The sequence below is a fragment of the Condylostylus longicornis genome, unplaced genomic scaffold (assembly GCF_029603195.1).
Source record: "Condylostylus longicornis isolate FDR11 unplaced genomic scaffold, ASM2960319v2 ptg000080l, whole genome shotgun sequence".
Lineage (NCBI taxonomy): Eukaryota > Metazoa > Arthropoda > Insecta > Diptera > Dolichopodidae > Condylostylus > Condylostylus longicornis.
Genome location: NW_026578048.1, coordinates 291,205 through 579,562, shown reverse-complemented (window position 1 = coordinate 579,562; position 288,358 = coordinate 291,205). Strand labels below are relative to the sequence as shown.

At 24.2% G+C, this 288,358-nt stretch overlaps 4 protein-coding genes and 1 long non-coding RNA gene across 5 annotated transcripts; 3 read left to right on the top strand and 2 right to left on the bottom strand.

The window, feature by feature from the left end:
* The first annotated feature begins 29,413 nt into the window (after positions 1-29,413).
* On the top strand, positions 29,414-41,247 carry LOC129612956 (kinesin-related protein 4-like). The gene is made up of 5 exons (XM_055526818.1): positions 29,414-29,552; positions 29,730-30,141; positions 30,223-30,316; positions 30,380-30,849; positions 41,223-41,247. Exons 1-5 carry the CDS (start codon positions 29,414-29,416, stop codon positions 41,245-41,247), a joined length of 1,140 nt encoding a protein of 379 aa, XP_055382793.1.
* Positions 41,248-82,107: 40,860 nt separating this feature from the next.
* LOC129612954 (protein doublesex-like) lies at positions 82,108-97,222 on the top strand. The gene is made up of 3 exons (XM_055526817.1): positions 82,108-82,171; positions 94,947-95,090; positions 96,789-97,222. The coding sequence occupies exons 1-3, from the start codon at positions 82,108-82,110 to the stop codon at positions 96,878-96,880; spliced, it is 300 nt and encodes a 99-aa protein (XP_055382792.1). The 3' UTR covers positions 96,881-97,222.
* A 67,281-nt stretch (positions 97,223-164,503) lies between these two features.
* LOC129613063 (protein UXT homolog) lies at positions 164,504-166,014 on the bottom strand. The gene is made up of 2 exons (XM_055526980.1): positions 165,493-166,014; positions 164,504-165,429 (listed from the first exon to the last, which is right to left on the bottom strand). The coding sequence occupies exons 1-2, from the start codon at positions 165,858-165,860 to the stop codon at positions 165,372-165,374; spliced, it is 426 nt and encodes a 141-aa protein (XP_055382955.1). The 5' UTR covers positions 165,861-166,014; the 3' UTR covers positions 164,504-165,371.
* Positions 166,015-167,650: 1,636 nt separating this feature from the next.
* Positions 167,651-288,078, bottom strand: LOC129613007 (histone-lysine N-methyltransferase trithorax). Its single transcript, XM_055526883.1, has 10 exons — positions 287,935-288,078; positions 191,195-196,721; positions 181,377-181,637; positions 180,991-181,170; positions 174,730-180,923; positions 172,593-174,647; positions 171,306-172,501; positions 170,987-171,120; positions 170,751-170,926; positions 167,651-170,371 (listed from the first exon to the last, which is right to left on the bottom strand). Exons 1-10 carry the CDS (start codon positions 288,055-288,057, stop codon positions 170,198-170,200), a joined length of 16,020 nt encoding a protein of 5,339 aa, XP_055382858.1. The 5' UTR covers positions 288,058-288,078; the 3' UTR covers positions 167,651-170,197.
* Positions 237,374-254,674, top strand: LOC129613008 (uncharacterized). The gene is made up of 6 exons (XR_008697286.1): positions 237,374-237,432; positions 237,507-237,914; positions 238,590-238,774; positions 245,245-245,343; positions 245,402-245,618; positions 254,253-254,674. It is a non-coding gene; the product is annotated as an uncharacterized LOC129613008 (long non-coding RNA).
* Positions 288,079-288,358: the final 280 nt, after the last annotated feature.

The following is a 288,358-nucleotide window of genomic DNA, read 5'->3' as shown; positions in this document are numbered from 1 at the left end:
AGCAATGAATACCGAGACGGCATATAGTTACGACTCTTTGCTTGTTGAGTTTAAGCGAAATAACGAATCGATTGCCACAAAATAATAAGGACGATAAATTGTGCCTCATACACTAGGAAAGTCTTACATTATTTGCTCAAATTTTGTTTCAAGTTTAATAATAGTGCTATTTACTGCCTTAAATACTCCAGGCTAAATTTTGGATTGAAATTGAATCTGTGAAAATCTGATGTGCAGTCGAATTTTGAGGGAAAAAATAGAGAAGTTTTATATTATCCTCATATTTCTTGTCAGAGTTTTAAAATCAATATGGCGTAAATTAAATTTTTTACAAAAATTTGAATAAATATTTACAACATTGCTATCAAAAGCTTATACAAAATGAATTTGATAGGTACCTGTCAGATTTTTTGTAATTTGGATCTTACTCTAATAAAATTTGTTTGTGTTGAATAAGTTCTCAAAATAGTTATCATACAGTACAACTCCAAAAATGATTTATTTTCATTTTAGTAACTGTGAAAGTACAAATTTTGTAAGCAAGTTAGATTTTGACATAAGAATTTCAGTAGAATTTTATTATACTTGTATATAAATTTTTATAGTAACTGCCATATAAAATAACATTTATACAAGATAATTTAATCATAGTTATATTTAATCATAGCAAAGTATATAAAGATCAAAATCCTCAAATATCATTAGAATAGAATTCTGCTTCATTATTGTGAAGAAAAATCAAAACAGAATTCTGAAAAAAGTTACTATATAAACACTATTAGATCTACTGGTTTGGTCCAGTTCCGTTTGGTTTTCGCATAGGTGGCACGATCAACTCTATTTCGTCATATTTTAACTTTAATTACTATAATACACAAACATACGTAACATATTAATTATTATATAAATGCAAATGAAAATAAAATTTCTAATTTTATTATCACTTTTAATTATTACTCAAAAACTAATATACTTATATATATATAATGAATAAATTTGTATAATAATAACAAGTTATAACATAATATAATTAATTACAATAATCATACGTTTAAGATTTTAGCATATACTTATAGTAAAGAGGATTGTTGAATGAAAATTATAAATTGTAACAAGCAAGTTTTTTTTTGAATCGTAGTTCTTAATGAATTTAATTTTAAATTCATTTAATTAATAAGATTTATGTACTTATAAGAAAATTAATAATTCGCAAAATACAAAAAATTTTTATTACAATACAAAATTATTGATTTATTTCATGTATTAATTAAATTTTACATCACAGTGGCTTGAATATTAGCAATACACATATTTATTAAAATTCTGAAGTATACAAATTAAAAGGGAAACTATTGTACTTTGTAATACAATGTATGTAATTCAGTTAGTAAATGGATTAAAAATGAAATGTCAAATTAATACAGTGGGCTACCGAAATTTTCAAATGAATAACTTTTCAACGATTTAAATATTAGTTCTAACGCAAGTTTTTCTTTTGCGCCATCACATTTGAGGAGTCGACATCTATGATTTAAAACATTTAGTCCGAAAATGATCTATAACTGCTTTGAAATCATTGAAGCTACAGAAATTTGTTATTCGGAGCCTTTTAGATCTAAATAATAGTATTATACAGGATGTTTTACATAAGGTGGCAAATAATTTCGGGGATGATTCTTTGGCCAGCAAAAAATTGTATGGGTGGGGAGGAAGTGTTCTCGCTTTCGTGCTACAGCCTGTTAAAAAAAAGGTACCAGATAATTACCTGTTTGGAAAACAGGCAATTTTTCAAAGAAATTTATTTTTTATGCACTATCCATCGAAGTCTCTTCTGAAGAAGAGATAACAAATTATCTACAGGCTCCTTTCAGAGCTCCACCAATCCTTAAATCAAATCGATATTTTCTTTTCATCAAACCAATAAAGGTCTTTTCCTCCGCATTTGACTAGAGCACACGCAGAGCACCTATTAAATGCCCTCTCTCACCCTGACGTCAGTGCAATTCTGACAATCCTAGCAAACATTTGATGCGGAAGTGGTACAGTATTTTGTAATTTTTCCTAATCGGCAGTGTAAAATGAAGTCTGAAGGGTATATGTATAACACAGAAAACTAGTATAAAAGCGCATATATAAATAATATATGCGTACATATATTATATAAGACCCATAAATTCGGAAATCTTTGACAAATTTAAAACTCTTAATTAAATATTTTAATTTTATAATAAAAATTTTTTTAATAATTTATTTAATTTTTGTTTTTTATTTTTCTATAATATTAATATATATGTATGTATATATACGGGTGTATATACAGAATATTTAATGAAAAGTGAGCTTTAGAATTAAAATTTAATTGTTTAAAATAAAGTTTTAATAGATATTTACATAAAACTAAAAATATAGTTAAAGAAAAGTTATGAATAAAATTATATTTATATATATATATATATATATATGTATACATATGTACATAATAAATATAGTTTAGATAAGTAATATATTTGAATGAAAGTGTAAATATTTAAACAATTTTATTGATACACAGAAATTGAAGAAGGTGGGAGACGAGGAAAACAGAATTGTTTATTGTTATATAAAATTTTCTTTATTTTTTATATTTTTATTAAACTTCAACAATTATTTCTTAAAGTATAGTTTATATTTTCAATTTATAAGATTTTATAATTAAAATAAATATAATTAAATGAATTTTAATATAGAAAATTATTAATATTAAATATTTTTTTTTTTTATATTGTTTATTTACAGGTAAGTTCAAGGATATTCAAAATAAACAATAGAAAATTTTTCAATTAGCTCCTGTTCATATTGACAAGTAAATATTTATAATAATTTTATTTTTTTACAATCAAATTAATGAAAAATTTAAAATCAATGTTGGTATGGTTTTTTCCCTTTTTTGAAATTTTCTACTCAAATAATTTTAATAAGTTAATTTGAAAATTATTATAACAATTATTATTCTTTAATACTAAATTTTCAAGTATAGAATAAAAATATTCCAATTATTTTTAAATTGAAAAACTTTTAGGAAAAATTACTTAATAATTTGTACATACATTCAGAAGTATCATTTTTAAACTGAAATCATAATTTAATTTAACATTCTATAGATTTATAAAATAAGAAAACTTGTATAATTAAGTATGTTTATTATTAAATACTATTGTATAATATGATTTTAATTATATAATTTTATGATACAAATTTAATAATATTAAACAAGCTAAAATTAAAATTTTCATAAAACTTCTGCAGTTTATTAGAAATTCAATTTTATTGTGATAATGACACTATAATATTACAATATTTAAAGAATTAGAAACAATATTTAAAGAAACATTTAAAGAAACTGATAAAAAGACTAGCATGGTCCACATTAATATTATTATGTAAAAATGTTGATTAACCCCACCCATACTTTTTATTAGAAATTTTTATTCAAAATTTTGAAAAAATTTCTACAAAAACTGCAAACTCATACCTCTACTCCTCAGCTAATTGATTAAAGCAATTAATAAAGTTGGATCAAACCAATGGTTTGTAATGCACTATTTTTCGCTTCAACAAGTGAAAATGAGGTACAATCACAACGGTAATTAATATCGGTAACAAATATGTTATGCCTCAGCAAAACAATCCAACCACTACTGTTCTGTAAATAGTAAAAAAATGGCTTCTTAATGTTTTTGAGGAATTCTAACTTTTAGAGAGGGGAAAAGGGTAAAAATTTCTTCTACGGAAATAAGTCTCTAGTAAAGAACTATGTACATATAAAATTTCAACTTTCTATCGTAAAGTGTGTAGAAGTTTTTTGTATATATTTCTATGGACGGATCGACGGATAGAGTAAAACTAATAGGCAATTTTTTTTTAAATATTTTTTTTAGAAAAATACTTTTTTTCTTTTGCCAAATGTAGTTTTCGTCACTGTATGTCTTCCATCATTTATATACTTAGGCTTTTTACAATGGTGATTTTTTTTCAATAGTGATTTTTTGGCAGATTCTTAGAACCGGCATGGTTAAAGTTTAAATTTTTATTTTTCTTTGTTTTTATTTCAGATCGTACATAATATCGTGGCGCATTATATAAATATGCCAATTTTTTTACCACAGTTTGTTTCGGACTGCCTAAAAATATGCCATTTTTGTTAACAAAAATTTTCAAACTTCCAATCATTTAAATGAATATGATACATATCATTTAAATAAATTGTATGTATGTATGTATAAATACATACATACATACAATTTATTCCACTTTTTTAACTGAAGCAATAATAATTACATAACTACTTAATTACATTCTACATTCAATTTTAAAAAATGAATAGAATTAATTTTTTAAATTTTACAAATGTTTACTAGCTTTAATTAATTTAAAAGTTACCTTAAACATTATTCAACAATTTAAATTATTTATTCCAACAAAAAATCTTAATTTAAAAGTCAATAAACGTTTTAGAATATAAAAGTAAATTTTTATTTACTTACGCTTGCAATTTCATAATGAAAATTTTTCTCGCTTATTTCGATGAAAATTTTATATATGGGTTCTAGAATCTAAAAAAACTTATATTCACCCTAATTATTTTTCTTAATAATTAATTTAAAAAAAAACAGATAGCGTACAGGTTTTACCCCATTATACACTGAGACAAATTTTGCCTAATTAAATTAGATATTTTTTATAAACAGAATAGATATACAAACTATATCTGAAATCACAATAACAACACTTTATAGCTAATTTTCAAATAATAGTTTTTCATACCCCTTTCTTAATTTTGATTTTGAATATAATTCAAAACACTTTTGGAAATATAATATTTTCAAATTAGTTAAACTTTTGAGCCATTTATGAAAATAAATTATCTGTTTGGAATAAAAGAAATTTCTGAATGGGCTACAATAATTTCGTTTATATTTTGTAGCCAAATTCAAAATATTTTTCATTGAATTAAGAAATATTTATAGCGCATTTTAAAATTACAACAATTTTATTTATTTTATCCATATCTTATCGTGCTTTACTATAAAAAGTATCAAAATATGTTTATATCGTATATAAAAATAAAAATTATTTCTTCTATGAGTAAAAATATTACGAATTATCAAATATTTTATTAAGAAAGTAGAAATATACTCTTCGAAATGATTTATGGCCAATTTAAATATGCGTTTTGTTTTTTTCAGTGTATAATTACTAAAAAATCGCATTTCTTATAATTATTGTAATAATCATTTTACAAAATTTTCTTATATATAGTTACATAATAATTAATATGCCATTTAAGTTTCGAAATTTTAATACCATTCTATATTATATAATATAATTTTATTACTTTAAATACAAAATTACTATGTATACATTAAATAATTATAAATAGTATAAATTCTATATTTACCCAATATTCATTAAAATTTAGGTCAATTATTTTGTAATTAAGAAATTTTTACTTGTTCTTAATATAAAATGCATGCTTTTAAGTATATACGTACCCGTTTTTACATACATATATGTACATACGTGTATTTAAAGTAAATTTTGCATTTCAATATACCAAAAATAAAATTTCCCTCATTTATTTTCTATTTCCATATACCTAACATTTAAAAATACCTAGAAAAACTTTTCCTATTTATTAAAAATATTTTCTACCGTTTTACATTTTTTTTTTTTTTTTTTAATATTTTTCTTAAATTTTAAAGTCGTCTCTTCAAAAAAAAAAAAGTATACCTTGTTAAAAAATTTGTTCATGTTTGCTTTTAATAAAATTTTTCTGTTTTTATTAAGTTCACTGTATAAGTTCATATATACCATAACATAACGTTTATGTATTCATACATCCATCCATACATACATCTATATGCCTTATAAAAAATTCATAATATTAAAAATATACAATATTGTATACACATGTGTATGTTTGTAAAATAAATGTAATAATGTTAAAAGGAATAAATATGACGACCTTGACTGCAATAATTTGTATTGTATAATAGAAAATAAATAAAAACGATAAAAAAAATAATGAACACAAAAGAAAAGCGCTAATTTAAAAAAAAAAAACAGAAATCAAAAACAAATAAGGAGACGAATGACAAAAGAACAAGTAAAAACGTTTCAGTCGGTATGAACCGATTGAATTATACCCTGCACCTTTCATTGTTGTATAGCAATTACCCAAACCTGTGAAACCATTCTATAGAAACTTCACGGATATGTCTGACCTATAACTGAACACACAACTACCAAGTTTCATGAATCTGACTTTATTTTTTTTCCAAATATTTAAAATTAGCTTTTGGAGTTGTATGGCAGGTACATAAACCTGCCAAGCAATTCCACTAAAACTTCGCTAGTATATCTGATCTGTAATTGGACACACAACTGCCAAGTTTCATGAATCTAACTTTATTACTTTTCCAAATATTTAAAATAAGCTTTTGGACTTGTATGGGAGCCACTCGAACCTGTCAAGCAATTTCACCAAAACTTCAGAAATGTCTTTGACCTATAATTGGACACACAACTGCCAAGTTTTATGAATCTGGCTTTATTATTTTTCCAAATATTTAAAATTAGCTTTTGGAGTTGTATGGCAGGTACCCGAACCTGCCAAGCAATTCCACTAAAACTTCGCAAATATATCTGATCTATAATTGGACACACAACTGCCAAGTTTCATGAATTTGACTTTATTATTTTTCCAAATATTTAAACTTAGCTTTTGGACTTGTATGTAAGCTACTCGAACCTGTCAAGCAATTCCACTGAAACTTCACAGGTATATCTGATCTATAATTGGACACACAACTGCCAAGTTTCATGAATCTAACTTCGTTATTTTTCCAAATATTTAAAGTAAGCTTTTGGACTTGTATGGGAGCTACTCGAACCTGTCAAGCAATTCCACAAAAACTTGAGAAATATCTTTGACCTATAATTGGACACACGACTGCCAAGTTTCATGAATCTGACTTTATTATTTTGCCGATTATAAAAAATTTGCTTTTGGAGTTGTATGGCAGCCACCCGAACCGGTGCAGCTATCTCATTAGAATTTTTAGAGCATATGTAGAATATAATTGGACACATGTATACAAAATTTTACATTTGTACCTTTATTAGTTTTTGAAATAATTAAAATAAACTCTTTAAGTTGTATGGCAGCTACCCGAACCCGTTGTCCGAATTGGTCCAATAACAATAGGGTTCGTCCTTGGCACAAAAGAAGCAACTTGTGAAAGTTTGGTGTCGATTGCATTATTCGTTTTTGAGTTATCGTGCGATCGGACGGACGGACGGACGGACGGACGGACGGACGGACGGACGGACGGACGGACGGACGGACGGACGGACATGTCTAAATCAACGCAGAATTTTACGCTGAGCAAGAATATATATATATGTCCATACCGCAGGTGACTCCTTCAAGTAGTTACAAACTCCATACCAAAGTTAATATACCCTTCACGAAGTGCAGGGTATAAAAACGAAAAAGAGAGGTGAATAAATGGCAAAAAAAAAAAACAAGAAAAATGGAAAGTTCTACAATATTATATTGACTAAAAGGAAGTCTAAACTTATAAGTTCATCTATATTACATGCGTGAGAAAAGAAATAACAATAAAAAGGAAAAAAATATAGAGAAAAAAAAAGTCAACTATTTCATACCACGCGGTGTTTTGTATAACAATTCTACATATGCACATCCACACATAATTATACTTATATATGCAATATGTAAGTGTACGTGCATATTGTAGTGATACTTGAAGGAACCCAAATAAATACTGCTTACACTATAATATATATACTCAAATATACTTAAGTAGAACGTATGTATATATGTAGGAAGGGCAATCAAACACAAAATAAACGTACTTATGTGCATATACATATATATATATATATATACATATATATAGTGTATAAAAATAAAAACTCTTTTGAATCCTTTTCGACACCTTGTATTTTTTTAATTTTTTTATATGAAAAACTATTATAGAAAAGCGGCATATCAAAGCGGTTTTTATTTTTTTTATGTTTTATGCATATTCATAATATGTTTGTATGTCTATGCATATATTTTCCTCTCATTTTTACATTTTCATACTATTACACATGTCAAATCTATATGCATATACAGAATATTATTGTCACATAACAAAAATTTAAGTTTCAAAAGTTTTAGTTGAAAAATTTGGAAAGAAAGTCTTAGTTTTGGAATTTTAAATAAGAATTAATTTAGGAAATTTCAAATTTTTCAGAATCAAGTCAGAATCAAAAATTCAATGCCGAAATATCATTTTTGAGATTAATATTGTTTTTGTATAAAACCCAAAGTAAAGTTATATGCGAAGTCGAAGTCAGAATTTCTATAGCAGAGTCAAATTTGAATCGAAGTGGCGTTTCAAAGTAAAAACTTGACTTCAAAGTTTCGGAACTTCAAGATTTTTACACTATTTTAATCAGTTTTAGAGATAGAATCCAATAATTGGAATATTGAATGTAGGGAATGAGAGATTCCGTTGTTGTCTTGAAAAATTTTAACAAAAACATTAAATGGGATTAAAAGCCACAAAATTTTATAGCCGTATATTCGGCAATTCTGATTCAAATCATGATTTAAAATCTACAAATTTATATTTACATTGAATTATCGAGCCGGTTTCGTTAAAGATTAAAAATTATAGGACTGTTTTCGTATTACACTCATATCAATTTTTTGTTGTTTGATGTTGCGACAGTGTTGCGAAATAATGCATATATATGTAGACTTATTCATATACATGTATGTTTTAACATATACATATGTGCGTTCTTTATTTCCTTTTGTGTTCTTAACACTTTTGTGGTGTCAACATGGATTTTTTTTCTCATCTTATGCTTCATATTTTTTTTCTTCATATAAACACGTTAATATGAAAAGGTTCCCTCCGAGTTTAACAAAATAAATAAAAATATTTTGTTGGTTTAGTAAAAAAACAAAATTTGTCATGCCATTTAGATTGTTAAAAAATTTCTTCAATCAAATTCTTCATAATCGAACTATACCAAGAAAAGAAGTATAGAAAAGTTTAATAATCTTTCAAATTAAAAAATATTGAAAATAAAAAAATTATCATTTTTAATATGAATACATAAACAAACAGTTTGTTCCAAAACGAAACCATACAGTTGACCAAACAAAACAGTGAAATATTCCCCAGCCCCCACTCATTTCATTTTTTCTTATTTTAAATGACAGATATGAGATATTTTTTAACAAAAAAAACGAGATTCTCAAAGAAGAGATGATCTCATAAGTACTTTATTTATTTTTTTAAATTTAAGTAAGATAAAAAAATTATGCGATAACTTTGATAACAGACTCTATAGAACATTTATTTAAAATGCATATACATACATATATGCACTTCAGTTCACGCGTTCTTGTTTTCCATTTTATCATGTTATACAGACATTCATACATACGAGACTTATAGCTTTTAAATAATATAGGTCAAGTTTGAACAAACAAACGCACTCCAATACACTGGGTCTAGGGTGTCATCATATCTATTAAATTTTTTTTTTTATTTTTAGTTTTTGTTATTCTTGTTTTTCCCTTTAATTTTTTTTTTTTGTTATTGTTTCAATGCACATAACAATTCACAAGATTTCTCCGCTGAATATCTCCCATTCTATAAACTACCCACCTATAGTTTTGATTTAAATTATGGATGAGAAATAAAAAAAAAAAAAAAAACAAAATAAAACAAAAAAAGTATAACATACCTATATAAAAAGATAAAAGTGTAGGGGGTTAAAATGTAAAGAGAATTCAATAAAGATGCAGAAAAACAGAAAAACAAAATAATAAAATAAAAATGACAATTGGAGATAATAAAAATAAATGCATTCTCTCACGCTTTTTTTTTTCTTTGTTACTGTTGTTGTTTCTTTTCTTTTTCATTACCATCATGTCATGTGACATGAATTACACGTATAATATATAAAAATCTATGAAAATTTAAATAAAAAATTGAAAATAAAAGCAGATAAGAGAGAAAAAGGTTACAAAAAATATTGAAGAGAGGCAACGACAGCAAAAAAAAAAACAGAAATAAATAAAGAGATTCAATATAGAGAGAAAGTAAAAATAAGGATGAAAAGAAAAAAAATTAAAATATAAAAAAGAAGACTAACATTCAAATCTCAAAAACAAAAACAAAAATATTTGTAGATGGGGAAGGGAAGCTTTCTATTTTTCTCGCTAAACTTAATATGCGCGACAAGTGTTGTGTAGGAGACACATAAAATGTGTGATGGTATCGAACCAGTGGAGTATAAAAAAATGAAATGAGAATGAGAAAAAAATGCAGAATATGGCAACGAAGCGACAATCATTTTTATTATGGTGGATTGATGACAAGGCAAATGTAATTTTATAAAAAAAAAAAAAAACAGGGAAAAAATAAAAACAGAGAGAAAAAAAAATCGAAAAAGTAGAAATAGTGTAATAGGAGACTTTCCTCTTCTCCTTTTTTCCACCTCTCTTTTTTGTATTTTTTGTTCCCAATTCAAAAGTTTATCATTGCATTGTGGCTTTTATTTTTACATGAGTTTTTTTTTCTAATTTTTTTTTCTTTTTTTTTACATTTTACATGTATTTTTTAATAATCAAAGAAAAAGGAAGGAGACGATGATAAAATATAAAAGAAACGCAATAACAACAACAAAACAACGATAATAACTAGGAAAAAAGACAAGAAAAAAAAATGTGTGTGCTTCGCTTTATTTTTGTTTTTTTGCATTTCTTTCATCTTTTGTTTACGTTTTTGCTTGAATTTTTCTTTTTATTGTTTTTGTTTTTGTGCTCTCATTTACATTAAAAATGTAACGCCAAAGGGGTGGAATTTAAAATTAAAGGGGTGCTTCAAAGTTCATTTAAATTAAACATTTTTTATTATAAAATTTTTTTCTACTCTAGGACTTTCTTGTTTTTTTTTTTTTACTTATTTTACACCAGTGATTTTTTGTTTGGTAAACGTTTGTGTGGTTTTTTGTTTTTGTTGTTAATTTTTATTGAAAAGAAATAATAATCGTAAAATTTTTATTTCAAAAAAAAAAATATAATTTGTTTTCTTAAATTTTCAAATCTATTCATTATATACACTTGATATAAAAAAGAAAATAGCTTTAAGCTAAGAACTAATTTGTGTTCATTTACTAAAGAATTTATGATCAAAGTCGACTCAAATACAATATTCTATTATAATTGTGGTTGTATACGCATATAAAATGTACATAAGATTTAAAATTTTAAAACATAATTGAAATATTTATTTTTAGTAATAAAAAATTTTATATAAGTTCAAGGTAATTTGCTTTGAATTGAATTTGCTTTATTATATTTGATCGGTTAAATATAAAATACTGATTTAGAAAAATTTTTGTAAAATTTTTATTAAAAAACGATATTTTGATATGGTCAACATATAACTGATCGCAAAATGTATTGTTCTTTTCATACTTCTTTCAGTTGTTCAGGATTCTACTTAAGTAGCTAAGCTTTTAGTGCTCATACCTAAAAAAATGTGAATTCGGATCTTAATAAAACTTTAGTTTATGATATTCTAATTTCCTGGAAAATGCGCTACTTATTTCCGACAGGCAACTGAACTCAAGTTGTAATTTTCAACAAATTCTGTCAATTAGTTGCGTAGATATGTAAGAAAATGTTAATTTGGCCCCCAGTTAGATTTCCGCGTCCTGATATTCCCAAAAACTTTACAGTTTTACAAATTTCTGTTAAGTTTTTGGAATCTGAAGTCTTCTAAAAATTAGGTGGTTTCTTATATTGTCTGACTTACGTTATGTATAAAATTTTGAAATAAAAAAGTTGATCAAAATGTCTCATCCTTGATAAAAATTCAAATGCACATTTTTGTGAAAATCGGTTCAGCAAACGTAGGATACTTATCTGCACAGGCAGACACATAAAGAGATATACAGACAGATAGGAAGACGGACAGACATCTTTCTGAAAAGAGTCTAATTATGCTTTCCTAACGTAGAGAAACACATTTCCAACGAAAACTTGATATGTGAACTTTGGTGCCATATTATTGTATGCAATACGGTCGGTAATAATGAAAAGTATTTATTAGTAAATTATGAAATGGTATATTTGGTAAATGTCAAACCGTAGAGATTTTGTAAAATAATAATTATGTCTATTATGAGAATTCCATGATTCGGGATATTATTGCAACTTTGAAAAACAATTAATGTGTAAACTAAACGTTTATTTATAATCCATCATATTGCGATTTTATTTCGATTTCAATTGAAATTTTTAAAAAAGTAGTTCAAAATTAGATTTTCCATTGTATCATCTGGAACTAAAATCATATAGTTTTTGGTACAAGCCAACAAATATCCGCAACTTGTATGATTTTCAAAAATTATTTCTCGCATTCTATCTGTGATAGCTTTTTGAAATTCAAAAATAATTTTTTAACGCAAATTGCTGCATATTAAAACGTAAAAATATATGAATTATATTTTCAAAAATATTTACTAAATTTTTCACGGAAAGGTCACCTTCTGCATAGTAAACTTAAATCTTTATAAATAGTTGCATAAGAAGTATGACTAATTGGAAATTTTTTATTTTTTTTTATCCCATAGCTGTAGATTATTCAAATTATAACATCAGGTATTAAAAGAATAATAAAATTGTACACATTTTTAAATATTTGATCTAAATTTTTAAAAAAATTTCCTCAAAAATTCACATATAAAATTAAAAATTCAAGTATGTTTATTATTATAAGATTGAAATTGTTTAAACAGCTTGTTTTAGTGTATACATACACAATATACACAAAAGATTTTTTAATTCTAAAATCATTATGGTTTGGTTTCTAGAATTTTAACTTTAAATACCTTTGAATGTGTTAAAAAATTTTTAATACTAATATTTATTTATTCATATTTAGTTATTTATAATCAAAACATATAATAAATCGTGTATATTTGCAAATAATTTTTTATTTATCAAATATGTTTTCTCGGTTATTTAAATTAAAAATTAAAAAATTCAATCTTATAAATTTTTTATTCACCGCTGTTATGAGTTTTGATTTTGTTTTTTAAGCCAAAATGTGAACTTATTTAAAATCATTCAATTAAATTATTAATTTTGTTGAAATTGGAAAATTGTAACCATTTTATAAAGCAAAGTACATGTATACATCGACTTATAAATATTTTCGGCAATATTTTTGGCAATAAATAATTAAATTATTAATGTTAACCTAGAAGTATGCAATTTTTTGTATCTTCTGTCATTACATATTTTGCCTCTGTTTATTCGTTTTAAAATATAAAGTTTTTCTTATTTTATATAGAAGCCTTTTGCTCTAGGGTTCCAATAAAAAAAAAAACCCTTTTTATTGTCTTCCTTGCCTTCAAATCCTCTATATTTTCCTCTTCTTATTTGCCTCACTCTATTGAATCATAATGAAATTAAAAATATTTTAATAATTATCATTTTTCCTCATCCTTAATGTGGTTAAATATATCTAAAATTATTCCTTCCCACAATGATTTTATAAACAAATTTAAATTCACATAAACTTTACTTTTTATATAAAAAAAAAGAAAAAGCAGAAACGATAAGCGTTGGTTCATTTTTATACCTTATCGTAAATCTTTTGCCTTAAACATATATGCACTAAAAAGAAGCACATAATGATCAAGCATACAATCTCGATAATATTATCCGAGTTAAATCTGAATACAAAAAAGATGTTCATTCTTCATCAACCGGAAACGTAAAAGAGAAATATCGCAAAATCTTAAGGAGAACAAATAAAAGAACAGAAAAAACGAGAACTAAGTGACAGCTTGCTTTTGAATTTTTATTTAGACACACACAATCAAAAAATGATTTTTATTTTTGGTAGAAAAAATGTTACTTGGTATCGATACGAATTCAACGTTTGAACTTTTCTTTAAAAATTATTGAGCTAACGTAAATAAAATCAGAAAAAAGTTGTTTCATTCTGTCCGTCTGTACGATTATTTGTTTACAAAATTTGAATCCCTATAAATTAGATCTGAAACCCTTTAAGGCAGTTCTGTAATTTTGTATTCGTTTTTCTAATAATCTAATTTCTCTAAAATTATAGTTCCACCCTCTAAATGTTACAGCCCTTCAAAATATTGAAAATACCAATTTGTGATTAAAAATTGTATCGAAATCAAAATAAATTTTTAAATTCTGCAAACCCAGAGAAGTGTATCCTGGCTTCTGCTACCGCGGTGCAAAATAGTCAAACATTAGAAGAACAAAATGGCCGTTAAAGTCAACTGTCATCTCAAACGTGTTTTATGAAAAAAAACGAAAAATAATCTCAAATATTTATAGTTTTCCTCCTCAGATGGCTAGTATTAGAAGTCTGTCAAGAAGAAGAATCGATTCATGTATAATCAACTAAAATAGTCTAAAAACATGTAAATTTGAAATAGTTTCAATAATTTGAATGAACTGCTTAAAATTTGTCAAGAATAACACAAAGATTATGCATGTGGGAAGATATAAACCCTATTTTAAGTTTTATCTTCTGTTCGAGCTTATGAGATGGAAGTAGATTCTAATAATATTTTTTTCGAAATATATTTTTTATTAATTGCAATAAACATATGTGCATAATTAAATTCAATATTGTAATTAATTTCAATAAACAATTAAAAATTTTGGAGTTCCAATAACACACGTGCCTAATTTATATATATGAAATTTATATAAGTGTAATTATGTGTGTACTATATTAATGCAAATCAAAATTTTTTTTTAATATTTTTAGTTTTTAATTAAATTAAATAATTCCAAAACACTTCATTTTAACTCAATTTAAACTTTATAAAAAAAAAAACTCTTGACGTAAAATTCATATTGTATTTCACATTTGTTTTGCATTTATTTATAGTTGAAGTAATTGAATTGTTAGAGCGAAAATAAAAATACTCGCCTTTTTTTTTAAAAAAAAAACTGTAAATAAAATAGAATTTGAAATCTATCCTAATCATATCAATTCATCAATGTTGAATGTTGAATATCAAATCGAATCGAAAAAGGATTAAAAGTGAATAAAAAAATAATTTTGTTTTTCAACACAAATGTGTACGTATGTATGTATGTATAATTGTGTATGTAGAACGGACATAATAGATTGAATTCAAAACTCAGAATTGAACGGATTCCAAAGTGAAATAAACATATGGTATGTTGTAAAAGAGAGAAAGAGAACGTAGCAAGAAATTCTTTTTATTTTTTATTGAAATTTTTTTAACTTTTATTTTTATTTTCTTATTTCTGAAATTTATGCACCATTGAAGAAAAATAGTCAATACAAAAAAAAAAAAATATCTAAAATTAAAAATCATCTCATGTCTCATATTTGGTCACACTTGATTATAAATTGTTTACCATACTAATCCATTTCTATTTTGTTACTCTTAGATTTTTTTTCTAAAAGCATTTTAAAAAAATTTAAAAAAATTGTGTAACAATAAACAAAATTTGTTTCACATTTTTTTTTAATTTTCTTTTTTTTAATATTGTGCTCGACACAGTAAAAACTGTGCAGACTCTGTTAAATTGAAGGCCATACTTTAAATCCGAGATTTGAATTTTATTGTGTGCTAGCTAATATTTTAATTATATTAAATATCAAAAAACCTTTCGGATTTCGGGTGACCTTAATGCCTTCTCAGTGATTACGAACGAGCTCTGATTTTTTCTTGAACCTACTAAAATGTATATGTATTCTACTTTCACAAGATTACCAATAATAAATTTTGATCTTTCGCAACAAAATTATAGATCTTGCTGAGACCCTCCTAACAATTCTTCTTATGATCATATTTGTCAGCTTTCAATTGTAGTATAACATTGCTTAAAAAGGCAAGAAAAATTTGCTACAACATTAAAACCGACTGATTTGTCAATTCTTTCTTTTAAACCATCACGACTTTTGCCAACAATTTTTCAAAATTTCATAGTTATTGAATGAGTTATTTGCTAAAGAGGAGCGCTCAGGCAAAATATTGGACCCATTTTTATCATTTATTGCAGAGTAGCCAGTATAATAGAGCGTAAAAGTGCTCAAAAAATTGATTTGCAAGCTAACTTTGAATGGAAACCATATACCTGTAATTTTCCATCACATAGTTGCACATATAACTAAAATGGTGACAAAAAAACGAATATCATTATGCTCCCTAGCTTTTATCGATAATTTATCCTGGAAGGGAATCGGCGTCTACTAGTCTTTCTATTAACTTTTGCAATAATGTTGTGCGAGACTTGAATATTTTATAATATTAATACTGAAATTAAAATTTTCTTATGCGCTAAAATAATGGGAGTCTATTTATCATGATTTTACCGTAAAGTATAAAACATACTGTCATATTTTATTGAAATATAAGGACACTAGTACGTTCTATAAATTTAGCGAAGCATTAATTATTTGTTGGTTTTTGGTGTGAAATAATAAAAATAATAGAAAAGAAAAATAAAAACAAATCAAGAGGAAAATTATGTGAAGCAGAATTGGAGAGGAGGAATAAAAGTCAGTTGGTCAATAATATTTTCATAAAAAATCATAAAAATTAAATTAAAACTAAAGATTTTTTAAATTGTGGTCTTAGATGTTTATTAAAGTTGATCTTAAATGTTTCGTTAGATTTTCTTAATGTTGACAGACGATTTAATGTTGCTTAGAAAAATTCTTGCTTAGAATTTCCTCTTACTTGCTTAGAGAATTTAAGAAGCAATAATCAAACAAGTTGCCATACTGTAGCTAATTTTTGATATTTGTGATCAGTATATTCTAGATAAATCATCATGGATTTCCGTGATAATCTACACTGTTAAACTATTCAATTTTAGAAATATATTGGTTTTATAAATGGACACAAGACTGCTACATTACATGAATCTAATTTTTAAAATTTTTTTTGTCTTACTGTAAAAATTTAGCAGCGTGTTGCTTTATTTATTTTTGAGTTATCGTGCGTTTGGACGGACGGACGGTGTTTATGCTATGCAAGAACAAATATAAATGTTCATGCCGCAGACAACTCTTTCAAGTGATAACAAATTACATAAAAAAATTAAAATACCCTTCATAAAGGTGCAGGGTATATAAAAATCAAACAAAATCCGATTTTAACTGCAATAATATTCAGCAACGAAATTAACTGATCTCCATAACCCCCTTGTAAATATTGTCTTTAAATTAATTATGGTGTGAAAATTCTGGTTACGCATTTTAATTTAATCTCTCTATTATAGTTATTCTGAATATATATATTTCATTAAATTCATGGGTATTCAATTAATTCTATTTTTAATAATCAAGAAACTAATAGAGTTTTACTTGAAAATTTTTATTTTAAAGAAACTGTCATCATATTCAATGTGGTTAAAAATAATAATGTGTACTCATTTGAAAATTTATACTTCAACGCAAATATCAGATTTAATTAGTTTCTTAATTTTATACACACATTACATATTTAAGGTCTACAAATTGCTAATATTATAGTACAAAGCACATTATTACTAATAGAAATTTTGGTTTTATTTGAAAATCAATACAATGTTGTATTACTATGGGCCTATGTTGTAATAATATTTTTTATTTTTCTCTTATTTTTTAATATGCTTGATCACTTCGAACATGGTTAAATTATATTGAGTGTATACAATGTTTTAATTTATTAAGTATAATATTAAAATAAAATGGGAAAATTTGTGATTTGTTTAATTTTTATATTAAAATTAATGGTTCAGAACAAATTGTTTTTTATGTATAACGGGTAAAGTAGTTACGATTTTATGTACTCACTTATTTTAGAATATAATATAAAGAAGCCTATTAAGCATATTATGTGGTACGAGTAAATGGTCAAATAAGAAAAGAATGAAGCTGCCCAAAAGTTTCATAGCTCGTATTTTTTATGAATACTTTATTGGTATACTAAAAATTGATAGTATGGAAAGATCTTTCCCAATATGGCAAAAAATTGGAATAGTACAATGTTGAATTTTTCATATTAAAGTCTGTAATTCATGAAAGTTCGGTTCAATTTGAGCAATTCCCAGGTCAAATCGTAAATTAATTTTATACAGCGTTCTTCATAACACTCCACCAATTGAATTTTTTGGAAAAACATTCTATGATTTCAATAATTTGCTAAAGGTTAAAGGAAAATTTGCTTTCTAACTTTTTAAACCCAATTTATATTATAAGCTTCATTTTTGTTAAACTCTTAATTTGATCTTTACTTGGGAGCCTACAAACTTGATCCTCCCGAAATTACTTATCATAATTTCAGCAATTTTAGCTTGTTCCAACAGAAAAATTACTAAAATTTTAAAATAATTAATTTAACACTAATTGTGAAAAGTTGTGACTCGAATTTCTAAATCAAGACAACCTTATATTGTTCATATAAAAACTAATATTTGTTATATACATAGTGCGAGAGTAACTCGTCAATGTTCAGCAATTAAACATATGCCCAGCTAATACATGTGGCTTTACTCTATTATGCTAAAAATAATCTTAATATTAATGAATCATATGACTATAACGGCAGGATTTCATACTCTAAACAATCTGAAAGGAAGATTTTTCTCATGATCCAATTTTGAGATCAGATCGAATCAGATTGTTTCCCGTTATTTTTTATTTGGCTGCATGCTTTCAGTCGGAGTCTATTTCAATAATATCATTATACATTTTGTGTATACAATTATTAAATATTTTCTTTTAAGCAATTGTTTTGCTTATTTTAGTGAATAGTTTTCAATCATGTCAATACTTTTAAAACAATCCTTCATTTATTTACAAAATATATTATTATAAAATTAGCTCTTACAGAAAATTACAACTCATCACAGAATAAAGCAAAGATTTTTTGTTATTAAAAGTTATCTGTGGCGAAAAGGGAAAACTGCTTAAATAGTCGTAGTTTAAAATGAAGATATTAGACACAGTATTTGCATTCAAAATGCATAATTCAGAAAATTGTAATTCAACTCGAACAATTCTGAAATTTTAAACATTCATACAAATATTATACATATATATGCCTCAAAACATTTAATCACGAAATTTATTTTTGATTAACCAATATTTTTATATCATCATCTTGTATATTATGCACTGAATATGTAGATGCTATAAATTACATGTTTGTTCTTTACTCTCCTTTTCAACGAGTATAACAGAATTTATATGTGATTTAATGTGTTCAAATGATTCTAACGTCGATTTTATAAAATCAAAATAATCATTATAGGTATTTACATAGGTACTCGAAATTGTAGTTATTCTAAAATTTAAAATTATATAGTAAAAGTTCAGTTTCCAGACAATAAATATTAATGGTGTTATAAGACCATGAAAAACTAATTTTATTTAAGAAAATATAATTTATGGCAAGGACGAATTATTTGAAGAGAAAATTCCATTTTATGTTTCACATGTAAATATCATGTATAAACTAGTTTCTTGTCTTTTATATTGCAACTATGTAGAATGTGTAGGCTTGTAACTATATAATTTTATAATTATACAAATATACGTGATTGTATATACGACTATCACATAAATACGTGGATGAATATTGTGCTTCAGGGAATAGCAAAATTTATTGATCAACATATAAGAATACAAAACTACTTTTTTATTTTAATGAATGGCGGCAAAATATTGAAGTTGAAATATTTGCAATTCATAAATTTCATATACATTGGTACTCATATATATATATTGATTTTGAAATTCTATACTAAAGTTTATATTAAAATGAGTTTGTTAAAAATTAATGGTAACTCAATAAATTTCAATATTTCATTTATTTTTAATAGACACTGGAAAATAATACGTAATAATTCATAATTAATACTAATGAATTTAGAAAAGTGGTACTGCAAGTAGGCTCAATAGGTTTTAAGACCTACTGATTGAAAATCGGTTTAATGAGAAAATTTCTACAAAATTCATCGAGCTACTTACTTTTTGACGGTTAAACATTTGTTAATTGAGATAAGCCCTTTGTATTTGTTAATTAAAAATTCTTGTAATTAAAAATCATTTTAGTACTTTATTGATTATCAATAGTGATGCGGCAACACTGTTTAGAATATTCTATTTTTTACCCTTTTATTTATACAATAAAAATATTTCACATCTTTTAAATTTTAAGTACTTGTCTATATGTTTTACAAATGACATTTGATTTGACAGTTGTATTGTTGCGTGAATGTTGTTGACCGATAGGGTGAAAGAAGAATATTTACATCCCCATTTAAAATTATATAAATTTCTAAATTACAGAAATGTGTACGTAATTACATAATTCGCATTGCATTGACACTTTTTTTTTTTAAAGAAGTAAAGTTGCCGTTATTACGCATATTCAAACCAGTAAGTAAAAATGCAATAGAAAATTTGCCATATTGTGCGTGCATTTATTTCATTATTTTGTTTGACATTTGATTTGACAGTTCTTTTGTACAACGAAAAGGGTTTATAAGTTTTGCAGTTAATTTTTTTGTAATTATTTATTCCATCTTGTAAAAGAAATGTTTGGAAAAATGTGATACATTAGTGCATACACTTTATAATTGAAAATTATGTTTATGCGTTAAAATAACAAAAACAAAAAAAAAGGATATTAAATTATTACTAAATGAAGTTTTTATTTCAATTTTTAATCGTTCTCAGTATTAATCAAATTTTTAAAATGATATCTTTCATTCTCTTCTTTCTCTTTTTTGTAGCGGGTGGCATCTCCTGTATCGCGCTAATTAAAAACCCCCTCGAGACCAACCCTCCTGACGAATTCGAGTAACTTTGAATAGTCCGGCAGCTCCGTCGGAGTTAGCCCGTAGTTTCCCAGTATTTCCATTCTCCTGCGGGTAAGAGCGCACATTCTTGTAGAAGAAGAAGTGTAGCGGAGCCTCCTCGTCCTCCCCGCACAATCTGCAACACCTTTATTTTCTAAGCTCAGCCTCCTAAGGAGACCCCCAAGCCTACAATGCCTCTTCAAGATACCAGAGAGAATTCTCATCTGATTCTTATCCAACCCTATAATTTCCCTAAAGCGCCCCTGGCCCTAATCTCCCAGTATCCTCCAGAAGTCAAAGGCCTCTCCAGCGCTCCGAACGCCGTCTCTCCATTTCCTTTTTTAATTCTTCTCGAACCATATATGGTTCGATTCCGCAGAAGGGTTTCGTCCGGCCCAAGAACTTTTCTGTTTTTGTAATATTTCATATACTTTTCTAAATGACATTTAATTCGTTATTACCATGCAAAAACGATTGAAATGCATTTTTTTATTATGTTTTATTTTATTAATTTTTAAATATCAAAGAAAGCTTCAAATCTTATGCACTTTAAGTAAATTTATAAAATGAGTATAAGAATTCTGTGAAAACTCAATTTTTTTTTTTATATCAAATAAGAAATAATCATTTTGACGGACTGTCATTTATTAAACCAAAAAATGTCAATTTTCATTAAAATCTGGGTAAGAGAAAAAGTATTTATCTACATTACATACACATTTATGTATGTATTGCCATAAACACTTAAAGAACACCATATAAATAACAGTATATCATTGTTTCATAAATAATTCTTTGGTTTTATCATAAAAACCCAATCAAAACAAATACAATGTTTAATAAGATACATTTGGTGTCGCATGCGTCATGTTGTTATTTAAAAAATTTTAGAATTAATTCCAAAACTAAAGTACGTAAAAAGTTCTTAATATGGTTTGATCAACACAGGGTGATTTGCATTTTTTCTTTATTACTAATCATTATGTATATATCAAGTACGTAACGTTTCCTTTTCTGTTAGGGAAAAGAATTAATATTAATACATATATTAATTCACTTCCCTATATCCCAGCTGATAGCATTGATATTTTAAAAACAATGTCTTATCCAATTGTAGGTATCTTTTGAGAAATACGGCTTATTTAATCATCAGTTAATGAACAAAAATTTTAGTCCAAAATTTTTGTGATTCTATCTGTAATCTTGTAGTCTCTTTATAAACTTTTCAATATACTAAAATGGTACGGAAATTTTTACATAGGTATGTGTAACTGGTACCCAAATATTTCTTTGTACCTGTGCATATGTCCATACGTGGATATGTGAAGAATTTGTCAGTTAAGAACCCCGTAACACCAACGATGATCGATTATTCATAATATGTACATACATATATATTTATTCACAAAAAATATTTACATACCCAAAATTAGCATATTTTTTCTATATTTTAACCATAATACTTATGTACATAGTATACATATACACAGTAGCACAGTATAAATATATAGTTCTATACATTTAAAATAAAATAAATAAACTTCTGCAATATCAAAACAACATTATACGTATATTATTCACCCCCTCCCTCTACATACTATGTCCAACATTTTAATTGTCCAACAAAGTCAAAAGAAAATAAAAACCGAAATCGTAATAATAAAAAGACGAAGTTTAAAAATAATTGCACCGAAGCAGCAACAATACCAAAAACTTTACTGCAACAAAAAACAAGAATAAATATCAAAGATAAAAATTGAAAGCGTACATACATATGTGACCACCATCGCCGCCGCTGCCACCACCAATCCATGCACAATCTTATTGTTTTCTTATACAAAAGGAATTCCACAAAAAAAACCTAACATTATTCCATTCAAACATCAGGAGAAACATTTAAAATAAACAAAAAAAAAAAAAACAAAAAAATTAGAAAAATAAAAAATACAAAGGGAATTAAAAATTATGCTCAGTCTAGATCTCGAATCCAATTAAGATCAAATCAGTGTCAATGTACAGTTATTTTATAACAAGATTCAAGAAAAACACAAATAAAGAAGAGAGGTAAGAATGCTCTCTTTTTTTTTTTTTTGGTTTCCTTTTCTCTTCTTTCCATGTTCTTTTTATATTTGTTACGTAAGAATTCGCCCATTCTATTTTGGTAACTTTTGTTATATGGACACAGTACCTATGTATACATAAAGTGTATGTGCAGTTGTATCAATAAACCAGTACAAGAAACAATTTTATATAGGTTAAACATTTATCTCAGACTTTTTTTTTTTAATAAAAATTTTAAATGCCTTGCACGCTTGTTATCTTTTCTGCTTTTTTTCACAATTTTTAGATATTAATATTATAATTCTTATAATTACATATGCATGTTATATGCATATGTATGTTTGTATTTGAAAAACAGGTTTCAAAAGGAATTGGTTCCAAACAAAAACAAAAAGGGAGAAAGTTTTTGAAATTAAGAAATGTTGCTAATTTTGATTTTTCCAGTAACTTCAAGCTTAAGCGACGTGTTAATTTAATGATGCAGAATTTTTCGGATTCGTTTACTCTAGAATTAGAACCTTGGAATTTTTTCTATAGAATTTTGCCCAGCTGCTCAAGCTTTAATTTAAGTCCTCAAACATTAAAAAATTTTTTATGTAACAGAAGATGTAGCACATAAACCATTTCTATGTCAAGATTTTAAAGAGTCTTAAAGGCAAGGATTTTAAGCGTTGCAATTATCAATTGTTATTAGTTTTTGGTGAAGAGTCACTCGAAAAAATAGTTGACATTTTAAAAAGCCGTTATTTTGATAAAAAATCTGAATTTTAATATTTTTGTTGAAGTGTAACAAATAATAATAAAATTGAAACAAAATTTTATACAAACTTTTATTTTGAAAAACAAAAATTGATTTAAAAAAATTTGAAATTTTTGAAAAGAAAAGCTAGAATTTTGTATTACGAAAAACAAAAAAAAATCTAGTAATCAAAAAATATTTTTTTTCAAACTTTTCTTGGTAAAAAAAATTTATAGGTTTTTTATTTTCGCCAGTTTTTATAAGAAATGGTACCTATATGGTTTAAAATTTTTAAACGCATTTTTCTCAGATTGGATGCAATTTAAAAATTTGAAAAAAATATTTTCGAAATCTAGACACCATTTGGCATCTGAAATTATTAATATTAACCAGCTGGAGCGAATTTGTAAAGACGTGCCATACAAATTTTGACATTTATTTAAATAGAAAAAATTTTTTTTTTAGTAATAAAATTTAAATCAAAATGGAGTTTGTAAATAAAATTGTACTAACGTTATGAAGCTAATAAATAATTAATAAATCCATGATTTAATGGAATTAATAAATTTTAAACAAATTTCTACAAAAACTAAATTGGCATACGGTTGATGCAACTAAAGAGAAATTTAAAACAAAAATTCTTAAGAAAATGTTATCTACTACTAAAAGTACTACTCGAACACTAGTTTTTGATCACAAAATAAACTTCCTTTCTAATGCTATATTCCAATTGTTACGGTTTTGTATATGAAGAGGCATTTCTATGTATATACATATTATATATTTTTCGAATTTCATACTATATAAATTATGAGCAAACATATGTACAGGCAACAAAAAAGAACATGATATTATAATTATGTGTATACTGCAATAATTTTTAACTTTCATGTATTTTTGCAGCAATAAATTAAAATTTTTATTAATACACTAGTATAACAGTTCATATTATATATTTTTAACTAATTGGTATACATGAAAGTGTATATATAATAATAATAAAATATAATTAATTATAACGAAATTATTTTGTGAAGCTATAATAATTTATATAGATTAAACTTTAATGACTTTTCTTCACTTTTAATAATTTGGCCACCTACCGTCCATAGCTCATTATTTGGTTGGTTTCTTTTATTCATTATCGTGCTATTTATATATTAAATTAACATAACATAATACTATGAACACATGTATATATGGTCTGCATATGTATATGTATGTTCTTTTAACCTCTTAACATTGATTGTAGAATGATAAATAAAAATATGAAAATAGTAATTGCACACCGATTTTTATATATGGAAAATTTAGTTGCATGGTTATTATAGGTAAACATTGGAGATTACTAACAAATTTTTAATGTTTTATATTATTTTCGTCATAAATCGTAGCATTAATGTGCATAATATCCCAATAAAATGCCTCATATAATAGTTAACAAATTTTCATTATTTTCTGTACTCAAATCGTATAATGAAATATAGAATCTAAAAATAAAATAGGCAGTTTACAAACAGCTGTTTGTTACAAAACAAACATTTTTATAAAGCAAAAAAAATTGAATGTGTAGTAGCATGTCCAAATGATAAACAGGAAATGGCAGTTGTCAATAGATAGCGTCGCAAACAAAAGGAAAAGCATGTAGCTAAATGCAAAATAAACTGCAGTCTAAATAATTCAAAAGAAAAAAAATAACTATTTTTCCTAAGTACGTATATAAAAGAATAATAACAACATTCAAACAATTCTGTTTGAACTACATACATATATGAATAAAATTCTTATACAACATATTAATTCTTTGACATATAAATCATACATATTGACTGTCAACAAATTTAATTGTATTGACACTTTGAATAAAAAGTTTGAAATAGTTTTGTCAACTTTCATTTATGGAATTGTTTATTTAGCAAAATTAATAAATTGATTTTTTTTAATTTTTATTTATTTCTTGTGCTAAAGGCTATAAAATTTTAAAAAAATTTCAAGATATTTATATTAAACTTGAAATATGTTCTTATACATATCATATTCATATACATACACATATAATGAAAATGGCTTATAAAAATATTACTAATAAAAACTATTCTTGCATTCCTATACTTTTAATCACAGAAATGAAAAAATAATTAATATTCAATATACAAAAATTTTAGGTTATTTAATTTAAATGTTAACACTAGAATTGAATACAAGACTATTTCTTGCATATATTTGGATTGTATTGAAATAAAAAAACTGTTATACATAATTAAAATTTGTTATGCTCGAGTAGTTTGTTTCATACCGAGCATTAGATTTCCAAACTAAAATAAAAGGGCCCGTCTATATCAAGATTAATGTATAGAAATAAAACTTGAATGACTTTTGGGAGGCAAATTTTCAAAAATTATATAAAATTTTACCGTTAGTAATATTGACCGTCAAATTTTGATATAATAGAAAATTATTTCTCATAATAGCTTAATATAAAATGTAATTATATTTATATACATAAGTAGACATGATCTAACAGTGCTTCGGGAACAGAAAGACTTCTTTAAGATTATCTATAACTTAAGTACCGTACATTAACTACTATACTTGGCTGCTGAACTAACAGTAATATTTTTTTATTTCTTAATATTTTTATTTTAATAATTTTATTTCTAAATTTTAGTCTTTTGCTTAAAAAATAGAAAAAATTGATAAGAGCCATTTTCTAGCAATAACTTATTCAAATAGCTTATAACCATTTTAAATGTAATTTAAGTCTAGATAATATCTCCGAAACTTTCTAGGAATTCAATTCCTTTGATTGTAATTTGTTTTTCTCCTCTCCATAAATTTTATATTTTCATTTATAATTTTTTTTTTAATCCAATTCAAATCATTTTTTTTTATAAATAAAAATAATAACTATCGCTATAATGGTTCAATGTAGTATTGACGGGAGAATACCGGTTATAGATTTTTTAAAATTGCTTTAACATTATTATAAAATAAATTGAATAAAAACTCTGTTCTACCATAATTCATACATTAAATTTCTACTATTTTATTAAAATCACTATAAAATTACGTGCTATAAACATGAACATGAAATTATTATGTTGGTAATCGTTGTAGGAAGCAATTGCCTTTAAAATTGGGAATTTTTTTTTTTTTTTGAAACTTAATTTGTACCATTTATTTTAAAGTTAATATTGTTATAAAAATTTAAGTGTATACAATAATGCTTTTCAAATAAGTAAATTTCAATATAACACACATTTTAACAGGGCACAGAAAGTAGAATACGCTATGAATTGAAACTTGGAAACTTCATAAAAAACTCATGAAATTCACATCTTTAGTCTAATTTTTTTTCCCAGAGCTATGTTTTGAGGTCTTAATTTAGAAAGTCATATAGTTTAAGGCACTTCTGAGTGTTATGTCTAAAGCTTTACCCTGAATTCGTCCAATAAACGAATTCTTCTGGAAGTACTTGTATATAAAATATTTGTAATTGAAAGTTATGAATAAAATAATAAAAACTGCTTCGGTCAAACCGAAACAATTTTTGCAAAAAAATTTGCGCGTTAATGCAAGCAAAGCCAAACAGAAATTGATTAGGCAACCTGATCCCAGTACATTAAAATATTGAATGTGTTCAATAATTGTTTAAAATTCTTGATTTATTTTCTCTATTTTCTAAAAATTTCTTCTTTCAAAGAGCACCACTCTTCAAAGCTGTGAGATTTGTGTTATATCAGAATTCGGCAAAGTGCGTCCCATAGGTAGCATGCGAAACATATTATAAAATGTCATTTTTTCTTGTAAGTAGGTAATGTAAGAAATTCAAGTGACCCATACTAATACTCTCATAGTACATATTTGCCCATAACTCACAAAAGTTTGTCAACGGTTGCGTTATATCAAATGTGCAACACTTTTTTGTGATGCCATAGCTCTTTAAAATTATAAAGTACTTCACGCTTACGACAATATTTTCAAAATATTAAACAAAAAATTTACAATAATATTTTTAAATTAAAAATAATTAAGTTAATTTATTAAATTAACCAAAAATGATTTTCAAAATTACTAACAAATTGAAAATTTTATTGTAATAAAAAATAAAATTTAATGTTTCACATATTGCAAGCGGTCATATAGATGTGGCATGAATAATGTTTAATATTATTGTAATGCAATAACAATGTATTTGTAATGAGTCGAACGAAAAATTCAGATTGATATCGCCTTCGCTTTTTAAATAAAACTCTTAAATAACAATCAAATGCTTTATAAAAAAGAAAAATAATATTAATTTTCATAACAAACCAATAAATTTATGGAGAGATTGCGGAATTTTTAAAGAAAACTTTTAAAATTTTAATAATCAAATGAAGAAATCAATAAAACAAAATATGTTAAAGTTCATACAGCCTCCATCAATACTTTAAATATCCGAAATTAGACGAATATCAATATTACTTAAGAGATCATTTCACATCTCCCGCTTTAATAGTTAAAACATTTATCATAAGGGACACTGTTATATATTTTAAATTCTGTGACAATAAATTTTCAGAGATATTATGAAATTTAAATTACCTTCATAACAGCACATAATTATTTTGAGAAAACCCTATTTCAAATATGATCTTTAAGCTTCTAAAAATTAGACATAGTTTAAGACAAAATTTTCGGCATATTGTACGTTTACATAGGCCTGCTTTCAAGATTGCGCTAAAGTAATTGATATGCAATTTATATTTTAAGCTATAGTTGTTGAATTCAATACAGTATTAATGGAATTTAAAAGTCGTAGACTGAATCTATGTAGATCATAATCAACCGCATGACATATTTCATTATATTTCGCCCTTTTTATTGATTTTCCAGACTATATTCGCCTTAAATATTAAAATGGGAAAGTTGTATTAAAGGCCATTTTACTGTTAACCCTTGTATTAATCTCAGCAAAAATAATACCGTGTATACAACTTTTATTATGAAAGCCACACAATATAATCAAAGAAGAAAATCGAAAAATTCGAGCATATACTTCTCGAGCAATTATAATTGACTGTTTCTAATTAAATGATCGAAAAAACCTTTAACCCTAATATAATATAAGTCCAATTTTTTTGGTTATTAATTTTAAAATGTTACGTCCCCGCATTTTCTATGCATTTAATGAACATGAAATTGGTAACAAATGAAAAAATAAAAGAATTCCTAGTTGTTTAATTTATCAAAATAATAAAAACAATATATAAGATTCAAATTTTATTACCATACAATGTTGTCGTACAACATAAATTTAAAAAAAAAATGGTAGAAAAAGTTACAATAATTTAGAAGAAAGGAGCAAATAAATTTTCCCGCTTTTCACTTCTAAAAATTTTAGCGTTCGAACTGTTCGCAAGAGTGTAATTCTTTTATTATAATTATTAAAAAAAAAATTTAGAGTCTCGATTTGAAAGAATTTAGAGTTTCTAAACTTTTGTTTTTGAAGTACATAATATAATCTTGTAGTATACGGGATGACTTAGTAAGCTTTGCTTTATTATTTCAATTAAAATTGAAAAATTCAAAAAGTAAAAAATTAAAATAAAAAATAATCTATGTAGAAGAATTTCCGATTCCTAATTTAATAAAATTTTTTCCTTTGAAAAATGGAAAGAAATATTGAGCGTCTTGTTCTACAAGAACTACACGAAAACGTAACAGTTGGTGTTGCAGCAACAGTGAATAATACTGTGAATACAATAGCAGAAAAATTTTCAAGCCACAATACTCCGAATCAGGTGCAAAGCACTCCTTTAATTAAAAAACAAACTGACATCGAAATTTTTAAAAATATCAATGTGAATGTTGATAAACAATCTAACGTACAAAATGCTGAGCCTTTTATTGGAATATTTACGCCGTTACCAAATGAGCAATTCAAATTTAATGATTTGTCAAAACAAAATAATATTTTCAAAAAAGTGGACAAACTGAACATTACTTCCGATATAACCTCGGCCTTCAAACCACCTAATATTGCTGAACCAGAAAAACAGTTATCTAATTCATTAAATGAAAAAAATTCCATGGACGATGTTAGAGCTACGAAGACAATTGAAAATGTACCGGAAATCATTCAAACGAATTGTTCTAATAATATAATCGAAGCCTGTGATATAAAAAAAGAATCTAATGTTGACATTGAAATTACGAGAAATTTAGAAATTTTTTCACAATCTGCTTTAGAGAATGATTTAAAAAAGCGTATTTCCAAAGTCCAAGATCAACAATTTCTTTGTGTTACTTCTGATTTAAATTTAGAATTAAAAGCAAGTAATGATTCAAAATCAGATAGCATGCAGATTAGTAATTTGAGTTCAACAAAATGGAATAAGTTGAAGGATGAAAATAATAATTCAGATATTTTTGAATATGTTAATGAAAATTGCAATAATGACTTTAAAACCATGGATAGACAACAAAAGTGTGCGATACTTAATGATGATCCTATTGGAAAAAAGCTTGTTAATGAAATGAGTATTGATGTTTTATCAAACAGTATTGAAAATGTTAATCAGTCAAATAGAAATATAAAAAATAATATAAATTCAAATGAAATTAATAATCTAAAGATGAAGAACTTTGAAGATGAAATGAAAAACATAGTGTTGAAAAGAGAGGAGATGGAAAAAAAACTAAAAGATAAAACGGAACATGAAGAAGTTTTACTTACACGCATAACTGATAAAGATACGACAATTGCTAAAATGTGTTTGGCAATTGAGGCTTATGAACAAGCAATTGTTGAATTAATAGCTCAAAAAGAGGAAATTACACCGAATTATGAAGAGCAAATAAAAGATATTAAAGCTGAAAGAGATTTGAATAAACAACATTTAGAATCATTGGAAATAACTTTTTCAGATTTGCATTTAAAATACGAAAGAAGTAAACAGCTGTTAGTCAAGTTGAAAGCAAACGAAGAAGAATTACAGGCTGAAAATAAAAGAAATTTAGAAATTTTAGGATTACAAGAACAACGATACGAAAAAGTTAAAAATCATGCCATTCAGCAACTAGAAATTTCCAACAGCAAAATGGAGTATTTAATTAAAAATCATCAAATTGAAATTACAAAACTTAAAGTGTTACTAAAGAAAATCGAAATAGAAAAATCATCTTTTAATGAGCAATTGGAACAAATATCCAAAGAAAATAAAAATCTTCTGGAAATATGTGAAGAATTAATTTAAATTCATATTTTAATTAATATAATAAAATTAATTATAAAGAAAATTTTCCATATTTTGTTATAAATAAAAAATTCAGAATTGAGTTTGAGTAGATTTGAAGTTTTCCAATCAATACGGGAAAGCAAAAATTGCATTTTTATTGCAAAAATGTACATTCGAAATGAAAAGAAACAAATTTTTATAAGTTTAACTCCAGTTGCAAACCAATAAATGAAATCACTGCAAATTGACAGATGACAAAAGTCAAATTTGACATAATTTGATGACTGACTACTCGAATTTTACATTTGTATTGACATATTTAATTAAAATTTACAATACGCCGCGCCGCATATCATTTAATATCGTGACCGCTCGAGAATATTGTACATTAGTCATAATTTCTTTGCGTTTCCTTGTACGTCACAAATTTATTAAACTTGACCATCACTGAATATTTTAGTGTTCTTGTTTTTATTCTATTCAACAAAATTTTAAATTAATTTATGAAATTTATGCTAGATCTACAAATTATACAGAAAATTTTATTTATAAATTCAAAAATAAAGGAAAAGAGTAACAAATGACAAATGTGTTTACATAAGATTTGATTTTTTTTAAATATTTTATGAAAGCACTGTATAATTTATACCGCGACGTTAATTATTCATATAAATACGAATGAGTACTCAAAAAAATGTCAACGAACTCAATATTTGTTTTAGTTCGAGATGAAGTCATAAGTACAAGCCTAATTTTAAGTCGAACTGTAGGTTTTGTGTTCAATCAATATTGATTATTTATTATAGTTTAAAGAAATTTGTTTAAAAATAACTTAAGTCCTTATGAAGCACTTTCATTGTAAACATAATAAAATATTGAGAATAATTAACTTTCCAAGAGAAACTCGAAAACCAGAAGAATTAAAACTCGCCATAAAAAGTTAAAACATTCTAAAATGTTTTAAATGGGACCGTAATAAAATGATAGTGAATTTTGGTTTAAAAATCTCTTCAAGTATAACATATTTGTTTCGAAGATGTACCACGGGTTTAATAGGTAATCTTGATTTGCATTGAAATTTTAAGAATGAAAATACAAACATACTTTGTTTATCTCTTATTTATTTCCTTTGCTGTAAAGTTACGTAATTAAATATGCAGACAGGGATGAGAATACCAAAATCTTCGGTATATTATTTAAAAGGTACGAAACTTTGTAAAATTACAATTTTTACAAAGTGAACATTTAATTGTATCTTTGGAGTTTTTAAAATAATGAAATTTCTTAATAGCTTAAAAATTATTTGTTGTTGTAATCCTAAAGCTTACTGTATTCTTTCCGAAATAACATAGAATTATTTTTTTAGAAAATTATTAGCATATCAAGTTTAAAACAAACCATCGCTTACGAGGCTGAAGTGAAAATATTACAATTATTGCGTTGCTAATGTGGCCCAAATATTTGCACTTCAAGAGAATACAATGTAACATATGATATCCACAAACATGCACATATTTAAAATCAGGTGGTACTCTCAATTCCACATTCTATTAAATTAATATTTTTTTAAATAATTTTCGAGAATGAGAATTCATTGAACGCGTATATTCTAGCTTCTGTACATCCTTTAAAATTTTATATTTTGACAATCTATATATGCAAATTTGCCATAACAAAGATTCGTAATATTTACTAATCTTTTTATTCAGATTTTTTTTAAATCGTCAAGAATTTAATATAATTGCTTCATTTCATATACATATGTAAATGAATTTTTGGGGCAGGTGCAAAATTTCATAAAAGATTTTTCAATATTTTTTGTTATTCTTAATAATATTATCATTACTTTTCAAAAAGGATGTTAAAAACCATAAAATTCAAAATTAAATTATACAAAATAAAGAAAAAATAAGAAACAGAAGCTAAAAAATCTTTCAAAATCGCTAACAATTCTCATGAGATTAAAAATTTCATCTTCCTGAATAAATGCGTGCATTTTATACTTTTTGTATATGAATACAATAATGTAATAAATATAGATTTAGTAGAATTTTCAAAATTAACACAAAAAGATGAAGGTTTTTTACTTTATAACAAAGTAATAAAATAATTTCTAATCTCTTATAGTTCTTCAGTTATAAATTTAATAATTTAATTGAGAATTAGCAACATAATACAGAAGTTTGTTAGTTGATTTGTTGGCCGTAACGCGACCAAGTTTATTTTTAACTGTTCTAGTTATCGTAAACAAAATAATCAAAAAGCCTTGGTTATCATTATGGGGCTTTCATTTATTTATTCTAAATTCTTGTTTATTTTCTTAAAATAAAGTCCATAATCACAATTAATGGTTCATTGTTTCCCACAATAATGGCAAATAATAAAGGTTATCATTTTGCGCTGTGAATTTTACAATTATGTATGTATACCAAACAATATTAGGTAAATGTATAATGTGGTTTTTATGAATGAATAGCAATAATCTGCTTATACTTTCTACAAAAGTAAAATATACGTTAATAAAATAAAGACTTTACTTTTTCGTAATGTCTTCGTTTTTCTTCTAGAAAAATCCCATATATATTTTAAGAAACATATGAGCAGGATAAATGCTCTGAATCTAAAATTACAATAATCCGGTATGACTTGGCGATGGACTCTTTAACTTGGAGATAGGCCCTCTACTTTTGAAAATGAATCCTTTAACATGACATGTGGGACTTTTAATAGTTAGTGTGGAAAAAAATTTTTTAACAAATTTCAAATTGGAAAATTTACATAATTATGTTTTAATAAATATGTATGTACATTTAATTAATTTTGCAATTTAATTAAAAAATTTACAAATGGTTAGTAAAAATAACACAATGTTCTAAAAATTTTTTTTAATATACGGTTGAATTGTTAATGACCACTGCTTTACCCGAATTATTTTCTATTAAAATTTTATTTTCGCTTTCAGTATAACAATTTCCATTGTATATAAAGAACACAAGTTCATTATTGTGTAAATAATTGCTTGTGTTAGTGTTTTTCTAATCGTTTATTTTTCGGTTTTTTTTTTTTGCAAAAAAGAATTTTCGACATAAAGTATGCAATAGTGCAGAGTATCGTTGTAAAAATTCTTGTATACCTATTTTGAAAAAAAAAAAACTCAAAATACAGAATATAACAAAAAAAAAAACACATTAATGCAGGTGTCAATGACAGGACCAGCAGTGGAAAATCAGTTTTTCTTTTTGTTTCGATTTTGTGGTTATTATTATTGTTTGTTTTTCTGTATACCTATATAAACTGTTCCATGTCTTCTTAAATAATATTCTGCTCAACATGCTGTGTTGGATCTTGCATCTATAATACACCAAATTGTAAAATTTTTCAATTTTTAATTTAGTTACGAATTAATTATTTGAAATGGTAAAACTTTCATATAAAAGTTATTAAGTAAGTACAAATGTGTACATGAATTATAAAGAGAACAAAAAAAAAAACTTGGTTTTACCACGTATTGAAAAAAAATAGCAAAATTTTCTCGTTTTTCTATTTTGTTTATCTGTCATTTCTCTCTCTCGCTCTCTCTCTTTTAATATCTTGTAATTTCTTGTATTTTCGATTCTTTAAACAAAAAAAAATATAATGCTAAAAAAAGAGAATAGAAACGCATTAATGCACATGAACCTCATTGCAATGCAATGATAATTATTGGCAAAAAAAAAAATAGCAAATGTACGAACCCATGTTGTTGGGATGCTGTTTTTATTTTCCGATTGTTGGTTTTTTACTTACCTACTCTTGTTTATTATTGAATTTTTGTATACATACTAAATATTTCTAGCACATTAATGTCCACAGTGAGTTTTTTCTCCTTATTGTTTTTTTATGTTATTTTATGGTGAAAAGAGAAACAAACATACAATACTTATACCTAAAAAAGAAAAAATAAACATAAAATTTGTAATTTTTGTTAAATTATGTATGTAAGTACATACATACATACATATTTACAATTTGACATGTAAATAATAAGTTCATACGTGTAGTTTAGAGTAAAAACTAAAAAGAAAATTTTTATTTTTGAATGGACATGTGTGGGTGGTCGTTTGATAGGTTGGTGCGCTGTTCGTTTTCGATATTTTACAAATTACAATCTTGTCACGAATCTTTCCTTTTTTTTTTTATATTATTCTTTATTGTGATTTTCGTTTTCTAAATATATATTACTCTCCTTTTTAGTGATTTTTCTCGTTTTGCTCCCTTGGCAGATAATGTGTAAAAGAATACAAGACTTAAAAGGCGAAAAGAAAAATTTTAATAATTAATTTAAGTGAAAATTTTCGAAATTTTAAAATCTTAAGAAAAATTTGAGCTGTTTCTGATACATTCCTGATTTCTGCCATTTGTGGCACAATAATTCCGTAATTGTTCTCTATTTCCACTATTAACAAGTTTAAACTGCCTAAAAATATTTATTATGATTTTTCGGCAAATTCCTACACTCAATCGGAAAGAGAAGCGGGAAAAAATCTTCTTACTGATTATTTACAAAATAGCCCACTTAGCACAACTGAGTATTTGGAGTTATTAACTGGAGATGGCTTTGTAGAATATAGGTCATTATACCGTATTAACAATTATACAGTTTTCAACTACATCTCTCCAACTATTTTAAATTTTTTAAAATTCAAAAATTATTTTTTAAATTTTCTGACCAACATAGGATAAATATTTAAAACACGACCTTGAGTTATACGAGTATCATAATTTTCGAGATTTGAGGCAGGGATGAAATTAATTTCGAACATTTTTACGTTCTCCTCTAAGGTTCAAACAATTAAAATTCTTATTATTCAATTTAAAATGTACATACATATGTATATATGTATAAGTATGTAATTTACTTTTATTTACATTTTACAAATATTTTTACGTGCTCGTATTTTATATTTTGCAACAAAAAATTTGCAACTAATAAAGTTCAATGTTTTATTTATAATATTTAGAAAAGAATAATTTAATTTTTTTTTCATTTTTTTATTGAATTTGTAGCAATATATCTGACATTCATTTTATTTCCATATTATTAATAAATAATAATATTTCTGTTTAGCCTGCTAATACGTTTAAAATAGTTTAATAAATATTCAATAAATAATATCAAGGATTAAACATTCATTTTTATTTTCTTTTGTTTAGTTTTTTTATTAAATTTCAATTAATATAGCTCGGGTGTATAGTTTCCGGTCATATGTGTAATAAATTTTAAATAATACATAAAAATATTATATAAGATTCATAATATTTTAAAATTATTGGATAATTTGATTAAATGAACAAGTTGGATTGAATTGAGTTAAGCCGAGCAAATATATTCCGTACATATTGAGTCTTTGTTATTCTGCTAGAGCTAAAGCGTTTGTGCTGCCAAATGGCGATTCTAAATGCAATAAGTACACAAATTATTCAACAGTTTAATCTGAAAAACTAATATATTTAGACATAGTGAAACTATTAAATACAACACATTCATTGAACATTTCAAAATTTGAGAGTTTAACAATTTAATTTAAAAAAAAAAGTATTAACCCTATTCAAGTTCTATAAAAAAAAATACCAAATTACAATTTACACCTCCTATATTTATTATTTAATTAGATCCAAGCGGAACTGTTATTAATTTAATGAAATTAGTTAAAAAAAAAATAATTGAATATTTTAAATTAATTCTTATAACGCAGGTTTTCTTCTTTTAAATCAACAGTTTTACTAAAACAATTACCTTACACCTAATTATTTCTATAACCAAAAAACCAATATTATTTGGGTAATTTCACACAATTACGTTTACTTCAGTTGTAAAATTTTCTTAATTTGCATTTTCCAACTTCACAGCAAATTTTTAATATCACACTTCATTCACTCTGTGTAGGTAAATTTTAATAAAAGAAAAAAAAAAACATTTTAAAAAAATTTACATACAAATTATTTTATAAACAAATTAATGATTTTTTTTTTCAAAAGAAAAAAGTAAATTGCAATTTTTTTTAATATAAAAAAGAAATAACAAGAAGCGCATGTTAAAATAACATAAATTTTCTTATATTTATTTAATTTTCATCTGTTTCGCCTGAAATGGAATAAAGAGAACACAAATTATTTAAAATTACTCAAATTATACCGAGGGAGCAATTCAAAATCCCCTTGTTTATTAATTAATTTAAATTTATTAAAAAAAAAAATCATAAAAAACTAAATTTTATGAATTAAGTTTTTTGTTTTTAGATTTTTTTGTTCTCAAACATCTTATAATAAGTTTACTTATTTTTTCTGAATATCTAGCCTCTGAGAGTTTTTTCTTTTCTCTTAAAGATCATTGCGAATAAATAAAACAGATAACAACACTGCTGCTCACTTTAATTCACAATCAAATAATGTAAAAAATGTGAGATTATCATGAATTATAAAATTAATAAATTAATTATTATTATTAGTGTTTGTATATGAAATATGTTGTAGATATATGTACAATTATATTTGTATTAAATAGAATATATGTGTATTAAAAATTTATTAAAAAAATTAAGAATTTAATAAATGTAAAATATTAATTAGTACTATATATATGTATATATTTGCATATTTTTCTTTATAACAACAACATGACTAAACAAATTATGAATCTTTTCGCATATTTTACATTAAATTTACAAAAGTAACAGGTTTATAGAAAAATTTACATATACATACGTACATTTATAGCACAAAGGAACTCCGAATTAATTCCGAAATATTCGGAATTACATAAATTGATATTTGGAATTCCAGTATAATTCCGAAATTTTTGCGGGGAAAAAATTAAATTAAAAAATAAATTCCGAAATTTTCGGAATTAAATAAATTGATTTTCGTAATTCCAGTATAATTCCGAAATGATTGCAAGAAAATATCTGAAGGAAAAATAATTATTTAAAATATTTCAAATTAAATAAAATTCAATTTTTATTTGAGAATTTTACTAAAACGACACAAATTCAATGAGAAAAATGAATTGTTGTATAATAAATAAAAATATTTTTTTTATTTCCGATTTTAAAAAAAAGCTTCTTAAAATACATAAATAATTCAATGTCGGTATTTATAAGCTTGACTTGATTTTTGTCCAGTACGCTCCAGAGACCGACAAAAATTTTATCTGCCCAAACACTATATGGTTGGAGAAATATAAAACAGATTCTTGTATATATTTTACAAAACTTTTAATCCTTTTATTTTTAATATTATTATAATTATATATAATTACCATATAATTACCACATTATATATAATTATAATGAAGACTAGATTTAATTCAGCACAAAAAAAATTTTGTTATGAAAACGAAAAAATCTACACACAACCGACTGCAATGTATATTCCGTATTTTCAGTGAAAGCGTTACAGAACATTATGAAAATGCATTTTGAACACTTACTTTCAATTTTAAGGAAGTTAGCAAACATATCTAGAAAAGTGTAAATTTGACTCTTAGTAGAATTCCGCTTTGTGCCACCCGAATCCCCAAAAAAGTTCACCGTATACAATGCGATTGGTAAAAAGAATTATAAGGAAAGGCATAAATTAACTTTTTCTCGCATGGCATGTAGTGCATGAATTTTTCGAATAAATCGTTGCAGCACTAATAATTTTTTTTTAATTATGTACGTTTGCTGGAATTTAGTATGATTTATTTGAAAAGAGAAAACGTATGTAATATAAATCCGAATAAATCGGAATTTGACTTATTTCGACTCCAGAAATTCGTATTTTATAAAAACGAATGAACTTCAGAATTCCAAAATCCTGATTATAGGAGCAATGCGTATAAGTGTTCCAACCTGATTATTTGACATCTAGCCAAATGTTTTTCTTTAAATGAAAGGGAAGAGAAATTAAATTTATCCCATTATTTTAATTCTTAAATATTAAAATATCAAGTAAGTTATATTAATATACGTTTTAATTAATCCTTATTTAGGGGTTCTATAAATTCAAATAAAAGCATAATAAGAAATGAAATACAATTGCTATCAAAAATATCTTTTATAACCTAGCAAAGCTAAGAAATTCAGCTAGTTTTTAGTCCGTGAATAAGGGCATGTTTTCCTATTTTTATTTTTTATTTTATTATTATGGTAAACATAATTACATTCATTAAAAACAAATTCACAGTAATGAAAATAAAAATTTTTTTTCTTTATTTTTCAAAGTGCACTAAATACGAAAAAAAAAGCAAAACATATAAAAACACAAAAATCTAAAATTAAATTTTCCTCAATATTGCAGAAAAATCGTGTTGCAAAATTTGAATAAAATAACCAAAACAAAAAATAAAGAATGAAAAAACATAAAAATATTTCTTTTTTTTTTTAATTTTTGTTTTTCAAATTTTACTTCCTTAAAAAAACATTTTTTTGTATGAATTACGGTAAAAATTCCGAAAAATAAACAGCTGACTCGTCAGGCATTTTATTTTTATTTTTCTGGCAATTTATTCAAAAGCCTATCAGTATGTTATTAAAGACAGAAAAACTTCAAATTATTTATACATTTACCGTAAAAAACAATAGGACTTTTTGATTTATTAACATACTGTCAACACTGAGTGTCTTTTTATTTACCAACACCATAGCGTCAACACTGAGTGATAAACTTTAGCAATGTAATATTTTACATACATTAATTCTCCTTCGAATACAAGTTTATTAGTCAGGCAGTATACAATACTATTTTATATAATATAATTTACCTGTATTTAATTTATATTAAATACCTAGTGATGACAATCAAATTTTTGTATAATAAAGAAACTTAAAAAATTTTGCATAATTTCATGATCTCAAATACTAGATAAATTTGCTATATTATACTAAAAGTATATATAAATTAATACTATATAAACATAAAATTGAAAATAAACTAACCGAATACAAAAATTTGGATAAATGCCATAATTCGAACAGCCAATGTTCGAGTAATGCAATTTCGCCAGACAAACAAACAAAAATTATTTTTTAACTTTTTATTATTTTTGTTGCATTTTGTACTAATGTTGCAAAAGCACACAAAAAAAAAATTCTTGTTCTAAAAATAATATTTTTTTTTATTTTTATTAATTATTTTTTTTATTTTATGCTTTTTTTTTTGCAATAATATTTTATTTCTAAAGGAACGATCAAATAGATTAAGATACCCGTGCATTTAACTGATTTGTTTCACAAATTTTGCCAAAAATTTAATTGAATTTCTAAAAGATTACTAAGAGAAATTTAGATTTTATACAATAGAATATTAATAATTGCTTTTCTTAATATATTTATAATAGTTCCGATATCTTGTAATTTCTTATATTTGACCTGCAATGACATTTCATCATATTATTTGAAAAATTCTCTAAATAAATAATCTGTATTCAATTAATCCCGATAATTTAAAATATTTTAGTTCACAAATATTTGCTGAAATACAATAATTATACAAAAATCACTGAAATTTTAGATTACCTATGTGGTCTGAATGAAATTCATTATTTAATGCCTGTCAAATTATTCATTTGTCACCTAGAATTATTTTCTATTTATTCTAGGTTTTTGCTAATTTGGTAGTATAATAACTTTTAAATTAAGTCAAAAACACAATTCGAATACCCAATTATTTAGATATAGTTTAGAATTTTTTCAAAATTAATGCAGAGTAATGCACAGTATTAAATAAATAATAGTTATTTATCATGTATGACATGTTAAATTTTTAAGTATATACATATATACATTATATATACTTAAAATAATACAGAAAGTTTTACAAGTATGAATGTATAAAAATGTAGTGTATATTATACATAAATTTTTTGTTCTTCATAAAAGCCCATAATGGTGAACACTTGAAAAATAATAATTTTATCAAAATCTAAAAATTACACTCAAGAATTGTCGCCATTTTGTATATAAAAATAAACTAAAATAATTAATAAAATTGATATTAATCGATGATCAACATTGGCTGTAACTTAAGAATTTTATCTATACATATTTGTAAACAGTATAATCATTGAAATTCTGATAAGATAAAATTTGTGTACATATTTTTTTTTACGTGTATTACAATATCTCTGTGTAATACTATTACTATATTTACCGTATAACAAAAAAAAAAGAAATTGTAACAATTATAATATGATTTGTATATATATACTTATTTGGGATAGGTTAGGTTTGGAAGAGTATGACTAGTGACGAACAATCAGTCCGGCATAGGCTAATTACTAAGTCAATTAAACATTTGTATTAATTTTTTCTGTAATCTTTACGAAAGCTAAGTAAATTGAATATAAAGTCCTAAACATGTCAGTATTGATTATTCCAACTTTTATACCACTGTAATATTACCACGGTTATACCAGAATATTAAAATAAGATATGACAGTTCCAAATTGCCAATATTCAAAACACTCACGGCACTCGAAATCTACCAATGACAATAAAACTCAATAGTGATAATGAGCTTGTTGATTGACACAAAAAAGAAAACACAACATTTATTTAAATAAAATTTCTCCAATAGAATTTGCAAAAAGTATAGGATCGCCCTTATCATGTGTTAATTAATATAATGTGTCTTAATTTTTACCGGCACCAACTGCAACCACTTAAAATTTAAAACAAAAATTGAAATAAAATAACAAAAAACCAAATGTAAAAGAAAACTGAATGTTAGACGGTTTTAGGATGACAGATTTGAAATTAATGAAAAATTGTAGGAAATTTCACAATTTGGTATACTTTAAAATAATCTGTTATATATGTACATTATATAGTACAGATTGCCTATATATTTATGGATCATTTGAAACTTTGTTTTTTAAAAATGTGTATAACAAAAAGAATTCAATATTTTTTAAGAAGAGCAATGATCTACAATACATTAATTATTAAAGTGGCTATAACATTTCACCTTTTACATATAATGCAGACCAACCATGTTGTATGACATTTTATGTAATAGACTTTTATATACATATGTATGTGTGCACATATAAACGCATGTAAAAGTATACGAATTCATCCAAAAAGAAAAATCAAAATTTGAGTTGACAACATAAACAATGTAAAATTATTAATAGAAAAAGAAAGTTGCGAAAAAATTTCATGCTAATTAATTGGATTAAATGAAATTCATTTCTATTAATAAAAAAAAACCCTTTTATAGTTTGTCTTTTTGATATCTTACATAAAAAAAGAAAAAAAATAATTTAAGAGCCAAATAAAATAGTACCGCTTCGTATGCAAAAAACTTATATAAAATTTAATTCTAATTAAAGTTTATTCGTTTGCTGGGGGAATGGAACTACTTTTCAATCGAAATCAATAACATAACAAAAATGTTTTATTATTAGGATAATAACGTTCGATAATAATGAAAAGGATCACGGGCCATCGTGTAATTTATCGAATCAAAAACAATATTTAAATTTACCAACGCTCCTGCTCTTTTTTCTTTATTCAACCATATTGCATTCGCTCAGCATAATAGCGAGCGTTCGCTCTCAAAATAATTTTTAACTACCGAAATGGGAAATAACTAAAACTATCCAGTTTTGCATTTGATTTTTATTTTTGAAACTATTAGAATTAATTATTAATTTTATAATTAATTACTTAAAAATTTAAAACATTTTATATTTGAGCCGGATTATAATGAGATTTTTCAATTTAACTAATGTTAATTCAAAAATGAGAATATATAGGTAGAGTTGACTATGTCAACTTTACGATATCCACACAAATTAGTGACATTAATAATTGTATTATAAAATTTAAGAGCTTTAATAAAATATTTATGCTTTTGCGAAGTTTCGATATTATAACTTCAGTTGTAACGTATCGTTCGGATAGCTATCCGAATCACTGCCTCAATCACATCTAATTTCAATAGGGTTACAGCATTTATAATTATAGATCATTTGGCAAATTTTGGTGGGCTTAGACCGGAGAGACTAATGAACAGACACGGTTAAATCAACTCAGCATTCGACGCTGATCAAAAACTTACACTTGAATCTTTATCTCAGATCATTATTTCATAGCGTTAAAAACGGTAAAGCAAATTTATAAAACCTTTCGAACATACGTCCGTAAGGGCAACTTTATCGATAAAGTTCAATTATTTTTTTATTTATTAATTTTAAAAACAATATAATTAAAATGTAAATCAGTTCACCTTTACCGTTTAATAATAAATTAATCTATAATATACTTATAAATACTTGTTATATTTAAGTGGATTGTATAAAAATATATTATTTCTTATATAATATTCTATATACATTCTGATATTTTACGGTCATAATAGTTTAATCGAAATTTGAATTTTTCCATTCCTATATATACATGCATAGGTATAAGATAATGTTTTGTGTCCTCCCAGTTTTAACGGTGATAAGACGTCGAAATCTCAATAAAATATTTGAAATACTATAAGTATTATATTAATTTTTAATCTTAACTTCAAATATTGTTTTTCTTCAAAACAAAAATCTGTTATACAACAAAAATTACACAACAAAATATATAAAATGTAAAATTATTGAAATTTTATTATTACAAAATCATTTTGAAGAACCTTTAAGGTTAAATCCAAAATTATGATAACCTTTGTAATTTTATATAAAGTATAAAAATATAAAATATAAATTTTAATAATATAAATTACAAAATATTTTTTAATTTATTTAATTAAGGGCAGCTATTCTTTGTAATTTAATTTAATTTTTTGTTTTTTTTTTTAATTATTTCACTTAGGAATAGTTTACATTTCGTTCAAGTTTAGAATATTGTCAATATAATTAAATTAATTATTATACCTTTTATTTTTCGTGACACTAAGGTTCAAAGTTATTTTAAAATTTAATATTTTATAATTAATTTGTAGTTTCAGTTCTGTAATTATTTAATTTAACCTATACCAACTTAAAAAAGTTTTACATATCAGACGATTTCTTAGTGTACAAGCATTTAGTATAGCAAAAGACACATCACTTACAAACGTGACTAACTAAATCGTAATCATTTATAGATGGAAAAGGAAGAGAAAGGGAAAGGGGAGGAAAAAATAATATTACTAAGTAAATTAACCACAAACCAAACGTATATACAACTACTGTTCGGCGAGTTAATAGAAAGCGTTACATAAGTTAATAATAAATTAAACAAAATCAATGCTACCGTATAGTCTAGCCTTAAGTACCCTCTTACATATGTTCGTACAAAAATCAGACGACTCCATAGTTCGTACTATGACGAAGAACATTATCAACCGATCTTAAGCTACTGAGATTCTTACTGTAAGAAATTTGACCCACTAAAACCGGGGTAACCACGTTACTCATCATAAGTTGATTAATGAAAACTATATCGGAAACTGCCGATATAGACAACGAAGTGATCTTAAGTTCAAAGGCTGAAGCCTACTTTCATAAGGGAGCAATCGAAACGGATCCGACCAACCACGAAGAGCAAAACGAAAGAAACGCCTTTTTACAGTTTTAATAGGATCAATATCAACATTACGAAGAGGTGACCAAACCTGAAAAGCGTACGGCCCTCACGAAAGCAACATAAAAATTTTTCGTCGCAAAAGAATCATAAAATTCCTTACACCATCTCATGACCAAACATTTTTAAAAAATATTCAACATAAACAGAGTAGAAAGGCTCTTTTAACAAAATCAAATTTTTACGTCGAGCCATTTCCATTCTATAACAAACATACTATTCATACATACACAATTATTCCTTTAATACATTCTAAACTTTTCAATTTCGCTTTTTTAAATATTGTATACAAAATTATTCAAAAGTAATAATCACTTATGATAATTAAGATCAAAAACTTTATAATACGGTCCTTTGATTTAAATTTTCAAAAATATTTCACACATTATTTTGACTATAACAACAACATATAAAATGAGTTTAAGTATTACATAATAGTTATTTTAGCCTTAGGCTATCAAAATATATTTTACATTATCTTATTCATGTATGTTATCACTGCTATAATATCCTTGAAAAAAGGACAAGAAACAAAAAAAGAATATTAGCCTTTCTCTTTGTTAGTAAATATGTATATGGATGAAAATATGATTGATAAAAGACACATAATTTGTTAAATAGCACATTTCAATTCCGAATTGCTTATTAGGATTCCGAACTTCAGAGTTGTATAACAATTGAAACACTCCTGTTATACTTGTAGTATTTTATATTTCATATACTTAGCAGAAATTTGAAAATAATTTCAAAACAGAATTGCACTAGCATGAAGGTTAAAATTCAATTGCTGTACTTTCATTGGATTCAAGTTTCAAGAGATTAATGAGAAGACTGTTACTGTTACACTCTCTCTTTTTAAACCGGAAATTCGTAGAAGGTATGTATTCGCTGCTAAAAAAAATATTTGAATATTGTTTAACTACATTCTAGCTCTGTTGAATATTACCCAAAATAAAAGTATTTCATTCCGAATAAAAGAAAGTTTTCTTTTCATACACCTTAAAAATTGGAAATGTTAAAATTGTAAATTATAAGTGGATTCTTTTATAAAACAGTAAAACCTGTAGAATTTTTAAAAATGAACAGCTGGGCTAACAGAATTAAACTATTAAGTATGTTTTTATCGGAAACAGCTATACTAAAAAGAAATTAATATTCTGGAATTGAATGGATGTAACTATAACTACAAAGAAATTTTGATTTGGACATGTACAAGGTGTGTTATAGAAAATTAACCAATGAAGATTTTTAAATTTTTGAACAGATAATGAACATTTGAACTTAATTTGAACATTTAATTTCTTAAAACTTCTGAAACAATAAAATGTTCATAACAATCTACCGAAACCAATTATAACAATCTATCGGGGCTAACCAGGATACGCTTCCTCTTTCACATATTCAAATGTGGTTACCGAGCATTGGGGCCGTAATAAATCAAAAACTCATATGTTTTATAGTTGTACGTCACAATAAAAATTCAACTTATCGACCTTCAACGCCTCTCCAACTTGATTATTTTTAAATTTACCACATCAATACCTTCAATCAGACATTGAATAACTTGTAGTTAGGGTGGTAATATAGGAGTGAGATATTTATGATGAATAATATTTACATTTTAAGGATGTTTAAAACATAAAGTTGTCCAAAATTTTTCGCCCTTAAAACTATTTTCAGTTTTATAAAGTTATAGATTAATTATTTACCATGCGTATATACATAAGGACACAAACAGAATTGTTTTATTTTAACATACAATTATAAACATAAGTATAAAGACATTTAAAATTTTGTATTTTATGGGTAAGAGAAACTTGAAAAAGTTGTTTGCATATCAATTGATTTTTAATATAACAAAAAGGTCATTTTAATCACATTAAAATTTGAATGAATTTTAAAAGAACATTTTATTTTACAATATAATTTTAATATTTCAATATTTTGAGAATTTAAATATAAATAAACCTGAATATTAATAATATTGATATAAAGTATATTGCGAGTTATTTTCGTATATCCCACTTATTTTATTTAAGTAGAATTCAATCAAGAATGTATAGGAGATTCCATCTCATCATCATATAACAAGTAATTGACTATCTCATTTATAATCATAATGATTTATCACCTTTTATTGATATTGATTGAACTCTTCATAAAATATAACAATTTTAATAGTTGTATACATTCAATAATAATTGAGTTTTTTTTATTGACAATCATTTATTGATAATAAATATTTCAATATAACAATCTGACGTACATATTATTATATTTCTAGATTAACATGGTCACCTGTAAACATTTTATAAACATTCGTTTAATATTGTATATGAGTTATTATGAAAATATTTTTTTAATTTGCAAAAAATTTTAAAACAAAATAATTTGACCTTTATATATTTTTGAATCACATATACACATATGTACTTACATATTTTAAAAATAATGATAATTTTAAATGATTATTCAAAAATTATTTGTTATACACATGCAAAAAAGTTATTTGAATATTTCTAAAATAATATCTGATATTTTCAATACATTTTCTTTAACATTTAATTCTTTGTCAATCAGAAAATAACCTAGATATTTTTATATATATAAAATTATAACAGTATAGTTTAGATTTAAGGAAAAGAAGTAGTGGAAAGCAAGGAAATTCAAGCTTGTTTGGCTTTTAAAGATTATGAGTATAAATGGAATTTAACAAATTATAAAGGATACGGATTAGGAAAATTAGGTGTTCGAATTTAGTGCGTCAACAGAGTTATTAGTCGAATTATAAAACTATTATAATTGATATCACCATCAAACTGAGAATAATTTGCATATAATCTTAAGCAAATAGTTGCATATCCATAGGAATAAAAATCAATTTATAAACCATTCTGGTGTCGAAAATAAATTACAAGACATCCTAAAAGAAAGAAATAAGAGCAAAAGCATCCCCTATTAGCGCTTGTTTTGCTTTCAGCAGTATAGAAATTTCACCACTAATTTCAATATCAACCGCTTGCGGCTGCACAATATCTGTTATGTTATGTATTGTAGCATTTTTCAATTTATGTATGTTAAAATTCTTATGACAATTATTGCTCAGTGTCTCGCATTATTCAAGTTAATTTTACTGTAAATGAATGTTTTTGAAAAATCTCATGCTCAAATAATATCCCAAAACTGTAATAAAAAATTATTCTTTAGAAAATTAACATGCCAATATTAAAATAAATTTATTATGATTTAGAAGACCTTTATACTTATAAAACACAATCTAGATTTTTAGAAATTTTGCGAATATTTATTTTCTCTTACATTTTTTTTTAAATATTATAATTAAAAACAAAAATTTTAAAATAATTTTAGATTGGGAATTTTTGTTTTCTAAATCATAATATTTATGCATATAGTATGGGTTTCATGTTATACTTATAACTATAATTAAAATTTATGATAAAACTTTATAAATATAAAATTAAAAATATTTTTAAATAATTATAATTCATGATTATTATGAGCATGATTACAATATTTTATGCTTTTATACGTATTCGAAAAGATTCCATACAACATAATTAACTTAAATTTAAACGCATTATAACAGATTTTTTAATCTCATTGTGCTTTTGAAAGAAATCTTTGATATTTTTTCTATATGTGAGAAACTATATGATTTTAATTAATTTAAAAATTTAATCATAAATGAGATTTGTGTTTTCTTCATTTAATTAAATTTTTTTTATTTTTTTTTCTCCATAGTTGTATTGTAATTAAATATTTAATTGCATGTTTTATTTTCTATAATCAAAATCGAGAGCTCATCGCACATAACGTACATAATTAGCATGTAATTAATATTGTTATAATAAATTATTGAGGGCTTTTTCAAATTCTTTCTCGAAGTGTCATAAAATATTTAATATATGTAATAAAATTTTGTGTTTATTACAGGTTTAGTAACGCTACTCCTAATATTAATTAAGTATAACTGTCATTTATGTCTTGCATTCAATACCTGCCTTATTTTCAATTCCGAAACTACATACATTTTATATGTAAGAAATTTTTTATGTTATTTAGTAATAAGAAGTATCAGTAAAATACCAAAATTTTTATCCCAAAACAGTGTAATTTTACATGCAATAATGTTAATGAACTGGCGCCCGAGCAGTAGAATTAGCAATATACTCTCGCTTTTCAACTATGATTTAATACGTAAGAAATTTTTAATTTTATTTAGTAATAGAAGTATCAGTAAAAGGGCAAAATTTTTATCTCAAAACTGTGAAATTTTGCATGTAACAATGTTAGTGAACTGGCGCCCGACCAGTAGCAGTATCAATATACTCTCACTTTTCAAATTAATTCAAAGATATTTCAAAATATTGTAGCAAATTATCTAATAACTCTTCTTAAAAATTAGATAACTTATTATTAAATTTAATTATATAGAAGAAAATTTTATACGTACCTTAATTTTTCACAAGAAATTTATATTTGACGATTACTTTGAACAATTTCAGAATCATTTAATGTTTCAGCACTCTCAAACAATTTCAAATATCATATTATCTCGATTTTCTCTCAAATTGCTTTAAGCAATCTGCTCTTATACCACAGAAATTTGTTAAAATTAACGTTTATATTGGTTGTGCTTATAAATATTGAAAAGACTTTAATTATTAGTTTTCTTCTGCAACATATTTACGATTTGTTAAGCGACTTTCATAACAATAATAATAATATTCCAAAATTTAATAAAAAAGAAAAAAATATATATTTTTTATTATGAGTACACGTACACCCACACGCAACTGAATCTTTAATAAATATTTTATTATTTTTGCAAACCTTTTGTTATCCTACAACGTAACAATCTATGATTACTTATACAATACAACTTCTATTCATTTTAATTTGATAATTTTATTCCGCCTTCTAACACCCAAGAATACCAGTTATGTGTTAGATTTATAAAAAGTATGCATTTATAAGGGATTTTTCTTTTTGTTTTCAAATACACAATTAAAAAAATATTTTATGTAGCGTGAATTCAATATATTACTCGTACTATTTTATTTCATTAAATTTATTCAATTTGCATAAGTAATCATTCTGCACTTCACATATTTCTGGAATGCAAAAAAAAAAGTGGCATTTTTTTAATGGCTCATAATAATTAAATAATTAAATTAAGTATAAATAAGCAGTATTTATTTATTCCGAAACTATTCATTAATTTCTCGCTCAAGGAAAATATTTGAGTTTGATGGAGAAAAAAAAACAGAAATCATTAAATATATGAGCTTTTCCATAGTAGTGGAATCACACAAATAATAAGAATCAAAAATATAAAATCTTTAAAATTTGTTGAAAAATTATTTTAGTAATGTAAGTAATGTAAGCGAATTTTAGTTTATTTAAATTTTTTAATCAATTCCGGCATGAAACGTTTTATTTAAATGATAAATTTGCGTGTATTTTCAATAAAATGTTTTCATCTACAGGCATTTTTGCATTTGAAATTTAAAATTCAACTGATGATCATGTCGATACATTTTGATCTTTATGTGTTTTCCTTTATACTTATATAGAAAATTTAAATTTTCCCTAACTTTATGCTTCTTTACAATATGCCCTAAAAACTAAATAATATACAAATAATAGCGTATAAAACGTAAACAATGCGATTTACAAAAGTGTAATAAAACCTTAAGACAAAAAAAAAAGAGTAAAACAAGGTTTATGTTCAATTGGGAATTTGAAATAAGCAAATTTTTAAAAAAGTAAGCCAGGAGCTAAAACATGTGTGTAGTTTCAATCCCAGTTACTTAAGTCTTATTAATCCCATTCAAAACTTCGGTATTGTCTCAAGTTGCGAAAGATTTCATAACACTACCATCAAAAAAAATAATGTGGTTCCCAAGCCCTTGTTTTACATTTACAAGAGCAGGAGCCGCATCATTTCATCCTCCTTCTACCAAGGCGAAGACTTACTGACGAATTACACTATTTATCTTACTTATAATTTTAAGATGGACTATTTAAAGACAATGTTCAGTAAGGTTCCGTACTATTAGACACGGTCCCCAACTCTAAGGAATCGAATGGGACCGAATCCAAATCCTTCTCTTCGAATTCAAAATTCTAAAATTATAAAATATGTCGAGACTAATTGAAGATCATAAAGTATTTTTAAAATATTTCATTTTTAATGGACTAAGACATTATATTATCACACGCGTTACGAGTATACAAAAATTTAATCATCACTTTCCATTCACATAAGAAAAACCTAATTGAATTTGGCCACCGTAGTCGAAATATACTTACATAAAAAACTTAATATAATAATTTTTATTATAAAATCTACTTAATAATAATAATTATATACGAATACAATAATAATTATAGACGAAAATTTAATATTTTGATAATTTCAATAATTCATAATTTCAATCTTTATTATAATAATAATTATTATAATATTATATTATATAATATAAAATTATTTAAATGAGAATAGCCAGCCTATATTATCTGCCCATATATTTATACAAAATCGCGAAAAGATAATTATTTTAAGAACAGGTGAATAATTTTGGTTAAATATCAAACATTCAAAAATTTGCATTGTTTAGGATAAAATATTGTAAGGCAACATTATCTAAACTAAATGGACTGTACATACGAATGCATATTATATATGAGCACTTTATATATGAGAGTCTATATAAAATTATAGTTAATTAAATTAAGGTTATGTTTAGTATAATATGAAAATTAAAATAATTAAAATAACATTAATGATAATTATTATAATTTTAATAAAATATAATTTATTTTAAAATTTCGATCATTAGCTTCTGAAACCGAATTCTTAACCCATTATGATATTATATAATAATTTTCTATATAATATTTAAAATATTTTATAAATTATTTTAAACACATTTTTTTTTGGTTATTTATTGTATTGAAAGGGAACTTTTCGAATCAACGCAATTGAACGAAGTACAAGGCAACTGAAGTACATACGTTTGTTGCTCTTTCTGTTCGGTTGAATCTTTTTTTTAAGGAAATTCCAATTTGAAAAATGCAAAGAATAGCGATCGGCAAGGAGTATTTTAGTGAGAGCAACAGAATTTTTATTTCAAGTCTACGTTCCTTTACTTTCAAATTTTCTTTTCAAAAGTTTTGATAATCTCATTTATTGAATTCATTTCAACAAAAGGACAAACACGATTAAAACTATTTGTAATGACAAATGACTAAATAATATGACACTACATATAATGTGTCACAAATACAATTGAGTTCTTTAATTACACTACTAGTTCGTAAGGTTTAAAACGATTCAATATTCTGACCATGTCAGTGATGTCAAGGAGCTGAATTGCTTCCACATTAACATGTTGATGTAGAATTCTTTGTGCAAATTTCCTAATTTATCTTTTAACAAATTTCCTATTTTATCCTTGATGCAACTCTAAAGTTATATACCATAGATCCATACAGGTTTTAGGACTTATTAAGATAATAAATTTCTTTCTAAAAGCCAGTACATTTTCTTGTAATGAATTGAAACTTTAGAAACCCTTAACTCGCATAAATATAAAAAATTTTTTCATTCCGAAAAATTTGTTTTAATAAATTTTTTTTTCATTTAAAATCCGGTTTTAAATCCTTAAATTTACATAAATTTTACATAAATATTTTTTGACGAAAATCCATAAAATTTGATGAATTCGTGGTGAAATTTCCAAAAAGTTTTATTTTTTTTATGAAATCGTTAAAATACTTAAAAAACCACCAAATGAAGCCAATATCACAATATGCATATAGTTTATAAATATTTGACTGATATTTATTTATTTTGGTTATGACCATTTTCATATTTTCATTATTGCCAAAAATCAAGAAAAGTATAAGAATAAAAAAAAAGATGAATTCACTTCCTTACGGTTTTTTTTTTCTTCTAAAAATAAGCTTCCGGAATATTGTACCAGTCATTCTTACTTATTGTATTAATATGTATGTACTTATGTATATATCTTATGCTTGTATGTATTTGTGTTATACACGGATATATTTGATATTTCTAGAATTTCCCTTATATTTCCTTGATTTTTCACATGAAATTTTTAGTATTTTTAAGTCATTTTCTAACATTTATATGGTCGCACATATTAAAATTATTTTCGGAAAAAGAAAACAAAAAAAGAATAAGTACAGTAAGTAGTCCTTTTCAGTAAACGTTATCTATACAAAAAATAAGTAAATTGAGTGCAAAAGTGAAGATACATAAATTATCGTAAACTAAAATTTGTACTTTAAGGCGAATTCACATATTAGATACAAACGAAGTGCTTACGACCATTATCCGAATAGTTTAGGAATGCTAAATAAACTACGAATCTGATACAAGCGGTTTACAACTTGTTACGAATGTTATATGAAAATTTGACGAACATTCGGCGAACGTTATACGTATGTAGTATGAACGTTATTGATTTTTATGCACTTGTAATTTATTAAAGCTTTATTTCGATATTCGAGACGGTGCGATAAATCACCGACTTTATATTAATTATTTAGAATAATCTGCCTACATATTAATATTACATTGAATAATAATTACATTATATGAGACGGAAATTTTTACCCGTAACGCTAAAATGACAATATCCTGGCACAAGATTTGACTACTCCACATTATGAAACACTGTATTTAAATAATTTGGTGTAACCCACAATTGAATGGGTCAACTATACACACAGTTTTTCTCTTACTATACACGTAATTGTAGTATGTACTTAGTTAGGTGTATGTGCACAAAAATTTACCAAAAAAACAGAAGTAAAAAATTCGTAACATTTCATGTGGTATTTTACGACTTTTTTTTTTGGAGAATAATATAAAATTATTGTTTTTGTTTTTCATTTCTTCTCCCTTATATTCTTTTTAGTTTTATTCTTAAAAATTGCTTTCAAAGGATTCTTCTAAAGTCGTAAAATTTACGTCTGCTGTCCAAAACTTTCTACAACTTTCTACAATTGCAATATTATATAAAACTAATGCAGATATCTTTTATATATAATATAGTATACTGATGCAGAATAGTTGAATTCCTTGAATATGCTTCACTAAAATTTGTATAAAATTATAAAAATAATATAAAAAAAAAAACGATAACAAAAACAAAAAGACTCATTTTTAATACTTACTGTTTCCAACTTACACAATAAATATGATATGACTGTACATATATGTAAACATGCTATCTTATATGCATACTCTTATATAAAAATTTATAAAAGTATATTAATAAGATTCGAAGGATTGAAGTTTATCTTGTGAAAACGGTCATAAAAAGGTTTTTTCTTTCATCATTCTTTGTTTTCTTTTAAAAAGGAAATTTTACATAAGCGGTAATGAAAATGCATGCATTTTTCATATATTAATATAAGTATATACAAATATATTATTTTATATATGTAGGTATATATATACATATTTAATATTCATATCTTTTTATTGCTGAAAAATAGAGAAAAATTGATGTACAGTCAAAAGAAGAGTTATTATCCTGAAAAGAAATTATATTGATAATATACATACTTATACATATATGCAATATACATCTGTATGTATTTAAAGTTTCAACTAATACTATTGAATATTAACAAATACATTTAAATGAAAATCTATTTGCATGGTAACCAAACTACAAAAATTTTAAATTTATTTACAGCGAGCCACTATTAATTAAAAGGATTTTTATACTTCGAATAGAATTCAAGAATAATTCCAAATATTTTTAGTGTAAATATTCTTTTTTTTTGGGGGGGCAAATGAAAATAAGGAAGTCTAAAGTATCGACACATTCAAATCCTTATTTACATAGCGATAAATATTCTTATTTATGTTTTATTTATTTTAGCGAAAATTAAATTTATTTGTCTTTATTTTACTTTAAAATCTAAGATATTAGTGAATGCTAATTCAATTTGAATTCAATTAACTCTAAAAATCGCCCCGAAAGCCGTAAAATTTGAATAATTAACCCGAAAATTAACTCATTAATGAGCTCGTTTTACTTAACGTACTTTTCGATTAAAAGACTTGCATTTTTCGAATTGAACATATAATGCGGATAAGTGATAGAAATTGGGGGATAAAAATATGAATTATAAATTTATAGTTATGCAAGGTATATAAATGCCAAATTTGCTAAATTAAATAAATTTGGGTCAAACCAATACTTTTAAATGTAGCACTTTTCTCATCAACAAGTAAAAATACTAAATTTGCTTAATTACTCTACCATTACTAAAATTATTTATTTATTCATTTATTTTTACTACATTAAAATAATATTATCAACAACCTCGGATGCCAGGGCTAATAAAATTACTTTCATTCATATACGAATATATTTCTAAAATTGCATAACTTTAGGATTACAATTGTGTACATTCTTTGAAATAAAACAAAAAAAAATTTGATGTGATCAGCACATGACAGTGAAGCGTGCTAAAAATCAAAATTGAGATAATAAGAAATTTAAAATATGCCATAAAAAGGGCGACAAAAACTAAAGTACAGAAAAAGAGCTTTGATAGTTGAATGAATTCGCTGATAGAAATCATTTAATTTTTTTGTAGAAAAATATAATTATACAAAATAAAAAATTAACATCCATATTTTTAAAATATAAGAAATTTTTAATTGATTAATGAATTTTTTTATTAAAATTCGTTAGTTAATCAAAAGGATTTGGCCTCTAATTTAATTCTGTGATAAATTTTCTATGTGTCTAAATTTTTTATGAAACTAATTCGTTAAACGTAGAGAGTAGAGTCAAAATAAACTTATTAATATTAAATTCCAAAAAATTTTTGAAATTTATTGTCATTGCAAATAAATATTGAAATTAAAACCATCTGTTAGAAAACTGGTATACACATAATTCTTCACAACTACAAGACTTCTTACAATTACAATACTTCTTCACTTGGATGAATATGCTTCAGAATAAATCGGAATATTATAATTATTGACTTCCAAAACGCAGTAATACGATATTAATGTATATAGACGACAAAATTTGACTCTTACAATCTGAACTGTATATAATTTATTACACTGTACTATTGATAATGAGACCGCCATGATTAGTTATAGCAAATCAATGTTTATGTGAAATACTGCTATGCGTATTAATGTTTATATATAAATAAAATTTATTAATTTTCGTATAAAATTAAAAATAAATTAATTGTGAATAATATAAAAGCAAATACGAACAAATTATTTTGAAATATTTTACAAATCAAATTTTCACATTTTCAAATACACTCCTCTCACTTGAGTATTCTGCATATGTATGTGCATATTAAAAACATAAAAATCCATACATATATATAAATATTAGCAACATATAATTATTAAAATATCATAAAAAACAGCAGTATTTTGCGTGCGATCATAATAATTTTAATGAAAAAAAAAGTAGACTTAGATAATTCCTATAAAAGTACATGAATTTTTCTTGGCACGCAATCTTCTAAAAACTATGACAACAACTAAAAATACTAACAACATTTTTTTTTTCAAAATTTATTTATCAAAAAAAAAATGAAATGATTGTAGAAAGTTGATGTAAGAAAACTATTATACCATCATGCAGTATAATAAAATAATATGCAAAATAAAGGCAACAATGTTGCAGTTAACACACTTTTATCATACGCACACATTTATATAAATTCTAAGCATATTTTGCTTTTATAGGTTATAAAATTTTAATAAGCTTTAATAAATAATATTTTTTTGTTTTTGTGTTTAAATCAAGTATAATATACACAGTGATATACAACATAATTAACATATTAGTAAAATAATTAAAAAAGAAAAAAAATATTCATCATTATTAAATAATTTAAACATATTGTTAAACATAAATGCATTAATTATAACGATAATTTTATTATAATTTACAGACCGAATGAAAAATTTATGTAACCTTTAGAAAAATATTTTATATACTCGTATAATATAGTGATAAGATGATGAATTGGTTCAACTACTTCATTATAAGTGTAGCAATATAAAAAAATAATTAATATTATGAAAATTAGATTGTGCGTTTTTTGAGATTTCTTTAACACATAATTGAATAATTGCAATTTTGTTTTGGTTCTTTTGAATATATAGTAAAGTTTAAGTCCAAATGAGGGGCTCAAACGTAAAGTATGCTAACCCTCACTCTCAAAATTTTTACTTTTTGTGTAAAAAATGTAGAGAATATTATGTAAAAATAATGACATCTTCATCAAAATAAACGAAAATTAAAACTGTTATACGCTTTTCTTTTAAAAAAAATATTAACATCATAATCGTGTATATTGCTTGTTTCACTTACTTTTTATTCACTTTCAAATCAGAATTTTGGGTTTTTTTAATTGATATTTTATTTTTCCAATAATATTACTCATTTTTTCAATTTTTGCATTTTTTCTCAAATTGTTGACTGAATGTCACACTTTCGAAAACAAAGTAAAAAAAATTTGTATGCATTTAAAAAAAAAAAACGAGACAATACTGAGTTATTCTTCTTAGTCGAAAATTACATTATACAAGCAGATGATAGTTTTACACAATTTCTTATCATTTGCCAAGTAAAACAGCGACATAGATTATTAGGCCCTGAGTCTTATCTATCTCGTTACAAAAATTTATGTGGGTTAAGCCGTTTTACTTCTTAGAACCTCATATCTTATAAGAACATTAAAACACAAAAGAGGAAAACAGCGACATAGACGATCAGGCCCTAAATCTCATTTATCTCGGTACAAAAATTTATGTGGATTAAGCCGTTTTACTTCCTAGAACCTCATATCTTATAAGAACATTAAATTAAATTAAATTAGCAGTGTCTCGGTATATATATAGAATTCGAATTGGACTAAATTATTACTCGTTAAATGTATGATTTAATCTTAAATCTAATTACTTTTGACAAAACAAAATCCATGTTCTTTTCTATGTGCACGTTAAAATTGGTACTTATTTTTCTTTTGTCTGTCCGACAAAATATGCACATTACGTAATACGACCATGTTGTTCGGCTTATGCCATTGCCTAAAAGTTGGTCAACACTAATTCATATATAAAAAAAAAAAAAAAAAACATTTTTTGATCTTGTTTTCTCTCTTTCATATTTTTGTTTATATACATACTTCCTTTTTTACTTTTATATAAGAAATTAAAGTTAAAAGATAACAACAAACATTCATTCATCACATTTTACTTTCATCGTCTGTGGAGTAAATCTTTTATCCTTTTTAATCGAGGAATTGTGATAATATTATTTAAAAAAAAAAATGCACAAAAAAAAAATGTATTTTTATTCAAAAACGTTTTTCTCTCATATTTTTTTTTTTAATTTTTTTTAATATAAAAAAAATAATAAACATACACCATCTATGCTTATATAATATAAAGTGTATCAATGACTTCAAATTACAAATGTAAATGAAAAATGCACAAAAATATTATGAAAAGAATGAAAACAGAAAATTCAAAAACTCAAGTTACAATACACTAAAATTTTAATAGTTTCAGAAATAAACAAAAAAAAAATAATAAAGATAAAAAATAATAAATAAAGATAAGAATAGAGAGAGAAAATAATATTAGAGAAATGTAAAAATTTTCGGAAAAATATAAAGTAATCAAAATTGTGTAGGTATACTCCATATATCATTCCTTTCATTTAGAATTACTGTTCCTATTGTGAAAACAGCATATACTTTAACTCTACACACATATATAATATTATACATTGCATTATATATGAAAATTTATAATTATTTTTTTGTACGAATGCGATGTTACTGCAGCCCAACGAAATCGTAACAAAAAAAATCGTTTTCTTTTCTTAAAACTAAGCCAAATTTTATAGGAAAGCAGAATGTAAACGATTTGAAAATTAATAGCATATAAAAGAGTACATCAAATAGGACACGTACAAAAATTACGAACATCCACGAAGGATAACCGAACTAAAAATTCTACTTAAAAACTTGAAAACACAACAAGAGCAATTTTCCGCAACAAATAAAATACACATATTTAAATGGGACTATCCAGAATACGCCGGCGAGTTCCACCACCGGTGATGCTATATACCCATAAATTTTTATTTTACCGTTAGCGTTTTAGTTTTTTTAAATTATCTGTTTCATGTATGGGCGGTATTATATACAAAATACTGTTCAGTTGGTTTCCCTGTTCTTGCTCTTGTTCTGGGTTAACAAGGGATATCGCCCGCTACTACCGCTCACCGCTTTGGTTCTGTTATCAAAGTAAAGTTGACATTAATTATCAAAAACATTACAATATTAACTGAAATTTACTGCAGTAGAATAATTTTAACATAAGAATACTATATATGCAGTATACTATATACTGCATGTATAAATAATATTAAAATAATTTTGTTTTTTTTTAAAGTTCTGAATTCTATTATAATAAAAGCATTCAGGCGCTTATTGTATATTATAGTAATAATAGAATAGAAGAATATGTTAATATTATAGACGTGTGTAGATTCAGAAGAAGGCGATGACGACGACGATGACTATTTTAGAATAATTCAAGATTTATTTCTTCTTATGCATATATATATATATACGCATATATGTACGTACTTATATTTATGTATGAATGTGGGTTCATACATCAAAAGTATATGCACTCAACCATTTAACTAGTCAGCCAACCAGTCAGTCAGTAATTCATTCAATCAATAGTGTTTTATTTTAGTTTTTTTTGTTTGTACTTTTTTTTGTGAGAAATAATTCAAAATTTTTACGACTTTTTTACGAATATATCGTAAAAAAATAAATTTTTCTCATTACGTTTGTTTTTTTTTTTTTTTTGGAAATTTTTAAGATCTTTTCTAGTATTTTTATTTTTTGTTTTAATATGGCAAAACTTAAGTATAATAAATTATTTTTTTCTTCTCTATATAGATTACCGTGAACATACAATACAAACATTGCAATACAGCATTGATGTATGTATTTATGTATGTTGAATAATGTTATACAACTTATTTGATATTTAGTGCAGTAGTGTAGTTTTTCATGAACACGGAAATGGAAATATAAAATTTTTTGAAATTTAATTTTTCTTACTTACATTAAAAAAAAAAAAAGTATTTTGGGTCTTAAAATTTTCAAAACTAAGTTTTTTTAATTTAAAAATTCTCTTATACCCTTCCCGCACTCTCTAATAAAAATGAACTTCTAATATAAAAGGATTGTTAGGAAAAGGTAATCAAAATAAACTATTAATTTCTTTTTAGGATTTTTTAATTCCATTCAGAGAAGAAAATTTATGACCTACATTTATTTAAAATTTTTTGCGTTACAAGGCATCAGTTGCAGTTAAGATGAAAAACTATATTTTGCGGGTCTTAATTATGCAGTTTTAAGTATTGCCGAAATTTTAAATCGACTGCACTATCCTAGTAAATTTTAAAATCTTTTAAGTAAATGTATTGAGTGCAACCGTCTATAATATATGAAAATAATTTTATTTCATATAAAATTTAAGGAAAATGAGTTGCAAAATATCCTTTAAATTCTTTTCAAGAAATTCTTGTTGATTTCAAGCATAATTTTAGAAAACAACTAATACATGAATTGTTTAACTCCTTAATATATATGATATAGTTCAGGCAATGCATTTACCTATAACAGAACTTCTTCCTCATTAATAAAGTTTCCTGTCTTTTTATTTTTATTAATAATGCCAATCGCCACCAAACATAATGTTCATCATCAATATATAGATGTTATATTTCTATTATTCTTATACATAATTTTAATGAAATTCCAATACAAAATCGCCCTCACGTCAGAAATTCGTTTTACTTAACTCGAAGTTACAAGTTTTTTTTGTAATCCTTTCAACATAAATTCTTCCCTAAGAGCGTAATAGGGTAATTGATTACTTTCAAATAATTCATAATAAGACCTTTAATATGTGTCCCTTTAAAAAAAAAAAAACAAAAAAACAGAAATAGAAACGAACAAAAAATAAACAATCTAGACAGGATTAAAAAGGATATTTTTTTTGTAACAAAAATGATATTGAAATAATGCTCTTGTTAAACACCGACTTCCTTTTCTTCTCTCTGTCTCTCTCTCTCTCTGTCTGTCTTAATTTATCAAATTTATACCACAATAATTTACACAACATTAAATTCTCTTCAAATGTGAACTTCAATTAGGTTTGTGTCGACTTTGTTGTGACGGTATTTTTGATCTGATTTCATTGATTTTTTTTTCTTGTTTGCGATTTCTTCCCTTTTAGCCAATTTAAAGGTTAATTCATTTAGAAAAGATTAACGAATTAAGATAAACAACAACAACAAATGAATATAATTTTTTTAATAAAGGGGAACTGAACAGATGGATAACCTTCAATAAGAAAAAAAAATATAAAAACAAGTTCTAAATTTTCCTTCTCTTCTTAAAAGAACTAAAAAGAGGTCATTCCGAAGACAACAAAAAAAAATTTTTTTTAGTTTTTTGCTTTATTTTTATAATAAAATAGGAAAGGGTCTAAATTGATCATTTCACATATACAATGAATATAAGAGTGTATACGAGTATGATTTCCCTAGTCCATATTCAGGTACAATGCGTTCATACTTATGCAATTTTAAATTACAGATAAATTTTTCGTGTTCATATATAATGAGAAGGTAAAAATTGAAGTTGCAGATTTGTAAAAACAGGGTGATTCGACTCATTATTAATAGAATTTATTGTGTTCCGCGACAGCCACGGCACTAAGAAGACCCTTCGACGCGGTCATTCTTCAACAATTCCGACGTCTTCTTCTCAATTTTTTAATGCGCTCTTCTGTTCCTTCTTCAAAAAAGATGTGCTTGCTCCTACTACAAAAACACGCCACAAAAGTAACCTGGTTTTTCCTGGCAAACTCATTTTTGCCTTTTGAGACAATCCCATACTACTTCGGAGCAAAACTGAAGTTGTCATTTGCACACTGTAAATTAATTATAACCTACACTCTATTAAACCCTATATGCTCATATGATTCCATATGTTGCTCCATATGTGTTAATGTAGATATAACAAGAAAATTATTTAAACTATAATAAATCCCCACTAAATGTAATCATAAATTTTATGTATAAATCGGAAAATTCGACTAAAACATTTTACCTTTTCGTTTTTTGTTACAAAATGTATGCATATTCTGCACCTCTTTATTACCTCATGCATGCAGAATATTGATGAGATTTAGAATCCCCTTTCACACATTTTAATTGTATTTGCAACAGTTTTAGCGAAGGTAGACACTGCCCTGTCTTTTATGCATGCAAAACCTGAAAAAGGATAAACATTCATTTATGCGTTAATTTTTTAATATGCATATTTTATTTTATTATAATGGTTAATTTACGTATCTATAGTCAACAATATAAAAGATAAGATCAAGAAAACTGAAATTTAAATTAAAGAAGGTCAACTAGTATTATCGAGGAAATTACATGTTTAAATATGAAACAAACGAATGTAATTTTAATCTTTAAATTATGCAAAATAATTTATGCTTTTAATTGTTCACATTAAGATCACAAATATATTATTAACAGATGTTTTAATAATTAGAGCTTTTAAATAAATTCACATAACCAAAAATGATTATAAACTGACCTAGTCAACTTTGGGATATCCGTTCATGTGGATAATTTATTTCTTCCAACTTACTTCTAAAATATGAAATAAAATAAGAAAACATAATATTATACTTTTGAGTTAATTTTATAAAAGTTAGGTTAAAATTTTGTAATGCTTAATTTGTATAACAATTAATTTTATTTAAAAATTACTCTTAATTAATTGAATACGATGTGCATTCTTTGGCTGATTGAACCCACCCAAACATTTAAACCTTCTTTCTGAAGTGGTCTACATATACTACCTTTTATTATGTTTCATGCAACCATGCCGACAAAGAAAATAATTATACATTCGGCTTATAAATGCATAAGCATGGTGTGTCACTGGCATCACCAGAGAGGCAAACGAGATTTAACTTTACACATAATTCATTTCAAAATACACGCCCATTACACATAATGGCAACACTTATTTAAGCCATTATTTATTTATTACTGAAAGCTGAAACTAATTTAACTCATTTTGTCGAAATACTCTTTTATTTCCCCAAACATTATTATGAAAAATTTACTTTCGTACACCATGGTGTGTTGCTACTTCCGTACTTTTGAAGATTTTAAGGACAATATAGCAAAATTTATTTTAGTTTTCAAATCACTTTGATCCTTTCAAATATAATTAAATTTTGAAATAAAATAATTTTATTTAACTTTTAATGCAAGTCCAACTTTGGGTCTCTTTCAAAAATACCAACGAAGGCATGTTCTAAAAATTTTAATATCTTATACGTTTGACTTAATGTATAACAAATAAATGAAATATACACAATTAGTATATTATGCACTTGCGTTTCCTTTTGTATATACAATATTGTTATATTACTAAATTTTGCTTAAGGAAACAATTTCAAGACAAAAATTATGAAAAAATTATACAAATGAAATAAAAATATCATTCATAAAACAAAAATCAAGTTTTTCTTCAGTTTTCTGGTAATCAAATAAAAATAGCGTTCATCATAACAATCAACATTATGCCATATAAAAGTATAAAAGTCATAAAAATTTCATTGTTTACGACATTTTTTCATTGTTGTCGCATTCATATAATTTTCGCTCTACCCCGTCTCATAATATTTTTATACTCATACCTGTTTATCTGAATCAGGAATGTACAACATACACAGGATTACAGGTTTGACTAAAAATAAAGCTTTTAGACAGATTCGAGTACCTATAGGAATACATACATACAATTACACATAATTGCCGAGAAAAAACATGCAATCCTCACGCTTGGAATACTGGAATAGGAAAAAACATGTTTCTGCAAATTCACCGAGAATTTTTTAAGGGTTTGTTGGCTAAATTCAATAATGTTTTGTAAAGTTTTCGCAGTCCTCAAAAACCAAACCTACGTGGACTAAATCGGCTCGTTGATTGTATCTTATGCATACCTGGATTCTAGATTTTTATTTTATTCAATGATCACAACAGACAGAGTTTTTAACTCAATTACATCCCAAATAATATGCGAGGTTACCAAAATATCAAAAATGTTTATTTTTTAATGTTTTCTGGTTTTTATTACATTTATCATTTTTATTTGTTGTAGATACGTCAGAATAGTTTGTTCCTTTTTTATATAAAAAAAAGGAATACGTATTATGATGCACTTTAAGAAATAAACTACTTCACTTAAATCAACGGAAAAACAAAGCTTCTGTCGCACATACATAGCATTACCAAATTCACTTAATTTCTTAAGAAAGTACTTTCTAAATATAGCTACATATTCACATATTATTTTCACATATACAAAATTAGGTACAAACTTTATGCTCATCAATTATAATTATTTCGAATCACTTCCACATTTAAAAATTTCCAAATTTTAGGCTGACATTTATACGACAAAATGACTGAAAAGAAATTTGACATAATTTGCTGCTAATAAATTTTCTTATGTGTGTAATATAAAAGCAAACGATTTTGACATTTTTGACAGCCATAATCTTTAAAATGTCAATAGCTTGTAAAATTTTTCAATAGCTAAATTAGAATTCCCGCTTTTATTTCAAAAATTTTCCGTCAAGCTACTTGTAACATGAAAGATTGGGGTTACCATTTTAGAAATTTCCCTTATGGTTTTAAATTTCTCTGTAAACATTATTATTTGGAACCTAAGGTCTCATATTTAAAATTTAATATTTAAATATTATTTACTTATATATTTTATAATAAATATTTATTTATAATTTTTTTTATATTATTGGCCTAAAGAAATTAAATAAATTAAATTTTTTTATATATTATTATTACATTCATTATGACATCATTCTTTAATATTATTGTTTTACTGTCAGAATATTAATGAAATTTAGGTGCAACAATAATTTTTTGTTTCAGTTTGCTTGCTAATTTAAAAAATAACTGATATAATACTCGTAAATTAATATGATTTACCTATTATGTAAATTATTAATCATTCTTTAATTTTTGCAAAATATATAATGTGAAAAATATGCATGCATCATAAATGAATTCAGTGGAAAGCACAATTGAACCTAGATAAGCAGGACCAGAAATTGAGGGGTAAATAAAGAAAATCTCTTCCAGTTATCTTATGAATTGCTTGAGTTCTCCAAGAAAAAACCTATGTTTTCTTCCTTTGTAATTTACGAGTATAACTATTGTGATAAAAGTTAATCTTTTATTTTGATTGTTTATCAACCCTTTTCCCTAAAAAATGAACCTGTAAGAACGTTTGAGACACCAGGAGGCACAACACTATGACAATCAAAAACAAATCCCGCTTTCTTAGATTGCTTTTAAGTTGCTTTAACATTCGGATACAGTTTTCGAACTTAATATTGCTCGAGCTTAAAATTGCTTTTAAAAGGGACGACATTGCTTAATGTTTCCGATTATATGAAGGTTATAACTCCTTTGTGATTTGTATTAATTTTATACATTTTTATTCATTGAAGGGAAAAATTTTTAATGGTGATTTGTTTAAAATTCTCTTAAGGTTGGTATCGAAATTGAAATGGGTGAAAAATTCTCTGCAAGAACAACAAATATTTCGAAATCTTTAAAAGTTCTTCTTAACTGAGTTCAACTGTATTCGTTTGATTTTGTTATTGCATCAAATTTGATCATAAATTTTTTTTTTCGTTCTTTCATTAAAACGATCCTTTTTTTATTGTATGCATACAAGTATGCCGTAAATTTCTTAACATTTCAGTTTTCTTTTTTTTTCATTTTATTTACCAGTTATACTTAAATTTCAACTGTCATTATCGTTATATCATTTAAGTCATCTTCTTTGACAGCCGCGAGAAACAAACTTTAGAAGAATTAATTATAAAATTTTTGCTATTTTGAGATGCGTTTTATGCATGTTTAAAAGAAATTAAAAATATTTTGCCAATGAATTCATTAAAATTAAGAAGCTATAAAAAATATAAACGAATGAGTGTTGTTTATGTGCACGTAAATAAAAAAAAAAAAAAACAGGAAAATTTGAGAAGAAAGGAAAAGCAAAGTTTTTTATTTTGTTTTTGTTTTTACGTGAGTCTTTTAATTAGAACCACGTATTTTTTTTTGCATTATTTTTTTCTTATTTTAAATTCGTTTTAATTAAAAATTTTAATGATCTTTTAGAGAGCTTGCATAAACCTGCGTATCTTATAAATACCAAAACTGATTTAAAGTTTCCTGACAAATTTATAGAAACTTGAAATTTTTTAAAATAATTAGGTAATCATACCTAAAAAGAGAACAAGTTGAGTTGTCATTTTGAAGATAACTTCATAGAAATTGGCGAAGGCTCACTAAGCTGGATCATCCAGAGTTGAGGAGGGAGGTGGTGGCTTGCTTACAGCTGAAAAGTTTTGGGGCAGCTTTTTGACCCCTGCGTTAGTCTCGCGGCTTGAGGTAGCTAAAATACTGCAATTTGTCATGAACCTACGTATAATCTAACATAACCGGAAAAAAAGTTCACAAACGATTGTATGAACGAGCGGACCCCGGCCGAAAAATAATTTAATAACATCTTGTTTTTTAGACTTTTTCAAATAGCACCCTCGCTCTTTAAAATTTAATTCAGCCATATTGAATAATTTGTAAGATATGCTGAAATTGTAATTGAAGCTATGTAGAAGCTCCCATAATAATTCAAACAACGAGAGCTATATTAATCTACACCTTTGCAATTTTTTGCAGGCATAAGTAGATCTATTTGGGACTAGAAACCAAACAAGAACTTATTGTATACCAACACATTTATATCTAAAACTCTATCTTTTTCAGCAGTTAAAAAGCACAATTTTATAATACCATACCAACATAATCCACTCCAACAAGATTAAAACAGAAACAAAATAGACATAAAGAAATTCAAGTTTTTTTTTCAAGTTAAGAAATTCAAAAAATTAAGATCTAATAAAGTAGGAATTTTCTTATATAATTGTAATGTAGAATCTACAGCACACAATTAATGTTTGAAAAACAATTAAAATTATTATTATTATTTCAATATTAGATGATTTCGCTAGATTAAATTAAATTATTTGTTATTTTTATTTTACTGCCACTGGCAAACATGAATATTAAACACGCACGGGTTCACCCAGAAATTAAAACATTTACACCATATACATTAAATATATATGTATATACATTAAAAATATTTCAATTATACTAATCGGCAATTATACTCTTATAATATTTCTAATATTAATTTTATTTAATTTATATTCAATATTTTTGCCTTAATGTTTACCGTAAAATAAATTTTAATTTAATTCATCTAATTATTATATTTTTTGCTCACATTCATATGCAATTTTTAATCAGTGGCGGATTTACAAATTAAGTGAACAATTAAAAACCTAAGAGTTTGAAAAATTAGTTTTATTTTGGATATAAAAATTAATAACATAACAATTAATGTCAAATAGTTTAATTACTACTTATTAAGGTCCTAACACTTCATTTAATTAAATACTTTTCATACCGAAAAAAAGAATCAATGAAATAAATACCCAATTTTCGTTTTATTACAAATAAACGCAAAATTTGGTCCTTTCTTTAACAATTTTCCTTTTTCATTTAGTAATTCACCTGGTTCTATAATCAAGTAGTTTGTAAGAGTTTCAAAAATTTAACAAATTTTATTTAGAATTCATACTGCACATTCTATATTTTCGATCATTCCTCAGATTTTACAAACCCAAGGCGTTTTAAACACTAAATCCGTCTCTTTTTACATGTATTTAATAACATTATAAAACCATATATACATATAGGTGTACCTTTATAATTAAATGCATGTACATGCTTCTACTTTTTATTTCGTGATATCAAAAACGAAATCTTCTAGCAAAATATTTGAAGCACTGTGTTGGAATAATAATCAAAATTAGCAACAAAAAAAAAATTAAAGAGAAAAAAAAACACTCGTAAAATTTAAGTGATTACATACTGAAATTACGGAAGAATTATTTTTATAATTCGACGCTTCTTTTAAAAAGCTGTCAAAATGAAAACGATTGGTAAATCCTGACTGCTAAGTTAAATACTCTAATATAATACAAGCAAACGGAAAAGAATGAATTTAATTGACATTTTACAGATCTTAAGATAACATTCTACAATTTGATTTTATACATTAAATTTCATATTTTTTTCTCTTTACTCGAACTTATTCCTGGCTTTGTCGTAATGTTGTCCTTTTTGTTTCCTAAATATAAAAATGGAATTATATAAGTTGAAATGAGCAAGAGAATAAAATAACGTAAAAATTCTTGTTCCTAACGTTAGCATTTCCTTCTTTTTTTTTTCTATTTTTATTTTGAAATTCTTCGACATACAATACGTGCAAATTGAAATTTTAAATTTTACTATTTTTGTTTTTCCTGAAAATCATCGAAAGAAACGAGCGAACAGTTATAATAACTAAAACATAAAATCAAAAATATTACAAAATTATGTGTATGTGTGTATACGTAAAATATAAAATTTTGTGATGTTGAGAAGTGATGAAGTGGATCATGCACGATTTTTGGATGCAATAATATATAAAATCGCTACAAAATCCAAGCATTTTGTAAAATGGAAAAAAAAGAAGGAAAAAAAAAGCAGGAAAAAAGAGTAATGGTCACGTACACCTTCAACAACTTTTCATTTAAAAAACAATAAATAAATAAATTTCTTAAATTTGATTTTGGCTATTAAAGGGTTTCATGCTTATTCTTTAATATTTTTACTTCTTCCTGCTGACTGCTCTTATTTTTCTTTTCTAAAAATTGTAAAATGCCAATAAGAAAGATATTTATTGAAATTGACGTTCATTTCCGCTTCTAATATAAAAAAAATTTTAGGTAAGTGTGAATTTAAATTTCTTCTCTTTTTCGAAAATAAAATCAATATTTTAATTAAAATCTAAGACTTCCGTAAATTTATTGACTTAGATTTATATAATTTTCATTGATTTACACTAATTAATGATTCACTGCAGGCAGATGAACGTACTGAGCTTAAATCACACAATATAAAAGAAGGAATTTTTATTGACATTCTAAGATGCTTCAGTTTCTATAAATTGGTCTCACTCGCAGCAGTTTTCTAGAATTTTTCAGGTTTTCACAATATTCATTATTTCTTTCGTTCTCAATTATATATTTAAATCGGAAAGCTTCGATTATTCTGGGTTTTATATGGAAATCTAACATGTTACAAAATTGATTTTAGTTTAATTTCAAAAAGTTATAAGTATTTCAGCTTCTATGATATTATTTTTTTTTATTGCTGAAGAGAAACACGGGCAAAAGAACTAGTCCCTTCCAGGCACTGCAACCAGTTATGACTTATTGTATTGCATATTGCAATATGATACATATTGCATACTTTTAGGGGAAATGTTTCAATAATTTAATTTTACATTAATTATAAATTAAATTAGTATTTAAATTAAATTGAAAGCTTTCGTGATATTATTCGATGAGATGACAATAAATATTTCTACTTCTTTTTAAGATCTCTATAATTTTACAATAAAAGATTTCGATGATTTTCTGAGACAATTTCTAAAAATTTTTCTTTTTCTTCTAAAAAGTCTTCTAAAAACTTTGGATGTTTTACAAGCATACTCTTGGAAGAATAACAATAAGTAGGATCATTATCTCTCTCTTGTCTGCATATCCATGAGGTGGATGTAAGCGAATCACATGTTTGTAGTTAATTGTTGCTGTTACTATTGCTGTTGTTACTATTACTTTGGATGCTTAAGTAATTTGCGAAACAATTTCTTTAAACTCTTCTCGATTTTCCACAGTGCGCATCAAATCGCCAATGTTTCGGATACCAGTCCAGTTCCGTATGTTGCGTAACCAGGACATTTGCTTCCGGCCAACGCTTCTTCTGCCTTCAATTTTGCCTTGAATAATAAGTTGAAGAAGCTGATATTTTTCTCCGCGCATAAAATGTCCGAAATACGAAGTTTTTCTTTGCTTTACGGTCCTTAGTAGTTCCCTTTTTGTTTGTGCTCTTTGAAGGACTTCATAATTTGAAACGTGTTCTGTCCATGATATTCGGAGCATTTTCCTGTATGTCCACATTTCAAAGGCTTCCAATTTGTTCATTAACGGAACCCCTAAGGTCCAACATTCCATACCGTAGAGTAGAACTGACCAAACATAGCATTTCAGAAACCGCAGTCTCAAATTTATGTTTATATCTCTGCTAGTAAAGATTTTATTGTATTTGCAGAAAGAGTTACGTGCCATTTCTATTCTACACCTAATTTCTTTTTCAGAGCTCCATTCTTCTGTAAGCCAGCAACCAAGGTATTTAAAACTGTTGACTCGTTCTATCGGTGCATTGTTTATTAGTATTTTGGCATTTAGAAATGGGGTTTTATCTCTACTTACAATCATAAATTTTGTTTTTGTTACATTTATGTGAAGACCGTATTCTTTGCTATGTTGGTTTACTTGATCAACTAAGAATTGAAGATCATTCATATTGTCGGCAATTAGGGTTGTGTCGTCTGCATATCGAATGTTGTTGATGTATTTGCCATTAACTTTTATCCCTTTTGGCATTGTTTCGATTGCTTCTTGAAAAATCGCTTCGGCATAGATGTTAAATAGAAGCGGTGATAGTATGCAACCCTGTCGAACTCCTTTTTTTATTTCCACTACTTTTGTGATGCCATCTTTTGTTCTAACATGCGCATTTTGATGCCAGTATAAATTTTGTATGCAGCGCATGTCTTTCTCATCAATGAACATATCAGCTAATATTTCCATCATTTTGTTGTGATTGACATTGTCAAACGCCTTTTCATAATCGATGAAACATAAAAATACATCTTTCCTAACATCGCGACAATTTTGTACCAAAACTTGAATACTAAATAGTGCTTCTCGCGTTCCTGTTCCATCTTTGAATCCAAACTGGGTCATACCCATATTTTTTTCACATTTCTTATAGATTCGATTATGCAGTATTTTCAAAAATATTTTTAAGGCGTGACTCATCAGGCTTATTAAACGACGTTCATTGCATGTTTTGGCATTGTTCTTTTTTGGTAACGGTATGAAGGTGGATTTTAGCCAATCTGTCGGAAATTGTCCACTATCGTAAATATGGTTAAATAATTTTTCCAAAATCACCAATTTATCCTCATTTATAAGTTTTAATATTTCAACCGGCAAATCATCTGGTCCAGCAGCTTTGTTATCTTTAGATAATTGGATAGCTTTACGAATCTCATCTCGTGTTATAGACGGTCCCGTAAGTTGCCCACCTCCATGGTTGTTATCAGAAATACCAAATCTATTGTTATCTGAGAATATTTCTTCGATATATTTTGCCCAGAAATCTTTTCTTTCTTCAGCGTCAACAATTATTTGGTTTCTATGATTTACCAAAATAGATGGATTTGATTTACGATATTGTCCTGAGATTTCCTTTATTTTTCTGTGAAGGCTGAAATCATTGTGTGTACGTTGTATTTCTTCGATTTGTTCGCATTCATTCTTTAGCCAATCTGCTTTTGCCCTCCGACATTCCTTTCTAATTTCTTTCTGTAATCGACGATATTCTGAAATATTTTTATTTTTGTGTTTCCTTCTTTCATCCATTAGTGATAAAATTGCTGCCGTCATCCATCTTTGTTTTGGAATAAATTTCTTTGTTCCAAGAATGTTCTTAGATGTGTCATGTAGCATTGTTTTTACATTATTCCAATATCTGTCGATATTTTCAATATTATCGTTTACAATTAGATTCAGTCGGTTGTTAATTTCTGTAGAAATTCTAGCTTTGATTTCATCATTTTTCAATTTGTCTACATCCAATTTAGGCTGACGACCATTTCTTATTACCCTTGCTAATTTGATTTTAATATTAGCCTGTAATAAGTTGTGATCCGATGGAACGTCAGCCCCTGGATACGTTGAAACCTTCATTACAGAAGTAGCAAATCTTTTGTTTATTAGGATAAAATCGATCTGATTTCGCGCAATATTTCCAGCATTATCTAGCGGCGATTTCCAGGTATAAAGTCTTCTAGGCGGTAAACAAAACCACGTGTTTGTCACTTTAAACTTATATTCTTGACAGAATTCTACAAGACGGTTACCTCTATTATTTCTTGTTCCTAAGCCAAATGGACCAACTATATCATTGACTCTTCCGGTACCAATCTTGGCGTTGAAGTCTCCCATTATGATAGTCATTTCATGAGGTTTTGTTAGCTTTAGTAGACTTTCCATTTCACAGTAAAACCTTTCAATCTCATCATCATCTTTTTCTGCTGTCGGTGCGTATATTTGGATTATATTTACTTCTACAGGTTTGGCGTTAATTTTTAAAAGCATTGCTCTGTCTGAGAGTGGTATAAAGTTTGTTACAAACTTAGCAAGATGTTCTGTGACTATTATACCTACACCATTCCGATGACTAGTAGAATTATTGCCAGAGTAGTAAAATTTTGTGCCCTGTGCTGAACATTCACCATTGTTTGGCCACCATGTTTCGCAAATTCCCATAATATCTATTTTTAATCTTTGCATTTCGTGAATTGTGTTCGCAAATTTACCTTGTTCATACAAACTATTTACGTTCCAGGTACTGATTTTTAATCTATTTTTTGTTTTTCCTCCGGGTATTTGTAACACCCCCCTACCGGAGACTGGGGGTGTCCGAGGCTGTGCTGTTGTTTGCATGTGATCTTTTCTAGGAAATAATACTTCAGTGGTTTTCCATTGCCTTCTGAAGGGTTTTACAGTTTTCCTTCTATATTGATGCTGCCGCCCCTCTGGGGTCAGACGCAGACCAGAGAGCCGCCTATTTTAGGACAGACGCTTCTGGATTTTATTTCGCACTTATAATTTTAGCCTAGAATCCAACGGTCGTTGAACTCCAGTTACCAGCAGCCACCACGAGGAGGTAATATAAGTACTTGACTAGGAATTCAATAGTTACAACTCTGGGTTAGCAACCGGTCAGAGTCTACCCTATTGATCCTGGTCCAGACCGCCAGGATCATTATAATTAATAAGAATGTATAGTTTAAGAATTTTTAATTCAACAATCTGAACATTTTTATTGTATTTTGAATTATATTAAAATTTTTAACTATGCATATATATAAACAGCTATGTAGTATATATAAACATATAAGTACGCTATTATATACATACACTTTAAAATAAGTTTTAAATTTTAAAAAGCTCTACAGAACCGTTTATAACGTTTTTCAAACACAAATAGAATTAATTATTTAGCAAATTGTATAAGTAAATATTTATTAAATACTTACGAAATTAAGCATTCGCATTGAGACATTGCTAAGTGTTAAATCAATAAAACAAATTAAACCGATAATTTAATACTACTGTGTTAATTTTCTTTTTTTGTCATCCATATAGCCTAATTATAAATATATAGTAACACATATATATAAATAATATCAGTAAAACAAACTTATATTTAGGTTATCACTTAAACCTTTCACGATAACTAAAATTCTAGTCAAATATCGGGCATATTTAACGATAAATTTAATCACAAATTGTCTAAGTCGATTTATTGCTCTTTGTTTTATAGTTGTCATATAAATTTTGTTAATTTGTCCTGATATTCATCACGAGCCTCGTTTTTTTGTATCATGCATGTCATTTTTTACCAGGTAATAAACAAAATTTAGTCACACATTAATCATTTTCTTTTGAAATATAAGAAGTTTAATCGGATATATTAAAATTTAACTAAGAGAGTGAGATTAAGAATGAAACTATGTATATACCTACATTTATAAATACACATAAATTCCAGATGGAACATTCCATTCTATGAAATTATAAGTTGAAATAGACATCTTTCGAGACAGAATCTTCTCTTTTAACCTCCTCCATTCTTATTTGATCTCCACTCAAGTTATGTTCTAAAACTTGTGATAAGACTAAAATTAAACGCAATTATTGAGTTACATACTTATGTATATATACCAATTAATACATATTTGAAAATAGTGAAATTAGGTAGCTTTTCATGTATTGAAAGAGATGCCTGCTCATTATAGAAAAATTAATTAATAAATTTGAAATATTTTTGTATATTCTCAGTTTTAGCTATCATTTCAATATTATTAATAAATTTAATTACCGTGGTTTTCCTATTTTCTTAGGAAATACTCTAAATTTCATTACTTTGTGCTCAGCTCCATACAAAAAAATTTCACATTTTATGTCTACCATTTTAGTATTAACGAAGTAATTCATAAAATTTATATTATACTACTGTTTAATATAATAAATAATATTAAATGTTATACATTATTTTTTTTTTAAATAAAAATGTGGTTAACTAAAACAAAATGGCACCGATCCAACCACATTAAGTTCAAAATATAATAAATGTAATTAAAAACGGAAGGCGTTCTCATTACAATACAAATAAATACATACATACATGTGCATAAGTAGATACTATACATAATTAAAAAAAAAATTAGAAAGAAAAACATGGAAGTTTTTTTTTTGAATAATGATGGCACCATTGTACTTGTTTAATTTATTACTTATACCGCATTGTATTCAATAAGGTAGGTACAGTACTGTGACGAAATTTCACATGTCAAACTTTCAATGACAATTAATTTCTCTATGATAGAGAAACATGAGACCCGTCAGTCTTTTAGTCTGTACTCGTGCATGCCGATTTCAATTTAACCGATTATGACGAAAATTTATAACTGAGTTTATACTTTGGAAATGAAATGATTGTATTAAAGTCTGATAAGACAACTCAAGCCCTGTTATATGGGCTGATCTTACATTTTTGATTATTTGGTAGTATTATAGGGTTCGATTTCTTTTGCTAGTCCTCCATTTTTCTAATCTAGAACTAAAAGGAATTATTCAACGGGATATCCCTAAATCTCATATCTGAGTAAAATATAATTTACAAGCACACGTCCTAGATCCTACAAGACTACTAAATTAACAAGAGTAACACGTATCAGACTATGTTCATAAAATATATACTGCGGCAATCACATGAAAAGTTTTTAATCATAAATAATTGTATGAATTTTACTAATTTTAAAATTTATATAAAAGTATAAATATAGGTGTATATGTAATTATATATGTAATTATATAAAATATACATATACTATAAAATTAATAGACAATAAAATATGGTTCAAAAAAACAATACCCAAAATGAATTCACTTGCACTTTTATTCGAGAAAAATCGAACCCCAACATTAAATGAATTTCATTCAAATACATTGAATGAATTTCATTCATACTCACCCTATTGCGTGCCTGTCATAAATTAAAGTGTTCAATTTCCTTTAACAATTAAATATTGTAGAGGAAATAAAGGTCTGAATTTAACAATTGTTATTATTGTATTACAAATTTTACAATTATAAGTATGTAGTTTCAAAAATTAGACACAGGCAGGTATGTATAATATGTATATGTATAATAAAATTAACTACTATATGAAGTAAAGTAGATAACATTATCATATCTCTTTAAATAAGTATATGTATTTATTATATACAATATACTATAGTATGCACTACAGAATATGTAAAATTAAGACGATGATAATAAAATAATTAATTGCAAAACATTAAACTTTCATAACAGTCAATATATACTACCATATACATAGAATTTTTGTGTAAATAGTTATACATTATTTACAGTGTTTATACCTTATGTATCTTGTCTATATTGCTTACAATAATGTAAATAAAATATATTTATTAACAATAATAATTGTATTTATTATGTGGTTGTATAATTGAGGTGCTTATAGTGTCTACTTTAATTATACGGGAAATTTTGATTACTATTTATTATTACTTTGGGTCTTATTAAACAAAATTGTATTGTATTATTTTTAATACAATTAAAATAAAATAAATATAGATAAATTTAAAAGTGTTATTAGCATGTTACGAAAGCTCTTCTTTATACAATTATTGCATAGTCTTATTAAAAACTCAAATTCAATTCAGTTATAAGAGTTGTTATAAAAGCGATTCAAACCAAGTTTTGAGTTGATGTCACACCATTCAGTCTATATTTTTTGAATGTCTACAATTGAATGATAGAATTTTGTTAAAACTACCGATGAAAAGTCAATTGTTTGTATTACGAATAATATTATTAAACGACTATTTTATCTGTCTAAAATGAAGAGACCTGTTATTGTGATTATGAAAAATTATGAAATTGTGAAAGAGCAAAAAATGTTTTCATTAAAGTTTTCATAATACTAAATTAACTCTTTTCAGAGGAATAGATTCGACTATAGTCATTATATTTATTCACTAATCGACGATTCAATTTACTATAAGAATAATATTAAAATTAATTCCAACGGTATGCTCTAAAGTTATAGACGAAGATTAATTTGGGGAATTTTTATAAATTTGTCAAGAAAACCGGGTGGCTTAAATTGGTCACCTGTATTCGTGTCAATGACGGCCTGGTGATCACGAGGTAGTGGTAATAAAACCGGACATTTGTGTTATTTGGCGGTAAAACTGCTGCACAACCAAAGTTATAAAACACTTTGACAAGTGTAATTAAATTAAAGTAAGAGTGCATACGATAAGCTGAACCTATATACAAAATGATTCATTAAAAATTAATTTGTCGTATCGAAAATTTTTGGTTTAAACTAGGTTCTTACTCTTATACAAAATTTTTAAGAATATTGCACAAAAATTCTAGTTTTTTTCTTAAATTTTTTTCCTAAATAATTTTCATTCTAAGCAACACACAAATATCAAAGAAAATGTTTTTCAAAGAGATTAGTTTGCAATTCAAAAAGGACTCAAAAATAAAACATTACGAAAATAATTTTAAGAAAAAATTTCTTAAATTCCTAAAATTACTTTACTTTTTTCAACTTTTTCGAGCAAATTAAGCTTGTCAAGGTTAAAACTATGCCCTCTTTTTCTATATACAATGGCCAAATATCTCTGTTTTCCATTCGATACTCAGCATAAGCCCATTCAGAACGTTTAGACAATAGAAAAACAAAATTTTCTGAAAATAAATTTAAATCTTTGAACTTAATTTTACGAGAAACTATTTGATGAAACTACTAATTTTGGCTTACAAAATGTTCCCTTTTTATTACTTAATATTTTCTTAAGCCCTTTTTAATACAAGCAATTAATCAAACAGTTAGGACATATAAGCATAATTATATTACAAAAGTAGTTATATAAGTAATATAACATTACTTATACAATACATCCACTTAATTACATATATTTGAACGCTTCACACATTATATACAATTATTTTTTATATTATATTGAATTCTTATTTATTTAATAAAATCCTTAAAATTAAATAAAAATATTATTATATATATAAAAATATATATTTTAATATAATGTGATAATAATAAAAAAAAAATTAGTGCCCGCCTCAACAAATTCAGTAAAATATCCTTTTTACTTTTAAAAATTATTTCATTTAATGTAGATACTTATATAAGCATGTATTTGTGTATGAGGCCAAAAAAAAAAAGAAAATGTAAATGAAATTCAAGATAACAATCAAAAAGCAAAAAAAGACCAGAAACAGATAGCGAAATCTCTTTTCTCTATTCGCTAAAATAATTTTTACATAATGTAATTATTATAAGAAAAAAATCAAAATAAAAGGGAATAACCTATTAAAAAGAATTCTGGGGGCATATATAGACGCAATAACAGTGAAAACACCAAATAATCCTAAATATACATATACACACTTTCTATATATGTACTGTATATATACATGATTCATATAGACACGAAATATTATGTAAAACCCGCATAAAAAAATTCTTATGAAAAAAATGATAAAATGTAAAAGAGTAAGGGGCATATAGAATGCAAATGGAGTGTTAAGTTGAAAATTTTTTTTTCTATACACAATAAGATCGCATTGAAAATTAAAAATTATTTAAAACTTTAGGAAAAAAAAGCAGTTAGCTGAGGGTATAATACAAAAGATCAATGTAAAAGAAAAAATTTTTCAAATGAAATGAGGATTGCATTGCGCATTGCATTCTTTTATATAAAATCCGAGGGAAAAAAACAAAAATTCCTTATATATTTTAAATTTTATTACATCCTTAATGCTTATATCCTTAATTTTTTATATTGTAATTTGACAGAACGATTCTTTTACTAGACTAAACTAAACTTATATACAAAAAAAGAAACGCATGATACTTTTTATTCCTTTTTTTCAAGTTTTTAATTTCCTTTATGAATTTTTTTCTTATTTTGCTTGTTTCTTTTTTTTAAAGTAATTCTATTCCTGTTTCTACATAAAATACAAAAGCATTCATTGTACACTTATTTATAATTTTTGATATTTTCCTTCATAATATTTAAAAAAAAAAAAACAACAAAAAAGACTCTAGTACATAAAAATATTTTAAATGTACATAAAAGAATCCTTTTAAATGCATTCCTTTACACATTTGTATTATTTTGCATGTACATACAAACATAACAATATTATCCTTTTATAAATTTTTTGTTTCTTCCCCTATTTCGTAAATATATAACACGTTCTATGTATATATTGAAAAAACACAAACAAAATAGATAAAAGTAAAATAAAATATTTTTCACATTAAACCAAAATTTTATTGAAAATAGAAAGGACTTTTTTCTATTTTGAAAAATATAAGGAAATTTTATTATCCTTTCAAAATTATTTTCTCTGTGTTAAAGAGAAAAAAAAATTACTTATTTTCTCATTTTTATAATATAAATATTGTCCTTTATCTGTTATCTGTTATTATAAAATAATTTTTATAATAAAATAACATATTTTTCGAAAATATCTGTTATCTGTTATAATAACAGATTAGAACAGTATGTACTGTATATTTGTTGATATATTTCAATTGGATTGCATTGTATTAAATATTTTTTTTTTGTAAATTATTGTACTCCTTTTGCCGTGATATAAATTTCGATCTAAGGCAAAATAAGCCTACTGCTATAATTCTGTCTAATTTTGCAAGAAATAAACAAAATATAGTATATTTCATAAGATTACTTAGAGTAAGCGGAATAGAAATTGCAATATGATACTAAATATTGACTGATTACTATCAGTAAAAAGAGCTGTAGAGGGATCCATATAACTCCTGATCGTTCTTAATAATTAGTCACATGTCACATGGTATGCAATTATTCGTTAAGGCACATAACATTTATATTTTTGAATGCGTAAGTCATAAATCTTCATAAAATGATTTGCGTCAGAATTTTAAGTCAAAAATATAATATTTTTTTTAAATAAAGAGCTGTTATGTAAACATGTTAAGTGTTTTGCTCTATAAATCGCTTGCTACTTAAACAATTTTGATTATTTTCAGTCGCTTTACTAGAATGAACGCACCCTAATATTATATTTGTATATTTATAAATATAAATATGAATATATTAATATTGCATTTCCTTTTAATATTGAAAATATTTTATTTATATCGTTCAAAATGTTAAAAAAATGTTATTGTTTTTCCACGTGTCTTTTGAATATTCGCAAATTGAGAATAGTGTTAACTGATTTTCTGTAATTTATTTTTATAATTTCTATTATTTTATACTTATATCCAATGCATACACACACATACTGTGTATTTCCATTAAATAGGTACATAATGTACATACATATATACATATATGTATGTATTATATAACAGATTATTAAATTTTATGTTTTGTTTTCATATATGTGTGGCGCGAACTCAGTTTAATTTTTTTTTTTTTTGGTTTTCTTTTGTTTTTTTCTTTCATACCATAAAACTTCCAATATATTTTGTTTATATTTTTTTTTCTTTCATTTTACACTTTTTTTTTTTGTTTTTATTATTTTTTACTGTTGTGCTGGTTGTGTGTATTCAATAGTTTTCCAGTCGGTTAAGATTATGAAAAACAAACTGTAAAAATTCCAATAGATTTTTGTTATTTTTTTTTTCTTATTATTTTTGATAACTTAGTTAAATTTTGCATGTATGTACACTGAAAAAAAATATGACTGCCGTTGCTATAATTTATGTACAATTTTTACCATATACATAGGATATTTTGGGATAGTGGAATTGTATAGCTGTATTTGCTATATTTTTATAGCAAATAATTTCCATACAAAATAGCCACATTTACTAAAAATATAGTATATTTTCCTATATTAAATGTTCATATATCTAATACACCTTAGCATTATTTACTATGTATAACAGTATTATGTGCTATAAGAAATAGTAAATAATGCTATAAATATTGCAATATTAAATATAAATATATTGTAAAATATCATATAAATTTAGCAAACAATGTCATGTACGATATGCAAAACTCACATCAAATATAGCAGTTTTCGTTATTAACAATTGTAGTAATTGCTATGAATATTGTAAATTGTACAAAGGGAAATGTGCATTGGTTATATGTGTACAAGGGTAAAATATGAAAAATATTACCATCTTTACTATAATAAATAGTACAAGTTCTTAAAAAAATATGAATACTTACCATAAATATAGCAGATATTGTCATACAAAATAACGAAAGTTTTAATAAACATAGCGCTTGTTGTTACACGTAACTGCAATGATTACTATAAATATAGCAAATTTTGTTATACCTCATGTATTTTATTAATTTGCATTATAGTATAAAATGCTAAAAGTATTGAAAATTGTGCTATGAGAAATAGTAAACAGTACTATGAATGTTGTCATATTTAGTATAAATAAATTGCAGAATATCATATGCATTTCGGAAACACTACTATATAAAATATGAAAAAATTGCATCAAACGTACCATTTTTCATTATTAACAATTGTAGCGGTTGCTATATATATTGTAAATTATGCAATGAAAAACGTGTATTGGTAACATGTGTAGAACAGTAGCACGTGAAAAATATTGTAATCTTTGCAATAACTATGCGAGTTCTTAATAAACTATGAATCCTTACCATAAATATAGCAGATATTATCATGTTAAATTAATGGAAATTTTAAACATAGTACGGGTAATTGAAAGAATTATTATATACATGATAAATTTCGATATACCCAATATTATATTACAATTATCTTCATTATAGTTTAAAAGTGCTAAAATTATTAAAAAATTTGTTATAAAATAAACTCTGGTAATTTTATTAATACATAAGAATTTATTTTACATTTAATTTTAGATTTATTTTACATTATAAAATCATTTACATTTTTTCACAATGTAGGTAACGTATTTCTTAAATTGAATATATTTATATTTATTATTTTTTTTTCAGATTTTATACATTGTGCATATTGTTTTTTAAGATAGATGCACAGTTTATTTAAGATAGTTTAAATGTTTTTTAACATAGTTCACATACATATTAAATATTTTGTAATAAACAGTATAGTTTACATTATCATTTTACATATAACAAAAAAATTTTGAAGGATTTGTTTCATTTACATAATTAAATTTTTATTATTTTTGATATACATATATTACGAAAGATATATGCAAAAGCAAAACTATATTCACAAAATTTTCAAAAATTGATACTAAGTTTGTTAACGACTAATTGAAACATAAAAAAACTATTGTAACACATACTTTTCCGACTTCATTTTATATAAATATGTATATTAAATATTCATCGATTCTCAATAAAGCAAATTTATCGGTATATTCAACCAATAAAAATCAATCAATAAAAATAGCTTCATTTTTATGAAAATATGAAACGTGTTTTAAAAATGTTTTGACATTTTTAAATTCTTTTGCCGAACATTTAAAGCACTCCATTATTTAAAAATTGTTTCAAATAAATAATATTTTAGTCGGATGTAAGTTCAAATTAATATTCTTGTTAATATTATTAAAAAGTTTGATGAAAAATTTTTTTTGGTAAAGCTTAAATAATACTGATATATTTTGAATTAGTTTAACTAGTAATAAGTTTAAATACAAATAATTGAACAATATGCTAAACAACCAATCAAATTTTGTATCAAAAAATTATTTGTAAATCATACTGCCAAGAGGAAAAAAAATAGTTGTTGACTTACGCAGCCAAGTTAAACATCAATGAATTAAGTCTGATGCATGTTTTATCATATTTCGTGGATATTTCGTACACAAACTTCTGCAAAAACATCCAAATAATTTCACAGTCCTGCTGATATTCTACATTTACTGCATGTATTATTTTGAAACAAACGTCAATGGCGGCTAATGGCCTATCCAATATATAAAACACGTCATTCACAAATACGTAAGAACACTGAATATCATCTAGGTAAATAAAAAGATATTTGTATTAAAATATTTTTCTTAAAATATTGCTACAATATTTTTTTGGGAAAAATAAAAATAATGTTTTCACAAAACTTAATAATTTCGAAAAAAATAATATTGTGAATTTATTCAGTAATAATATGTTCTAATAATAATATTAATTGTTTAAATAAAAGATATTTAAAATCATAAATTTATTAATTAATACAAGAGATAAAGACTAAAACTTTCATATTAACAAAACAATTGTTTTTGCTTCTAATATCTTTTGAATTAATTAAACAAACCTCTTCTTATTACTTTTAGCTTTTTATAAAAATATTTTTCTTCAAAAATTTTCCAATGTTAAAATAGAAAAAAACAAGTACCTCATAAATGAAAAAAATAAAAAAACAAACTCACCTTTATTTATTTTTTAAATATTTAAAATAAGCTGTTGGAGTTTTACGGCAGGTACCCGAACCTGTCAAGCCATTTCATAAAAACTTCTAAAATATATGTGACTTATAATTGGACACATAAATGCTAAATTTTACGAACCTAACTTTATTATTTTTTTAAATATTTAAAATAAGCTGTTGGAGTTGTACGGCAGGTACCCGAACCTGTCAAGCCATTTCATAAAAACTTCTAGAATATATGTGACCTATAATTGGACACATAAATGCTAAATCTTACGAACCTAACTTTACTATTTTTTTAAATATTTAAAATAAGCTGTTGGAGTTGTACGGCAGGTACCCGAACCTGTCAAGCCATTTCATAAAAACTTCTAAAATATATGTGACTTATAATTGGACACATAAATGCTAAATTTTACGAACCTAACTTTATTATTTTTTTAAATATTTAAAATAAGCTGTTGGAATTGTACGGCAGGTACCCGAACCTGTCAAGCCATTTCATAAAAACTTCTAGAATATATGCGACCTATAACTAAACAACGAAAAATTTGGCGCTTAGCAAAATTATGTATGTAGAAATGTTTAAACATATGTATGTCTATACCAAAAGTAATATACCCTTCACAAGGTTCAATAAATATTTTTTTAAAGTTTTTTAAAAAATCAAAAACAAAATAGTAATCTAAAAATGTTTGCTACTATACAAATAATAAATTAATGAAGACAATTTTTTTCACTTACCTCTAAATTACCAAATTTTTGAAACGCGCTCCAGAAAAGTTGTCATAGTCCACTCTTTTGAAGAAAATTTTTCAATTCTTCGTAGTGTAGACACTTAAAAGATTGAACTGTGTACTCCTCCGCTAAAATATAATATTTAAATTTTAAAATTTTGTATTAAATCAAAAAAATTTTAGCTATTAAATACGTATTTATGGCTGCATCACGGTTACCAAACCTCAGGTAATTTTAATTTATATGAGTTTATGTTCAAAAATTGTAAATTGTGACGTAATCAAAAAAAAAAATTTAAAGTTTTCAGAAATAAAAATTTCTTTTCAAAAACATCTTTGTTGAAGGTTTTTAGCATTATGTCAATGCAACAAAATTCATAATAATAATACAAATTTTAACAAATTTTTTAATTAAACAAAAAGCGGGTAATTTTAATCTCATTTCAAATAAATCTTTATATTATATTTGGTAAACCTGGCGTCCATATACAATAAGCATAAGCATAGTACACGTTATAACATGCAGTACACTTACATATACACATATCGTCGGCTTAATTCTAATAGCAAACAACTCATATTTGTCATAAATTTTTTCATAACTTCCTGTAACTTATTCTTCTAGGTAAATATATCAATGAAAGGTAAATAAACGTTATATTCTAATTAAAATTCTTTTTAAACATTAAATTAACTAAAAACATTCACAAGCAACCATATAAAATATTGTCACAAAATAGTTTTTTTTTTGTCTCCTGTAAAGTAGAGAAAATTGAGTTATTTGCTATTAGAATTAAGCCGACGATATGTGGGTATATACTATTAACATAATAATATGCAAAATATTAAGTATTATTTCAAAAAAAAAAATTAGATTGCCACTCTTAACTAAATTCTTAAAAGTAAAAGGAATTTTTTACTTACTCAAAAAAAAAAATCCAGTAAATAAGGAAAGCCCCAACGGTTCAAAACTTCCTTCAAAAAATTCTTTTGTGTCCATTGCACGGATGTATGTATGTATGTATACATATAATAATATAGTTTGTATGAAATAATATAATATTATGTATAATATATAATATATATATATATATATATATATATGTATATAATATAATGTAAGATAATATATAGAATAATATAATATATAATACGTACAAGTATTATAATGGCAAATAACATGTACTTATGTATGTAATCTTTAGTTTTTTTTATTTTGAACTAATATTATTAATTTAATGATTAATAATGTAAAGTATTATTATTTAGTAATATTATTTTTTTAATTTTAAAGCACTATTTCTTTCCTAATTCTGAAAATAATTCAAACAAAAAAACTTCACACTTTACGAAAAAAACTTGTTAACACGAGATGCGCGCACTTTTCACAACCAATAAAATATAACTGACAAAAATGCGAGCAAAGCGTACATATACTGACAAAAAACAAAAACTCAGAGGTAACTGTTTTTTTTGGACGTTTTGTTGTTGGACTGATCAGAACATATTTGGTTGATATTTGATGTTGCAAATAGTATTGCCATATGGATGATAATGGAATGAGTTTCAGTTTTATATGGAATAGAGAATTTAGTTGATTATAATTTTTTAAAATTTATTTTTTATTTAAATAAATAATTTTTTTTTTTAATTTTTTAAAACCATTACACTTTTTCCAAAATTTTTGCATATTTTTATTTTTATTAAAATGTTAAGCAAAAATAGTCAAAAATATGACATTTGTCGATAGTTTTATGTTTACATTCTTTTTTAATAAAAAAATATTACTAAAAATAGTATTTTCCATTTCTAAACTCCTTTAAATATTAGTTATAAAATTGAGACCATAAAAAATAATAATGCTTTATACAAATAATTTTTAATCCTAAGGTAAGAACGACATATATTAAAAAATGTTGGCAATATCTTCATAGAGCAAAAAGTGACAAAAGAAATAAAAACAAAAAATTATAAAAATATTTGTCTTCCGTTAGAACTCCACCAATAATTAACAAAGTTTTCTTCCTCTTTCTCACAACTTAGTTTTTGGAAAGGGAAAGAAAACAATAAAGAAAATAATAAACTCACAACATTATTTAACTTTTTTTAACCCTTTGTTCTTAAAAAAAAAATTAACCCTTTACTCCATAAAAAGAAAAAATAATAATGTACAATACATTATAAAAAAATTGTTGAGCATAACATTTTATAACATATTAAATAGATATTATGAATGATGCTAAATTATTTAAATACTTTTCAATTAAAGGAACAGAGTGTGCATATTATTATGTACATATGTATATTATATCCTAAACAAATTAATTAATGTCTTTTTTTTTACGGATTGATTGCGGAAGTAGTTTCGATAAATTTTAAATTTTAATTATAATTTACTCTTCACTTTTATAATTAATATCGTTTTCCATTTAATGTTTTGCATTAACATGTACATACATAGGTACATAAATCGATATTTGTAAATTTTGAAAGGTTGTTTGGAGGTATTCAATTGATTCACTTACGAATCAGCGGGGTCCAAACATAGAAACAGCCTCAGTTTCTTTAAATAAGATCGTTTCTTTTATAAAATTGTTTAATCAATTAAATAAATTGTTAGATAATGATTAATACATTATAGAAATGTAATAAAGAAAAAAGAAATGTCAAACTATACATACATATCACCTACATATATTTTAAAAATTTGCACATTTATTATTTAGTATGTAAGAACGATTATTTTCAACTGTGTTAAAAGTGCTGTAAGTACAAAAGAATTTCTGAACCTGTTGAGATATTCATGCCACAGTTTTGTATACTTACTTTACGTTACTTATACTAAAACATATTTTCTAAATAACCCAGAGTTTGTTTATGCGAATAAGTATTTGATACATTGTCAAAAAGGAGGGAATTGTGAAATCGGCTGGAAATTATACTTTAGAAAATTGATTGAGATTTTTAATTTTAGTAAAGGTTTCATACGCATTTGAATTTTCTTTTTAGAATTTGACATTTCTTAAAACTATAATATAAGAATAAGAAATTTTCATTCTTTCTTGTTGAAATAACATTATTATGTTAATGTACAGCAAAACGCAAAATATATGTATACATACATACTCAATATTTGTATGCATATTGAGTTATACATACACATCTATTCTACAATCGAGTATGAACCTGTTGTAAACAGGGTTGACAATATGATATATGCAGGTTTACTAATTTTACCTAAAACATTTATTGTTTTGAAAATTCGAAAAATTTTATAAATTCAAAAATAATTTCAGTAAATTAATATTTTTACCTCTATGCAAAAAGGTAAATGCTTATTTCAGTTTTTTAATTAATTTCTTCAGTTTTTCTGTTGCCTGCCATACAACACACCTAAAAGCCAAAATATGCCCTTAAAAATAAAATATATCTTCGGTAGTGCCATTTTTAATGGCATATTTTTACTTTTATGTATGTACATATGTACATATGTTGTGAAAAGAAAGGGTATAATTAGTTTATTTAATTTATATTTACATACATACAAGAGCAAAAATTAAAATTTTAATTTTTTTTTCAAATTTTCTCCATGTCACTCTCTTTAAAAATTTAGGATACTTTTTTTTTTCTGTGCCATCCCTATTATAAACACAAGTATTGTAAATTGAATATGATATGGTTTGACCTGTCGTCAATTTAACATTCGTACCTACGTACTGGCAAATATGCAAATACAAAAATGCTCATACATATAAGGCTTTGCAGTGTTATATAAACACATACATACTTATGTACATATTTCAACATAAAATTGGCAAATACATAAATAAACTTGGTCGTTTATTCATTTTAACATGCTTTTACTTTAGCTAGCTGTAAAATAATTTTTACTCTATAACAAATTTTTTAAACAAGCCAAAATAAAAAATTTTTAATAATTAAAGTGTGATATGTTATAAAAATATAATTATGTATGTATGTATATACATACATATGTTTGTACATATTAAAAAATAGAAGGAGAAATGTTTAGCTTAAAAACCTTTTTATTCTTGTTATGAAAACAGTCTTAAAATTAGCTCTTTCGAAAAATTAAAAAAACATTATGAAAAAATCAGATTTCGCTTTCTTTTTTATGTATGTATGTATGTACAATATTTTTGTGTTACTTTGACGAATATTTATTTGAGCAATTTTAATAAGCAAATTTGTATCAATATGTGCATAAGATTGACATTTTTAGCAAAGTATGTCTATTTTAATAAGTAATTCGACTCTGCGTTTACATCACACTGATGCAATCATTCACCACTATTTGTATACCAAAAATTCCCTTAGCTAAAAGAGTTAAGCCTATTGTATACCTTCTTATTTCCATTTTTATACACATAGGAATTCTTGGGAGAGGAAAGGGTAGGCAGTAGAGGTCTACCGTTTTTTCGTATGTACGTTTAAGTATAAAATCGCATTATTTCTATATCATTACCTTATACTGTGTATCTGCTATACCAGGTACATGCATGTGTACATGAAGGCTTAAACGTATATCAAATGCTTTCGCATAAAAGCAGTAGATATACATACGTTTAAATGAAAAGTAACATACTTAAAATGAAAAGTAACATACTATGCTATTATGAAAAATAAATTCTGTTGTTATCAACATAAAAATAACAAAATTTTTATCTACTTAATTTACTTTTATTTCACTCGTTTGATTGGAATATTTTGTTTCTTTCTTACCTACACAAATCTTATTTTCATCTATTTCTAAATAAAAATTGAATATTTTGAGAATTTGGAAGTAACTTGCAAACGAAAACTAACGGCATTGGACGAATTGAATTACTTATGAATAGATATACTTTGATTTTTGGAAGCAAAGTAACTACATACATATATTTATGCCAATACTGATATATGTACGTAATTATAAAAAATGAACACTTGTCCATCCATATAGCCAACTCTGTATTTTGAAATTGGTTCACTAATCGCTACAAATTTCTTATGTATGCTAATACATATGCATGTATGTTGTATGTATGTGGCTATTTTTTGGTCTATTTTTTTTTTCTCTAAATTCTTAGTAAATAACAAGAAATAAGTTAAAAAAGAGAAAAAAACATTCCTGACGGTCATGATTCACAAACAGTAAAATATTTTTGTTATTGTTTTAATATGAAACAATTTTTGTATATCTATTTTTTGTAAGAATATTTATGCTTAATAGTAGGTCTCTGAAATTGAAATATTTGAACTACATACATACATACATATGTACATTTAATTTTAAACGTCTTTGATTTTCAAGAAATATTTAACACTCTGTTAAATAAAATACTCTTATTTTTTTATAATAACTTATTGTGTTTTATAGGGAAACTTTCTTCAGATATTTTATGTAATTTATGGTAATATTTTTTATAATGACATACAATACAATATATGTCATTTATAATATAAAATACATAGTTGAATTACCTTTAGCGTCTTGAACTTTAATCGAACTTTTCTTTCCAAAAAATTGTTGTGTATACTATTATATAACATTATTGTTTCTCTTATGTTACATAAAATATATTGCTATATTTTACAGCGCTACCTATAAAAAAATTAGTCTTTTTTCAGCTATATTTTATTGTAATATTTCTGATAGTAACATAGCCAAATTAGCTATCCATATAACAATTTCTACCATATGCAAATTGTACTACAATATTGTATGAGTTACTATAAAAATATTGTATAAACTACTTTGTAACATTATTTTTGTTCATATAATACATAAAGGATATTGTTATATTTTATAGCATTATCTGTAAAAAAATATTGTGTTTGTTCAGCTATATTTTATTGTGATATTCCTGATAATAACATAGCTAAATTAGCTATACATATAACAACTTTTACCATATGTAAATTTTGCTATGTATGTTGTATGGGATGCTATAAAATAGTAGGATTTCATATGGTATATGAAAATTTTTACCACATTTTATATGAAAATTTACTATAAACACCATACCATAAAATATGACAAAATTTGCTATGCATTTTTTTTTCAGTGTATGTATGTATATAATTATGTTCGGTTAATATGGTTAGATACTGTTGCATGTATAAAAATTTTTATGTTTAAAAGAAAAAAATGTTAAAAGGCAAGTTAAAAATTTTTCATAAGTTCAAAAGATAGAAGAGAAAGAGAAAGGGAGGGATAAAATATTTTTGTTTTTTTTTTTTTCTTCTTTTGCTTTTTGTTAACAAAGACTCGAACAACCAATGATTTTGAAGCTCCACCTCTATAATTATTGTTATTATTATTCATTTTGTTTTTATTTCTTTTTTTTTTGTAAAAAATTTTTTACAGTTTTTTAAAGTCGGATTATTTTTTTTACTGTTTTCATATTTGTTTTTATTGAAATGTGAGTAAAGAGTTTTTTTTTTTTTGAAGAGTATTGAAAGAGTATTGCATGCAATAAACGAGAAATTTAAAGAAAAATGGAAATGAAAAAAAAAAAAACATAACTGAACTGGTTTTAGTTTTCCCAAGTGTTTTTTTTTATTAAGTTTGTATATAAAATGTGTGTGTATCTACATAGATATGCATGTATGCATATTATGCCTTTATTATTATGCCTTCAATAATATTTTTAAATATTGTTTTCCTTTGAGTATAGCAAATGTTATTGTTTGTGTTATTATTGCTCAATTTCAAACAATTTGCTATTTATGATGCAAAAACAGTACGAGTTGAAGGAAAACCAAATAATTTTATTAGAATTTTTCATAATTTTGTTTGGTGTCTGTTTTACAATAGAAGCCTTTTTATTGGTACATTACAATTGATGTTATTATGTAGTAGCTAAATGTAAAATTTTATAATTTTAAATTTCTTCATTATTTTTCTGAATTTCTCTGAACATTTTTGAATAAATTATTGATGCTTTCTACTGTTATATCGCTACTGTTATACAACGCTTTTTTGTTTTTGTATTTCTGAATTTCTACAAACATTTTTGAATAAATTATTGATGCTTTCTACTGTTATATCGCTTCTGTTATACAACGCTTTTTTGTTTTTGTATTTCCTTCTATTTTTTGTCAAATTTTCCTATAACAATGCAATATTTTGCTTCTGATAATGCGTTTTTGGCTGAAATTTTATTACAGTGTTTTTGTAATTTGAGGGTGTTTGAAATTTTATTACAGTGTTTTTGTAATTTTATAATATAGCCAGTGCTGTAGTGGAGGGTATACGGGGGTATACGCCGTATACCCTATGCTTTTAAAAATTAGATAGCGCATACCTAGTGGTTTTACTTAAAAATAGCGTATACCCTATGATTTTGTTCAAATTTCTTATTAAAAATTTATTATTTTCTTTCTTTGTAATAGTAAAAAAAAAATGATAATAAAAATTGTACTGAAAAATTGCAAAAAATTTTCAAATTAATAATTCACACAAAATATTTCATTAATTTAGTAAAAATTTCTTGGGAAAAATATATCAACTATATTCAAATTAATAATCAAACAAGCCTCCTTTAACGAAAAACGGAAAACGAATATAACCGAACCTTTAATTTTTGAAAGTAGTAATTTTGTTTAAAACCACAATGAAATGAAAACTTTAAACTTTCCTAATATTTAAAAGTTATTATGTTTGCTTAATAGAAAATATGTTAAAAAATTAAAGTTTAAATAAAAATAAAGTTATATTTTCTGATGTTAAAATCATTTACAAAAAAAAGTAAAAACGACTTCTTCAAGATAGATATTCTCTTATTACCAATGCTGTATTTATCCAGCAGTGATATAAACTAATACATAAACAATTTGGTTTTCGATTTAAAACGATTTTCTTCTAATTCTATACAATTGAAAATATATTTGAATTTTATCAAATACTCTTCTTTAACTAAAGTTGCTATGGTAACCATGCTAAACTACGTTATTGTGGACGTTAATTTTGCATATTCTTTAGTTTATTTGAAGTTAGCAAAAGCTGTTGACAAAATAACATTGATTTTCAAAAAAATATAATTTTGAAAACTGCTTTAAGTAAGTTTATTGATACTGGCTTAAAAGCTTATTTAAATTGTTTTTAATTGTTGATGAAAAGTTGGTGTTTGTGGTGTTTGTAAAAGTTGTATGTAATATTTTACGTCTTTTTTTCAAATAATAATATAATTAAAAATAACATTTATTACCAAAAATTTATATTCTCAAACGTATACCCTATGCTAATTTTACGACTACAGCACTGAATATAGCATAATATAATATAAAATTAATTTAGTCACTCAAAATATGACGAAAAACTCATTTAAATGTCTAATGACTTCTTTCACCTTACTCTTATACTGGGATTGCCTCATGTGTTGAGTACTCATTCTTATATTATGCATATAGCAAAAATTGTGTTATTCTCAAAGGTTTGTTGAGTGCTACAATAAAAAATTAATTGACAGTCGGTTAGTTTTTGGGTAATATACGAATTAGCACCCGAAAATTATAAGATATTTAATTTTATTTTCATTAAGCTAGTATAATAATTAGCTTTTTAACAAAACAAGGCATATATTGCTTACCTTAATTTTAATTTTTCAAATTTCTACTGCTGAATTTAATATATTATGTAATATAATTTTAATTAACAATATTTAAATTGAATTTAATAACTAATTTAATTGATCTTTAAATTTTAGTTTCACTCGATTTTTGCAATTACGTAATCATCAGTTAAAGCACGAACACCTTACTATCAAGACACAAGAAAACAGCAATAAAAAAAACAATACTCTACTACTGATATCACAATTAATAAAAAATTAATCAAAATACTAATAACAATAAATAATATTTAGATAATTTACTCCTACATTTATACAAACACATATACAATCACAAATGTATAATACAATTTACCTTAATGTAGGTCGCTTACCATATTTTGTTATATAACGATCAAATGATAACCATTTGGTTTAAATTTACTATACATTCTTATTTGACAACCATAAGTTAAGTAACACATGATAATAATTTATAACAATAACAATAATAATAATGGAACTTATTCTTAATACAAAAAAAAAACAGCAAAATATAAGTCATGAACATATGACACAATGGAAACCTTAAAAGGTACATTATACCCCCTTTTTTTTAAGTTTTTCTTACATACTTATACGAGTATTAATGGATTTCAGCGCCATTAAGAAAATGATTTATAAAGACTATAAATACGTACGTATTCGTACGTAATTTGTGCGTGCATATATACAATGGCGCATGTTAATATATAAATGTATTTGTGAATATTATTATATGCTCATCATAATATATAATATTATAAATCTCAACTTAGACTATACGTAAGGGTGAACTGAGGAAAATTTCATATAATAGAGGAGTTGTTTTACTTATTTTACTTAGTGTTTTTTTTTCTTATGTAGCTTTATATTGGCTTCTTTTTATTTGTTTTATTACTTATGGAAGACATTTTGAATTATATTTTACAAAAATAATTTTTTGTTGTTGTTGTTTTCGCTTTGGATGGGTTTCGAGTTTTTGTTGTTTTGGTTATAATATAACAAATGAATTGTAATATTATTAATTGTACAAATGACTACTTATGTAATAATAGAGTGATTAAGAATAAATGGTTTGATATCGGAAGTATTATTAAGCATCAGTCTATATGAAGTATAAGTCAGCACTATGGAATAACAAACCACTGAATCGGTTTGATCAGAAACTTTTAATGAACAACATAAAAACATTAAAAATCAAATTCCAAACACAATCTGTCACAACCCTAGAAATTCTGAAATTGAAATTGTGCAAATATTTATTAAATACGCAAACATAACTGACATTAATACTGCAATGCGATTAATACTGGACAAATTCATGATCCTCATTAAACTCATTATTTAAAATTCTCTTTCTAGTTCCGATTTCAATAGATCCAATTCAAAGACCCGAATAGCTTCCATTCTATTTTATATAAATTTGCGACTTCATTAAATTAAATTTTCTAAAATACAATTTTGTTTCGAATATATAAAAATGCATACTTACATGTATATACCTATTTGATTTGTTTGAAAAACTTCACAATAGCTATATAGGAGACCGTTCACTTACCGCCTTTTTCTTGTATTTGTTTTTTTTCGATAAAAACTCTCTTAAAATCAGAAATTAGAAAAATTCAAGTCACGAAAGTTCTATTCCTGACTTCAATTTATATGATATATACGTTGGCTCTTCAATTTCCATATAACAGTTTTCTACTTGAGTCTTGACAGCATTCAAATAACAAGATCCATTTCGAACCGCAGCTCCAAATTTTAAAAATGAAATACTTGCTTGAATGTATACCACAATGCTCCAATAGCAGTTAGAACTCAAATATTTTAATTGAAAATGCTGATCTCAGTTAGGCTTCGAAAATTTTTGATTAAAAATTTGTCTCATTCTGAGAACAAAATATTACTCCTAAATAAGTTAATAAGGATGACGATGATAAATGAAACGTGATGGTGAAAGCCCATAAAATAATATAAAAGAAGAAATACGCTGCTAGTAACTTTTAATATACAAATTTTTAATACAGTTTCATTTAGTTGCTGTTTATTGCCTTTTCATTTTGTTTGTTCTACCCGTCGGTTTAAGTTATCCCGCTTACAGCTTTACATCGTTTCACTTGAGTGATTAATTAATATGGCATACAAAAATTTAATGACTTGTCTGAAAAGATATTAAAAAAAAATTATTAATTATTTTTGCAGCATCTTATTATAAAATGTATGTTTGTATGTGGCTACATAAAAGTTCTCCCAAAAATATTGTTATATTACTTTATTTTATTAATACTTTAATAAAATTATAATTAATATTTTTTATTTTAAACCTTAATTTAATTAATAATAAACCCAATACTACGGTAACTTCATAATTAAAATAAAATTATAATTAGCCAAGAAATTAAATAGCCAAGAAAAATGATCATATGTATTAAATTTATAAAAGTTATAACACTTTTAATGGAGTAGTTACTTATGTATATGTAATTTGAAAGAAAAAATGGCTTAAAGCTGACACATGTCATATTAATTAATTTGATGTCAGAATTTATTGTTAATACATTAATATATTTATCACCTGCAATGAAAACACTTATCCCGTTCAACAATAATAATTCATATACGGAAATATTAATCCGTGCACATTCAAATTTCATATTTGATTTTATGGTTGGTTTTATATTCCTTATAGGTGGCGTTAAAATAAAACTTTCAAAATATTTTATGCACATTACACCACCTATAATATGTTTGTATATTGTTATTGTACTTACAATAATGTTATACTTTACTTCAAATTTTAAAATATTATTGACTTAAGAATTCAAAGAAACTCTTTAAATATTCAGAATTAGAATTTCATAAAAGTGTCAATCAAAATTGAAATTTTGAAATGTTGAAATATAAAACTATTGTAATTGAATGCAATCTGTTATAATTTCATTTTCATTTATAAAAATTATTATTTTCTAATATTTTAATTCGATTAATTTATAAAAACGAGAAACTAAATTTTAATATTTTTGTTTTTTTTTTATTTTCAGCTCCAAATGCAGAAATTCTATTAGAATATTGTCATAAACTATTAGAAAAATTTCATTACCCATGGGAAATGATGCCACTTATGTATGTGATACTAAAATATGCTGGAGCTGATATCGATGAAGCAACACGACGAATCGATGAAGGTTATTATAAAAATAAAATTTTATTCATTTTTATTAAATATTAAAAAAAAAAAAAAATTAAAATTGCACATAAGAGCAATTTATTATACAGAATTAATTTATTCAGTATAAGAGCGAATTATTTCCACTTCAAAATGGGTTAATTTAAGATTAAGCTTTAAAATTATTTGAAAAATTTTTAAAATTTATTGAAAAAATAATATCGTTTTAATTAATACAATAACTATAGGCGATTATGAATGAAATTGAAAGCGTCATTAATTTTGTTTAGTTTATATGCGGTGAGGTTTTTGCGAATATCACACTGATTCATATACATGTATGTATATGTGCTTAAAATAAAGACAATTTGACAGTGTTCGGTCTTAAAACAATTTTATTGGAATATACATACAGAGATATCATGCATTATATCATCGCTCATGGGAGGAGCATAGAACTGGTGCATGATATTGTATAATGAATGATATGAATAAGTTTCTTATGTCATTGATTTTGCTGGATAGGTGACGAACCTACCGTAAAATGTATTTCATATTGATAAATTATAGATAGTCTGTAATATCAGATATTATTATTCGTGTCAGAGGTACACTTACGAAATTGTATTAGCCTTATATGTGCATTTAATAAATTCGTATGAAGTAATCCGTAACAAAAGAGAAAATTATATGCTCTTCAAGTAAACGTGCTTTAGTAAAAAAAAAATTACACTGACTTACCCAATGTAATTGACTGTTTTTTTAAACTAGTATCATTCCGTATTTTGAATTAGGAGTAATGCTTGTAGAGGACATAAACTAAATTATAAAATCTAATGAAAAAAAATCAAGTCTGACTTTATTTTTTGACTTCAAAAATATTACTAGTAAATAAATAAATTTTTCGATTTTTTCTTTATATAGTTTAAACTTTAAACTATGAGTTTTCAAATTTTGCTTTATATTTAGTACCATTTTCAGATTATGGGAGATGCCATTCTGAAAAAAATATTTATTTTCAGAACATGTTGTTCAATAACATGTTGTTTACTACATATATAATATGAAATTATGGAAGAAAATATAAAAAGACTCCCGCTGCTCTACTGGTATAAGTCACTGGTTCGATTCCAGTTAGAGAAAAAAAAACTTTTTCAATTTTTTTGCCTTAACACGTTCTTTTGATTAAGTTATCCATCTGTTCTGCAGTTGTATGAAGGAGTTCCCATGAATATCTCATATAAACAATATTTGGTAATCATGTAAATAATAATGTATGAACCAATATGAAGAACGATTTGCCAGTATGTTCTTCATGCTCTCTAGCTCTCTAGCTCAGTTAATGCAGCGTCCGCCTAGAGAGCGTTAGGTCATTGATTCGAGTCAAGTTCGAGGAAAAAAATTATTTATTTGTTCTGCCTTGACTCGTTCTTTTGATTATAGGTCATCTATTTGTCATCTATTGTATTAATAAAATTAAATTTTGAACTTAACTTATTAGTATTTGTTTAAAAATCTTAATTAATCTCAATTAATTTTTAATAAAAACATTAAAATAAAATTTATATATTAATAATTTTAATTATATAATTTATAAAAATTATTATGTTCATGTAAAATTTTTTTTATTAAATTAATTTATATTATGTGTATACATTATAATATATAAACAAATTATTAAATTACATTATTTCTTTATATTTAAATAAAAATTTAGGACAAATTGTTGTTAACGAATATTCACGTCAACATAATCTCAATATTTTTGATGGCGCTGCATTACGTGATGCAACACGTCAATGTGGATGATAATTTTTTTAATAAAACACAAAAAAAAAAGAAAAACAAATTTCAATTACAATTAATTTTTTTGCTTATTTTAATCTTTAATTTTTTTTTTAAATTTAATTATCCTTATTATAAATTTAATAATAAAATACACAAAAAATGGAAAAAAAGTGAACTTTACCAGAAAAATGCTATGAAATAACACAAAATTTAAATTTAAAATTATTTTAAATAAATAATAATAGTAATATATAAAAAAAATATATTAAATTTATAATCATAATTAATAAGAGTTAATGATTATCAACTTAAATAAAAAAAAAAACACAAAAAGTTAATCATAAAAAAAAAAAAATTGAGAAATTATATATTTTTATATTATATAGAAGCGCCTGTAAATCTTCTTTGAATATTAATTAAAAAAAAATAATAAACAACAAAATAAATATTATATATATATATAAAAATATCAAATATTAATAATATTTACAATAATTTATTAATTAGAAGTTGTCGATCTACAAAAATAAAACAAAAATATTTATATATATATATACATTATATATATATATGTATATACATTTATACTCACTTGTTTAATAAGGATCACATATATTTTAAAATTTAAGGAACAATATAACATTTATATATATGTAAACACACACATATATATATATATAAAGATATTAAATTAAATTTAATTTAATTATTTTTTTTTTTTTTTGTTATTAAATTAGTTATAGTGCTTTAAGAGTTTTTAATTTTTTCTTTGTGGGAAAAAAAAACAATGTTTTTAAATTAATTAAAATATTTTACTTATAAAATAAAAAATATAATTAAAATAATATTTTTTATATTATATAATATTTAAATTTTTAAATTTAAAATTAAATTATCATCGATGATATAATATTATTATAATGTTTTTGGGAATAAAACACACATAGCATAACATAGATAATATGGCATACTTATAACATAACATGTAATATCCATGTTTGTTATATATTTTGTGTATACGCAACATGTAAATTTTCAGGCATGTATGCGTTTCTTAATGTATAATTTATAAATACATTTATATATAATTTCTTTATATATCTTTCATTTTATTATATAAATATATAAATATATACCTATACAACTTCTAATTTCGTTTTTGGCTATATATAAAAATATATATATTTTTTAATACATGCATATGTATATATATACAGATTATAAAATATAAATACAAAATTATATATATATATTATATCGTATATAACGTATATTAAAAATTTAAAATCAACAATCAACTACCTTACTTTTTTAATCACCGATGTCAACATTTGGTTCAACTTCAATCAACACTTTCAACAATCAACTGAACAATTTTTGGAACAACAATCAACTTTTGGAGGATCATTCTTAAAAAGAAGGACAAAAATTATGTTTCGGAAGTCTTGGAAAAAAACCAAAAAAAAAAGAAAAGAAAATCTTCAAGCAACATTTTATTATAATTATTATAATAATATTTCAACAATCAACAATCAACAATCTTATATACAATGATGTATCTACAATCAACACTATGTGATGAGGGATAAGATGTTATTGAATGTATTCGCTTATTCATCAAGCAAATTTTCATATTAAAACAACAATCAACTTATAAAAAAAAGTTATTTTATACTATTTATATAGAAAACTTTTTTCAACAATCAACAATCAACAATTTTATAATGAAATAATTGTTGTAATTTTCAAATATTATTTTTATTATTTTTAAATATTCAATTTAAAACAAATTAATTTTCTTATATTAACTAAAAAAAAAATATTAAAAATTTAATTTTCCCTTATGCCAAATTGTAAATTATTTAAGACACCATTCAACCAATTTTAAAAATTTCTAATTCCTTATCGTTATTGAAAATTGTATGTAAAGGTAAGTTTCTTGTTTTCAAATTTTTTACTAAATTGATTACTTTATAATCTATTAAAGTTTATTTATTCTAAAAAAATTTATAAATCGACGGCAAGACTATACCATTCCGAAAATGTGTTTGGTTTGTCGTGTTCTTTTGATTTGGTATTCCAATCAAGAAAGTATTTATACAGAAGTTCTAAGATATGCGCTAATCTAGTTCTAAAACAGTGCCATATATTTCTTTATTTAAAGGCATGCTTGGGGTCAACATTATTGATTTGTATTGGCAAAATTTTAGAAACTGAATTTAGAAAACTTTTGAATTCCGCCCTTTTTTTAATTCCGCTCTTAAAAATATAACTGCAATTTTGATTCGAATTAGTTCTTATTTATAATTAACCATAACATGGCAATATCTGAAGCAAAAATGAAGTAGAAACATTTTAGCTATCTTAATATTAAATTAAATGTCACATTTATTTCAAAATTGACATATTACTTCTACATAGTACGTAGTATATTATTCTTACCCAACCAATATAACAGTATATAATGCCATATCAACATAATAGTTAAACAAATAGTTAAACAAGTGATGTTAAATTGGTGATATTTATGTACTTATGGAGAAGTCGAAGTTTAAAACAAAATTAAATTATTTCTTAAAAATATTACTCGTATTTTACTATTATCGTGACATTTTTACAATTTTACAAGAAATCTCAATTTGTATTTTCAATTTGTACGAAAATTATTTTCTATTAAAAACAATTAGAAATATTTAGGTGTCATTAGTTTTTACATTTATTTTAACTAATATACACAAAACTTCACTACCTCTTTGCTATGTGCAGCCGATGGTGATTTTTAAATTTATCGTTTATTAATTAACTCGGTCCTTTTAGCACTTTTCCAACAATATTACGGAAAAAAGCAGCTATTAGTCTCACATTGTCCATCCGTGTGTCTAATACTCTTTAAGATTTAAAGTTAAAATTTTATACCACAAATAGATATTTGTAAGAAATCTATTTTTTACAAAAATTTTTTACGTAATTGGTCCTACCTACAGTTGTGGCCTTTTATTATGTGTCGAAACTATAAACAATTTTAAAATTCTACAAATGAACAAAAATAAGTGCTAAATTCCCCTACCGCGAAACAGAAAAATCGAATTTTACAGCACCAAAATGATCGTTGAAATTAACTAACACCTTAGACCGTTCTTTTTTAAGCATGATTTTTGTTTAAAACGCAAGTTGTTGAAGATTAATTGTTATCAGAAAGTTAATCACTAAATATTTTTTTCGGAACAAAATTTTTTCTTCTGCCTTCTCTTACAAGTTATGACCCAATAAACAACCGAATTTGATCAATATGTTAACGCTTTCCTTAATTTTTATTACCTACTCCAAAAAGTATGCAATAATTTTTCATTACATAAAATCATTTTTGTAACATAGTAAACTATTTACTGTATTTTCAGTTAATCAAAGGAAAAGTGCTATTTTATAACCCATTGGTTTGATTCAATTCTACTATTTTCAGTAACACCTTGAATTCATATCGAAATCTCAAAATAAAAACAAACAAAGGCATAAATTACCGAGTAATTCGTTTAAGTAAAATAAGCGCGGAGCAAAATAAAAAATCTTGATTTATACCATCTAGAATTTAATTATCATATGTAAAACATTTCATGCAAAGAGAAAAAAAATAATAATAAAAAAAATTACTGATTATCTCTAGAAAAATAAACCAAATAAAAAAAAAGAGAACAAGATAAAAAAATTATTTTGCATACAAAAATATTTATTCATTTTTCCGCTTTTTCTATCTCTTTTTAACATTTTTTTGCAATTCGATTTCTATTCAGTTTTATAATAAAGAATGAAAAGCAAGTACAAAATATTCCTTTCTTTTTTTTTTATTTCATACTATAATAACAGCGTTGTTTATATATATACGTATATACGTACGTGTTCTGTTTTAATAATTCACTTTTCACATCTATATTGCTTACTCCCCTTTTACTATATAATTATTGATTATTTAGTGTATTGTCAATGCATAAATTTCAAAATGTGCAGTTTTTTTTTAATTCAATGTCCTTGAAATTATCAACGGGTCAATTGTGAATTATTATTTTAATTTATTCGATTATCACAATTTTTTATTCACGCAAACACTAAATTAGGAAAGTATATAAAATTATAGAATTTCCTTTTCTAACACAACATATGAACCTTTTTTATTATAAATTTAAATCAGATAATAATAATTGTTAACGTAGCAAGTTTCGATTGAACAAATTAAAATACCAAAATTATTTTATAAAAAAAAAAAATATTGCATACTTTTCGGGGAAAATAAAAAAAAATAGAATCTTTAAAGATGATGGTAGCCGAATTCGATGGTAACCTAGTCAATTAAGAAAAATAATTATATTCTTTTATGATAAGACACGATCCAGAAATTCGAAAAGTCTACATTTTGGAGAAAAAACCCGAAAATCGAAATGTTGCTTAATTTGATTGGTAGAATGGGGGGGGGGGGGGGGGGGGGGGGGGTTAATTGGAAGAAAAAATTATCCCACGGAAATGAACCAATTATCAAATTTTGAAAACCGTTAAAACTCTAGTCATATACAGTTTTATAACAACAGGCCTTTTACTATTGCGTTTTGTCTGGTAATTCTGTTTCCCAATAAAAAATGTTCACTAACCAGAGAAAGTTGGCTATTTTATTGCAATTTGGAATATTATATTTGCCAGGCACATCTAAAACAGTAAAAACTTTTTTATTGCTAACACATCACTCAATATTTTTCCGAAGTCTGCCATATTATACTCTATTATTTTATTCTACTCTATAATCTATTCGAAATTTTATCGTTTAAAATAATACTGCTATTTATATTTGTTAACAATGTTAATAGTAAGTGCTGGCATAAATGTATTAGATCTACAACTGACAATTATTATTGCTCTTGAAATTGTGTTGTAGTTTTTTATATTTTGAAAACATGTATTTGAAAAACCTTATAATACCAATGAATTTGAAGTTGATAAGGCTATACTATCATAGTGTTAAATATTATAGCATTAAGTATTTTTAATACTTTAATATGTTCAGCAACGCGAACAATGTTTTCCAACTACAATTTTATACTCGGAAATTTTGTATGACCTTGCAACTCTTATGTATTATTATTCCCCGCATAATGATTTACAAAAATTTTAATAATTTGGTACAAGAAAGTTTGTCAATTCAAATATTGTTGTGTATTTGACGGAAAATTTAATGCATTTATAATTGTTTCACCTAAAATATATTTTAAACCGAAATGAAGAAATTTCATTTTTATTATTGCCCATTTAATCATCCATATATACGGATACTCATAACACTTATCTAATCAAACTAATTTTCAAATTGAAAAGTACCAATTGGCATGCACAATATTAATATACTGTCCATGCAATGAAACATTGTTTCAATATCACAATAAGTACATACTTGCTTAATATAAATTTGTTTGCATACTTGTGGTTTTTATCGTCCGGTCTAGAGAATTCATAATTTCTTCATTTTAATCAAAAAATATAATATTCTTATCAGAACCTCGTCAACATTTATTTAAACAACAAAAAAAAACAAATTGTGGTTTGATAATATCCAAAACCAATTAAAATCGTCTTATTGATATTACAAATGGTTATAAATGCTAGTCTTTGTCTTCATTTCCCAACCCATTTAATTGTTTCTTAAATGGTTTGCTGCTGTCTGTCATTTTTGATTGTTATACATTAAAAATTTACATAATATTATTTTCTTGGTATTTTAAATTAATTAAAAATTAAAGAAAATAAACCATAAGAAATTTATTTAATTTTTTAATATCGCCTTTTAAATTCATATTTTAAATTTTATTTCATAGCACATTTTTACTTATTGTTTTATAATTTAATACGTGACGCGTGTTAATCGTGTTTTCGTTCTAAAATTTTTACAAGAAAAAAAGAATAAGAGAACAAAAATTTGATGTACTAAAATTCACCTTCCAAAAACATTTTCTGTACTTGAATTTTTTTTTTTCAATTTTTTTTTTTACTATGATTTTACTTAGTAAATGCTCACATCCATAACGTCTTTATTATTTCCAGAGACTTTGCATATTTTAATCTTTCAAATATACCATATAGGTATACATTTGTATAACAATTACAATTGAATTACACGATGCACCAACCTACATGCATACGAATATTATATGCCGGTATAAATATTTTTATATAATGAATCCATTCCCATTCCGAAAACGCAATCTTTTTATCATATATGATTCCTATTATGTTTTCTGTTAACCTTTTACGTTCTCTTTCTCTTATTTCAGTTTTCTTCCAACTCTTTTCTAGCTTTCTATTGTTACAATTGCATACTTATACTCTATATTGTTTTTGCGATTTTTACTTTCCCGACTGAGTGTTTAACTATCATTGTGGGTCAACAAACAAGAACTGCCAGTGTTAGTTAAGTGCAATGAAACTTTCTCAAATTTTGTTTTTATGTAAAAATTATGTATACATGTTCTTTTAATTCGGTTTAATATTGAGTCAATCAAAGGGTACCTAAAGCAAAAAAAAATTTATAAAATATATTTGACAAAATGAAAATAATTATACCTTTGGTAAAATTGCGATTCATGTCCTCACTTCGTTATTCGTTCGTAATTCGACGAAGATTTTCGTTTCATTCATTTTAAATATTAATATTATTCTAAAAAATTTTTTATTCATTTAATTGAAAGTGGCTCAACTGACATGACAACCCACCCTTTTTTTTGAGGCTCTAAAATTATTTTTAAAAATATTAATTAAATATATTCCTGCTCTCGTTACTTTACTTAAATGCCCAGTTTTGCCCACTACTTCTTAATTAATTAGTATTAAAAATCCTAAATTTCTCTTATATGGAGATTCTCTGGTTGGAATCTCCTCTCAGGTGTTTGTTTAAGCTCAATGAGATGAAAAAAAACAAGAAAAATACTCTTGTGCTACTTACTAAGCTCTTACAAAGGTGCGTATCACTACAGATTTGTGAAAAACTATTTTACATAAATGTTATAGATTATATGTAATATGAAAAATTGTAGAACTTTCCTAAAACTCTAAAATACTATGCAGCTCCATTTTTCTTAAAGAAATATTTTTGATTTAACAGGAATAGGTATAACAGGAATAGGTTTACTGTTATATCATATGTATAACAGGAATAGGTTTATCCTGTTATACATATGGTATGTGACAAGTGCCAATTTCAAAGAAAAAATAATATTGCAAAAAAATTTTATAAATCAGGAAAGTTACGACACGTCTGCAATATTTTGTTTTTACTTGTGTACTCATACATAGTTTTTAAATTTCAATGAAAAATTCACATAAGCGACAATAGTTTTCGACTCATTTCTTCAATTGCAATTCTTTAAATCGGTTTTCTTTATTTTGTTTTGATTTCATTCAATTACTTCTATGTTTGCACTGATATTTTTTTTTTCGCTACTCATTCCAAAGATTTCTATAGTATCTTAAACGTGTTGCTCCTATATGCTGTTTTAAGAAACAGAAAAATATTTAATATTATATTGGTAGACGATCATGTATGTACATATGTACATGAATATTAAATGCATTTGGATCACAATGTATGCATTTCCCGGACTGTTGCTTTAAAAAAAAAAAAAAAAGAAAATTATTTTTTCAATTCAGAAAATCTCTTTATTGCCAATCAATACTAAATTGTATTGACTTTTGGAGTTGAATTCCTTTTTTGTTCATTATCAAAGTTCTTTAAAAGTAATGAATTGATAGTTTTTAGAATATTTTCAATTCTTATTATGGTTTAATAAAAAACAAAAAATACAAAAACATTTATACACATATGTATATGAATAAACATTGGTGAGGCGTTTTATAAATTCAATTGGGATTCTAATGAAGTGTTACAAATTTGCAAAAACCTATTCTTATATGAAATGAGTTGGAAAATATTTAAGAAAAAATAAGACTAATTATTTGGAAATATTTAAACAAATTTTTGAGTTTTTGTAGAAATTTTTGTTCAGGACTCGATGATACTATCGAAGGAAGGTGATAGAATTGACCCAACCAACCAAAAATAACAGAGAACTCATATAAAGACTACAGAATTTTTATACATGAGCCAGTGACACAACATCCTCGGTATTATGATGCAGAACATTGAAAAACTCGACTGCTCTTAAGTTACTAGTATTCTTCCTGTAAGAAATTCGACCCAATAAAATCGAATTGAGATGGACCTTAAAATCGAGCCTAAAATCCAATGTAAAAATTAAATCACAAACTTAATTAACCCTAACCAGAATTGCTCATAAGAATAAACCCTAGTGGCGAAGTTCAATACGCGACATTTTCCTTTGTTAAGGTCCAAAACATTCCTAGTACACCACAAGCCGAACCAATCAGGATCAAATTTCTTTATAATTTTTGTACTGAGATTTAAGCATTTCTCTACTGATTTATTATGTCATTTTACTTTATTAACAAATATTTGTTGCTAAAACCAGGATTAATCAGTTCAGTAATATCAGTAATATTCAATAAAAATTCACTGAATTGACATTCCACTGATTATATAAACTGTTTTGATCTTTTGTTTTACTTTTAATTTTGAATTATAATTTTGATTTTATTTTATTATATTAATAATTGAAATTTTATTGCTAATTCAAATTTAGTATTAGCTTCAAACCATATGCAATTTAAATATTTTATTGAATTAGAGGCCAAATCAGAGGGTAAATCGTGAAATAGAATTTATCAAAAAAAAAATTTATCATAACCTCAAAATATATTGACCTCTTTTTCCGTCATATCGTATATAACATATAAAACGATATGGACTGGTATGACAATCGTTGCTTATTTATTATTTACAAAACTACATTCAATTGAAAGTTTAACTCAACAATTTTTTAAGGATTTTAACATTTTAGGAAACTTATTTATTTTTTATCAGAAATTATTAAAATAGAGAGAGACGTTTTTATTTGACCGTTATTATTAAAAATCAATTAATTCTCTTTTTAATATAAAACGTCACTTAAGACAGCTGTCAATAAATTTAATGCAAATTTTTTTTTTTTAATATTTCCTATATAATAAATTTTTTGAGCATGTCCAAAAACTTCAAACTTCTCTCATTCAACCATTAAAATTAAACTGATCAATAATATTGATAGCAATTTTAGAAAATTTATTTTAATGTTTGTGTGTTACTTTTTATTATAAATTGAAGATTCGTAAACTCTATGAGAAGAAAAAATCAATAATATTAAAAAGTAAAAAATTAGAAAAAAATTATTTATTAATTAAAATTTTTTTTTTTATAATTTTTCTAACATTTTAAAATTCACTGTTATTATTTTATAGCCATAAATAACTATTTGGAAAAAATTATTGTTGGTTCTTTTTCTTCTCTTATTTTTTTCCTTCTCTTCTAGTTAGTGATCGTTTAACCCTTTATGCAATTTGATATTAGGAAACTTTACGTTTTTCTCATTTTTTTTTGTCTCTTTTAGTTTTTATTTTCTATTTTTCTTGGCAATTTCTTGCTTTTGTATATAGACTTACATAAGATATTTTGGTGACTAAAGTCAACTCACGTCTACTGACATTACTTCACTCCGCTATATACCTTTATGTTTTAATTTTTTGTTTTGTTTTCTTCCTTTATCGCTATACTTCTAGCTATTTTGTTTTTGTTTTGAAAATAAAACATAAACAAATAATACATTGTTGCCAGTTGTTTCCGGAAGATCGTTATTCATTTTTTATTTTTTCATTTTTTTTATTTTGTACAATAATTTTCTGTTTTATTCTCCTGTCCTGAATGAAACCAGTCAAAAAGATAAATGGATAGGTAATTGAAACTGATCGCTATGAAAAAAAAATACAGATAGGTAGTTTATATTAAATTAAATTGTTTTTATATCACTTTTTTTATTTTTTGATTGGATTGTCTTGTATAACACTTATGAGTAGATTAATCACAAAATTTAAAAATTTATTAATAAATTTTATAGAGTAATATTTTTATTAAAAAACATACATACATAAATTTTATAATCTTACATATTCTGTTAGACGTGTGTGAAATAAACACATTTGCTGTAAAACCTATAAGGTTTCATGGCAGATTTTTTATCAAACTTTTAAATAGAGTGTATGTTAATCTTACATTCTAAATGGCATGTCATTAATCAAGCGAAATTACCACGGCGATTTTTTTTTGCCGGCGGTTAAAAGCCTAAATTCCTATTTTACTGCTATATATTTTTTGACATTATTTGTTTCTATCTGTGTTTGACAACATATACAAAATGCTGAAAAATTTATTTCGCCGTTCCGCTGTTATTCTAAAATCTAGTTAAACTACGGAAATTGTCGGCAGTTAGCGTTAACCGCTCTGGATATATTTTTACAATTAATGATATGAGTTGCAAATGCTGTCAGTGTGAAATGCCTGGCTTCACTGAAAATGCCTAAAATTAGATCGCGTGCGTCTATCACAAATACACAATTGAGGGTATTAAGGGACTGACAGAATAAAAGTGATTATTATCAACTACTGATGTTCTAAAAAATACTTTAAGTTTTTATTTCAATATTTATTAAAATAAAAATATTTCAATATATTATAAAATTTTATTTCAATACGAATACATATTTTTGCGGGTGCAATTTTTAATTTCATAATGAAATTTCAATAACGAATGTGCAAGAAAAAGAAAATAGAAAAATAATTCTAAATAATATTGACAGGTCCCAGTTAGGATCACAGTTATATTTTTCCAATTTTTTTTTTCTGTTACATTTTCAATTTAAAATTTGCACATAATTTTTTTCAATTCCCTTGTGTATTTATGGTATATTTTTTAGCTGTAAGCGAATTTTGGAACGAACACAAAAAATAAATAGGTTTTTGTTCACCAATAAGCCTAGCATTGTATACAATACTATAGCAGAAAAAGTTTTGAATAGAAATCATCACACTTGTAAACTATATAGTGAATTTAGTGAATTTACTTTCAAGTAAAAAATTCAATATGCATTCCTTACCTATGGATAGCTACACTTTAGCTACCGCTTAGAGAACTGACTTATCTTTTCCTTCTTGATTTGTCATTTATTAATAGAATCATCGGCCGGAATGTTAATCTCCGTTAAGTAAATAGATTTAATTAAATTTAAATTATAAAAACTATACGCAAAAGCTATTAACGTTATTATATAGCTTTGTGCATTTAAAATTAAAGATGGCAGACAAAATCTTACTAACATGACTGGACTAATATTTTGTCATGTTGCGTCAAAATAATTTCAAATTTTAAAGTTGATACACGCAACAGTGCGCGCCTCTGTTAGACTCCAAATATTAAAGAGAAACTAAAAACGCCTTAAGATATTTTAAGTGTTATGCGCCTTAATAGTCATTTAAATTTTAGAATTAAAATAATTATAGTAACATAAAATAATAAAGCATAGTAATTACAGTAATAATTGTAATAATTGCTTACAAGCCTTGATATAAATATGAAATACACATAAGCACGCATCTACACATACATACACCAATAATCTTCCATTTCACACTATTGTCCAATATATTTATTTTTTTTCCAATTTCTTCTTCTTAGGAGCTCATGAAATTGTGATCAAACATTAAGGGCCATTAAATTTTTATATTTTTCTTTATATTTTATTTTTATAGAGATCGATCACCAGGTGCAAGAAAATTTACTGATTACAAAAAAAAAAACAAATAAAATTAAATTTATTCATAAACACACAAATAACATAAAATTTCATTTATGACACATAGCAACACATCAAATAATTTATATATACTAATACACTTACACACGTACAAATTATATGCACTAAGCTTAAGAAAAAAAAAACAAATATAAATAAATTCGAATTGGCAACTCTTATCACCATCAATATATACTCTTATTAACATTATTACAATCATCATCATTATAATGCATTGTTATCAACAAAACTTTAACGATTGTATGAATTTAAAGTAAAATAAGTTTAAATGAGATAGTACTATATACACACACATATATTAAATAAGTTAAAGAAACGAACAGAAATATGTATAATTTTATCGCTTACTGTTTATTTATAAAAACAGTACTATACAAAATGTTGAATAAAACTTTATAGTGAAAACGGAACTGAAACAAGTGAGTGAACATAAAAATTTAAAATATAACAAAATCTCATAAAATATGTGTTATACATAATATAGTTTAAATTTAAGACAATATACAATTTCCTTGATTGGAACTTTTATACTGTTACCAAATTAAAGTTTTATAAAAAGCACATTTTATATAGTTATACATTAAGCGAATATACTGGTGCTTGTCAAATGTGCACTTATTAAAACCGAACTGAAAAAAATTAAGAAGGCTCATTTCGTGTTGAACTTTGGTATTCTTATACCAGAATTTATGAGGAACAATATACATAATATTTACATTTTTCAAGTAATTAATAACCATTTTCCAGGAACATTTGTTTGATATAAGCCTGACTTGTTGACAATATTGATTGGCACATGCAAGAAAATTCCAGAAAATTCTCAACTTTCATCAAATTTACTTAATCTACTTTACATTTTTTTGTACTATTAAGCCAACCTATGATTACTTTAAGGGCATTATAAAAATTGGCCCATATTGTGACAAAGAAACTAAGACATGGCTATCTAACTCATAGTATAGGTAGAAAATATAGTAGGCAGAAAATATTTAAGAAGAAAATATGCTTTTTATACCGCTTTATCTATGTGGCTTCCTACTAAATAAGTTATAACGAACAAAATATTTGATGTATGAACGTTCATGTTGTCTCCTTAAAAATATTTTACAACTATACTTTTGCAAAAGGATATAAACAGTTTTTCACTTTAGTTTTATTTATTTTAAACATCTTTTTTTCGAATAATTTTAAGAACATCAGGTCTACTCACTCATACAAATCAAATGTATGGTTGTTTTGGAGCTTCCTGAATTGTTAAATTTAAAACAGTGAAACATGATATTGTAGAATTTTTCATTATGCATCCAAAATCTATGTATATTTCTTTACTATTTGTCTAGTAAATTTCTTTTATAAGATAAAATATTATATGATAGAACAAAAACAAAGACAACTTGAACAAATGGCTGTTAAATAAGACCGTAAAAATCTTAATGCCTCAATTTATACTTAAAATTTTATGATCTCTTTTAAAAAAGATACACACGTAGTTATTATTTATAAAAGGAATCAGTTGATGCATGCCATTTTAACAGATTCATTTATGACGATAACAACAACTTAGCGATAGTCCTGAAAAAAAAAAAAAACTAAAAATACTGGATGAGAACAGATAAAGTTTTACTATCCTTTACCGTTTTTCTTTTATTTTCCTTATGAAATTTTTATGTTTTTCCTACTCGTTTTTCTAGATTTATTTTTAAGGATCTGTTTATTTATTTTCTCAATCTTATGAGGAAATTTCTGATGAACATAAAAAATAAAAACATTAGCAATATTTCTTAAGTCTACAGACGTGTACCATTCAGTATATATTCAATATTTACACACATACGTATACATATAATTGCCTATCAAATATTTATATGTTGAAATTCATTTAAATTATTGTAATGTTTTCAAAATATTCAATAAAATTTGAGTGCTTAAAAATAAACATTTTGAACTAATGAAAGAATTTTAATCGGTCCTAAATAAAATGGCATTAATAGTACTTCCGCCTGCCATTTCCTACTATATACTTAATATTAGTTTATTTTCAAATTTCTTGAACAATAATTGCAAGAGCAAATATACACCTTTTATAAATAAAATTTTGGGGTTCTTGTCAAATAAGTCAGTTCTTTATTTATTTTTTCTATAGTGTCTCACTATTTATTTTCTTTAGTAGTAGTAGTAGTAGGAGAGGGGCGCCCTCCCTGGGTATCTCTAATAGTAAATTGATCCAGTATTTCGAATATTTTATTGCAATTAATTTTCAAAATTTCATTATAAAATTTGTATTCATAAAATGAAAATCCGATTAGCACAATTTCCAATTGTTTACAATTGTTTAACGACAATGAAAAGCATTTCAAATCATGTAAGCTTCAAAAATAGTTTCACCGTATCTCAAAATAGATTGAAGTTATTTAAAAATTTTCATGTATGCATCTTATAAATTCTTACTTTTGACGTTATTTTTCGACCGAATCATTACATTTATAGTTTAATGCAAACCCCTAATATACGCCAGTAAGTTTTTAAAATGCATTTTTTTGAATTTTTCTTAAACATAACAAACATCTTCTCTAAAGCATTCCAAGAACTTTTGTTGGTATTGTAATATAGAATGTACATACATGCATGTGCTTAATAAAAATAAATTAATTTAAATTGTTCGCTATAGCATGTACACGAATTTTAAATATAAACCGCATATCTTTAAGAAAATTAGATTTTAGTACAATTATAACATAAAAGTACAATTGATACAAAACCATTTATATATGTATGTGTATATTGAAATCCCATTAGAGTAATAAATTTTATGTGAGAATAAAACAAGATTCTTTAGACTCCTAAAATAATTTTTACATTAATATTAAAGGAAGAAGAAATTAATTTTATTCTTCCTCAAATCATAGTACATGCATTTAAATGGACTTTAGCATTTCTCTAGAGAAAAAAAAATTCTTTTACTCTCCTACTATTGGAATTGCTCTAAATTACGATTTTTTTTTAAATACTAAACCCTTTTTCTTATTTAATAAATTTCTATAAATTATTTAATACATCGTAAGCCCAATATAATATTATTTTATATAAAAAGCCCCCCACCGAGTTTTAGATTATCAATATAGGGAGAATGAAATTTGAAAATACACACCTTACATATTAGGAAATTTTATAGATTCTTTGATTTTGTATTTGTAATTTTTAATGTTATTTTTTTATTTCTTTTATTTTTAATTAATTTTATGTAATTTTTAAGAATTTATATGTGAGTTAGTTAATTGCAACCTTGCAATGATTAAATTATATTTAATACACAACTATAAACTCACCACAGGCAGATGTTTATTATGCTTTTAACTCACTACTTCTAGTACTTTAATTATACAATGTAATTTAGTAAAGCATTTTAAATTTTTTGAGGAAAAATGTTCATTCTATTCCGTTACCCGTAAAAACCAGGTAAATAATATCATTTGAATTTTCTTGTTTTTATACTTTTGGACCTTTTATGACTTTTGTTTTAATACAGTTGTCAATCAGCTCAGTTTGGTTTTGCATTATTTAAAAATATCTAAGAAATATCTATATATAAGTGGAAGCAGCGTTCGATGAACGATTTCTTTCACGATTTGATCTGTTAATTAACTATCGAAATCCTACGTTTTGGTGATCAAATTATTTTCTTTACGAATCTGTTGAATTTCTTGCTCTTATATAAAATTTTCGTAGCTACTATTGCAGCATGAAAATTGGAATTTTGGCATGTGCGAAAAATATCATTTATACATAGCACCTTGTATAGAAGCCTGAAATGGTATAGTTTATTTTATCGGAGGAACGCTAAGGTAAAAATTTCTGGTTCTAGAAATGTGCTATTTTACAAACCATGGGTTTAATCCGAATTAATTTTTTTAAGGAAAATGTAAAAGTAAATTTTTTATGCAGATATATTGATTTTCATTTTGTATTTAGCAAAAATTATAAATTCAAATGAGTTCGAAATAATAAGGCTATTAAAACTTATTTAAAATTTATAGAGTCGCCATTTTTGTTAGTGGTTTAATGAAAATAATTTTATATAAAGATTATATTAAGTAAAATATCTGTAGATAAGCTTGTATTTACAAATTATTTATCGACCGTATTGAATAAAATACGAGAGGTAATGTGATGGCACCAAATTTTGCATATTGAGTTTTTTGTGGAAATGCACTTCTCTATGGTAGGGAAGTGTAAAATATACTATTCTTTCAGTCTGTCTGTCTGTCGGTATGTGTGTACACGTGCCTATCTCAAGTTCAGCTGAACCAATTTTCATGAAATTTTATATAAGAGTTTATTTTGACTATGTCACGATAATCAACTTTTGGGATAAGTCAACCCCGTGAACTAGATTTTTTCATACACATTTTTTACAATCTCTACTAAACTAATCAATGGAAATTCGATACTTAAATTCTGATTGATATCGAAACTATCTGACAGCCTTTTCAGTCAGCCATCATTGGGATGGTACAAAGCGAAACTCTACCAAGTCCTAAGTCCAGTCCCAGTCCAGTTTTCTAGGCATATTCACTATAATCTTACTAGTGTCCTCAAAATTAAAAAGAAGTGTTTAAACGAAATTTCGCTATACAATACACATTGATGTCGGTTATTTGCTGACCAAACCAAATTTTTTTTTATAAATTTGTCTTGCAGTCATCAGTCTTTTAAGTAACAACTTATAATTATTATGGTACTTACTAATAAAATTTAATGAAAAATAGTGAAACATTTCTATAATTATTTTGATTTATAATGCTTTTTATACTACTCTATACGTTAAAATGTAATTTTTAAGAATTCATTTGTGCAATATGCATTGAAAAGCTTACAAAAAATAAATGCAATTAAACGTCTTAAATAACTCCATTTGGTCAATTACCTTAAAAATATAAAAAAAATTTTTTATTCATTTTGATCAAATTTGGTATTTAATCACGTTTTTTTCAAATACCATTTTATTTAAAAAAATTTTTAAGCTCACTTTGCACGAAATTATTACATTCAATACTAAATCGATTAAAATTCATGAATAAATTTACAATAAATTAAAAGTTAATTTTTTAATACCTTATACCTACATGAAATCGTTTGAAAAATTTATTTCTTAAGAAAAGCAATGGTAGATGGAGCTTATGATGTAAAACTCATGATATCTGTACAAATAAACAATTTTTAAAATTGGCACTTCTCTTACTCAATTTTGTTTTATGAAATTTAAGTAAAAAGACTTAAATATCAACTGTAATATACATACATATACATATATATTTTTATCGTTGGCAAAATTTTTGAAAGTATAGCTTTTGGAACTGCAATTTCAATTAGCTTCAGCTTAAAATAAACTATGAGTAAAACCATAGCTCTATAGGCGTTTTTTGAGACCGCTCATTCAGGGCCATAAAAATACCATCAAGCGAATTTAGTTTTTATATTAAAACTAAACTTACTTACGGTATTTTTTATATAGAAGCTGTATACATTAGTGCTATAAAATTATTCAGGATTTGTTTTTTGTACTTTAAAATTATTAAAGAGGAAATCAAGGTTTTATCTTTAATAATTTTATAAAGTGTCTACTATCCATTTTCTAGAACATGTTCATTTCATGGAGCTTACATCCATTTATTATGTACATTATCAAATAATTTTAGTCAGGAAAAAAGTATATATACATTTATTTTAATCGGTAATTAAAAAAGCTTATTAATAAATAACATCTGCACAATTAGCACTTTAATTTTATTGCGACAAAACGCAAGAACGTAATGATGAAAATTTAGTTAAATTATTTGCGTTTTATGAATACAATTGAACCCCGATAAAACTTATACAAACTAATTTCCCTATACCCACTGAATTTTCAAACAATTTTACTGTCTGTTAATGGAATCAGACCCTGCCGCACAAAAATTTTATTTCATAGTGGTTTTTTAAGAGAATCTCTTTTTTCAAAGGGAAAATTTCAATTCTCCTTCTAATTTCTATTCTATTTTAATTAGTAGAACAAAAAATTTGATCCTTTGGTCCTCCTTATATCCAGGTTTTACTGTATATTACGTTTATTACGTTGTTTGTCAGCCTTTAAATGCAATTTTAACAATGAACTTAAAAATATTTTTTTATTTCAATAAAATAAATTAATTATTTTCATATTTAAAATATTACATCAGCACATCAATTCACAATAAAAAAAAAAAACGAAAATAAGTCGTAAAATTTTAATGGAAAAATTGTGCAATTTTAATTTTTACAACTTTATATTTTCAAAACATTATTTTGAATTAGAGAAATGCTGCGTTAATACAAAGAAAACTGAATAAAGAATGCAGAAATAAAACAATGTTCGTCCAACAAAAACGTTTCATACTTGTCGTACGAGTATGTCGTAGCAAATTTCTAATTTAAGCATTTCCTAGGTATAATAATTGCAATATTTTTATTTTCTATGTGCAAATTCGTATTGACCGACGTAAAAATTATTTAATTTTTGTTTTTATTTAAATTCAACTTAATAAGCTTTTCAGTTATTCCAACAATAATATTTTCTACACTGACATAACATGTAACTAAAAATTATAGTAATTAAGTAAGCAGCATTTAAACGCAACACTTATGATTTTATAAGCTAATATTATCAATTTTGTAAAAAGGAAGTACATTAGTCATACTTCTGTTTGCTGCAATATTGAAACAAACACATTGCAATATACATCACGTTTCCGTCCACAATCAATTCAATAGAACGCCGTTTAATTTAAAATTGATAAAAAATTTCTTTTTGAAAATTAAAAAAATTTCCGCTTTTGTGTTTTTATTTTTAAACATTCTAAGGTTGTTCTTCTATAAATTGCTCAAAGCAATTTATTTATAAATTTTCATAAATTATTGTTTTAAATTAAAACTCTTAAGATTGCGACATTATAGCTATAGATACGAGTATTAAAGATCACAATTTTTATTGCAAAATTTTAGATTTTCTCTAAAGTATTTAAAATTTAAGAAATTTAAGAACAACACTTTGAATTATGCAATTTTTCTAACATTTGAGAAATGTTTAAAATTACGCCTTGCATTATGCAATTTTTGTGTCTTATCTATAGATACATAATGTATGGAAAAGTTGCAATATTTTATAACTTTATTTTCTTTTTAATTTCTATTTTATTTCTATAATTTTTTGCTAAACTTATCGTGTTGTGCAAATTTTGCTGCCACCAAATGCATGTTTTTCTAATTAGAAATTTATTGTATTTGAACAAGAGGAAATTTCCATTGCATTTTCGAAAAATTTTTAGTAATAGCAAATTCTAATATAGGTATATATATAGCTATATGTATATTATGTTACATATAATAATTTCAAATTAATTAAAAACCTTTAAAGTTTTAATTATTTATTTTAATCATGTGAAATTTTTCACAATATTTCAACACAACTTTCGTTTCCATGTTTTCCCATTATTATTTCTAAGAGTAAAACTGAATTTTTATGTAATTTTAACTAATTTATGGAATTAAAATTTTTATTAACAAAATTTTAAATAACTAAAAATTTCGAAAACACAATAGTTACGATTAAAATGAAAATATTATTCCACTAACAGCAGCAACACTAAAAACAGCATTAACTCAAATTAATTTACTCAAATAAATTAAATAATTTTTTTTTTATTTCACCGTAACCATTTTGATCTTATTTTAAGAAAATTTAAGAAGCAACACATTAAAATTTCTTATAACAAGAAATTAATAAATTCTTTAAGTTTTACACACAGGCTGATAAAAACTGAAACACTTCTTATACACCTACATAAAATATTTAATCAAAACCACAAGCTTAAACAACATTTTTAAAAGTGCTTGAGTATAACAATACGATTACGCTATTTTTTTTTATATTGATGTTAAACATATCTGTAAAAAAAAAAAATGTGTTTAATTTTATCAAAATGATTCAATTTAAAACCACTCTCTCCTTCTCCTCATTTAAGATTTAAACACTTAAATATTCAAACTAATTCAACTATTATACTATATAACTATTATACTACTTGTATGTGTTATGCAGGAGCAAAACATGGTAGTTAAACAAAAATTTTTGAATAACTGACCCAAAATTACTACGTATAGATTTTTCAATAATGTTCTCTAGCAAATACTCAATATATTCTGTAGAACAAAAAAGGCGATAGAACATTTTTTAATTCTGATAAAATTCTTGATAACAAGAGCAGTCTTTCGGCAAAATTAAATTGCTATGAGCGAAAAAAAAGCATGAAAACACACAAGAAAAAAAGTTCAATTTAGAATTGCTCTTTACCTTTAACTACGTTTACATGAATTTTTTAATTAACCTTCATAAGAACATTTTTCTCAAAGAAAAACAAAAATAAAAGAGAAAAAAATTGAAGACACCAAAAACAACTACCGGAAAAATTTGTTTTTATCTTAATTTTAAGATTCTAAAAATAAAATTGTTTAATGTTTTACGAGAAACATAGAAAAAAGAGCCATAGAACAAAATAATAAAAATAAAAAATGTAAATACAAATATTTTTATATGTAAACAGCAAAAAAATCTCATAAAAAAAAAAGTTGATTTAATCAAGAATTTGGATCTTAAATACTTGCACAAAATGAAGCGATGAGATACGAAGATTTTACAAATTCTAATATTTATATGGACGGTAAATGAAAGCGCTTTCTTTAAGAAAAAATTTGAAATCGAGATATCAAAAATTATATGAAATTTAATGAAATAAATTTTCTTAAAAAATTGTTCAATGACATTATTCTCTTGCTATCATGATCTATATATTAAACTTACATACATAAATACATTTTGGGTTCCGTCCCTAGCTGCAATACTACCACCTAGTTTAAATTAAGATGATTGAAATACCCTATTGTTACAAGTTACAATATCCGAAGTAAATGCATAGTTAAAGTTAAATATTTTTATAGAGAAAACCTTACAGATGTGTTTAAATTCCTTCATACCTAAAATAAATTCAACTATTCTTATGGTTCCTTAGCCACCATAATATAGCGGGAAAAAAACGAGCGGATGAACTGGCTAGATGTGGCTCAGCCAGGGACATTTCCGGGCGGAACGGACTTTTTGCTCTCATCAACATAAAGAAAATAAATAGACATTAGTTAAAAAATAAATAGACATTGGGCTGGCGCACGACCAACCGTGAATGAATAAAACTGCACATAAGATGTAAGATGTGGCCAAAACACGACCTTAAGAAATCGGCTAAATCTACATCGGCAATTTTAATGGAACACTGGCATTGGTTAAGTATGTCACTAGACTGGTATTGCATAACACCACGTGTCGCAGCTGCCGGGAAATGAACCAGTAGAAGACAATTTTTCACAGTCTCTGTAAATTTCCGGCTCTAGTTGAGGCCAGACTGAATAAAACGGCATATTTGTGCTAATTGAACTGCTCTTTTTCACAAAATGTTATACTTTGTAATTTTAAGTTATCAGTTTTAAATTTTACTCCTTGAAATTTATCCTAATTAACATATTACAACAAAAAAAATCATTACAAATCTTTTATAAAATAAAACTTGTACTTCACATTAATCGATTTACCAAAAATACATAATATCATGTACAATATTAGAAGATTTAATCCTTTATATTACAAGCAATTTAACAAAACTATAAGAGCGTCTAATTTTTCAAATCTATTTGTACATATGTATGTACATACATAATATAGGTAAATGAACTTTTTAAAAAAAATACAAGTTTATCAAGGCATATTATGTCGTAAATGTCAACTTACATTTTTATTATATTTTTTTGCTTTTTATATGCACTATGTTTACATATTACTTTTTAAATGAATATCAAACAACACCTAACATTGTACTTGGGCTGGTCATAAAAACACCATAAATTATATTATGTATATATAGAATAACCAAACGACTGAATGAGTAATATTGGCACACGTTGACAAAGCGAATTGACTTCTTTTATTTTAATTCATTTTTTTTTAACGAAAAGAGAAAGAAAATAAGAAAAAACCTACTATTCAATCTCGTTAACTCTTATACATATATGAAATTTATTGGAGATTATAATTAGTTTAAAAAAAATTTTGTTGTCAACATACAATAATAGTAAAGCCGACAACAAGATTTTAACATACAGCGGAACATGTTAAGTTTAACAAAAGCATTTGAACTTAATACTGAACTTTTGTACGAAAAAATATGACAAGATAGTATAAAAGAATGAAAATATTTGAAAACCGACCAAAATAAAACTATAAAAAACTAAGTCTTGTGAGTCAGAGTATTTTAATTTTTGACATCTTTATTTCAATGCAGACATTTGAAAATTGTCATCAAAGCAGTGGGCGGAATATGTATATTGTGTACTTGTACAGTACATGAAAAAGAAGCATTATAACTACATATTTAAGGGCCCTGACAAACATGCACTTTTTAGTTGTTTGCTTACAAATTAAGTGTGCGCACAATTAAGCAACTAGACTATTTGAAATTATAAATCGAAATTGCAATAACTTTATAAAAAATTACAAACCGTTTGATTGATGAATTGCATACGATAATAAAATTGCATGTGGCGCTTTTGAATATAAAGCTATATATGGAATACAAACAAGCAATCAAACAATTTCAAAAAGTAAAAATTGCATACCAGCATGAGCCCTAATTCTAATTGAATTCTTCCAAATCTATTATAATCTTTCAAACCCTAATTCTAATTATAATTTAATAAATCTAAGCATAATTATAACATTTTATTAAATGCCCTTAATAAATTTATTTTTCAAAAACATAAACAAAATGTTAGAAATCAAATGCATTCTTACTAAATTTCAATTGTTCATATTCTTTAACAAAATCTATTGGGACTCGAAGATACCCAAACACACCCAACATGTAAATCAAGGAAAGTAAATTACGAGTAATTAAGACTCTTCAACAATGTCTTTCATAAAGATCCATAAACCTTTCTAAAATTAAGTAAAATAAAATTTAAGGTTTTTATAAATTTTTCTATAAGCGAGATGACAAACCCTTTTGGGTTCGAATACTGAATGAAGAACTACATTATATGCATATTTTAACTTAATTATGACAATTTTTTAAATATTTTATATGAAACTTAAATAATATTCCAGTGATATCAAACTTAAACATTTATTTAAATATACGAAATCAGAGTTGAATTTGCAGTTCTTAATATTATAAAACCGAAAAATGTTATTATACAAATTTACATGAATTATGTTATACAGCACCATCTGTTGTTTAAATTATGTATGTAAAAGCAAATATCGTGAATCACAAAAAATTCGTGAATTATAAAAGCAAAAAATTTTTATTTTTTTAATAAAATTCTGTAATTAACTAAATCCAACACTGTTTTTTATTAATAATGAGTTGTTTTTAACGAAAACTAATATATTCGCATTCTCATGAACAGAGAGTGTAGAAATTTCAAAATTTTTCACAAACATTAATATAGTCTTTAAATTTTATAAATTGCCTACTTATAGGGAATCACTATAGGAATTCATCTTTCTTAAAATCATCATACTTTTATCATGAAATCTATAATTACTATAAATGCGCTTAATTTAAAGCGATTTATTCGTTGAATTCCACAATCACGCGAGAAACTTCCATATAAACTAAAATTCCGGAATAAAGTAGCTATGTTAAACTTCTATCCCATAGTGCCTTTAGCTACATCGAATAGCAATATCGAATTTTAACATTTTCCCGTCCTTAAAAATAGTTTCAAATTTACCAATTCTGGGCGAAAATGCTGCAATTTAAAAAAAATAAGCCTTTCTAAACACTATTTCGAACTCAATCTCGAATATTTTTTTAATAGGTTGAATAAAGAATTGAGGAAATAATATGTTTTTTTTTCATTCATAGAGTTATTCAATTGAATTTATATCTGAGTTATTAAAAATAATTATTAAGCTCTTAGTACATTTTTTAATTTTCTCAAAACATTTTTGCAATTTTATGTCGATTATAGCAATAGAATATCGTAAACCTAATGTATCGACATATCCACATGCACCTATGTACATTTATATATATTTGTGTTTTATTTTACCCGAATACACCACACCAATTATCGCAATACACTGCTATATGCGTACATATTGAATTTTATTACCCAATTTTATTACTATAATCGTAAAAATTTTCTAGGTTTTCCACTTTAATAATATAATTTTGCATTTTACTATATATTTTTTTTTTTTTGAATATTTGCTTTGTTGAATTGTAAAATTGCATTATGCAACAAACTTCTTTATGTTCATATTTTTAATGTAAATCTACTTATTATTAATATAACATAGAAGTATACAATTCACATTTTATGCACTTATTTAAATGTATCGTATATATCGAGTTTATATCACATGTTAGTCCATCAGGATGAAAATTGTCGTAAAATTTCATATTTGAATTTTTTTTAGAAACAAAATTAAAAATTGCAAAACAAAAAATAGAATTAAATTAATTTAATAAATGTAATAAAAATTTATAAGTTTAGAATGAAAGAACGTAAATTATAATTGTTTGATAAAATTTTTAAAATAATTATTTAAGAGTGAAACGTGAAACATGCAACTCTTATAACAATCCACATCATTAATCAAAATATCAGGTTTAAAAATAAATATAAAATCGAATTTGTTACAAAAAAAATTCGGACAATTTTCGAAATAATTATTCGAACAATTTTCGAAATCAAAAATAACAAGAGTTTCGAATTATTTTGGAATTCTAAATGAATAAAAAAATTTACAAATTCAATGGCATTCAATGTACAATAAATTTTGCTTTTATATTTAAAATGACAAATTTTGTAAGAATTTTATTGACTTTCCCGGAAAAAGTTTCATTTACCATATACATAGTTTGCATTTTCGATATACATATAAGATAAGAAAGCGTAAGAAAATGGCTATTTTTGTCCAAATTCCCCGTTATTTATGTTAAGCAAGGTCGTTTTTTAAAAAACTGCTCAAAAGTGCAATACAATGTTGAAATTTTCGAACTTCATACAACAATTCTCTTCCAAGAACATTCACTATTTGTAAGTTAAAATGTCAACTTTTTCTCGTAAAAACGTATAGAAATTTGAGCACCATAAATTTTGAACAAATAGAATTAAAAGTTTTGACCAGTTCTCGACAATTGTTTGATGTTCTAATTCTGGATTAGTAAATTGTTATTAAATGATACAACTTAGGATGCCACAAAAGCTCGAAAACTTTGTCAGTTAATAATACTTTTTTAGCTCTTTGAACTTTATAACATATAAGAGTTATGATTTGAAAGAGTTGGCAATATTGACATAAAAGTTATTTTCAAGTGAGAAGATTCTCTTTTGTTTTATAATTTATTAAGTAAAACACTTAAGTCTAGACATAAAGCCGATTTAAAGTATTCGATAATTAATATCATATTGCTCAATTTTTAAAGTTAACTTTAGACATTCATTTAAGTATGGTACAGATGTTCACAATAATTACGTATATTCTTATGCTATTGAGCCCCAATATATTCATATAATAACATGTTATTTCAACCTACATAAGCATATGCCTGCATTTTAACATAATTTCTCGTAAAATATTGTAGATTTTGTAGATTTTTAAGGGGAACCAAGTTCGGCAGAAGTATCCCCCGGGCCAACCAAGCCATTCGCAACTTATTGTAGCCCCTACCTATCATATTCCTGCTCCAAGTATGAATCTCATTATAGATATAAAAAATTTTTGTACATTAACTAAAACTATAAATAAAAATTTATTTTTTAGAGTTTTTAATAATATTTTGTTGTTCAGTCAATAAGCGAACGTATAACAACTGCTCTTTTATTCACAACCGTATATAAACTATATTATACGTGTATCTAAAAATTCGCACATTTTGCTCCTTTTCCTTCATTCATCATAACAAATTAAGTATTGGGATGAAATCTTATATATAATTATAGGCAGTCCTTAAGGATATATGCACCATAAAATAATTATTATATAGAATTTTCAAAAAAAAAACAAAACCAAAATATATACTGCAATAAGCAGATTTTAAGATGATTATTCGTAAACCAATTAACTAAGCTATAAAATCATTACGAAAAGAAGAAAATTTTAAGTTTAAAACTAAATTCAATTTTATATTATAGCTGATGTGCATACAATAAATCCTTCAGAAACCTTATTTTTTTTTATAAAATTATTTTTTACGATTTTGAATTCTGCGATAATAAAATATGCACGCATTTTGCCTTAATTTTTTCTTTATTTTTAATTTGTACAGGATGCATGTGTTATTATTATATTTTCGAATATAATTTGTAATGTAATAAATGAGTATAACATTTTCATTGTGAATACGAAAATGTTATAGAGCATATACATACGAGTATGATTATTATTGTTTTTGGGCGTGTTTTCTTTATATATATATCCAATATTATTTACGAATGGATGCACATTTTCAATAACATAATTTTCATAAATATTTTACTGGATGCGCGCAAATTTCGTTAATTAGTGTAAATAACAAGTATATAATATCAAAAATTAAAATTTCAAAAATTGAATCATAAAAATATGATTATTAAACTCAATTTGAAAGCATATTTCATAAGCGACCTTACAATTAAATGTACAAATTAGCACATTATTTTTAAAGAATGTTCATGCGCTATTCACTAGAATAACTTTTATAATTAATTAATAAAAATATATAAAAATTATATTATGCATACTTTCTTTTAAAAAATTATTGAACAAAAACGTATTGTTTACAAGCATGCTAAATAAGTAATTTTTATACTTGTGGAAGTAGATGATCAAAATTGAAGCTGGAATAATAAATAACACACGCATATGAAATGACACTGTAATAAAAGGAAATATGGCAAAAATTTAATAATGGGTTTTTGAAGAAGATATTTTAAGTAGAACTCCGATTTTTTGAAAATTCCGATTTTTTGGCAACTCAGATTTTTTGGAAACTCCGATTTTTTGGCAACTCTGATTCTCGAGAATATAGCTACTCGGACATTGGAGTAGGGTATTTCACTATAGAGGACGATCTTACATATTTTGTCACATCTAAGGCAATAATTAATGGACTTTTTCGCAATTTAATATTTGGATTTTGATTGACAACAAAACTAACTATGGGATGTCTTTCAGAGAACTTGGATCTCAAAAAATATGAATCTAGATCTAGACCAGTACTGACTTTTTCTACGCCCTACGCGGAGTTTTCAAAATTACGTCCTCCCACTTTCAAAGCACTGAAAAATATGTAATAATGCAAAGTGCAATATGCACATCCTAATTGCACTCTTGTTTTCCGGCACTCATTGTATTTACCTGCTTTGCTTATATAGTAGATCCGTCTCTAACCTACAGTGAAAAATGTATCGTTTTTCCTAACCATTTTCTAATTTTTTAGATATATTAAGGAAATTTTTATAGTCCTATGCGCAAAGTTTTTGCTATACTAGAAAATATAATTTTCAGCCGGTTATGTGCTGACCCACAAGGTATTTCTTTTGTTGTTGGGATTGTGTAAAATTATATCAACGGTTTCGTTAGGGCGTTATCGAAAATATTGGTATAGATTTTGTACAGAGTGAATTTGGTATTGTAAAGAATATGTTTTTGGTCCGTTTGGAATTACGTTACCAGAAAAACTACTGAAACTTTTAAAAAAATGTAATTAAATAAAATAAATATTTTAAAAATAAAAAATAATCATTGCAGTTTTCTTCATTATTATGTTATTAATAGATTTTTATATTTAATTAAATTAAATTTTTAAATTAAAACTATTTTTATAATTTATATATAGATATAAAATTATTAAAAAATCAATAATATTAATTTTACTATTTTAATTTTTCTTTCTTTTTTTCCTTAATACAGCAACATTATTATGTAATTCAATATATTCAAATTTATATTATAATTATTATGCATATTTACAATGTCCTGCTGTACGTTTGGCAAGCGTATCAAATATAATACCAACAATTAATTTAACAAATAATAGTAATTTATCAATAAATACAACGTCACCTACATCACCAACATCATTAGTAACAAGAATAAAACCACCAACTCCTGAACCACCACCAAGACCTCCTAGTAGTTTATCAAGTACAACCGGTGTTTCAACGTAGCGATTCCTATTCATGATTATTATTATAAAACTTAAATGTAAGTAAAATAATTATAAAACAAAAATATTAATTAAAAACCGAAAAAAAAAAAATTATATATAAATTGATAATATTTCCAAATTAAATTAAAAATTTCAAATTAAATTATAATGGGGTAATGAAAAAACAAAAAATTATCATTTATATTAGAAATTCAATGAAATTTAACCAAAATTTAAAGAAAACTGAAATAAATGGAGAAAATATCAATAGTTTTAAATTAAATTGGTGATTATTTAAAACAATAAACTTAAATAAATTATAATTTAAATTAATTTAAAAAAAAATATTAGAAAAAAAAACATTTAAAATTATTTATAAAATTTAATTATATTAGCAGCTAAAAATTATGATGATTGTGTTATACATATAAAAAAACAAAAAAAAAAAAAAGAAAATTATAAAAATTAAATTGTTTGTTTTCTATTTTTATTTAATAAAAAAGAAATTAATTAAGAAAATCTAGAAATTTATAGTTTTTATTTTTATTCAATTTTTTATTTTTTAATTTTTCAGTTTCCCTTTTTATTTTTTGATATTTTCAGTTTATTATATACAGAGTCAAACCCCTATAACACGAACTTCCGTTAGGCGAAATTCTCCTTAAAACACAACAAACTGTTTTACGGCCTTTTGCATCATAAACAAAATTTCTTGTATCTTTCAGCCACCTAACACAGACCAACCATAAATCAAAATCTCCCCAAATAGTACATTATTTTGAAAAAAAAAAACACGTCAATCTGATGACAATTGATTCGGCTACATAATGCGCTACTGGCCAATACAAATTCTCTTTAAAAAGAAATTTAACTCCAATCTTATTGTAAACAACATCTTTAATGCAAAATTTGTAATTTGAAAATTGTACGAGAGTGCTGAACAATTTCTTTCCAAACAAAACGTAAACAAACACTTATTTGCGAAAAAGAAAACTGTTTTGTGCGTCCAATCAAAATAATGAATTTGGAAATTATTAATTAGCATACTCTTCAATCCGAAACCTCTCTTTAAGATGAACTAATTTTATTTTTGTCAAATATTAGTAGTAATTCGTGTTATAGATGGTCCGACTTTAAATGCCTTCTACCAAAGGCTAATTGATTTCTATTTTCTTGTTATCACATCCTTGTTTTTATTATTATTTTTATTGCCGTCTGTATTTCTTTGCAAATATTTTCGTAAAATAGACTTGCACGAGCGTATGTATTTAATTGTAAACAAAATAAAAAAATCTTTAAGTTAGTTACATGTTTTTCCTTTTTTTTATATACTTTTGATTTTAGTCCAAATAATTATTTTTGTTTCTTTATTTTTGCAAAATATATAAGATATTAGGAAAAAGAATACAATGACACAATCAACATAAAGAATTCTATTACATATGTACGTATTATGTGTTGCCGTTTTCTCAAATAAAAAGAAAAGCAACTAAATATTAATAATTTATATTAAAATTTGTTAAAATCCAAAAATTTTGGATTTATGCATTATCATGCAAAATATTTTTGAATTAATTAATGCAACTGACAACTGACATATTATGATTTTTCCGTAAAAATTAAATTTTCTTTCTTCCGTCACAAGATTTTAATCCCTCTCTTGAATTTAGTAAACATATAGTAAATTTGTATGAATTTAAAAAATTTTTAAAGTTCAATATATAGAGTGTCTCGCATCTCCTTATACTATTGCATAAGCCCTCATGAGTAGACAAAACTTTTTCATGGAGACCATGTTTACAACTCAACTGGTTCGCAGTTACAGGGACTTAAAGTCAATTTGGAGTTATTTTTTTTTACTTTTTGATATTTTAAGACAGGCGCATTATTATATATAATTTGGAAACCCCAGAATACGGTGTTTTCTCTATTAGGAGATACATAGGCGCTTTCTCCAATTTTAGCAAAGCTGTCAATCTGTTCTACAGACCTTTAATTTGGTATACGTGCAAACTTTATACCTGTTCTGGTTTAGGAGCTATTGAGCAAAATAGAGTACTGCAAATCTTGTTTTATACCAAATTTTTTTCTTCAATGACTTAGAAAAATGTAAGACAACCGTTCAAAATGTTGTCTCTCTTCTGTTATGAAAATGTTGAACTTAACAACCGAATTTCCCTTTCATTTGCAAAAATTAATTGCCCGAAGAATATCATGTAGTTTCGATTCATGTAGTTAAAAATATTGTTTAAAATAAATATCAGAACTACTTTAAATTTTCAAAATAATTTTTTTTTTTTGCTTTTAATTATTTTCATTAATTTTTTCAAAAAACAAAACGGCAACACTATATTGCTCTTCCTAATTGTCTGCACAACATTATTTTCTTAAAACATAATAAAACAGTGATCCCTTCAATTAGAATATACTATACGATAATACTAGTTTTACTTTAACTTTTTTTCACATTTCAATGTCATTTTGAAAAATTTAACTTACATTATCACTGTCTGGCACTTACTTCTTTACTTATGTCAACATCATAAAATTGTAATTTGAACTGAAACTGATTTAAATTTCTACTTAAAAAACTCTCAAAGAAATCTCTTGCGACTATATGATTAGTATATCGTCGCCAAAGTTCTATTTTGATTCATACGCCACTTTCGTGTTTTTTGACTTAGAAACACAGATTTTCGAAAATAACCTTTCTGAATATGTAATTAGTTTTTCGTTATATTATTTATTTTTACAGATATTCGGATGGCACTTTAATTTACCTCCATTTTTAAAACAATCCGTTACCGAAATCGTTTACGTATGCATCAAATTTTCATACAATTTTTTTTAAAAAATTTTTATGCGCTGTAATAAACTATGTCATACGAAAATTCAAAAAATATGTCGTATGGAACAAAATAGCAATCAGCCGACGATACGGTATAATCAAATTTTAATACTTTTAATTACGCAGAGTCTTTCATAATATTATAATAAGATTACATCTAATTTACAAAAGTGAATCTACATCATATCCAAAAAAAATTTCTAAATCTAATTTAAGATTACTAAATATATTGTTTATATAATGAATTTAAAGTCAGGCGATAATTTTTAAATAAATTGAATAATTAATATTAAAATATTTAAATAAGAACACAAAAAAAAAATAGAAAAAAAAACCGAACATTATCTAAAAAAAATAATTGACATGCTTTAAATTTACAATACTTGTCAAATATGCAAAAATTCTAAATTAAAATAATTTTTAACAATTTTTTTCTCTGTTTAATTTATTGTATCGGAAATCTACTATTATCTAAATTAATTGTGATACTTCTACATACTATATTATTTCATCAGCTCATTATTAAAAATATGTTCTTGTCAATCAATAGTTTTTCATCTTCTCTATACATGTCCCCCTCCCCCCCCCCCCAACCGCTTTCCCTTTTGTTGTTGCATCAAAAAAAAAATCTTAGGAATTGTTACTTAATTATGAAAAATAAGTAAAGACGAAAAGTACCTACGTACATAAAAATAAAAACAACAAAAGTTAAAATAAATAAATAAATTGTTTTCATCACCGAAAACTGAAAACTGAAAAAAAAGAAAAATATTATAAAAATAAAGGAAAAAATTGGTATTATATTTCTGTGGTTTTTTTAAACGACTACTGGTTTTATGCGAATTAGCAGATAGTTAACCACAGACATTACATTTTCACACTTGAAAAAATAAAGACAACCAATTAAATCTGTACACTCTATCTTATTAATTGAATGGTAGACACTAGTTTGGTATTTTATACACAATTTTTTTTTTTCTGTACTGTGCTTCCACATATTCCTTTAAAAATAGTTTGTTTTTGTTTTAATTTTTTTTTTTTTTTTTGAAAATGTCAACTTTAATGAATTTTCTTAAATGAAAGACATTAAAATTGTATGTTAAAAAAAAGAGAGAATTTTATATATGAAATGGAAGTGGAAGTGCTTTGGTGGTAAAACGACGACAGCAGTAGCAGCAGCAGTAGACACATTTGAAATTAATTTAAGATTTATAATTCAATATAGTTTTATTGTTAGTATATGCACCAGGTATATTGGGTGTATGGTGGAAAAACAAAATAAAACAAAAAAATTACTTTCATCATTACTACTTTGTAAAATATGGTTTTGACATACTTACATACATATATACATACCTAATATCGGTAAGAATAAAATTAATTTTTATCTATACTTCAAATATTTTAATTATATACACATGCACAACAATGATACATATATGTACTCGTATATAATGCATTTGTACATGTCAAAGTAATGGTTTAGATTTCCATAAAATATTGGTAAAAATATTTTTAGAATTAATTATTATGACATTTTATAAAACAAAGAACACTACCTAGCCTAGCTAGGCTCTATACTGAATTAAAAAGTAAAATTATACGTGCTAAAAATTAATAAACATGATTGCATTATAACATTTAATATATAAGTAATATAAAAATAATAATAAATTATTATAAAATTATTGGTATGATAATTACATTCATGATCTAACACAATAAGGCACTTTTATTTAAGTATTTGAAATTGTTATAGTAATAAATAATTACCACATTTATATAATATTTACCATAAGAGAATTAAATATTAATTTTACTAATATTAATATTAGCAACAATATTTTATACTCTCCTCAACTCACATATTTTGTATCACAAAACTTTGTTGCATTATGTTGTGTCAAAATACAAAGCGATTATCTCTCGTTCTTTTATAAACTCTCATTATTATACTTTCAGTTATCTCTCAGTCTCATGAATATTATTTAAAAGATTTATGTGGTGAATATAACTAAGAATTTGGTAGAGAGTTTCATATAACTGTGACATTTTCAATTATTTTTCTCTTTTTGTCTTGTAACACATATATTCTAAGCGATTTTGTGAAAAAATTTAAATTTAAAGAAGAAAATTTGGAAATTTTAACATTCGTTTTCAAGCCAAATTTGTATCTTTTATGCAATTTTAACATATTGTAATAATATTTACACTCTTATATCCTTACAGTCATACACTTATTCCCTATTTTTAGTATAATCTTCTCCTTAAAGGAAAAAATTATAATGGCAACAGTAACATGCATGCAATCGAATTATTCATATTTCAATCACATTCTTACATTTGGATAGAGAAGCTATTGAACTATTGTTTTTGCTTTTCTCAATTTAAGTTTAAACAATAGCATTTTGTCGCGTCATTAAATAAAATTTCATAATACAAGATCAATGCAAGTTTAGAATTACGAAATGAGATGATTTTTAATTATCAAATAGCAAGCAATATAATTCTAAAAACAAAAGAATCAAATTATACAGAGCGACTCCTTAAAGGACACTGAATAAAATTAATTTTCTTTCTTCTACATTTAAAATTCTTCGTCTAAGAAAAATGAACCGAAACTTTATTATATCCTTTGTTAAACACTTACACATTTTATTTTTCGTGTTTTTTTTTTTTTGATTATATTAATTTGATTTAATTAAAAAAAAGGAAATATTCTTTATAAAAATGTTAAGAGGATCTGTTAATACAAAAGTATAAGGATATAAATTTTTAGTTTGAATTACGGTAAGAATATCCTTTTAATTTAATATCCTTTTTGTTCTATGTATTTATTACATAAGATTTTCTACAAGACACAAGAATATTTTAATGGTGTAAATTCAAGTTGTAATGGTAAAAAACTTTTAATCTAACTTGAGAAATTTTTGGAAATTTGAATTTTGCTATTTTTGCTATTCTGAGAAAACAAGAAATTCATAATAAAAACACTTGAATCAGTTAAAATTAATATTCAACTGTCTGCAAAATTAAAAAAGAAATTCAATAAGAAATTTTACGTTTTATATCGCTCTAATACGGAAATTGTTTAACTCATAAAACAAGATCTCTTAATCTGTATCCTTATTTTTAAAAATAAATCTAATAAGGATGTTGGTACGAATAACAATACAAATTTTGTTAAATCAGAAATGTCTTCATTCAATCTAGTATAAATTTAAAAACTTTATTAAAAAAATTAATAAAACTGTATGACAACCGTATGCTTGTCATATTTGCGTTTTTGCGATGAGGTAAGTTTTTTAAAGTTTATCCGAATTAGAACAATAAGGTAAGTGAGCGATACAAAATATTTGAATAGTAGCGATACACTATTAAGAAATGTATTGCGTTTTACAAGTTTACATAAAAAGAATGTGTAAATAAATTCATTCGCATAATACCAAAATGCTAGAATAAATTCTTCAGATCAAGAAAATTTGACAAGTCGTCATACTCATAATAAGCTCATTAAATTTAAAACTATATGAAGTTTTTCTTTAAAATAAAAAAACCAAAGATATTTCAAATTCTTATCATATAATTTCAATAGAAAAATTCAACTGTTTAAAATTAGCTTTTATTCTCAAAATTTCTCTTAATTTTCTATTGATTTTTTAACACAATTATTCTTTTTCACAAAATACAAGAAAATATTTTAATTTTCCCTTAAATTTTATATTGAGTTCACCACAAAAATGCTATAGACAGTAACTTCCATACAAGCGAGTGTGAATGAAATTAAAACATTTAAGATTAATTTAAAATTGTATAATATAAATAAATCCTTTTAATGAGAATATTAATGTATAGAGTGGAAATTTCAAGCTCATCTCTGTTATCTCTGCTTTCTGCTACATTAAGATTCACAATATTTTTTGGAATATTGAGTTTAACTTAAAATTTCAAGTTCGAATTATATAAATGAAACAAAGCCTTAAATTCAACTTGAATTCAGATTTTACGATCAGATTTAATGTCGTAAGAAGCCTATGTATACGTAGATGCATTTCAAAGTATTTAAGTATTCTGAAACCTATATATACATTAAATAGAATGCTATTAAAAAAATAAATTGAAAATAAAAGTATTGGTAATGAAATTTTCCTTTTTTTTCTTTCTTTTTTGTATTTTTATCACATGTATGTACAATGAATTAGTTTTCACAAATTTTATATCCTTTTATATTTTTATCGGTTGCCAATACATAAATACACAAATAGCTAGGTATATTATAATTATAAAATATATGTAGATAAAAAAAATTCAAGAGCAACTTAACCATAAAGTAAAAAATTTGTGTTTTTTTTTATTTAGAAATTTTATCCTTTTATAAGAAATAAAATATAAAATGCATTTTTATTCTGGAGAAAGAAATAAAAGAGAATTGTTGTGAAACATAATCGTAAAATTGAAAATCTTTTACGCAATTACATAAAAATACACACATATGTACATATATATATATATATATATGTATATACATAAGTTTATATTCATTTTGAAAATTGCATCCCATACCGAGTTTCTCGTATGAAAGTGCATTGCTGTATGCCATTGCATAGGCCCTCACGAGTAGATAAAGCTTTTGTATGGAGCCCATGTTCACAGCTAAACAGGTTCGGATTTACAGGGGCTTCAAGTAAATTTCGACTGATTTCTTTTGCATTTTGAAATTTTAAGTATAACTCCGTGCCTGTTTAAGGCAATCGCATTAATAAATATGATTTGGAAACCTCAGAATAACGGCCTTCTTATGAATATCTACATTAGTAACAATCTGTTCAGATTTCGGAATCATATGACTTTAAAATTCAAAAAAATTTTAAACTTTAACATTTCATTTTTAAAAAACTTAATTGTCTAAGTGACGAAACATGGGAGTTCTTTCGAATTTTAGCACAGCTGGTAACCTTGTCTACTAAATTTCTATTTAGCACACGGGTCATCATTTTTCAAAACATTATTGAAATCAAAACTGACTAACAAAGCTCTATCAATAACAGACCCCATAATACTATTCTCCGTACCATTCATTTGAAAATGTGAGTTAAACTCGATTGTTAAGTTGAACATTTGTGTAACAGAAGAGACTATAAATATATTGCACTTATGATTTTATACATTGCACATAAATGAGACACCCTGTATGTAAATATATTGGACATATGATTTATATTTTATATTATAAAAAAAAATACTATTATACGTTGTATGGGCAATTTATTGAATTCTATATTCATTCAACTGGACATTTTCAATGATATGAACGTTAATAACATATGAAATGAATGATGATAATAATGATGATAGTGATGATAATGATGATGATGGCTACGACGATGGTGTAAATACGATAAAAATAATAAAAACAATAATGGTGATGATATTGATGATATAGTAATAATAGTGTGATGACAATGGCAAAAGAATGCAATCTTACATTAAAATAACAACAACAACAATATTGTAGTAACATCAACGAAAAATTAAAAGGAACCACAAATAGCTTACTGTTGCTGTTGTTAATTTCCGTCACCACTCACCAGTTTTGCTATATTTTATATGCATCATTATACAGAGAGAAGAAAACATGAAATAAAAAAGAAAATACAAAAAAAAGAGGAGAAATGAAACAAAATAAAATACAGAACATAAATCACAGGTCATAAAATCAAAACAAAAACAAAAATAAAAAAAATATGTATGTATAACAAGAGGACCATAAAAAAATACAAGCCATCATAAATTAATAATATGAGAATTGCATTGCAACTCTTTTATTAATGGCATTTTACTTAATTTCATTCCAATGAAATTGGAGTATAAATGCATCTTCTATAGTGTTATTACAACAAGAAATTCAAAAACATGGGAAAGTATTAAGTTAAGAAATTTGTAATTTAACCTAACGGTAGGAACGTTTGGAATAAAATGCAATAATATCTCTCAGAAATAACATTCATGCAATTTAATCAATTGCAGGAATGAAAACTAGTTTATAAAATAAGTTCATATTGAAAATTTCATCCCAACTCATAATTATCATAAAAAACAATTTCTAATTATAAAAGGGAATACCTTAATTTGAAATCCTTTAATTTATAAATATATTCAAAAACGAGAAAAAAAATAGAGTTGACCTTGTCAACTCTGTGATACCCGTACGAATTTGTTATCCTATGTGCGAATTAAGATGCCATAACTGACTATAGGACAGACTATGACTTTAAGTTGCCGTATTACCATATTAATTTATGGAAAATTTCAGCGCTATGTGTTTTTCAAAATACTGTGTGTGCCAAACTACTATTGAAGTTGTATGGCAGCTACCAGAAAGAGTCAAGAAATTTTAACAAATTTTTACTAAGCACATCAGCCTCTACTAATCTATTTGCTTGTGTGAAATTTCAATACCATAGCTTTTATAGCTTTTGAGATATAGCCAAATAACTTTTGAAGTTGTACGACAGCTACCCGAACCGGTACCCAGATCATGTCCAATTTAAATAGGGTTCTGGCACTTACTACAATAAATCATTTGTGAAAATTTGGTGAACTTAGCTCAATTATTTTTGAGTTATCGCTGGGACGGACGGACGGACGGACAGACAGCGCTAAATCAACTCAGAATTTGACGCTGATCAAAAACATACACTTTACTCTATATCTAAAACCGTTATTTCTTAGCGTTACAAACGGTAAGGCAAATTTAGTATACCCTTCGAATATATGTTCGTACGTGTATAAATATGCGCGTTTTGTACCACCGTAACTCCACTGATATTATTTAATTCAAATCTTTATTTCAGACCTTTGTTTTATTTTAGAAGTTTAACTATAGCTTGGCCGTTCCCTTACTACAAGAACTATTGTATAATAGAAAAGCATAATATATAATTAATAAATTCTACACCTTAAGCCCATACTTCATTTTTATTTAGCTACATATTTTTGACTAAAATGTATAGATATTGTCAATAGGGGCTTAAATCGTATGTGCAATTAGAAATCATCAAGCTCTTCACGAAATCTGATAGATTTTTGAAATTTTTATCTTGGGAACATTTTGCTCATGCAACTGTTTTTGATGGGATTTATTATTCATAGTTCCGGCAACCTATGTATTCAAAATGATATAGAACTTCATAAAATATGCTATTTATGGAAATTCTTTTAGATGCCACTTGAACTTATAAGATATTATTTAAAAATATTGAGATTCTTTCAGCATAAAATTTAAAATTTTTAAATAATATCCCATCACCTTATATTATGATGCGTCTTTAAGAGAATATTTGCATGCATCTATATAGGTGTGTATATCAAATTAACTGTTCTACATTAACGAAAACATTTGAACGAAACATTCTTACTTAAATTTTATTCTCATATATTTAATATAAGAATAAATAATGTTAAAGTCTATTCTACATATACCTGTACACAATTTGCCCACTGCTTACAAGCAAAAACAATAATAATAAATTTACATAAAAATTAAAAAAAAAATTAAACAAAAAACAAAATTTTTTCATTCCATCATTATTGAATTTATTTCATCAAAAACTTCATAATTTTATTTAAATTATTTCTGTATTCATACACTCTACTATAAAGAGAACATTATTATTCAGCAATGTTTTCAACAATGAATTTTAATCTTATTTAATGCATACGAGTGTACATATTATGTATGTATATACCTACATTTACATACAATTTTAGACATTAATGATTACCGATTTATGTAATCGATGTTTAAGGAAATATAAATTACATAACATGGTATATAATATTATGCATATAATGTTATCGTATATAACAGATAAAATATTAAATACAAATTGCATAAAAAATTATTAATAGCTATTTGTTATAAAAATTTAACAAAAAGCAGAAACTTGAATTAAAAATTGGTAAAATAATTAAAAATTTTAAATAATTTTATTAATAATTGCAATAATGGCTTTAAATCTTTAGTTTCTCATTTATTAAGTAGAAAATTTGACTATCGGAACAATTCTGGCTCTTTAATTCAAAGAAACATAATTTAAGCCCTATATTTTGAATTCCTTAAAGTAAATTCGAACTTACTACTTGAATTTCAAAAACAAAAAATTTAAGAGAAATCTCTAATAAATGGTCGACTTATAGCTTTCCATACCGTAAATATTAAATAACAGTAAAATTGAAACAATCAAATTTTAAATTAGTTTTTTAAAATTTTCGGCACTTTTAAACTACTTGTATAAAATGTATTTTAAGAATTCGCACTTTTAATATTGGTAAAAGAAAGACTTGTGAACTAAAACTTTTTTTTAGGGAATTTTTTTAGGAAAATAAAGACCACAAAAGTTTTGATAGAAAATTTAATTTTTTATTTCTACATTTTAAATTAAAATCGAATTTAATTGAATTATATTCTTATTTTATTTCTACGACATAAACTGCCTAAAACTGCTTATAAGCCGAATCTGTTGAAAAAGAAATATACAAGCGCATGCTAATGAATTATTAAAATAAAAAATTTCGGTTTCAAATCTACGAGTATAATGTAGCAAAATAAAATTAAGTTCAAGTAAAAAATATAATGTGGTCAAATTAAGGGGAGCAAAATGTATACTAGAAAATTTGACCAATTTGTTTATTGAAAAATCGATCATAAAAATTTAAAAAATCTAAATATAATTATGTTTATATTAAAATTGTAAGCAAAAAAAATAAAATTGTTATGTAAAAACTTTCCGACGGTATCACAACGGGTCTATCTGTCGGATATATAACTTATAGTCTCTAACGGGCTTCTGAACCTAACCTAACCCGACTTATATAAAAATTTTATTTTTAATTCTACAATATTCAATTTTAAATGAGGATTTCGAATTTTCACATAAATAATATTACATTTCTAAATTTGATAAAATAAGATGATAAAATTTCGAATTTACATTTCGAAATTTGATTTGATTCGAACTGCGAATTTTGAATTTTGTCCGATTGCTATATTTACTATTTTGATATAGTAAATCCAATAAAAATTAATATAATAATTCTAATTACATATCGTGAGGGATAATGCTGCAACTAGATAACTCGAATTTATATTTTTAGATAATTAACCTGGACGTCATAAAATCGAATGCTCTTTCAACTGTGACCAATATCTAAGCTTAAAAGTGTTCTTAAATATCTGAAAGTTATAATGGTAAAACTAGATATTTTTATGACAAATTAGTTTGTTATTGCTAAATTTTGAATCTTTAGCAGTCTCTAAACCAATAATTGTGAGTTATCTAGTTTTAGCATTAACCTCAAGATTTCATTTTATAAATATTTGAAATTCTATACCGTGTCCAAAGACCTATATGTAAATATAGAAAATCATAAAACAAAGTAATAGATTTTTTTTTGTTTTGGTAATAAAAATCAACTAAAAATTCTTGTAATCTGGAAACTCTTAAAATTGCAAATATAAAAGACAAAAAAAAAACATTTAATATTAAAATCCTTTTTTTAATTTTATTAAATTTTTAATCAAGTCCACAAAATAGACTTTAATCAAAAAATGCTAATAGCGATTATTATTTTTTTTTTTTGTTATTTTTTTTTTTGTTATTGTAAACCTGTGAGATTTTCTTTTCATATGCGATTAAAAAATGCATTTTTATTATTTTTTATTATTTTTGTTTTTGTTTTTTTATTACAATATGTGTAAATTACAATTTTTTATGATGAAAATTTTATTATGTTTTGCAATAGCTATGAATTTATAAATTGGTGTCAATTTAAAAAAAAAAAAAAAAATTAATACAATTTTGCAACAAAAATTTTTTTTTATTTTATTTTATTTTCAATTAAAATACACTTCATCGAAAAATTCATCAGATCATTTGGTGCACATATAAAATAGAATAGAGTTGGGTAAAACCAATGGTTTGTATTGTAGCACTTTTTCCTTCAACAAGTGAATATACTGCTCTTATATCAGTCCTGGAATTTAACGTTATATTTAATGTCATTTAATTTACTGTTACCTTTTTGGTTTTATAGAAATTTTAAAAAGCTTGCAGTTTCGGAGATATAAACCATCAAAAATTCAAATTTTACAAATTTCTAGAGGCGATAACTTGAGAGGGAGTTGAAATGGAAAAAATTTTCTTCTAACGAAATGAACTATTTGTTAATGTCTAAAAGCGGGTAAAATTTCAAGCTGACACAAACTGGGGTCTAGAAGAAAAATGAGACAAAAAATTTGGAAAAACGGATTTTAGGTACAGTAAATTTTAACGGCCATTTTGTTTAAGTATAGTATACCGCGCTAAGTGAAGCAAGCCACTGACTTTCTGCGTTTACAAAATTTGAAAAATGCTTCCGGTTTCACTGCAATAAATAGTTAAAAAATGGCATTTTTAGGGTTTTGGGCGGGGTATAGCTTCTACAGGGGGGAGATAGATAAAAATTTTGTCTACGGAAATAAGTTTCTAGTAAAGATCTATATACATATTAAATTTCAGCTTTCTATCTTCAAGAGTGTAAAAGTTTTGTAAACATGTCCACAGACGGACGGACGGAGTGAAACTAATAAACACTTTTTTCAAAAATTTTTTGGAAAAGTGCTAAAAATATACAAAAACCATTAAACTGACCTACGTATACCATAATTTTTTTTTCGTAAATATTCAAAGGTAATTCAATCCTTTTATAAAAGTATAATAAGAGTATGCTTTAAAATTGCATTTTTATTCTTTTTAAATTTATAAGATACAATAAAATTATAATAAAATATTCTTAGTAATGGGTTCGAAAAAAAAAAAAATACTATTTAAATATTGAAATTTTACTTTTATTTCGTACATAACATTAGAGAAACTGAAGTTTATATTAGAACGTTTAGTGAGAGATAATTTGAGTTTTACTAATGTCAATTTTGAGACAACAAAATAAAATTTAATTGAGAAGCATTCACAGAGGTACCATGTAAGTGCTGTTTTTTTTTTAATTTTTTACAAAATAGTTTAAATTTATATCGTAAAAATATTCAAATTATTTTAAATACGCTATTAATAACATTTATCGTACATTAATAGGATATTTTTATATTGCTATTTGCTTGTGGTGTACAAAAAACGTATAAGACATGGTATTGCATTGAAATTTATATTTAAATTTTGAAAATTCTAAAAGTGGATGAAATGGAGTTGATGAAGAAATTTAGCTATACGGATAAATGCTATCGCAATCTCGTTTTTTCAAATTTTTCTTTGAAATAATTTTTTCTTTTAAACAGAAAGTTTTAGATATCTAAAATTTTAGCCTAGGTTCTTGGCATTGAAAAATAAAAGATTTCGTTTGAAGAAAATTTTTTTAAACTTTAGACGACGAGAAGGCAGTAAATTTTCCACCTTCCACTTCTTCTTTCGAAATTATTAAATTTCGGCACATTATATTTTTGAAACAGCAACCTATTCCAAATTTTTATAAAATCAAAAAGCTAAAGGTTTTCGTCAACAAAGAATATAATTATTACCTATTTAAAGCCGATTAAAGATTTTCAGTTTTTCCCTCTCTCCCGAAAGTATGCAATATTTTTTATTTGTGTAAAATAATTTGGTATGGAAAAAATTAGGGTAGGAGAATGTTCTTTTAAGAAAACTTTTTTCATATGGTCATGAGAAACTTGGTTTTAACTCGAAGTTATTGTTTAAAATCTAGATATTTTATAAATTACATTTAAGCATATTGGACGCATGTGGCTGTACTTTTCGGGTTTTAAGGTATTAATCACAATTTTCTTAAATTACCCTCCATTTTCTGATAGACTCTCTTATTTTTTGTTGATTTCGATAAAATTACAGTTCTTATATTTACAGTAATTTGTTTCAAAAATAATCGAATGACATCCAAATGGTAGCTATTTATAGTTATTTTTACATATTCTTTTTAGTTATTCAAAATATTTGAAATTATTTCGGTTTCATATATAAAACTCATATTTTGATGTTTGCGTGTTGTTACTGTTGCAAAGATAATATTTTTTTCTTTCGAACATCAAGAAAACTAAAGTGATTTTAATAAAAAGAAGCTGACCAATTTCATAATATTCGATAAAAATCAAAAACTGGGCATAGCTATAAAACAAAATTCATTTTTCATATTTTGTAAGCCATAATTTTTTAATAAAATTTAATTATTTTATAATGAATGTAATTTATCTATGTTAACTAATGACCCTTTTAATCCTCTTACTATATACTCTTAAAATAATATTAAATGCAACCTTATTTTTAATCTACAATCTATAATGTTATGTGAATTTATTGCAATTGATTTAATATGTTTTGTATTAAATGATACAATAAGCAATTTGTACATACTTAGGTGTGGGTGCGCAATCCCTATTAAAATATTTAATAACACATTTGTTATTAACCATTCTATACACCTTCTTCTTCCTAATAAGAAATATATTTAAACTGCGATTCAATTTTGAAGCATGACTTTACAACATAAATGGAGGACAGAGTTCGATATCATATTATTATAGATCGTGAGTATTGCGTATATCGTTAAAAATTTTGTGTCAAACTATAAATTTATTAAATATATAAATCTCATAAATCATAATTATACATATATATTGGAACTTTAATTAGCGTTTACATGTATCGAACATTATTAATAAATTTTGTTTGATGAGAATTGAATCGAACTTTTATCAAATTTTCATCAGATCAAACAATATTCATTAACAAGGTTTGATGTGTGTAAATACTGCCTTACACTTTTTCTAAACATTAGATAAAGCATTTTTAAAAACAGTAAAAATTATTTATTAGCAATTCATACATGTTTGATGCACATTATGTAACCGCACTATGAACCGACACTATGAACAGTATCATACCGTGAACCGTATCATACCATGCACCGTTTGATATGCATATAATTTAAAATATTATCCAAAAATTTGTCATTTTCTAGAAAATTCACCAATTATTAATGAAAATATTCTCATTCCTCTCGTAGTTGTTCCTGTCAAGAAACTCAATTATTGCAAGATTATTAATGTAGTTCGTAATTACAGCCAAATTACAAATAAGTCGTTCTTACCATTTTAAAATTTAATATTTTTATAAAAATATTTTTATTTAATTAAATGCAATAGTTAAAGCAATACGTAACACACAATTCTTATATGAGAACAATATGAAACAATTTAAATAAATACTTGCGAGTTCAATATTAATTCATACATGTATTATGTAAAATATACGTTGTACGTATGGATATGTACAAATATTTTACATGTAATTTATCTTTTTATAGTTTTCAGACAGTTTTTATGACGAGAAACAATTGTTTTGTTATAATAAGAAAGATAATGAAAGTTATTATTAAAGTTATGAATGACGTATCTCCATAAAACCCAAATATAAAATATTTAAATTTCTTTTCTTAAATTTTGACAATATAATTTCAATAAGCTTTTGATCTTAAACAAGGACAGTTACATAATTGACTTTACAAAATTAAATAAAGTCGTGTCCTTGAACATGAAAATCATCTGTTTCTACTTAATTGATTAATTTTTTTTAAAGTTTATAACAATTAAATAAACTTACAACTATAAGAATATGCAAAAAAAAATTAAAAAATTATTGATTCTATAATTCTGTAGGAGTTTACAAAACAAAATTTATCTGCCTTTAAAGTTTTAATTAAATTTTAAAGATATATATTATATTTGGCATTCAAGTACCCTGTTACATCAAAATTTTTATTGACTTCATTTAATTCACAGTAAATTATGCCAAATTGTCAAAAAATCAATTCGTACCATGTTCCACAGAATCTCATGATATGTTAAAATTAAAATGTCAAACTATATCCCAAAATAAACTGCAGATGAAATTTCTCTTTATTACAATTACATAACTACTATTTTGCGATATTTTCGTGTCATGACAGTATTTTTATATGCACATAGTTTCTATGTTTTAAATGTACTTACATTATATACACAAAACAACAAAAGTACATAATATAGAAATGTAACTCAAAATTTTTAAATGAGATGAATGAAATAAAAAATTATAATATTGGTGAATTTTTGGAAGATGCACACGTACCAAAAAAAACAAAATCAAACATTAATATAGAAAAATATTATATAGTAAAAAGACATAAAATTGTTCATGATATAAAAAAAAAGTTTTTATAATAAAATAAGAATTTCAGTCTTATTCTTATGCTCTTTTTTAATGTATTCTAATAAATTCTTAAACTCACGTGTTACCAACACACAATATCTATATATAAGGAAGTAAAATTTTAGAATTAATATCACACACCCAGTATATAAAGATACATACATGTAGCATGAGAGAATCTATATGAGATAAAATTAATATTACTTTGGAAAAAAGATAATGGTATAAAGATAGATAGATCTGAAAATACTGAATTCATACGTAGATCTATGTAAAATTTATATAGAGATGATAGAGTTATAAAATTATGAAATATATATTTTCTTGCAAAATCTTGTATAATATTGAAACGTAAGACTGCATATAAAAACAATGAAGGTTTTACGATCTTTACTGCTGAATAAAGTAAAATTTTTTGCATTTTTAATATTCATTTTTAATATTTTTAATTTTTTTGTTTTAATATTTAAGTTATTTTTTACATATAATGATAACATTTGCAATTTTTGTTTTATAAATTTCTTTCTTAAAATTTTAATTTTTACGCTCATCCTATATTGTTTAACTGTTACAATCATGCCATTCACATTTTCAGTAATAACTTAAAATTGCAGAGTATTTTGCACTGGTGGCGTTGCACACCACATTTCACTATAGTCATACTTACATGAATAAATCTTAATTGAAAAATTATTATTGTGAAAGAAATTCACATTCATGATGGTGTAACGTTATTGTATATCACATTTTTTTTTATTTTCGTTAGGAAACTACAGTAATTTTATAGTTTCAGCAAATAAACACGAGACACAAATACATACCTTATAGCTGCGAATTGTTACTTTACACCATTTTGGGTAGTAAAAACATCGATTTTAATTTTTGTTTTTATTTTATTTCTATATCCGCTTTCTATTTAACCTTAAATATATAAATTTGCATTATTCAATGGCACACATATATATAGTTGATTTTAATGATAAGGTGAGGAAAACTTAATATAATTTTACCGTTATTTCTCTTGCTTTTGTTTCTCTTTCTTCCTATTTATTTTTTTATTTTATTTTTATAGCTTTAAAACTAACCCTTTTTAGTTTAATTGAATTTTTTAGGTGTGATTAATAAATTCGTAGACATTCGTCAACCTTATTCTGAAAAATAACAAAATTATACTAAATGTGTGTAAAATTAAAAAAAAATATTGTAAAAGCATTTTGGAAAATCATATGATACATTTATGTTATGTCCAACTTAAAGGACATTATACTGAGGCCAAGCATTCATATGCAGATCGTCGCTTTAATGTCAGTTCGTTAAAATTGTATTTCTGATTAAATTATACATTAGATGTTTTGAAAGTTTTGATTCCGAAACTCCATTACGTACTAAAGTCCATTACGTTCCTATATTGGCGGAGTTTGAACTTGAGTAAATGAAAATTGGGTCAAGTTTTGAAATATTAATTTTGAAAATAAAATCCAAATGATTCTCATAGGTACTCATTTAATATAGATACTTTTTCAATATTATTGTTATAATGGTAACAAGGAAACCTTTAATATTATTGCTATAATTGTGCCACGAATTTACTACAAAATAATAATACATGGGTAGTTAAGCACTCGAACAAAAAATCTAACATTAAGTTTTATATAGTGTTGCAAGTAATTCCCTTTTTAATTGAAAGATTTTGTTTTATTTTTAGAATGTTAAACAAAACTGGTCACGAAATTATAAAATTCCTTTATTAATTCAAAATAAGAAAACCATTAAACTGCATATATTTGAACTAAGCCGAATCACCTTTTAAATACTCAGAACGAAAAACATAAAGGACACAAAAGGACATAAAGTTTTTGTTTTTTCTCATTTTGTTTTTAAATTTTTTTTCTTATTTTAGATTTTTAATACATTTATCCGACCCGCCACCACCATTGAATTTAAAATATTCAATGGCGGTGGCTTGACTCAGGCAATTCCAATTAAAAATTAATTTCTTATTTTATACTTCAACTGGAAACAAAAACCAAAAACGCAAAAAAAAAGAAAACCAATAAATCAACCTTTCAATTTTAAAAGTTAATCAGTAAAATGGTGCAGCTTAGCAAAAAAAAAAAAATAGAAAAAATTGTAATATGTTGCAATATAAAATTAATTTTTATATCCTGAATTTATGCGATTCTAAACTAAATAGAAAAAAAAAAAAAAACAATAAAAAATTAAAATCATTTCAGCTTTTCTTGTTTGTGTCTCAGATTGCATTAAATTTGAAGCTTATCAGCGCACTTATACTTTACTGCTTTTATGGTACTTGCTTTTCTCTTTTTTTTTGTTTCTTTTTGTTTTTAATATTAAATCGACTAAACAAAAAGGATTAAAGTTTTTTATGCCTTTCAATAAAAAAAAACAAATAAGCTGAAAAGAAAAGGAAAAATTAAAAAAACAGACTGTCATAAAAAATATCAAACTATTCACAATCATACACATACGCTTACACTAAGTTTTAAAACACTCGTATGCACATACACACCTTCACTTATTCTTTAAAATACATAAAATATCCTTACATCAACAATATATTGCTGATCGTTAACGCTGATGACAAAGAACTACTGAAAAGAAAATTAATATAGAAAAATATTTTTACTTTATTTCCTTTTTTTTCTCTGTATTTTTGTTCTCTTTTATTCTCTTTTTTTACTGTTCTTTTTTTTATTATTATTGTTGTTATTATTTTAAATGCTCTCTTTCTAATTTATTTTTTTTCTTTTTGTTGTTGTTATTATTATTCTCTTTTTTTTTAGAAAATTTCCTTATCCATCAGCAGGAGTACACAATTTTGATAGGAGAAATTCAATAGTTTAGAATGAGTGGAATAATAAAAAGAAAAATTTCACTTCCGTATTAAAAATAATTCTTCCGTATTACTCACATATGTATATATAATGATTATAGTGTTGCCAGTAAAATTGAATAGAAAAATTAGTTGAATTTGGTTCTAAAATTGATAATTTTTTGTTTCTGTGGGCTGATAACGTTAATAATTTTAATAATAATGAAATCATATTAGTTTTTTAACCAAATTTAGGACGATCACCGTATGGAAGGTCAATTAAAATTGAATTGCCTGACATTATACATTTGTTGTTAGAGAATTATGATTGAGGTTTTACAAAATTTCAAAAACAATGAAATTAAATTTTTTAATTTCAATACCACAAAATTTGAATATAGTAAATTCGATCCCGATGTAGTTGCCGCGTGATATAGTTACCTTATTGTGAGTACAGCTGGGAAACGAATTTATTTATTTTGCAATTGCATGAGCCGCATACTATGCATCCATTCTGATTTGAAGTTTTTAAAAATATTTTATTTAAACAAAATGTACGTAAAATTTAATTGTCGTACCATAAATTTTCCCTTGAGAAGTTTGTACAACCTGCTCTCAAAATCTCATCTTAAACTGAAACGTAAAAACAATGTATTAAAATAGCAGTGTGCATATATTAAAATAGCATAGTCAGATGAAATCGCACCAGAGATTATTGACTTAAAAATTTTAGTTTTAATTCCTAATCTGGCAACATTCTTTACGTTTTATATTATGTATATAAATAAGAAAAATATTCCAGTAATAAACCAGTGATCAAAATAAAGACAATAAACCAAAGAAACAAAAAAAAAAACACAAAATAAAAAATTTATATTAAAGGAAGCAAATAATATAATTTATGTCCTTTTTCTGTGAATGCATTGCATAAATAAATGCTTGCATAACGCCAATAAAGAAAATGACTGATCTTTAATAAAAATTTCTAAAATAAGAATGAGAACAAGAATTATAAAAACGAATATACTTTTATATATTATAAAAATATACAAGAATAAATTTACATTTGTTTTAATTCAAGGATATTTTTAATATTCTTCCTTGTCTTTTTGTCTTCTGCTCTTGAATCCCAAAAACAAAAGGTATCGTACAAACAAAATGACAATTGCACCTTATTTAAACTTTGTTCATAGTTATATTGTGTAAGGATTGTAAAGAAACAAAAAACATCATAACTAAAAATTTTAAAATTTCTACACTCAAGAATTAAATTATATTGCATCTCTTATCTCTTATATACTCGTACTTTATATAAAGTTGATGAAATACAAAATAATTTACATAAATGAACGGAATGATTCATCACAATTGTAAAATTTTAAGAAGGAATTTTAAAAAGTTCAAAAGGATTCTGGGCAGATGTGATGGTGGTGGGAGGATTCGAGGGGGTTGCTTTCAGCAAATTTAATGCGAAAATATTTTCATTTGTCATTTTATTTTTGTGTTCATGAAACCTTTTCAAGAATTTATTGTTAAATACTAAATTTAACAAGACTTTTTATATTTATTAAACTTGAAATATGTGAAAGAATTTTGAAGGACACGATTATTGATGAATGTCTGTATACAAATTTTAAAATGTTTTTGGTTTTTAATACACTTTTATTGTAATGAGGAGCAGCAAAAGAATGAAATAGAAAAAATGGAAAGAGTTTTAACGAAAATAAAATGTTGCAAGACGTTGATATATTTCATAATTTTATATATACGTTAAATATAAGCAAGTGTATAGTTACGTGTGTGTATAATGAAATTTTATAGGAAAAGAATTATTTGTTAGAATAAAATTCTTAGAATTTCTGTTTAATAAATTTTTAGAAAACAATGTCAAGTTTATAATAAATATTAATTTTACAAAATTTTTTATATTTTAAATTTATATTAGCGTGCTTAAGCTATAAATTTATTACAAAAAAAAATTTAAAATTTAATGATTTTGCATTTAATATATGTATGTATTTATGGTAATTGATGTAAGTGAATTGTTAGGAAATTTTCATCCAAAGTTACTATAAAATAATTCAAGAAATCTTAACGTACTCTTAGAATATAATAATAATAAAAACATTGAACGACAGTCAAAAATATTAAACAGTCAAGTAGTGTAAAATCGATTTGCAACGAAAATATTTATCATAAAAGGACAGTATTATTCTCTTAATAATAGTAAAGTCGCCTTCACCTTTGAATGTAGGCACAATACTCAAATTACAAATTGTGTATTAATTCCAATCATTTTGTATTGGTACGTAGAAGCTGAGAGTCGCGTTTTGATCATTTTTATTTATCAACGTTCCCAAGGTTGTTTGATAGTTTACCTCTCTTGAAGGCAGATTTAAAACAAAACTAAGGATCTTTTATTAAGCTTGTTAAGAATTGGCTCTTTACTTTTAATTATGATTCTATTTTGAATCTATTCTGGTTCCAGTAATTTGATCCTAACTTTTAATATTATTATTATGTTAAAATTTTGAATTTTATTATAAAATATCAATTTATTATTGATTTATTTTGTATTCATTATCATACCATTTCTAATTTGAATTTATTCTGTAAATACTCCAATGTCTTTTAAATATTTTTGAATTTGTACATTATGATGGTGCATTCAACTCATTTCTTTTGGATATTAGAATGCTTTTAACTATTTTCATTTAAATTTTAAGTCTAGTTAAAATTTTATAAATTTCGCAATACCTCAAAATTTTTTGTATATTTTATAATTATATAAGTCTATTTTGAATTTATTTTATACATAAATATTAATTACTAATTTAAGTTAATAAAAATAAAATTTAGTTATTATTATCAAAAACATATTGCTGCTACAAAGAATTGACAAAATGTTTAAATTTATGTATTTCCTTAATTTGAATCCTTATGATTCTTTGGATTATCGAAATATTTTCTTTGGATAATTTAGACAATATGAAAAATTAATTCTAACCCGAGTTCTAACAATTCGTAGTGATTCGATTGTTGAAATTCACTTCGTGCCAAAGCTGCACTTAAATTAGTTACATAAAAACTGTAATAACATTAACCTATTACGGAAAAAAAGCATATGATATTATTGCTATTATTGAACGGTTTTTATTAATTGTTAATAGGTTAACTATTAGAGTTTTGAATCTAATATGTAAATTATTAAAATTAAGCAGCATCGGCTTTCCGTTAAGTTTAACAATCTAGGACGCTATAAAAATCTCCCTATGATGTTTGGATTCTAATAGGTAGGTATTTAAAATATAGCAATGTTCGTAATGCTATAAATATAAGATAAAATTTCACATAGACAGCTTAAAGAATTCTTTCTGGTTCCCTCATATATAAATTCTACGGAAGAGACTTATTTCAAAAAACTATTATTATACCTACATACATATTATTATTAGAACTATATACATATTTAATTATGCTATGATCTTTTCCATTCAGTGAAAATTTTCTGTTTTTTCCAAAAAATCTTATACAAATCCTGTATATTTATTATTTTACTCATGTATGTATAACAATAATATCTGCTTGTTGAATATTCTCGCATAATTATATGTAATAATTATATATAATGAGAATGTTTAACAATATACGCTATGAAATAATCTAAATTCCAGCTGTTTAAAAAATATAATAAAATAATTAAGTACATAAAAATATTCCAAAGGTAATCCGAAATTTTTTATTACCTTTACAAACTATGTATATATATATAGTTAATTTAAAACCAAAACTAATTTTACATTTCAATTCATTTAATATAATAAAATTATAAAATGTATAACCATTATAAAATAGGTTCAAGAAAAAAAAAAAAAAACAAAACCATTCATAATTTTCTTTAATATTTTACAATGCAAAATTTTGATATCATAAAAAATGAATTATACAAAAAAAAAATATTGTGTACAATATTATTAACCAATTCTAATAAAATCATTACAAAAAATGAACTTTAATTGCCAATACCAAATGTCACAATTATTAAAATTTAAATCTTGTATTTTTGCTATTTTTGCTATTCTTTTCTTTGTACGAGTATATATATAAAAATTATATTTCTTTTGATATTATTTATGAATTCAAATATAATATTGTTGTTTTCTATACACACACAAATAAACACACCCTTATTTTTTGAAAAAAAAATTTATAGTTCGAAGCTATTTTACGAATTAACAGCATGAATATATATGTGGACCATTATAAAATATGGGTCTTCCTAAAAATAATGTCATGAAACCGAAAAAATTATAAGTACCTATACATTTATAAGAAAAATATAATGAACAAATAAAATTCTAGAAAGTATTGGTAAATTCTTAAACGTCAAATTTTACAAAATCTGAGTTGTCTGAGTTTACGGATACTCTACTACGTTTTTACTCTCAGTCAAAGTTTAAATTCTTAAACGTTTAAAAAAAGTCAATTAAGCGTCAAAATTGTAGATTTTTTTTTTTACATGCAGACAGTCTGACGTAGTAATTCAGTAAATAAATTTGATGTATTGAGTGACTATCATTACGTTAAAAATAATATAAAAAATACTTTTTTTATTAATTTTTAATATGTAAGTATAAAATTATTTTAAATCTAAAAAAAATTTTTTTTTTGACGTTTACGGATGATCAAAATTCAAAGTCAATTACGGGTAAAAAGTTTACTACATTTCTGTCCGTAAAAGTTTTAGTTTCAGACAGTTTGCAGACTAAAATCAAAATTTTGACGTTAAAGAATTTGCGGTAATCTTAGATGTGCTATCGCAGATGTTTTGGGTTTAGTTCCTAAAATATTACATTTGAGTTGAGAGTGCTTGTTTACACAATATTCATAAGGCATGTTTACATACACTTGTGAATGGCTATTCCATATTATAGTTGTAATAATTTCTTGTAGAAAATTTATTCTAATCCTAAAAATATGCAATAATTATTGTATAAAATACCGTGACTTCCAAAACGAAGTCTAAAAATTTATAATACAATTTAAATACCGTATAAAATATAGTTTTATCATAACAAAAAGCTGCATTGCATGAAAAAAGTAGCCTCAGTTTTTCTCGCTTCTCACTCTGTTTTTGTTCCGCGATTCGACTGCGTTTACATAAGTTTAATTCGAATTTATTACAAGCAATACTTTAATTAAGTGAGATTCCTAGGGATATTTAAGTATTCCTAAGGATATTTCAAAAACAAAAGCTGTGTTAAAAAACAAAGGCTGTGAATGACACCTGCCTTAATTCTTCTTTTGTAACAGTATTTTGAAAATTATAACAGTAATTTGTTATATTATATTTTGAATCCAATTTTCTTGAATTTTTTCTACTTGAATTAGAGTAGCATAGCACTGCTCTAATCGTTCGTAGATTGCATTTTTGCTACATATTTAAAAAAAACTCATTTTATAATAATAAAATTTGACATTATTTTTAAATGATCTGGATCTGGATTATAATTTGTGTACATGTGTGTGTTGTCATTAAAACTGAGATTTTCTGCAAATTCAATCTTTTTTTTTAATTTTAATTCTGTTTTCATTTTTTTTAACTATATATTCAACTTTCAGCAGATTTTCGCTTTTTTTTTCCTCCTTTAAAATTATGTAAATGTGCGTCTGAATCTATAAAAATTAAAGTTCCTGATTTTTGTTATTTTGTTTCATAAAATACCAAAAAAAAAAAGAAAAAACTGGAATAAAATTTATAATCTCCTTTACTGAAGATTTTCTTTACCTTTTATTTTTATTTTCCTTATTTTGAGGATAATTTTTATTACGCGAGTCACTTTTATTTTTTTTTGTATTTTTTCAAAAATAGAAAATTTTTATGACTTTTTTATTATATAGAAATAAAAAAAAAACAAAATTAAAATAATAATTCATTGCAGATATTTTAAAAACAGAAAAACAACAATGAATTTTAGCAACAATTTTTTCTTCGTAGTTCTTAAGAAACCGACAACAATATAAAAAAAAATATTCTAAATATAGTTGAACTTATTGAATATAGGATACTGACTTGACTTGACATTAAAATTTGTAGTTAAAGAAAGCAAATTTTAAAAAATTTTTATAATAATTTTAAATTTTCTATATTTTTGAAGAGTTTTAATATTAATAATTTACAAATTATCCGATACTAAAACAGAATTTAAATTCTTCGGGAAGTAATATTACATATTGTCTACATTATATACTGGCGCAAGAACTTATTTTATCATTCAAATATTAAAAATTAAAATTGAATCTACTATTAGATTATTGAAGACGACAAAATAAATGTGAATTTACTGCCCTCATCTTTATTGTAACAAATATGAAAGATATGATCGAGTTTTAAAAATTACGTAAATAACCTTATTATATATGCATTTCAGTGTATATATAAGGCTCTCAGCGCTATAGTGGTCTACATGCAAAAAAGACATTCTGAGTAAATTGCGATTGAAATATATTATAAAATATTTAATTTTTAAGAAAAATAGAGTGAAAAGAAGAGTAAACTAAGTATTTTGAAAATATAGAACAATTGTTTAGGCAATTACAGCTCTATTGAACATAATAACTCATTTTTGCAAAAATATTGGATAGGCCATAAATGCGCTGAGCGACTCGTATTTATTTATATATTAATTATTATTTTTATACAAGAGAGAATTCAATGAGTAATATTTTGAGTTATGAATTGTTAATATTTAAGTTGCTCAGATTTTTTGACATAAATATTTATTTTTTAATTGTCATTGTTTTCATTCGATTTGTCATTCAATTGTTTCTATATAGCTATATTACAAAAAATAACGCACGTATAAGAGACTTAGTATATACCTTTATTGTGTTTTTCATTTAGTTTTTTGTTTTTTCACTTAACTTTAACTCACATCTTCATTAACAATATGAAAATTATCTGTTTGTTTTATTAATAATATATTAATAATATATAATAATAATAAATTTACAATATTTTGCATTAGTCCTGTTATTTCACTTAATATTTTCTCTGACTCTCTTATTCTGTCTCTGAGTTTATAATAAAATATTACATTATTATGTCAAAATGGTCATTATTATGTCAAAAGGTGTCAATAATTTCGATTGCGTTAAAAATATACTATTAATTTTTTAATAGTATTCTTTAATTTACAATAAACTTATATATAACACTCATTTATAATAAATATTTTATGTATAATAAACGTAATATCAAATATTTTAGAAATTCTATATTAAATGTTAAAGTATACCTTTACTCTTTACATATATAAATATATTGTTATACTAATAATTTTCATAATATTCTCCTGGTTAAAAGAAACTCATAAGAATTTTTTTTTTTTAGAAAAAATAAAACTCTTTATTAAAGGATACAATAAAAAAACGAAAAACACAAAAAAAATATTTCGCGATTTATTTTTCAAAACTTCAAATGTATCACTTTTAGTTCAGTTTTAATAGCTTTTTCATATTTATTTCATCTTTTATTTTGTATCAAGTTTTTTATGTTAATTTTGCTCTTCAAAAAGATATAAAAAAAAAAAAATTAGAAGAAGTCATAAATTTCGTCTTCACTCTTAAATTTAGTGTTTTTTTTTCATTTCATTTCAAAAGAACATATAAGTATAATTCGAATACTCCACAGTCAGTTAAATTCCGACTTCTTATTAAATTGGGTAATAAAACAAAAAATGAATATTAAAAATCATCCCATACATATTTTTTATCTCATCATTATTTTTTTTTTCTTTAAATATTATACAAATTCCAAAACATATTGTGTACTAAAAACTGATCGCATATAATAGCAAAATTTACCATATATATTGGGTGTAATATATTAGGGGTTAAACTGAAAAGAGCATAACATTCATTTAATTTCGATTTCTCATATTCATTAATAAAACATTTAACAATAAAACAAAAAATAATGCTTGCCGTTCTGTTCTTATTTTTTATCCTGACCAAAATAGTGTGATTATTGCAATATATAAATGTAGGTACTTATGATTGCCATCATTATTTTCAGGTAAAATACATAAATGTCAACTCATAAATATAAAAAATAGTAATAATATAATAATAACCATAATAATAATATTAATAAGTATACACAATAATCTTGAAATTTTAATTTAATGATCTCTTCGTTTTATTTCACAAAATTATGATTAGTTCCTTCTCTTTATTAAATATACATTTACATATGTATATAAGAAAAGAATGAAGTTTTCAATAAATCTATTTCGTTCAGGTCGATTTTAAATTTAAATTCAAATTAAATTGCAGTGGCAAACAGATTATACAATTTCTTTTTCTTATATTCTGTCAATATAATTTTCCAAATAATATTTAATATTTGTAATTATTTATACCAGGGACCGATTATATTCGGTATTCCTTTGAAACCTTTTTTGTGTAGCCCTCCAAAATATCAATATAATTTCAGAAAAGATCAGCTTAGCTTAGAGTTTAGACAGCAAACATGTCAAAATGTGGGTGACAAAAATACGCCGCAAACAGAATCCTATTTCATTACAAAAATTTAGTCGCCATCAGCGAATACTACGGTTCATCTGTGCCTCTTTTAAGAGCAGTAAAATAAAAAGTTGTTTTCTACATTTTTTTTTAAATTTAAGTTACATTTAAATGTGCGGCTCGCTTAAAAAATTTTATTTTGAAAAAAGCCCGTTTTCCGAACCCTGTTTTATACTATAAGTATAAGGTATATTCATGTATCCACTTTAAAAATGTTAATGAACTGAAAATTTACAATTGTATTAATTATCTGCATAAAGTTGAAAATTGAATATGGACATGTTAAAAATTAATAATATCGATAAAATAGCTTCTCTATAAATTTATTGAATTTTAATAAAATTCTTAAAATTCATCAAAATTATTGCCCCCAGAAATGTTAAGTAATTTAGATTAACTATATTTTATAGTCTTGAAACACAAAATATTTTTTATTTCTCATAGAAACCATAAGATATGTTTTTAATGTTTGATGACTTAAGTTAACGATAACAAGAGAAAATAAGACTTTGGGAAAAAAAAAAATTTAAAGTTTCAAAAAGTTTCATATTAAATTCTCGGGTTTTAGGGAAAACTAAAAACAAAAATTTGATTTATTTGATTTTTTTTAAAAATTTAGACAATTCGTATTCAGAAGGCACACAAGACACAAAATTAGCAAATAAGGTAATATCCATTTCAAACCTTTTAAAATTTTTCTCAAAAACATTTTGTTTCAAGCTCTTATATCAGCTTTACAATAGACGTTATAAACAATTATAAGTAAAAATTTATCAACAAGGAAAAGTAAAAATTTTATTAAATATATTATTAAAATCCCTGTGTATTTCAAGATCCTTGAAGCTTTTACGATTTTTGTTTGGAATTTCATTACAATATTCGTGTAAAAGCTTAACCATTTTTGGAATACATAGGGATTTTACCTAATTTTTTTTCTGAAAACAATTGGTATACAATATTGTATATTTATCACTTAATTATCCTGTATAATTTAAACAGCCGTTTACAAATATATTTTGTTTGATATTCCTCCTTCTCTTAGATACATACTTAAAAATAAATTGAAGAATAATTATAAATTGTAAATTTGTAAATTTGTCTAAGATTTTCTCTTTTCTACAACCTATAATAAAATATCAAAATCTGTACAGCACTTAAACAAAAAATCATAAAAAATATCATTAGAAATATTAAAATTATCCAAAATTTTACTATAGAAATCAAAAATATTGAATAAAATTTATATATTACAGACTATTACACATAAATAGTTTTAATTTAAAAACCAAAATATAAAATTTATCATTTATTTTCAATATTTTACACTCCAACAATGAAATGATCAAAATAAAATCTTTATACAAGCAGATTTACAGAAAGTCAAATAAAAATTTTGTTGTACTCGTATATATACAAACTTTTAAATTTTTAAATAAAATATAAATACATATATAAATACATATGTACACACAACTCATATATATATAAGAATTATAAAAACAAAAATAATAAAATATAAAATTACACTTGAAATGGACTTTTAAAAAGACATTGAAGATGAAAGCACACCATTTACCATATTATAAGGTACGAAAAGGTATAAAAATAAAAACATCAATTGTTATTATTCAAATGAGTAATAAAATATATTTATAGGTACTGCTAAAATGTACGTGTGTACGTATGACATGTGCAATTGTGCATTGTGCTTGTAAACTTTAAAACAATATGGTATTATTTTTTTTTGCTTTTAACTAGTTATGGCAAGTACTCATTTTAAAACCTTTAAGTATTCTGGTGGATTATTCTTATGTGTATATATGTATGTACGAGTATAAGATAACCAATAAAATAAAAACACAAGTATATAAAAATTGAAAGATAAGGATTTTTCTAAACTTTTCCTTTTATTTTTGTTTTTCTTATTTTTTTTGGTTTCTTCTTCTTCTTTCGAAATCTCGCAAAACATTTTTCTCATAATTATATTTTTTATGTCTGTAAATGCTAAATTTTTTGTTTTTATTATTATTTTTCTTTATTTTTTTATGTTTAGGAACAAAAATATATATATATATACTTAATAGTAATAAAGTTTAATGAGCAGAGGTCAGTCTGAGAATCGTAAAATGGTTATAAAAGTTGCACAAGTAATAATTATGATTATTTGATTATTTGGTTTGGTTTTTTTTCTTATTTTTTTTTTTTGTAAAGTAACAATTTTTTATTTTTATTTTATTTTGTTATATAATATTGGAGTATATGTAGATATAGTAGTTATGTCTAAAATTTTGTATGTAATTCTGTTGCATATTTTTATTATTTTTTTTTTATATTTAAATTACAAAACAATTTTAATATAGTATGTACACACCTACAAACAGTTAAAAATTTCGTAATGTTTTGAAAATTTATTACAATTTAATAACAATATACGAGAACCAATTTATTTATAAGACTTATTTGTTATTACGATTGTTACACATACTTAATTAATTATTCGTTTAGAATTATCTCTAGTAATGGTTGTATACATATACATATGTATAATATAAAGAATACCATTCTGACTCATATCTCAAAAGCTCATATTAGAGAATTTCCATACTATATAGCTTTTGATTGTCGTAATAATTGAACAAAATGTAAAAGTTGTGATACCACATAAATACGTAGAGTCCAAAAGGGATTGGCTAATCAGATAAGATTCTAAAATTATAAGTAAATTATGCTATTACATTAGGACATACAAAAAATTATTGCATATGCTTAGGAGTATGATTTTCCCATACTTAAAGTATTAGTAGATCTGCAATGATGCAAAGAAAATTTTAAGATCTTAAGCTAAAACCTTATGTAACATATCTGAATTATTGAAAATCGCTAAAATTAACCTCAAACCACATTTTTTCAAAAATATTTTAAATATTGTAGATTTGTATAACGGAGGCAACAGTGTATCGCGACCACATATAAGAATCTATTGTGCACCCCCATCCGAAAAATATAGAAGGCAAGCGTACATATAAAAAGCCTACACATATATAACTATATAAACTACATATTCTAAACATCTATACATATGTATGTGTTTTTTTGAATTTATTACGCAAAACATAAAATATCATGCAAGCAAAACACAACTATACCATAATACTTTTTAAAACAACTACAAATTCGATTAGTTTCAGGCCCGTCTTATATTTTTTAATATCCCATTTCTTTTTCATTTCCAACTTTTAATTTCAAAATGATTTATTGCGCTTATTCCATATTATAATATATTCCACAGTATATAAAGAAAAATAAAACCAGAATAATTCAAAACAAAAGCAAAAGTTAAAGAAACGAAAACAGGATCAGACAACAAAAAGAAAAATAATTAAAAGGACATGCTTTATATTGTATATATAGAAACAAACGAATAAGGTTAATAAAAATGCAACCGCATTATTTCGTGTATAACTGAACTAAGCAAAAAAATTAAATAATAAAATGCTAGTTTGTGTTTTTTTTTTTAATGATTTAAAATTAAGTATGATAATAAAATCAAGAAGAACCAAACCACTAAGTGAAACACCTAAACACCTAAAGACAAAAAAATTTATTTAAAAAAAATATAAATTTTTAAGAAAGCCTCCAAAATACAAATTTATTTTGAGTATATTTCGGAAATGTATCATGAATTTCGTTCGTAGCCCTAAAATTTGTATTACGAATTACTAAAATTCTGCTCCGAATATTCGTAATAAAGTAATCATAAATTACGTTCATAGTAAAAATTACCCTCAAAAGTCTACAAAAGAAATAAGCACCCGTAACAATAAGCAATATTAAAGAGAATAGTCGTATTAAATTTTAAAAATTTGAACTTTTTTGTTTGAGTCTAACAATTATAAATTATTAAAGATAGTTGTAATAAAATACTGATTTTGACACTCCGAAATATGATACTGCCATTAGTAATTCATAATCTCTACGAAAAGAATTTGTGATCATTCAAAAGTCTACGTCGTAGTCGTAATTTTACGCAGGATACGACTGGAATTCATAATAAAAATTTATTTTTTATGACAGGAATAGTGTGGAACATATTTTGCGTATATGCAACACATCGAATACCCATTTTCATATAAACACATTAAATGTATTCTCTTTACATTCTTATTTTTGTTTCTATAGTGTTTATGTCTATGGTAACACTTTAAATCTTTTCATTCACTCATAATAATGAAAACACTTTTATTTTTCAATTATTTTGATTTTCGAATACTAATCACAAGATGTCACTGGCAATTAAGAAGCTACTCCCAGTTAATTATTTTATCTTTAAATTAATATAAAATAATTTTTTCTTAAATTATTCAAAATTTTGTTCTCTTTTTTTAATATACTCAAATTATTTTATTACTAAAAATTCTTTATTAATTGTTTTTCTTTTCAGTCCAGTATTTATCAATCACCAGTTCCAACATTAAATTTCGATTTTTTAAACATTGTTTTCTTTTTCATGGAAAAAATAATAGCATAAATTTATTCAAATTTATTTAAGTCAAAATAATTCGGATTCAATTTTAATAAGTAAATATTATAAGCTACCGAGCAATATTATGAAAATATTACATATAAAATTTAAAACAATTTATTCGTAATGTATAAAAATTTTTGCCAAAAAAAAAAGGTAAAAGGTTGGTCTTTTATAGTATTAGGTAAAATTATTTGTTTTGTGAAAAATACACTCATTCGTTTTGAGTTAAGGGAACAGATAAAATTTGATTAAATTCATCTCGTTCTGGATTCAATTAGAAATTAATTTGTATTTTAATATCTAAATCAAAATTTACTTCTTAACATATTTTAGAACATGATATACGGTATACAAATATTTTTATTTAAATTCACAAATTAAAATTGTAAATCAATTAATTCTTAACGCCTTAATTCATTCTCATATTATATTGGATGGCAACAAATTAGAAATTTTTAAAATTATAAAATTATTTCATAATTATGTGCAATCAAAATCCTTTATAAGTGCAAATGTTTACAAATATCAATGAATATTTGGGAATCATATGCTTATAGATACAACAAAAATTCCATTTCATATTTTACAAAGCGTTCATGTAGCTCAAAAAAACACCAACCTGCTTACACATAATTTTTCTAGTTTTTTTTTCTCAAAAACTAGAAAAATCTCTTTTATCTCATGTAGCTTATAATTGTTGTAGAAAGTTGACTAAATTGTAATTACAAATCTATATATATATAAATACATGTAATGTACATGTACATATATATTAATTAATTATGAAAATAAGTCACTAATAAGCGTTTAATATGCAACATTTAACATAAATTCCTATATATATATATATATACATAATATTATTCTTATAAAATAAATTTGTAATAAAAAATACATAAATAAATTGTAAAACAAATTTAAAAATGCATAAAAATTTTGCAAAAACATAATATTATTAAAGTGTTATACATGCATACCTACTATACATACAATATTATTAAATTAGATTTTCAAATTAATATTAAATTAAAAATTATATATTTGTATATACATATATATGTATATTAATAAATAAAAATTATTACACAATAATTAAAAAAAAAGTCATTAATGTTATAAAATATAAAATTACAGTAAAATATAAGTAAATCGAAATATTGAACTATTTTCAAGAAAAAAAAACAAAATTGGTACCAGAAAAATTAATTCGAATTATTATAGTAAATTTTCGATTCTATGTTGAACTAGCCCAATGGTTAGATCGGATTAGAATCCAATTTTTTAGCTCCCTTTGGAAATAAATTTTAAAAAAAATTTAAAGAAAAATTCTAAAATTGAACATCAACTGCAAGTTTCAAATGAATTTCAAAATCTATATATATTTCAAAATTTATATATATTATTGCTTAAAATAAAATAATCATAAAATATTTGATTTAAGTTAATTACAGATTTGTTTAACAAATTCTAAATTGCAAACGATTTGATCAAAAATTTTTATAGTTGATTTCATTTGAATAAAAATGTAAGCTTGGCCATAATTCTTGTATATAAAAGAAAAAATATTAATTTTTTCGATAGCTTAATGATTAATTTTTACATATGTGTATTGAGATTGTTAATTAAAAGAAAGATACTTCATTACCCCCAAAAATATTGTAGTACAATTACTAGAAATACGAATATGAATTTGAGAGGATTCTTCTATTAACTGGAAAATATTTTAATATTTTATGTTTAATAGAGAATTCTCTTGATAAACTCCCATTTTACTAGCAGATAACATCTGTACAAACACAATATATTAAATTAAAAGAATACATAGAGGCGAAATACATTTTAAAAAAATTAATTTTGTCTTTTATTCTTCATATGTATGTATACATATAAAAAATTCAAATAATAATTCGATTTATCAAAATTTTACTGTAATTTATAAAACTTCTTAAAATTTTGTGATCCTTGATTATTTAATTTTTATTTTTAATTTTTCTTTCTCTTTGTATAATATTAGAGGCCTAACATTAATATTATAAAAAACAGATACTTTTAAATAATATATACAATTTATATATATATATATAATATATACTTTTATATATATATATATATATATAAAAGAATAATTTTTAATATAAAACAATCTTGTCAATCGATACCATAGAAAATCTTCAAGTGGTATTCATTGTATATAAAAATATATAATATATATATATATACATTAAAATAATAAATTAATAAAAAAAAAATTACAAATAATAATTTTATTAAAAATTGTTATTATTAAAGAATTTTATTTTCTTGATATTAAGACTTTTTGTACATATTATTATAAAATTGTGAAAAATATTACCTTAAATTTTAATATTTATTATTCTTTAACCCGTAAAACCTGTCATGGTCAATAAAATTAAGTTATTTATCATTTAATTTATTGCTTACATTAAAAAGAAAATAATAATATTTCTCAATTAACCCATTCGTAACTCAAGAAAAATTACTTTTACTCCTATACATTTCGCATATTTTCAATTATAAAAAGTTTCCTTTTACAGTTTTGTATTATGTAAAAAACAGGGTGTTTTCACTCGGATGCAAATCCAGCATCAAATTGCTCATTAAAGAATCGTTACTTATTGATTTCCATTTAAAAAACATGCTTATATTCTAATTTTATATTTTATAATAGCTATATTGTAGCTAATATAACAAATAATCAGATATTTATCCACGCTCTCAAAATTAAATTTCGCGCACAAACAAAAATAATCCCATATAATATGTATGTAAAACAATTAATGAACGATTTAACTATAAAAATATACAATAATTTTGTTATATATATATATATATTTTTATATATGTATATAACAAAAATTTATGTATAAAAAAAATTTAATTTATTAATGCATGACAGCATTTAAGGGTTAAAATCTTTATAAAAATTTTTATTTCTTATTAAAAAATAAAAATGAAAATTAAAAAAAAAAATTTCTTTCTTTTTCTTTTAAGAAGGATGAGTAATTTTTGGTGCTTATAAAGTGGTGCATTTTTTTATTATACTAAAATAAAATATAAAATTACATACATAGCTATATACATATGTATTATTAAATTCATATTATTATATGTATTCATATACAAGAACTATATTATACACTCTTATTTTAATAATTTATATTATATATACATATATACAGTATAAAATATATATATAATATAAATTATAAATAATAAGTATTTATACAATAAAATTTAATTACTTAATAGGAATTGTATATTGTAGAAATGAAATAAAATAATCAAAATCATAAAAATAAAAATATTGTAGTCATTATATTTCTATATTAAAAATTATAAATTAATTTGTATAAAAAATAATAATAACAATAAAAATTAAAAATTAAAAAAATTTTATATAAAATTTATTCGTCCATAATCCGTCTATACATTTCAGAAATCAAAATATAATATAAACAATAAATATGTATATGAGTTTTATTCTGTTTAAAATAAGTAAAAATAATTTTAATTCAATTTATATTTTAAAAATTCTTCAAAAAGTTGTGATATTTAAAAGAAAGAGAAAAAATTCATGATTAATGCAAAATCTAGCAATTAAAATATTTTTATTGCTATTAAAACTCTGAAAAATAATTTAAAATTTAAAAAAGTAAAATAATTTTCATAAATTTTAAATAATTTTCATTGTATTTAATTAGAATAAATTAAATTGTTTCTTTTCAAATAAAACAATTTCATAAAATAATTTAATGTAATATGGAAAATGTGCCAAAATAAAGAGTTAAAAATTATTAACAGATATAAAAATTTATTAATTAATCAAATTCATTTTATTAATAACTTTATTATCAATATTTTTCATTTGTAATTCTGTTTAACTGAATATTTTCAATATTATGTCAACCATTTCAATAAATTTTCTAAATTTTTTATAGATTATCAATTTTATATTTGGTCATTAAATTTTAAATAAAGATAATAGCAATAAAAATAATTATTAATCAAGTTTTGCATTTATTTAATTGAAAAATGAAAAAATTTATATTTTAAGTAAATGGAATTCTTAAAATTATAGAATTTTAAAGAAATATATAAAATAATTTTACATTATTTGCTTATTTATATTATAAAATAATTAATATGATATTTTACATATTAATATACAATGTGTACTTAATTTTATATTAAATAAAATTATAAAATAATTTATAATTTTTATGAAATAATATCTATCAAAAATTTTAAAATTATTTTTAAAATCCTCCACATTTAATACAAAATTTAATAAAATAAAATTCAATCATTCACATTATTTGAAAATAAAAATCATTACATAATAGTTTTATATAAACTATAATTAATATCTTAATAAAATAAAGAGAAAAAAAATTAGCAAATTATAAAATTGAAATGTTTCAAAAGATGATGGTAAGTACATTATCAAAAATCAAATATTTTTCAATTTAAACTAATAAAATATTTTTTTTAAATATAGAAAATTATTAAATAAAAGAAAAAACTAGTATTATTTAAAATGAAAAAAAAAAAATAAAATAAAACTAAATTAAATGTTCCCACAAAAAATTTTTCGAGAAATTTGAATATTAGAAATTAAAAAAAATTAAGAATTAAGAAAAAATATAAAATACTTAAACTTTTCACTATTAATAAAAATTATTCATTAAAAAAGAACAATCCAATTCAAAATCAATTTAAAAATGAAACATGTATTTAAAAACAGAATAAAAAAAAATTAAAATAAATAATAATAATTGCTTTTAAATCTAAGAAAAATTTAAAAAAGAAAAAATGAGATTTTACGTACCTTCAAAAAAAAATTTATATTTATAAAATTTAATTAAATTCTATAAAAAACAATTTTAAATATTTGTATATGCATTAATAAACTTTATGTACATGTAATATGTTTTACACAATGAGTATTTAGATGCTATCGACAATGCTATAATTAATTTAGCTTTTTGAATAATGCACTTTATTATCCAGAAATATGATTCCATAACAATTTATCATATTATCCCAGTTTTATTTATAATTTCATACTAATGATATTGTCCTGAGGTGTTGTTTAACCGGTTCGGCATGAAATTTCAGCTAAATATATTATGTATAACAAATAACATTTTTCAAATACTTAATTTGAAATTGTTTTGTTAGAAATTCAGGGCAATATATGTAGTTGAACATCAGGCGACAATTAAAAATTTTATATTTATAATTAAACAATAAATTTTAGAATATTTTCTATACACAATACAGAATACATTTTTGTTTTACTTTTATGCAATTTTCATAATTTTTTTAATTTTCATAAACTTACTACATTTATTTCTTAATTATTATTTATTTTTTTCTTAAATAAATTTAATTATATGTGAGCGCCGTTTCTTATCGATTTAATTGCACAATCCTTTGTTATATTGAAGTACGTGTACATAATTATAAAGTAAAAGTATCATCGTTAAAAATTATATTAAGAAATCCGTATATGAATATTGTATATAGTTATTAAAATATATTAAAAATTCTTTCAAAATAATAAAAAGAAAAAGGTATAAAAATTTTGCTTCATAAACCAAAAAAAAAAACCCAAAAAAAAAATAAGCAAAAAGAATAATAAACAATAACTAAACTTAAAACTATCATTAATAATTATATTTAAAATTGATAAATAAATAATATTAAATTATTGAAAATCATTTAATATTTTAAAATCAGAATCTGAGTAATTAAAAAAAAAAGTTATTATAAGGTACCCATGATGTCTCCTAAAAAGTTTTGAAATAATTTTTTTTTTAAACATTCAAAATTTTTGGTATTCTGCCTTGTTTAAAATATCTATAATGATTTGGCTTCATTAATTATCAGTTTTATTATAAAAATTGTTATATTTAATAATAATGATTGTATGCCTTATCAAAATAAATTAATATTTTTATCATATTTTCAAAATAACTTACAATTTATTTTATTGTTTTTTAATTTTACAAATATATATTATAAAAATTATAATAAATAATTTAAGAATACCCCCCAGTTTATTATAAACGTTAAATGATTTTATCAATTATATTACAATTTTTATTATTAATAATATTATTTAAAATATACAAACATTTTCTTTATATGACTTTAAATAAATTCTATTAATTATATTTCGCAAAAGTTTTTTTTTCAAAATTATTACATAATTTGTATTATAAATATTATAAAAAATAAATAAGAATGTTTTTCTTTTTGCTTTATATGAAGTTGTGCAAATTAAAATAAAAGAATTTTACATAGAAATTTTAACAGAAAAAAAAATTATTTTTTATTTTTTAATTCCCTAAACTAATAATAAATCATAAAATTATATATATAATATGTATTTATGTATGTATTTATTTAAAATAAAAATTTTTAATATTTGTATATTTAAATAATATAAACAAAATGAAACATTTAGTCTTAATGTCTAAAATGTAATTTACATAAAACTATAATGTTGGAATGAAAATTTTTATGTGTAAGAATGTTAAAATTAAAAAACAAAAACAATATGAAATTAATAAAAACATATTTAACTTTTCTTCTTATATAATTATGAAATTTGATTTTTATAATTTTTTAAAAATTTTTAAATGAGATTTTTGGGTTTGCTTATTAGAAGGAGTACTACAACCATGAATTTAACCTTAAACGTGTTATGTTAAAGATTGACCAGCTCCTTATTTAAGAGCTTCTTCAAAGTATTTATAACAAAATATACTTTATCATGTACTTTAATTATCTTCATTTCGATGAACTAAATGTGAATTATGTGAGAATAACATTCGAACCATTTTTATATCCGAAATTTACAAATCTTGATACCAATACTGTTCTTGATACTTAATCGATAATTTTCATCTAATTCAAATTTCACATTTCGAAACTTACTATTCGCTTTAGTACGAAAATTGTTGTAAAGTTGTAAACAATATGAATTTATTATTCATTCAGAGTAACTGTGTATCCAATCAAGTAATCCAATTTATTTTCTTACATCAAAATGTAGTAAACACTTACTTGCACATGCAATGTTTAAAATTATTGGCATTGTATGTTATATTACAAAATAATTCAGTAGTCATATAATTTCAAGTTAAACGGAGCTTCAACACAATTAAATAATAATGAAAATGTAAAATTGCAATTTTAAGTTAGATAACCTCTCACAACTGGACTGATACGTACCTATATAACATTATAAATCCCTAACAAAAAACTTACTAGCAATAAAATTTTTATTTTATGAAATGGATTAAAAATACATTATAAACACGATATTAAAAAATAAATTCATATCTCATTTTTTTCTATAAAAGTACATAAAAGCAACGTCCTTTATTTGATCAAATTTTGTTTCTCTCCTAAACAAATAACTGCCAATTTTATATCGGCTCTGCAAAAGAAAACCAAAGTCAAAATATTTAATTCTAAATTGCTTAACAATTTCATATTTTACCTTTTCTTTATACTCTCTTCTCTAATCACATCAACTTCTTTATTTAAAATTCTTATTCTAAATTCAACATATTTAATAGCTTCATCTAAACTAAAATCCATAAATATATCTTTTCCAATATTTACTAATATTCTTTGTGGATCATCAATTTTTGCTTCCATAAAAATATTTCCTCCAATGTCCATTTGTGTTTTGAAACCATATCTCAAATGTTCTTTTATCGTTTCAATAGTATTTTTAAGCTGAAGAAATTCCATTATTTCATTATTTCGTAGGTTTAAATGGTATTCTAGCTCCTTTAAATCCTCTTTTAAATAATTGTTAATGAATTCTTCTAATCTTGCTGGAGTCAATGAAGATCTTTCCATTTTGCCTTTTATTAACTACTATGTGAGTATAATATTTTTATCTAAATAGTGAGTGTATTATAATCTAAAGACAGAATGTAGTTATATTTTATTATTTATTTTCAAATAAGTTCTAAATAATTTTAAAGTTAACCTAAAATGTATTTATATTAAAAGTCGAATCAAAACAATGATAAAGTGACAATAATGAAAAGAATTGTCAAAAAAAAGCAACAAATTAAATTTCAAACTTGTCAAAATTGCCAAGAAAGAAACTTGGCATCTCTGGTTTGAGGACTGACTAATTTGAATTTTTTTTTTTCATAATGGTATTCACAATTGCAGAAAAATAATTCACAATTAAATATTTAGAAATACAAAAAAATTAAATAAATTTGTAGTGTCATTGACATAATTTTGTAAAATAATTTTTTTTAATTATCCATCGAATCGAAATACAATCTTAAAAATTGTTTTATGCTTTAGAAAAGCCTAATCGTCTATCTTACTTTTTTACTTATATTAGATACAACTTTTTTCAATCGAATTTCTGCATTTTTTCTCAAATTATCGACTGAATGTTTAACTTTCAAAAACGAAGTGCATAAATTTTGTATGCATTACAGAAAAAAACAGATACTCAATTCGGAATAATTTTTCTCACTCGATAATTACATTATACAAATTTATGATAGTTACTCACTTTCTTTTTTTAAAACGTCAAATTTACAAACTGGACAAATGCATATTATTCTTGTCAAAAAAGTAAAAAGTAATGTAACTTTTTTCCAGATGAACCATAAAAGGAAATTTAGTTAACATTGAATAACTGAGCTCAAAACGACAAAACAATGAACTCACTTTTAGGGCAAAATTTTACCTTTAATATTTTTTTTCAAACAATTAGAAAACGACTGACAAGAAATCTATTTTTCTTTTGTAAATTTTTCTGACTGAAATTATGAACAATAGATCAGTTTTTTTTAAAATTCTTGATGGCTTTAAAAGATTTTTCCATTTTGACTTAGAACTGTCACTTTAGTACTGAATTTATTTAAACTCCTTAAGAGCCTTATCATAATTGGTAAAGCGTATCGAATGCACTTGGCGAATTCAGTAACATTTAAAATCATACATAATACGTCAGATTCACAATATTGTTACTTCAAGAAACCAAAAATGAGACTATCATAACCTCAAAGTTTTCATTCATTTTTTGTTTTTATTTGCTATGCTGGGCACACTAAATTTTTTATTTAATAGTTTTAACAGTTCATCCACTTAAAATTTAGGCAAATTCGCCAATCATGGTACCAAAAATGTCATTCATTTTTCTGATAGTGGTCCCAATATTATGTAAGTACATTTTTAATATCAAAACCATTAATATTATTTTATATATATCCCTAAAAGTTTACCAATTACCTAAAAAATTAAATATTAAATACAAACAATAAAATTTCATTATTTAAACATTTTATTTTAATAATGATAAGTTTAAAATCAAAATGCAATTTAATGCTTTTATACAAAAGAGGAAATAAATAATTTAAAACAAATTTTTACGTTTTACAAATTTGGAGCCAAAAAAAAAAAAAACAAAAGAAAAGTAATATTTTATTTTTGTATACCTAAAAATACATATATATATATTAATAATGTATGTATATATATATATATACATATGTATGTACTCTTTTTAATAAATTACCAATTTAAAAACGATATTTTAAATGTAGAAGCATACAATATTTATTACAAATAGCTCTTATCACAATAAAACTTTCTTTTCAAATTTATGCTTTTTTTTTTTTAATATATGTATGTATATTTTTTTTTTTTGTAATTTTTTAAGTAATTTTTTTATATATTTTCAAGACAGGTAATGGCAAGAATAATATTTTGTATTTTTTAAAATTTGAATAAGGACTTTTCTTAATACATTTTACTTTTTAAATGTTAGAGAAATAAAAGAAAAATTATTACATCCTTTAAAATTATGAATAATAATTTTATTTATATAAAATTATCCTTGTGAATTTCAAATATAATACAAATACAATATTGTTTTAGTAAAAGAACTTAGCCTTTTTATTTATATTGTTTTTTTTTTTTTTTCGTTTTTTCTTTTTATTGAAGAGTATTTTTGGGGATGATATACTTTAGTGCCTGCATTTTATTTTTGTTTTTTTATTTTTGTAATTATTTCAATATTATATTCATATAATGAAAAAAAAAAGATTTTATTCTTAATTTTACAACTAAATTATTAACTAGGAATAAGTAATTACACGGTATTTTTTTCAACTTCTTTAATATAATAATTATTAAATGTGTGAAATATAATTATAGGAGTTTTTATGATTAATATTAAAAAAAAGAAAAGCCTTGAGTAAATAACATATAGAACGGAAGAGTACTTTTAACAACAAAGAAACAAAATTATATAATAATTATATAATAAGAATAAAATTTCATACACTGCAAATATTAAAACCATTGATAATATAATTGCTTTTTTGTTTTTAAATTTCATTATGAAATTTAAATTAAATAAAAATTTTCTAACTGTGTAAATTGAATATAGAAAGTTACTTTTAAACTTTGAAATATTATATTTTTTTTTAATAGAGCCGAAAAAATTTATTTACCATTACCAAAAGGTAAAATTAATTGATTAAAAGATTGGAAGTTTTGCTTCTTGAATTATTCACAAATAATATTAATTATTAAAAATAATTCACTTGAAAAATAATTTTTTTATTAATAAATACGCTATACATAATGTAATTAAATATTCATCATTTGCCGTAGTTTTTACAATCTCAAATAATAAATTAACAAAAAAAAAACCGAATTAGAATTTTATATAAAATCAGAAATCTGATTTAACTTATTCATTATGGTACTCAAGGTGAAATGTTAAAATAATCATTCTAAATACGTAAAAATTTTAAAATATTTTAGTGAATAATTTAAAAATAAACTACGAAAAATCTTATAAATGTTATTTATTTACGGTTTTTCAAAAAAATTTAAAAATTTATGAATTTCTAACAAGAAAAAACTTCCTATCAGTAAAAATTAAAATTCACAATAAAAAATACAATTTATATATATTTTTTTACACAATCTTATTAAACAAGAAAATATTTAACTTCAATTACACTTGAAAATTAGTGTTTTCTTTTATAGGGAAAAGAAATAAAATTATTAAGAAGTAATTTTATTTGTGTGTAATGAAAATATTACTTTTATTTTATTTTTATTAATTTTTCTTTTTTTTTTTTTAATCATAATTATTTGAATATTTTAATTACAACGCTACAAAAAAAATAATATGTACGCTTTAACTTAAAAATTAAAAAATATTTATAACGATATGTGTGTAGAACAAAAGTATATATAACTACAATAAGTACAAATAATATTGTAAAAATAGTGAGTGAATTTTTCAAATTTATATTTTAAAACATTAATTTAATAATTACTTAAAATCTAAAAAAAAAAAATATTTATATATTTATATAAGCCTTAATATACACAATTACAAAAATATAAATCAAAATAAATAAATTATGCAAATTGTTTTTTTTTTTTTCTGTTAAAATTACAATCGAATCTGTGTTACACTTAATAAAAAAAGAAAAATAAAGATTTTTAAAATTATTTCTTTATTTTCAAAATAATTTTAAATTTTATTTAAAATAAAAATTGGAAACATTTGGGGCACCAAGCTTTCATTATTTATAATTTTTAAGAAATATTACAATTTTTCCTAACCAGATTTTTATATATATTTTTTTTTATATACGAATGTATAATTAATTATTACAAATTACCAATTTATTAAAATTATTAGAAAAAATATTTCTTAGTTAAATTTTTTCATCTCATTACTAATAATTATAAGTATGTAGTTTTAAATTCAAAAACAAAAAAAAAATTTATTTTACACAAAAAAATTACGAATAATACTTGTTAATTTATTACATTTCTTCTTTTTTTTTTATTATTTTTTATATTTGATGATTTTTTTTTCATTAAATTTGATAAAGTATTTACAAAAAATTTATTACTAAATTTAGTAATTAGCACTTTTACATTTCAAAATATAACACACTATTTAACATATTTTTATTTTCTTTCTTGCTTCATATTACCATTTTTTTTTTATATTTTTAGTTTTTCTATTCTTTTACAATTTTTTTTTATCAAATATTTTTTTTAAACTTAATTAAAGAATCAAATAAATACTGTTTAAAAAATAAAATACATCATGCCTATAAATAATTTTTTTTTTTCTTAATATAGTGTTATTTAATTTTAGTTAATATAATATAAATTTTGATAGAATTTTAGTTTAAATATTTTCGACATTTTTTCGATCCACAAGAGCATGGGATTTTAACATCCTCAAATGGGAATTTGTAGTCATACGTTAGCTCCTCACCTTGTACAATTCGTCTTAATGCGAATATTATAATATGTTTATGACCAAGAATATCAACAACTTTTGAATAGCAATTTGGCTAAAAAACAAAATTAAAAGATAATTTAATTGTAGATATTCATAACAAAAATACTAATTTAAGTTCATTTTAAATAATTGTTTTCTTTTCAAAACGAAGGAAATTAGCAAATAATGTTGTGGAAATAAAATCGAAAATTATATAGAATACTTAAAGAAATATTAAAGTATTCTATTTGCAATGAATTTATGTGAGTTTTACAAGCTTTACATATTAAAATGAATTTGAGAAATTAAATTAATTTAAGCGAATATATTTGCTCTAATATATATTCAATCCGAAATTTTAAGAAAGTACAATCATAGAAATGCGAAAAATTATGTAATTCTTTATACTAAATAATAATAAATAAATTATAATAAATCAAAAAGCAACGTACCTCGCAGGAATGATTTATGAAACGTGCAGCATTTCCTCTCATTGTCGCATCCACAACTAAATTATCATCGATTTTGAACATATAACATCCAATACCTTTACTATCATAATATCGTTCCCTTTTGTCGGTCAATGTTGACCGTATTAGTTCCCCAGCATATTCTATAACCATTTCACCTAATAATATTTAAAGTATTATTAGAAAAATAACTTTAATTATGTTTCCTCTTTACTTACCGGCCTCAATATCTTTTGTGCAATAAAGTCCTCTACCATGAATATGCGATCGGAAAACTCCTATATAATCTTTGTAAGTTTCTTTCAAAGTCCTGTATTTCATAGCCATTGGCAAATTACTACCAGTACCACGCCTATAAATATACATAAAAGCGCTTGTAAATTTTTATTTATAAATTATAATTTTAATATACATATATATATTCTTATGAATTAAAAATTAAATAATTTAAAATATTTGATGGTTTTTTTATGAAGGAATCAGTTTTATAATATTATTAAATCTAAAAATGGCTTTAATATTAAATCAATTAATTACCTTTGAATGCACTCAATATCTGTTGGTTGAACAACTACTTGCGCAGGTTGCTTTCGATGACGTGACGCCAGCCAACCAAACATATCATAATCGGATCGTTTGATAAATGGTTCACATCTTGCTGACCCATATAAGCTTTCTTTGAATTCTTCACATTCAGATGAATAATCTGTAGCAGTAAATTCACGTTTATGATATTTTGTTGTGTATTTGGTACATCGTTCAACACCAGGCAATTGTTCAATTAAATATCTTAAAGCATTTGTTTTTAATCCAAGCATTTGTATGCCACACATATCTGCTACTGGACCTTCAGGAAGTGGTGCTAAACCATGAGCTTTTCTTGCCATTTGTACTGCTTCAAAAACTTTTTCCCAAACATCTATAATTGATGTTGATTTATAAACAAAGCCATCTTCACTTTGTATTTCATATAAAATTTTTGGACCCTTTTGATAATTTTGTGGATCAATTGATTTTGCTAAATTATTTGCAACTTGATAGGTTTCTGTTGAAATGGATTGTGGAATAATATTTGGTGTTATATTCTCTTTTTGATCAGTAACGAATGATTTATTTTCTTCTACAGCAACTGCTTCTTCGTCAATAATTTCGTCTTCTTCAAAATTTTCACTCATATTTGGTGATCCTTTACAGTCATCATTTTCTAAATTTTCAAGTATTTCAGAAATTTTTTCTTTGACTTCTTCTGGAGCAGTGCTTTGAGATATATCATCGTTAACATCATTACAACTTTTTGGACTTTGTTCAGCATTTTCCATTTCGATTCGGGATATAAAGTCGAATTCATCATTTTCTGTACTATTTTCCAATGTTAAATCAGGTTTTTCCATAGTTTTTTGGTCATCTTTATCTCTGGACTCAGCATTTTCCATAAAAATATCGGTTTCCAATGCATTATCGTTATCGACGATATCATTTTCGAAATTAGTTTTTTCGATTAATTGAAATTCATTATTAATTTCTGGATTGCCCCGAAATTCTTCAATAGGATCTTTAAAACTTTTCTCTTGATTTAGGAACGTTTCTTTTTCCAGAATGATATTGTCGTTTTTGATTATTTTCTGCTCCGTTGGCGAAGGAATTGGCACCGCAATAGTGTTCTTCTGTAACATAGTTTGCATGGGCAAAACTCGATTTGTTGGTCTGGATACTATTTGATTATTTGAAGGAACCTTTGAAAAGAAATAAAATATTAATGTAAAAAATATGTTGCAAAATTTTTAAGTCATAAGCAAAATGTTCAAACTATAAAAATAAACTTACGTGTGGAATAGGATTCACGATATTTGTTGGAATATTGTTGCTGAATGAGGATACAAATGGCGCTGACGGTAATTGAATACTTGTTGTAGTCGGCAAACTTATTGTTTGAGCTGACTGCATAGACGAGCTTAGTTGTGGAGTTGGAATTGGCAAAACATTATTGTTATGACTATTGATGTTGTTAATAACATTACCACTATTAATGCTATTATGATTTTGATTATTATTGCTGTTGCTATTGATATTATTCATATTATTGCTGTTAATATTGTCATTATTACAAATTACATTGTGATTACTCATGTTATTAATTATATTATTGACATTATTACTATAAATATTATTGCCAATATTGTTGTTATTGTTGTTATTATGAATAATGTTGTTATTAATAATATTATTATTCATATTGTTGGTACTAATATTATTATTGATATTATTGTTGATATTATTGTTGATATTAATATTACTGTTGTTATTATTATTCTGATTATTAATATTATTGACAATAACATCATTACTGATAATATTATTTTCGATATTATTATTGCTATTAATATCCATATTATTGCTATTATTACTATTGTTCATATTATCATTACTGGTGATATTATTATTAAAACTATTGTGATTATTAGAGTTAGCATTAATATTACTAATACTATGATTGATATTATTAATGCTATTATTATTCATGATACTGATATTATTAATATTATTATTACAATTATTAATATTATTATTTATATTACAATTACTTAAATTATTATTAATATTAATATTATTATTATTAATATTATTATTATTAATATTATTATTACTATTATTACTGTTATTACTATTATTATTGTTATTAATATTATTATTACTATTACTATTACAAATATTATTATCACTATTGTTGTTACTATTATTGTTAGCAGCATATAACAAATTATTTTGTGGAAATCCCAAGGAACTGTTGGTTTGGCTATTAATTTCATAGCATTGCGAAGCTAAATTATTGTTACTATTAGCAATATTATTAGCTAATGTGGGGGTATCAGACGCGAAAGTTAAAATTGTTGCTGGAATTTCAGTAACTGAAGTGCAATTATTTTGAGCCTTGATATAGTCTTCAACATTTTTGTTTACACTTTGCAAATTGGAGTGTACATTTAAATCACTTAGTGTTTGACTTCCATCTGGGGTAGTCACCAAATTTATTTCTATTTTATTTTCTATTGGATTAGAAGATAAATTTTTAAAATGAGCTGGGCTTGGTTTTGGAGCAATTAATTGTGGTGTAGTTGGCATTGTTTTCACAACAACTTTGGGAGACACTGGTTTAGCAACCACTTTTGGTTTTATGGATGCTGACGCAACTTTGTTCAATGGTTTAATCAAATTTGCCTTTCGCTGAACAGTCTGATTAGATGTTGAAGTAGTCAATTTTGGTTTCAATATCTGCTGACTCGTTGTGTTAATAGTTTTAACCTGTCTAGTTGTGTTATTTGTATCAACATTAGAAGTGGTTATAATTATTGGAGCTATTGAATCCATGGCTGCTATATTAGTTGGGATTAATCCAGAAGTAGTATTAACCATTTGAGTATTTAAATTTTGGGGTTGCTGTAATTGTTGAGAGCTCAAATTTGTAATTTGATTTACTATGTGCGGTTGAATTTTTTTAACAATTAAAGGTGAAGTCTTAGCAGTGGGTTTCACAGGAGAAGCTGGTCTTATTTGTGGTTGAATCGTATTTATAGAAATTTGTTGACGAATTGGTTGAGTAATTGTTATAGTTTGCGTGGTACTTGATTGTTGGGGCTGTTGATTTTGAATTATGGTCGCCGGTTGATTTGGCTGTTGAACATTATATACTTGCTGAACTGTCTGAGGCGTATGTAATTGCTGTGGTTGTATTTGCTGTACAATTGTAGGTTGTTGTATTAAATTGGTTGATATTGCATTAGCTTGTTGATTCGCTGGCTGTTGAATCATGTCTACATTATTCAAAACAACGTAACCTCCGGGCACTTCCACAATTGGCTCAATTTTACTTGCTTGGAATACCTAAAGTGAATATATTAATAAATTGAGACCAAAGAAGAAATCGAGAGAAAAGGAGGAAAATAAAACCCTAATATATATATACCTGTGTAGTCGTTGCAGAAAAGCTGGAATTTTGACTGAGAACTCCTGGCATAGCAGTTGACACAAACTGCTGCGAAGACATTACTGTATTTTGTACTATGGTCTCTAAACCATAGTACATCGGTTGAGTTCCTGTCGTAGTTAATAGCATTGTGGGATTGCCAATAACATCCAGAGTAGCTGAACTTCCAGGAGTCGCTCCCAGGACCATTTGATCAGCCGACATTACACCGCATTGTGTAGGTTGGATCAGTGTTCCAATAACTTGGGGTTGAGGTTGTTGTTGAGCTAACTGTAGTGTAGGGGTAGTTGAAATCATTTGAAGTCCTGAGGAACCATTAGTCAAAACAAGATTTCCACTTGAATCTGTCTGTAGAAACGCATTTCCTAAAGGATTAGTTGTTATAAATGATTGTTGTGGTTGTTTAAAATCGGGTGTTGCTGTTGGCATAGCCAAATACTGGATCTGATTGTTATTATCAATGTATGTAACAATATTTTGAGGCGCTGTGTTTGCAACTTGTTGGAGTATTATTGGTTGCGTATTGGGATTTTGGGCACTTTGCTGTATTATTATAGGTTTTTGTGAATCATTTTGCGTTTGATTTCTAAATATTGGAATCTGATTTTGGCCAACATTTTGAATAGTTGCTGCTGATGCCTGCTGCGGCGAAATTTTCTTTAATTTCGGGGAAACCACTGTTTTTTGAGATTTTGCTTTTGTCGTAAATTGAGCAGGTCTGGGACTTAATTTTGGTTTTTTTGTTGGTTTTTCCAAATTTATAATGTTCGAGGCAACAACATTAGCGTGTGAAACGTTTTGCGTTTGAATATTTTGCTGTTGTTGTTGTTGATTTGTAGCGATTGTGAAAATTTGTTGCCCATTACTATCTAGAGACATTTGTATCGTTGGAATGTTGTTGTTACTATTTTGAAATTGACCCAAATTTTGAATAGATGAAATGAACTGCTGGTTCAACCCACTAGGTTGGCTAGTTTGACTTATACCAGGTTGTGATTGTTGTGCATTCAAGAATATATTAGGAATATTTGATTGGTTTATTTGAGCAATTGGTACTGTGTTATTTTGTATTTGTATATTTGGTTGACCACGCAGAGGAGTTATTTGAACATTAGTAGTATTAGGTCGTCCTAAAATATTATTAGCTGTGTTATTTTGAATAGGAAATGTCTGGCTTAAGTTTTGAATGAAGGTACCAGATGTGGCTTGATGTGAACTTTTATTAAAATCCAAAAGAATATTTTGTTGTATAGAAGAATCGGATTCTGGAGTACGAGCGGTTTCAGATTCGCTTTCACTAGTAGATAACGGTTCACATTGAGCCAAATGACGCTGAAAAGATTCGTGTGTTCTATAAGTGCATTGGCACCGGTCACATTTTACTGGGCACCCAATTGAATTTGGATCATATATTCTAAACTCAGGCGTTGAGCTTTCCTCATTTGCTATAAGATCATCCATTCCATCTAACTGAGAGATCTTAAATTTTTCGGTTGTTGTTTGAGTCTTAGTATTGGCAAGACCAGACAACAATGTTTCTTGACAGTATTTTTTTGCTGCACTCCATGTAAAAGTTTTTAGTTTATTTGTATCTTCTGCTTGAGATCCACGTCTGGTTGGGCATTCCTCCTTACGTCTTCCAAGTGACAATAAAACTCCTTCAGGTAGTCTTATATCTTGGAACCCTTTTGACAGTTTTCGCCTTTTAATTGAATTGTTATCTAATTTACAACTCCATGCAAAACTTGATGGACGATGCTGACTTCTAGATGCATTTCGACCTAATATTTCAGTTTTGTTGCGTTTTATATCCCTTCCTACGACACTGCCGATCGGTCTTACAGCTGACAAAAGTGCATCTTCTACATGATTAATACCACCTTGACCTATTGACCAGGAACTTTCGCCTAGATCTTTACTGGGATTATTGCAATCTCGATCAGCATCTGAAGTATTTTCATTATTATTGTCCCGTGATAAGTCGTTAGGAGGCAAACTTTCAGGCTTAAAATCCACTGTGTGAAGATCTTCGTAAACCATTAATTTCGGAAATATATCAAGCATTGAAATACCATCCAAAAGCTCATGCGGTAAATCTTCAAATATTGCATCTTTAATTTCAGGTGGCAATAAATCTGCGTTATTTTGTGGCTCTTCTTCAGTTGTAGTCTCGTCTGCAGAATATAAATTTTGTCCAACTGCTTCAAGAAACTGTTTAACAACAGATCTATCTGCATCATCGGCATTTTGTAACAAACTATTATGCCATCTAGCAATTTGCGACAGTCCGAATTGCACAACATTTAAATTACTCGTGTGATCAACAGTAAAATTACGGTTTATATCGCCATTCGCACCTAATTGAAAATAATTACTCTGTATTGAAGTCTTGATTGTGTACTGTACAATTTTCCAAGGTTCTTTCATTGACCAGTACAATCTTGTACAGTGAAAATCAACTGGAACTATAGCTTCATTAGTGTCGGAAAACTTAGGAAAAACACGGCCTAAATTTTTGACGTGCAATGAACCAATTAAGAAATTCACTTTTGATGGTTCCACCATTTTTTTCTTTTTTCTATCGAGCTCTACGTAAACTGGACGATTAACTTCGAAATTGTGTTCATAATCGCATTTTTTCTTGCTAACAAATTCTAAATGTTCAGGACAATATATTGTTTTATCCGTCATAAAAGCACATTCTGTTTTTCTTGCACACGGAAAATGATAATGTTCTCCACAACTTTTAACATTGCACCCAACTGTAGCTCCACGGTTTCCGCAAACACTACATTTAATCATTCTTCCTCTAGATATTGCGCTATGCACATTCTGCAAAGAACCATCGATTTCTTCAAAAACTTCTGCTGACCACATTGCACAATTTATATGCACCCAGGAATTATGACCACAATATAAAAGTCTTGATTCCTTATCTGATTCTGATTCACCTGTTCCCTTACAAAACATACACATTCTAAAATCGTTTTCTAAATTTTGTGAGTAAATGCAGTCGTCAACATCTTCTGGCAAATTTATTTCAGAAGTTTGTTGATCTGAATTCATTCCATTTTCGGTACCAATTCCATCTAAACAATCTTCGGAATGTTGAGAAAAATTACATGCATCAAACATATCTTCCTCTAGCGCATCTGTACAGGCTTTCGTTTCATTTTGGAACCAAGGAAATGTTTCGCTGAGTATTTCCTTATAAGTTAGCATTAATTCATCACAATTGGACGACGTTATAACATTTTCCATGTCGAAGTTAAATTCAGCCAAAGAAATATAATTACAAGAATTTATTTTATTTTTGATATCTACCAAACTTAATGTTGGAGAAATTTTCATTCTGCTAGCTGGACACACACACTTTGTAGCATAAGATGCACCGTTGGATATTGGTGAATCAGGTGATTCTGTAAACTCATAAATATCATTTTGGATATCCTCACTGCATTGTGAATTATCTTCATTTTCCTTGTTCATGATATTTCGTAGACTATTTTGAATTGCATTCTTATTAAAAAGCAAATTTCTTACTGCACTTTGATTTTGACAAACACAAGTAAATGAGCACTTTTTCCTAGGGCTTAACTTTAACAAAGCACATGCTTGCCTACTTTTACTTAATAATTTTACAACACTCAATAGCCCTGACTTGAATTCTGCAGCAACAGCTTCACGCCATTCCGATTTTTTATTATCGTTGCATTTGAATGTACATTTCTTACACACAAATTCAATATTTTCAGGTAACGTACTTAGCAAGTTATACTGTTCATCGGAGAGACCTTCACATCTTGCATGAACCCATCTTTGGCAATCGCCACATTCCATCATTTTCAGATCAAAATCATTTTCCTCGTAGCATTTTTGACAGATGGGACAATAATTACCTTTCTTACGCAATTTAAAGCACTGGGAGCACATTGGTAAATTACCAACAAATTTTGAAACTTTTGTCGTACTACAACTTTTGCATTTTAAACAACCAGCACATATAAGTGGTCGATCAGCCCCAAGTAATCTTTTACTTGTTCCTAAACAAGTTGTATGATAATATTTTTGACATTTTTGGCATTTTACTTTAGAACCAGATGTCATATTGCATGTATAACATACCGTACATCTCGGGCATAGCCAATTTAAACGATTTGTAATCAAGTTCATATTTTCAATAGGATTTATTGATGTATCTAATAGATTAGTCATTGTTTCATCTAAAGAGGAATGTTTAAAATTATACTCGTCAGCAACACAATATTGATGATATGGTTCACAGCAACATGCACAAAATACCATACCATCTAAACCACTACTGCCACATAAAAAACATAAAGCTCTCATTGGTACCTTTTCTGTAACTATAATACCAAAACCATTTTGACTGACTTCAGCTGGGTCATAGTTTTCCCAAAAATCTATGGAAATTCGAATAATATTATGCAACTCTTCTTTAATATCATTGAGCTCTTTACAGAGGGTAAGCTTTTTGGAAAATGCATTCAGATTCTTTTGACCTAAAGAAGCGAATGGAATAATTGCATTTGTATGTTGAGATTGATAATAATTTTGATTATTTCCCTGACGTGGTAACTTTCTTTTAGTAGCTTTAGAAATTTCTTCCAGTTTGACTTTTTTGTCATGCCTTGCAATATAATTTTCATTAGAATACTCTTTATCACAATAATTGGACATTTCAGTTGTTGATTCACCTTCACAGCTAAATTCATCAGCATTCATTGTAGATTCGCTTTTTATTAAAGCATTTTCCAATGAATCACCACAAAATTCTTGCGAATTTTCTGACGGTTCGACATTAAAATCATCGTGGTCTGGTATAGAACTTTCTGATTTTGCTTTAATGTTACCAAAAGTTTTGACATCGTCATTTCTTGAATCAATAGTTTGATCATCAATAATATCACAGGTAACTGTATCATCAATTAAAAGGTTGTCTCTCACGTTATTTGATGTTGAATTGCTTTCTGAGATTTTATTAACATTTTCTTCGATTTTCTGCTCTAATTCAGTTGGAGTTGCAGGTGGACTTAACCCCAAATCTTGTTGATTCGGATGATTACATGATGAGCAGTTGTCTCTTATATCATTAGGCAACTCAACTTCAGCGTTGTTGGGAGATTCGGGTCTTGGTGGTGTTTCCATATTTTCAAGAATTGATCCTGCATCCTCTGGAAAGGTTGCTAATGTTTGCCCCAAAACTATTGAAGCACTGCGGCAGACATGTTTTACTCGTGGCCCTTTTAAATCAATCCTTTGTCTTTTCGGTTCTAAAGCTGTTATAGTTGCTGCGGAAGCCACTGAATTTTGACTTGGAGAAGTGTTTGATGAGCTTTGTAATTCAGCACTTTTATCTTTTTTCCTAAGTTTAACTTTTGTACTGCTTTCAAGTTCCGTTAATAATTTATTTGTTTCTGATGTGTTCGAGCTATTTTCTGATGTTTTTATTGTTTTACTTTCAAGATTTATTTGAACTTCCTCATGTTTGTTACTTATTTCAACTATAGTTGCTCCTTTTTCTAATACTGTTGGTTTAAGTTTAGATGAATTGACATATTTGGTATTGTTTTCAACTAACGTATTTGAAATTGTTGCAGTTTTGGATGCTGTATTTTCATTTAGTGTAATAGATGATGGCAACGGTGTAGTGGATAATGATTTTATATCATCAATTCCCGTTGTATTTGATGTGAGGATCTGATTATTACGATAATTATTATTACCATTGCTACTATTATTATTACAATTATGATTTACATTGTTATCAAAAAGGTGATCAGCTGAATTAGAATTCCAATGTATTAATTTTGTGTTTGCAGTATTTGTGAATAAATTTGATGACGTCTTACTATTCTTAAATTTATCCAACAATTTTTTGACATTACCATCAATATTTACATTACTAAATGCACTATTTGATACGTTTAACTCCTTAGGTTTATTTACATTTATAGCTGATTTCTTATCACTATTGTTAACATCATCTACAAATGATGGAGGCAATACCGATTTCAGGCGATTTTTATGTCCAGAAGAAAAATGGCAATTTTTGATGCATTTTTTTAGCCAACATGCTGAACAACGTTCTTTATAGGTTTTCTTAAAATTTTTTAGACTTGCTTTTAACAAAGGAGTCACGATACATGAACCTAAAATCAAAAAAAAAAATTTTCTTAACTTAATTTATGAATAAATATAAAAAAAAAATTAAATTACCATCGCCCCGATTACATTGTAGTATATTCGGGCTAGCTCCAATTGAAGTTATAGATTTTTTTGTAATTTTCGATATAAATTTTCTACAAATATCACAACATTGAATACCATATTTTGTAGAATCTGCTAGATTTTTTGAACTAATTGGTGTAAGACAAACACCACAGTTTGTATTGTTACCTATAATTTCATAAATAAATAAAATTTTTAGTATTTTTTTCAACATTAAATAATTATGTATGCATAATTTGTTTTATAAATATGCACATTATAGAATTCTGGAAAATTAGTAGCTAGTCAAAAATGTATTTTTTAAAAATATGTATGTAAATAAGAACATGAAGGCCAAAAAAGAAATATGTAAAAGAGTAAAATTTGAAACTTACAATTCTGTTGGAATGCCCCCATGGTTCCAGATAAACTTGTAGAAAAGCCACTACTATTACTTAATAATTTTTTTTGTTCTTTTATTGGATTTGGTGTTTCAGAAAATTGTAATCTTGGTTGCCTTAATATACCTTTCGATGATGACATAGTATTGAAAAGAAATTGATTTGAATTTTTAAGTAATGCCGAATTATTTGATCCAGATAGAACAAATGGATTTAATTTGATATCTTCCAATGATGTTCTTGTAGTAAAGCCATCTAAAATAGAAAAAATTTTAAAAATTATTTTACATATGTATTTATTTTTTGATATTAAATAAAAAATTAAAAATAAAGCTGTTATGAAACAAAAATTTAAAATTCTTTAAATGTCATTGTGTTGGAAATTTGAAATTTGAAATTTCAATTATATTTGTATATTTATATATCCCATGTACGGTATAGATGAAGTCAGCCCCGGATTTATCATACATGCAAAGTATGCATTTGCAATGGGCGATAAAAAATAGGGGCGCCATTGAAAACTTAAAAAACCTCTAAATTTAAAAAAAAAAAAATTTTCACCCAAAAAAAAGGATTCCAAGTTTTTTTTTATACATCAATTTATAGCGAAATTAACTTAATAAAATCTACCTACATGCAAACATAATATTTTGTTCCTACACATATTTTCTATTTGCACCATATAACAAAAAATGTTCATAGAATTAAAATTACTCATACATTTCTTTACTCTACACTACTCTTTCATTCTTATTTTTTATGTACTGTATATGCCTATAAACACAGAATATTATTTCACACAGCTGTATACATTCAATCGTTCATATACAATATTTTCACTTATATATGTATATAAGTGAAATCGTCTCATATAATATACATACATATATAGAAGCAAAGTACGCAACAAATACAAATATTCAAAAATACACATGTACACATAATTTATATTGTCTAATATGAATAAGATCAACACTCATGCGTACACATATAATTATCTCATAAAGCAAAATTTTTATTTTGCTGAGATTGCTCCCTATCAACACTCGCTCGTACACATATAATTATATCACAAAGCAATGTTTTTATTATGCTTAGTGGCTACACTCGTTCGTACACATTATATTTAAATTGTTTCATACATGCAAAATTTTATTTTTGCTTAGTTGGCGCCCACTCACCAAACAAACAAACACATTATTATAATGTATTACTTTTCTGTATACTATTGCATTAGTAAACAACAAGAACAAAACAAAAAAAACACAAATTAAGAATGAGAATAGAAAGAAATTAGAAAAAGAGAATGAGAGCAATATTCTTAAATGATGGAAAGCATAGCTTGATATTGAGATTGTGTATACCAATATTTTGTTTTTGTTTAACAACAAAAAATTTTGAATGAATTTTAAAATTACATGATCGTTATGAATTTCTACTACTATGTTCTGCTTTCGTTTTTGAAAAAACTGTTATCAATCACAGAATTAAATTTTAATTGATAAAATCTACTACTTATATTGAATTGAAAAATGTTGTTTAATAATCAAGTGAATGTTAAGAATTTTTATGCTGAATTGATGTAGTGTAAGTCATCCAAAAAATAAGAGTAAAATGAAATGGCGCATAATTTGCTTCACACATTTATCTCCAAAATTAAAACAGTTAAGCAAAACGACATTCAATAAGCTTTGAAAAAGTTCATTTGATATAATTTTCATAGAACCTTTTACAATAAGTTTCATTACGTCAAAAAGTAAATTTTTTGGTTGTTAAAATCAAAAAATCAAGTTTAAGTGATTGATATAAATCTGATCATAACTTCATAAAAAAACGTACAGTTAAATAAATTACCTTGTTTTTGAATTTATAAAACAAAAAATTGAAAGTTTAGTTCCAGACTTTAATTCTATAATTCAGCACAATAAGGTTACAAGAAACTGCTTTATGATGCACAATGTGCAATGCCTATTAAATTTTGTTCACAGTAATAAAATAGGTGAAAAGGTTGAAGGGGGGGGGGCGCACTTTTTAGGAACCGCTTAGGGCGACGAATACATTAGAACCGCGCCTGGATGAAGTGTAATATACATAACGTATGTATACCCATTTATTTAATTTTAGTTCAGAATAAGATGATGAACTGCAAAATCACATATTTATGTACATGAATTTGAATGTATTTAATTGTTTAAAATGCATACTTATATAATAATGGAAAAATTTACAAATTCATTCATAAAAACTTAATATTACACATGATTCGTTAATTTTTTACAAAATATTTTAAAAAAAATTCTGTCTGTCATATCAATTACTAATAGAAAATCCTAAAAGAATAACACTAACAGCTTGTCAAAATATAATTTAATATTAAAATATTATTTTGGTGAAAATTATGTACTTATAAGTAGTAGAATTTTATTTTTCCTAAATGCTTACATATACATATATACTATTAAATTATATACATACATAAGTACATAAATATGAAACAATAAATTTTCAAAATCTGTTGCTATAATAAAAAAAACTGTAAACAAAATGATTAATATAAAAATTTTTTTTAACACAATGAACATAAGTACACTAGTATATATGTACATACACACTTAGCTTGGTGTTTAATCATATTCACATAAATGTACATTATTATGCCTATATTAATGAATTTTTACTTGTATGTATGCAAAATTATATAATGAATAATATGCACGTATTAAATGTAACTAAAAACTTTTAACTAAAAATAACAACATAAAAACCGCATAATATTTAAATGTCACTTCTATAACTCAATATGGGTTCCTAAAATTAAATATCATAATTTATATGATTAAACATTAATTCTACTATACATAGTTAAAAATTACAATGTTTTTTTTTTCCTTTCATATTTGCTTATTTTACTAAGTAATAAACAATAGTACAAATGTATAATTCTTACTGACAAGCAACCTTTATTTTCCCACCCTTTTTTTGTATACTTTTTTTTTTGTCACTATTGTAAACTAAATTCAGTATAATAAATTTAAACTTAACAATAAAAGAGAAATATTTATGTAGTTACAATATTATATAAAACAATATAAAAGGACATTTCCATATATACTTATAAACAATATTGTATCCTTCCTGTATCCTTATACCAAATAATTTTATACATAATTACCTATTATATATATACATTATGTATGTATATGTGAATTATAATCGCATAAATGTATGAGCTTCCTTAATGTTTTATTTATATTTTTCCTATTATATGAATCAAAAATTTTCACTTAAACTCGTACCTTACCTACCACCAACCACCTCTATATACATATGTATACCTTTTTAATTTTTACTACTCCTATCCTCATATTATATTGTAATTTATAAATGTGTTAGCACATTATACAGTTATACAGTATATTCAATTACATAATATTATGTGTATGTATGTGTATAGACTCATATAGAGTGAAATTAAATTGTCATGGTTCGTTCACATGTAATATATTAAGAGGGAAAAATTATGATTTCATCAAGTAAACAATATAAGTTGTTATTTTGGATAATATTAACATGAATACATAATATGTACATATATGTGAGTATTGAGTATATATGTACGTACATATATGTTTATAAAAGAAAGTAGAAAAAGAAAAGTTTATATCAATTTTAAAAACATTAAATAAGTCGTATAGGTTGGTAACTTTACCAAATTGATATGAGAATAGAAAACATTTAGAATGTGTGAGAATAACAATATATCATCATCATAAATATCACGTGTTAAATAAAAATTTTTGATAACAAGTTTTAATATTATTATACATGTTAAAATTCTCAACATATTTGTAGTAAATGGTTGCTACTTGATAATATTTAATATTAATAAAATATATATTTAATATAAGTTTATATTAACAAAATTTTATTGAACAGATTTCCTCATCAATCAAGGCATTAATTATGTCCTACTCGCAAAAATTACCTTGGAAGCAAATAACGAATAAAATATTTAGATTTTTTTCTTAACACGCTACTTTTGCTATATACTCGTATTTTTAAGAAAATCTTTTAAAAGGCAAAAACGAACTTATATAGTGTACGAAGTGCAACAATAGGTGCAAAGAAACCATTAATTAACTGAGTGCCTCAAATATAAAACATATGAAACAACAATATTCTAATTATCATACACAAAACGAAAATTATTTTTTAATGAATATAGAATGCTGTCAATTTTATGGCCAATTTATACATATATGTATACATATATTATTACATGACTTCGAATGTATATATACTTCAATTAACGAAGAAAGTTAAAATTTCATTGAAATACGGAAGTCGGCTAAGCATACGCTTATCTACTTTTTGGTTATTAGAGTCTATGGCAGATTTTTGAATTATAATATAGGGAAATTAGCAAAAATTTAAAGCAAAAACAAATTTTACAAAGATTAACCAGCTTGATGTGCATTAATTTTCTTCCACTTAACTCTTGTACTTAGAAGCTCATAATCGGTAGGTTATAATATATAAAACGAAGATTTAACATTAATGTCGAATATTGAATATTCTACAAATTAAAATTAAAACTGAATCTTACAGTTATGTATGTATACCAGTTATGTTATAACTACCAATTACTAACAAAAATATGATAAAATATTAATATTCACTTTTAATACTTAAGTCTATTTATGACATATTTTACGCTCAGTAATTTTTCTTATGATATATTCTCAAATAATGTCAAATTTTATATTAAATTACTCTTCTTAACATAAGTAAAAACAGAAATATTTTCCCATTCTCTCTCATGTCTTTCAGTTCACATTTTCCACATCATATCATATGCATATACATATCTCATACTTCAAATTTTCCACATCACATGCATAATTATAATGTACATTAAGAGAAAAAAACTTTATTAATTAATTATTTTTAAACATTTATGGTGACAATATTGCCACCTATGTAACATTTTACATATTATATAATATTATGTAGTACTCGTATGTGCAAATTAAATACGCATCATGAAAATAAAAAAAAAAAATTAAAAATCCTTCTAAAAGTCTTCATATATTTAAAATGTCCCCTGAAGGTGAAATTTTCTTATATAATATAAATATAATTTATAGACAATAGAAGACATTATTACTTTACCCTCCTCCAGCTTTACATAAATAACATGTAGAATGGTGTTAATTTTCTTTTTTTTTTTTACAAAAGCAAAATAACAAATAACTAAAGGCGTTAAAATGGTAAAGTTAAAGCTATTAAAATAAACAACAAGAACTCGCGTAAAAATCATCACCCAGAAAACGAAACGAAAAAAAACAAAAAATAGAAAAACTTTTTCAAAAAAGATAATGACTAGAACATTTTGTGGTAACATAAGGTTCTATTGTTACAACACTACTATGCAAAGTCAATGACAGATAAAGAGAATAAGAGAGAGAAAAAAACAATATTCGGCTTGTTAGTTGCTAACAATATATGATATATTATTTTATGCTCTCATTCATATTTTCATTATTAAAAGAATAACTTTTACATAATGTAAAAGTTCGTTCGTCATCATCATCATCAGCACCATATATCACAGTCAGGAATTAATATTAGTTATGTTTTCCCTTTTCCTTATTTATTAATATTCAGTTGTTGTTGTTAGTTAAAAAAATGTCCTAGAATGTCAGCCGTGTTTATTACATTTATCTTTTTTATTGTGTTTTATATAGGTATGTTTGTATACCAAGGAAAACTTTTTGATTTTTTTTCGGCATACCGATGCATTGTGATTATTGTTTCCTTATATATTTATGTATACATATATAGGTATATACCAGATATGCTATTTTACTACAAAATTGTTTATAGTCGTAAGTTTTCATAAAATTGGAAAAAATTTTTTTTGTTTCTTCACAGAAAAATTAACTAAAATCACTAAAAAGTTAGATGACACTTTCAATAGAATTAAATGGTATTATTAACCTTAATGAAAAAAGGTAAAAGAACATTCTTCATTTTTGTACGTAATGATGTACGTGTATATTTTGATGACAGTATTAGAGATTTATTGTATCAAAACATGTCAAAACTATATTATATAATGTATCGGATTTAATTGAACTATAAAAATAAAATATGTAAAACATTATCTAAATTGGACAGAAAATTCGATCAACATTTTTGCTCTTTTCTTATTCTAACCAGAGGTACAGAAACAGTGACGATAAAAAATTTTAATTTTTCTAAGAAATGTGAGCAGTTTTAGATTTTTACTCAAGGAAATGTTCCAAACACAAATTTTTCATTTAATTTAATTTTTATTAACAGCCTGATAGTGTATTTTTTATTCACTTTCAAATCAGAATTCTCAGTATTTTCTAAAGGATATTTCACATTTCCAATAAGATTCTCATTTTTTCAAATGGAGTTTTGCATTTTCAATTGCATTCTCAAATTATCGATTGAAAGTCTCACTTTCTCATATTATTGTTCTCACTCGAAAATTATTTTATATATAATTATATGATATTTACTCACTTTTTTCTCAGTTTCCGAGTAAAATAGTGAAATAGACGATCGAAAACCAATTTGTGCAATGACAATTTTACGTGATTACCACTAACTAATAATATGTAATTTTCTTTTCCCATACATAGTAAAACTCTTAAATACATAGAAGAGTTGTAATATTAGATTTACAATGCGTAATTGAGGATTTTCTAATAAAACCCTTTAATTTTAATTTTCTGCGGTTAAAATTAAATAAAAAAAAAAATACTAACTTTATTGGCAATAAAACAAATTCAAAGATTTAAAAATTTCTACTCGGAACTTTAAAAAAAAACATATTGCATAAATTTGCCCATATTTTCAACACCAAATTTATGAATCTAATCTAGTATTTCTGATAGTACTGAGTACAATAGTACGAGTACATTGCTGAAAACATAATAGAAAACAAAATATAAACATAAAAAGCTAAAAACCAAATAAAATAAATAAAGTATATTTATTATTATTCCATTTAGGTAATCCCTCAAAATCACAAACAGGATGACAATGTGGTAAACATGTTATGTCAGTAGTGGTTATAAAAAAAAAAATTGCAAGTTAAAAATATCAAACAAAAAAAAAACACAAAATGTCAAATCCTCTGGAACATTTAATTCAAATAAATTTTATTTAATGTAAACTGGAAGAAAAATGCTATGTATATGTATATATGCACATGAAAATGGAAAAATAAATTCGTAAATATTTATTTTAAAAAAGTAGAATAAAAAAGAATTTAAAAGGATATTTTTATTCCTTCATTTTTAATACAACAATATTTTAATCTCACACCTTTTTTATATTCACATTGTGATAATATTATTTATATTTGCAACAGAGTGTTTATGAAAAAGAAAATACTGTCGAGAAAGAACGCGTTTTGTGAAACATGATGCATGCATTATTATGGTTACGGACGTTGTTCACCTCGTCACTGAAAAAAATTTAAAAGAGAAAGAATTTTATACTAGAAGGCGCTTGAACTTGAACTCTACAGCGTTTACTCTCCAATTACATGTTTAATCTATAAAGAGTTCAGTGTTCCCACTTGGTAAAAACAAAATGTATCCAATTTCGAGGAAAAAATGTATCCAAAATGTATCCAACCTCATAAAGTAGAATTTTTATACCAAGCCGTCCAGTTGCTGGTTTTTTTATTTATAGTAAATTCTTTAAGGAATCACATACAACTTCTATTACATTTTAAATGTGAAAGTTAAGGTCAGAAAAAACATATGCATATATGCCTTCTGTAGTAGTTGAACTATGTGCTAAAGACAATTCACCATTAAAACGGAAAAATTTTAAAAAATATGTACAGCCAATGCATTTTCTGTTACAACTAGCTTACTCCAAAATATTTCCGGTACGTTCTTGTCTAAATGTTCTAGATTTTAATACAGGAAAAGGCACTACTCATTTAATAAAGCAGATTTTTTACTTTCTTCTAGTAAACTCGGAAATCTGCTTAGAAAGGCCAGCAAATAACACTTTTTAAAGATAAAGCAATTTCGCATTTTAATATTAGCAGCATTTTAACAGTTTTATAACATTTATTTAGTGTTTGAGAAATAAATGTATCCATGTTTCAGCAAAATTTTGAAATGTAGCCAATTTCGGCATTTTAGCAGATTTGAGTATCTTTGTATCCAAGCTAAATTTAAAGCAAAAAATGTATCCAAGTGGGAACGCTGAAAGAGTTGTATGAAGTTGTATTTCGAGAGAATTTTTCTGAATTATTCTGAATAATAAAATCTCAGAGTTTAAGAACTATGCATATAAAAGAATTAGTAAAAATTACTCGTATATGCAACGATTGTATTGCAAATATTTATGAGAACAACTATAATACTCTAAACTTCCAAAATATGCAATACTACACAACTATATTTGAATGATTCTTATATGAATTATTAATTTACGCGATATTTCAAGTTTGTTATTGTCACCAAAATTTAATTTTCTCATGTTGAAATTAAAATGATGTATTATTAATAAAACGGGAAAAGAAGAGAATGAATTTTTTTTTGACGTTCTGAGATTTTAATTTTTACGTAAAATTTTATTAATCATTCGAACAATTCGAATTAAAACTTTAGTAATGAACAAATGAAACATATTATGATACGGCAAATTGTCAGACAAAGCCATATGAATCTCTTTTATAAAAATATAAATACTATAGCAAACAATAGTAATATGATCAAATGATATATTTGATTCAGACCGGTGTAACATTTTTGGCACAACCTGTACTATACTCTTTTATGGATGTATTAAAAAATATTCTAATATTTAATATTAATTTTTATAATGATAATATGATGCTAATAAATAAGATTCACGAGTTTTTATTATAATCGCATTTCTCTGTTCTCTGTTCTCTTCTTTCCTTTTAACAATCGAAAACAAAAATTTCTTGACATGTGTTAAATTTTGTGAACTTCTATTTGAAATAATCGGATTGTTTATTTATTTATTTGTTTTGAATTTTTTGAAAATAATCAAATTGTGCAAAAAAAATATGCCCAAAGAAAAACTAATTTAAAAGTTGGCATCCAAATTTTTCAAAATATTAAATGAAAAAGACAACAGATAAAAACTGAATAAAAGCAAAATATGTTGTTACATTTTTAGTGCATATATACATACACATACATCGTCAAAGTAAAGAAAGCCTCAACAACACATTTTTTAATTTCTTCAGAATCTTAATAATAGTAATAAGTCAAATAAGATTAGAAAATGTTTAAGATTTATGAATCAAATTTATGTCGCGTAGATGAATTTCCAAAGAGAATTTGCTTTCCTAGGCACGGATTACATTTAAAGCGTAAAGTTTTAGAAACGTTATACGAAAGAAAATCCTTAGCTAATATTGATCCAGTATAGCCGACCTTTAACAATTATTATCAAATACTTGACTGCATTTACCAGATTTAGGAATAAAATAATAAAGCAAATACATTTTTTTAATACTGAAACCATATTACAACATTTATTATTTATTTTTATTTTAAATATTGGAACTTAAATCCCTCTACTACCGAACACAATTGAAATTTTTAAGAAAAATCATTTCTTTACAATACTTAAGCACATTTTTTCTTTGGTGTTACTACTACCATGGTTTTTGCAGTAAATTTCTATTTAACTTTGAATTAAATTTTTCTTGTTAAGGGATACGAAAATTTTATGAATTTTAAACAAAATCATTAACATATAATAAATAATGAGCTCACCTGGTTTATTTTGTTGATTTTCCGTTGACTCGATGCTAATTTCATCATCGTCATTACTGTTTAATAATTTTTTCCTATTGAATTTTAATATGCTCCTCGTTAATTTAGACCCCGTCGATTTTTGATATTCTTGATTTTTATTTTCTATAAAATCGTCATTACAATTATTATGTTCATCCTCATTATCTTCTTCACTACTGTCATCATCATCATTTGAGTCATTAAATTCTTCATCTTTATAATTATTATTAATGTACTGTGCATTATTTGATTCTAAAGTTGAATTGATCTCAGATTTCGTTGACAATACAGTATGTCTTTGTCTATGTATTTGAATCAGTTCTTCGTCTTCTTCTTCTTCTTTCTCTTCGTCTTCTTCTTCTTCTTGTTCTTCTTCTTCCTCTTCTTCAGAATCAGTTCGCTCTTGTTGTTGATTCTGGTTTTGTTCTTCTAATTCTCGTTGTTCCCCTAAATATTGTTGATGCTTGTGTTGATGTTGCTCTTGACGTTTTTTAAGATGTTCTTGATTTTGTTGATATTCTTGTTTTGACAATTGTTGTTGATCCTGATGAAAATCCTGTTCTTGTTCTGCTCTTATATCCCTTTGTTCTCCTTGTTTAAGGTGGTGTTGATTTTTAAACTTTTGCAATGATTTTTGTGGTCCATCTTGATGCTGTTGCTTTCTATACTGTAATTGTTTATGATGCAGTTGTTTTTGTTGCTGGTATTGTGAGTGTTGTTGACTCTGTTGATGTTGCTTTGAATGGTATTTACCAGTTGCATCGTACACAACATTGTCATCAAGAAAACGTTTATTGGGTTTTATAACACGACATGAATTATTGCTTCTTTTTGGCAAGACAAACCTTTTATCACCGTCAACAATTATATTTTCGAGCCTCGTTGATGGTTCTAATATTGGTGCTACCGTACTATTACTATTATCACTTTTATCCTTTTTGTTATCATTTATTGATACATTTAAATTATCATTTTTAAAATTATTACTATTAATTAATATATCACTTTTCTCATTAAAAGATTCTGATGAATTTGATATTGATGATTTTTCATTACTATTACCACTATTATTAATAATATTTGATGTTGATGTGAGTGATGATGATGAATCCGCTAATTTCGATGAAGCTGATTTAAATTTAAGTGAATTTAATTTATCAATATTATTTCCATTATTTTTTAAAATTTGTGTTAAACGTGATGGTCGGACAATGCAATCACTACGAACTGATCGAATTGAACGACTTAAACATTCACGTTTAATAATTGGAACTAAAGGCGCATTATCGGGATTATAAACTTTTTTAACGGCACATGTATCATCACTTGTTTCGAGAATATTTTTGAAAGTAACAGTTTTCTTTTTCACTGGTTTATCGGTTAGGAACGATGCAGATCCTGTTACGATTGCTGTTCTCGTGGTCGTTGTGGTAATTTTATCATTTTTATCCTTTCTACTTAATTCTAACGATTTTATTCCAATATTATTAATAATTCTATCATGGTTACCACCATTATTAATATTGTTACTATTATTATGAGATATACTATTATGATTGCTATTAAACATACTCTTATTATTTTCCATATTATCATTATTGTTGTTATTACAACCATCAGTACTCTTATATTTATTATTATTACTATAACTACTGCTATTATCATTATTACTATTATTATTGTTATTATGGCTAATAGTAGTATCATTATAACTACCAATCTTATTATTATTATTACTATTATTATCATTATTATTGTTATTATTATTATTATTACTATTGTTATTACTAGTTTCATTATTATTATAATTGTAAATAGTAGTATTAGTATTACTATTATCATTCACTTTACGTATAATATTGCAATCACTATTTTCATGGCAATAATCGGAAGAGTAATTACTGTTGCTATTATTTCTACAACTGTTACTACTAAAATTAATATCAAATACATTGTGCACACCACTACTAGTTTTATCTTTTTTAATCATGCTACGATTATTGAAATGATTATTACTGCCATTATAGTTATCGTTATTGCTATTTCTATTTTTATCTTCTTCACTACTTGATTTATTAGTTTTGAAATTGTTACCATCATTTGCATTATTTTCTATACCATTACCATTACTATCATTATGATCACTATTATTATTACTATTAATATTTTCAATATTACTGCTACTGCTACTTTTATAATTTGTGTTGTCATTTGTAATGATATTACCGACACTATTACATAGTTTAGCGTTGATTTCAATTTGATTACTATTAGTATGATTAGCATGGTTATTATGTTCATCATTATAATTGTTGTTATTATTAAAATTTCTGTTTTTTGACGATTCTTTATTACTAATTTTGTTGTCATTTTCTTCCATATCATCAGCATTTCCTTTATTGATAGTGCAATTATTACCATTGTAATTATTACGGTTATTATTTTTATTGTTATTGTTGTTGTTATTATTATTATTTTTATTAATATTAGTGTTATTATCATTTCTGTTGTTACAAATGGTAATATTAGCATTACTGCTGTCGCAGTTATTATCCCCATTGCCTCTACTGTAACTATTACTATTATTATTACAACTATTGTCATTGATTTTAGTATTATTAATAATATTATTGTTAGTATTATTATTGTTGCTATTACTATTATTATTATTACTTGTATTATTATTATTGTTATTATTATTATTACTATTTTTATTATTATTATTATTATTATTATTATTATTATTATTATTATTATTATTATTATTATTATTATTATTATTATTATTATTATTATTATTATTATTATTATTATTATTATTATTATTATTATTATTATTATTATTATTATTATTTTTACCACTATTTTTATTCCCATTATTATTCCTGTTTTTATTATTTTCATTATTATTAGTTTTATTATCGTTATTATTATTTTTGTTATCACAATTATTTGTTATACTTTTACGACTGATATTGCTACTATGTGCATCGTTATCATTTTCTTTACTTTTTTCATCCTTACATTCATTATTGTTTTCCTTAATGAACATTTTGCTATTTATTTCATTATTACTTTTTTTAATATTATTGTTACTATTATTAAAATCGTCATTATTATTATTTTTATTATTATTATTATTATTATTATTATTATTATTTTTATTATCATGATCATTATTTTTATTATTATTATTACTATTATTATTGTTATTACTATGGCTACTAATAGTTATTTTATTATTAATATTACTATTAAAATTTTTATTACTATTATTATTAGTATTAACATTTTTTTCATCTTTTTTATTACTTTTATCAATGTTATTATCATTATTAATTTGAGTTGGTATAGAGTTGTAATTTGAGTCGGTGTTATTTTGAGCATTGTTACTTTTACCGGTATTAATATTTTTTTTATTGGTATTAGTATCCTCGCTTATATTACTTATTTTACAACTTTTCCCTGCGGTAATTTTATTCAAATTATTATTATTGCTGCTAGTGTTAGTGATATTGACACTGCTACTAGTATTGCATTCTTTATTATTATTACTATCACAATTAATACCGTTATCATTTTTAGAGTCAGTGACATCATGATCATAATTATTATCATTATAGGTCATACCTTTGTTATCATTATCGTCGCGAGAATTACTATTGCTATTTTTGCTATCATTATTGATGTTACTTTTAATTTGATTACCGTCAATATTATTTTTATTATTATTGTTATTATTTTTACCATTATTGTTATTATTATTATTAATATTATTATTATTAGAATTATTATTATTATTATTATTAATATTATTATTACTATTATTATTATTATTATTATTGTTACTATTATTATTATTACTATTATTATCACAATTAACTTCATTATGTTGTTTTTTCTTTAAACTGTCGTTACCTTTTTTGTTATTTTTGCTATTTGTATTATTACTTTGGCTATTATTAATATTTTTATTATTATGTTTGCTTTTATTATAAATATTATTATCGTTATTATAACACTTATTATTTTTATTGTTATCATCGTCATTGAATTTGTCGGCTTTACTTTCATTTTTTGTCGAACTTTCTTTTACAGAAAAATTATTACTGCTCTGGTTGTTACAATTGTTATCGCTTTTACGGTGATTACTTTCAGTAGTTTTTTCATTGTTGTTACTACACATTTCAACAGTCTTTCTAATGTTTTTACTGTCATTATTTTTGCTACTGCTACTTTTGATATTTGTATCAACTACTGTCTTTAATTCTCCATTATGATTTCTTTTACTGTCACTATTATTACTTACATTAGTATCACCATCTTTATCGTTATCACTGTTGTTATTATCATCGACATCATTATAACAACTTCTATTTTTATTAGTACCATTTACACTGCTATTTTTTGTATTACTAATATTTTCATTAATACTGATATTACTACTAAAACATTTATTTTTAATTTTGTTTATATTTTGATTATTACTTTGTTTATTATTTATTAATTTATTTTTGCTATCATTACTATTAATATTGCTATCGTCTTGTTTATATTTACTATTTTCGGCATTATTGTATTCAGTATTAATGGTATCATTACATTTATTATTATTTTTGCTATGATTTATATTATTTTCTTCATTTTGAATTTTATTTTCAATTTTTTCTTCTTTATTACTGTTATTTTGCTCGTTATTTTTACTATTACTACTAGGATTGGTATCATCGAAGTCATTACTTGTATTAAAATGGCTACTACTGTCATTTTTTCTATTATTATTGATAATAATATTCTCTTTACTCTTATTTTTACTGTTACTCTTACTACTGTTACCGTTGTCAGATTTACTATTACTATCGTTATCATTTTTATCATTACAATTTGCAGTAATATTGATATTATTTATAGTGTTGGTAATACTGTTACTACTCCTATTATAATTATTATTATTATTTGTATTTTCATTATTATTTTCATTATCATTATTATTTTTGTTATTATTTTCATTTTCATTATTACTTATAACTTTATTATTCGGATTATTTTGATTATCAATGCTAATATCATTCCTATTATTCGTATTATTTTTTGTACTATTGTTATTATCATTATTATTGTTATTTTTATTTATACTAATTTTATTACTATTACTACTACTACTTCTACTACTACTGCTACTGCTATTACTACTGTTACTACTACTACTATTTTCAATATTATATTCCTTATTTGTTATATTCATATTACTTATTTCAATATTATTTTTATTATTATTATTATTTACTATACTATCATTTTTATTTTTATAATCAATAAAATTTGTATTACTATTTAATGATTCTATATTCCGAGATTTTCTTGTTGTGATGTTCGAATTTTTATTATTTACTCCATCATTTTCATTGTCACTGTTATCAGTGCTATTAGTACCGGTGCTTTCATTTGTTTCATTACCTCCACCACCATCTGGAGGCTCTGATGCCGGTAATTTACTTATTTTTTTCTGTAAATAAAAATTAAAATAAAATTTAATTAATAAAAATTAAAATGAAATCATTAATAATTTTGAATGTGCAAATGAACAATAAAAAAAAAATCAGTTTTTAAAGATTAACGTCCATACATTCTAAAGTGGGGGAATGTTTTAAATTCAAATGTAGTACATTTTTACAAATTCATATAGAGAAACATATTAAAATATCATTGTAGTTTTAATATGGTATATTAATTATGTTGTAAATATTATTTAATTAAAAAATTTGTATTTAATTACCTCAATTTTAGAACTTGAGTTCCTCATAAATATCGAAATAATTTATAGAATCAAGTAGTGGGATAAAATCGTTGATAAATAAGATATAAATTCCATATTATTTAGTAATTAAAATTAAACACGAATTAAAATATTCTCTGAAATTAAGTGAAAATTTGCAAATAAATCAGAAATAATTTTTATTGTTAAAAATTTTGATCTATAAACCAATTTTTAAATTAAGGTAAATGAAGAAACATTCAAAATACATAACTAAAATAATTCTTTGGAATTTTCTTCTTTCGCAGTTAAAATGTATGTGATCATTTTTAGATTCTGGATGTAAAAGTAATCTTTTACCAAAATCAAATATAAAATACTATTTTTATTAAAATAATCAAAAAAGAAATTAAAAATCTTCAATATAATTTTGCCGTTTTCGACCCGTATTGTAATCAGCCTTGTATCCAATTAAATAATAAGCATAATATTGGGGATTATCCAATAAAAATGAATTATATTAACTTATGTTTACATACATATGTATTTGAAAAATTTTAATTTATTTACGATTTTAAATTTTATTAAAAATTTGAGCACTATTTAAAATTTAAAAAATATATTTTCAGTCTTTTCTTTTCAAATATTTTTCAAAATAATTAAACAGTCCCTTGTATAGAAAGCACTTAAACTATTTGTATAAATTGATTGCTATTTTTCTGTTCAAATTCTAATAATAATTTCTTTAAAGTTTTAATTACTACTTAAATAATGAAATTTTCAAAAATATTTTTAAAAAACTGTTTTGAATTCAATGTAATCAGTTCCGTATTTTCTACCAATTTACGAACTTAAGAACCAACGAAATAAAAAAAAACTTTGCGTACTTTTGATATTCAATGATATCGGTTACACGTTCCGAACTTTTATAAAATCATATTACAACCAAATACAACTGATATCCAACAAAAATTAAATAAATAAAATAATAACAAATAAATAACAAAATATTCATGCTGTTCAAATTGATGATGATAAAATAATGAATGATGATGTTGATGATATTTTGGTATAAACATTTACAAAATTTCCACAATATTCTATAATGAAAATATTCAGAAACAAGAAACAAAGAAAATGAAAAAATCAACAAAATCACCCTCTCTTTTCTCTCACAGTACTTAACTTTTTCTTATAAAAAATCCCATAATATTTACTATACATAGAAAAAAAAAATCACACAGGACTACCGAAAAAAAAACCGAAAATAAAAAGGATAATATTCGTGAAAAAAAAATATGTATGTAAAAAATACAAAATTACAAAAAATTCCAAACAATAAAAATAAAATATAGAAAAAGAAAAAAAATACTCTAAAAAACATGAGTGAGTGTAACAAGTACGCATGGTCATGATTTTTATTTAAAAAAACAAAAAAAAAATATTCTAGAAAGAATGAAAGAAAGAAAGAAAGAAAGAAAGAATGCTAATCATGAATTTTCGATTAATTCTTGTTTGTTACTAAAAATTCAATTAAAAAAAAACCCGAATAAACGTACACATGCATACACGTGCTGCGTGTATGTATTTTGTATAAATATTATTATGTAAAACCGAAATGTCAACAATACAATTTAAAATTTAATTACGCTTTTATAATAATTTATTTGTTTTCTTTTTTTTAAATACAATTTATTTAAAATTTAATTTATAATCATTAAACAAAAGTGGCAATAGAAATAAAATAATTAATATTATTCTGAAATCCGAATAAAAAAAAAAAAAACAAAAACACTAATGTAGTTGACATTATTAATGTCATACGAGTATTTATAAAGTTGACATACAAGCAACCTACCTACCTACCTATTCTTGTTTACCCTACCATAGTTCTTATGAAAATTTAAAATACAGTTATAAAATTTTTAAAAAATCAATTAAGGATAAAAAAATTTATAATTACGAAAAAAAGCACATTTTTTTTTTTATTTCACCTATTCGAAAAAAAAGCACAAAAATTTATTTCACTTATTCGGATTACTTAACGTTTCGAAAGTTTTATATACCCTTATACTCGCTTTACATTTCATTATCACATCATCTCTTTCCTTTTATTAAATCTTTATGTAAAATTTCAAACAGTAAAATTAAATGAAGTGTAAAATTTCGAACAGTATAAATCTCAGCTGAATGATATTAATTTCTATTGAATTAATTTCAGCTGGATCATTATTGAAGATGATATATATCTAAATTTCAAATCTTTTATTTTTTTTTTATAAAAATTACATAGAATTTATGTACAGCTACATAAATCAGAGAAATTTTAATATTCATGTAATGTGTATGTAATATAGGAATTCATGACTTCCGAAAAAGACCGATAAAACGGAAAAAAAATCACCTGCTTTTCTGTAGTAATTTTGATTTTTTTTTTTATTTAAACGGTATAAATTTTAATTTATTCGCTAAATAGATTATCGGTATAAAATTTGCATTCGCTAAATAGGAAATTTTTAAAGAACGAATATTTCTTATTTGTGTTTAATGCTACAAACACATGAATCTCGATAGATGGCTCTAATATTATTAGTTCAAAAATAAATTCCAAATTATTTGATATTTAAATTTATAGGTCGATTTTTATTCCTGTAAAATAGCACTTCTTTATAGAAAAGCAAAGCGAACTACTCCTCGATTTCTACAACCCTTTTTTAATAAATATAAAGTAGAAACCTGTCATAATTATTAAAATGTATACAAAATGAAGAAAGACTGACTTGGAATTAATAAAATAATATTTTATTTTTAGAAATTATTTACTAAAATTTTACCACAATTAAAATATTCAATCATTTTCATTGGTTTGTTTGTTTACTTTCTTTTTTATTTTTTTTGGTTTATGCACCATGTGCTCATATTAAAGTTTTAATGTTCAAGTAAATTGTGCATTTTAACCACAAAAAATATTTTACACTAATTAGCTTTTTTTTTTCTTTTGCTTTATATTTTATTATTACTATATTGAAAGTTTTTTGATAAGTGTAAATGCAGATCCTTATTAACAATTGATTTGAATTATTTTAAATAATTTATTCGACACATTTTATAAATATACTTTTTTAACTAATTATAAGAATAGATTATTTAAAATAAGTTTAATTTGTAAAAAATTCGTAAAAATTTCAGTGTATTAACACTATTTTCGTAAATTTAAAATGTGTACAATTTTCATTTACGAATGGTGCATTCGTAATATTTCGTAATACATATAAAAGCTGGCTGTCAAGTGGAATTCAAATGAGAGTTCGTAAATGTAAAACGCGTGTAAAATTAAGTTGTCATTTAATATTGGCGCACTACCTGACTATTGAAATTTACAGCACCTCCGTCAATGCTTATTATTTGCAAACTTATTGTTAAATTTTGAGCATATTTTAAATTTATGAAAACGTGGTCAAGAATCAACAAGAATAAAACATATTTTTAATATGTAATAGAATTTTCCATTAAACCAGAATTTTTACATTTTATTTTAAATTTCAAGAAGATCTCATATAAAAATTCAATTCAAAGAAGATTTCATATAATTTCAAAGAAGATCTCATATAATTTCGGAGTACCACCTAACTTTCTTAACAAATTCACTGTTTATACCGAAACAATCCTATTGTAAGTTGTAATAATAATAAAATCAGACTGTCTGTAATTATCTTATACATGATATCGTAATATAGAAGATATTATTTTGTTAATTAAGTCTAAAAGAATTAAAAAAAGGTTTTTGTATTTAAATTCCAAAAATAATACATTTCAAATAATATACTTATAGAAAGTCTACATAATTAAGTCACTCAATTAGACATAGCACTTATTACATTAAATATAAAGAGCTTAAAAAAAAAAAACCACCATATCAATTTTTTACTAAAGTTTAGATCCAATTAAGGAGCCCAAGAATAAAATTTTTTAGAAGCAAAATAAATAAATACTCGTACGAGTATTATAGAATTTGCATAAATCTTATAAGCATAAATAACAAATATGTATAAGTATGAATATTTAATTATTTAAAGAATAAACTGTAATAAAACACCAATAGTTATTATATGTACATGAATTTGTATAACAGAATGGAAATAAATTTCATGTTAATTTATTTTAAAAATATTTTGATTTATTATTCGTAAACCATTAACATTCGATTAACAAATTATTATTTAATCTTTCTTTTCCCCAAATAAAACATGTAAATTATGTTGCTTTTGTATATTTTATCAAACAACATTATACATAAATATAAATATGTATATAAGTGAAGGTCTATATAGAACTGAATCCATTAAAATTTTTTTTTTCCTTTTATATATGTATATGTATGTGAAAGGATAATATATGATGTTTAACTTAAACAAAACAAATTTGCATATAGATTTTTGGTTAAATAAAAAGTAATTTATCACTTTGCTTACATACATTTATACATACATATATATATTTATTCTAATTTATTTTGTTCAACATCACATTTTGTTATTGTATTTTCAAAGTCTAATTCTTTGGAGCAAAATACATACATACATGATACATAATATAATCAACATCTTTTCAACTCATTTATATAACAATAACAATAAGAAAAAAAAAATTGTTGCAAAATATCAGATACGAGTGATGATAGTAAAATAATGAATTGTATACTATAAGGAATATTTTAAATGATTGTTTTTTACATTTACATATATTTTGAATTCATACATACATGCATAAATTATTCTCATGGTATAAGAATAGTTATCAGTTTGTAGGAGGTTGGGAAGGCGACGTACATATAATATATTGAATGACAACACATTCATAATCTTTATTCAAAACGATAAATTATTTTATCTGATTTAGAAAAATGTTCTGATAGACAGACCATTTAGTTTTATTGCAATATTACAATCATTTACAGTTTATCGTAAATATCTTTATAAACATGCACGTACATACATATAACGGGTTCAATTTTGTAGAAAAGAACTATTAATTTTTGAATTTTTAGATTTTGTAATCCAATGGGAAGAAGTACAACTGAATTCATCTTCTAATGCGAAAAAGCACAATTAAAAACTTTTTTACAACTAAAAAATTCTAATTTAGTCGTATTTATTAAATCTAATATCGAAATTTAATCAGTTATTCATAAATTTTCAGTAGTGTATAAAATAGCTTTCATGGCCCTTTTTATACACTATGTATACTTCTTTATTAATATACTAATTTTATTCTATTTGCAAAATTGAACTATAGTAATCGTGAAGAAAGTTGTTTGTGAAAAAATAATTATAAAATAAATTTTATGTTTGGACTTGTAAACGCACTTGAATTACATACGAATATGCTCACTTAATTGTTACAATAAAATTCTTCTTAAATTAGGAAATTTTTACTTTAAATTTAAAAGAGCTATAAGAGTACTGTGCGGTATTAGATAAGATTAGATTAGGCGAGTTAAGAATGCATCAAGACTGGATCTATTCCGCCCTCCTTCCACCTATCGCGAACACCTTGAGTGTTCTCTCAAGACCAATTCTTGTGAAAAATTCGAGCATCTTGTGCGGATCGGCTTTTCACAGTTCTCTTACTGTGTGGCATATTAGCCAAAATATTTTCAATTAAGTATAAATTTAAAATTTCCAATAATTAACTTTCTATTCCTTATACATCTTCTTCCACATTAAACTCCATAGATGTATTATTAAAATACGAATATTACCAGAATCATCTTTTAATACCTTAAGTAAATTCATTGATAACAGAATTTGATCTCCAAACACGGCATAAAAATATTTTGATAAAATAGATTGCCCCTAAAATTATGCAAAATTTATTATATAATAGTAAGATATTGTTTTGAAAAATCTTTTTTATTATTGAAGCTATAAGATTTATAATAAATACTTTTGCAATAAATCAACCCTAAAATATTTAAATGTAACAAAAATAAAATCTTGTATGTTTCTTCTAAATTTGAAACGTAAAATTTATTTGGAAATTTTGAGGAATTAATTTTGGCATCGTTTATAAATTACTTCTTGTATCTATACATTAAGGCTCAAAATTCAAATAAATTTTCAATTAATAAATTTATATATATATGAGAATCAATCAATTTATTTCAGGAATTTAGAACTAATAAAGTTTTAATATGGTAGTCTATACACGGTTTTCGATTTTCTGTTTTTCTTTTTTTTTCTCTAATAAATTCTTATTAGTAAAAAGTGAAATTGTTTGAAAATAATTGAAGAGCCAAAGCAAGAAAAAAAGTAGTAAAATTTTGTGAGTTTTTTTTTTACTTTCTCGAATTTTTACTTCCCATAATTTTTCGTATATCTTAAAAAGAGGAAAAAGGATTCTTTAATCTTCTTTTATCCATTCAATTTAACGGTTATCAAAAATCTAGTAAGTATAATATAGTAACTTGTTCCTCATTTTTTTTTGTGTGCCTCTACTAAGTTTTTATCAACCTTTTTTTTGGTGTCTTATTTAGCGTAAATAACTAGAGTGTGAAAGAAAGCAACTAAGTAATTTTTTTTTCTTATGGTGTAATTCATAAACGCCCCAAAGCAAGTTGGTTTTTTTTTTTGCCTTTTTTTCAAATGTCTATGTAAAGTATGTTTATATATATATTCAGTTTTTATATATATTTTCAATAAAGTTTTATATTTATATTTAGTAATAAATATTGTTGTGGTATCCGGCAATCTTTCGTGATAATTTCCGATTTAATTTTATTGTATTTATTGAAGGAAATTTGTTATATGAAGTCAGTGTTGTCGTTTTCTTTTTATTTTTTTTTCTTAATATTTGTGGTTTTTATTTGAAAGAGAATGTTGATTTTGAAAAATGAATTATTTTTTATTTTTAATATAAAAATTATTGCTGTGCTTATGAGTAGTTAATAATACAAATTTAGTGTCAAAAATAAAATTATTTAGAAAAATAAGAAATCAGAATTGTTTAAATGCTCATAAATGTTGATCTGTTAAATTTAAATTTTATATGTACGTGATTTTGTATGTATTTTAAGAGCAGTCTTTAATCATACAAACTAAAATTACTATAATATTTAATGCCAAATAAACGAGACTTGCCAAGTGTATTTAGCATAATTTGTTTCGATGTATATTTTTTAATTTGCAAGTGTCCGAAATTATTTTGATCAAATGTTTTTTGAATATGTAAACATATAAATTTGTTTTCAACAATTGGGCTTAAGATTAATTATTATTTAAATTTAAAATATAAGAATTCTAATTAATTTTTCTAATTTTAGTATTAAAATATTTTCTAAACGGCAACACTTATTTGGTTATACGTATTTTAGCTCTTCTTACTTAAGCAAGATTGTTGCTTGATCTTTTACTGTCTCCACGCCAGTAGAGACAGTATCTCTCTCTCTCTCTCTCTCTCCCTCTTTTTAAAAAGGAAGTGTAATCTCTTACTTAATTCTTTATTATATAAATGCTTTATACAAATTACAAAATGCAACTTATAACAGTTAAAAGAAAAAATTTAGGAATTTTTTTAATGCCTACAAATTTCCCGTCGTCTCGTTTAAAAAAAAATTTTTTTTTGCTCAAAACTGTAAAAAAAAAAAATGGAAAATAAAAATAAAGAGGCAGACAGATTTCATTTTTTTTCCTTTATTTGTATCAGAATTTTTTTTTTTTTTGAATCTGAAAAGTAAGATGAAAAAATTTAATAAGGATGAAAAAAAAATTGAATGTTATCATGTTATCTTGATACTAGGAAGGTGATGATGAAATCTAATTTTATAAAAAGAAAAAAAGAAATGAAATAAATAAATATTTTAACTTGCACCAAAACTAAAAAAAAAAGAGAGAAAAAAGAAAACACAAAGTGAAAGGTGATGCAGGATAATAAGGAAGAAATAAAATACAAATTGATTTTATAATCCTTAAAGACGATTTTTTCCTTAAATTATTTTTTTTATAGAAAATAATCTACAGGTATAAGAGATTGAGATTTGAAAATTTTATGGAATTTTTATGATTTTCAACAATAAAAATTTTTAATTTTTAAAATTTTTCAACGAAAATAAAAAGAAAACAACAAAAATAACCATAATTCCAAAAATGAATTTTAAAAAGGATAAAAAGGATTAAAAATTTTTAATTTTTAAAATTTTTCAACGAAAATAAAAAGAAAACAACAAAAATAACCATAATTCCAAAAATGAATTTTAAAAGAAAAACCACATGTTCTTTTTTTTATTAAGAAATCAGATGTCATCAGGTCAGATTTCCTTTTTGTTTTTTTACACAACCGTGGTATTATTGTAATTTAACAAATGAAATTTTATAAAATTGTCAGTGAATAAAAATTCGTCGAATTGAAAAAGGTATACCAAACATACCAAACCAACTGTATACTTAAATTTATAGATAATAATGAGAGAAGTGATTTTATAAGATCTCAATTCTATGATCTAATTTTCAATCTCAATTTATTTATTAGAGAAAACCTTTGAATATTTATAATTAAAACTTAAAAACTAAAGCTTAAACCTACACTATCTGCCAAAGATCAGAAATTTATCTGTAACTGTATGCAAAATTTATTAATAGTACTAGAAAAAATAAGAATATAAATTATTTATAATCTTATTCGAAATATCTTATATAGGAGGCTCTTATATGTGCAAAACAAATAAAAAAAATTTTTTAGAAAGCTCTACCCAAAACTAAAGAGTTTTAACTGATTTTAAACACAATGTCCTAAACACAAAAACACAATCGTAGCTCCAAATTACCTTCATTTCGCGGAATTACTCACATCATCTTGGTTTTACTAAAATAATTCATAAATGAAAATAAAATAATTCCGGAAAATTGTTTACAAAATTTTGAAAAATAAATCTTAAAATTGTATAGTCATTAATCGCACATACTAAAATTATGACAATTTTATTACTATAAACATATTACTCCTAATTCAATAAATATAAATTAAATTTTCATTCCCCCTCTTCTTTTATAACACATTTCTGCAAAATGTAACATGATTACATGACCTTCCCACAAATTGAAGTTAATCAAATCAACTAGCAACACTCCAATCTCTCTAATTATAACACTTTTTCGTTTCATATTCTCTCAACCAGTTAATTTAAAGAACATTATCTTTTCAATATTTTTTAATCTTGCTTGGATATTGTCAAATATCATATATAGAATTTAATGATATGTGGAATTTGTAAAAATGTGTAAAATAATCATTCTTTGTTATAAAATCTATAAACCAACAACTCTTTATTATGAAGCCTAAATTCATTCTTTTTTTTTTGTAAAGAATTATATGTTTATCTATTTATATACCCACAAATACGAGTACATATTATGAAAAAAAAAAGTACTGATCCTTCTCAATTATAACTAATTTATTTATGTATAATAGTTTGATATTAATAAAATGACAATAGGATTGTAATTCAATATCAAACAAATTGAATACCACAAGCTGAGTAATATTATTAAAGAATAGAAAGAAAAAAAAAGGATTTTAAAGGATTACTTCTCTCCTTCAATATACATGTATACGCATTCAATGTTTTCTCTTGTTTTATTATTCATATTAAAAATATTATGATTATTATTTTTCAATAAATATAATTATAATGCAAAAAAAAAAGATGAAGGATATGTGTCAAATATGTTTTAAGGTAAAATACAAAAGGACTAAATAAATATAATAAATATTTTGAGAAAAATGTGTGACAGATCGCGAGAAAAGTGCTAATTGAATTTATTTATGCACACATTTACGTACAACCTCAGATAATATTACAAGTGATCAAAGAATAGGTATTATTTTTTTTTTTTGTTTTATTAAAATGTAATGAGAATATCACAGGATAAACAGGATATTATAAATTTAATGCTGGTACATATTTATTTTTTTATAATTGTTTATTTCAATTTTAATTAACCTTAATCAAATTAAAATATAATTGAAATTTTTTGTAATCTGATATGGACTTAAAGTGATAGAAATTCTTAAAAATAAAACAAAAGGGAAAAAAATTATAAAAGAAATCTAGTAAATGAATAAAATACAAAATTTCAAGGTTAAATTTTTAAGGTAATTAAAAATAATTTCAAAAATAAATGCAAATTTTATAAATTGAAATTTAAGTAAGACTACTATGTAAGTTATGAATTTTATTATAACAAGTAAAAAGATTTCAGTCGTTATAAACCTTTCATTGTTGTATAACAATTAATCGAACCTGTGAAACTATTCTATAGAAATTTTACGAATATATCTGATCCATAATTGGAAACACGGCTAACAAGTTTCATGAATCTAATATTATAATTTTTAAATATAAAATTAGTTTTTGGAGTTGTATGGCAGCTACCCAAACCAGTGCAACCATTTTATTAAAATTTTTAGAGCATGTACAATGTAATTGGACACAACGTAAACAAAATTTCATATTCATACCTTTATTGATTTTTGAAATATTTATAAATAATCTCTTTGGGTTGTATGACAGTTACCCGAACCCGTTTTCGAATTGGTCAAATTAAAATAGGTTCCGCCCTATTGAGAGCCCTAGATTTTGAGTTATCGTGCGATCGGACGGACGGACAACTGGTCGAACGGACATATCTAAATCAATGCAGAATTTTATGCTGAATTATATTTTAACTTCATAATTTTGAAGAATATTTTCAGTACTAGCCAATTTTATTAGTTGTTATATTATATATTAGTTGTTATATTACATTAGTTGTTATATAAATATATTACTAACATTAATAGTGTAATATATTTATTTCTATTAGTATTTGGACAAAATGACCGGGTATTTTTAACTGATGGAATACTGAAAAGGACGGAAGGCTGAAAGGAGCAGCAAGTGAATCTATTTTAGCAAACATTTCATTCAAATAATGAAAGTATTTACAATATTTTTATTTGCATAAGAAATATCGTTTTATACGCCGAATAAATATTATTAAAAGTGAAATAAACATGGAAAATCTCTGTTATATAAAGATCTAAGATAAATTTTTCTAAACCAAATACTAAATAAGAAACTGCAAATGCAAATTAAATACAATGGTAACCTGTACATATAAACGGTAGGGAAACGGTACATTATATACCTAAACTTGGAAAATAGAATTTGAAACTGAGTGATCAATACTAATATGAGTGTTGTTGGTATAAGCGAATATCATGTGAAATGGAATTTTAAAAAACGAAATTGTTGTGAACAATATTAATGAAGCCGGTCATTTTGGACTGTTATTCTGTTCTAAGCACTATTGCATCAACTCCTTTCCTCTATTAGCTAATAATCGTATTAGAAAAGGTACTTTTTTTTATTAATAATATTTATTATGGTTTTGATTCTTGGTTCTAATTGATATTGATGCAATAGGACCCTGGGGCCTTACTAAGTAATTTGATTTTATTTACAGAAATGGAAAGGCTTTACTATACAAATTAAGATTTTTGTTATCTTATCATTTTTCCGAATAGGAAAATCATTTCACGAAAATCGAATTACATATAGTAAGACTTCTGGTTAATACCAAAATTACACTCGCCTTCATACATAAATTCTTAATTAATTTTAAAATATATACTTAAATAATTTCAGAGTAATTTTAATTTCAAGTATAAGTTTCAAGTTCCTCTTTTCAAATCAAAACCTCTTACAATTTATTACAAAAAGAAATTATTTCAATTGCCATTCCTTTTCTATTTAAACTAAATTTACACCAATTCTTTAATTACATAGCAATAAAAAAAAACAACAGCCCAGTGATTTTTTAATTAGAATTCCAAAAGTTCGGACTCGCTTTTATAATTGAATATATTTTTTTTTTTTTTTTTTTCAAAATAAAAATGTGATTAGCATCTGGTTACAAAAGAAAGTTAAAAAAGGAAATTAATATAAGAAAATTATAAAAGAAGTAAACGAGTGTCAAATTTACTGGAATTCCGCACAACTGAATCTCATTTAACTTTCTTAATTTATCTTTGGACAGAAAAAAATTTAATAGATAATTTCAATAATTAAAAAATAAAAGAAAATAAAGAAAAAATTGTTTTCGCTTATTACCTTATACCTAGGACTACTCAACTATGGCCACCTTATATAAAAATATAAGATAACGAAGGGTCACTTTCGTTATTTTTCTTTCATTTTTTTTCCAATTAACACAGTAAACTTGAATTGTCCATAACACCACAAAAGAATAAAAAAAAAAACAAAAAAAAAATTCAAAAACGGTATTTTACACCTTATGCTCATTAAACAAATATCTAAAAGAAGATTTTTCTAACTTTTGAACTTCAAAAACTTGTAAGTATCAAAATTATCAAAAAAAGAAAAAAGGACAGAAAAGGACGAGTTCTTTTATGCTTATGTATTAATAAATGGTTTGACTGAAACCTTACATTAAACAGCAAGTATAAAATAAGTAAACAAAATGAACAAACAAAAATTGTTATCAATTTTTTTTTGCGTTTCTTTGACTCTTTCCTTACATTCAACGTACACACATTAAAATTTTATCAGAATTAATTATTTTTGGAATAAAAATAAATAATGTTGTAAGTTCTGGTCGCTAAATTCAGCTGTACACTTAAGCAATTTCATCGTTCGTTTCGATTTTCAAATTGTCGAGCGCCGATTTCGTTTTTCGAATTGTCGAATTTTTAATATGATTTTTTAACTATAAAACCATTCGTCAAAAATTTATATTAAAAAATTGGTATGTGTAGTAGATACAAATTAAATTCCATTGGACGAAATTGCTTGTAAAACGAATTTTAAGTTTCGTTATTCATAATGTAGGCACATTACTTTAGATTCTGTTAAAGAATATAGAAATTTTTAAAATATGTAGAAATTAGACGCGAGCGAACAAAAAAACAAATAATAGTGTTGCCGTTCTTAATTATTTTTTGCTTTATCGATTTTTGAAAATAGAATTTTATTATGTTCTTTATACTAAATTACAAAACAGTATTATAGTATGTTACCATTAATTTAAAGAATAATTTTCTAATTTAGAAGAGTTTGAGCGTGTTAACGCTCAATTCAAAATACGAATAGTTCAAAAAGATAGCAAAAATATTTTAATTTTGCTTTTATACCAATAATACAAATGTTAAATATCAAAATTACAATCTCTTTCATTTTTAGAATTTGTAGATTACACTTTTTTTTTTTTTGAAATCTTATATAGATTATACGATGACGAGGATTGTAACTAGCTTTTACCGTAAATTCTTTTTATCTTTTTGATTTATCCTTTTTTTTATTTTGTATTTATCCTACTTTTTTTTGCTCCTTGTATTCTTATTAACTTAATTTTCTCCTTATAGCTCAAAAATAATACTTTTGAATAAAAACAACAAGTAAAAAAGAGAAAAAACAAATCTAAAACAAAGAAAAAGGGCATGAATAAGAGAAAAAAACAAAAACAAAAAAAGGGCAATAGAAAATAAACGAATAACGTAGCGGAAAAATTCACGTAAAGAACGTTGAATTTTCCAATTTTTTTTTGTGATTTTTTTTTATTAAAGATTTTTCTGAAAAATTTGCTTTGTTGAGCGGAAATAACTTAAAGAATTCGTCAAAAAAAGGATCACAAGTTGATAGAATGACGGTTGATTGTTATGTGGGATGAAAATGTAGAAATGTATAAAAATTTTCAGTATGATTAAAAATTAAAAAGAAAAATGATATTGCCTTCAAACGAACAAAAATTATTTAATTCAAAAATATGTAAATATCGTAAGTTAAAGTACCGAGTCTTATAAGACAGAGAAAATGGCACAACGAGTGAAATGCAAATGTTTAAGAATACCTTATTAATTGGTTTACTACAGACAAGTAGGGTACTACAGAAAAGCTTGCCAATTTCAAAGATTAACATCAGATTAACATCATTCATGTTAGAAAACAATTATTGAAAATTTTTGAACAATAATTTGACTTTTAGACGAAAACAAAAGTGGCATGGCACTCAATTTTTTTTATTTCACAATTGAAACTCAAAAAAATAACACCTCGGAAACACTTTCATTTATAATTTTCGATTTTTATTTTTAATTTAATATTATTATATTTAATTTATATTCAATAAGTTTAAGACGACCCTGTACTTTGAAATCATATTGTAATATACATATTTTTTCACAAAACAAAAAAAAATTCACACCATCAAAGGTACGTCAATTTTACACCAAAAATAATTTTTTGTTTTTTTTTTTTCAGGAAAACATACTCAGTCAACCATATGAATGTGTAAAAGAATTTTAAGATACCGTATAACAGTACTCAAATATAATTTCTGCATAGATGAAACATTTATTTTGTTTAACATTAAAATAAATTGACGAAAACAATTTTTGAGAAAATTTTTTATAATGCATAATTAAAATCTTGCATATAATATTTCGTAATAACACAGAGAGAATAAAACACGAATGAACGAGAAAGTAACTTAACTACAATGAGCAACTCAACCTAACTACATTGAGAGTAAAACGCAAATCAATTACAGTTGGAATAAAACTAAACTACAGGGAGAAAGAGAGTAAAATTCAACTACTTATACCAAAACTCCCATGCTTTTAAAGAACATAAATGTGACACGGTGGTGGTATACACGTGATATGTAAATATTGAGACTTTATCTCAGAATTTAATATTAAATTTAAATTTCGTTTCCTTTAATATTTATTTTTTTTTCTCTAGTATATAAATTTCATCTATTTAGGATAGATGCGATGATCTCGAGATTTGATAGGATTTAAAAACAGCCTTTTTTTTCATATTGTATCACTTTTTTATTTAATTTCTTTTCGAATATTATTGAAATTGAACTTCCTTTTATTTTCATTTTTTTTTTGTAATATTAAATTTGAAATGAAAATTCCTTTATCCACTTGTTCTGTTCTATGAAAGATAGAAGAGAAAAATAAAATCCCCAATAAAATTGAATAAGAAAAAATTGAAAAGGATGTGTGCATTTTAAACATTTAAATTAAAAAATAAATAAACATCAAGAATTTTTATTTTATATTTTCTTTTCAATTTAATTTTATCATGCATGTAATTTACATACACACATTTTATTTCAATATTGTACAAATATAACAAAAAAAAAATCTCCTTTAAAAATATTTTATTTTTGTATTAAATTCAACCTTCAACACACATACAGTCGTAAAAATATAAACATTTTCAATTTCAATAAGAAAATTTAAATATAAGGATAACCTGAATTAATTTAAAGGAAACAAACAAATTATTGGAATGAGAGGAATTTTCTTTCAAATTTCAAATATCAAATATATACGTAGAAATGAAAAGAATTTTAATGTCCAGCGAAATTTATTTAAAGTGTCAAAATAAACTTCTCATTCCTCTAAACTTTTTAAAATATTTTTTTTATTGTTTATTTGTTAATTAATAAAATTTTCATTCGAATTCGAAATTTTTTTGTTACTTTCGTAATGAAGCTACATAATATTACACAACATACGTTGACGGTAGCTCTTTTAAAATTGTTGAATAGTACTTACATTTATAATAACTAACATTTAGTGAATCATATAAAGCGAGTCATTTAACTCTACCACATTCGGAATATGTTCGTAGTTTGGAATTGCTTTCATTTTAAAAATTGTGTTACAGTTAGCAATGCAGAAGAGATACTTCCTTTTCTATTAATAACACAGAAACACTTTTTTTTGCTAGCTGCAAATCTCAGCCAGGTTTAATATTAAAATCAAATTTTTATAAATTCTTAAAAAAGTAACCCCTACAGCCGATAAGAAATTCGGATACGATTTTCATTTAGAAATTTAAAAATAAAATTCCTTGTAGATTATCCTCTATTTGTCTTATTCTTACATGGAATGTCACGAATTAACACCCTTCATGTATTTAAACTACTATTAACAACCTTAAATATATTAAGAGAAAGGTGTTAAAATTAAGAAAGAATAAAAGAATTTCTGGGGGTGAATTTATTGCTTTATTTTCTTCAATAATCACTATTGATTTTTAAAATTGATTTTTTTTTTACTTGAAATTTTCATATCTCTCTCTCTTTCCGATAATCTTTCTTATAACGTTGGCCTTCTATAATCTTCAATTGACTAAAAAATTTATGTATAAAATAAAATAAAAACAAAATTAAAAACTTTCTCCACTGAATATACACTAGGTAAGTATACCAGTTTTTCTTTTGTTCTCAAAATTAAAGTACTTGACTGTAACAAATTTTTAACGACTATTTAGAACTTAATAAAAAGCAAACCACCCCACAAACTTGTACGTGATGCTATTTTTTAGAATTTATTACACGAAAATATCAAAAGAATTTACAAATTATTTTATTATCATTTCACTTTTATTATATATAAAATACACATACACTTGGTTGATAATTTAGGGACCTTGTCTTTTTAATGCTAAACAATTTCTTTTTTCTAAAAATAAAATTATATAACATAAAAACATATAAAAAAAACAATAAATTTAAACGAAAAAAATTAATAATACCTAATAAATAATTGAAAAACAATTGATTGTAATTGCAAAGTTTCACGGTTGTTAAAAGGTATTTAAATTTTACGGAAAATATGGTGCAAAATATTTAAAAAAAAACGTTTATATGAGAAGGCTTTTCAACAATTTTAAAAATATTAAACTGCAAACTTTAAAGGAAAGTTTTTATAGTTTGCAATTTGCTATTATTATATTAACAATAGATTATTGTCGCCAAATCTCGAGAAATTGATAGGAAATTAAAGTATTTTTGAAGTCATCTATGGAAAACGGAAGCTCATAATTCCAAATTTTGACGAATGTGGTTCGATTTAATGATAATATGTTTATCAAAATTCACAATTACCTTCTTCTTAAAGAGAAATTCGAAAAAAAAAATTATTGTGAATTGAAAAAATGGATTTAAAAGACAAGAAATAATGCCGAATCCAACCCGATTGCATATATATGACTGTTATAAATCGCATATCTTTTTTATTCTTACCTCCTTTTTTAAAAAATTAGGTATATAAGTACCTAATATAAATATATTAAAAATCAATTCAAAAATCACATTTAATATATTAGTTCTATACCTTCTATATTCATTTGAAACCCATAATTCCAATTAAAATTAGTAATTTAATATTAACCGTATCAAATTTGTACATTATTAAATATATACCTATGCATTTGAACAATATACATGCATACCTTTACAGGTAAACAAGTACTACCATTATATTTATACAATTTGTAATGCCTCTCAGTAAATATAATTATTTCAAAACAAAAAAACCAAATATTAGACCCCCATCTAATATGAAATTAAAAACGTATATCTCTTACAGTGATAATAATTATATCCAAACCACTATTATATACAAATGAATATTATAAAATTATATAGATATTTCAGAAATCAACTAATTTACCATAACAATTTAATAATAAAGTTAAAATAATTTATGATTTTATAAAAGAGAAAAAGAATCGAAATATGTCAAAATGAACAATATGTCAAATTAGACAATTCTATTCGATATGCGGATTCATTTCATTTCAGCAACTGACTGACTTTTAAAATTTTTTCTTAAACAAATTAAGAAATCTGAAATGTTTAGAGAAATGTCATTAATTATATCATCATCAATCGTAATGAAACATCCATTAGGACGATCGTACATTTGATGAAATAAAAAAAAGATAAAAAAAATTGTTTAAAGGGTAAATATTCTTTAAGATAAAAACAAAATTTTTTTTATTTTAAATATTATTATAAAGGTAGATCTAAAAAAAAGTTGTATAAAAAAAGGGGATAAACACTATTAAAGAAGATATAAAATAATGATTTGAACAAATCACTTTTGGAAGCAATCTTTTAAAAACAGTAAAATATTTTTGATTTGAACACCAGTTATTGTATAATTTCGGACATTTTTAATTAATATTGTTTTACTCTTCAAACAAAATGTATTAAACAAAACATCAAACAAAGTTCAAGTACGTTTATGCAGCAAACAATCATTCAATCAATCTAACTTTCATTTCATCAAATCAAACAAAATGTTTGATATGTTACAACTGTTTAATAAATGCGATTAATATTTCATATAAATATTTTTTCAACCTGTAGAATATTTTGTGATAAATATTTCACATACATTTGAAAAATTTATTTATTAAGAATAAAAATGTATGATTACTACCCTTCTATACCGTAGTTCAATTTCAACTCACAAGTTTGATTAACAAAACAAAATAGTTTTTGTCAAAATCGGTTTGAAGTCAGTTTTTATTTAAAATTCGCATTCATTTCAAGCTACTCCTAAAAATTTAATAATTAATGAATTATTTTTGAACAAACTAACTTGGCCAAAGTTGATAATATACATTTTTAAAGTATCTCACTGTATATATATATGTATGTAATTTCGGTAAAGAGAAACTATAGAAATAACTTCCATTATATATATTAAAATCAAATTGGTTAATATCGGTAAGAATTCTTTAAAAATCATAAAAGGCAAATATATTTAAAAAAATTAAAGAACAAATAAATAAATAAAAAAATAAAAAAAAAATGAAATTAAATTTAACAAATTGAGAAAAATTTCTTCAGTCGGACAGGTAATCACTGATCTCAACTTTTAACCCTTAATATATTCTTATAATATGAAATATTACTGTTTTTGTGTAAGTATATAATATGCCACAATTATGATTATATAATTATATAACTGAGAGCGATATTATGCATAAAGTACAAAATTTTTTATATTGTTGTACAAAGAACAGCGGCAAAGTTTTTCATTATTACCTTTTTATTTTAAACAATACACCGGCCGTGCTCAGTTGTTTTTCATTATCCTCCTCTAAATTTTATTTTTATTTTTTCAATTCTTTGTGAAAAATTTAAAAATTTTTTTTCTTATATTATATATGTATATACTTATACAAAAGAAATTCCATAACTTTTATATTACATTCACAATGTTCATTTATATTATATATGAATGGGTGTAAACAAAGTATTAGGTTTTAACGCGTTAAATGATTAATTAGGTAACACTGAAAATAAAAGATATTAATGACGAAAAATATATACGTAATATGTATATGTATAATGTATATATATAATAATATATACAACCAACTAACTTATTATGATACATGTGAATTTTGACTTGATGATAATAATGATAATTACGATGATCATAATAATGACAACAATTGGAGGGTTAAAAGCATATTTATAATATAGTTTATGATTGCATTCATATGATGGCAATATAAGTTAAGAAAAAAAAAGAACTAAGAATAGTTATATCTATATAATGTATATTAATATAGTATAATTATATTATTATTTGTTATTTATACGCTAAATTGTGACACAGGACGACATATTTTAATGTACATATGCGTCAATATTTTATCATGGACTATACAGTGCTAATCAGAAATAAAAAGAAACTTTAAATTTGGCTTTGTAGTTTTGCAACAATTAAAAATATAATCTATTGAAAGTTGAAAATGCTCTTAACACTTTCGAACTATTTCATTAAGGCTATTCCAATTTTCTGATAAATGAAAGTGTATACCGAATAAAATTTGACACTATATTGTTCATATCGAATTTAGAAGAGAAAAAACTTTACATCGATGACATACGTATATACACATATAAAATGTTTATTGATTTCTGAAAATTGTTGTTAGAATTTCAAACAAAAATTTAAGTATTATCTTGGCACTTTTAAGTTTTGAGGGACTCTAATTGGAAGAAAAGGCGAAATAGAAAATTAAAAGTCAACAAATGTGGTCATAGGGAGTGGCAAAATACGGGATTTCGAGGGATTACCAGAGATCTTAAACATACACAAAATTTTAGCATATAATCAAATGGGGTAATCAAATAAAAGAAAAAAGTAATTGCTCAGGAATTTATTGTTCAAGAATTTTGTTAAAACACATTTTACACTTGCTTTTAAATTCATTTATGCCGTGAATTTCAAGGTATAGAGCAAAAAAAAAATTATTTTTTTTTAAACTTCAATATTTTTTTTTTAAAGATATTCAAAACGTGTTTAACAACACTCTTTAAGAAAATCATATCAGAATCATCTTTGAAATTAATATAAAAGAATTAAAATATTATGAAAGAATAAGAGACCAGCTGCCATTTTTTCAAAAAACATTATTACCCAATTAATTTTAAAAGTGTCTTTTTATTTCTTTTTCATTTCTTTTTATCGCTTTTTTTAATTTTTTAAATTGTATAACGCTTTTGTTATTTTTGTATGCCGTAAAGGAATTATTTAAAAGACTGAAAATGATCTTAATAATCATTTAAGGTTCTTCTTATTTAATTCTTTTCAACATTTATTTTTACAATTCGAAGTTATTCAGTTAGGAAATTTTCTCAAATTTTTTAAAAAAAAATTACTTAATTTAATGAGAAAATTTTTATATAATATTATTTATGATCTGTTGTTTTCCTCTCTTTAATTTTGAAATGCACCACACTGCATGTGTATACCTAATGATCGATGACAATATTTTGAAAATAAAATGAAAAAGGAAGAAAAACAAAATTTAAAATTAAAAGGTCAGGTAATTAAGGTTTTATAGATATACAAACATATGTAAGTGAAATGTTCTGTAAAATATCCATTAAAAACAAAAATGTGTTAAAGAGAAAAATATAATAAAATTAATTGAAGTCGGAAATTAGAATTAGTTATGACATATAATTTCAAATTTTCAACAGGTTTTATTAGTCATTTTTTTCTAGCTTAAAAATGTAATAAAATTAAATTGAAACTTACATTGTATACATATTCATATATATATACAAATTATACTCTCATAATAAATATGTTTATTTTTTGAACACCTATAATTAATTGAATTCATTAAGGTATATCATAATATCCACTTTTACAAACAGATTACAATAAAGTTATAAATATACTTGCATTTATGTTTTTTATTATTATTTAATGTTTATGATAATGATAGTGGGAGTAAATTTAATAAATAGTGTTATCAACAAAAATTTAACTACCTTACAATTACACCTTACAATTATAAGGATAAGTATAGCAATTTATATAGAGGTTTCTTATTTTGTTATATTTATACTATAACAAATGTATAATTCCAAAATATAGGGAACAAATCACGTTTGATATATGAATTTTTATTATAATTATGCTGTACAAGTGAATCTAATTTTTAAACTAATTTAATTTGTGTTTGAATTAGCTACTTCATAAAAATTATGTAATATTCACTTAGTTTATTATTTATGAACAAGTTCATTTCTATATCAAATTTACTTTATTAAATTAAGGAGAATATAACGATAACAGTAAATTAATCATATATCATTATAAATTGATCGTACTTGACATCTAGCGTCAATCTAGTACGATAGATATAGTAGATAAAATCTAGCGTCAATTGTTAATGAAATTTTTCATCTTAACTTTTGTTAGCATGCCTTTAACTGTTGTCTGTTTTCAAAACTCATATATTAACAATTCAAAACCTAGATTATCATCTGCTCTAGATGATTCTAGATTATCATCTGATCTAGATATCCTTTGAAATTATTTGCCACTTTATGTAAAATAATCAGTATAACATGTATACGCTTTTTATGAAATGCCAAAAAGTGACACATTTTGTGGCACCACCATTCCTACGATACTTCACGTAATTTATATTATTAGTAAAAACATTGTAATTTTTGATTGCCATTTTAATTAAAATTTAGTTACAATTCTCTGTCAATATACTCATTTTCTCTTTTTGTTGCCATATCTTATTGTACATGACAGAAAACAAGCTATTTTTCCTGTTAATAAAAAATTATATGAAACTGTCATCAATATTAAAAAGGTACATTTAATGCAATTTTTTCTACAAAATGTTTAAGCAATTTAAAATTCTAATAACCCAAAAATTACTATGTTTGAAAAATAATACAATTAAATATATGTACATATAGTATTGAAATATGAATATTCAAATTTCCAATTAAATTAATTCCTGCTTCGAGAACTATAAGAAATTCGTAATATAATTTTGCACACACATGACGTGTAACAAAAGTAAAACATTTGTTCATTTCAGTAATTCATTTATTCATTGTATAAATCAATATTATTACAAATGTATACATATGTATGTACATACTTATGTATGTACGGATTATACGGAATTTCATTTATTATTCATATGAATTGAAGGTTAAATATAATAGAAAAATTGTATAATTTCTAGATCTCAATTTGATTTAAATAAAAACGCATTATTTTTATTGATTTATATTTTTGCGCCTCGATGTACGTGCAAATTGCATTTAACGTATGTATATGTATGTATACATTCAGTTTTGAACACTAAAAAAAATTGATTGCACTTGTTTTAATTTTTTTTTTCATAGACAATAAATTTTTATTTCGCAATCATTCGATATTATTTCTCAAATGCATTTCATATACTAATAATCAATATAAATATTTGCATGTTGTACGTACATACATATATGGCGTCATACAGTATTATTCATTTCTCTTCTTTCAAAGAAAAATAAACGAAAGCATTCTAATAGTAATGTTAATATCAATATAGTGTCATATTTCCTATTTAAATGCATATAGAGTTCAAATTCAATATAAATATTCAAAATTTCTGTGGTTTTAAGAAGAAATCAAGGCGTCATTAAAACATGAAATATTATTTGTATGTATTAGGTTTGAAACTTTGATTAAATCAAACAAAATTTATAAGCTGTGTTTGATTGCGTTAAATTTCACTAAATTGGAAAATATACAGACATTAAAGTCTGATTTTATGGTAATGTAGGAATTCGGATGCGGATAATTTTTTATAAGAATATAAGGATTGGTTTTGTAGTATAACGTATAACTAGTAAGCAACTAGAATTTCAAATAAATTTTAAGAAATGCAAATATGGAATTAGGCAGTTTTTTCCAATAACCACAGAATTATTATAAAATAAAAAATAAACCTTTTTTTTTTCTTGAAATTTTATTTATTTATTCTATTTTTATATCGAAGAAAAAAAAACTAATAAAATATTCATATACAAAAATTTACAGTACATTTAGTATTTCATACTACTTATATTTACTGATACCTAAAAACCCTATAACAGTATATTATGCTATAAATAAAATGTCAGTGTCATAATATGCAAAAAAATAGGAAATAGAAACTTTCATATACCTACATATAACATACTATCATACTTAAATGAACAACAATATTAAAATAACTGAGACTATTATAGAAGAATTTTAAAAAAAAAAAAGTTTGAAAATTTTTGCTGTAAAATATGTACATACATATATGTGACATTCCGGAAACCGCATTTAAACAATCAAAACACAAACAATAATAACTAAAAACAAAAAGCATAAAGACAAAATTTGAGATTTGAAAACAATCCTTTTTTGTTGAGAATATTGTTAAATTAGCCAAAAGAATATAAGTACCTATGTTTTGTATAACATTCATTTGTACAAAAAAAGATGTCCGGAACTTGGAAATATTTTTATTTTACTAAAACATACATATATTTGTAGATATATATGTATTTGTATATTAATATTTCTAATATTAAAACAAACAATAGCTTAAGAACCGTATAAAAGTTTTTAGAAAAATTGTAAGGCTTTTTTTTTACGGTAAGGATATAAAGGATATAAAAAGATAATTCAAAAGAAAATAAGCAAACATTGGCAAAATTATAAACGGTCCTATAGATTTTCAATTTTTGATCTCGTGTTAATGTATTTATAGGATTTCCAAATTGATTGATTAAGTAAATATTAAAATGAAGAGAAATATTTTATTAAATTTTGTTATTTTACCATATAGTTTATTAAATGAGCTCCGAAAAATGAAAATTATAACACGTAAATTGCCTAAAAAACTAATGAAAAATTGAAAATTAAAATCGAATTTCTATAGTTTAAAGCATAATATAATATAACTATAATTAACTATGCTACAATATTTCAAACATATACCTACCCGGCGGTCACACAAAAAATTTGATGGTCAAATACTTATGTCATCACCTTTCAAATAGCTTTTAATAAGTAGTAATTGAGTCGCTCGAAAAAAAAGTATAAATTAAAAATGTTAATTTGTGTGTGTGTGTGACAAGAGTCATTGCACTCTGGTGTCCCTTTAATTTTCTTAAATTCATTTACAGAGACAGTCAATATTAGAAACAAGTTCTTTGCTCATATTTCTTTGCTTTTTATTCAAACTATATCGAATTCAAAATTATAACATTTTTCATCTTTTTCTGTACTACAAACATTTACTTGACATTCACATTTAATTAAAAACAATAATATGAAAAAAAAAAGTAATATTTTTAGAATTTATTTTTTCCTCTCCTTTTTTTTTCATCATACCATAAAAAAAAAATCGTCAAAAGGATATAAATATGATCCGATATAAAAAAAAAATAATAATAACATAAATAAAATAACAAAGATTTGATATACGGAAAACGGTCAATAAAATTTCGTCCTTTTTATTATATTCATTTTCTATAGGCTTTTCTTTATACCAAGGATATGTGTGTTTGTATATTAACTATATTATATATAAAACATATATACAAGCATACATATAGATGGGCATTTTATCTACTTAAATTTATTTAAGGATTATTATTATTTTTATTATTATTGAAAGGACTATTATTATTACATGTATATATATTTCAGGGATATAAGACTATAGTATAAATTTCACAATATAAAAAAACAAAAAAAAAACTCTTTAATCTTTAAAACTATTTGATAGAAAAAGACGCAAAACAAAACCCTAAAAAACTTAAAGAAAACGCAGTCACATCTGAATAAATTTATAAAAATATTAAAAGAACAAAAAGAAAAAAATGCTCATATGTCATAAATATGGTTGATAGGACGACAGATGATCCATATAAGAACATTCATTTTTTTTTATTATTTTTGGTTTTCATCGCCTCTTTCTTTAAAACGGTTGGGTTGTTTTTTTTTAGAAATGAAAAGAAAAGAATACACCAAATCAACGTCTGTAAATTGTTTTTTAGTTTTAACACCACTATAAATGGATATTGATAATCAAGGATATGAAGTCTCTTTCTTTAATGATTTTGTAATAAAAAAAAAAAGACACATGCATTTCGCACGAAAACGTTGTTGAGACAAAAAAAAAAATATCAACAGAATGTTGAAAAATTTTTTAAATGAAAATTATTAAGTGAATTTCGAGTGTTTATTTTAATTTTTAAAAAAAATTTTTCTCTCTCATGTAGTTCCTTAAATATAACAATTAAAATATCAATTTCAAAAATATTTTTTAGCAAAAAAAAAATAATGGTTTTCATTTCCTGAATTACGAGTACATATGAATTTTTCTCTTGTTTGTTTTATTTCAATTTTGATAAACACTTCAAAATTTAAATAGTTTCTCTATTACTAAATAAATAAAATATACCGTAAACGCCATCTATATTTCATAATACAAACATAATAATAATGGCGTTTAAATAATTCAATGAGTGAGTGTCTATATGTCATAACAAATTTGACATTTTGTATATTTAATTTGTAAAATATACTTATTTATAGGTTTTGATATTGAAACCGATGATGATTTTTGCTTTTAAATTTTTGTTTAAGGTTTCCTTTTTTGATTGGAAATGATGTATGTATACCTATGAGTACTTGAAAAAAAAATTACGTTCGAATTCTGTTAAATTAATACGTGTTATTATATTGATAAAGGTGCTGCTTTAATTTGAATTTATTGCTAATGTTAATTTTAATTTCCTTTGTCAATTTAAGGCTTTTCAAATTAGTCTAAAATTAATTATAATTAAGTATATTTTATAAAATTTAGAATACGGATTTCCACTAAATTCTTTTATATATATGCAGCAGAACATATTTACAAATACTAAAAAATCTACGATTATGTTTGAGTCCAATGTTAACCTGACTGATTGTAAACTAAGTATGCATCGAAAGCTACATATACATTTGTAAAATTTTACTTTAATTAAAACTCCTATTTAATGAATATAGCTTACTAATTATGTAGCTTACTAAATATGTACGTCTGGACTGAAAACCTTACATTTTTATTATATTCGAAATTCGTAAACCTATGTGTAACCTTATTTTAATAAGTAACGTTAATTTAAATAATTTTATTGCCATATTAAATTAATCATTTTTTTTTTTTTTTGAAAAATTTTACAATTTTTAATAATAATTTACTTTTTAAATTAATTATTGATTAATTTCGTACTGCAATATGAGTTGGAACTCATTGCTAATATTGACATATCAAAAGGTGTCAAATTAACAATATGTGTCAAACTATTAAAACTGCGCATGTTATTAAAAATATAAAAACAATTTTTTTTTACAACAACTAAGGGTTTTAAAATTGGCCTTAATATAATAATTTTTTTGTAAATAAGGATAGATGTATGAATAATTTTTTTGCAGAAATACAAGAAAAAATTAAAATAATATTAGAATAACTAATTTAGAATGACTAGTGAAGTAAGATTATTAACTCTTAACTAAACAAATGGGAAATTAAAGATCTACTGAATTTGTTGTAAATTTTTTTCTTAAATTTTGTGTTTAAAAATTTGAAAACATACAAATTACATTATTATCACAATATGTATCAATTTCAGAAATCGTAACCAATTTACAAACAAAAATTTAATAACTAAAATTACACCTAATTAATATGAAAGAATAAGCTTTACGTATTTTGAACGAACAAAGGGGCATTGACGACGCAATAAGTCATTAAAACTTAAAATACAAATATTTTTAACTAATCTGTAATTTCTAAAAACAAACCAACTACGTACAATTAATAAGAATTAAATAAAAAAAAAATTACTGCTCTTCAAAATAACATTATCGCGCCAACATAAATCTCAAATTGAGTATAAAGGAAAAAAAAATTATAAATTTGGTTTTTCTCTAAAACTGTTATACTCAATTGCCATAAATATAAGTACAACTAATTCACAATAATTTATACAATTGAATGTATGTACAAATAAAAGAATCTGTTCACAGTTTTTAACATTCTAAATCAGGGTATATAATAACTCCCGTGTACATCTGTAAGCACATACCTTTTTTACACATATAGAGAACTGCATGCATACTTGTATACATAATGGTATCTTTATTATCTTTATCTGCATGCATATGGGTATGGGTGTAAAAGGAAATCCTTTATCATTTGAAAAGTATTTGTCAGGATTTTATCCTAAATATTTTAACCCTCTTTTTTCTTTTCTCTTATGTATATTTATTCGTATTTATATATTTTTTCGTATTTGTTTTATATTTTCTATTTTGCAAAGGTATTTAAAACAATACGTACAAAAAATAAATCCCTTATTTTTTTTTATCTATATTAAGTTAAACTAAGCTTAAATGAGACAGTAGAGTAGAATATCCATCTAAAAATTCAGACAGTATAGTATTATTTTCGAATTATATATACAAGATGTTTGATATGTCTTAATAAATGGGTAAAATTTAAAAAACCAAATAAATTCAAAAAATGATATAGAAATGATATAGAAACGCGCCAAATGATATAGAAATTCAAAGTTTGACTTATTCTTACTTAAGTGGCAATACAACCAACAGTTAACTAAATTGAATAAACCAAGTGCAAATCATAAGAGAACAGATTTAACATCATAAGAGAAAATGTCACCAGACTTAAACTTAGTTTTCTTCTTAACGAAATATCTCATGAAAATTGTTCGTAATATTACAATTTTTAGTTATTTTCATTCACAATTTGAGTTCTGAACACGCTGTATATTAACAAATGTAATACATACACATATAATGAATATATACTTAAAATAAAAACAAAATTTTTATAATACGGGTACAAATACGTGCATTAGAGCCCCAAGGAAAAAACGAAAATTTGTCATATCGTCGTCGACAAACATTGTTTGATAATTTTGCAACTTTTAAATGTTTTTCATAAAAGTTTCACTTTTCTTTATTTACTGCATTGTAAAACTGTTATAATAATTAAAAGTGATTGAATTAAATATGTATTGTTATTGCAAAATGGCGACTATTTATAAATCAATCGATATAAGCTTATATAATATTCGACACAGCTTCATTCCTGTGACATAACAAACATATATAGTACAAAATTTCACTTAATACCCAGCATTCCTAAAGTCACACCCGTTTTTATAATTTGTTAACTCACATATTATTATTCGAAGGCAATTTCAACATTGGGAATTGCTTTATAATATGAGTATGTGTACATAGAATTATATACAGATTTCATTTTACAAAAAAAACACAACGAACTGATGAAATGAGAATGTCATCAACAAAATCTTATTTTCGTAAAAATTTTTTTTATTTTATTTTATCCTTGTTCTTTAAATAGTTCATAAATTGTAACAATCATCTCCCATAACTATTGATTTTTTTTTTATACATATTATTGTCTCGCTTCAAATTCGTTATTTTTCCAATAATATTCTTGCAAGTTTCCCTTGTAATTTTATTTTATGATTTTGTATAATGAAAAAAGAATTCGCATTCACATTGAATATATTATATTATGGTAAATGAATAACAAAATAAAATGTTGAATTTAACATGTTTAACAATAACGCAGAGGGTGGCAAAGCAATGGTAATTTTTAGTTTATACAAGACATGAGGTGACCTCTTTAAAATGAAAATCTTTTTTATTATTTCAAATACATAAAATTTGATATTGTAACAATTAGAAATAAAAAAAAAATATATATATATAAAGTCACAGTCAATGACTCGGTATGGGGTATGCCTCTTCATTGTACACGCTCTTATCCCTTAAAATATTATATTTAATAAGTAAAATCTGAAATCGTCTCTATACTTTATTAAAGTGTCTTTTTTAAATTAACTTTTGCTGTTGTTAATAAAATTTTGAATTTTTATATTAATGCACTTTGTTAAGAGGATCACACCTTCAAAAATTTTTTTCATCTTCCTGTTGTACATATTTATATTACATATTTATTCATTTTGTTGATAAAGTTACTTCAAGTCTTCTTAAGAAGTTGAAAATCTTCTCAAAAAACAATAATCAATGTTTTTAATCTTCAAATCGTACAAATCTGAATCGCCACACGATTTAAGACAAAATTTTATTAAATCGGAATTAAATTTACGAGCAATTTCGATCAAATTTACACTTCAATTATTTATAATACTTGAATTTTCGAATATTTAATATACAAAATATAGTTTTGCTGAAATTTATGTTATGAATAATTTAACTGCAAAACACTACAAGATTGATTTCCAATTATCACACTTTTTTCTTTGCCTCATCAATATTCTTAATGACTTTGACTGACAATTGCTATATACTCGTATATACGGTTCATTAATAGGGGTGTTCATTATTCTATTGATTTAAAATTAAACAGACAATATAATTATTAAATTTTCTCAAAAACTATGTACATATATAGTTTAACAAAATTGAGATTCAATGTATTCAAATGTCGATATTTTACTACAAGATAGGTTTTAAACTGTTCTAAAGTCTATATTGTTTAAATCTGCAAAATATTTACAAACCAGTATAACAATTAATTGTGAATGTGCATTTAAACAAAGTATTTTTGTGGATTATTAATCATGAGAATCATGAGTTTAATAAAAATTCTAGAAAATAGAATTTTCAACATTGTTTATACATCGACAATATATGGGTACAATGAACCTGTTTATACACACATATATTTATTCACCTAACCTAGGTGTTGTAAATACCTTTCAATATGAACCAAATATAACAATATTGTTGAAAAAAGTTGTTGGTAAATTTTATACATTAAAAATAATAATTCAACTGCAAATAAAAAAAAAACAAAAACCTGAAATCATATTCAATGACGAATAAATTTTTATCACTTTTAACTTTAAAAATAAACACTGAAAATTAATTTCTATCCATTAAAAGGTAAAATGAGAAAAAATACTATCGCGGAATAACAAAAAAAATCTGATGTGTTCAGCACATAATCGACCGCAATGTGTATTGTCTAGTTAAGTGAAAATGTTACAGAATATTATAGAAATGACTATTAAACACTTTTTTTCCAAATTTTAGGGCGTTAGCAAGCTTTTAGTTAACATACCTAGAATAATGTAAATTTGGCTCTTGGTAGATTTTCGCTTTATACTAGCCGAATTCCCTGAAATGCTCGCCAGTTAGTTTCGGTAACAACCAGAACTTAAATATCAAATTTCAAGAAATTCCATCATTAGTTCCATAGATATGATAAAGAAAAGCAAATTCGACCCCTGGTTCGGTTTCCGAGACCTTATCGTCCCAAAAAAAAGTATATGTTTCTCCAAATTAAAACATTAAATTTCAAAGAAATTCGTTGATTATTGCCTTTATATGGACGAAAATTTAAAATTGGCCCGCAAAAAAGTTCAGTTCCCAGGACCTGATATTATTCGAAAAATTGATCAATCCGTGACATAGCCAAAAGAAACTCACGTACAAAATGTCATGAAAATCGGGTCAGCCGAACTTGAGATATGCACGTGCACACATAGACTAGCAGGCCGACAGGTTGCTAAAAATAGTTTACATACACTTCCCTACCATGGAGAATTGCGTTCCCACCGAAGGCTCAATATGCAAAATTTGTTGCCATCACATAACCTTCCTTATTGTATATACAATGCGGTCGGTAAATATTCAGCAATTTATTAATTTACATTAAGTATACAAACTACATACAGCACATTTTTACATACATTTCTTAGCAACTACAATTTTACATCGGAAATCCTTTTTGGGATATTTTTTTTCCTATATACATTTACCCCATAGTATTAAAAGTAAACAAGTACCTATACATAAATAAAATTTTGTATGAATAACTTTTTGTGGTTTTTTTAACCTTAAAAAATTAAATATTTAAATGAGCAAGAAGTTGTAATTGAATTTACTTTTCTATTTTCCTTTTTAGCACTTTTCCAAAAAATTTTTGAAAAAAAAGTGCTTATTAGTTTCACTCTGTCCGTCCGTCCGTCCGTCCGTCCGTCCGTCCGTCCGTCCGTCCGTCCGTCCGTCCGTCCGTCCGTCCGTCCGTGTGTCTGTTTACAAAACTTCTACACCCTTGAAGATAGAAAGCTGAAATTTTGTACGTACATAGATTTTTACTAGAAACTTATTTTCGTGGAACAAAATTTTTACCTATCTCTCCCCCTTTAGAAGTTATACCCCCACAAAACCCTAAAAATGCCATTCTTTAACTATTTAGTGCAATGAAACCATAAGGATTTTTCAAATTTTGCAAACGCAGAAAGGCAGTGGCTTACTTCCCCTAGCGGGGTATACTAAAGGTTAACTTTAGAAAAACAAAATGGCCGCTCAAATTTACCGTTATCTAAAGTCCGTTTTTTCCAAATTTTTGATGTCGTTTATTTTCTAGACCCCAGCCTGTAGAAGCTTGAAATTTTATGGGCTTTTAGACATTAACAAATAGTTCATTTCGTTAGAAGAAAATTTTTTTCCATCTCCTTCCCCTCTCAAGTTATGGCCTCTTGAAATTTGTAAAATTTGAATTTTTGACACCTTATATTTCCGAAACCGCAAGCTTTTTCAAATTTCTATAAACATAAAAAGCTAACGGTAAATTCCATGAAATTAAAAAATATAATTATTTTTCTTAACTCACATAATTAAACCTTAAAATCGAGCATTATGTTAACCCCTTTTTATATTAATTTTTGCTTTATTTCAAACACTGCATATATGCGTCATCCTAAATATATGCAATTCTAGAAATAGTTTTGTATATGAATGAAAATAATTTTAATAGTTTGATAGGTATACATAGACTGTATTTAAAAGCAGAATTTTCACTTGCTGAAGGGAAAAGTGCTACAATACAAACCATTGGTTTGACCCAACTTTATTTTCAATTGAAATTAGAATTTTAAATTATGAAAATAAGGCGATTTTTTCAAATGTTATTAATTTACCACCATGAACACCTTTATAAATATACTTATGTAATTCAAGGATAAAGTAGATTTAAAAAGTGTATAATAAGCACTTAGAAAGAGATCGTGAAGAAATTTTTATAAAATTTGTAAAAATAGAAAAATTCAATTTATTTTGAAGACATTTTGAAATTTAACTTTAATACTTTTGAATAAAATTAAATATTAAGGAATTATCAAAGATTTTATCACTAATTTGCAAGTAAAATAGACAATCACTTAGTTATATTAAAATTGTATAGGCAGAAAGGTTTTCAAACTTAAATTGGTTTCTTTTAATTTTTTCTTCAGTTTAAATTAATTTTGTCTTTTATTGAAATATTTGACGTAAATTTTCGTGAGACACAAGCAGTGAGGACATAAATAATATTGTGTTGTTATGTCAGTACACAGTAGTCGTTTCATACACATAAACTTTTGTTTCTAAGTTTTTCAAAAAAAGCAGTTAGTAATAACGAAAATAACATTATTTTTGCTTCTCACTCAGTTCTGACTGAATGCAAGGGAAAATTCTGTTGTAAAAGCAACAATAACCATTATTCTTTCAATTATTTGTGACACCGGTTAAAATTAAATATTTTTAATCATGATTACTCTTGATTTGATACCAGCGCGTTAAGATTTCATTGGTTGAGAAGAAAAAGAGAGGGAAAACGTTGAATATTGATAATATGTCAAATATTATTCATTTTAAAAATTTTTCAGAAAATTTTCAATTTTTTTGCTTTTTTTCGAAATTCAAACACACAAACTCTTTTCATACTCAGCTTTCATTCCACAAACACATTTTTATTCTTATTTATTAATTATCATTTTTACGTGAAGTACCTACATTTAATTTTGTAAGCTTGTGCATCATTAACTATTAATATTAATTATTAAAAACATGCGGCGGGATTTTTTTTTACAACTCAACAGTATTTTTTTTAATTTATTTTTTGAATGCATATATATACATTATATCCGCTGTATCAATGTTAAAATTGACAGAAAATTTTTTCAACATCTTCTACGTAATTAAAAGAAAACAGCATAAGTTTGTACACCTTTTACAAAGCATGTGTATGCATAGAAAATGTATTCACACAACCATAAAAACTTTATATAATATAAACATATACATAATTATAAATTTTGTAACCTATACTCTTATTAAGCCCGTTAATTGAATAAAAAACTCATTTTTATAATTCTAAATCCTAATCGCACCTACTATTTACATAAATTAAATACTCTTTAGTCTCTATAATACGTCCATATATATAACACATATTATTATTTATACGTGTTTAAATAGTTTCATTGTAATTACAAAATTGAAAAGATTAACTGAATTTGTAACTAAATACTCTGTTTTATTTTTTAACAAATCGCTTAATAACGAACAATAAAGTATAGAAAATAGATGTATGGTATTAAAAATGGAAAAAAGAAAACGTATGTTACCAGGATTTTTTTTTTTCGTTATTTTGTACTTGGGTCTTAATCGGGCCACAAAGAATTAAAAAACATTCCCAAATATTTTTATAAACTCGAGTATGTGTTATAAGGCATATGTATATCCATTATGATTAATAACACATTGAAATAAGTATAATATTTTACAATAGAAAATATTTCATTACTAAAGCCTATTTATGTTTACTTAATGAACGAAGGTTAGATTTTGGGACTCACACAAATATCTACATAGACACATGAATCAAATATTTATTTAAATAGGATGTGGTAGGTAAGAAAAAAATCTCTCTTGATTTTGATTCTTTTGTTCAATAGGAAAATAAAACCAACACCAAAAAAAAAAAAACCAAGTATTTTGAACTTAACAAATATTTCTACCTCCTTTACACAATATAATACTATCTTGCTTGGATTTTAAATTAATGATTCGAGACGAAGAAAAAAAGTAACACGAGAATAAAATTTATTTAATCCGGATTCTGAATCGATAACTATGTAACTGTTAAAATTACAATTATTTTTACCTTTATAATTTTGTTAATTGTTTGTTTACAATACAACACATTCTTCATTAAATTTTGTGGTATATGCCCATATTATGTGTACTCTAACTATATACATATATCATGAACAATGGTAACACAATTATTTATAATGTATGTATATATGTCTGCACACACAACATACATATAGTGGGTATAGATTTCAGATGACGTTTTTATCCGGATTAAAAATATTTTGTTTTTTATTTTATACAAGTTTAAACCGAACCCAAAACCGAAATAATTTTAATATTTTAAGCTTCAATGTATGCATGAATGTATATATCAAAAATAACTAATAATATTTATAAATTACTGCGTCGATAATTTTTCTCACATAATACACGTATATACCATGCTTACATACAATATTGAAGAGAAAATTTTTGCATTTTTTTTCTTTCTCTCAATTAAAAATTATTCCAAAAGACATTATGTTTGATTGGTAAATAAAATGAAAAACTTTAATTATACAGATTTAATTTTGTTGAAAATATTTAAAATATTTTTAAGAAATTAATTAATTCATGAATATTTCTTCTTTCATATTAAAATTCGCAAGCTATATGTTAAAATTTTTAATAAATAATCGATGAGTAAAATGTGCTATTCACCATTGAGATTTATAAAAGAATTTTCTGTCAAAATTTATTTATAAAAATAAATCGTAAAATACATACATACATACTATTAGTTAAACAAGATATTCTTGTATAATTAATGAAATAATTTTTTGGCTATATTATTATTAAATCATATAATCGACCCATTTTATAAAAATATAACATGTTGATTGACAGCATATTAGTTACGGATGTATTCAATTTATAAAGAGCAATCCAGTTGTGGATAATGTTAAATTTGATTTGGAATAAAATTCGAATTTTAACATTGTTTTAAATATGTTCCTACTTAAAATACAATACAACCGCAATAATTATAAAATATTATCGCAATAATTATATAGAAAATTTCAGAACTTCACATTCGCTTTCAAGAATTAATGTGAATAAATCGAAGAATTATTCACAACCAAAATACTTGATTATGAATATAAGATTTAACGTTAACCTCTCAAGGAAAAGTGTATCAGCTAATTTTTGTTATTCCTTCTATAAATTCTATTCTATACATACTACCATTCACGATTTATTATAGCCTCCCCACGCTTCCACTTATAATATCCCGGTTGCAAGAATAAAGTCGGAGATATGTCTAAGGGAGTTAAACAGCAGTTCCGAACTGCCCGGCCAGCCAGTACCGAGCAGTCCCAAAGGATGTGCACGGCGGTTTCGTCACCGTCCTCACAAAATCTGCACAGGGAGGAGTTCAATTTCCCCTGCCCAAATTACCTAACACCTAATATGAAATCTTCAAAAATACAAAATAGAGAATAAAGACAAAATAATGAGATTGCTCATACTTTGATGCTTAATTTCAAAATTATTTTTAACAAATTGCCATTATAAATTTATAAAATTAAAATAATAAAACACAATCAAAACTAAATTAACAGACATTTTTAAAATAAGAAAAAAAAAACACACTAAAAAAAGAATATTTAAAGAAAGTTTCACAAAAAAAAAAAAATATTAAATTGAAGGAATCTCCATAGAAATTTATATCAAGACCATAATAAAGACAATAAAACAACAAAAATTAATAATGCTGATAGTGTAACGTACCTATGTACGTACAGAACAAAAACAAATATATTTTTATTATAAAAATTATTTTATTTTTATTCAATCATTTCAAAAAATTCCTTCCTTCAAAAATTTGAAATAAAATACTGAAAATGGGTATATGATGCGAAATTTGCTTTGTAAAAATTCTTTAAATATTTTCATGGTATAATTTTTCAAAATTCCTTAAACACACAATCCCAATCATCATCACCATTGTCATCATCAGATCCATAGATACATGTATATATACATAATGTGTGTATATATGTATGTATGTATATCAAATCATACCTAATTCAGAATTTACTATATACCTATTATTAAATTAAATGATATTTCAGACGTGTTCAAAACAATGTACATTCATTTAGATATATTATTCTTATACAAGTAATTATGTACCTATATATGTATATGTATTTGTATATACATATATAGGTTCCAAATATAATACATAATACGATTATGTACCCGTATAGAGATACGGTAAGAGAAGATTTATAAAGAAATTCCAACAAGACTTTACTGTCTTTATATAGCAAACATAATAAATATATGTTTTTTATTATATTTATAAAGTGAACTTGGCAGACATTAAGTATTTCCAATTTTTATATGCGTGAAACTTCTTGAGTATCAAGATGTTTTCCTTAACAATTCAATTAGAATTGTTTATTTTTTTTTTTCGTTAAATTCTGTATATTTTGTACATACCATAAAAAATAAAGAATACTAAAAGAATATGGAAACAAAAAAAAATGTTGGAATCAATATCAACAGTAATAATATATTAAAACAAAAAAAAAAATTGTTACATCAACATCTACAATATTACTTACATATTATTGTCATCAACACCAGAAGATTTCCACCAATATGACAAAACAAAAAAAAACCGAAATAAAAGTATTCACTTAATAAGCATTTTGTATAGTACAGAAGGCAACATATGTATATAGAACAAGCGAGCATTATTGAACCCTTTTTTATCGTTATTATTATTTTTCGCTTTTCTTAAATAATTAAATTTTATATTATCAACTTTATTGTTTTGTTTTTTTTTTTGTATTTTAACTAACCAGAGATGAATTACATTAAAACTTTAAAGAGAACGAGAAACTCTAAATGAGATTGAATTTGACATTTTAACTCAATTTATTTTTTTGACATTTTTTTAAACTTAAGTATATCTGATAGTAAAAAGTAATTAAAACATGCAGTTACACATTTTCTCGTACACATTTCGTGTTACATGAGTGGTTTATTAGAATTTCGACCGAATCTTTTCTAAAATATTGAATTCGTTATTCGATTCTCTTCGCTTCAGCAAGTTAAGATAAGATTTTGCATTATTCAGAAGCATGGGAAAAAGAACACCAAATCTGCATAGCCTTTATGACACACTTCTGTTAATTCTTGCACAAAAATATGTTTACGATTTGTAAATCCAACTTTCATTTTTCAAATCCAATAAATTTTCGTTTGATCACACATAATCTGTGAACAGGATTGAGTACAAATTGATCCTTAACGTAAAAGTTTATAGTTGAAATTAGATTTACTGAAAACTTGTACTTATGTAAACATATTTAAATCTGATTCATTGAAATCAAAAGATTGAAAACTGGATAACTAGAAATTGCAACTACGGAACAACTACGGAACAGCAATTTTTTTTGTATTAATAGTTGATAGTGTTTTACTTAGCACCATGGCGCAGTAATGTGATGAAATAACTAAACACAATTCGACTAAAACAAAACCTTAATTCGACTCTGTTATAATTTCTACATCTTTGTTATCTCTATTTCATATACATTATTATTTTTATATTAGCTTGCTAACCGTCATCTTAACAACGAAAGTAATAAAAAAAAGAAACTTGATGTTCTTAATTTCATTTAATTTTATTTATTTATTTTATTTTCTTTTTTCTTTTTGTTTTTTGTCATTGAAATGTTTAGTATCTTTTTAATTTAAAATTATCTTGTGAAATTCCTTTTTTGTGAAAAGGAAAATATTTTATAAAAATAATTTTTATCAACGCATATTTAACGGCATTTATACAAACTGTTAATGTTTTAAGAAGCGACCATTAAAAGTCAAAGTTTAAGCATTTTTATAAACTTGAAAAGAAAAAAAAAGAAAATTTTTTTGCTATATAAAAGAATTGATAGTCGCGGCAGTATCCTTTTCTTCCTTGATTCATTTTTCTTTTATTATTATTATTTTTTTTACAATAAAATAACATTTTTTTTGTTACGAAAAAATGTAATAATTACTTTTTATTTTTCATTATAATTTTCAATTTTCGTAATAAGAACGGACATAAAATATCTTAATCTAAGTTAAAAAATCTTAACTGCCTTCTCGAAGTTAATATTTTTTTTTTGTTTTTTATTACTTATTACGGTTAGAACTAGTTAACACTGTGTCTCATTTAATTACAAAATAGACAAAATGAAAGTTGATGACAAATTTCACTTTTCACTTAACCTTACAATATTATAAGAATTTATAATATTGTCTGAAAACGTCTATTTATGGTGCATTTTTTAAATATTTTAAAAATTCAATTGTTCCCCGTGTACAAAAACCGAATAAGTGTTATACTTAATAATTTAGCTAATAATATTTATTTTATTAAAATTATTTTTCCTTATAAAAATCACTACCAAAAAATATTGAATTGGCTTAATATAATCGAATATAAACGACAATCGAAATTCTTTCTTTTGACTGTTACGATAATAATGGACTTAAAGAACCTTCGTGACAGCAATTATTTTATTATATTAATGAAAATACAAAGTGAGAATATAATTTATAATAAATGAAAGAATGAAAAGTGAGAATTTTCTCCATAAGATCTCCAAAGCTTCTCACTTTACAAAAAAAAAAACAGAGTTACCACATATACCCAGTTCCTTAATTGACATTTCAAAAGCTTAATCAAAATTGGAATAATAAACAGGTGATCAACTTTTTTTAAATTTACGAAAATTTTTGAAGATTGTAGTCTACAGAAAGAAAGTGTAAATATGTACTATATGCCACTTTCTAGCATAACTCATGAAATAGCATAACATAAAATCAGTTTTTTTATTTGCATGTATGTAGCTTACCAAATTTAAAGTTTGAAAAGTAGAAAATGTAGCTTACCTGTAAATAAAAAGAAAATTAATTAATTAATTTTAAAATAATAAATATTAATAGATTTTTTATATAAAAGTTTTAATTAAAGTATTTTTGACCAATATATTTTATAATTTTAATTACGAATTTCAGTGCACATAAGGGTTAAATTTACCATTTGTCACACATATTACGTATTTTTGCTACAAAATTTCGGTTTATATACTTCAAATATTAATTTTAAGCATAAATACATGATATCATAATAACAAAGCTAGTTCTTTATAAAAAAAACAAAAAAAAATTATTTTTTATTATTTTTGTAACCAATGGTGACATTTAATAATCTTTTGTTTACAATTTTCTTTTATTTATCATCGACTTAAATATTATAAAATCTAATATAAAAATGTCTCAATAAAATGATAAAGTAAGTATACAACGTATAATGTAATATATGTATATGTATACGTTATATGTAAATATGAATGCGTGTATAACAGTATAAATGAGTAAAAATAACAAAGCTACAGTTACATTTTTTAAGGGTGCAATTGCTACTATAAAATATGATTTTTTATTATGATAATTTTTTTTAAACAAATTTTTTTCCCTTAAAAATTATTAAAATAAATAAACCTAATATTTTCATATGAAAATATTGTAAACAATGAATTTAACATTTTAAGATGTAATTTAGATTTCCGAAAAAGAAAAAAAAACAAAAAATTTACATTTGTTATACCTAAATATGAGTTGATATTTTATGTGCTTAATAAGTATAAAAATATTGAATTTAAGAAAGTAGAGAAATTTTAAGACATTTTGTTAAGTATACATAAATGTTTACTTAATAAGTGCAGCAGTAAAATATAAAAAAACAAGTATACTATATTAAAGACAGGGGTTAAATATCAAATGATAATATTTTTTTATTATATGAAATTTAATATACTTAAATATTAAATACATACACAAATGTATTAGTAGCTTTCCAAATGCAAATAAGAATCTTATATTTTCCGCTTTAAGATAATATGATATTAGAACATTTATATTTATTATGTAAATAAATATTAATTAAATTGTTTATTTATTCGCATATTGAATAAATTTTTTAACAAATATTTTTATTGATTAAAATTCATAAATTTTTTGTTTACACTTACTAATTGACACTTTACAATTTTATTACCAGTTTTTATTTTTTAAAAAAAAAACATGATATGGCAATGCTATTTTAAATAGTCTGCAAATTAGTGTCAAAAATAAAAACACGCCATCATTATTCTATTTTCAATTTTCTACAAAATTTATCGTATCACCGCCACACGATCAATTTGTAAATCGCTTTACTCGATTGGATTTTGCATAGAATTTTATTGTAAGTAACCTCATCAACACGCCATTACAAATTTATGTAAATTCAAGATTTAATTTTTCAAAAATATTTTTCAGAAATAACAAAGGAAGCCCAATTTTTCAAAAGTAATTTTAAGAAGTAACGAAAAATTAATATTGTGTATGAAAAAGTTTTATTTTTAATAGAGAAAATAACCTCATTAATTCTGAAATGGAGGAAGTACTTATTGGCGGAACTGACATGAAATTAAACAGAAATATGAGAAAATTCAATATGAACAGAAAAAAAAGGGGATATAAATCACATAGTACAAGCAAGCACAAGTTCCTGTGTAAATATCATATCAAACCTAGCTCTTAGAATTATTTATGAAGTTAAAAATGTTACATACATATGTACATATGTATGTAATTCTTAAATCAAGATAATTCAAAATTAAATGAACGGAACAAAGTGGTTATGTGAACTATTAAATGAATTTGAAATAGAAATAAGAAGTTTTCGTAAGTACATAATTATACATAAAACCCATGTATGTATGTATATTCGTATGTTATATCTATATACATAATTATATAGATTTAACTCTAAAAGTACAATATTATTATGTCGAAAACCAAAAAGGAAAATATTTTTTAAGCTAATTGTAAAATGCGTAAAAATTCTTTGATATTTAAAATATGTTTTTTTTTTTGTTTCCAAAAATGGAGCCAACAATATACAATAATGGAAAAAGAATTTTTGTATTTTTTCCTTTAAAATGAATTTCTACGACAAAAACTAAACAAAAATACGAAAAAATTTTGAAGAAACAAAAAAATTGATGTATCGATAACATCATTATTGGTCTAATGACTTTATAGGAATGAAAGAATGACAAACAACCAGTTTAAAAATGATGAAATTCTTTCGCAATCAAGATTTTAAAAACTTTTTGGCACTAAAAATATTTTTCAATATTTTGTCTCCTTTTTTTTTATTACATATATTTAAAAAATAAAATTCTTCATAAATATCCAAAGATACGCAAAAAAAAAAAAGTTCTAATACCTATGGTATTTGGTCATTTCTCAAAGGTATTTTTAGGGAAACAAAAAAAGCTATCCCTTTATTCCTTGCTTTTATAGTTTTATTAGATCTAATAAAAATATCTTTAAATTTATTTTTTCTGTTTTTAGGTATTCCTTTTTATTAAATTGCGGAAGGTGTGGTACAAGTCACGAGAATCTAAAATAAAAATGTGGACCAAAACAAATATGTATATGTATATATATTTAGAAGTTCATATTTTATTCAATATTTTTCATAATTAAACAAAGTGATTGTCAGGGACTGCAGTTAACATTTTCAAATTTGGAACAATGTAAGTTATTTTGACTCTTTTTTTTTTTTTTGGTAATTTCTACTAAAAAGCGTTGATTTGTCATATAAAAAATTATTATAGCTAGTAATTTTCTTCCAAAATATCTAAACTACATTTATTCTCAAGCTATTCTAAAATTTATCAAATTTATTTATTGGAAAATTTACTTAAAATTCTCACGTTTTTCAACACAACGAAAAAAGTATTGTCCATTAACACAAAAAATATAATTGACTTGATTAAAAAATAATACGTACTATATAGAAATTTAAGGCTTTGTAGTACGCCTTTTTTACTCAGCTAATGAAAAGACACTAATTAAGAGTCATATCACGTTTTTGAATGATTTTCTCCGATATATCCAGATTTTCCAGAATATATGCGAAATTCAGTTACTTTCCTTTGGAAAATGAAAAGTTTAGGAAGAATTCCAAAAAATTTTACATTAAATATTGACAAAACAAGAAATTTTAATTTGAGTAAAAACTGCAACTAAGAATGTTATGTACAGAGAAAAAGTCTCGGACAATTTAGTTATAATTTTTTATAAATAGAATTTTTAGCTAGAATTTTCTCTCATTACTTTTGTAATGTAAATTTTGTACCTTTCCAAAAAAACATTAACTTTTAACATTTATCAACCGAAAACAACATTTTTTCATTAAGATTTAGTAATATTCAAAATCGCATTTCTACTGTAGATACACAAGTGCATGAATGTACATATGTATTTCGAATAGCCTTCATATTCCGTTTTTGATCATTTATAACGTTCTTTTAATTTTTCTTTAAAAAAAATACAAAAATGATTAATTTCCAATGATTATTACTGCTGCCAGATTTTTGAAAATATTTTTTTTGTTATTTAAATTTCTGATCACATATTTCATTAGAATTAATTCAACAGTTAACATTATTACATTATGTAAGCATACCCCAGTACTTAAAATAAAATAAAAAATAATAATTTTTTTCGACATTTTTTTTACATCAATAAATTGTGTGGTTTTATATTAAACCACATTTGAAGCATCCTTTTTTAATTGTCATTTTTTTATTTTATTACCATTATTTAAAAAAATAATACAAGTGGTTACATATGAAGTTTTTACATTTTTTATAATAATTTTACAGTTTTTTTTTTTAAAAAAAAAAGAGCGTTAAAATTAAAATTAATAATAGAAGAAACGTACCGAATTTTAATTCAATTTTCCAATTCAAAAAACGTGAAGGTTATTTTTTATAACAGACAATCTATACATATTAAATAAGCGGAAATTTAAAAGGAAACATAAAAATGATTCAATAAGAATGAAAGAACTTTCACTACATTAAAGAAGGAAGCAAAACATACAAAACAAACAAACTAAAAAAAAAGTTTTTGTAAAAGAGAATTTTTGAATTAAACTGTTATACCTATGTATAAAAAGAAATTTAAGTATGTAATAATAGTTTATGTAATAAATTTTATTATAATTTATTCCGATAGATTTCTCTAATATTTTTATATACGCAAATTAATTTTCCAACGCTCGTCATCTTAATTAATAGATATTTACATAAATTAGTTTTACTCTTGTATAACAGAAATTTAATATAGAAAAACTTTTTATTCACAATTAATTCTCAATTAAGCTTTTCTATTTAATTAACGAGCGCATTAATTATTGTAAAATAATAAAATATTTATGAATGATTTTTGAACCACATCCTGAAAGAGGTTAAAGAAATACTATGTTAGGATGCAAACAACTCTTGTTTAGTATTTATAGAAAAAGCTGTTTATAAAAAAAAATTGTATCCATACTCATTCTAATAACTTTAGAAAATTTATTTTTTTATTATTATAAACAATATGCATAAATGACACGTGTCACATCTTTATATAAAAAACAAAAATTTTTATATCATTTCGGAAATACTGACAAAATATTTTTTAGTTGCTCCCTCTAATGTTATAAATGTGAAAGCAATTATGTAATATTCAAATTTTTTTTTGAATGCAGTAAAATAATTATTTAAAAAAAATTCAAATAAAAGTATGACAAGCTTTTAACTTGTTTAACCACATCACATGTTCTTTTTTTTGGTCTTTTTTTCGTTTTATCAACTTTTCCTTTTTTGTTTGTTTTATCAACGCTCCAAGGATACATGCAAATACATTTTCATGTATTAATTTAAAAGGGTTAAAAACTCATAAAAAACTCAATCCAATTACCTACACAATATTATTATGACAAACTTTAATGCATACGACAAGCATGTTTCTTTATCAAAATACTCAAAAAGATATAAAGGAAAAATACATTGAAATATTGAAAAAGTAAAAAAACAAAACCCAAAATCCAATTCTCCTTATTTTAAATTTATTCCAAAAAAAAAAAAAATTAACAAAATGCAATTGAGCACAAAATAATAAAAATGCAGTCCTTAACGTGATAATAAAATGGTCATTAGTTAGCCATTAGGTACAAATTGTTACAACAAAAATATTTTTTTTTTCTCTCTTCAACTTTTATATATATATATCTCCTTCTCTCTTCTTAATTCTACGGTTATTGTTGAATATAATTATTATTACTAAATATTCCGTGTTTGAACATATGTCTACACATTTATTCTGTGCAATATTGCTTGTGCTGTTGTTGTATTCATTATACTAATTAATATTAATATGTGAGAGAAGTAGGTACAATAATTTCAAAACAATTTTCATTTCATGATTATGTTACAAAATGTGACATTTTTTAAAGTAAAAATAAAGAAAAAAAAAGCAACACAAAAATAAAAGTAAGCAATATTATATAGTGTCAAAAATTTACATAATATACAGACAGTAAGCATTATGCATACATAAATAGTATTCTCATCATAAATAAATTTCATGTTCATACAAAATGTATTACAGAAATATAGCGTAGAAATAAAGTATTCTATTCCGAACAATTTTAATTTTTCAGAAAGTGAAATTTTTGTCGAAACTTTTGTAAAAAGTACTTTGCATAATTTCTATGTCATGTAACTAATATAAATATTTTTTATATCATGATGTATTAGTATTGTTAGTGCTCTGGCAAACGTGTAATTTGTAGTTTTGCAATTACTGCTTGATTCAAATAATCATACATATTATACACAATTAAATTCTATATTCCATCATTGTAAATTAATTTTTTCAACTACAAGTTGCTATCAGTTGCAACCTGTTTGATTGCTTGATTGCTTGAATGAAATCATACAGTTGCACATTATGTACGGTTTTATAATATGAAACTAATGGAGCCCATATAAACAATCAGTGAATGTAAAATCGAGTCTTTATAATCATTTTAATTGATTTTTATTTTGAAAACTTAATACATACTTAATTTTAATATAATATGACAAAATGAATATGGATAAAAGTTAATTATTTAAAAAAAGAAAATTTATTTAAAATTATAATTAGACTTTTCATTTAATAAACTCTATCGTATAGGAAGTTCTTTGAAATTCTTATTTCTGTAATTATTTATGAGATCCAAATAAGGTTAAAAATTATGATTTAAAAAGTTAAAAATCAAAATTGTTTCAAACATTATATTCAATAGATCTTTAAACAAATTAATGAAAGAACACTTGAAATATGTATTATAAATTATTTTCCTTCTTTATTCTACAACAATTTCCTGAAAAACTTTTCACATTTTCCCTTGGATAGGAAATTAATTTTCTCAAGAAAAATTGTGATACAACACATTTATTTTACCATACCGAGTCATACTATACACATTATGTGTATATACAATAAAAATAGAAAAGAACTAATTAAAATCATTCAAAAATCAAATTAACTTTAATGTTATTAAATTTTCGTTTTATTTCATTTTATAATAATATAGTAATGGAATGTATATGAATGTTATTTATTTATTTCATTAATTACATGAAAATGGGGTTAGAATAATACTGTTTACAATATGTTAGTATGTTGGTTGTACGTATGGAAGATAATAATAATAATAACTATTTATATACGTAGAGACAATATTATTAATGTAACATCTTCTTTATTATGGAAAAATGATGATCCTTGAAATTGAATATTATAAAATTCAAAATTTTACATAAGTTTTTATATTTTTATAACAAGAGTAAAATTAATTGATTTAAAAGTTTGTGTATTCTTTCTTGGTTTTGATTTAGTTCGGTTCAGTGCAATAATTTCAAATTAAAAGTTATCTATATAAAAATAATTAATTTACATAAATACCCAGTTATTATTATTATTTACTTTTGCGAGTAGATTAATAAATTTAAATATTTCGATAAGAAATGTTTAGTTTAAAATACGTAATTGAGATAAATAAAAAAAAATACGTGCAAATAAATATAGGAATGTAAGGGTGGATTAAAAATAATTAAAAAAGAAAGTTGCCATTTTGTTATGAGATTTTATTTCAAAGTAGAATGTTACGTTATTTCTAAATAAAATAATTGTAATTCTACTACTTTTGACATAAAAAAAAGCAATTAATAGCACACACCCCAAAGCGAGAATTCAGTTTTTACAAAATATGTTTTTGAAATTATGATTATTACATTTTTTATTGCTAGTAATCTAAAAGGAGTTTGAAAAGATATAAATCTGTAACTTATCTCAATCTTAAGAGAGTGACGCAGATTCTTAAATTCAGAGCAGCCGTCGTTTTGGCTGCAAACGGGGCGCTTTTAGCTTCTTCAATTTGGTTTAAATAATAAATGACTTTAATTCGGATCTACATATTATTAACATTTTCTTTGATGAATGTCAAAGACTGAGATATTATTTGTTCTTACAAAAACTTTTGCCCAGTGAAATTTTTTATGATAAGGTCCCCTGTAGAAAATATAGCTATATAGCAGCAAAATATTAAAAGTAATTGTCATTTGTATTTTAACATACAAGTGCTACTCTAAGAATATTTGCATTATAAAATACGAAACCCCATTTTAAGTATAGAAGCTGCCGTTTCTTATTTATAATATGTGTATCTGTATTATATTGTAAACGGGTAATAATAATTAAATTGTACTACAACCATTTCCTATTTTCTCTTGTTCAACTCAATTTTGGGAACTTTTTTTTTATTTAAGTGTAAATGATTATTAAAATATCATACAAAATTTAAACAAGAATACATTTTTGCCTAAACCATACAAATACATTACTTTTATACTTAATGTTCTATTTATAAAATTTCTGTTTTTCTAAATTTTGCAAATCATTTAATAATATAATAAATATTCTGATCACGTTACTGATCACTACCACTATATTTATTTAAATTCATTAGATATGTATACCTGATCACATTGCAATGACATATTATTTAAAAAATAAATAAAAAAAAATACCTCAAAAAAAAACTTACAAAAGAATTCAATTAATTATTAGACTAATAAAAAAGTAGTAAAAAATAATAAAAACATGAAATAAACATAAAAACTCCTATAAATATTAAGAGATTTTTAGAGTATTTTTTTCCAAAAACAAAAATAAGCAAAAATACCTTCTTCATCAAATTTAATGGCTTTTTAACAGATAAAGAAACAAAAAATTTCAAAATATTTATTCTATATCAAAATGCAATAAATTCAGTGAAAAAAAATATTAATGAAAAACATAAAATATGATCACCTAATCAAGTGTTATAAATAATAATGTAGTATATAATTTACAAAAAAAAAAACAGAGAACCCTACTTTAATGTTTATTTAAAATTAATGCTTAATCATAATAACACACAATTCGTTAAAAAATGAAAAACAAAAAAAAAGAAAAATAACGAGAATAGTTTGAGCCGACCGTTTCAACTCTATGATACCCTTACGGATGAATTGTTATCCTATGAGTTGTATAATAATCGAACAACTGTTTCATATCAGAAGACAATTTTTGTACAGCTCGTTTTTCATATTCAGTGCTGTCAATTCGCGAGAAATTTTCATTTTTTCGGGAAATGCAAAAGCAGTCTGTTAAATTACTCAAATTAGTTTTATATTAATGTTTAATAATATTAATGAAATTTTTACAATAACGTTAATGCATATTTATTATAAGAGCTTATATAAACAATGCTTTCAAGTTTAATTCAATACTGAACAAGAATATATGCACATATATGATTATATCGCAGTTATTTCTATATGACAGTTATTTCTCGACATTACAAACCCAACAGTAAATTTATGATACTCTTCCAACATCCGTTCGTACAGGTACACAAAAAACGAATGCTTATATTAATTTTTAGACAGAAATTTAATGTTTGTCATCGAGGATAAAAATATTGTAGACGTACTTTCACATACATACATTATTTTTGAACTTGACTCATCATTCAAACAAAAAAAATGAGAAATGAAAAAAGGTTTACAGCAAAACATGACGAATCTATTTCATTCCTTAATTACAATATAAAATATCGAATAAAAATTTTTTTTTCCAGAAAAGGAAACAACTGGACTGACATATTGTAATGATCATGTTAAGATTACATCTTTTTAAATGTACTTTTAAACATACTTACATTTAATGACATGAGGATGTAAAAAATAAAAATTTGTTGATCTATTCTTTGTTTTTACCTTATTTTTCCTTTTTAGTGAATCAAACAAGAAGTTGAGATGGGGAATCTGCTGTTAACATGAGAAACACAAATAAGAAGATGACCACTCAAAAAATTATAAGAATGAAAAAGAACAAGAGCGAAAAATGTAAAATAAAGAACTTGAGTTCTTTTTACAAATAAAAAAAAAAAGATGACTTGATCTTGAAACCACTTGATTATCAGCACTAAAATATTAAGAAGTGAGCAAACAGGTAAGAAAATATTTGTTTATAAAAGGTTTTGTATGTTTTAAGGTAGATTTTTGATGATAGTGTACTTGAAAATTGTACCCTCAAACAAGACACCACAAAAAAAAAACATATCAGTAGTTTTGTTTTCGTTTTCTTTGTGTAAAAGGTTAAAAAAGTTAAGTAGTTTGTTTTTTTTTCAAAGGTCTTGTTTTTTTCTTCTAACTTTTGTGCTTTTTAGGCTATGTATTTGTTTTTTAAATTTTTTACAACAGTAAAAATAAAGTAGCCATAACTGATAGGTTTGTAGACAAATAAAAATCAAAATATTTGATTAAAATTTTTGAGGGATATGCCCCCACAAAATAATTATAACCTAAAAATTATGAAATATAGATTACCACTTTATCATATGTATAATAAACATATATAACCAAAAACATATATTCATAAATATTTATAATAGAAAAAAATTTTGAGAATAATAGACATTAGATACCCGGCTCGTATCTTTTCTATAAAAAAAAATATTTGATATTAGTTTAGGATTATTTGAATTGATTTAAAGGTAAATGAAAAAGAAAAAAAAAGAAAAATTAATTATATATTTAGTTTAGAAATCGGAAATTATTAAAAGAAATGATAACATGTTGTTAATGAAATCAAAATATATAATTTAAAAAAAAAAAAACAAGTTGAATGATAGGTAATTGAATTTCTTTCTATGGAGAAAGTTTGATTTGATAGTTGAGATTTTATAAATTTTGTGATTGTGCCATTTAAACGTTTCTATGTATTTCCTTTCACTCATTAAAAATCACTCATTACAAGTTAGAGATTTACATTAAGAATGAATTTATATATATTCGGGGATGACGCGAGTTAATCAAGCGAAGCTATGCTATATACATACCTTTTTCTCGAAGAGCTTCGTTTTTTTTTTCGAATATTCATTTGGATTATACGCTATACATATACTTATGTATAAACAAAATTCTCGGGACATCAGTGTTGATTTCATTAGTGTACTTATTACGAGATAAGTCTTCGAGATACGACATCTAATATGACATTTCGTGTTACGACATTATATAAATTTGGAGCATTTTTATTCGGCTTGCGACATTATTCCTGATACGACATTAAAAATTAAAAAAAATTTTTTAACAGATTTTACTGTTTTTTGAATAAAACTCTATACCGAATTCAGTTATAAGACAAGAAAGATTAAAGTACATTATTTCAATAGTGAACTTTTTCTATTTAAAAATACTAGTCAGTAGTTAAAAATACGAATATCCACTTAATCAGAGTTTATTTAATTTATTTTTGTCACAAAATTGAGTTTTTTTTTTGTTTTAAAAAAACAGGTCAATTATATTATAAAATAGTTTGTCTAATTCACTTTTTATTTTCATACATTCCTTATCCTCCTCAAACGACATTTCGATTTCGATATAAATTTCTGGAACCAAAAATGTCATATATCGAGGACTTAGTGTATTTTAAAAGTGACTGCCAAATATTTTGAATTAGAACTTAGAAATCAGAAGTATATGGCTTATAAAGACTTTTAGAGTAAGAAGTCGAAAGTAAAGACTTGTATAGTTATGGTAGAGGCAAAAAATGAAGCATTTTTACGAATATTAATGAATTATGGTTATTAAATTAATACTTCTGTTCATTTATAAAATTCTTAATGAGCCCTACTTTTTTATATTTTCATATTTTGTATGAAAAACGTACAATACAATTTTTTTGAAAATTATTAATCTTGTGCCTTCGTATTATTTTAACAGATTATATTTATTCCCAAAAAAAAAATCATATATTTCTGCAAATCATTAAATTACTTAATTTAAAGGTGTTTACTTCTCGCTACTTCTATTTAATTTTTCATAGATTTTTTTTTACTTATAAATTATAAATATTTATGAAATAATCAAATATTTTCATTTATGATTATTATAAAATAGTTGGTTTTATCACCCTAAATTTTAATCAAATCACAAAATCGTAATTTTTTTTTCTTTGGTAAAATTAAAATCTAAACTGTTAAATAAATTATAAAATATAGAATATAACAAATTGTTTGTGTTTAAACTGTTAAAAATAACAATTTGTTTTAGCCCTTTTCATCTTTTCACCACCATTTTGTTAAAGAGTTAAATACCCATAATCAGAAATTATTTTTTTCTTTTCAAAAAATGTAATGTGCGTTTTTTCGTTCAATGCAGTTCTTCTTCGTTATTCATATAAATAAAGTAAATAATATTAACATTTTTACCCCTTTTTCTTTTTTTGTTAGTACTATACAGTAAAGGTGTGTATAAATATGTAAATATCTACAATATATAAGTATATTATATAAAAAATAATATTATTGTACAAACAAATGTGAAACACAATCGCTTAATTTTACCTCCTTATTTAATTTTTACTATCGAGCATAGAATACGAAATGGTCTATTAAATACTACATTCAAGAAAAAATATGACTGGAAGCGAAATTTTTTACGCTTTTAACATTGTATAATAAAATAACTACAGTATCGTTGCAATAATCCGGACACTTGATAGTTCAGATAACACGGTAATTCGAAAACAAAAATTGACTCGTAATTGGTATTTTTAATATCTAGGCAATAATAAAATTTTGATTCCAATAATATTATCTCTGGAAATAATTTTTTTTTTGTTGCGAAAAGTATAAAAGCAAGTGTTACAAGCAAAAGTTATTACTGTTACTGCTAATGTTAACTTTGTCGCATCTTCTTTAGAATTCTTCATACAATCCTGGAAATCTTATACACATAAAAATTTGTGATTTAAATTTTAGATTTTGTTGGCAATTTAGTTTTTCAATGATTATTATATTTTAATACCAATTGGAATGAAAATCTGTAAATTTGATAATATATGGAAACCAATTAATAATTCGGAAAGGTTCTGGTCTCTAATTGTTCAAATTTTCGCGACGATACTGTTCATAAAAGTCAGTAATGTACTTTTTTTTTATTGTGCTCACATCTTTTGTATGACTCTTCTATTTTTATTCTATTAATAAATTTAACAATTGAAAAATATATTTGCGAAATTTTATTATAGAAAATGAATAGAAAAATAACATTTAAAATGGAAAAAATTGAATTGTAACATTTTTCAAATAAAAATTTATTCTCTATTTCAAAAGAAAAAATGATTTTGTTATAATAATGCAGTTAAAATTGTGCGTAACACGAAATTGTTTCCTGCTGAAATCATCAAAAATTATTAAATTTTTTCTAGACCAAAGTCAAAACAAAGAAAAAGTGGCAAAAAAAGCAAAATATTATTAAAATTTCTTATGTTCACATTGCTTTTGATTTATTTCAATGATTATTGCTTTTTTTTTGTTTAAATATAGAAAAATAATCTCAATAAAATTGGTGCATAAACATTTAAGTTACAATGTTGTTGCTTGATAATCTTAAATTGCTAGTTAAAAATTCATTTTTTTTGCTCACTAAATCAAAAATTTCGTATATTAAATAAAATTTTGAGATTTAAAAATTTTGAAATTTTATAAATTTTTTGAAAGAACAATTTTAATCCGAATGGTAGCTGAGGAAAGCAATAATGTTTTGATGGGTTTTCTGAAACTGTAGAGTTTGTGTTAAAAAAATTTTAATGAAAATCTTAATTTACCAAATTTTCACATCTCTATACTTTGAGTAGTTTTGTAGTATGAGTTCTTTCTAATTTCGATTTAAAAGAGTCATGCACAAGTTTCTCAAAAGAGAATCTAAATTTTGCATAAATGATTTTTGTTAATAGAGCCAAGGTATTGATGAGCCAAAAAGAATACCGAAATAGTGAAAACAATGATGACTATTGCCAAAATTCTAATTTACAATTTTTAATTTTAATTTAATTCTTTGATAAATTTTATTATTAACAAAACTTCTTATTTTAGGGAACTTCTTCCATATTAACATACCCGCTCGGATTTCATAAAGAAAATCTATCTCTTTTCAATATTAGAGGTTTTGAATTGTGTTGTGTTGTGGACACTAGAAGCTTTCAAAACATTTTTTTTCCTAACACTATTGTTGCAAATTTTTGAGAACTTTAAAACAAAGTTCTATTAGAAAACTTAAATCAGTAATCACTAATGATTGTTTGATTTCACCTTATTTTACAAGTAATGATAAAAATTTTTAGTCGACTAAATTTTACTAAATTTTTAGAAGAATCTAGATGTAAAATATATAAATTGGATTTAGAATTTATTCTTTTTAACTTGCATTATGTTGGTTAAACAAAAAAATACCACATTTACAATTAGATATGGATAGTGAACATAAATTGAAAGACAATGTTTTAACGTTTACACCTTAAAAAACAATACGCTGTTAGAAGAAAAATAAATTGTTTTTGACATTCGAATAATGTAATTTTAGTAAAACGATAATATATAATTAAATTTTGGTAAAATAAAATTTGATTTTATCATCTAAAATGATTTAAATTAGTGAAAATAACCAAAATATATTATGTAATTCAAAATTAGTTAAAGCATTCTTTAAACACAGAAAATTACTTAAACTTTTAACTAGCTATGTAGAATTTTTGATAAGATCATTTTGAATAAACTCTCATATACCTACAAATATAAATGGTTATAAAACCCATAATTTAAGTATTTACATAGTGTGACTAAATTCCATTATTTTATTGTTTCTTTAAATTTAACATTTAATTTCTTGAATCAAATGATATGATAATGATCAGTTTAGATGACACTTTAAGTAAATTTACTATTCAATTAATTCATTCTCTTATAAGTTTGTTTAATTGAACAACTAATTTTATATTATGGATGGTGCGATATGTTCCAACAAAAGTTCATATCTTATTTTTGAATAATATGCTAAAAATTAAATATAAGCACAATGCTCTAATTATATTATGAACCCTGTTAACCCTTACAGAATAATCAACATTTTGTAAAGAGATTAAAATAAAATTGTTTATAAAAGTATTCGGCTGTGTATTGAAACATGTCATATTTACAACTTCGTAAAAATTTTTGCCATTGTGAAAATTTTTAAGTGCCATGAAATATTTTCAAAATGAAATGAAATTCTGAGATTTTAAAGCTTACTCTTTCCAAACAATTGAGACTTCCAGAAAAATCAAATAAGACCCTGTTAGATATTGAATTAAAAATTCTTATGAAAAACCTAATCATTCAATTGAAAATTAATATTTCTAAGCGTCTCAATTTCACTAACCTATAAAGAAGAAACCGTTTGACTGATCAATATTATTAATTTTTATTTAAAAATTTTATACTCGTAGAAATTACAGAAAACTCTTTGAAAATCATTTTGGAGAACAAAATTAAAAATGATAAAATAACACGGTTATTTTTAAAATTTACATTCAAAATATATGTATGAAAAGAGTGTTAATAAAGAAATGTGATACTTTGGAAAAAAAAAGTTAATATTTATTGCAAAAATAAAAAAAAAACTTAGAACGTTTAATTTCTTTATTATTGTTTTTTTTTTTTCTTAATTTTTAATTCTTAAAAATATAATAACATGAAATTGATACCATCTCTTCTTAAAAATATTGAAAAGGATAAGACAAAAACCCATTCATTCAGGCACATTATTGCTGCTGATGCTACTTTTGCTGCCTGCTAAACATATCAATCGTGTCATTTTCTAAATGAAGCGTAAAAAAATCAATTAACAAAAGGGAGCGTAACATAAAGATTATTTCTTTCGAATAAAATTTTTCAAAAAAGCAAAAATTTTTATAATTCACAGGATGTGTTAAAATTATTGATTCGAAAAAAAATAGAAATTTAAATTTGTCAAGTTTGAACTCTAAAATGACATGTAAAGGAGTTTAGACAATTGTTTGAGTTTTTCCATTTTTTACGATCACAAATCATATTTAATTTTAAAACAATTTACAGAAATTTAGATCTACTGAACAAATTGCCGATTTAACAAAAAAATGCCACTGTGCAGAAAGTATTCGCCAACTTTAGTTGTATGCCTCATTTTTCATTAAAACTTTGAAATTGAAAGATTAATTATAACACTGAAATTGTCAGTCTGTTAAAATTAGCCACTAATTGAAATTATATACATAGATATTTATTACTACGTGATTATTTCTCCTAAATTTCATTTTTGCATCAAACATAGGTATTTGATACACTGTCAAGAGTATGTTTTTTAATAACATTTTACAAAGTATCAAGGGTCTCAATTTATTTTTGACATTTTGTCTTCGCAGAAAATGTGTGTTGCAGTAACGCAACTAAAAAAAATTTTTTTTGAGTTGAGTATTTGAAACGATCTATCTATCATACATTCATACCATTTTTCTCTCGTAAATATACGCAAATTGTTTTCATAAAATGAGTTGTGCTATGAAACATTAGAAGTAACTTCGTTGTGCTATACAAAATCTCGTAATAGTAGTACTAAAAACTTCAAGAAAACCCTGTATATAATTTAAATATGCATATTATATTTTGTATGTCATATTCAAAAGGAACCTCATTCATATACATATACGAAATTTTTAAAGTTGCCTGAAATTTATCTGAAATTAATATCAAATATCTTTTACATAATTAACCATATTATTATTGACTTACTGAAGCTGATCTCTTGCTAAATTTTTTTTTCTTTTTTAGTTTTGTGTAAGGAAGAACGAGGAGCATATTTAATGATCAGTATCCGTATATAATTAATAAAATTGTATGCATATTATATACAGAAATTAACATAATAATAATAATGGTATATAATAATATTCAAGTCAATTTCAATTAAAATAAATGTCAATTTTTCTACTGGTTTTGGTTTTTTGGTAACATAGGAAAAAAAAACAATTTTTAAAGAATTTGTTTTTTGTATACATAGCTAGTTATTGTACAGTTTTGAAACCAGAATTTGAGATTCAAAAAAAAAATAAAGGTTACAAAAAATATTTAACCAGAAGGAAAAGAAAAACAAAATGGGTTTAATTAAACGAATTCATATTATATTGATATTATAATCTAAATAAGAAATAGGATATTTTAGAAATAAAATATTTCAAGAGTTGTTTCTGTGTACGGATTAAATATTGCTGTTAAAAAGTAGCTAAGCTTAAAATTCTTGGAAAAAAAATATTATAGTTTCATAGTTTATTCTTTATAGTAATAAAAATTAAAAGAAATTGAATATTTTTTATAACTAAATTTTACAAAACAAATTTCTATGATTTATAAAAATTTTCTTGAAATACAAATTATAAACATTGTTGTGTTTACACAACCGAAGGATTAATAATTTTTCTTTTGAGACCGGATTTAATACTCTCATACATATGATATGAAAATATTTTTCAAAAGGTTTATAATATTCTATTTTTAATTTCCCAACTACAATATTTTAAATTCATATTATTCCACTATTAATTTATTCATTATTTTTATAACCAACATAACCTTAAAAAAAATACACCCGTTCAAATGGTATTTTTCGTGCACTCAATTACACAACATTATCACAATTTGTCATTTATGTTGTCATTTGTGTTTTCTTATTATTTTTCAATTCGAATAATCTTGTATATAGTGTCAAAACAATTTTTATATATTTTATGTACATATATAAAAATCTGATTGATTTCAGTCTTCGCAGAGATATGGTCGATTGATCCCTTAACATAATTTCATAAAAATTACGTTTGACACTCTTCATATATAAAAGAATTTCCCATTCCTATCAAAAAAAAAAAAATATTGTAGAAAATTGTGATCTGATTAAAAAAACAAAAAGCCTGAAAAATAGAAAATCCTTTATCATTGTTTATATTTTTGTGATCAATTTCAAAGAAAAACATAAAATTATTACTTACTTATAAATGCATGTGATACCCCCTAACAAATTATCAAAAAAAAAATTTGGAATATTTAAAAAAAAATTTTTTAATCCCAAATAAACGTAAATATTTTTTTTTTATTTAACTTGCAATATATGTAATGTCCTCATATTAACAAAATGCAAAAAAATAATAATAAAAAACAAGAATTTTTAATTCTAAAATCCTTTTAAGAAAACAATTGAGAGACGTCCGTGATGCCGAAACTATTAAAACTCAATTATAACATATTGAATTTCAAAAAAAAAAAAACTCGACATCCTAATTTCCAATTCGATCACATTTATATCATATATAAACGAACTAAAAAATATAGAGGGTTAGCCATTATCTTATATGCTTTTATACAGTATACGTACTCGTAACGTACATAAACATAAATCAGTCAGATAAATTTTATAAGCGGAACTCAACTGAAATTGAATAAATTTAGTTGAGTAAATCAAAAATTTTAAATCTGCGTTTTTGCTTTTTAAATCTAATTTTTTGGTACAGTTCAAAAGTTTTCAACACATTCTCAACTTCAATATTAGAAAAAAAGTGTGCTTATTGATTTTACTTAAAACATTTAAAAACATTTTCGTTCATTCTTCTGCCTGTTTACACCATTTAAGGTTTAAGAGATTTGTAAATTTTATATCTTTTAGGGTCGAAAAATATTGACAAATTTAAAACAAGATTAACATATAATTGAAAAATTAACTTTACTATTTATTTTAGAAAACCAGCCATTAAAAAAAATCCTAGGATAAATTACAAACCTGGACAACAAACATACAGATTAATATGGAGAAATGGTTCCGATTTCCGATTATGAATGCCTTCTGCGAGGAAAATTTGTAAAATATTTTGTAAATTAATTTACAAATTATGAGGAAAATTTTTGTGCGAACTAACTCTTAATGTAACTAATTTAGGTAACTTTCTCAAATTGGCGTAAAATAACCAAAATTATGGCAATAATTCTACAAAAAAATTTCAATAATTTGTAAACTGCATATTAAAACTTTTGATTCGCACTATGTATGCTTGTAAAAATACAATGTATTATAAAACTTGTGTGGCGTTGCACTAAATATAAACAGGAATATAAATGACAATTTGTTATAAATACATTATATATGAAAATATGTAAAGGGAAATGCCTCTGGAATTTAATATATCCTTTTTATAATAAAAAATATGGATTTAAGATGTACAACCATACATACTTATGTTACATACATAAATATCTAAATCAAATAACAATTTATAAAAAAAAAATGTTACATATATTATAATATGCAAGTAATAACAGTAACAGTAACAACAGAATCAGCGTCAATAGAGAGAGAGAAATAAAAAACATTATCAACAACAACAATATTGCATCTTATTTTTTATTCCTTTGTGCCATTATTATATTACACAAAAGTTAACCGAGCACATAGAGTATGAAATAGTAAATATGTATGTATATCGTTGTAATATTGATATGTTTGAATTAATGTACATGATGCATATATATTTATATATACATATTATGTCTATATTTCTGTATTACACAAGTATTTGAGGGCAGAAAATTATAACCACAAAATGAAAAATATTTTTCCTTTTGAATGATGACTTTCATATTTTCCGCTATTATTATTAATATTTTCAGCTGCTTATTATTATTGTATATACTATATACATATATAACTATCAACATATTACATATAATGTAGATATAGTAATATTATTATAAAATATAAATATACAAACATAATATGTAATATTTATGTATGTATGTTATTCCTTTATTTTAAAAGAGAATTTTATTATTGAGAAAAAAAATTAAATAAATTAAAGATAAAATGAAAATTTGTTACTCATATAAAATGAAAGATTAATTCAAAAAGTCATCGAAACTAAATAGGTATGAAAAATGATTTGTTTTAGTGTGTGTGTATCAGATCATACCATACGTTGTATTAAAAACAGTGAATAGACAATCCAACTTCCTGTCTTACATTTTTTTTTGGTTTAAAATTTTTGAAAAATAATTTGTAAGACACTCGACGGTAGATAATCATAGATTTTAAATGAAAAATTGTAGAAATAAGAAAAAAGATTAAAATTAACAAGAAATTTTGCAACCTAAAATAACTTAATAATTGAAAATTAAAAAATAAAAAAAAGAAAAATTATTTATCAAACTCACAAAAATTACAAAATTGTTCCTGTTGTCTGGTTCAGTTTTCTCAAAAATATATTAACAATAACGTATGTATGTATGTATTAAAGTTGGTGTGAGAATTAATAAAAATTTTTTGATTAATCTTACACGTGTTGGTTTCAAATTTTAATTTAAGGCAATCTTATTTTTATGTTGTTATTTTAAGGCAACTTTGATCTTTTATCCTAAGTTGTTGGAAAAGAAATTGTATGTCTTGTTTTAAGGCACATTTTGAATTATAAAGAAAATTTTTCATTTCAATATTTCATTTGAACTATGTATATACTGAAGTTTTCTTTATTGTTAAATCCAAAGAAGAATATTATCCAAGACAATGTGATTAAAATATTAAAAAAATAATCAAATAACAATACGTATAATAGTGTAGTAAATGTCATTATATGTTATTTATCCGTCCCTTTAGTTACGTGAAAATTACTATATTATGATCCTTAAATCTTTGACATTGAGATCTAACTTTAATTACTTTTGAAACTGTTTTTTTTTTGTTATTATATTTTTAATTTTTAATTGAAATTTTTTTTATTCAAAACATTAAAATTCTAACAAACAATTTTGAAAAATATTTATTTTTAGTTTGATTTTTATGAAATTTATTTAATTTAATTACAGACTAAAAACTCTTTATAAGACAATAATTATTGAAAATCATTCACTTTGTAATTCGCTAATGGGAGTACACTCTGATCAGAAAAAAAGAATTAATAATACGGCAGCTCTGATTTTAAAACGAGCGGTGATTTTTTTCATTTAATGAAATTTTCAAATTTGAAATATCAAATTTTTTTTTTAGCATTTGAAGTGCTATCTCAATCCGAAAACAAAAATCACAAACTTATAGCTCTGAACCTCCAAATTTGTTCCGAGATAAAATTTTTAATATTACAAAAAAAATCTCAAATACAAGTCAAAGAATTCTGGATTTTAACATTGACATATACGAGTAGAACATTTGTCATATACACACATAAATTTTTTTTTCTTCTTAGTTAGTATTTTTAGTAATAATTTTGAAAAAATTAATGCATATGTGAAATCATTCGCAAATTTCTTTAAATATTTTTGACTAAATAACTTTCCATTTATTTAATACAAACGCTGAATTTATTATAACAAAAATTCTCTTTTGATATTCACTTATTATTCTGTGATCACTTGAGATAATATAGGCCATTCTTCAAAAGAAACGAGTATTTTAGTTAAAAATTTAAAATTTCGAAATTATTTTTATTCTGAAAATTATGATATTTTTGAATAATACCGTCTGAGGGAAATCACCTCAAATGATATGATGCAAGGGAAAGAATATGGGTGATAATTTAACAATATCTATATAGTTTTACAATAATATCAAAAAATTTTTACTTTTGAAATTAATATTTTCAATGAAAATATTTAAAGGGCAACAAATAACAATATAAGTTTTTTATTGTGATGAACTTAGTAAATATACTTATCAACTTATATAATGTAATATGAAATTTGATATGATAATTTTTAATCACATATGGGATCATAATTTGTTTTTTTATTTTAAATAACTACAGAAAATATTTTAAATATTAACTATTGATTTCATTTATTACTATATTAAGTTTAATAAAAAAAATATAGTGTTTTTGAGATACATCAATTTATACATTTTAAAATATCATATTTCAAAATTAATAAAAATAAAATTTTTGACAGAATTTAATTTTTTTATTGCGCACATTCTTACATATGTAAATAACATTATTTTTATATTCTTTATGTGCATATGTACAGTATGCATTATTATAACAATTTATTTAAATTCGTTTTTTATAAATTAATAATTCTTTGTACTTTAATAATTATTGTTTTTCTTGTTAGACATACCCTCATTTTTTTATTAGACGTACATGTATTGTAATGAGATAATAATTTATATAATCCTTTATTTTATAATTATAATGTTGGCTACCAAACTAACCCTCTATTTTTATTATTATTATGAGAAAAATCAACTACTTGATTATTATTTACAAAATTATATAAAAATATGATAAACTGTAAGAATCGTAATTGCAAAGTTAAAATAAGATAAAAATTTAATTGTTAATTAAAATCTGTTTTTTATTACACTTAGTATATAAGACGTAATAAAACTTAATATCATTGCAAATATTTAATAAAATTAATTTACAAAAGTTCATAAATCATTCAAGTTTATTTAAATACAAATAAACTAAACATAATATTGTATAATTTTCAATTAGCACATTATTTAATTTCAAATATTATTGTGAATGATCTGTATTGTGACCAAAAAAAAGTTTATTAGCAAAGTATTTTATAATAATTACCTATATGAATAGTAAGGAAATTTTTGCTGTTTATTGCTATGCTAAAATTAATTTTAAATAAACTTGACACCTTTGATTTTTTTTTTCCTATTGTTATTGTCTATACTTGTACAATGGGTGATTTTTTTAAGTATTTAATTTATTAATATTGTTGCCATCTACTTCTTAAATGCAATTTTCCACGAATAAATTTTCCATTTTGAAAGATTAAATTGTGAGCTAAATTTTAAGATTATTTTTCAAAGATACAGTCGATGCAAATACTGACTGTAAATTAACTGGTCCAAAATATTTTTGTATTATTTACCAATTTTTAATAATTCAAGAACGTCAGTCTTCCTACCGTGAAATGATCACTTCTATTACCTGTAATGAGTTCTACATGAAGTATCAAAAAGTAAAAAGTACAAAAAGGTAAACGATGACAATAATCACCCTATATATTTTTAAAAACTGTAATTCCCTATTTAATGATAATGAAGAGGGTATCAATTGCTACTATGAATAATGATATTCTTTAAGATTTTAAAAGGTTATACCTTAAATTGGTCGTCACGTTGTATTATACATATGTATATATATAATACACTAACATAACAATTTTAAAATATCGTGTAGTAAATATACACTTTTCAAATATTCCAAATACTTGTATACTCGTAATGATGAAGTCAATGGTTATGAAATACATAAATGAATGCTTTTGTCACATAAGTGCTAAAATTAAATATTTATTTTTCTTTTATACAAAACAAGAATTCAAGAACGTTTAAATACTTTTGTGAATATTTTTTTAATTTTGGTAACCTTTTGCAATTGTAATATGGTGTTAAGTCATGTTTATTATAATTTATTTCATAAGTTTAATTTGAACTTGAAATTTTTAATTTTTCTTAATTTTTTAAAATCATAACATGATGAGTATGTTTTTTTAATGTTAAAATTACCATTCTGAATTTACCAAGCCAAAACCGCATTTAATTTTTATAATTTTTTTGATTAATTTTTATTGTTATACGTTTGTTAAAAATTTATAAGTTAAAATCGTTTAAAACAATAGAATAAATCTAGATTAATATAGGGGAACTTTGCATCTCTTAGCATACAGACCATACTCGCACTACTCGTATTCCGAGAGACGACAACAGCCAAAATCCTGATAAAAATCGAAATACTAAAAAAAAACAAAAGTTTTTAGGAAAATTTCATCATAAAATTTGTAACACTTTATGGATATTTTTTTCGCTGAATATTTCAGGCCCGTGATATTAATATCTAAAATTCTTTTTAACATTCCACCCTTTAGAATAATTTTTAATTTCTCTTCTAATCGAAAATCTCTTTTAATAACATATCATTAAATTTTTCATAAACAACAATTATTAACAAAATTGAAATTTTTTTAATTATTTTAAAATTATAAATTAAATATGTAATTACAAATCAGTGATGGAACATATTTTATTATTGTAGTCAACCATTTTTATTTGAAATGATTTTAAAAAACTCATTATTAATATGAAAAATTATTCAAATTTTCACAACAAACCTATACAACAATTTTTATTTTAGAAATTTATTATCTCCATTTAATTTTAATATCATATAAGATTTTTTAATATATTTGTAGTAAAATAATATTGTTATTTGATCTGATATACCAGATTTCCTTTGAATAAATATATTAAGATCCCATTTTAAATGAAATTAAATCATACAAGAAAAAAAAAAATTAAATAATAAATTTTGTTATAAAAAGTCATCAAATATCATTAAGTCATATTTTATTGCTAAACGAACCTTAAATGATACCATGGTATTGTAATATTTTATCGTAATTCATTTAACCACAAGAAAAGAGGATATATGAAGTGTTCGTGTATGCGTAAACTAAAGAAATAACAAAAGGATAAATTATACGTTAACAAGTATTAAAAAATCACAAAACCAAAAAAAAAAAAAATTAAATTGAAAACAGGAAAATGATTCTATTAATAAAAATCTTCTTCTTAATCTCCTTAAAATTACCAAAAATAAAAAAATAATTTTAATATAGAAATTGAGAGCAACATTCAAAAACACACATTTTTTCTCTAATTTCTTCCTTTTTTTTTGAATAGATGAACTCTTTGGATCAAATAACATTACATGATTTTTTTTTTTTTTTGAAATTATTTCAATTTTTGTATGATTCATTATTGTTATGCAGTGAGAATATTTCAAAAATCTTTCATGACCTTATCTCGAATATCAATTTAGAATTCGTTCATTTTTAACAATAGCTAAATATAATAAAGAACTAAACGTATCGATAAAAACGTATTATTTTATATGAAATTGTAAGGGACCATAATTTTGATCTTGATAATCTAATTTTTAAAAATAAATTCATACCTCACTTACCTACTTTATATACCATCCGCTTTTTGACAATAATACACAGCAGAAATAAAACAACACATATACACAATATTTAAAATACATGAGTTACAAAAGTGTTTCCCATTGTAATATTTTTGCTTTTCAATAACACCTAAATATAATAAAAAACAAAAAAAAACACAAGGAGGCAGGACACAAGAGAATTATTTCAAAAAAAATAATTTAATTTAATATTTATACATAAGTATATAACATCCTTACTTAAATTGAAAATGTTTCTTTTGGCATATACACATTCTTTTATTACCACACATTAAGGATCAAATTATTAGGGCGTACGTTACTTACCATCAGAAAAAATTTATATATGGTAAAATTTATTTTTTTTAATATTTAAAGAAACATTGAAATTGTACCCTGTCAAATTAATAAAATTAAATTTTGAAAAGAAATCAAAATAAAAATTAAAAAAAAAGCACAGTATGTGCACAAGCAACTACATTGCTACAGAGTGTTTTCAAAAATAGATTAACGAATAATTTATGTTAAAAATAATTAAAATAAAAGGCAATTCTTTTGTATAATAGGAATGCACATACAGTTTCTATAGTACATGTAATTCACAAGTCTGGTACCTTCATATTATTTTTCAAAGTATTTGAAGCAATTTTTTTTTCTTGAAAAAAAAAAGAAATTTTTTGGGTCTTGTTCTCAAATTAAATACAAGACAAAAGTTTTGGTTCAATTTCCGGACACATATAGCCCCTCTGGAACAAAAAATTTCAATTGTCCTATAGATCGCGTAACCGAGGGTAACACGCCCTTTATAATAGAGAGAAAAATTCGATATAAATTATGTCAACCTTATTTAACGATACATAACACAAACATTTCAGTTACACTGACTGGAATCACGGAAAAAGCAACTGAATTTTCAAATTTAAGAACAAGTATACATACATATATAAAAATTTCCACTATGTAAGTAATATTGCATTTTTGATCAAATATTTTTTTCCATTTGTCATAAATATTTGAGGAATTACATTATATATCATTTCAATGTTTACCTTCATATTTTTATGCATTTGTTATTTTATATTTATATTTTACTATTCACTCTTCTCTCAATTTACAACAAATGTAACAATAAACTCATTTAACTACAAATACAAAATTGTAGAGTTTTTATGGAGTGTAAAGATTGTCAGTAGTTTTGTTTTTTGTACTGAAAACTGGTCTAATAGGGGTTAATAAATTAAAGAGTTAAACTTCTATAAAACCACCAATATAAAAAAACTGGTTATTCTTGGTAAATATATTCTTGATAATTTATTTACTTATTTAAACACCCGGTATATATTTACATATGATATGTAAATGCGTAATTTCATAATTTTAGACCACAAAAATTTTTTAATCGAAAAATTGTAGCAATAAACCATGTAAAAAGTTATATAATAATATTTTTCTATTGAAATATAATTGAATTGAATTTCCTTTTTTTTGAAATATATTAATTTTTTATGTATACAGATGTACATAGGACAAGGACAATAAAGGACAAATAGCTTAGATATTATATAGAGATGTTACGCACAAAAAAGGAAAGGCAAGTAAAACGTAGGTAGTATAAAGGATAATTTTATCAGGATTTCAAAATCAAATTTCTTTTTTTTTTGTATTTTTAATTTATTTTTATGTGTGTTTGTACTTTTAGTTGATTTAAATTGAAGATTTGTCACCTGCAGGCATTGCAAATTCTTAAGTGGACCGGAAAGATTTCCTTTTTTTTTTCTTTCTTTTTGTTCTTTTTAGGATTTAGTGGTTTATAAATACTTATATGGATAAAATTTCTGGGCAGACATTTTTCGTTATACGTTTTTTTTTTTTTGTTAAATTTTTAATTTGATGTCCATTTAATCTTGTATAATATATTAGATTGAGCATATCTTATATAGATTATTGAGAAAGGATTTTTTAAATTGTTTTGCAGTGTATAATATGGGAAACAAAATTTAAGAGAAAAAAGAAGGAGGAATTTATAGGATAAGTTGTGAAAAAAAAATTCAAAATAATTTCTTAACCAATATGAAAAATTGTTATTTATATTTCATTTTAGGGTGCATATAATAAATAATTCGAATGTACAGCATTCACTGTATCAGTGCATAACACACTCAACTTTATTCAAGAATTTAATTGGGTCTATACCCAATTGAGCCTTTCACAGAATTTTCATAATACTATTTATATATATATATATATAGTTTTTATTGACAGTTGTCTTACGTAATTTAATAAAAAAAACAATTATTTAACTTTAAGAACCAAAAATTAACTCAGCCATCCAGATTTGTACAAAATATGAGATATCGAATAATAAACAGAACTAAAATTTAGCTTATTCTCATTAAAAATGCCAGTTTTTTTTGTCAGATTTATTAAAAATGCTATTTTTGAACAAAAAAAAACTCGCAAACTTCCATATATACATATGTAAAAAATTTACTTTTAATAATTCAATGATCCCTAAAAAAACAAAAAAAAAATATTTCCTAATAAGATAACACAATATTCCATTGTTTTAGCTAAACCTTTTCTAATTAAGTCATAAAATTTCTTTGAAAAACACAAGAGATGGTACCCAGAAGCAAGAAAAATTAAAAATTAATTCAATCAATCGATTGAATACAATTAGTTCAGAGTTTTTTTCTTTCTTTATTTTTTAATCAAGTTATTAATTACTTTTTATATAACAAAAAATTAATTTTAAATTGAAAATAATAAAAAGCAAAAAAAAATTTATTTTTAACATTTTTTTTTTCAGAATTCAGAGGTCAAAATTATCAATTTCTGTACAAATATTTTGTCATCAGTTTAACTTTGAATTTATTTTAACTCTTATGTTAGCATATATGAACACACAATCCACGAACTTAATTTAAATGGTAATTGATGACCACCCACAATACATATACATATATGCATACATATAAAGAGACTTATATTACAAATTATGTGTAAAAAAACAATGTAAGCATTAAACAAAACATAAAATTCAACAAGAATGTGATCCCTAATCCCTTATAGTTGTCAGTATTAATCAAAGATGAAAAATGAAATTTCAATTCCAATAAAAAAAAAAAGAAGGAAAATAAAAAGTAAAAGAAAACAATCAAGGAGGGGCACGACAGTATTAAGTTTGTAAGATTTTTGATTGTTGTTTTCTTTTTTCTACAAAGTTTGAAATTGTCCGTACGGCTTGACGGCCGGTTGAAAAATTTCTAGAGAAAAGACAGAAATTTTAGATTTTATTAAGAAAATTATTTTTCTATAGAATAGAATTTGTTTCTATTTCTGCTGCCCCACAATTCTAAATCTTCAGTTAGTTTTTATCCGGTTAATTGTAATGGAACTTCTATCAAATGAATTCATAGTGGGAAATTTATTCTCATAGAAATGACGTAGAAATGGAGGTTAATATTTGTAGCGACGCGAAGAAAAATATTAGGCAGGTGAAACACCCTGTATGTAATTATTGGTCTTTAAAGTATTTGTATTACTTATGGTATGCATACATGTACGTACGTTCATCGCTTTACAACCAAATTTTAATTTAATATGAAATGCAGTTATTCGACAATTGATTCTCAACAAACTGTATTGTATAACACGAAATTCTTCTTGTATTTCCAAGAGAATTTCGTCATTATTAGTTTGTGAACAGGCAAGGTAGCAGGGTTTATAATTTAAAAGAATAGAACTATATAAAAACGAACTCTAATAAATAAATCATATAAGTGTAATAAATAATAATTATTATAATAATAAATAATTGATAAATAATTAAATTATATAATAAAAGAATTAAAATTAAACAAAAAGGAAGTAAAATAAAAACATAAACATTTTCAATAAAATAAAATAAAAATTATAGGTGCCGACGACGACCACTTATTCTGACTGTAACCTAACAGCCTATGTGATTTAACTAGTCTTATTCTAGAAAATTTTTTGTTTGTTTTTACTATTCCTCCCAAATATATGCAATTCCTCTTAAATAATGTGAATAGTAAAGAGTATACATAATACTTAATTATTTTTTTATATTTCTGGTCTTAATTCTCGAAAAGTTTATTCTTTTGTTTTCAGTCGAATAAACGAAATGAAAATTGCTACTTTGCAATCAACTGGTATGGTCGCCTACATTTATATGTACATAACATAGGTATATGTTTTTTGTTTTTTTAGCCAATTCAATAAAAAAACCAACTCTTTTTAAAGTCGCATGAAAAGAATGAAATTGTTTTAAATTAAAAATACAGACAATAACATATGTATGTATAAATTGTGTGTGTATAAATTTATCGTCATTTGATTAATTTCTTCAAAATTTTTTATTTCAGAATAATCAGGAAGCTGTTTAAACCCAAAAAAACAAACATGATATTTGACAATAAAAATATAAAAGATAAATTGATATTTATAATTTTTGTTTACACATGGTTAAAAATTCATGATATAAACTAGTAGTTCTTGATATAATGGTTAAGTTAAATGATTACTCCTCAAATAATTTGTAATTAAATAACGTGCAGCTTAAAAAAAAAAAGACAAAACGCAAAGCATTAAAATAAAAAAAATAAAAAAATTAAAATAATAATGGAGGCACATTAAAATCTAATTAAGTAAACTGAATGAACCCCCTTGGTTTCACTTTTAATTCATGTTATTTTACTACTAATAAACATATGAGTCGCATATGAATAACAAAATAATATACTGTAGAGATGTTTAGATAAGAATTAAAATATAAAAGCAAAAAAGAAACAACAAAAAATCTAATTAACCTTTTATCATACTTTTAATTTAGGTTCTCTTTCATATTTAATTTAATTGTTTGTTTAAATTTAAATAATTATTCCAAAAAAAAAAATTTAAGAATAATTTCACTCTCTATAAGACTCCTACTAAATGAATTATCAAAGAAATTATTATGAAATTTGTAAATATGTCAAAAATTTTGACAGTTGAGGTATGAAACTTCGAGATACTAAAATATTTGTTTTACTAATTGAAATTTTCCTATTATCAAGATCAGTTCCTTCCCATAGTAAGGAGCGTATAGATATAGAATGAAGTATTTTTTTGAATCGACGTCAACGTCACTGTACTTTAAATGCAGAATTTGAAGTATTATATGTATTTTAAGATGTCAGAAATAGGTGTGTAAAAAAAAAATTATTTTAAATTGTAAATTAATATTTGAAGAAAATTGACATTGATTGGCATTAACCAAAATAAAAGCTTGCCATATTTGTTTAACACAAATAAAAGATTGTACGGATTTGTAAATTTCTAAAAGGAAGTTTGTGCAAAATAAAATTAAAGGATCAAGAAAATTAAATTAAAAATTTTTTAGGCAAAAAAAATCTTTTTATCTTTTAAAAATAAACCGTTCAAAACAACCACTAAAGACTCTCCCACGAAGATCTGTTCTACGTACCGGAGAGACCCCGGCTCGCAGCTACAACATCGACCCAGGCCAGGGATCGTCAACCCGGATACAGATGCTAATTAGCTACAGCTACAACAACAACCACTATAGAATTCAATAATTTTCTTTTAATTTAGAACTACACATAAGAATAGTAATGTGTGTATGTACGTGATTAATCAAAATCAAAATTCAAAACTTTAATTCCATATGCAATATTATGTAATAAATATGAAAATAATAATAATAGGATTGTAAAACAAGAATATTATATGTAGAACAATATTAAAAAAGGTTGCTCTTAAGAATTGAATTACAGCGCATAAATATGAAACTGTATAAAATTCCCAAAACCACATCAATAATATTTCCTTCTTTTCATTTTATATTTTTCGTGTTTTTTGTATTGTTTATGCAATTTTAAATTCATAAGACTCCTTAAAAATTCATAAGCAAAAAAAAAAAAAATTAAAATTTTTTTTTCTTTGCTTTTTCCAATAATTAAATCAACAAAACTGATGAATAGTTTCTCGATCTTTTCATTTAATTTTTGTTTTTCTGCTCTGCACAAATTAAGTATTTAAATCCCATCTTTTGAAATCATCACACTTTTCTGACGCTTGATAATGATATCGCGCGGGTAATATAATGACGATGATGATGATGATGATAAAATAATAATAAATAAAAGAATGATGATATTGTTGGCAAAAAAAAAAAAAAAAATCTGATGTGGTCAGCACATAACCGACCGCATTGTGTATTGTCTAGTTAAATGAAAGTGTTACAGAATATTATAAAAATGTCTGTTAAATACTTCTTTCCAATTTTTAGGACATTAGTAAGCTTATAGTTAACATACCTAGAAAAATGTAAATTTGGCTCTTAGTAGAGTTTCGCTTTGTGCTACCCGAATTCCTTGAAATGCTCACCAGTTAGTTTCGGTAACAACCAGAACTCAAATATCAAATTTCAAGAAATTCCATCAATTTGTTCTGTGGATATGGTGAAAAATGTAAAATCGGCCCGCAAATCAGTTCTCGAGCCCTGATCTTTCCAAAAAAGTTATATGTTCATTGCTTTAATATGAGGAATTCATATATTAAATTTCAATGAAATCGGTTGATTATTTCTCTTTATATACACAAAAGTGTATGTTTGGCCCGTAGTAAACGTCTAGTTGCCGATGCCTGATCTTTCCAAAAAATTTACATGTTCATTGTTTTAATACGGGGAGTTCATATATTAAATTTCAATGAAATCGGTTGATTATTTCTCTTTATATACAAAAAAAATGTATATTTGGCCCGTAGTAAACGTCTAGTTGCCGATGCCTGATTTCTTCCAAAACATACGAATTTTTGCGGATGGTCGAGCTGAGCTTATATATAAAATTTCAAGTAAATCGGTTGAATACTTTCTTCAAAATGTTCAAAAATGTAAAACAGGCCCGCTAAAAAGTGCAGTTCCCGAGGCCTGATATATACCAAAAGTTGATCGATCCGTGCCATGGTGGAAACAAACTTACATATAAAATTTCATCAAAATCGGTTCAACCGAACTTGAGATACACGCGTGCACACACAGACCGACAGACCGACAGACCGACAGACCGACAGGTTGCTAAAAATAGTTTATTTACACTTCCCTACTATGGAGAAGTACGTTCCCACCGAAAACTCGATATGCAAAATTTGTTGCCATCACATAACCTACCTATTGTTTACACAATACGGTCGGTAAAAAAAAAACAAGGAGAACGTAAAAATGTATAAAAGAAAAAGCAACAAAAAAAAAGAAGCACAAAACATTTATTCTTCCAGAAGCACATAGAAAATTTCACGGTGAATGAGCGCTTTGTTCTACCGGTATACAATTTATATATTGTATATGTTAACAGATATGTATCGATTATACAGATATAGGTGTACTTAAAAAATATGATCGTATACGGCTACAGAATATAAAAAAAAAAGAACAAAGTAATAAAAAAAAGCATATTCCTTTTTGTACTTACAAACCAAATAAAAATGATTTTGAATCAAACGATTCTTGAGACCCATAAAATAAGGTAAGAGATAGTAGATTATTCATAAATAACATCAGTTAAAAATTCAATTGTTTACAAACGCATTAGAGTTGCCACGAACTCTTAAATATTACGAGTATAGTAAAAAAAAATTTTTTTTCGAGTATTCAATTCTTTAGAATTAGAATCGTAAACTAGTCAAAACTATGAATTTAATTTGTATATATAAACGATATTTTAAGAGTCTTAACGTTTTAGTTAAAAATTTGATAGTCTTAAGCTCTAGCTTCTATATTATTAAAAACTACGTTAACGTATGCGAAGTATCGATATCCATATAATTATTATTGTATATATTTTGACAGAACAGGGTATTCCATATTACTTCAAAACTGTTTTGAATGTACAGAAAAAAGCAGAAACTGTAAAAACTATAACTGCTTATAGAAAAAAAAGCTTTATGCCATTTCGAAATTTCCAGAATTGAGTGTTAGTATAGCGCTTTTGATTCATTTCATATTTCCCAACCATAAATTATTCATTTTTGGCTTTTTTTTTCTTTTTTCTAAATAAACTATAATAAGGTTGGTATAAGTTTGAAGAAAAGTTCTCAAATAGTAAAATCATATATAAATGTCAAAACAACTTTGACAATTTAAACTTCAAATTATTTCCATAATGTAAACACAATACTTTGCGAACTTTTTACATTGCTAGCATTCGAATGCAGAAATGTCTTTATTGCAATTTTTTTCACAATTTTCAATTTTACTAAATTTTTTTTCGATGAGTAAAAAGTTAAAAATTTCAAATTTTTAAGTAAAAAATTACCTTTGACTGAATGCACTGAATTCTGTCTTAACCCACTTAACAACCCATTCATTTTACCCTTAAAAAAATTTAATTTAAAGAATTTGGTAACCCTTTTAATATTATTATGCTAACATGGGTATCAAATACATTGGATATCATCAACATCATCAACACATTTTTATGAAAATATATTCCAAGTCACTTTATAAGCACATCACAAGAAGACAAGTACATATGTACATAGGTATGTACAATTCAAATATGTATACATTAAGAGCGCCTCTTTATTATTTCTTAGTGAAATTCTTAGTTAGTTTTTACCATTGCTTGATACTAACATACTTATGTACATGAAAATACACTTACATTTTATCAATTTTACATCGTTATTTAATATCTTTTACATACTTACATGAACGTGTTAATATAGATTTTATTTGTATATGTATATATACTTAAAAGCTATCAAACATTATATGTAACTTTTATAAGAATAAAAAAAAAAATTTTTTTATTTCATAAAAAACTTTAACTCTTATTATGTTTACAATAAGAAAAGGGAAAAAGTGTTGACGACCGGATTCAAGGCCTTAATACAAAAAGAAAAGGCAAGGTGTATAAAACAATATGTACATACATATAAATACTATATATGTATACACATACACAATCACTTTTGCAAATTAATAATAAAACAATATTAGTAAATATATATGTATTTTAGAATAATCAAAAAGAAAAAATTAATTTTATTTACAATATTATTAAAAATTGAGCTTGATTTTGTCTTTTCCAATTCTTTAAAATCATACACCTGAGTATTACAAATGGCACATTTAATACAGAAATATTTGGGTATTGTATTGCAAAAATTTATGTTTGTACTTACACAATACGTTCATACATACATAGGAATAATAAAACAAAATTATTAAACCCCATAATTCCTTAATATTTTCATTGAAAAAACTGTTAATATTAAAGTTTATATCACTTTTATTTGTAATATCTTTGATAACGAAGCATAAGTACGAAGAATAAAAATTTTCTGACACAATCGTTATTAAAGTTTGTCTTCATTACCATTTCATTTCATAAAACCATACGATCTTGTAGCAAATAAAAAATACAATTGGTCAAAAGAACTGGTTTCGAGAGTGAAGAAAATTTCAATTTTAAATGCCGGTATACGTATACGTATATAAAAAGTAAATTCTATAATAAAATCTTATTGTATAAATTTTAGGAGGGACATTAGAAAAAATAGGAATTTCATAATTAAGTTATTCTAGAAGCCGTACTAGGTTGGAATTAAATTATTAAGAATTATTAAGAATAAATTTATTAAAAGTGTTAAAAAATGTTATCTTAATTATCGATGACAAGAGTTCATCTTACTTTATTAGAAATTAAACAAAACCAGTAGTAGCAAACGAACAAACTAAGAAATAAAACCAAAGACTTTTAAAGTTGTAAATGAACATAATAAATTTACAAACATGCAATGAAATTATACAATAAAATCGCAGATAAATCATACCTCAATGTACAAGGAGTTGGCATAAGTTGCTAGAATTTTGAACACCATTTTGCTTCATTCAAAGTCTTTTAAACCTGGATAAAAGTATTTTTTTTTTTAATAAAATACCCTAGGATGGCAGGCATATTTTTCCTATACTATAGGACTTTTACGAAATATAAGTCATAATTCATTCGGCAATAATTTCAAAAAATTAACAGAAAATTACAAGAATTTATTAAAAAATTTCGCTATCCAAGAAAAGAAATAAAAATTATTTTTAATCACAACCATTTTACAAATTAAATTCATTAATCACAACAAATTATTTTACTTAATTTTATTAATATATATAACAAATACTAAATGTGGTTATAAAACTTACAATTTTAATTTATATAAGGAATTTTTAATGTTCACACTAAATCAGCGTAAATAAATCAAAAATTTTAAAATGCAGGTTTGTTCACCTTCTTTTCACGATTAATTTCAATCACATGAATCAAATTAAATAAATTGTATAAAAACATACAAAATATTTATAAATATATAAAAAAAAATATTAAATAGATTTTCTTTTTTTGACATGGCAATTAAAATTCTTATATCACCTGAATGAATCCAGTTTTTAAAAAAAAAAAAATTAATTTTAATCAGCACGAAGAGAAACGAGAACGAAAAATTTTTTTATTTAATGTTCTACATCTTATAGTTTAAAAATCTCATAAATAAAACAAAAATTTAAATAAAAGCGAAAAAAAAAATAACAAATATTTTTTTCAGTTTTCTTTTTTTTTTACTGCTTCAAAACGAAAATAGAATGAAACTAACACTCTTAAACCAATAAGTCACTAGAAATATTTTTTTCTTTTCATTTTAATTTGATTTGACTTATCTAGTTTGATCTGTTTTTGTTGCTAGTCGATTATTCATATTATAATAATCAATTTATATAAGCCCCGCACTTCGGATCTAGACAATATGCACACACAAATAGAAACAGTAATAAAAAATTATGACATACCAGTAATCGAGATGAGAATTAAAAAAAAAAAATGTAGAAAACATGTTACAAAATATTTAAAACTTGTGCGACCAAATACCAGATATATTTTTTTTTTCTTAATAGTTAAGCATTATTTTAAATAGCAATCAAGGTATGTCGTCAGAATAAAATTAAAAAAAAAAAAAGCAAATCTGATGTGGCCACCTTATAACCAATAATATTAAGCAAATTTATTTTTATTGGACTAAAGAATTGCACTAGATGGTGAAAATATACTTTAAACACTTATTTCAAATTTTGTGAAAGCTTAGTCCATATATCTCCAAAAAAATTAATTAGATTCTTAATAAACGTTCCCTGCTTGAAAAAGTTTTGTCAATTATTCTCTATTTTATTGGAAATGATAAGATTCAGTACTTTATTATAAAATACCAGTTACTGGCCCTTAATTTTTGCAATATTGTTTATGGAAATCATTTTTACAGCAAATGAGAGCCTATTATAAATTTTTCTATAATATTTGGTTAAAATTTTTTTAAAAATTTTAAATTAAAAAGTGGCGCCTTGCAAAGGTCCAATTGCCTGGAGTAAATGTAACCCAACATTTGATCATCACATTCCCAAAATAAACTTAGATATACAATTTTTATGAAAGTCCGAGCAACTGCACTTGAAATGCATAGGTGAGCGGAACAACAAACTGACAAATATCTCACGATAAATGCTAATAGCAAGTAAATTCTTGTTAAAATTTCGATAATGCAAATTCGTTGTGAAAACAATACCTCTATCATTCATGTATTCAATACGGACATTAAAAAAAAGGAGTAAGAGAGAAATCAAAATTGTCTTTTTTTCCATTTTCATTATTTTTCATTTTATGTAAAATAAGTGAGCGCCATATGTAATTTAAGTGTATATCGAGTGGGTTTGTTTTTCTTTTCTATAGAAAAACAACATAAATTATACCCGTTTAATGTGTTTTGTTTGCATCCATACTTATAATGGCATCAGTATAAAAAAAAAATAATGTATGTAATATGTTTTTCCTAAAGCGATAAAAATTGAGAATTCGAGTTTAGTTTTGTGTTTTCTTATTCTTTGTTTTTTTTTTTTTGGGTTCATTGTTTGTTAACTTGCTTCGTTTTTTTTTCTGAATGAGCATGTAAAATAGTTTTGAAATTTCTTAAAAAGTACAATATAAGGTAGTTTAAAAAAAAAATTAAAGAAATTCTAAACAACGTGGAGTGGAAACTCATTAAATAAACAATATTGAATAAATCATTCGATTATAAAAAACTAAACAACATGTTTGATTTAAAGTTAATTTATAAGCAACATGTTTGATGTAATTTTCTATGTTTTTTTTTCGTTTCGTTTCTATCTCTTGTCTTTGGTACCAGTGTTTAGGGCTTAAATGTAATTAGAATTTTAAAAAAATGTTACAATTTTGGAAATCTTACTGAAGAACAGTTGAGAGTTTATAAAGTTCCAACTTTTTATTAACATACGGAATACACGGCTTATCAGAGAAACGGACAGAGTCAATCTATAGAGCATAATTTTGCTAAGTTTATTTTTCCTTCCAGAACATTTTATTATTTCACTTCTTTATAAGTGCCTTCTTATGCATTTAGATTATTTTAAAAATGTGTATAGGAGAATAAAAAAAATGGGTTAACTTTCAAATCAACGATATAACCTTGACACAAAGGATTAAAACCTACAAAAATGTATTATCATATCATCACAGGAATGCAAATAAGAATATAAATCCATATTAAAAGATTTTTTCAACAATAATATAGCCATTGAATTTTTTTTTTTAAGATTTTATGACATTTAGAAATTATTTTCGAATTTTTAATGATACTCGTATCATATAAGCCAAAAACAAAATTCTGTGTCTACAAGCCCAAGTATGACTGTATAATATTTTAAGTTATTCTTTATAATCATCAACCTATTGTATGAAGTAAATAAGCTTGTTAAATAAAGTGTGAGTGTGAGATGATCAACTATTATACTTTTATAAAAAAAAAAAATAAGCATCAAAAATAAAATTATTTTAATAAGCGAAAAATGAGAAAATAATTTTCATAATATTTTAATGTCAAAAAGTGTGAAAGAAAAAAGGAATTTTTTTTTTATAATAAATGTGATTTTTGCTTTCACTTAAAATTAAATAAATTATTTTATTCACTACTGAATAAATAGTGGTATGAGTTATTTAAGAGGTAATGAGAAATCGTGTGTGGCCAAGGTCGGAGAATAATATTTATTTACACAATATATAGTGTGTTAGCTGTCGTACTGAGAAACAGCTCCCCTTTTTAGTAGTACTAATAGTAGTGGAAATGAAATACAGATTATTGGGTTTCTTCTGAGAATCAATCGAACAATGCTGATCTCACAAATAACTTTTAAAATAATCTGAAAATTATTTTTAGGCAAATTTCTTAGCTCGATTTTTTATTAAAGGAAACTTTTAATCTTCACACATGCCTTAATTATTTTGTTTTATGTTCTTTAATTATTACAAATATCAAAAATTGTATTATACAAATAAAGTAAATCTTATTTAAATTTTTCAGATTTAACAAATTATTAAAATATTTTTATATTTGTAAAAATTTTCATTAATAATTACCCAACCATTAAAGCAAAAAAAAAAAACATTTTTAAATCACACGAATTTAGAATTATTTATTGCTCATTCTTTTTCTATACTTATAGAAAAAAAAAGTACAAATTCATTCAATGAAATTAATTTTCAAGTTTAAAATTTTTCTTTTTTAACGATTCAAATAAATTTTATAAAATAAATTTGAAAAGGGCGCCAAGCTTCCGAAATCACTTAAAAATTTATAATACATACATACAACCTAAATATAAACACAAAATGAATGAAATTTGAAAAAAAAAAATATATTTTTTTTTTTATTTTGGGGTTTCTACAACTATAGGCAAACAGTGAAAAGTAAATTACACTATTACATACAAAATAGTGACAAGAATGCTATGCTATAATTTTTATTTATTTTCGGTTTCTGTTATGCTAACAAGTAGCACCTATACCACCTACAAATTACTTAATGAAAAGAAGGCGGGATTTGTTTTTTTTTTTAAATATAATTTTTAATAATTGTAATTAATCTTAAATTGATGCTTTTATTTTTGCTTAAAGAAATCTTTATTTCAATTTATAGAGGAAAAAGAGATAATTTGTCAAATAAACATATTTGTCATAATTTAATTCGTAAGTTAGTACAGTTAGTTTTAATAATGGGAACAACAAATTATTGGTTTCAGTTGAGAATTTTAGATTTAGAGAATAAATTAGTAAAGTTATACAACTATAACATTGTATAATTAAGATTTTAAATATTTCCGATATATTTGTTCACTAAATTATCCGAAACAAAAAAGTCCTAAAAAATGAAATCAAAATAGAGTGCAAAACTTTACCTTAAAGCTAAAATACATAATACTAAGTAAAAAATTAGAAGTTATACATTAACAACACTTACATACAGCAACTGGTATAACGAGGAGAAGGAGACGGCGGTTCATCTTATGTGCTTCTGTTCAGCTTAGGCACGGGAAACACGAGATTTCTCGCATTTTTTTTTTCATGTTATGAAAATGCCACAAATTTAACACGATTTATAGAAAATTCGGGCTTATTCAAACGAAGATTGGGATATAAAGATCTAACGGTATCACAATTGGCCTATCTGGTCTAAGTTCGCCCTTCGATATCTGCATCAATCTAACCTAACCTCACTGAAGTATGTCTAAAAATGAAATATTAAGGTTTCACCAATTTTATTACATTTGATAAAAAAAAAAAATAATTTTTTGATCGGCGGCGTTGATGATTACTTCAATTCAATTACGTTTATTTACAACCAGTAAAATTTCTCATGACAATGAAATTAATTGAAAACAATTTTTTTTAATTTTATTTTAATTTTGTTGTTTTGTACTTTAATTAATACTGTTAGGTACACTAATAGCACTCTAAAACTATATTTTTTTTTCTGTTTTTTAAAAATAATGGAAATGACACATTTATCACCTTCATACTATTGTGCAAAAACTTATACAATACAATACACACAATAATATTTATTATATGCTATATGTGTACTACTATTATGACATTGTCTTGTCATTCATACTTGTACATATGTATGTATAACTACATTGAAATAATAATTTAATTAAATCAACATATGCATGAAATTCAAACGCTAAATTTAAATCTTAAACGTGTGTGCATAGTACACATAATTTAAAATGATGAATACAAAATAAAAAGCAAACGTATGTATATCAAAATGGATTTCATCAACATTGGGATAATTAAAATAAAATACAAAGAATTTATACAAAATGTACAAGTTTTACATATCGCACACAAGTGGAGTTTACGATATATTCATGCAGATGGCGAAATAACGGAATTCTTCGAAAAATATATTTGGGTAAAATATTTATTTTTAGGATTATATAATTAAATACGTACATTTCATCCAGAAATATTTTAGAACATATGTATATTTCAACAAGAATTTGTTCCAATCCCGGTGCGATTGGTGTGAAATCCTCAAGGAAAACCATAACATCTTCGCTTAAAGTAGTTTTTGGAAGTGAGCAAATAATAATTTTTTTATAAACTTACATATGTTTTTTATATCGAGGTGATTTTATCCGAGAGATTACTGTATTGATTTAGAAATTCGTTAAATTAAAATCAAAACAATTTTTATAATGTGCCTTTAATTTCTGAAAATTTCTGAATTTTTTTGATGTTTTAGTATTGAAATATTTAGTTCGAATTTAATTATGCTTACTATAAGTCTTCTAAACGAAATATTCATTAACTAAAACAAACGGATATTTTGAAGTTAAGAAGGAATTGTTTTTGGAAATTTTTAACAAACAAAAGACAAACTCTTATAATATATGTCATAAATATCTTAGCCATATGCTCTCTTTCTTTCTTGAAAAAATTAATATTGTTATTCAATATAAATGAGGTAGTACATGTAAATAAATTTGTACAACTAAAATGATTCAGCAAAATTACATTTTATCTTACAAACAAAAAAAAATCTTTTCTGTTTGTTTCACTTTTATTGTTATTATTATATATTAATATTGCCTTTGACAGCTTTTGTCAAATCTGGTGGTTAAACGCTACCATATTATTTTTTAAGTCAAACAATAATCAAAGAAGAAAAATAAAATTTTCTTTTTTTGATAAATGACATTTTTACCAAACAAACATCAAAACTCAAAAATAAAAATTATTTTGACACCTACGTTGAGTACGCACGTATTCAATTTTTAGAAAGGGGATTTCTTCTTTATTTTCTTTCATATAGAGTTTTAAAATTGAATGTCCAAAAATGGATAGTTTTATTTATAAAAAAACAAAAAATCGTGTCTTTATTTCTTTACACACCACAAACATTGTACACGTAAATATGCATACATACATACATATACATAGTTGTATATGAATAACACTGATCACACAAAGTGTTAAAGTAATTTATAAAAACGGAGATACTTACTATACATGAAAAAATATTTAAATTAATTATTTACATGATAGCATGTTATTTATTACATACCAATGAATATTGTGTGATCAAACATTAAAAAGATAATAATCAGACCAGAATAAAAAAAGGAAAAACAGAAAAATAAAATTCAAGAGAAAAAAAAAAGAAATTTGTAACTAAAATGAATGGTAGCGAGTTTGTTTTTTAAAATAGCATGTTCAATTGCACTTAAACAGAGGGCGTATTTTAACAGAGTAGACTCAAACCTGTCAAAAAATAGAACCGCGTTTCTTTATATCAGAGCTAAATTTTCGTACTCTCTTTACTACCGGCTCTGTTCTATGAAAATTCAAAAAATACTTTGAATTTTCACAAAGCTCTTACACAACATACCATTGACATTTCAAAATTGAAAAATTATTTAATGACAGAACAAAACTCTGTTGCGTTCGTTTTTAAAACCAATGCCCTCAAATTACAAAACTTTTTTATTTGATAAGAGTATACTCTGGCAATTTTGCATCTGTTCAAATTCAATATTGGAGGTAAAAAAAATAAAAACGTCACGAACCGAGGTTACATTAACGCGATCAACTACCGATGAATTTCTTCAAATCAAATCAATCAAGTGAAATTGAAATCAAAATTTAAATTTCTCTCGAATAAATTTTAAAAGAATTAACTAATTTTTCCGTTACTGGAAAAAAATATTCATATTGTTACCGACTTATAACTTGTGTCAAACAAATTGCTTTCTGAACAAATTTCTTTCAAACAATGCAACAAATATTTAATAAAATGTTAATTGTTCTATTCGGTTTTGTAATGATTAAACACTTTTTATAATTTGTAAATACAAGTTTTCATCAAAATTCATTGAAAAAATTTTTAAATTAAAGACGAACTTGATTCGCTTTATTACTTAAACATTTTTCAATCTTGGCAATATTCCAATAATCGAACGTAAATCGAAGGTTATTTAAAGTACATATATGTATGTAATACATATAAGGTAAGTGTAGCTAATACTGACAGTGGCGGTAATACTGACATATATGAGGTTTTTTATAATTATTAAGAGATTTTCTCTATACAGCATATATATATATTTTTATTTCTAGATTAATTCAAATTATCGCAATACTTCCTTTTATTTAGTTTTGAAATAACTCCAAAATATTGAGCATAAATCAGTTTTGTTCCCATAGACATTGCAATGGTGGGTTGAATTGGAGAATTTCTTATACTTTTTGCTTAATTTTTCCGATTTTGTTTTTATTGATTTTTGACTTATTTGAGGGTTAAAAATATATGTATTTATATTAAATTAAATATTTTGATTATTTTTTATCTTATTTTATAAGTAATTCGGAGTAAAAACATTAAATAAATAAGAATTTTAACAAATAATTTCTGTCAGTATTAGAAACATCTAAAATTCAACCATGCTTCTATTACTGACATATGTGTCAGTAATACGTCAAAAATCCGTATTTTTATAAATTACGTCATTTTTAAAATATTTAAATTTTTATTTTCGTATTTATTTAATTAAAATCGAATTTGAATTTTCTTTCTAATGTCCGAATTCTGACACTAAGAATTTACTACAGGTTCGGAGTATTTTACCTTTAAAAACTAGTGTCAGTAATACGATCTAAAGAGGGTCAATATTATGTACAAAATTATGTCAGTATAAAGTTTTAATTTTGATATTCATTTTAATTAATTAAAATAATTTTTTTATACTTTAAAATTAATTAAACTATTTCTGTCGAATAAAAATCGATTACATTTGTGAAAACCTATATCTGACTACGACCTTTTTACCTTTTTAATAGTGATATTCGTCTAATAAATTGTGTATCAATATTGTATTCAATACTGTCAATAAAACAGTACAATTCGCTTTCTAAAAAAATGCTTTGAAATTACTGTAAACGTTAACGTCATAGCAAATATCACAACGGAAATGGTTCTCTTTAAATAAGAAAAGTAGTCCTTTTTAATAACCAAAATGTTGTTCTAAAAATTGAGAATGGGTTGCTTTCGTTACGTACTGAATACATAAATAGTTTTTGTTAAAGCAAAAAGCAGCTTTAGAATAGGCTTATTAGCAGCTTTAGAATATATTGATCTGATTTCTTATAATTTCGTGTGATATGGTACATCATATTTTAGGTATTATTTATAAGAATACATTTGTAGCAAATATTACTTATAATACTTTATAAAACATTATGTCATTTCGAATTAGATTTTCATAAATTTCTTTTAAAAATTTTTATTTATTCATTGTTGCATATTAAGACTACTAGTAAAAGTACATTCTACAGTAATAATAAATTCAAATCAGCTGAATTTCACATATTTTTACCTTTAATTCAATAAAAAATATTTTTTTTATTTTTGTTTGAATTATAATATGATAAATTTTTAATTTTTTTTTTAAATAAAATGAAATATCCGTAGAAATCCAAATTATTATTCCATTTTTATTAAATATTATCATTTTAACCATTTTAAACCATTATTCATATATAGAATATGGATTACAGCATATAAAATTACATTGTCAGTATTAGGAACACAAACTGTCAGTAATAGACACAAACATTTGCGGTTATGTCAATATTAGGAACATTTTTTCTCTTCGTCTTTAATCGAAAAATTATGAATTAAAAAATATTTTGATTAAATAATTTTATAAAAAACATTATTCCCAATTATCCAAATTATTCAAAAAATCGGAAATACGATCATTTATTGTGTCCCACATATAAAATATCTCACGCCAAAGTTGAATTTGTTGCGAAGTATGTCAGTAATAGGGACACTTACCTTAATGTAAAAAATGAAAATAGTTAATTATTAATTCTAAAGGTTTTTGTGCTTCATCAATCACAAAAATTTAAAATAGATGGCTAAATAAAATGTTTCTCTATTGCAAATATTAAAATTAAAATAAATGTAATAAATGTCGAGCTCTTTACTATCACTACGATTCGGGTTTTAGAAGAATTTCTTTAATGTATTTTGTGATTTATGACTTTCGATACGTTTTAATTTCTTAGTTTTAACTTCAAAACTAATTTATTATTTGATTTTACATAAAAAGCTATTGTAACCTATAATTTTATATGACAATTAAATATTGTCAATGTCAAATAAGCAAAACTGAATTTATTTAGGCGGCTAATTCTTTAATTCTTTTATATGTAAGTGAATTTTGACATCAACTTCAATTTATTAATTTAGCATTTATTTAATATAAGAATTTATTTTCTAAATTCACGATTTAAATTTTAAATTTGATTGAATTAAGAGTGTTTACAATTATATAACAATGATATTTCAATTTAATTAAAAGAAAATTCTAAGAATCCAGCCAGTGGGTTCATTAACATTCACTAAACATATTTTATTTCAATATTAATTTCAATTTGATAATTTCAATTTAACAATTATTTGACAAATCAATTTTAGCATAATATGATTAATTATAATTGTCAAAAATTCACCACTTATTAACAGTATTTAGGTAGACTACGTATAGTATGTATTTCAAACCCCTAAAGCGAATAACACAAAACATGGTTTTGTAAAATTATTTCTACATAATAAAATTCTCCACAGTAAACCGTAAATAATTTTAATTTTTTTTAATAAATAAACAAAAAAAAAACTCTTCCAGACATAATATTTGGTGAAACATTTTATATTTTAACCTCAAATTTGTAATAATTATGAATTTAACATACCTTATTAATGTCATTTTAGGAAATTTGCAGAATAAAAAAGAATGAAACGTAATCTGATTTAATGAGATAAAAAAGAAAAAATTCATAACATAATAAAAAATAATCTTTTAAAAATTTAAAGGATTTAAAGGATAATAACTTCCTTATTTTCTTTACGAATAATTATTTCTTAACTATTTGGTTTTTGCAAATACATAAGTTTTTACACATACATACTATATATTTACTTAAAATCCTTATGATACCTAGGATTATGATTAAAATTACTAAAGATAAACACGCCTTTTATTTACCTAAAACAGTTGGAAATTTCCAAAAAGTTAACCTATTAAATACTTAATTTTTGTGGTTAACCAAAATTTTATACCACATTCAAAAAATGTAAAAAAAAAATAACAACGACCCAAAGAAAAAAACGCCTAAATACAGAAAACAAGGTATAATAAGCAAAATAATTTCAATTTGATGATTATATGATAATGATGATGATGACAGAAACATTTTTAAGGATTTAAAAAATTTATATACATACATAAGTATGTATATATAAAATTTTAATATAGTACAATACAAGCAAAAATTAACTTACAAATTATAATAAAATAAAATTTAATTAAATTAATTAAAAAAAAAAACATTGTTAATTTTTAATTACGAAAAGATTTTGCTGTGATTGAATGAAAAATTTTTATTGGTTAATCTTAATTTGGATAACAAATTGAATATTTGTAAATTCTAACAGAGGTTATGGAAACTTGCTGTTTCAATTGAAAAGGAGTAAATATATGAGCAATGAATTTGAAAATTCCGAATTGCGATTTCAAAAAGATTTTAAGTTTGCATCCACTATTCGTGTATGCGTATTTCTTATTAAACTCGGCAAGTCTGACATCAGTCATTGACATTGCTGTTATGATTTATTAACCGATAAAAAAAATTGCTTGAGCAGCATATTCGAAGTCAAATTTTTTAGATCAGAATTCGAAAATTTGTTAACTCCAAAACATCTGAGTTCACCTAATTTAAATAATTTCAGCTCTGAAATATCAAGTTAATTAACTTATTAATTTGACAAATTATTTTGTTCGTATACTTGCTTTATACAACTATTAAAAGTACAACACTAGATTCATTAGTATTTGAAAAGATTGCATTGCTCCTAATTCACGATTTCAAATGACTGGGAACCAAATCTTTAACTTTATATTCAACTTTATATAAATACAACCATAATTCTATTCAAATTTTAAGCAGAATCCAAAAAAGAAAGTGATTTGTATGTTCACTTAAGTGATGATAATTGAAAATCAATTATTAAATTTAGACAATGCGTCTCATACTCAACAAAAAAATCGAAAGGAAAATTTATTTCGACAAAAATCTTAAAGAACTCATTAAAAAAAATAAAATTTCATTCAAAATAATTTTTATTGTACTTCCGACCTTTATCTACACACAAATTTATCATCATCATCATGAAGCTTTAATATATGAACACACAAATTAAAATTTATTTATTTAAAAACTCTTATATTTTTTCTTTCAAAAAACAAAACTTACTTTTTTCTTTTTTTGAAGTAATTTAAGTAATTAAGATTTCTTTTGTATTATTAATTTGTATAATAATTAAGTATGTATGTTATTTATATCTATTATTTTAAAATGAGAGAATTCTTTGTTAAATTCAATTGAATATTGTGATAAATGAAATTACAATAGAATAATTCAGAAATGAGAAGATATGAACAAAAATAATAATCCTTTTTCACACAAAAATAAAACTATAAAAACCTATTTTCTTTTTAATAAACCCCCAACTTGATTTTATAAATAAAATTAATAAATTTTTATATCACATCATTAAGAATTCAAAAACAAATCTTTTAACTCTTGTCCACCCTCTTCTACCTCTACGACAATATAGAAAATAAACACATATACAAAAACTAATTTAACATTTCATTCAATTGACAATTAAAATATAATTGTGACAATAAACAACCCAGCATTATATAATAAAATGTATTTCCTGTTATATTATTGAATTGAAGCATCATCGTTGTTTTATTTTACAAAAATTTATTCAAGTATGAAAATCAAGTATTATAGTGTACTTAAACTAAATACCTTTATAATAATAAATATTTAGACATACGATGTGTATATATACATATATATATATGATATATGTATGTACATATATTTAAGAATATATTATGACTTGCAATATACTTTGTCTAATACAGTTTAGTTCAATTTACTTGAATCGTAAATAATTTAATATAGAATTTTATAATTATCAATGTATTTTTTTTTAAGAAGTAGGTAAACAGAAAATTTTAGTATTGAAATAGAAAATCATGTTCAATAATTACCGACGGGAAATAGTATATATATGTCATAATTATCTGTGATATATTATTGAGATTTTTCTGTATCATCAGGCAGTAACGCTTCTCACACTGATTTATGCAATCTAAATTAGAATGAGAGAAGCTGAGGGAGCCTAACCTAAGATTTAAATATCAAATGTAATTTATGAATGTGTTTTTTGAAAACTACATATATGACATCCTCTATTTTTCATTAAACAAGTATCCATTAATGTTTAAACAACAAAATTTAAGAAAATTTTAATTAATTTAAGCAAAATTTATTAATAGAAATCGAATATGCAAAATTTAAAGTAAGTAAGTATATTTAATTGTTTTTAAATAGTACAAAGACTTGTTATCAATTTTTAAGGATATCTTTCTCAACCTTTAAATTTTAGAATCTTACTTTTAGAATAAATTAAAACAAAAATTTTCTTATAAGAAATATTTAGCATACTTTTGTTTTATTACCTATGCAAATTGGAACACAAAGAATCAAAATATTACAATATCTCGACCTTCTTCAAATTCGAAATAAGGAGTTTTGCATTGTGTTTCAGTTTTGTCTTATATATTTATAAGTTAGGTCACCGTTAAATAATACAATATAAAATTTCTGAATAAATTTATAATAAATTTTCTGATTAAATTTATAAATTAAAATATTTACACAACTATTTTGTTGTTTATTTACTTACAGTTTTAAATAACGGTAAAATGTAAACGCAAAACCCCTCTAATAAACTGGTATGTATCATACAGAAAAAAAACCAATACAACAGCTTTATTCTATATGAAACTATAAACTTCGCCATATACATATTTATAAGAAAGCAGCTTCTATATTATAAGCAGGTCTTATTGTTAACTGAATACAAAAAAAAACAGAAAAAGAAAATTATTTCTTTAACTTCCAAATCAACTATAGTTGGGCAAAGATAGCAGACACCTGGTTCAACGATTTTATGTTTTATAATCCTCGTTTGATAAAACTTGTTTGATTGTTGAATTAGTTGAGAACATAAATTAAAAATCAAATTATTTTTTGTTATAATTTAAAACGATAATTTGTGTTTAGATTTGAATAATGAGTTGAAACCCAAGGAATAAGGTGGAAAAAAATTAAATGAGTTAAAAAATTTTGGAATTCACTGTAAAGAAAATATTTATAATAATATTTTTTTATTCTTTTGCTTAAAATTAAAATATTTAAATTATTTAAATGTTCTTGTATTTAGAAATGTACACACACATGCCTAACTTGTAGAAAATTAAAATATTTAAGCTACAGCATGATTTTGTTTATTTTATAAATTGTTTACAGCCATGTTATTTAAATATTATATATAAATTTTAATTGAATTTATTTTTTTATTCATAAATTAGTTTGTTATTCTATAAGTAGTTAGGAAAGATTTTGTATTATTAGGAAAAATTTTCTACATTCTGGCGCTATACAATACTAAATTATATAGTACAAACTGTTCAAATTAATATTTATATAAGCATTATATGTATGTACATAAGTTAAGTTTTTTAGTGGCATAAATTATCATTACAACTTTTAAGTAATAACAGAAATTAATTGCGATTATTAAAAATTTTAAATGAATTATTCGCCGACTTTTGCTATTATTAGTTTGCCGTTAGGGTTGCCTACAGTTTATTTAAAATTTAGAAATATAATTTCACCAAACTGATAATGTTATAAAATTTTTTATAATTTCTTAATGTATTAATCAACTAAGATCGGCTAATAAAAATTTAACAACAAGTGGAATTTGATTTAAAAAAAATTTCTGAAGAATTTTAAAATCTAATATTCATTTTCAAATATGAAAATTTTTTCCCCCCTTTTCTCTACAAATTTCATCATTTTATTAATGGATCATAAATACATTTTCCATTGTTTTCGATTTCATTTGAAAATGATTTTCAAAAGAAAGAATTTTTTTTTATGTTTGGATGATAAGAAATGTAAATTTTTTTTTATTAATAAGCAATGCGGTTTTCTTTTCGTATAAAAAAAATTGTTTATTTCCAATTTTAAAATAAACGAAAAAATAAAGTCATAAAATTGTAATAAAAATTTGAACTTCACATGATTCTTTTTTTATTTCAAGAACATATAAACAGGCTCAAGCATTTAATACAAAGTTGATTTTTTAAAATAAATTTAAAATTAAAAAGAAAAACTTGGCATAATCATAAATTGTAAGGTGTTTGATTAAAAATGAATGCCATGTTCGTTCGATATTACCCATTTTATTGCCATTAGCTTTTATGTTTGAAAAATACATTAAACTATTTAAAGAAAATTTAATAAGAAAATTGAAATGCGACGGAATTTTATATAGAAGTTAAGTATATTCCAAGCTATGTGAAAAACCATACGGTAAATCAAGAATGAAGGCGTCAAAAAACTTAAATGAAAATACTACATTCTTTCAAAGACTACATTCTTTTAAATATGATACCCGACATAAACGTAACTGTCGACATATTCAAACAACGTGACTTTCCTTATAAGTTTCTTTTTGAATTTATTTAACGAAAATTATGTGGGAAGTCATATAGTGTGAAAGTACACCTTTACTATTGAACTTAATAAACATACAAAATTTTTTATCATTCATATGATCCTACTCCCCACGATTAGGAGTTTATACAATACGTAAGTAATATAAGTATACCCAAAACATTATTCTCTTAAAATGTATATTAATAAATTTCAATGCGGCTATTTTAGCCGACAGCGTCACTACCGACGGGATTAAATAATCATTACCTCACCATTTTACATGATAAAGTGATTTTGCCTCACTATATTCTAGAAAAATTCAACTTATCATATTTTGGGTATCTTTTTCAGAAGAATTACCATCCACATTGAGGCGCCCAACGCGATGAACTGTCATTCTCTCAATTTCAAGTGCAATATTAGTATATAAATGCATGCTTGTGATCGTGTATCGTGAATTCTTAAGAAATCTCATTGAATTTTCTTATTTATAACAAAATATTTAAAATATATTACCTATAAAAAATATAATTAAAATTTAAAACAAATTTCATTCATTAAAATATTTTCCGGCGGGGGTTAATTTATTTTTTTTATTTCACACATTCACATTATATTTAATATTTAATATTCAAATTAAATTTTTAAAAGCAAATAAATTAAGTAATAAAATTCTAATAGTCATATTAAAGTTTATTTAATATTTTAATGTATATTAATAATTTATTAAGCGCAGAAAAAAGAAAATAATCAATATTTTGCTCGATCATTTGTAGAAAAATTCCGTCGGATGCGACGGAAATAAAACATGTATTTATTTTTTTGTTATCTCATGGGAAATTAAACAAGTGAAAAAGATATTTTTATTATTTTATTAAATAAAAATTAATAAGCAAATTATTATTACAATTCAAGGGTTATTAATCAAATTAGAAAACATAAGATTATAATAATTAAATTATATTATGGTGTTGACAAGTTTTTTTTTTTTTAGATAATTCTTATCAAACAATTTATACTTAATAAAAAAGTAGGATACATGTAGGTACAATAATTCATTATAAGTAAATTATGCAACGTCTATTATTAATTTATCGAATTACATACAATTAAAAAAATGTTAACGCTAATGGTTTAATTGTCATCAGAGCAAATTACAACGGCCGTTTATTAGTAATTACATATTACGTCGATTCTGTCAAAACTGATGGAAATGTTCAAATACATTCGAATATTTTGATTTATGCGATGCACTTGCCGTACGAAATTTATTTCTACATACATACATATATAAAGTTTATTAATTTATATGAATTGTATATGAAATTTTTACTCTCAGAAAATGTAAATTCAGACATCAAATAATATTTTAGACGTTAAATTAATTTTTTTTATTATAAAAATATACTTAATTTGTCAAAAACAATGGTAAGAACTCTCATGAATAAATATGATATTATACATAATATGATATTATACATAATATCATATTTATTCATGAGAGAATAAATATGATAGTATACATTTAAAGTAAATAATGTCTGTAGAAGTAAATTACATATAACTGATATCAGTACAAAAACATTCCTTTAGACATTCATCGAAAAAAAAAAAGTCTGTTATACCGGCAATGTTATATCTGCTATACTTGCACTTTTATTTACGAAACTCTCAATCGCAATACTTTGAACATTTTCAGTCATAGTAGTTGATATTGTGACTGAAAAATGAGAATTCAAACATTCAATTTTCGAAGTCAGAACTGCAAAATTTTAAGTATTTCGCAAATTTTAGTTTTAACTACAAGAACTGAGTATTCAAAAAATATCTATCTTAGTATAGAATTATCCCTACATTAAAACAATAATTTTAATTGACTTATTAGAAATCAAAATAGTAAGGATTGTCAGAATTTCAAACGCATGATATATAGCACACATATAGATGGTTTTCTTTTCAAGAATTAAATTTCGTTACAAGGATAGGCAGACGGCGGCGGCTCCAGATAACACAATACTTTTATTTTTTTTTTTATGTAAAAAATTTCGCTGCCAGTAATTATAAAATATTTAAAATTGTTGACTTCCTAATGTTTGACCAATAATCTCATTTCTCATAACACTTAATTTAATATTGATCAAATTTACTTAAAATTATCAAATCCGGCATGAAAATTGTACTGAAATCTAGTTAATTTTTAATTTTAATATTTAAATATTGGGAATTTGGTTTAATCAGATTGTACATATATGTATACATAATTAAACTTGAAATATAAAATATTTTTGGATATTACAGAAAATACAGAATTATAAATATAAAAAATTAAAATAAATATAAATTATCATATAAAAATATTTCAATTCACATACCGCTAAATCAATTAATTGTACGTAACATTTTTGACCAAATAATGACAATTCTAAGTCAATATTTTTCTTTTTCTTTCGGCTAATACTGCCAAAGTTAAGTTGTTTCTTCTTTCTTTTAAACATTTTGAAAAAAGTTTCAAAATAATTTTTGTTTTTTTTGTATTTTACTGATATTTATTCACTTGATTTAGCTTTTAATCTATTAAATTTCATTAATATTTTACAATAACACTTTTACTACTTTTTTTTTAATAATAATACTGTTAAAAAAATAGTAAATATCATAAAACACGGACATAAATTGCTTATTTTATTATGATGGAATATAAAGGGTAAAAAAAAAGAATGTAAATAAAAAAAGTATTTTAATTCAAATCACACAACAAAAATCAAATCACGGAAATATAGAGAAAAAAAATAACAT

Coding starts and splice junctions, on each gene's coding strand:
- LOC129612956 (XM_055526818.1), top strand. CDS start 29,414: ATGGAAAGAAATATTGAGCGTCTTGTTCTACAAGAACTACACGAAAAC. Junction 29,553..29,729: donor TACTCCGAATCAGGTGCAAA/GCACTCCTTTAA, acceptor TTTTCAAAAAAG/TGGACAAACTGAACATTACT. Junction 30,850..41,222: donor ATTTCCAACAGCAAAATGGA/GTATTTAATTAA, acceptor TATTTGGGATAG/GTTAGGTTTGGAAGAGTATG.
- LOC129612954 (XM_055526817.1), top strand. CDS start 82,108: ATGGCCTATCCAATATATAAAACACGTCATTCACAAATACGTAAGAAC. Junction 82,172..94,946: donor GAACACTGAATATCATCTAG/GTAAATAAAAAG, acceptor TTTTATTTTCAG/CTCCAAATGCAGAAATTCTA. Junction 95,091..96,788: donor AACACGACGAATCGATGAAG/GTTATTATAAAA, acceptor ATAAAAATTTAG/GACAAATTGTTGTTAACGAA.
- LOC129613063 (XM_055526980.1), bottom strand. CDS start 165,860: ATGGAAAGATCTTCATTGACTCCAGCAAGATTAGAAGAATTCATTAAC. Junction 165,430..165,492: donor GAAGAGAGTATAAAGAAAAG/GTAAAATATGAA, acceptor TTTCTTTTGCAG/AGCCGATATAAAATTGGCAG.
- LOC129613007 (XM_055526883.1), bottom strand. CDS start 288,057: ATGTTTAAAAGAAAGAAGAAACAACTTAACTTTGGCAGTATTAGCCGA. Junction 170,927..170,986: donor CACAAAAGATATTGAGGCCG/GTAAGTAAAGAG, acceptor AAATATTATTAG/GTGAAATGGTTATAGAATAT. Junction 170,372..170,750: donor TCATAAATCATTCCTGCGAG/GTACGTTGCTTT, acceptor TTTGTTTTTTAG/CCAAATTGCTATTCAAAAGT.